This window comes from Podarcis vaucheri, assembly GCF_965113315.1.
Source record: "Podarcis vaucheri genome assembly, chromosome: 5".
Taxonomy (NCBI): domain Eukaryota; kingdom Metazoa; phylum Chordata; class Lepidosauria; order Squamata; family Lacertidae; genus Podarcis; species Podarcis vaucheri.
In genome coordinates this window covers 44,119,901-44,366,052 of record NC_138763.1, presented here as the reverse complement: position 1 = coordinate 44,366,052, position 246,152 = coordinate 44,119,901, and the positions used below count along the sequence as shown (strand labels likewise).

The following is a 246,152-nucleotide window of genomic DNA, read 5'->3' as shown; positions in this document are numbered from 1 at the left end:
TAAGGAAAGAATTAAAAAAGAATATTAAGGCTACCAACCAAGCAGAGGTTCAAAGGAACAGGTTTCTGTGGACTCGGAGGAGTGTTAAGAGATAAATTCTAGATACTTTGGTAGGATCTAGATGATTTTTTTTTGGAGGGAAAAGGCTGAATAATAAAATGTTTATGTTTAAACCTCACCAGTCAATAAGCGAAAATAAAATAAGAAAATTGTGTATATAAAACTTAAGATTGTTCATAAACCAAAGCCCCAGTCTCAAAGGACTAGTCAAGAAGGAAAATGGCCACAAGCAGCTCCGAACATGAAGAAGGGACAAATTTAAAGCAAGAAATCCCTTTTCTTAAAGAGAAGGCAAAATAGTAAATGAAAGGTCATGGGGCAGACACCTGCAGAAACAGGTTTCCATTGTTCTGAGGAACTGGCATGTCTTTGAGCCTTATCAGGGCACAAAGAGACTTGTGAAGGTCACTCAGAGCTGCCAGCTGCAATTGAGTAAAAATATTGTAACTTCTTCACAATGGTGTATTTTCTTAATTTGACTAAGGCCTTGTCAGCAATTTCTGTTTCTTAACATTGCAGAAAACAGGCAGAGGACATTTCTGCCCTCAAGACAAAAAATTAGGCCTGCTTAAACCATGACCAAGTTTTGCCTCTACTCCACAGCTTTTTGGAAAATGTTGGGATAGGGTCTGACTGGAATCCTAAAGAGATAAACCAGAACATTTTAAAAAGAGGTCCCACTACTTATTTAGGAACTTCATAGAAAAGAATGAAGACTGTAAAGGAAAAATTAGTGTTATATATCATAGAACATCAAATATTATGCTAAATATAAGATTTTTAATTGGACTTGTAGACTATATTATGTTTTAAAGAAATGTAATCTGAATCCTGATATCCTCATGGGGGAGGGGCAATTTATATTCAATACTTATATTTACATTTACATTTATACAATAATCAATATTACTTTTGTAACACAGTTTGGCTGGTAGAATTAAACAAATTATTAAATAAAAAATATTTAGGAACTTCTGGCAGTCAGAATCGAATCACCACAACAGTAAAACTGAGATGTGGGAGGAGGGAAGGAAAGAGCTTGACTTGTTAATTAGTTAATTAATTAATTAAATGTTATCCTGCCTTTCCTCCAAGGAGCTCAGGATGGTGTCTGTGTCCCCCTACTCCACTCATGTAATCTTTACAACAATACTGTGAGGTGGGTCACCCAATGATGGCTTCATGAGTTCTTCCACAGTTAGGTGAGAAGCAAGAGAACATTATTAGCCCCCTTCAGCAATGGCAGACCCAGAAAGAGACAGCAGGAGTTAGCCAGGATCTCACCCTCTAATTGCTGCAGAAGGGTCCATGGGGTTTGTGCACTATCTGGTTCCACAGAGACTTTTAGAGGCCTTGCTGCTGTAGAAAATGTAATTCTTAATCATGGAAGTCAGTAACTGTGCAGAAGTTCAGTTAGGGTGGGCTAGACTCTTTTCTTTCTTTTTTTTGTCCTGAAGGCAACACAGAGTGACAGCATGAAGAAATACAGCAGGCAGTTTTGGCAGCAGCAAGTAGAAAGCTAGTCTATTAATCAGTAAAATAACCCTGCAAGGCTTCTTTGTTGGAGAGAACCCAACGGAACAAGCAATATAGAGAGAAAGGGACCTGGGAGGAAAGTGGGACTGAAGCAGCTGAAGTCTGAACCATCAGCTTATAGTGGCTCCAGCCCCAAACCTCTCCATGGGCCCTTGGTTTGAATTATTTTCATGGCAAAAGAAAATATTAGAAAGTGTGCACAGGAGTTTGCTGTGTTGGATTTCAGTGCACAAGGGAAAGAACTCTGTTAACTCCTGAAAAGGCTTCTGTTTAGAATATGCTATCTTTGTTAAAAGATGCTAAATATTCAGTACTTACCTTCCTCTCTTGGGTGCACAATCTGCTATCTCAGATTCTGGGGTAGCTCTTCTAACATTAGGCAATTAACTAGGCAACACCTTCCCACCCCTTTCACTGGCGAGTAGCCGTGCTATTTTGCTTTCCCTCTTCCATAAAAACGCTGGAATGATATGGAAGGAAAGGTGTATGAGGAAAGGCTGGAATGATAAGCCTCATGCACAATGTTCACAAACACTGCAGGCAAAGAGAAAACTGTTTGGGCCTTGTTGAACCATGTAACTACTACAACACAAAGGTAACACAACTGGCATTCTTTGCTCTTGGCCCCTGGGGCCATCGACAGAAATTTGGGAGTCTAGCTAGTCTATCTTCATATTTCACTGCTTCCTCAACCTTGGGCTTCCTACTTAGATTTCTGCACTTTCCTTGATAAGGAAAACATCTCAATTCCTACAAGCCAGTTTAATGCTGTTTCTTCCTTACCTGGTACAGTGGTACCTCGGGTTAAGAACTTAATTCGTTCTTGAGGTCCGTTCTTAACTTGAAACTGTTCTTAACCTGAGGCACCACTTTAGCTAATGGGGCCTCCCACTGCCGCCGTGCCGCCACCATGCAATTTCTGTTCTCATCCTGAAGCAAAGTTCTTAACCCGAGGTACTATTTCTGGGTTAGTGGAGTCTGTAACCTGAAGCGTCTGTAACCCAAGGTACCACTGTATATATACACAAGCACACACCATTCACTCTGAAGGGAGCTAGTTTCCAGGAATATTCACACTATACATTTAAAGCACATGGCTTCCACCAAAGAATTCTGAGAACTGTAGTTTACCTCTCATACAGCTACAGTTCCCCAGCACCCTTAACAAACTACCATTCCCAAGATTTTTTGGATGAAGCTATGTGCTATAAATGTGTGGTGTGGTTGTGACCCGGAAAATGGTGGTGGTGCTGGGATACAGTAACAGTGGACATTATAGAGAAGAGGGAACCAATTGCATTATCATTACATCATCAGTTGCAGGCTGGACAATAGGTTTGGGCATAGACACAAATACTATGCAGCTTGAATGGGTCGCTAGATAGGAACAGATCTCTCTCTCTCTCTCTCTCTCTCTCTCTCTCTCACACACACACACACACACACACACACACACTCACAAACATCTCTGAATAACTATTTGTATCTGCAGATTAAGCTTCCTCATGCAGTTTAGCATTTTGCAACAGTCCTCCATCTCATTTATCCTACCCAACCATCTCTCTTCCTATCTGATTTGTTATAATTGGACATGGAGTGCTGTGCGGTTAAGGGGGAGGGAGCTGAGGCAGATTGGTCAAGTTTGTGGGGTACCATCTCCATGGAGACTGCATTCTTTGTTTAATGCTTCTGACACACTTCAAAGGGCTTTGGGTTTGGAGCAGGCCCTGCTATGGCTCTCGAGATGTGGGAGGGGAAGCCGTTCATGTGCATATCGGTGCAGCTGGAGTCAGAATAGCAACATGTGGGACAGGCCCCACGGAAGCTCGCTGGTGCTAACTTTGAGAAACAGGGAGTCTGACCTAACCTGGGATACCAGAGGGACTGGGGCATGTATACCCCCACCCACGCTTAACCAGATCCTTGAGGACTGAGCTTTGCAGTTACCTAGCAGCTGTAACACACATTCCCTTGCTGGGCAGCACAGCTTCAGAAGTCAGTGACAGTCAGGACAAGGAAGGTGTGTGTGTGTGTGTGTGTGTAGAACTGGGAAAAGTAGAGACCCAAAGCTGAGGATGGGTGCAGAGCTATTTTTCCTCCAGGGCATATAATCCTCTCAGGCCAGCCCTGCCAGATGCTCAGGACTCCTATACTCCCCACAGTGGATCTATGAACTATTCCTGCCTTACCGATTATGGTGGGCGTCCCTGTCTGTTCCCACCAGAGTAAGAGAAGAAGGGGGGGGGGTGTCACTGAGGATTTCAGGGTTGAAAGTAGGAATGTCGAGGAAGCAAAAAGCATGCTGAAAATAAGAGGCTACTCTACCCTCCACTTTCAATCAGAACAACAAGCTGCTCATATTGAGATGCGGCCAATGAATTTTCATTTATGTATTTTTAAATTTTACATCCCGCTCTTGGTCAGAAGACCTCAGAGCAGGTTACAACACTAACAAATAAGAACTATCAGAAAACTATAGACCAACAATTTATTAACGACTTTAATAAGCTTTTGGGTTAGTAAGTGAAATTGAGCTTTTTGTCTATCAGTTACCAATTTTGGATTGGATTATTACAATGTAATTGGAAAGCCTTCTGTAGAAAAGCCAGCAAGTCCTGCCAGAAGCTCAGAGAGAGGTCTGGCTACCATTCACTGCACATACTGCACATTTTTCCACTAGGCTAATCCATCATTGCTTCCTCATGTTCAACTTTCAACATGCATAACAAGTGGGTCACAAAACCTCTGCTTGTGATGCTTCATCTGGAGATAATGAAGACCAAGATTCAAAAGTTGTTGAATAACAGTATTAGTATCAAATAGCTTGCATGCAGATAGATTAGACACAAGTAGAACTGAAAGTCACACAACACAGCACATGTTTTCTGCAGTAATGTACCTGGCTGTAGATCACCAAGTCTTGATTGTAGCTATAGACAAGTGGCTTGTTACTGATTTTTTAAACTCATGATTGAAATGCCTTTGCCACTAGATGGTCTTTGTGAAAGAATTAAGATTTGCTAACCCTTCAGTGTTTTCTGATGCAGGAAGTTTGCCAATAGCAACACACAGATGCAACATTAACCAAATCATTAAGTATTTAGTTGACATGGGATGGTGGAATAGTTTGAGTGCTGGACTTGGTCTGGGAAGATCCAGTTTCAAATTCCCATTCACCCAAAAAGCAGATTGGGTGACCCTGGACAAATGTATTGTGTACTGTGCCTTGCCTTGCTTTTTCATTTGCTTCACACAAGACCAGGTATTGGATCTGTATTGATCGATCAAATCCTTTATTCTCCCACAAGACTAACATAATTCAAAGAGATCCTCAAAAGCTCTGAGCCCATTTTTCCCATCCCACCAGTCATTATCCACACATTTACCCCTTAGTGAAACCGGGCACCTCCTCAATTGCTTTTTACGACAGAAGCAGAACCTTGCTTTCATATTCAACTAGGGCAGTTCATTATTCCTCTCTCATGTTCCTGGCGGAGGCAGAACAATTAAAATTTTCACAAATTCTAGTTCTCTTCATAATTTATTATAGAAATCTCTTCCCACCATTCCTTTCCTACAAAGTCTTTTTATAGAAGTTTGAGATGTGTCATTACATGACTATAATTTGATTGCTGCCTTAATGGAATACATCAGGTTCTACATTATATGCCATTAGGAAAGTAATTTCAACAATCATTACCGCTATTCATTTTTTGTCTTGTCACACCAGCACCCTCTTGAGGCTGGCAAAATTATTGCACACAGCGTCCTCTATAAAGCAGGGGGAGCCCTCCAGGTGTTGTTGGACTATGACTCCCATCAGCCCCTACCAGCAGAGGTAATGATCAAGAATCATGGGAGCTGTAGTCCAACAACATAATGAGAACCACCCCTGCCATAAAGAGATACGGAGATGGAATTTTAGCCATAGCATCCAAGATGGACTCTGAAAGTCTCTCTCCTGATGAAACAACAATGACTGAGAAAATGCAATGAAAGGTGTGGCTCAAAGTCCTCTGTTTATTTGCAAGGCCCCCTATCATGAGCTCTTTGTGTAAAAGGTTATCTCCAACAACTTTGACTTACAGCTACTAACACAGAGAACCAGAAGATGTCAGGGAAAAGCATCTCTGAGCACTTGTGAGCAGCATGGTATGTGCGAGAAGACAGACCAAATAAAAGGGGCTAGAAAAAGCAGGACTTACCTGAGACAGGGATCAGTTCTGGAGTCTTTTTCCCAGTCCTAGGCTGAGCCTTGGAACATGTGGCTAAAACACAAAACGAGTGCTGTACCTGCAGGATAATTTCTCTCATCACCCTGAGCTCAGATATAAACAAGACTTCCAGCTCAGATTATCCAGCTTCCACAGCTCTTGTTCACACTAACAAACATGTTTTAGCTACCGCATGAACCACTTTGCTTTATGGCTATAAGGTGCGGCATATTGCGTACCCATGAGAAATGCAGAGGAAGAAAAGTAGGTAATAAATAGCAGAAAGGCTCTGGGCGGCCCTAGAATTTGGAACTCCCTTCCAAGTGAGACCCATCTTGCCTCCTTTCCAGTGGCCTCTAACCACTAGGGGAAGACTTCCTTTCTAGCGTTTGGCCTGCTGTGCTCTTCATTTCCAGGTTAACTGGGCTCAAAGCCTGTGTGGTTGCCACATCTCCAGAACAACTTCTAGAAGTAATTGTTGTCAAAAACGGGCAGATCCAGCGCCAGACTAGTAATATTTGAGAACACCAGTTAGTCAAGTCACCTGAAGGCCACTCCTGCCATTTCCTTAACTTACAGGGGTCTATCCAAGACTTATTGCCTTGATATAAGAGCAGCCCTCGTGCAAGTGGGCCGTGACAATTATTGCACTCCTGTTTTGAGGACAATGTTGCTACCAGTGCTGATTATTAATGTTTACATGGCATTACAAGCAAAAAAGGCATGGATTTGCTCGTGTCCTGCTGGGTTCAGAAAGACAGAGAGTACATTTTTCAAAATATGACTCAATTCCAGCCATTGGTTGCTGATTCGACATGGTGGCCAACAACATGTGCAAGTGTGGAGGTGGAATTTACATATGCCTTCAAAAGATAGGTTAAAAGCAATCATAGTAGCTGCTAAATACTTGGATTTCCGCCACCTTTAGTTCTGATATTGTCAAGTCAGAGGACACACAACACCTCCCCCTTCCAATATGGCTTTATTCCAGCCTTTAAAGCCATCCAGAGTTCCATAATGCAGCACATTATTGGTTACAACAGAAGCCTATTTTGGTCGTAGCTTCTGGGATTTGTTATTCGGTCCTACCAAGGGCCTTCACGGTTGTTTGGGTAATTGACTGTAGCAGTCTCCCAGCCCAGAGAAAGTATTTATTTGTAATCTTGATTCTTAGTTTATTTCCTACGGGCAAAAGGAAAGATCCCACCACTTGGGTGGCTCAGGAAACTGGCTTCAACTGCAGGTACGTGGACTTGAGATGGTTATTGTCCTGGAACCCTCAGAGACTCTTATTACAATAGCTTTCCTAACAGATGCTGCAGAATGTGCCAGCTATTCCCCCACCGCATTCTAGCCATCGTTTACACAAAATGGATCAAATTCCACACACATGTGACAAATTTGTGGGAATTTGGTTACTGTTCCATGTAGAATCTCTAAGCCAGAGACCCTGTTTGTACTCACTGTTACACTTTCTTCCTCTCTCTCCCTCTCTGTTCCTTTACTTGGAGAAATTCATTATCCCTCCTCGGGGAAAGAGTGGGATAATTTACTGCTTATTAGGCTAACTTTCCACTTGCTGTTGCCAAGTATGTCTGGCATATTTCTCCATCGTGTCAAACACTGCAGTTTTACTGCAATAAACTCATGCCTCTTTGGAGAAGACTTGGTTCCCAAGGGTTTTTCCTGATTGCCTTGGCTCCCGGAAGGGGGCAGGAAGGATTCAAAAGGAAGTACACTGGGCATCGCATTGCTTCTCTTCAACTCCATTTGATTTTCCTTTGCATGGAGCCCACCAAACCCTTTCCCTGGCCCAACAAGAGAGGGAGGCATAATAGTCCTGTCCTGCTTTATTGATAGAGATGCCAAGGAGTTGTCTTCTCTGTATTTATGGCTAGCTAGAAGGTGGTCCTGGGATGGGAGTCATTAATAACTGCTACAGGACTGTTGCGTTTCATCTGCATTAGGAACTGCATTACAGTATGTCATTGGGTTGGTGTGTGAGCCCCATTTTGCTTGGCTTAAGGAATCTGGAGCAGTTTGCATCAAGTGAAGGCAATAGAGAAAATAAATCACAGGGCCCCATCTGCTAAAACTGGCCAAACCAAGAATGAGAATAGCAATCCTTTGCTCCATCACCTCTCATGTCACAATCCCTTTCACCTACCAGCTGATCATGCTAAGGTGTGTAGACAGGAAATCACAAGGCATGGATGAGCAAATAGCTCCCTCTTGTGGCTCTGTAGCAGAAGTTTTTTTCCTCTCTTTCCCAAGAATAAAGTACTGTTTGCTTAGATTTTAATATCGGAGAAGGGGAATTGGCAGACAAGTATCAGGTCCTCCCACCAGTTATAGACAGACACTTGCATGCATGAGAAGGCAACCAGGTTTCACATCCTATCATCACTGTTGCCGTGACTTTTCAAACTGTCACGAAATTTCATTTTCCAGGAAAAATAGCTTTGGGAGCTTTCCCAAGGTCAGTCTCCAGGGAAGTAGTTTTGAGTTCAGGATCTCTCTGATTCCCTCAGTTTTGACTGTCAGCACATGGCAACAAATAACTTCTCTGGGTTTTAGCAATGCTAATGCTTCAGAAGTAGCATTGCCTACATGGGTTGGCAGAAGGTAGTTATTGGTAGCTCGTTGGATGATTGCAAGGTATAGCCTCTTCCCCATCACTTTGTTCTGAAATAACTTGGATGTAGAGCTGCCTTGAGCCAGAGAAATGGTGCAGCTAGTCCAGCATTGTCTAGGCTGACTGGCAGTGGCTCCCCAGGGGTTTTCAACAGGGGTCAATGCCAGCAGGAAACCTAACTATGCCTTCCTCTCTAATTAAGCCTTGTGGAGAAGTGGGGTGGATTCTGACTGCATTGTTGTCTTGGTTCTCTACTCCATTAACTCAGTCCATGGAAAGAACCTTCTTTCCATAGTGATCATCTAATACCAGCTCCATCTTTTCCCAAATGTTTTTTCAGAAGCCCTTCTACAGCAGAGATGGGGAACCAGTGACCCTCTAGCTGTTAGTGGACCACCATGCCCATCATCCCTGACCATTGGCTGTGCTGGCTAGCGCAGATGAGAGTTGTCCTCCAATAACAGAATGGAGGACCATAAGCTTGCCCTTCCATTTTACAATGTCTATGAGGACTAGTGTGATGCCCACTTTGTGGAATCCTGGGCCAGTAATGGGAAGAATATAGAATCATGGGAAAGAGCAAGAGGAAAAGAAGTGGGTTGTTGATAGTTGGAAGGGAACGGGCACAGGAGTCCCCTGGTCAAGCCCAGCTCCAGAAGCACACACTTTTAAAGTCATTATATTTATGGTCACAGACTCTCCGTCTCTTAAATCCGATCTCCATTCTGCATAAAAAATAAAATTAGCCAAGAGTCTGTTAAGAAGGCACCAATAACCACCAGTATTTAATGTAGGATTTTCACATTAACAGAGGGCAATACACCACAAGAAACAACATATTATTTTACTTACATTACTACATTGCATAAATAAGTAAAGGTTGTCCACATAAGGATAAGTTAAGAGAACAGTAAAACATGAAAAACAATGGGGGCAGTCAGAAAACCTCCACAAGCAACACTGACGCAACAATGGGGGCAGTCCTGCTTTCACTTACAATACCGCTAAGATTTGAATGACCCAATCTTAAGATCTAGAGTAGTCGAAACTGGTTTTGCCCACTATGATTGCTTCCCCTGACATTTTTTGGGGCATTTTTCAGTCTTGCCTATGACCTCCCAAGTGTTAGCAGCTTTCTACTTCTTTGGCTGAAGCTACATACCAGCTTGGGGGTTGGGGAGATGAGGAACATAGAAGCAGCTAACCTGTTAGTCTCCAGGTGTGGTCGGACCCCAAACTCTTTATCAGCTCCAGACCATATGGCTACTTGTTGTGGGTGACAAGAGGTCGAGTTGAACACCTGGAAGGTCACAGGTTCCCCATACCTGCTTTAACAGGGGTGTATACATCTCTACACATCAGAAGACCATTTGACAGGGTCCCTGACACAGATTTACGACATTCTTTTTAGAATAATAAAAGGAAGCTCAATCCTCGCATATTTAGGAAATTCAAATATACAGTGCCTTTGCAAAAGCCTTTGAGCCAAATCTCTCTGAGATTAAGGCAGAAGCCAGTTATCAGGAATAGTAAGTGGCCCTCCAGATGTTGTTCAACTCGGCCACATTAGCTGGGGCTGGTGACAGTGTACAGGTAATAGGTGGGAGTTTTAATAGGTGTTTTGTCCAACACAACTTGGAGGGCCACAGGTTCACCACCCGTGACCCAGACAGACACTTGTTCCTTTAGGTACAGGGGAAAGCTTAGTAAATACAGAGCTGTAAATAGCAGTATTGCTATAGCATTGCACCACCCTCCCACCTGCCCTCTTCTCGTTGATGGAAGGAAACAGGAACATTTCTTTTATTCATCTTGACAGCCTCTCCTCCTTTCCAGGGAGCAAGTCAGTTAGCCTTCTGTATTTGCAAGTTCCTCTCTTTCAGTGCATTTTCAGCAGATTGTTAGTCATTAAACTGTCAGCCCCCTGTCCTGCCTGAGCAACGTACATCAGAGCCTGGGCCACAGACAATGGGAATGTGACAGGTAGGGGGCAGTGAAACAGACTCCATCAGGCAGAGCCTCAGCCAAAACGCTGTCTTGGCAATCAGCGCTGATGGAAGAATAATCGTAGCAGGCGGAAGGCAAGTGTCTGTGGCAACAGAACTGGCGGCCTTTTGAGGGGAGAAAGATGTAATCACATTGCAGGTGATTCACCAGACATGCTGGAATTCAGCCAAGGAGCCCTTGGGCTCTATTTTTTTAAAGGGGCAGTTTTCAGAATTATTTCCTGCTACCGCTGCTCTTAAATGAGGGATATTGCTGGACTACAACTCCCAATCATCCCCAAGAATAGGGCATGGTGGCTGGGCTAACTGGAGACTCCAACAACATCTGGAGTGCCACAGGCTCCCCGCACCCCTGGTTTAAGATGTCTAAGTTCGGATACATCCGACGCTGGGATTTGTGACAGATGAGCCACAGGCCTGAGGGAGATCCCTGCAATCTGGGAGAGGCAGCTAAGAGCACAGCTACTTCTCAAATCCCATCAGTAACCACAACAGAGAGACTTCCATACAAAGAGAGGCCGAGATGAGCCTAGCTGCCAAGGGGATCTGAAAGCTTGACTCTACTGTGGATGCTAATGGGAATTGCAGGGGTAAAAGAAACAGTGTGCGTACACACTAAAAGCCAAAATCAAAAAAACAAACAAACAAACACCAGCCACAAAACAGGACAGTGTAAGCCAAGTCCCAAAGAACTGTTAGAAAGATGGACAGCTGAGAGAACAAGGCATACAAAGCAACCTCTCCAAAGAGAGGCTATACTGCAGATACTGTCCAGTCCATTCTCAGGCTAGACAAGTGGTTGAATAGTGGTTTCCTCATGTTCAGTGGAAGAGTCTGTTATTCTGGCAGACACACAGTTGTAGGCCAGGCTCCAATAAGTGAGGTTAGAGGGATAAGCGAGTCCTGACTCACAGCTTGGGAGTAGCAGGCGTTATCCACAGAGCTGCAAGTCTTTGCTGTGTGTAGATATATATTGATATAAAGAGAGAGACCGACCATTGAGTGGATCTTCAAATGGAAGACTCCTTTGTTGAGGAACCATGGAATCGAGTATATTTACGGGAGTCCTGTACCAGAAGGAGAATAATTAGTACATTTGTACTGAGCTGTGCTTGCAAGCATTAGGAAAGGATAGGAAGCTACGGAAACATTTCACCACATTTCACCTCTACTTCCTGTTGAGAAGAGCAGATTTAAGGCTAAGGACCATTTTAACCCACTCTTCTAGCTTGGTTGCTTCTCTGCACATCTTCCTTTCATTCACGGACGCTGCCAACAAAAATAGCCTACTCAAGGCAGTTTGAGGACTAACATTAACACTTTAAATCTATTCACTAGTTTTATCTGTCAGATAAAAGTTAACCACCCTGACAGCAGCTTCTTGGTCAATTCTTGGCAATGAGTTTAGGCATCAAGCTACAGACACACATCACACACTTCAAAAGAATCTTTGCAGCCTCTGTGGTGCAATGGGTCAATGTGTCTGGATGTTAACCAGAGGTTGATGGTTCAGGCCCACCCAGGGGTGGCTGCGGGCAGGATGCCGGATGCCTGCATTGCATGGAGCTGGACCAGATGACCCTTGGGATTCCTTCCCACCAGTGGCGTAGCGTGGGGGGTGCAGGGGGGGCCGGCCGCACCGGGCGCAACATCTGGGGGTTAGGGTTGTTTTTTTTTTTAATATTTTATTAAGGATTTTCTTGTTTTACAGAAGTGTAGTGCCTCATATATATTTTTTCCCCATGTAACATTTTTACAAATCCGTTTAATTTGTTGAGGCATTAAGGGGAGAAGAAAATAAAAATAAAAATAAAAATAAAAAAGGAGAGAAAAAAGAAAGGGGGGTGGAGAGAGGGAAGATGGATAAGGGTGGGATTGGGTGGCGGTGTTTCTATTATGTTTAATGTATGTAGAGTTTGGTGTCAGCGTGCTTTTGTTGTTCACTTGTGTTCCTTTGGTGGTGAGAGAGGTTGGGGTTGGCCTAGGGTGTGATTGTTTGCTTGTGATTGGCTGTGGTGATCTTTGTTTTTGTGTGTGAGTGAGGTGGGTGGGTGTTTTGGATCAGGTTAGCCATATTGATTTGTATGCTGTTGGTGGATTATTGTCATTGTCCTGTTGGGCTGTGTGTGTGATAAAGGGGAGCCATACCGGGGTGAAGGCATCTTCTTCTGTTTGTCCCCGTGTCAGTTTCAGTTTATTAGTTAATTTTTCTAGTAGGGCTGTTTCCCATACTATTTGGTACCAATCTGGGGGTTAGGGTTAGGGGGCGCAAATCCACGGGTTAGGGGGCGCAAATTACTTGCCTTGCCCCGGGTGCTGACAACCCACGCTACGCCACTGCTTCCCACTCTACAATTCTATGACTCTATTATTCCAAAAGGCAGTTCTGTAAGTCCATAGGCTTCATACCAAAAAGGAGAACATGAGATTGCAAGCTGCTGCTGCTTATACATGGTAATGTATACATACAGAATTGAACTCCCCTTTCCTGTCCTCAGGGGACCTAAGACTTGCTCAAATCACATTGATGGCTAGAGAGGAAGCAGGTTTCTGTAACTAGGGAAGATGAGAAAACTCTAACCTCTGAACCTTGCTGTCACTCTCTAAGATAGGATGGTTCAGTTGCCAGCAACTGGCCTGCCTAAATTCAAGTCAACTTCTAACATGATCTTACTCATGCTGCATAGATTTACTAGCCTGCCGTGTCACACACTTGTCTGCCAAACTTCTGGAAATTAAGCTGCTCCAGAAAAAAATATGGAGCCTTAATTCAGAAGGAAGGAGCATCCAAATGCAAAAATGGCCATCAGCCAATAGGAGCAGAGGCATCAAGTTCAATTCCCCAGATTTGGAAAGGAAAGAAACAGCCTTTTGTTACACTGGGAAAGAAAGAGTTCAACTACCTAAGAGCAGCAGGGCAGATGGGCTTAGGGCTTACTCCTACACTGGATCAGGGGTTACAAGATTCAGTGGAAACCCTGCGGCACTGGAAGAATGCCACATGTGTCACTGCCACAACAGATAGGCTGGCAGAACGCTCAGCCAGTGACATACGTATCTGGAAAGCGTCACAGCTATGGGCAACAGAGACAAGCAGCACTTATGCTGGATCCCGTACCCCTTCAATACACATCCATGTCAACATCAACAGTACATCTTTATACCAAACATGGCACAGAAAATTTCCCTTCCAGTTGCTCCTCTGTAGGGTTGGCCACTCAGCACAAAACCTCTGCTGGGATGATTGGTCAGTAACCATGTACATGCCTCTTTATCTTTTCAGATCTACTCTATCAGGTGCCATTCAATAAAAAAACATCAATGTTCCATAAGTGTTGAATCAGGTTCAAGTGGCTTTAGGATGCAACTCTTGGAAGGAGGGTGGGTCGGGAGGTTGGATGTGACTTGGGCTCCCCCACTTCCTGTTTCCTCTGGCTCCACAGATGGGTCACTGAGAATGCACCAGGGGGCTGAGTGTTGCTGCCAGGGGATATGAGGCAGTCAGTGAGGGATGGGGTGCTACCCAGAAGGCAGAGGCCATCAGGCACAGGGTGGTTGGGGATTGGTTTTATGGGCTGCCAGGGATCTGAGGCTGGTGTGCAACTATGTGGGGTGGGGTATTTGAGGTGCTGGATCCCTTCCTACAAGGCTGCCTGGGGCCTCTTGGGAGCTGTGCTACTGAGGCTCACATGTTGGGATGCTGTGTATTGAGGAAGCATAGTGGTAGCTAGCATGGCTCCACTCACAAGCCAGCCAGTGTGGTTTGGCTCCCTTTGTTTCTGGGCAGCGTGGGAGGTATCATTTCTACCACATTCTGAAACTGGTGGACAATAGCAGTGTTTCCAAAGAGGTTGGCTGGTGTGTCTTCCCTCCATTCCCCACTCATGTCCAGGGCTGAGCAGGTACTGCATTTAGTAGCCATTCCACTCGCATAGCAGTGGCATATTCCAGGCCTCAGCACCAACACAGCTTAGGGCTGCTCCGTTATTCATGTGAGTGATGCATCTAGAGCTTTAGGCTTATTCCCAGACTTCCTGTTGTGCTCATGATAATTTAGGGCGCCACATCAGTGCAGACAGATATGAACTGCAGGCAATAGCTAGCAGCAACCCCCTTCATGAACCAACCCCATTATGAGTGCACAGTGATTGTTCTTCCAGCTGGCCTTACCATGCTAACATTCTCCTTGCTGCCGTGCTTCTGCTCTTTCATGCCCGCTGATTCCAAAACTGCATCCTTCCCTTTTTTATCCAAAGACCCTTGACTCCCCAGCACCTTACGCTGTATGAAGAAAAGGAAAACACTGGGATTGTGACTGGGGAACGGAAAGAAAAAGGCAACAGAACAGAATAGGGCTTATTTAATAGAAGCCTGAATATGTACACCCCATACCATCAGAAAGCTTATGCATCTGGACAGCAGACAATATGCCCGATATGTACACCAGCGAGAAGTAACTTGAGCAGCACCACTGCAGCCGAAGTTATTGTTAATGGTAGAAAGAGCCATACCTTGATTAAGCCACTGAAGGAACGAGTGCGAGCCCGCTTCTGGGTCCGGGGTGTGGGTACACCTGCCTGAGGAGTGAGAGCTTCAGGGTGCTTCTGAAACTAGAACACACACTTTATAGCATGATTAACTCTGCAGCATTGCCCATCTATCCCAAAGATTGATCCTGGTTCCCATTCCAAGCACCAAGCCCCATTTATGCCTCTTTGCTCCAGTCAGTTACCCAAGTCTCCCTTCTACCTGTTGAATGAGCTTCTTTTTCTTGGCAGAGTCTGGCATATTATGAACATGGTGGAAGAGCTCTTTCAGTGCTTCTTCTGTATGTTGCTGTGTGTCTTCTTGGTGGGCAGAGGGATCCACCAGTCCTCGCTTCTTGAATTTCAGAAGCTGGAAGTCTTTGAAATTCCGGGGCACAGGCAAGTCCAAGTCATCCTGCAAAAATTCAAAAGAACACTCTGCACTTCAGGCTGCTTTGTCCAATAACAACCCACTCCCAATGATAGCTATCTTGCCTTTCATCACACTAACAAAGGTAGTCTGAGCTTCATATCCAGTAGCAAAGTCAGACCTGGGTGAACAGCTGAGGGCCCGATCTTTTCCTCTCTCCCCAAAATATGCATGTGCGATACTAAATGTTGTCCTGTTTTGGGCAGTTAAATGAGAATTTGTTCCGTTCTCTAGAATTTTAGCTTAACTAGAACACATTTTATTAGAGGGGATATGTAGCAGTCCAAGTGGCAAAACTGAGGTCTAATTACATCTTTTCTGCCTTCCTAAGGAATAGATTTCCCTCGAAGAATCCCTTATTGGAAATTCTCTCTCTGTTTTAGTCATCAGTTTGCTGACCTGCTGGTGCCTATCTTGGGTGCTCCCTTTCATAACCAATGTCATGGACTGCTCTTACCTTTGAGGCATGTGTTCTGGAGTCCAAGTAATGCAGCCTTGCACATTCCCGGATATATGAGGGAGCCTTGGAAGGATAATGAAACAGAAGGAGTCAGACACAATTAAGCTGAAGTCTCCCTAACTCTGAGGTTCCATCCTATAGCAGTTGCTCCAGGCACTCACCCCACCAGACCAGCAACTTCAACTTTAAATGTAATCTATGCAAAATCTTCTGAAGCGTGCTTCCTTTATAGGTAGGAGGGTCACCCAGGGCAAACATTCAGTCCTTTATCATCTCAGATATGTTGTATGCTACCAGATGCTTTAGGAGTCTCACTTTTTGACAATTAAATGTGAACCTGCCTAGTTTTCTAGAGATTTTAGCCATTAATAGGGATATTTATTAAGCTAAATGGCAAAGAGGGACAGATGAGGACCCAAAGAGCAGCCTCAGAGGCCATGATAGTAACTGATCAGGAAAGGGGCACTGTCTGGTTAAGGCAGAGTTTGGCACGGTAACTACAAGGACACTCACATGTGCAGGATATCTTGCCATTTAGAATAGGAGGCCTTGTTTTCACATATCAGTGCCACTTGTGATCTACCCAGCAAAGGGAGCAGGCACAGTACACAGCACCTCCAAGGAAGTAATAGATAAAAAGATGTCAGGCTTGACAGTGTCAGGACTGTGCACATAACATATTTTCCCCCAGGAGGGGACAGCCTGAGACATTTGCTAAGCAGATACTGAACGAGAGATAGAGATTGTCCCTTCCTTTTGAAGCACCTACCTTGAAGAGCTTCTGCGAGTGCTTGATCATAAAAGCCATCCCGTTATTTAGCTTGGGAATGTTTTCCTGTAGGTCACTGGCAGTCACCTGGCAATAGTGGGAAACACCAAAGCAGAATCGTTAGGAGAATGTAGGTAAGATACACTCCCTGGTAGAGGTAGGCTCCCTGGTAGAGGTAGGTTTATTTTCAGAATAACTCCTTCCCAGCCTGGTTTTTTGTACTGCTGCCTAAAAATCTACCACCACTTACATTTCGAGGCCACAAAATGTGAGGTGAAAACATAAGAGCCAAGTTATGAGCTGACATCTTGTTTCTGTCCTGCTTTTTGGCTGTCTGATAAAGCAGATCCAACAGCAATTTGAGCAGGTTGCGATTGGGGGCTGGCAGGATCAAGAAGAGGAGCTGCAGTGCTTCAATCTGACGCTGCTTATCGGGTATGTTGGTCTTGTTGCCCTTGTCATCAAACTGCATCAGATCTATTAACAGGAAAACATCTCAAGAAACTTCAGTTGCACACACATTTCAGGAAACTATACACTATTTTATCAACTGCCCCTTCCCAACTTGCCATCACACTCCTTTGCACTCTTCTTTTCCTCAGCATAAATCAGAAATCCCAAAGGTTTCATGCTTTGGCATGGGCAGAGAAAGCAGGCCTTTCTCTGATCCTAACCCAACAGCTTTATCACTGAACAAGGCAAACCCCAAATTATTGATGCTAACATCCTGTGGGCTGGTTCCCACTTCCCTCCAAGGCTGACTCACCTGAAATTTTGAGGTGTGCATGGAAATGTTTATGGGTCAACAAAGGCTCTGGTAATTCTCCCAAGAACATCTTCAGCAAAGTGGCCACATCATTGGAGTGAAACTCCCCTGAATCCAAGTCAATTTCTGTCCCACTGTTTAAGGCTTCTTTCAGGTTCTGCTGCCTGGTACTGTTTCCTGGCACTCGGAACAAGCCTTCCACCCGCAGATCTGCACCATGAGAAGAAAGACAAAAGGGGTATTAAGAATATGTTAGATAAAATGTTGTCCTCTTCTAATATATTGACAAAGCTTCTTAACCTTTTATACTTTCCTTTTCTTCCTGCCACATTATCTGAACATCCTACAGAGGTCTAGTACAAAAAAAATCACTAAACATTTGATATGGGGGGGGGGGCGGCAGGAAAAGGTTAGTGTCTAGAATCACATAGCTCCTAGGACTTCCTCAGCTCAGCAGTGAGTTAAATCTGTGCCCCCAGACCAGTCCACTATCCTTGACTAAACAAAGATAGAAAGGAAACCACAAACCACTTACTCTTATGCAGATATTCTATCAGTTGAGATATTTGAGCAATACCTTCTTCAGTCAGTGGAGCTCCAAAAACCACCCCTTTCTCTAGAGATGAAAAGGAGGAGATAATGAGTAGCCAACATTATCAACTGCTGTGAGACCCAGAAATGCGCAAGCATTTCCATACTACAGTGGTGCCCCGCAAGACGAATGCCTCGCAAGACGGAAAACCCGCTAGACGAAAGGGTTTTCCGTTTTTGAGCTGCTTCGCAAGACGAATTTCCCTATGGGCTTGCTTCGCAAGACGAAAACGTCTTGCGAGTGTTCCGATTTTTTTCGCTTTCCCCCCTTTTTCTAAGCCGCTAAGCCGCTAATAGCCTTTTAGCCGCTAAGCCTTTAATAGCCGCTAATCCGCTAAACCGCTAATAGCGCTAATCCGCTAATAGGGTTGCTTCGCAAAACAAAAAAAAAACGCTAGACGAAGAGACTCGCGGAACAGATTATTTTCGTCTTGCGAGGCACCACTGTATAATGAAAAGGCAGAATTAAAAAGCCCCGGTTCACTGTGTGTTCACTGTGACCCTTTCTCTTGCAAATGCAACTCCTCATCTCCTCAGGTTTTAAAAAAAGCAAACAAAAAACTCTTGCTGGAAAGGAAAGTATGCTGTAAAACAGATACTTGGGTTTTCTAAACTTGGATCTGTTTCAAAATGACCCAAAGGAACAGATTCCACAGAAGGATAGGCAATATATAAAAACTAACTTCCTGGAGCAAACCCAAAGTCCATCTTGACAAGCATTCTGTTTCCAGCAGGCCTAATTGAACATTTCATAGCAAGGATGGTCTTCCCCATTTTTCTCCATCATCTGGAATTCATAGGTACACAGCCTCAGCACATGGAACTCCATTTAGATACCTGTAGGCTGATGTTTTTCTTCTCTCCTCACATGCCCCAAATTCTGTTCAATGTGTTCCCTCACTTCTCTGGAGCAGTTCTGGGGAGAGTGTGGGGAGTACATGGCGGAGGAGGGGTGGGAGGAAGCATTAGCAGAACACTGCCATATACATTTAGCAGCTTTAAAGGGGAATAGAAAAACATGGTAACTTCCAATATGTGATTGACATTAAAGTAAAAATAAATTTTGATACATGGCCACAAAGGGAATCAATTTGCCAGTCCCATGACATTCTTCCTGCGCAAGGAGCTAGACAGGAAGGAACTGGAGGGGTCACCCTCCCACTGGAAGGTAAGAGCTATCTCATTTGAATAATTCTGCCCAGTGGAGCAAGTGGGAGAGACAAGCTATCCAAGGATCCCCTCCCCACTACAGGGAAATACCCCAGAACAGGGTGGCTAACTTTATTTGGCATTGAGGGCTGGACACCCCTTCAAGGGCCACATGACATGTGTGCACATCCAGTTACACACCATGCAAAATTATTGCTCATATCTAAAATCCTTCTTCCACCCAAATCTTTATCATTCACCTTCCAGTAATCTCCTCCAAATTCATCCCTCTTCTCTTCAGAATTATACATCACCCTGCATGTTTCCATCCCCCCAACCCAAAAGTTCTTCGTTCTTTCATTAAGCCTACTCCCTCCCACCCCAATATTCCTAGGGCATAGAACATCTGTAGAAAAACTACATCTTAGATATTTGAGCTGATATTTGTAGTCATATTTAGGCAGGTAAAGGATTGTTCAAGCAATCTCACATTTCATCCTTTAAATGTGACGTTAATAACCTTGTTGCCAGGGCAAGATGGAAACCTTTGTAAGATATATTGCAGTGGAAATAAGGGCTGCATATTTTAATTCAGTTTGGAAGGAATATGTCCCCAGATGATGATGAAGATGAATAGTAATTAACAATAATAATAATATGCCACCCATCTGATTGGGTTGCCCCATCCACTCTGATCGTCTTCCAGCAAAATAAATTTGCCAGAAAAGAAACAAGTAGAAATGCAGGTTGAGAGTCCAAGCCTCGTTGTCTACCAGATCAATAGAAGCTCTTTCTCCCAACTTAAGTGACTGTTTCCTTGTTCAGCATCTCTAAGCAACACCATGGGAACATTGCTCTTAGCAGCTACATAGGTCCAGTTAAGACTTTGAAGAGGAGATACAAATAAGGGTATCTTCAAAGGGAACCGAGACTAAGAGCCAGCTGAAGCCGGAGAGTTTAGCTATAGGAATCCTCTTGCCTGCTAGTAGCACAGAATGACCAGCTGACCAAAGAATTAAACATAAATGTTTTACAAGTATGGGTGGGAGCACAACATTCATCCAAACCTGGCACACCCAAAAGTGTAGGCAGCACAATGGGAGGAAAAGGGTACACCAGTTGGCAGCTGAACTAGTGATTGCTTTTCTAGGTAAGATAGTGCATAGACTACACTGCTCAGACTATTTGCTCATCTAGATCAGAGAAGACTATTTGTCTGGCTGGCAGCAGCTGTCTAGGATCTCAGGCAAACATTTTTCACATTAGTTTTAACTGTAGATGCCAGGGATTATATGTGGAACCTTCCAAATGCAAAGTGCATGCTCTGTCACCAAGCTAAGGTCTCTCCCGAGCTCTCCTATTCCAGATGAAACAAGAGGCACAGTCCGTTACTATTGCAGCTGTAAAAGTGGATCTCATGTTGTGGGCAGGCATCTTTGCACAGCACACCCTCCTCACTGTCTGCTGCTTTCCACCTCCTCTTCCCACCCTCCATAGGAGCACACACCCATGCAGTTTTTCCCTTTCTGTTTCGGGACTTTTTTTTTAACCTGCTTTAAAAAAAATAAAGATGCATATACTACCTTCTAGCATGGGTGGCACCATTATGGCTGCCGAAACAAGAGCTTTGTCCTCCATAAGAATGGAATTGAAAGGGATGATAAAGAAAACCATGGGTGGAGAACCTGTGGCCTTCCAAATATTGATGACTACAATTCCCATCATCCCTGATCATCACTGGCCATGCTGGCTGGGACTGATGCGACTTTGAGTCCAGCAGCATCTTAGGGCCACAGGTTTCCCACCCCTTGTGTAAATCAAGTATTTAAATAAACATTGTCATTGTCTTACAGGCAATGACTGATTTAGCAGTGTCCGAATGATGCATGATCACGCACACAGCGCCAAACCCAGAAGTAGCCCTGAAGCATCATAAAGATTTCCTGAAAAAGGGACGAATGGGGGTGGAACAGAGTGGGAGTAGAATGGGCTTATGCACGCTACGCCAACACGCGCAGGAGTCCAGAACTGAACCCCCATGTAAAATGAGAATTGCCTGTACTGCCCTTCTTATTTTCTTTTAATAAGGGGCTGGTCTGCACTGTACTTGGACCAGAAAAGTTTTCACATACTTCCTTGGAGTTGTTGCCACATATGTGGGACACTTAGCAGAGGCTGTACCCAGGATACCAGGACTTAACATAAAAAACTAAGGGAAAAATCTTAGCCAACACATCAGGCTCACCTTTGCGTTTCAGAGACATCAGGGAACGGAAAAACCCTGAGGATGTGCCAGGCAACTGGGGGTCCTCCTGTCCCATCAGCTGGGCTAGCTCTGCTCCAGGCAGGTCAATCAGCCGGGTGATGTTACTGACCACAAGCTCTGTGAATGCCTCAGGTTTCTCATGTCGCAGCTTCTCCACAAAGAAGTCTGGATTGAAGATGATCTGATGCCGTTGAAGGGAGGAGTCATTGCAGATAACTAAACTGCAAATGGCATCACTAGGGAGAGAAACAAAGATACATTACTTTGGGAGACATTCCTGAACACAAACTAAAATACTCAGCTACGCAGGAGCCACCTGCAGATCTGGGGTAGGGAAACTATTTCAGCCCGAGGACAGCATTCCCTCATGGACCGTCTTCCTGGGAGCCACATACCAGTGGAGGGTAGAGCCAGAGGCAGGTGTGTGACTTTTTATACAGTAAGGTACAACCACCACATAAAGGTTTCTAAAACACACACACAAAGCTCTGCAGCAAGGCAATAAAGTGATGTTACAATAATTAAGAATAGATTCAACCTAGATAAAAGCACTTGAGGATGCAGGGCTGGTGACGGGCTTTGGCCGTCCTGAGAGCTGAATAGAGAGACTTGGAGGGCCACATTTGGTCCCCGGGGCCTGAGGCTTCTTATCCTTGCTGTAGATACCAGCACAGCATGTATAAATCAAGTCAGGTGGGGCTGACCAGATAGCACATCATTTAGCAACCAACCAAGTACAACCTGCATATTCCTTCAGCATGGTCTCTGTTTGAGGGATGCACTCACCTGTCATATTACACATCTGACCCTACATATGGCAAGACCTTATAACTGGCCAAAGTTTGGTATTAAGATCCTAATCAAAATACTTAACAAAAAGACCAACAATTTAACTTACATTGCGAATTACTAAGCCTGTATGAAAATAATCTAGAACAGATTTGAGGTAGAAATTGCATCATCTTCTGAGACGTGACATTCTGTGCCAGGTTTATCTCTATGCAAAGAGAGCAAATTCCTGTTTTATGAGGGGGTTCAATTGGACTCACAAATATAATTATCTGTTTTCTTAGAGGTGAAGTATTATGAAAAATTTAGAATCATAGAATCATAGAATCATAGAGTTGGAAGAGACCACAAGGGCCATCGAGTCCAACCCCCTGCCAAGCAGGAAACACCATCAGAGCACTCCTGACATATGGTTGTCAAGCCTCTGCTTAAAGACCTCCAAAGTAGGAGACTCCACCACACTCCTTGGCAGCAAATTCCACTGTCGAACAGCTCTTACTGTCAGGAAGTTCCTCCGAATGTTTAGGTGGAATCTTCTTTCTTGTAGTTTGGATCCATTGCTCCGTGTCCGCTTCTCTGGAGCAGCAGAAAACAACCTTTCTCCCTCCTCTATGTGACATCCTTTTATATATTTGAACATGGCTATCATATCACCCCTTAACCTCCTCTTCTCCAGGCTAAACATGCCCAGCTCCCTTAGCCGTTCCTCATAAGGCATCGTTTCCAGGCCTTTGACCATTTTGGTTGCCCTCCTCTGGACACGTTCCAGTTTGTCAGTGTCCTTCTTGAATTGTGGTGCCCAGAACTGGACACAGTACTCCAGGTGTGGTCTGACCAGAGCAGAATACAGTGGCACTATTACTTCCCTTGATCTAGATGCTATACTCCTATTGATGCAGCCCAGAATTGAATTGGCTTTTTTAGCTGCCGCGTCACACTGTTGGCTCATGTCAAGTTTGTGGTCAACCAAGACTCCTAGATCCTTTTCACATGTACTGCTCTCAAGCCAGGTGTCACCCATCTTGTATTTGTGCCTCTCATTTTTTTTGCCCAAGTGCAATACTTTACATTTCTCCCTGTTAAAATTCATCTTGTTTGTTTTGGCCCAGTTCTCTAATCTGTCAAGGTCGTTTTGAAGTGTGATCCTGTCCTCTGGGGTGTTAGCCACCCCTCCCAGTTTGGTGTCATCTGCAAATTTGATCAGGATGCCCTTGAGTCCATCATCCAAGTCGTTGATAAAGATGTTGAATAAGACCGGGCCCAAGACAGAACCCTGTGGCACCCCACTAGTCACTCTTCTCCAGGATGAAGATGCCAGGATGTTGCAAGTCAAACATTTAAAGACACACAGGAAGAAAGGCTGTCACATGAATTTAACCAAATTATCTCTTATGCACTTGAATGCCGTGATGCAGTGGGATATTTTTATGAAGATTACCTGAAAGCCACCCCCTGTAGGTAATACCCTGCTGCAGTGCCAGCCTAGGGGTGAGTTGTAACTGGACAGTAGGTTCTGAATAATTGGAGCAATTAAGTTGGCAAAATCACTCCAAAAGCAGCAAAGCATGGAGAAGTACTGCTTTCTCTAACCACTTGGTGAGTTGGCTGCCAAGTGCAGTCTGATTCCAGTGCTGCTCGGTAGACTTCCCTGCAGTTTGACGTGCTTAACAAGCCGAGGACAAGATGGAGCAGTTCAGCTCAAGCAGCTGGGAATGATTGTCGATTGACCTCCCACTTGCAGCACATTCTGCTGTCTTATACATGTCAGCCCAGGCCAGCTCCACCACTAAGTACGTTTTGTCCAAAATACATTGTAATCTAATTAGATCCAACTTCTCTCTACTTGCTTAATGCAGTAGTTAGTGTCTTCACCCAAGAAAACTGATTGTTCCACAGAATAGCTATGCCAGTTATTCACCCTTCCCTCTCCAGTGTCTCAGTCATGATCTAGATATTAAAGAAAATCCACTGAACTAAATTTGACTGTCATTCATGCAATACCTATTTGTGCGGTTTCAAATCTAAACTTCTAGGAAATCTGATAGCCCCTATTACTTAATAAACACAGAAAGTCAGATTGCTTACACAAGTGCAGAAAGCTTCTGATGAGGCATTGGGAAGCAGAGACACAGCGAGAAGAACTTGCTCCTTGTTCTCAGAAACAGATCTGCCTGCTCCAGCACAGCCTATGCAAATTCCATGCACACTAAACAACACAAAGACTCATTTATTAGCCCTCTTGGCACAAATGCATCAACCTTGATATGGAGCCAAAGCAGAACTCAGGCTAACTTCTCTACTTTTCCTACCCCACAGAAAGTGACAGATGGAACGCTAGGCATGTCACCTGAATCAGACTTGAACACTGAATGGAGAGAAGTGTCCTTGTCATATTCATTGACAGACTCTGCCCATGATTTTAAACAATTACTTTTAAGATTTCTTCAATTTTAAGCAAACCCTTACAATAGTTTAGACATCGTAGTTGAAAATAGCTCTTGGACTCATGCTGGTACATTCCCCTCAATCATGTCCGGTATATTATGTGTATATGCATGGTGTGTGTGTGCGCGCTCACGTATTCACACAATATATAAACTCTCATCTCTACTGACTTTTCTTCCACATCTCCTGCATAAAATTCTTGTCTTTGCCTTAGTACCTTCATGACTGTGCCCTACCTACCCTACCTGGTGGATCTGATGTCACTCACTGCTGGAGACTTCCAAAAGCTTGCAACCTTAGCACTTAACCACAATTTTTTTTACTTCTTCCATTGACTTCACCATTCCCAATTACTAGAAACCTTTCATGCATCATCTCCATCTAGGCTTACCACATTTCTACTTTTCTTTATGCAGACCTTTGGTTGAGTGGATATCCTCCCTCCTCTTCAATTACTATCCTGGGCTGTTGTTTTGTCAATTGCATTACTGATGAATTTTGTGGTTATATTTTTTGAGGTTTTAATTCAATTGTACTCTTTTAGTTGTGATATTTTTCTAACCTGCCCTGGTTAGAAGGGCTGGTGAAAGGCTGGCTACAAGTAAAATAACAAAATAATTAATAAAAAGAAATCTTTTAAAAATCTCCTCTTTTCATGTTTTTCATTGTGTATCTGAAGAAGTGTGCATGCACACGAAAGCTCATACCAAGAACTAACTTAGTTGGTCTTTAAGGTGCTACTGGAAGGAATTTTTTTATTTTCATTCCCCAGTGTGTAACTACATTGCATAAGATCGTGGGGCAGCCTGCCTCCATCATTTGTTGTCTCCCCCACCCAATTTATTTTTAAATTTTATTTTAGGTACTCTCAAAAACCTAACAATCAAAAGAAAACAATACCATAAATTATAGGTTACATTCCATCTCTTCCTGCCTTTTTCTCATCTGAAACCAGCCTGAAGGATCTTTTGAGTATAGCTTTCCCCTTGTTTTAATTCTTTAATCCCCCATGCATTTGGGGCATACTGTAACAAAGAAATGGGCTTGCAGTCCATTTATTGTCTTGCCTGGACAACTAAAATCCAACCCAATTTTATGATTAGAGACCTCACAGTTGGAAACAGCTCTAAACCCCCTTATTCCGTGCTACATTTTACTGGGCTTTGTAATTTTGAAAGGTCGCTTTATCAGCAACACTCCCCCGCACAAAAATATGCCTGCCTATTATTAACGCTAATGAAATGGAAATGCGAGACAGTACATACAATCAGAACCCTTCTCGCAGCCCAGTCCTGCACAATAGAAAAAGCCCTGTACTGCAGCCATGTTAAAGCAGGAGGAGGATGTGTACAGCCCACTCCCCCAGTTTGCATAATATTAGAAAAGAGCAGCTACTGGTGTGGGCAGGGGGAGCAATCTTGTTTGCTTTGCAGCTTGGATTCTCTGCTTTTATCACCATAGTATTACACCATAGTATTACAATCACCAGTGCAATAACCTTCAGTGTTACTGCTTTACCCCCTCTCTATTCTTTGCGTCCAATTAGAAAGTGGGTGTCCAGGAGAAGGAAGAAAAGATTATTTCGTTTTTGTGACCAAGGTTGAAGAAAAACCAAATTAGCAAGGGCAATGTTTTGCTCATGAAGGGGTTGGGGCGGGGGGGAAGGATGAGTGACAATGACATGAATGAGAAGACTTTTGTGAATGGAATAAAATCCTCAAGGACTTTGATCTAGTGCCATAGCAAAACAAAGGGGAGCTGGGCTCAATAGAAAGACAGACTAATGGAATTATGTGATCACTTTTATTGAAGCAACATCTAGGCATCTTATAGTAGCATATAATATTTTTTTCAGTCATACACAAGGCTGAGCCTCTGACAGCTTCCAGAACTTTTAACTTGGTGGTTAGGACCCTATGCTTAAGTACCTAATACTTGGAGCTGAAATATCTGAAGAGCACCTCTAGTACGTACTGACTCGCCTGGGTGTTAAGGTCTGCAGTGTAGATCCTACAGGTGGTTTGGGCCCTGACAGAGGGTGGGAGGGCCTTCTTTGATGTGGCCCCCAGCTTGTGCAATGCTTTTCGTCTAAGATGCATCTGGCTGTATTATTGTAACTACATTGTCGGTGGGTCAAGACACACTTCTTTGCATAGGTCTTTGGGGGTACAGGATTAGTAAAGAATATGAATTCCACTGCAGTGTTGTTACTGATGTTGCTTGCTTTCATATGCTTCAATTTATGGCAAGGCATGTTACTTGTATGTAATTCAACCTGGGATTACAGGGTGGAGTAGGCTATAAAATACATATAAATAAATATAAATAAGGTGAAGAACACCCACATGCATTCAAGGTAAGGCCACAGTAAAAGTTGATTGTTCAGTCACGGCAGGTACAGAGAGATATTAATAAGTAAAGGTAAAGGGTAAAGGGACCCCGACTATTAGGTCCAGTCGTTACCGACTCTGGGGTTGCAGCGCTCATCTCGCTTTATTGGCCGAGGGAGCCGGTGTACAGCTTCCGGGTTATGTGGACAGCATGACTAAGCCGCTTCTGGTGAACCAGAGCAGTGCACGGAAACGCCGTTTACCTTCCCGCCGGAGTGGTACCTATTTATCTACTTGCACTTTGACGTGCTTTCGAACTGCTAGGTTGGCAGGAATTAATAAGTAGAACAGTTAATTTAACTGTAAAAGATATTGCAAGGAGCAATTGGCCTCAGGGAAATATTGATAAGAATTGATTAAGCACAGAACTGTGTCTGCTTAACATATAAAATATTGACAAACTGTAATCTGTGGTTTGAACCATGGTATATTTGTATCAGTGCTAGGATACTTATGCTATCATCAGCTACTGTTTGGAGAATGAGAAGCTAATAATTATTACTGTTCATACTTTTTGCATTTCATTTTCCTCTGATTTTAATCCTCACCAACCATGTGTACATATACTTGCAATTCGGGATAACACTTCATGCATCTGAAGGATTGCAGCCCTTCAAGGTTATGCCATAAAATAAGTGTTAAGAAAACTTTCCTCCTGTAATCGCCAACTTCCAGAGGGTCAATATCAGAGCCTTGCAGCACCATAAAACTATTTCAAGGAATAAAGGCATTAAAAGTGATTGCAAAGAAAGGCCTTTTACCAATGAAAGGTGGTCAGAAAATAAACTATGGAGGAACCAACTGCTTAATAAAACATGCCTGTTGTGGAGAAATGAATACTGAGCATTCATTTTGGCATTTCTTACAAACAGAGCCGTAGTCATGCTGTCTGTATCAAAGCTAATGGATGACTTTGAATATTACATTGTAAGATCAAACATAATTGCTCCAACTGCAGCTCCTAAAAAAAAGAACTGGTGCTCCCTGAAAAATACAGCAGAAAATAAACTATTAACTCTACAGCAGACTTGCATCAAGCTTGAGCAAAGAAGCCATTTAACCTACAGGATGCGAAGAATAAACATGCTGAAGCCCTGAAAAAAAATCAAATGGTCACAAAGCAAGGAGGATGTTTCTAGAATAGAAATTTTATTTTATTAATAATAATAATAAATTTTATTTATATCCCGCCCTCCCCAGCCGAAGCCGGGCTCAGGGCGGCTAACAACAATAAAACAGTACAACAGTACAACAGTACAACACAACACTCTAAAATCATTCATTATAAAATTAATTCAAATCAAACCAATGGCAGCCATTGGGCTGGAGCTCCGTGAAGATTGCCGAAGGATGGAGTCAGGCTGTGCCCTGGCCAAAGGCCTGGTGGAACAGCTCTGTCTTGCAGGCCCTGCGGAAAGATGTCAAGTCCCGCAGGGCCCTAGTCTCTTGTGACAGAGTGTTCCACCAGATCGGAGCCACAGCCGAAAAAGCCCTGGCTCTAGTTGAAGCCAGCCTAACCTCTCTGTGGCCTGGGACCTTCAAGATGTTTTTATTTGAAGACCGTAAGTTTCTCTGTGGGACATACCAGGAGAGGCGGTCCCGTAGGTATGAGGGTCCTAGGCCGTATAGGGCTTTAAAGGTTAAAACCAGCACCTTAAACCTGATCCTGTACTCCACCGGGAGCCAGTGCAGCTGGTATAGCTGGTGAATGTGATCTCGCAGCGAGGACCCCGTAAGGAGTCTCGCTGCAGCATTCTGCACCCACTGGAGTTTCTGGGTCAGTCTCAAGGGCAGCCCCACGTAGAGCGAGTTACAATAATCCAGTCTGGAGGTGACCGTCGCATGGATCACAGTGGCTAGGTCAGGGTGAGAGAGGTAAGGAGCCAACTGCTTAGCTTGGCGGAGATGGAAAAATGTCATTATTACACAAGGAACTTACCACCTTTCTTCTAGTAGTGGCACAACTACTCATAGCAATAAAACCATATAAAAAACTGCAAAGAACTTGATCATCTACACTTAACACAATGGAAACAGAATATGTGGACACTTGCTTTATCTGAGAAACTAACTAAGAGAGTACACGACCTGAATGATGCAACCAATATTTTGTTGCGATATGGCATCCCATTATAAAATATTCAACTAAATGCCCTGATGACTGACACCCACCAATTATGCATATAGATTTATGGGAAAATTTGACACCTTAGTATTCTATTCTAGGGGAGTAGGGAACCAATTGTTTTGAAAAGGTCTTCTTCTGGAAAATTAATAAAATGTATTAAAAATAAATAAATTATTCTGACTTGTTTCTTGCATAGTGTTGAAATGTATTGTTCCAATAATGGTTGAAGTAGCAACGGTTGTATTAACCCGTTAACACATTGCATTCATTTCTTGATATATTTACACCCCACATTTTCTGCAAGGAGCTAAAGATGGCATACATACTTCTTCCTCTCCCCATTTTATCCTCACAACAAGCCTATGAGTAGGTTAGTGCTGAGAGAGGTTGACTGGCCCACAGTCACCCAGTGAGTCAAGCAGAGATATGAAGCCTGGTCTCCCAGATTCTAGTCCTACACTGACCAGTACACCACATTAGCTCTGTATGAACACTATTCCTTCAAAATTAGGGCAGAAAACCACACTTTGTACTTTAGGTGGGCACACTGGCACATGGAAAGACAGTGTGGCATAGTGGCTAGTGCCAGACTAGAACCTAGGAAACCAAGGGTTCAATTCCTCACTCGGCCATTAAGCTCTCTGGGAGACATTGGTCCAGTCACTGTGTCTCAGCACTAACCTACTTATGGGCTTCTTGTGAGGATAAAATGAGGAAGGGGAAGAACCGTGTACATCACCCTGAGCTCCTTGGAGAAAAAACTGGTACTGTATATAAATGCAATAATAATAATAATAATAAATTTTATTTATATCCCGCCCTCCCCAGCCGAAGCTGGGCTCAGGGCGACTAACAACAATCAAAATAGTTCAACATTCTAAAACATTCATTATAAAATTAATTAAATCAAATTAAAATCAAATTAATGGCAACCATCAAGCAAAATTTTGTGCAGATTGCCAGAGGAGGGGGTCAGGCTGCGCCCTGACAAAAGGCCTGGTGGAACAGCTCTGTCTTGCAGGCCCTGCGGAAGGATGTCAGGTCCTGCAGGGCCCTAGTCTCTTGTGTATCTAGAAGAACCACATGTCAACTAGATTGGAGCTTTTACATCTTCTGTATCTCTCCTTCATCCCATCCAACAACCACCCCAAAACCTTTCCCAGTCCCGAATCACTAGGATTTCCCTTCATAAGAACATAAGACAAGCCCGCTGGATCTAGTCCAGCAACCTGTTCTCACAGTGGGAAACCACTGTGAGCCTACTCTCCCCTCCTGAAGTTTCCAGCAACTGCTATTTGGAACCATTGCTGCCTCCAACTGTGGACGTATTGCACAACCACATCTTGGCTGGCAGTCATTGACAACTCTCTCCTCCGTGAATTTGTCTAATCCTCTTTTCGAGCCGTCCAGGTTAGGGCCTATCACTGCCGCCTGGCAAGGCGAGTTCCATAATTTGACCAATTATGACCTCGTCTTTAATCTGTCCTAAATCTTCCAACATTCAGCTATATTGGAAGCCCACGCGTCCTAGTGTTATGAGAGAGGGAGAAAACCTTCCTCTATCCATTAGGCCACGCGTAATGTTATCAGATTCTCCTGTCATGTCGCCCCTTACTCACTCCCGTCTCCGCTCCACCCCAGACTTCCTCCTCGCCCAGGCGCGTCTAGAGGGAGAAGGGAGATCCGCCCCCCTTGCTCTCCTCAGCCCCTGGGCAAAAAGCAAGAGCAGACGGGATGGGCTTCAGAGCACTGCACCTCCGCTCTATGAAACAGCTTGCCCTAGAGGCAGGACCACAGGCCCCACGTCCCAAGGCCCCACAAATGCTTGAGGCACCACAGCGAAAGCCTCGTATACCCTGTGCCTTGTTTCTGTCTCAACCCCGCCCTCACCTGACCCACTTCAGCTTCTCAAAGACTTCTGGCCACGCTACCTCGGCCCGCCCGGCGGACAGACCAACCGACCTACCTACCTGCCCGCTCGTTTCTCTCCTCCTCTCCCCTTCAGAGCCGCCGCCGCCGCCATCTCATATCTGCCGCCTTGCCTTCCGATTGGTCGCTTCAACTACAAAAGCCTATTGGTCGTTTGCAAAATAGTCCCACCCGCCGCCGCCTCGTGGCCGCGCAGCCATTGGCCTGTTCGAACACGGCAAACGCCTAACGACCATCAGGCCTGGAAGCGCCGTTGAAAACCAAGGGGAGGGGAGGAGGAGAAATACCCCACAAAGACAAGTGGGCGGGGAGAGCAAACCCAGAATGGGGCTTTAAGCTTTCTGGGGCTTGTGGTCTTCTCGGCGACATTTCCAACGCCTTCTTGACAACTACGGTGTTATGCTGTGACCTAGTAGGCGAAAGGCAGCGCTTTCAGCCCTTAGAAGTAACAGCTCTCTCCCCGTCCCTCGTATATTTCCTGCGCCCTTAACGAAATAGGTAGTAGTTGTCGCCATGGCAGGGAGATGCAGAGCTGGTGTGGCAAAAGGTCCACTTGTGTATGAGCTCCCTGCCCTTCCAAGTTGGTAGGTGTCCTAATAAGGTTGCCAACTAACCATTAAAATAAGCAGGCCAGGACTGCTCTTGCGCCTTCCCTAGTAAGTCAAGACACAGAAATCAGCTGAGAAAGCACAGCTACAGGGACCAGTTCAACAAATTTGTATTCTAGTTACGGTCTTTCCCCCAAAAGCTGAACATATTTTAAAACTTTCTGCAGTGCAAACCTATTGTTACTTGCACTATAAAAAGGCAGAGAGGTTTCCCGCCCCCAAGGTATTACAACTCCACATCAGCTAGCAGTGTATTTGATAAAATAACAAAATAGCACAAATTAATTTGATTTCAAATGCCTGTGGAGGGGGAAATTTGTGTTTGTTGACTGCATTTGCATAAGATGTAACTGTTAAATGGCAAAAAATACTATGTGCTGCTAGTCAAGGCCTACTGAAGATTCATCTTTTACCCAAATATTAGAATTAAAATAGTGTAAACTGTTGTGCTTGTTTCTGTAATGCCACTGGAACTATTCCAGAGTTAGTAGTTTTATCTTTATAGTATAGCTTTTAGGATTAAGTCTTCATAAAATCATAGAATTATAAAGTTGGAAGGGACCCAGAAAATCATCTAGTTCAACCCCCTGCAATACAGAGATCTCAATTAAAGCATCAATTACAAGCATCTACAAAAGGAGGAATACTCTCCTCAGAGCTCACACCAAATCTGCCTGGCTCTGTATTGTCTCAAATGAAATGTCACTGTTGCAAACTAGATATTAAATGGCAACCCCATCCCTGACTCACATGCATCAAAAAATAGTTTGGTGCATTATGGCTTTTGTAGCTCTTGTCAACCTTTGAATTAAGAAAGGGTTGGGTGATTATTGCTCTGGTTAGTGACTCATGAACTGCCATGCAAACTTTTGCTGAGGTTTTTCCCCCTGACATCTGCCTTGCCAGTGTACTCATGGTCCACCCCCAGCTTGTATTGATAGCTTGTAGATAAGGAGATAATGGCTCCTGTTGCTTTGTCCCAGCTGCTGCCAATCCAGCAGATCGAAAGCATACCAGCTTGAGTAGATAAACAGGTACCGCTGTGGTCATGCTGACTCTCTTGTCCCGAAAGAGATGAGTGTCTAATTCGACTGGACTCGACCGTCCAGGGGTCCTTTACCTTACCTTTACCTAATCAATGAAGGAAGTTAAGGATGCTTTTGTTAATTAATAAGACTTGTGAGCAGCGGAGGGGGATTCAAACTCACTGTGTGAAGGGGTGTGTGTTGTTGCTGCCTGAGCAACTGGGACTGATTGCAGGAACTATGACATGATTTTGATTGTGTGGGGTGGACATTCTCCTCATTGTGGATTCACTGGCTCTGTCCCTGTGCATGTGTTGTGACTGGTACACTCCTTGACTGGGATGTATGTAGCAAGAGAACATATAAAATGGGCACATGGAACTTGGTTCAGAATTTCTCATTGCTTTCTGCCTCTGACTATAATACTACTATTTTCTAATTTTCACAAGTACCAACCAGTCACTTTCCTCAAAGAATAAATCCTGAAATGCAGAGAAATGTTAAACTTCCTAGAAAGTTTAGCATAGTTCCCAAAAGCACAACTATGTTGCTAGTTCTGGCACTTTTCAAGCCAGAAAAAGTAGACAGATGGGGACAGCAGCTTTTACACAACCAACTTCCATTGGTTACATTTATTGCTCAGAAGTTCATTACACTTCTCTCTCTTGCAAAGTTCAAGGCTAGATGAAGCACACATAGTTGTGCAAAAAAAATGGCAGTAGCATCTGGTGAGAAGAGCCCTACTGCGTAGCTCCATAAATAGTAGAAGGGAGTCTGGGCTAGAATATACATCTTCACCGTTTTTTGGCTGAGAAAAGTATACACTGCAACTGTGTGGAATTAGTGATCTCATTCCACTTTCAAAGAGCAGCTCAGGTTGTGAGGTGGCAGCAACCAGATCCAGAGTCAGGAACTGCACCCCAGAGGAGTTTCGAGGGGATCTGTCTTCTTCAGACATGGGGCTGCTTCTTACGATGCCTCTTGCCTGCCTGGGCACCACGTTGGGCCCCCTTCATCAGGCCCTTATACTGTCCCTGAAGTTTTGCATTTTTCCTGCCAGAAAGAGAGAGAAGAGGTTAGAATGAGTACTGCCACAAGCACAGCAGGTACATGTGTAGTTCTCCCATGGAGGCTTTAGGTGCCCTGCTTCTGCAGCAAAAGCAGATCTGGGATACCAGTTAAAAAGGAAACTTCAAATCTGAAGAATATCCAGCAGAGTGCTTGAGATAAGAGAACACTGCTGGTTTCAAGCACACAAAACTCCATGGCAGCATTTTACAGATAGAGGGAAATCCTGGACAGTGACACTGAGTTACATAGAGTTAAGTTCTACTCTTAGTAGACCTGTTGAAATTAAGGGCCTAAGTTAGTCAAGGCCATTAATTTCAATGTTTCCACGCCAAGCAGAACTAACAATGGATGCAACCCGTAACCTGCACAACCGAATGCTTCCACATTCCACTTTTCTCCTGGCTAGGGATCAATCCAAGTGATAGAGGACATGATCTGTCTGCAGAAGGTGCCAAATTCAGTGCTTAACATCTCTAACCAGGTAGCAAGTGATGGCAAAGACCTCCCTGAAGAGCTGTGATTGGTCATTGTGGTAATAGTCAGCTATATGAATGAGCAGTATGGCCTAGTATATGCAGCTTCCTATGCTCTCCCCACAGCATCCCCATATCATACCTTCTGTTAAGTTTGGCTCTGTTCAGTGGGATGTAGGCATAAGGATCCAGGCGGCCCTTCTTGATATCACCTTTGGCTTTCTGTAGAAACAGAAGAGAATCAGTGCTTAGTGACTAGAAGCAAGACATGGAAAAATGTAGACTTCCGCCAAAATGGGCCTTCACATCAGCTCTCACAACGTCTATCAATGCCTCACATTCAGATCAATTATTCAAAACCGGATCTAGCTTAGAGATACAGAGATTCGTCTTTAAAAGGGAGCCAGCCTGCAGCCCTGTGTTTAGGGTGGAAGTTAATAGAATGCTGTGCTATGTAGAAGACTGCCATAAGTCAGTCAAGGAAATTTCCTGGTAGGAGACAAGAAATCTTCAATGTCTGTACCAATACATCTTTTAACATACTTTGATACTATGAATCTGTACTTGAGTTGCTTGGTAAGTCCAATAAACAAGGTTTCCTATGATGTGGGAAAAGTGGCTCTATACAAATAATCAACTCCTGGGAGTTATGACAATGCCAGGTCCTAACTATTCACATCACAATCTTACCTTTGCCTTGTATGCTTGCCTAGGTGCTGCATTCTTGCCAATAGGCCGATGGATTCCAACACCTCCAGCTGTGAAGAACAAACAATAATGGAATAGTTTCTCGGCTTCTCTCAGCTGTACAAAAAGGTTTCTGCCCAGTCCGCCACTGGATTGTAGGCTTCTTGTAGCCAACAATGCTTGAAGTGCAGCCAGCCTGTTTGAAACACTTCCCCGACCACATTGTGCTTCAGCAGCACGAGAAAGCATACTGGGGATGGGCTATCTGTGTTAAGGTTTAACTGGGAGCAAGACATAGCACTGAGTGGTTTTGTAGCATAAGCACATTATCCCCTGTTTCAGAGGTTCAACTGGACTTGAGTAGAAGTTGGCCATGGTGTGGAACACTCTTCCAGCAGAGATTTGGCAGGTATCCTTGCTTTTGACTTTCAGGCATCTCTATATGTCAGCAGGCCTATACAGCTGCTTGAAATGATTATTTTGTACTCTTTTTAATGGTGTTTTATGTAAACATTTCATTGTATACCATCCTGAAATTTTCTGAGATGGTGGTATATAAATAACCTTAAGCAGCATCTCATTCTCTTTCCCTTCCCTATTAAAGGGATATGTATCCAATGTGATAAGGCAGCTAACTCCACACCACCAGCCCAGAAAAAAGCACTTACCCTTATATTGTGGTTTTGCATCAGTGCCCAGTTCCTCATCATCTGCTTCTTCCCGGAATCTGCGCTTTTGAGCCTTTTTCTGCAACAGAGTTTCCAAGCATCAGCACTTGCTACATGAATTAGGCTTCTCACTAGGTTCCAAGGCCTTCTCCCTTTCCTGCATTATCTGCTTGGTAACAAGAACTGTATTTGACAGTCAAGCTCAGTTCCCCTTTGATTTCAGCAAGCAATTCACCTTGGCAACTGTGTGGGCCTTTAAAGAAAATGCTTGAAATTCCTATTTCCCCCCTCCTGCCCATGTCTCAGTACTTACACTTCGGATCCCGACTTCCTGCATAAGATCTGCCATCTCTTCATCCACTCCTATAACAGAGAACAAAAATCAGCGTGAGAACAATACATAAAACATCATTGTAAAATCATTTGCATTTATAGTTAAAAGTATGCATTTCAGCTGTTCAAAATGTTTTTACACATTGAAATGATAAAACTTTAATCAGAAGCAAACACCAAAGTGTTCAAAGGAGCTTACTCCCAGGAGAATATGGACAGGACTGCAATCATGCCACAAGCACACCAGAACACTCTTTGAAAAACTGCTAGTGCTTCATTTTTGTAATAATCCACACACATTTTGGTTGCTGTTTTTTATTACCAGGAAACAATGTAAGTTGGGTTAATATTTAACAGCTGGTAAGCCCTGAGCAACATATTTTAGTTGTTCCCTAAGATATTTGGAGGAGGCGCTGCTGATTTGCGTTGCATCCTATGGCACTAACTCCATTTGTGATTACATGGAAGAGTGCTTTCTCTGTGGTGGTACCTACATTGTATTGTATGTTTTATTGGACTGCTTTATGTTTCCAGTAAATTATCATATTATTACATTATAATTATTTAATTGTTTTAATGGAAGAGCAGTATAAAAATAGTTTGAAGTAAATACATATTTAAGCACATTATAATTTTATGTGAAGACAGTGAACAGTCTTAATTTGAAAGGGCTAAAAGTGTCAAAAGCCCTGGAGTGAATCACATGTTGAAAGTAAAACAAATAAATCACATGTTCACCAGCCTACATAAAGCCCAAGTTATCTAACTTCAAACAAGTCCATCAAACAGTATCAGGATCAATAAACGTATACAATATTGATACTATCATAGTGGAACTGGACTCCACAGCTGGTTAACATAAACTATTGCTTGGATACCAAGCCCAGTCATAGTTTGTAGACCACTGATGGCCAGTTTTCAGCTGAAAACATTAAACCATCCACCAGTACCTTTAGCCCCTTCTTCCTCCTCCTCCTCTTCACATATAATGAGACGGCCATCAGCTGATACCTTGAAGTCATGGCTGATTTTAGCAGCCTGGCCCATGCCTGGTTTCGTAGCTGCATAAAAGAAGATCACAAAAGACTTACAAGGAGATAGGACAGCCCCTTTATCTCAGCATAAATGATCTCCCACTTTCCCCAGACTGAAAAGGCAGATTGTGCCACTGTCAAACTGCTCCTTACCCAGAACCCTTTGGGCCACATTAGGGTCCAAGAAGTTGAGGGGCTCATCGCCTTCTCCCTCCTTAAGCCAGGCCTGGCTTTGTTGCCGTAGCACTTTCCTGGTTTCTTTTCCTTTGTGCTGCTTGATGTCATCTTCAAGATCAGAGTCCGAGTCTGCCAGGACCTCCTCCATACTGTAAACAAGAAGGCAGGAGGCAATACAAGTAGTACTTACTGAGGGTGCAGAGGAACATAAAGAACACTTCATTTTCTAACGCACTTGTCATGGCAGGCACCCCTCCTGCTCTAGCCTTAAAAAACTGTAGCTTTTAGGTTCAACAATGGCAGGACATGAAGACAAGACCAGCACTACATCAATACCTCTCCCCCATGGGACGCTGTGGCGGTCCTCCTTCTTCTACAGAAGTGGCTGCTGCCCGTTTCACAGCTTGCCGCTTGCGGTTCCTTGCCTCAGCCTTGCGGATATTCAACAGCACCTTGCGATACGACTCAGGAAGCAAAGCCTGCAAAGGCTCAAACCTGGGAAGTAAAGGCGGAAGAACAGTGTCACAGAAATCAGTCTCTCACGTATCCCCCACTACCAGTCATAGAAGTCAGACAGATGTTAGACCAATGCTTAAGCTGTGGTCTTCCAACTGCTGGGACTAAAATTCCAGCTAATCCCAGACCTTTGGCCATAATGGTTAGAGCTAATGTCATTTGGAGTCCAGCAACATCTGGACTACTATCAAGTGCTTGGTCATCACTCTCAAGATAGGTTTTGTGTGCATGAAGCTGTATCCAAGACGGCACAGTTCAAGACAAGCACATCTAGGAAGCAAGTGCTTTGGAGTGAGCAGTGTATGAGCAATGTGATATAGATCTTAGTTTTCCTTCCTGAGCATCACAACACAGGATCTACCCGGTCCTCCCTCTAACCCCAGAACTTACCCAAATTTGCGGATCATTTTGGAGAGGAGGTTTCGCAGCTTCATGCGGAAATGGCGTCTCATGTCGTCTGTCAATCCTCCTATGGCTTCTAACTGTAAGCAGAGCACAAGCTTTAGAATTTTGATGCCCCCCCCCCAACCACACCTTGCATGAAATGAATTCCCTTGGTTCTCTCTCTCTCATGCATGTGTGCAAACCTGCCCCGCTCCCCGGGCTTCTACTGCTTCCCAACAGCACAAGAAGTGGCACAACACCTCACCAAAGCTGGGAAAAGAGTGGATCATTAATTCCAATATATACCCATGAACTCTTGAGTCAGGAACTAGACAAGACAACGGGCAGAAATAGGTTCCAACAATTCAGGCACCTTTCTGCGTCACTTCCTTTAAGTTACGCAAACTAAGCTACTCTTATTCCCAGAACCTTCCTTCCTACCGGCTGCCCTAGTGTCTTCCCTCTTCTCACCATGGTCTCCAAGTGCCGACTCAACAGTGCCGTGTCCAGGAGCAAGAGTGCGACCTTGAGGAAGCCCAAAGCTGACTTGACGACATCCCGTGTCCGTGAGCCTACCATGAGGCAGACATGCTGCATGAGCTGCTCCAGGGCATCTGACCCAACGTGTTCTGCAGTAGAGTAAAGCTAATCTTAGACATACTTCAATTCTTCAGATTCTACTGAGAGCCAGACAACACAGGGCTCAGATTACTTTCAGCAAGTTTTCTGCTCAGCAGCAACTCAGCACAGGCCTCACAGTGCTTACAACTGGTGTGGTGCTTGGAACACAGCTTGGCACACAGCTCTCTGCTCAGGATAGTGAATACAACCATTCATGTTACCCTTAGACATATACGTTAGCATGTCCATCCATGCAATAAGCACAGTTCAAATAGCAGTCTCCAAACTCTGTTTGGTGCCTGCCAATCGCAGGAGAATTCTGTACTAAACTACTGAGGCTATGAACATTATCCAGCAAGATTTTGGCATTCGGATCTCTCACCTTTGAACTCAAAGAGCAAACGGGCAAGAGCGAGCACCGTGCAACTGATCATGGTGACTGAACCGGTCAAGCCCGCATAAACCAGGAGGAGATAACGCTGCATTCCATCTGGAGGGAATAAATGCTGGGGGTTATTTCACTGAAACTGCTAAAAGTAAGATACCAACTATATCACACAGCATTGGGGCTGAAGAGCCTCCCCCAGAAAATGGCTACAATGATGCAGAAAACCCAATGTGAATGAATGGTTTTCAAAAGAGGAACCCAGGCACTATGGAGACAATGCTAACATCCAGATCTCAGAATTAGCTGGAATATCAGAGACCAAAAAGACAAGAGTACGGATATCAATAGTAGATAGGCAATATTGGGAAGGGAACAGGCAACAGTTATAAGACACTGAATTAGGAACGACAGAAAAGCCCCCATGTTCTGGCTACTGAAAACCCTTCTTCTGAAAGCAGGAACCAGTCTGAAATGTTAAATATGTTCTGCTTTATACAGTGCAAGGGTGGAAGACTGGGATATTCAAAGCCTCAGGCTGGGCTAAGTGAATCCTGCATTTCTTTAATTAGTGTGGAATTTAATATCAGATGCCAAATTTAAAATTCTAGTACTTATGATTCAAGGATAATCTGAAAAATGTGTAGGCATTGTCTGATGAGATCTCTGAAACAGGAGATTAAGGAGGATTTCTAGTAGTCAGGGGGTTAGACTTCAGTACCCTGCATAGATTGCCCTCTGCTAAACAGAATTACACACAAAAAATCAGTATGTACAGATTTTCAGTTTGCACAAAGTTCATCCAGGTCTCAATTCAGCAATTAAATGCAAAATTTGACTAATTTGGAAAAACTCAGAAAAGGATATATGGACCAGTGATAAGAGGAGAGTTGACTAAGATTACTGGAATAAATGAAGCAGAGGTGGAAAGCAATGTAAGGTAATAAAAAATAGAAGGAGTGTACATAGGAGTCAGCACAGCTTTTGACAGAAAGACAGGGGGCTCAGGGCAAAAAAGTCCATCTCTTTTTGGTAACAGCCCAATGTAGGCAAACCAGGACTCACCTTTTGGTGTGGGGCCAAAGCGCAGGAAAGCATGACCAATCTCTACAAGTAAGTTGTAAGCGTTCTTGCGGGCACCCACCGACACCTCCTTGGTGCAGAGAATGACCTAAATACAAAGGTACCTGTCATCACCCCATACCACCCCTGCCCCACAGTTTTCAACATCACTGTATTATCAGCATCAGCTTTCAGAGAGAACTGAAATATAAGCCATTGGTCTAAAATGTATTACCAAATCAGAGCTCCAGCCAATCTATGACTTTCCCAAGCACAAAAACTACAGTCATCAAGTTGACCTATAATCTTTTTTAACGTGTGACAACAGACAAAACACTTTCAGCAGTAGGGAACTTCTTCTTCTGAGGATTTCACAAAGGCAGTAGCTATCTAATCCAGATTCAAGGAGGGAGAAAACATTTCTAGTTCATTGCTTTTAAAAAAGAGAGCAAATCAGGTGAACCTGAAGATGGAGCGCTGCAGAGCAGGCAGGTCAGAAACTGGCAGTAACTTCCAACTGTCAGGGACTAAGACAAAACTGTATAAGCCCTGCCTGTCGGAGTAAGTGGGAGCAGCAATCCACTACAGGGTATCCTCCTCCATTGATGGGGGAATATATTTATTCCCTCATCACAAGGTAGGAGAAGCAAAATTCCTAATTCTGAATTACAACAGCTTATTCACAGCATGAGAACAATATGTTTGTAATGCAAAAGAAACAAGGCAAGCAAGGAATTAGAGAGGATTTCCATGCTGCATAGCTACACTTGCCAAAGGGCTTGAGTTTGTTTGCAGCAGGTAGGAGAGGAGAAAATTCCATTTATGGGCCAGAAAGATGTGGGGATTCAGAATATAGCTGAACTTGTACCATAACTTGGCTCTGTTTGGAGATGAATATTTAGTTCCATGCATGCTCCCACCTCTAGCCGCAGAAGTAGTATTTCTCCCCATCTTCTGCGGACACAAATGCCCACCTACGTTCCCCATTCCTTCAGCACCCTGCCTGCCACTGCCTTTTCTGCTCACCTCTGGCACCAGGGCAGTAACGAAATCCTCATGCTCCACTGCAAGCTGCTTGACAACATGGAAGAGGCACTTCAAACGGGGCTGGGAACAAAGAATGGGAGTGTGGAGTTAGAGACAGGCAGGCACAGCAATCGCTTATTTCTATCACCACCTGTGCTTCAGCACCCTACCCACTACAAGAGGGAAAGCAGTAAGTGTCTTCTCCCCAGACACCTTCCTTACCCTCTTGGCAGGTGAAGTGGCACTGGGCAAAGAGCCTAGCAGGGCACTCTGTAGCTCCTCCAGATGACTTCTAACAAAGTTCTGACAGGCAGGCCTGTCAGAGGCACATATTTCCTCCAGCACCCGATAAGCCTTCTTCTGTATCCTGTGGTCTTTGTTCTAGGATGATTATACCAGACAAATCAGTTAGCAAAAACAAACTGCATGCACACAAGAACAGAGGCTCCCAGCCTGCACAATATTGAAGTCAGGGGAAGATTATTCCAGAAACCAGGGAGAGGCCACATCTATAGAATCATAGAATTACAAAGTTGGAAGGGACCTGAGGACCATCTAGTCCCTTTTAGATCTTTTAGTTGCATAGGAGCTGAATATCTGCCAGAGGTTTCCATGTGGTTGAGAGACTGTTTAAATGTCACAAGCATATGGAATGTGAGGGTCAATTACATGAGTCTTTCGCACAGAATCAGCATCAGTTGGATCACCTGAACATTCTCTTTGCTACACAGAAAATGTTCAAGGATAAGCAGCTGGGAAAACACCTAGGAAGTTATCCCTGTGGCCAAGAAGATGCAAGAGGATAGGCACTCAACATGAAACAAGGACCATAGGGTTGCCCAAAGCAGACAGATTATGCCTGACCAGGATAGCAATGCATCATAAACAAACACGCCTTACTGCTTCCACACAACTTTGGGGAGCAGAAGCCAAGTAAAAAGGATAAGGTCAAACAACTCTGCAGCCTCCTTCTGAACAGATTAAGACTCTATCTCCCTAAATGTAATAGCTAAGCTGATTTTAAGGGTGTCAATATGGCACTCTCAGGAAGAGCAGGGATCATGGTGGTCAAAGCTAGCAGGCCTGGAGCTTGCAATGTGCCACAGCATACACTCCAACAGCCAACTGAAAGGTAGCTCACCTGTAAGGAGGACTGGATGGTGCTATAGAGATCATGCAGAGATGGCTCATCTGCGTAAGGGGCCATGGCTACAACAAGGTCCAACACAGAAAGCCTGCAACAAGGAAGGCACAGTTAGCAAGCGTGAACACAAAAGCTAATCTTTAGGACTCTGCTTCTCCCTGGGAATAGTACAAAGCCAACTACTTATTAGTGCAAACCTACCAAATTCCACAATTACTAGGGCCAGGAATGGAAAAGCCATGTGCATCCCACTCTCTCTGCCTTCACTGACTTGCAGGGAGAGGGGAGCACCTGGGAAGAACAGAGGGAAAAAATCAGGCCTCCAATGAGGTGCTCTGGAGCTTAACAGGAGTGGGACAGAGAGGGGCTTACTCCACAGACAGATGAAAACAATACTGATTTACATAGGCCTACACAATAGAAAAGAGGGTAGCACAACCCATCTGAGGATACTCTTCTCCATTGTATGGAAAAAGATGGATCCAAACTCTGGGGTGTCCTTACCTAGTGAACTCTGAACTATCAGAGCTGGTCAGTTTCTCACTAGCTTTCTCTAGGAAAGCATGCACCATCTGCAATAGAGATAAAGAGAGTGTCATCCCCAGAGCTTCCCTTTTGCACCACACATACATTCTTTTATTTGTATGCTGCCTTTCCATAGTTCTAACCATGCGCAAGGCAGCTCACAACAAGGGAAAACACATAATTACAAACATAACCAAACACAGTCATAAACAATAAATAAAACATCAAAAAGTACACAAATTGAACAATTTCCACATAAATGCTATTATAAAATCTTTAAAAGGATACAAAAAAAATCAGTATCCATAACAGTAGCACCCTGCCCCAACAAAAACCACTGAACTGAGCAGCCTCAGTTTTTGTAGGTGTCATCAGTCAGAGCCCCATTCTTCTAGGCCTGCCCCCCATATTTGAGATCCATCCAGCTACAGACACCTGCCCCTCTCTCTCCTAGCACTGGCAGACCTTAGAGATGTGACCAACTTGTATCCAGTTGGTCTGAAGCAAGCAGAAGTGCACCCATATTGGATCTGACAAGGCCTAAGAGAACTCAGCTATAAAACTTCCTGCGTGAACACTTCATGGTTAAACAGTATTTTGACTTGTGCTTTTGGAAGCCATACTAGCAAACACTGCACTCTTTCAGTTCCCTGATACGACCTTGAAGAGCAAACATTCCAAAGTGGCAGATGAGAAGCCTTTCTAGCAAAGGGCTTTTCATTTTGAGCTGATAGTCAGTGTTCTGCACATCCACCCATCTGCTTTTATATTAACATGTGGGACTTACAACAGAAAAGGAAAATGTCTTTTATGTGTATAGACTGTTGCCCATCGATCCATCCTGTTTTATCACTACAAAAATATATTAATTCTATTAAGAGACTAAAATAAGGAGAATGGCCCTTGTCTGAGGTCCAGCTTCAAGGGCCTTCTGGCAGTTCCCTCCCTGCAGGAAGTGAAGTTGCAGGGAACCAGCAGAGGGCCTTCTTGGTAGTGGTGCCAGCCCTGTGGAATACCCTCTCATCAGATGTCAAGGAAATAAACAACTATTTGATTTTTAGAAGACATTTGAAAGCAGCCTAGTATAGGGAAGTTTTTAAGGATTGATGTTTTACTCTGGTTTTATAATTTGTTGGAAGCACCCCAGTCAGATGGGTGGCATACAAATTATTATTGTTGTTGTTGTTGTTGTTCCTACAATGCTGTTCACTTATAGAGCTGGCCCACATGAAGTGATTGATATTGCTATTACAATCTGTTAAACACCCTTCATTCCAAGGTCCTGGGGCAGGTTACAACAATTAAGACACACTATTAAAGAAAGTTTAAAATAAGCCCTGAAAATCAAGTCTTGAGAATTTGAAAACTAGTAACCCTGCTGGCTTCCCACTTTCTAGAGGAAAGGTAGAATGATAAAGCAAGTGGTGGTGATCTCAGAAGTCTGGTGTTGTTCACAGAGTTTTGCTCACCCCTGGCTCCGTCACAGTCAAGTAAGCCCTTATAGTGTCCAACACAGAACGCCGCTGTACAGGGCTTTCGCTGGCACCACCCTCCTGGCTATAGGCATTGAATAGAATGGGCAGGAAGTTCTTTGCAAAACGCCCAACTTCAGCACGCTCAGCCTCTGCAAAGAGAAGCAAACAAATATAGAGAATGGAGAGAAAGAAAGAAAGAAAGAGAACGATGCTGCTGGTGAAGCATGCTTCAAAATGTTGGAATCAACAGTAGGGCTCCTGCCAGGCTCTCTACCCCTCTTTCTCCACTCTTGCATTCTCAGCAAGAAGCAGAACTAGCACAGATCAGCTCCAGCCACAGTGACTTGGCTAGAGTAAACTGAGCAAGGGTCACTTCCACAGATAGATCTTACCTGTTTGACAGCCTTTGTTAATTAGCCTGCGCAAAGCTTGGCACACAACGAGCCGCAGATCAGGGCGATCGCTGATGGCCATGCCCAAAGTACGTGCCAGTCCTTTGAAGGAGGATACCACATCGGTAGGCTGGCTACAGAAACCAGGCAGAAGGGTCCAGATCTGAAAGACAGAGAAAGGAGCATTGTTATGAACCACAGTTACTCTCCAAACCTTTTAAGCACAGGGTCCCAGTCCTAGATGCAGAAAACATGCAAAGCAAAACTGTTGGGGTGCTGCCTCACCTGCCACTGCAGTGTATCGTAGATCTTGGCTTCTAAGTGCCGTTTAGCCTCGTCAAGCTCTGTGGCTGGAGAAAGGTAAGAGAGAGGTCTGTGACTATAGCTTAGTATATATGAAGAAGCTAATCTAAGAGGGAAATCAATACACTCCACCTGTAGGACACCTGGAGTTTGCACATTATACAAAATCTCATGAAATTAACAGGCAACTGCTGTCATGATGTACTCCATACAATAGATGACCCATATATTTGTGCAGATCTAACCCGTATCCAAAACCACAATTGGTGCAGACCCAAAGGATGAATTTCTGCTTGCTGAATGCCAACAGTACTGGTATGCAGCAATAGACTATAACTAAATCCCAAGACAGAGACTTCAAATGTGGAGCTTTAACATCTGTATTTTTTTTCATTCTTTATGCCCAAACTTCTCTTTAGAAGCTGGATTTTGTTTTGGGATGTCTGGTATGGTAGACTTTCCGATGGATTCTCCAGGCAGAATGTACCACAGCTCTACTGCAATCTTAAACCCTAGAGATGGAGCTGTTGTCGTGCTCTTTTAAGGTCCAACACTCAGGTCTGCTGGTACGTGCTCATGGTCTTTCCCATCTACATTGTCAGTTACCTCTGTGTTTTAGAGTGGCAGCCAGTGGCAGGAAGTAACTGGAGAAGAAGGCAAGGGGTGCATCTCGGATACTGTCTCGGAGTACAGGAAGGAGCCAGCTACGGGGGAAATCCAGTGTCTCCCTTGTGGAGGAAGCAGAAGAGAGAACAAATGACAAAATTAAGAGGATTGGGAAAGCAATGTACCTGGGTATGTTGGATCTTGGCGCAGATGTTCCTTTGCGAGTACTTTCAGCTACAACAATGCCATAAGATAGTGGAGGTGTAGAAGCCCCAAGTAGTAAACACCCAGCTCAGCCTACAATCCTGTCCAAGAATTTATGTTCTTGGAGTATCCAACTAAATGACAAAGGCAGATTCAAATGCGATTTTGCTAACCCCTTCTAAACAAGCGTTTGCAACATGCAACAGTGTTCCTAATTAATGGAAGAGTATGGGATCCCAACTTTTCTTTTCATATGAACCCTGATGCAGATGCCCATTCAGGCAGTCACATTTCTATCCTATTCAGGTGGTAGCAAAATCTGATTTGAATCTGCCTATGGCCACTGTGAGAATAGGATGTTGAACTAGATGGCTTGATCCAGCTGGGCTTGTCTTATGGGAAGGTATAGAAACATCAGAAACCCAGAAAGGCAGAGATTATACTCACTCTGTGCCATCAATATCTAGGGGTACAGCTTGTAGAACCACCTCGGGGCCCATAGTGGTCACTGCAGCTCCTAGAGTCTGGTCGAGCAGCACAGTGTGAGGAAAGTGTGGGGAGCCACGCAGGTCAGCTAAGGACTGTAAGCACTGCAGAAAAAGGAAAACAAAAGAGAGCATCACACAAGTAAGCATGTGCTATAAAACAGCCAACCCTCTTATAATGACTCCTATCACTGACTTCTTTATATCCACTGTATAACACACATTTATGCATCCACGAAACTCCAGCTCACGATCCTAAGAGCTCTAGAAAAGTTTAGCAACAATGCATCTCAGAAGTTTGCAAGGCCTCAGTGTCCAAATGTTCTTTTGCCATGGAGATCCCTTCTTGTCTCTTGTGGAACAGGGCTCAGTCACCACAGAAACTCCTTTACCTTACACATGGTGAGATGGCACTGATGCCCACACACTTCAAAGAAAGTCTTCAGAACCTGCAACACGGAGGCCCATGCCGCATGGAATCGGTACGTCAAGCCCTCTTCCACTGCTCTGCAAGGAGAAAAGCAAATAGTTATTCAACACGCAGCCTTTCAAAACCAGGATTTTGACCTCTTTCCCTCAACCCACTGGGCCACTTCTTCTACCTGAACATCTTGCAGACGTGAGCAGCCGGTCCAGAGGGGGTGGCAGAGGAAACCAGCCCCAGCTCTGCCATGTGGGGGGCCATGCATTCATTGAGCAAGACCTACAACAAGAGGCAAACACACACACTAGCCCACTCTCCTTACAGCAGGGGTGGGCAAAGTCCAGCATGTGTCCCAATTGGGCCCACAAGGCAGTTTTCCTCAAACCATGCCCTCTTACCCACATGGTGACATAGATGCCAAACAATCAGGAGCATTAAAGTGCTCCAGTTATTCCTTGCCAAGAGAAACTCGCGCTGTCAGCTGACTGGCTATACAGCAAGCCTGCAGTGATGGACTGTGCTAAGGAGTTCCCCACCAGCACAGTGGATGCCTCCTTAAAGCAGGCTTTCAGTGAGTGCCAATCAGTGCTTGCAGCACTGGCTGTAGGTCCAAGTATCCTGTTACATCACGGGGTTGAACTGAAGCTGGCAATACAAAAGTTCTCTGTAGGTGTGTATTCACAAAGAGGACTTTTGGGGAGAGTGGGGTTGCATACTTTCACTGAAATGCCAAACAAATCTTTATTTCAGCAGCACACAATTCTTGACAGCCCTACATGGTATGCTTGGGAGTAAAGGTAGGACAGTACCTTTAGGGTTTGAGCAGCAGCTGCCGCCACCTGTGTGTGAGGAGAAAGGAAGCAGTTCATTGCCGCACTGAAGAGGCGGGAAAGGTGAGCCCAGCACAGATCCCACTGCAGCCTAGAGAATGGAGAGACCTTTTGTTATGGACCAGCTGGGGAGTAGACCCAACATCACCCATCCATCTTCCCCACTACTCTCCTCCTTACTTTGCCAGATTGACATGTGCCCGCTCCATGACAGATAGCCAGGCCAGCAGAGGCTGAAGGTCATTTTCACTGGGTAAATAGTCATATAGGGCCTGGTAAAGCAGAATAGATAGTGTTATTGGTTGTTTACTGAATCTGAATTATTTTAAAGTTGTATTGATACTAGCTCGTGAATTGCTTTGAGAAGGGTTTTTGCCTTGAAAAGTAGGATATATATGCACCAAAACGAATAACTAAATATTTGAGCCCCCAGGGCTGGTTATGCACCCCCCCCCATTCATCTAGTCTGACTCTTACAGTACTCACCACGATGATCTGGGCATTGAGTTCAGCTGGCAGGCAGGATGGGGGCGGCTGGGCAACGAAGAGGCTGTGGAAAGCTTTCATAGCGCATGCTGTCACTAGCTGGGGGTGGAGAGAAGATGTGTAAAAATAAGTTCTTTTAAAAGCACCAGATACACTGGCTCCCCCACAAAAGCCAGTGTGCCAAATATGGTAATGAAGTGTCCCTCCTAAAGTGACAGGGCCATTATTTCCCATCCTGAAGAGGGACTTTAGAAGCATAGGTAATTCATACCAAGCCCCCATTGGTAACAAACAAAGACTATTCATGCTTTCATTCTTACTGAAGCATGTTGGCTCTCCCCACTGGGTGGTGTGGCATCCCCAGAGCAGAGGCAGCACCACAGAGCCACTGTTAACCAACAGAAGAGAGCTCACCACATGGCTGAGGGTCATAACTCGAAGGAGGGTCTCGCAGCAAGATTTGACAGATGGGGCAGGCAGGCAGGGCAGCAAGTCACGCAGCAGGGTGAGTACATGAAGAGTGGTTGTGGCCTCTTTGGCACCTGGAAAACCAAAGAGGTCTAGCACTGCTACCTTCTCAACACAGTTTGTTATTATAAAACTCACAGCCCACCCTTTAGGGAGATTTGTCCCAGAGCAGCTTGCAAATATTAATAAAACACAACTCATGAATCTCCCGTCTCCAATACCTCCAGCTTTCTCAATCTCTTGCACGCAGAACTTGGCAGCAGAAGATGCAGCTGGGTGATGCAAGGGAGCCCCATCCCCAAAGAGGAATTCGCTACCTCTCAGGATGGAGCAAACGCCATGCTGAGCAGCCTTGCGAACCTGCAACCGAGGAAAGGGGAGGGAGAGAGGGTGGTGAGCTGGGCTGTTTACTTCATGCCCAGCTCCAAGCAGTTGCATACTGGAAATGAGCTACATCTCTTATTATACTTTACTGTTAGCCCCCATAGGCATTCCACATGGAAAGGTGGGACATACATTTAACAGATGAAACAAAAGCGAAAGTTACTGTGGCAGCGTTGGGGTGCATGCTGCCAAGTGCAGTGAAACTGACTGGTTTGTGCTGAACAGGGTAGGTGATGTGAACTCACCTTGGGCTTGACATGGACAGTAAAGCTGAGAATGCCATGAAAAACTTGCATCGTCACAGGGTAATTCCAAGCTACCAGGTTCTGTCTTCGCAGCAATGTAGCTAGGCAGGAGAGCACCTGAAAGCAGACAGATTAAGGATGGACATATAGAGTGCTATCACTATGCCAAGAAACATCCTTGAATACACGAGTGAGCCCTTAAGCCAGGGGTTCAGTTTAAAATTTCTGATGCATCTGACACCACTACCTACGCCCTTTATCTTTGAGCCTATCAACAGGATTCACTCAACCCAGCACTGCTCCACACACCTTGCTTGTGGGGGTGGTGGGGTGAGAAGCAATAAACCAAGAAGCTATGCAGAATGGCCCCTGACTCCTGGACATGCATTTTTTATTTATTTATATTCATTTCTGCATTATTTCCCATGAAGCATCTCAAAGGGATTTCACAATACAATCACAAGTGCACATCACACTACATAAAGGATTCCATTAACCACAACAGCTGCCCACACCCAATATCCAGATGTCCCTCCTGCCCCACAGTTAGTCCTCTCCTGAAACACTTACCCAGCGCAGGGCCGAGGTGGAGTCTGCACAGGCTTGGGAGCCTAAGATCCCCATAAAGGCCTTTGATGTATCAGAGAACTTCTTGATCAGCACAGGACCTGGTACCCTATTTGGGAGTTAAGAGATAGGAAGAGGCATCAATGTTAGGCAAAAACAATAGCAAGTACAGTCATACCTTGGAAGTCGGACAGAATCCATTATAGAAGTCTGTTCAACTTCCAAAATGTTCAGAAACCAAAGTGCAGCTTCTGATTGGCTGCAGGAAGCTCCTGCAGCCAATTGGAAGCCACGGAATCCCTGTTGTACGTTTGGCTTCCAAAAGAATGTTTGAAAACCAGAACACTCACTTCCGGGTTTCAATCATTCAGGAGCCAATTTGTTTGGAAGCCAAGGCGTTCAAGATCCAAGGTATGACTATATTCCACTACCCTTTGCTTCCAAGGAACTTTACTCTCTTGCAGCTAGGCTTAGTTTGGTAGCACCCTATACTTCTAATCTCCCAGTACATGAATCACCCACTCTGTTTCAAAAGACAAGAGAGTCACCAAAGGCCCAGACCAGCTCTTGCACTTCATCACTTGCACAGTTATCTATTGTCAAGTGTAAGAGCAACAACATCCATACTTGGGTCATGGTAGGGAGTTGTGGTCATCTTATCTAAACAGAGATATAATGAAGTGGTAAATGTGGACAGAAGTGCTTGAGTGATCAGGGTTGCATAAAAGATACCAGAAAATGAATGTCTAATAGATTCAGGATTTTTTAGCAGTAAGGACAGTTTAAAAGGTCAGGGGCAAAAAATTGCTTGGGGACTTTTATTTCAGTAACACATCATATGAATGTGTCAATCAATTAAACAGCAACCCAAAGAGGAAGGATATTTATCTTGGGGACTCATTGCCAAAATATAATAAAAAGAGGTGAAGAGTGTAAATGGATTCACAACAGGGCCCAACACAATCAATAGCTACATCCAGATCAGCCTTTGTCCGGGAAATAGTCAAGATAGCATTGAAGGTTATGCTTGCATCCTCAATAGTTCTAATCGTTTTCTAAAGCATCCTGACGTGGGCCACTGGTCTGGTCCAGAAGTACTTTTCTCATGTTCTTAGAACTCACCTCTTCAACACCAGATTCAGCAGGTAAGCAACAGCAGCCAGGGACTCTGAAGATTCCACAGCTTCCAGAGTAGTCATCTGAGGAGACATAGTATGGTGCAGGAAGTAATCAGAAAGGATGCTGGACTCCCTGGGATTGCATCTTGAAGTCTAACGGAGCACCTTTAGGTTATTGGTTTGTTTTTGCTCTTATTATGTTTCTATTATGTACTTTGTGGTTTTATTCTGTATTTTTATGCTATGAATCACCCTGAGATCTTCAGATGAAGGGCAGTATCCAAATTTTAATAATAATAATGGCAACAACAACCTGGCCATATGCTGGCTCATGTGACAATCTTCCCCCACCTCCCACATGGTTATGATAAAATGCAGGATATGCTGCAAGGAGCACCCAATCATAGCACCTGTAGATGAATGTCAGAAATATGGACAAGGGCTGTGTTGTGGGGCTTAATTGTTATCATGACTTCATTGGCTCCCTCTGCAGTTGCTACCATGAGTGGGCTATGGATGCACCATTTTGCAATTTTCTTAGTGGTTTATTTCCCCGTTCCCTAGGCTGAGTGCATATCAAGTGGAGCCTTCTCTCATCATCATTCCAACTGGTGTATGGAATTGTTTCATCCAGTGGGATTGGTGTTGGTTGTGCTTACTGAATTTTATGTAAGCTTCCCTGGAAATTTTCCTTGAAGGGCAAGATGTAAATGTAGTAATAAAATAAATAAGTAAATAGCATGAAGGGAAGTAAGATAAACTGTTCATGCAAATGCTACAAGGTCTTGCCATTACTTCCTGTCTGTTATTTGCCTTATGACGGTCAAGTCTGTTTGTTTATTGGGATTATTGATGAGTACTGCGATCACAGCAGTTGTTGGTAACCACACTCAACTGTACATATCAGTGACCTGAAACCTCCAGGTAGCTCCTGCCTGCCTCATTTTACAGTACTGGTACTTACCAATGCACCAAAATACTCTGTCTCGCTCTCTACGCCACCCTGTGCTCGGATCACCTCGGTGACAGCAGCCAATACCGCACATATCTATCAAAGAATCCAAGTGTGAGAATTCAGATTGAAGCCCAAATTAATTTAACATTCCCTCACAACATGCCACCCCAACACCTACATGTAAACATTGTTGTCCATCCCTATGAATGCTTCCCGGAGAGACTGAAAACTTCACCACTGATTACTGGTCACCATGATTTCGACATAGATAAGCAAATAGCTGGAAGAGCAGACCAGCTATCTATAACCACTGTGCTGGGCTCTTGAGCTGACATGAGAGTAGGAGGATTGTGTCTGAACTAGAGATCCAGGGAGATGAGCGGTAGATTGACATTCATTTCACTTGCTCCTTCAGTCTGGAGATGGAGGCACAATGCCCACTTTTCTCATTCTTGCAATCTAAGTATGAATTCAAGTTCTGCTTTAAATTTCCAAAATGGCATAGCAATTCTTCCTCCATTTCCCTCAGAACAATGAAGGCGTCAAAGTGCCCCCAATATGTAGCAGGAAGCCAGTGTATTCATAATGTGCCTCTGAGGATCCATCTCTTACATTATTACCAGACAGCCAACAACTATAAATTGTTCAATCCTGAATAACAAATATAGTGCACACAGTTCTCAGTTATGAACAGAGAGAGGCAGATTGGCAACTCTTACGAATATGATTACAGTGGTACTCGGGTTAAGAACTTAATTCATTCTGGAGGTCCATTCTTAACCTGAAACTGTTCTTAACCTGAGGTACCACTTTAGCTAATGGGGCCTCCCGCTGCCACAACACAATTTCTGTTCTCATCCTGAAGCAAAGTTCTTAACCCGAGGTACTATTTCTGGGTTAGAGGAGTCTGTAACCTGAAGCATCTGTAACCCGAGGTACCACTGTATTACTTATTAATCTTGTAGCTTTAGGGCAGTTAACAATGAGCTAACAACATAACTGCTGCTTTAGTGACACACTGTCAGTTGACTGCTGTTACTTCTTTTAGTCTATCACTTTGGTTGCTTGGTGTCCACTTTTCTCTGTTCCTTCTAATGTATTGTTTACCCACTTTCTTCTCTGCTGGCCTCTCTTCCACTCCATCTCCTCTTACAGTCAAAAACTGACTTTTTCCTCTGCATGCTTTCCCCCAATATTCTATGCCCCCCCTTTCACTGCCCTTGTGACTTCCTAGCAGTTGGCATTCAAATACCTCCTTGTGAGCAGCAGAGTTGGACTCCCAGAAACGTTGCACTTTACTGAAGGTGAGGCTGGTGCAGTCACTCAGTCCACTCAGGAAGGTGGCTGAAGATCTGTGGGTCTTAGCAGTTTCGGCATTGTCATCCTCCTCCATGTGCAGCTGACTCCCTTCCCCATCCCGTGAGGCAGGCAGGGGTCCTGATGACTGCAGTTCATTGTGCAGTTTCAGAGCATCCACAGTCAGGTTACTGTTTTCTATAAGGGAAAGACAAACCTTCAATCAACACTGGGGAGGGAACACACTTCATAACGGATTGCTATAAGGTTTCTGTCCATATAAGGCCTACCAAGAGAGTCACAAATGCCAAGCCAAGTTGTTTCCAGGCAATCCAGAAAGGAGATTAATCCACAACAGGCTGGCCATGGCTTTAGATAGCTACTCACTGGCTTGGTATCAAAATTAACACAAGTATCCTTCCACAACTATTATTCCAACTTAACCATCAATGAACAAGCACTACAGGCAGCAGTACTTCACCCATAGCAACAAGGGTCGCTGTGGAAAATGAAACGTCACACTTAATAGGAGAAAATATATACTTCTTGTCTTTTGTACAGTGGTACCTCAGGTTAAGTACTTAATTCGTTCCGGAGGTCTGTTCTTAACTGTTCTTAACCTGAAGCACCACTTTAGCTAATGGGGCCTCCTGCTACTGCCGCGCCGCTGGAGCACAATTTCTGTTCTCATCCTGAAGCAAAGTTCTTAATCCGAGGTAATATTTCTGGGTTAGCGGAGTCTGTAACCTGAAGCGTATGCAACCTGAAGCGTATGTAACCCGAGGTACCACTGTATTGTATTATGGGGCACAAAAGATGCTGGCACCAGCTATATCACATACGGTGGGTACAGGAATTCATTCATGTCAGACAGTTCCATGGTTTTAACGTTCAATAACGTAGGATAACTAAACAAAGTACACTTCTCCGGGTGAAGAATGCTTTTCTTCAACCCCATGACGCTATAAGCCCTCGTAGCAGATCTCTCTGTCTCTGAAGCCCTTCTATTCCGACCCCCCCCTCCTTCTATAAGTGCATTCTATTCCCCCACTTATCCTGGCCGCACATACCGGATCGGGGAGCGAGCAAGCGACCCCGGGCAGCCAGGCGGTAGCGTCTCCCCTCCGGGTTACTGTCGCTGCTATGCCCCTTGCGCCAGCGCTTGAGTTTACTGGCAGAGCCAGAGCGCAGCTTGCCCGAACGCCCCATTCTGAACGGCGGAGGCCACGAGAAACCCCACGTGCAGCTCCTCAGTTCCGCCTTGTTTTCCAAGTACTTCCGGTTATCCGCCTCCGTGCGGAGAATCAACTTCCGCCTTCCCTCTAACGTTTTCCCCCGCTATCCAAAGAGGTAAAGGGGAAAAAATACAACATCCACTTCCGACCCCGTTAATAACCCTTCGTATGCGACGAAAGGGTAGTGGGCGTAAAAGGCCGGGAGTAGAATCTTAATGCTGCCGCAAGTCCTTGACTCACTAGATGAGTCTATTTGTCTGGTATGGCAGCAGAAGGTGTTTTCTTTTTTTAAAAAAGGTGGTTAAATTGTTCACGAGCGTGGTGAAGATTGATAGCAAAAAATAGATATAAAGCGGATTTCGAACTTGTGGTTTTTTTTATTAACTAAGAGTTAAACTATTGTTTAATGCCATATTCGTTGATCCCATTCCTTCTTGACAATTAATCGCAGAAAGGCATGGGTTCCAACTCCATCTCTGCCGCGTATTGGTGTATTGACTACAAACCCCTAAATTTAGAATCCCCTCCATACCAGTGCCAACGTTTTGCAATCGTTTTGCAGAGTTTTTCAGCCCTATTTTACGTTTTGCAGTGGCCCCCGAACTGAGAAATTGATACATCAAACCAGGGATCATGGGTGTCACCCCAAAACCCAATGTTGTCCGATACTCTCCAAACCAGTGCCAAAGTTTTGCAGTTGTTTTGCAACAGAAACCTCAAGCTTTGCAGCACTTTCCAAACTGTTTTCTAGTTAACAGCACTCAAAACCAGAGCTTGTCTAATTTACTCCAAATGGATAGTTTGATGTATCTGTTTCACAGTTTGGGGGATGTGGCAAAATGCCTGAATAACTTGGGCACCGGTTTGGAGGAGATCCCAAGTTTTGGGGTTCATTGTTAGTGAAGCTAGATGTAGCACTCAAAAGTGCTACATTTTGTTTTCAAGAGCAAGGCTGGTGGAAAATATAACACCAGTTTGTCTTGTATGAAAATTGGGTAACCTGGAGGCACAGTGCCTTAGGCAGCATTGATTAGTGTCAACACTGTGACCATGTGCCTTGGAGGCCATTTATGGAAGAGTGTGCCTTGGGGGGTAAAGTCAAACTATTGGAGAGTTAAAGCACCTGCTGTGTCTGTAGATACCAATACAGGAAATATATGTTTTATTGCAGGTGGGGCAGAGAAAGCAGGAGTGCCAACTTGGACCTGTGACCATGGGTGCCCGGGCCCATAGTACCATGCAGTGTGCCTGGCCCCATTTGTGGGTGCCAAGCCCCTTCATGGGGAATTTTGTGGGTGCTCATGTTCGAGTTGGCACCTATGAGGGGAAGACATCTGTTACAGATGCACCATGATGTTGCTTCTCTCTGTGCTTCTGCCAGCGGTCATTCTTCCTCTGGTCCATGCTGTGAATACACAACCTGTCTGTCTATCTCCAGGCACAGTGAACGTCTGCAAGGGATTCCTACACTGCAAGATTAATGTTGTCAACCTTCATGTCGTGTTTGCGGCCATCTTTGTAACACAGAGTTGATGTAGTGCCTGAAGCCAGCTCCCTGTAGAGATCCTTGGGGAACCTGCCTGGCTGGCCATGTGTACATGACCAAGGTTGCTAAGACAGAAGTGCAAATAGGCTGGGAATGTGGGCTTGGGAGAGCACATCTTTGTTTGAGACTCTGTTCTGCCATGCGATGCCCAAAATCTTCCTGACGCAGCACATATGGAAGGCATTGGGATGTCACTCCTGCCCATGACTCACTTCCACAAAGCAGCACGCTCAACACGCAAGCCTAGAAGACCTTCATTTTGGTATTGGTTGTTAGCATCACATTCTCTCATACACTTTTGTGAAGATTTTTTCAGGCCATTATCACTTTAGCAGGGGTGGGGGTCAGATATCTGCCCTGCTTTGAGCACGACAGGAAGAAAATAAGGTGGGACTTTCATTCCTTTACACTCTAGCTTTCTAGAGGCAGAATTCCCTGCCACACAAGAGGAACATTCAAGCACGCAAAGTTGCAAACACCCCCCCCAATGCCTGGACTGGCTATGAGCCTGTGCTATAGGTGTTAAGTGTCTACTGTTCACTAGCATGTGGCTGTTCCAAAGTATTCATCCTATGCAAAGCTGGTGCTCATTCTGAAGTACACCATCTGGAATTTATGGCTCCCCTTATGATACAACTCTAACCTGCCCAGTCTGGCTCCTTAGGGATCTATCCTCCTTGCTCTGTTAAATAACATCTTGAATTAAGGGTGAAATTTAAAAACAGAGCAGTCCACGGGGATGAAGGGGTAGCACCAGATGAAACGGGGGAGAGGGGCAGAGAAGGAGCAAAGTATACTTCTGGATGAGCAAGTTGTGTCCTCACGTTAAGATCTCTGGCAGAAAAATTACCATAATATTAATGACAGGTGTCTAGCAGCTGAAGGGGGTGGAGTGAGGGCGAGCTCATTAATTGGGGGGGCACTCCCCCCCGCGCCCCTTCTAGCACCGCCAGTGTGGGATGCCCAGGCACATTGCAATGGTGACCATCCCAGCGGATGAAGGTCACGTTGCCCTTCGCGTGCGCTTCGTGCGCGCCGTGCCTGAGGGAGCGACCAGGCGCCTCCTTCTGGACGCATGCGCCAAACCTTCATAGTTCCTCCTAAAAAACGCACGTATGAATTTCAGTCTGAGACACAGACGGCCGGACCGAAAACCAGAGCATGCGCAATACTGAATCCGGAGGGAGGGGGTTGAGTGGGGCTAAAATGCCCATAGAGATTGTAAAGGTGCAGAGGTACAATTCAACTATCTGGAGGCAAACTTCCTGGCTCCTTTAAAAGCGGTTTTAGTTTCTCCTGGGCTGGAAGAACTGCTCAGAGAAGTCAGTGAATGGAGATATTAAGAATTTTTATGTAGCGTGCTCCTTTGTAATCCAGATCTTATTTTGTGTGGCAGGTGCTATTTAACATTGTTTCAATACACTGACAAATTGCTCGGCCATTAGCCAGTTATTTCATATGGAGCCCACTTGCAAAGTAGAGATGGGCCCGAGCCTTGTTTCCAACAACAACAACAAAAAGCCCCATAGAAAACACTCTTAAGGTTGCCACAAATATACTTTAATTATCTTCTCCTCGGACTTGTTCACAGCCGAAATTGGCGATCAACTCTGTTGACTTGCATAAAGATGCGCTGCACTTAGCGTTTAGAAATATGTCTTAAATATGATTTCCACACGAAAAGTTCTGCACACCTATCTTGGCTGCTGCGTTTGGCGAGAGGGAGCTCTGCTGCCCAATCACAACTAAGCCGAAACCTTAGATTTCTTTCTTTCTTGATGGGCAACTCTCATTTCTCTTGGGTAGAAAAACGTTATGCGAAAAGCGAGCCCGGAATTTGTCCGCTGCCTGTCTGCGCGGATGCCTGCGATGCGCCACCACGGAGGGCTGGTCTTTGGGCGCACGCCCCTTGCCTGGCCGAGCGCCTCCCGGTCGGTGGCGTCGCAGTGTGTAGAGTGCATCCGCGGCGCTTGCATCGCATCCCAGCTTCTCGGATCCCGCCATGGCTGCTGCTTACAGGCTAGTTTTGGTTCGGCACGGCGAGAGCGCCTGGAACCTCGAGAACCGCTTCAGCGGCTGGTACGACGCAGACCTGAGCCCGGCAGGGCAGGAGGAGGCGCGGCGCGGCGGAGAAGCGCTGAGAGGTGAAGGAGACCGGGGCGCGGCGCGAGGGCTGGGGAGCCGGGAGGCTGCAGCAGGCGGAGCGCGATGGGGATGCTTGGAGGCTCTCACCCCGGGGGGAACTCAGCGCAGGGGTCGGGAAGGTATCCGAGCAAGGCCAGAAGATCTTGCGGGTCCTCTTTGGACCACGGAGGGTCCCAGTAGCTGGCGATGAAGGAGGTTTGGGCGTGCGGGTGTTCCCTTTCTCCTGCTTTAGCCACGTGGTGGGCTTCCGCGTTCTCTCCGCGCAAGAATTGGGTGCCTTGCATTTTTCTGGGACGGGTCTCCCGCTAGATGCCTAACCAGGTCTACAGTACAGTGGTACCTCGAGTTACAGACGCTTCAGGTTACAGACGCTTCAGGTTACAGATTCTGCTAAGCCGGAAATAGTACCTCGGGTTAAGTGCTTTGCTTCAGGATGAGAACAGAAATCGTGCTCCGGGGGCGCGGCGGCAGCAGGAGGCCCCATTAACTAAAGTGGTGCTTCAGGTTAAGAACAGTTTCAGGTTAAGAACGGACCTCCGGAACGAATTAAGTGCTTAACCCGAGGTACCACTGTACTCTGAAGTAAGCCCCGCTGAATGCCGTATCACTGGCTCTCCAGTAAGCGTGCATGGAATTGGCAAGGATGCTCTCCCCCCCCTGGGGGGGGGCTTACTCATGTTGGGAGGGGAATGGAAAGCCAGAATGGGTTAGTGGGCTTTCGAAGCGAAACGGGGAGTTGGACACGTTTCTGGAGGCCCACGCGTGTTCTCGGGCGTTTGAACTGCAAGTCTCTAGCTCGGAAAGATGTAAAGTAGGACAAAGGAGAGGTTTCCTGAAGCTCGTGCATCGGCCTCCCGCTGAAGAATCGAAACGCAGCTCCCTGCAGCCGGCCCTGGGGTGGGGGCGTCCTAGGCTAGCCGGAACTCCGGCCTTACTCCTTTCAGAGATTGTGACGCCTCTTGGCCCCGAATAGCCTCGGGCTAAATCTGTGCCAAGCATAACAGGGATTGCATCTCACTCCTCTGGGCGGCAGGATGAATTGACTGAAAACGTGCCGCTTGTTCACTCGCCAAAGGCGTCACGGCCTACATAGAGAGGGTGGCAAAGGCTACTCTCCTGCTGTGAAAAGGGGCAGCTGCCTCTCTAGCTATGTCCCCCCCACCCCCACCCCCGCTTCGGCTGCGCGACCTTGGCTAGGTCACTTTTGCGCATTTTGGGGTCACTGTTTCGGTCTGAATCAAGGCATGCCCCCATTGCCTCTCAAGGAAATCTCCACAGCAGCGTAATATTTAATTTCATATAATAATTGCTCTCATGGAACATCTCAAAGCTCTTTTGGAATAAAAACAACAGCAATAAAATTACAGCAATTTAAAAGGCCAATTAAAAAAATTACTGTCCGATACAGAGTGAGATAAAGATAAAAGGCTTGCTGGAAATAAGAGAAGCCTTAATATGGCATGAGAGTATCTCTTCCCTGCATTCCTTACACATGGACCCTGTGTGGCCATCCTTGCAGGATTGCATTGGCAGTCTTGCTGGGCCTTTGATATGGAAATTCAGCAGGAGCTGCTGAGTCATTCTGTCTTGCTGAGAGAGAGAGAGAGAAGGCTTGTGCCCATTATTGTTACAGGAAATTGGGGGGGGGGGGAGAGCTCCAGGAAACAACTAGGTACCGCATGTTTTCTGCAGGCTCAAGAAACAGCCCGCCCAGTTCCAGTTTTTGTGCATTATCTCTCTGGGTGTAAGGAAAGAGAACAGAGTTCTGCTCTTCTCTGAGAATTGCGTAGAGTGTTTGATGCAAGCAGAATAAAAGCCCTGCATTTAAAAGTGTCCATTATTGTTCATTTCTAATGCTGTTATTGTTAATTTCTGATGCCCTCTTAAGGGGTCATCCTGGGTTGGGTGGGTGTTGTTTGCATAAAACACATTTGCATGCAATGGTGCATGACTTGCCCTTTGCTTGCCTTTGTCCCGTTTCATCTTCCGTGTTGCACAATTACTGCTTTCCCCACCCTGACATTGGTTGGCATTATTGCACAGAACCTCTCTTCCTTTCTACAGAATGGGACAATCAGGCACATGGGAGCAAGCAAATGATTGTAAGGACGTGTTGTTAAGGCTACACTATGACATAACCTAATTTAGATAGAGGTGACTGGCTGTTTCCTCTCCTCTTGGTGAGCAGAGAGAGCGGCTGGTGTTCAGATTCCTCCCCCACTCCAATGATTACATAAGCATTTCATCTTTCCACTATACTGGGTTTCAATGTAGCTGGCCAAAACGAGCCAGCTACATTGTAAAGTGGAAGATGCGATACGCTGAGTTTGCTGCTAATTTCAACACTGGAACTTGGTAATGGTAACCTCAGGGCTTACAGCATATGATTAGTAAACCTACCTATTTGTTTGCTACCCCTGCTATTCCATCTTCACTTTGTCGGTGGAGTATTTGCTGGATTATCCCCCCACCGCCTGGATTTGGTGGGTGACTACCTATGTCAGTGAAACATTGAGGGGCTTCCACACTAAGGTGTTAATGTGTTACAGAGCAGTTGGGATAAAGCATGCTTCAAATAAGATAAGCATTGTACAGTGGTACCTCTGGTTGTGAACGGGATCCGTTCCAGAGGCCCATTCGCAACACGAAAGGAATGCAACACGCAGCTGCGCGTCTGCACATGCACGGGTTGCGATTCGCTGCTTCTGCGCATGCACATGACGTCATTTTGTGTGTCTGCGTATGCGCAAGCGGTGAAACCCGGAAGTAACCCTTTCCAGTACTTCCGGGTCACCGCAGGACACAACCTGAAAAAACGTAACATGAAGCAAACGTAACATGAGGTATGACTGTACTCTCTGGGCCCTTCCAGATGCTGGTTATGAGTTCGACATCTGCTTCACATCTGTGCAGAAGAGGGCAATCCGCACCCTCTGGACTGTGCTGGATGTCATCGATCAGATGTGGCTACCCGTAGTGAGGACCTGGCGCCTCAATGAGAGGCACTACGGTGGCCTGACAGGCCTTAACAAGGCTGAGACGGCGGCTAAACACGGTGAGGCCCAGGTGAAGATCTGGAGGCGTTCCTTTGACATTCCGCCACCTCCAATGGAGCCTGATCACCCTTTCTACAGTACCATCAGCAAGGTGAGCTGGGAAACTCTAGTCCATTAGTGGTGTGTGGGGCAGGGGGGGGATGGATCATTTGGAAGTTGTCATGACTATAATACCTTCCTGTTTCTGCCCATTGTTGCCCCAGAACCATGGATTCATTGGACTCCCATTTTCATCCATCTTCTCTATCCATTGCTTGGACTTTTGCCCTTACATTACTCTCCCTTTGTCCAGTTATTTTGGAAGTCCTACAGTTGTCTTTGCTAATTGCTGGTTTTATACGGGATGTCACCCCTGAGCTGTTTTGACAATTTAATAGAACTTGCCCCTTTCATGCAATTAATCATTTACATTGTGCCCTTTCATGGATGTTTGTACTGCATGGTGACAACAGTCAAGGTTATTCATGGAGGGGCTGGAATCTTCTATCTATACAACATGTTTGTTAATGGTTTTACCACGCGAGATGGTCAGATCGCAGGCTCTAGAACTTGTTTCATCTGATCACAGTTGTGTGGATTATAATACCATCTGCAGGCATTGAAAAGCTAAAACAGCTGTGTACAATAGGCAATGAAATTGAAAATAGGCAATGAAATAAAACAGGCCAATCAGGCTAAGAACAATAGGCAATGAAATTGTGATTATGGCTGTAAAAGAGGCAACTTCTGTAGAACAGGTCGCTGAAGAGCCAAAGCAATGTGTAGAAACTGCAGAGAAGTGGATTTTGGCTAAATGTTAGGAGAAACCTTCACACAGCACAAGCCGTTTGACATTGCAACAGATTGCTATGGGGAAGTGCTGGATTTGCACACCCCGGAGACATTTAAGCAGAGGCCAGATGGCCATCTGCCAGAGATACTGCAGTGAGCAGTGAGTAGGAACTAGATTATCTTTAGGGCACCCTTCAGCTCTGTGATTTTCCAAACATTAATAGTTTCATACCGCATTTGGGAGGACAAATATAAAATGTTGGTTTGGGCAAATAATTATCATTATGCTGTTGATATGAGAGGTCAGGAAGAGCCACTGACCAGAGACCAGAGGAAAAACAAATGCTTAGATGGGCTCCTGTAAAGTGCCTATTTTAAAATGTCCAGTAACACAGGCAACCAGCGAGCATGGTTCACAGCTGGAGCATGTGGTAGCACAGGCCAAGGAACCAATTCTTCCAAAGAGAAGGTGCTTCATAGATCTCCCTGAGCATCTCCAGGATGAAGCAGAAATCGTGTCTTAAATGCCACTCCATATTCTTCCGCAGGATCGTCGCTATGCTGACCTCACTGAAGATCAGTTGCCTACATGTGAGAGCCTGAAAGATACCATTGCTCGGGCCCTGCCCTTCTGGAATGAGGAAATTGTTCCTCAGATCAAGGAAGGCAAGCGTGTGCTCATTGCTGCCCATGGCAACAGTCTCCGAGGCATAGTCAAGCATCTAGAAGGTGAGTCTGCTTGTGACTTAAGACACCCAAGGCCGCACAAGCCTGGTCAAGTCTAAAGGCAAGCTCCAAGAGGGTTGCCTACCAACAGTCTTTGGGATGGGCACTATAACCAAGCTCCTGGTGTGATTCACTCCTTGCTCTTTGCAGGAATGTCTGAGGCAGCAATCATGGAACTGAACCTGCCCACTGGAATCCCCATTGTCTATGAGCTGGACAAAAATCTGAAGCCCATCAAGCCCATGCAGTTCCTTGGGGATGAGGAGACTGTCCGCAAGGCCATGGAAGCTGTGGCTGCCCAGGGCAAGGTCAAGAAGTGAAGGCAAACCCAAGTACTCCGTAGAAGATCTCCCCCTCCCTCATCCCTTTCCTTCCCAGCACATGCCTGCCACAGCCTGAGGGACTGGGCAGACAAGCCAAAGGAGGTGAAGCTTCCTGGGGCCACCACGTTCTTTCCTTCAAGACCAACGTCCTTCCACATTCACTTTCCCCCCAGCAGGATATGGCTAGATACACTAGGGATGTGGACCACAGTCCAGCACAGGGGTCTGGCAGATGAGCAAGCCCTAGCGCCATGGAATGTGATGCTGCTAAAGTGAAGGGGGGAATCCCCAAGCATTCCGAAGAGAGAGCCCCTCCTGCCTTCTTTCCATTTTATGTGGCAGCTGTAGTAGTCTTGCTCGATTTGGTTTGGTCACTGGTGATTAAGGCTAGCTAGGGGTGCTTCAGCCAGCACAACAGGGATGCTCAAGGACCATTTATTTTTTATGGGTCTTTTTAAAGAGAGCATGTAATTTTGCTAAAGAGTCTTTTTTTATTTTTAGTTGTCCCTGGAGTTACGTCTGATTCTGTATTAGGTAACAATAGCCAGCTCCTTATTTCATTGCCTTCAAAATGATTGTAGGAAGGAGTGAAGCTAGGGGAAGAGAAAAGGGAACAGCACCCACCCTGGAATCTCCAGCTGCGATCCCGTAACTTTGCTGTGTAGTGCCAGTAAGCCCAGATACTGTGTATCATCATGTGTTGCTTTTCTGCCCCACAGTCTGTGTGGTATCCCTGCCTGATTTAGGGCAGGTTTACACTGGAGCTCACTTCACTGTACAATGGCTGCATTTGCCCTAATCTCAGTAAAATAAAGGAATTATGTGCAATAGCTCCTGTGTCTGTACAATCTTATTGATTCCAAGAAAGAGTGTTACTTGTTGCCCCCCCTATGCTGACTCTTCATCTCTCCTTTCCCATTTAGTCACAGTATCTATCCACTGCAAGCAGGTCTGAAAAGGACCCAGGTCATCTTTTGTTCCATCTTAAAACTACTGGCTGTGGAGCCCATGTAGGTAAAGTCCATATAAGGACAAGTCTTATGTTCTACTCTAGCTGATCCCCAAACCACTCCCAAGGTGAGCACTGCAGGTGGTTGGTGTCCCTGTTGGCTTACACACACACAACTGCTACTGATCAACAGGGAAGTACAGTTCCCAAGTACGGGATTCCCCTTCCACATGGCCCTGCTGGCAAAGAGAGAGGTTCAAACCATTATGTTTTCCTTTTCTTCTTTTTTCAGATTTGGTTACTAGTTTACAAGTGAATGTCAAAACATTGCAATACTGTGGATACTAAACATAAGCCAGTACTGTATACAGAAAATGTGAACACAAGAGTAATAGGAGGGAACACAAAGGTCAATCCTGGTTTACTTATATTCAAACATATATGTTTAGATAGGAACAATATCAAATTTCCTTTGTTTGTGACTAGGCATTCATTCCTTTGGTTCTCCCCCTCGAGTGCCTTGGAGCTATCTAATTCAGAACTTGGGCACTGCCTGGGATCCTGCACCCCTAATCACCACCCTTGCTTCTCTAATAGCATATCCTCCAACAAGAGCAGGGGGTTCACTAGATCAAACTATCTAGGACTGAATGTAAAAAAGATAAAGGGACCCCTGACCGTTAAGTCCAGTCGTGGACTACTCTGGGGTTGCGGTGCTCATCTCGCTTTATTGGCCAAGGGAGCTGGTGTTTGTCCGCAGACAGCTTCTGGGTCATGTGGCCAGCATGACTAAGCCGCTTCTGGTGAACCAGAGCAACGCACATTTACCTTCCCGCCAGAGCGGTACCTATTTATCTACTCACACTTTGACGTGCTTTTGAACTGCTAGGTGGGCAGGAGCTGGGACCGAACAACAGGAGCTCACTCTGTCGCGGGGATTTGAACTGCCGGCCTTCCAATCAGCAAGCCCTAGGCTCAGTGGTTCAGACCACAGTGCCACCCGCATCCCAGGACTGAATGTACCCAAGTTCAAAGGAGGAAGTTAACCACCTCTAGAGAAAAGCTTTTATATTGCCTATAGGTGGTATTTATTAAAGATAAAAAAACAGTACTGCTTATGGCTCAGAAAGGAAGAATGGAAGACAGTTTTATTTGTCCTTTACCAGGTGTTAAGATTAAAATCAGGCAGAAAAGACAGGGACAACAGGGGAGAGTTGGTTGGTTTATAAAACAGTACAACAGCAATATAAAGTTAAGAGGAATCAGGAGTTATCAACTTTTCTTTCCCAGACCATTCCAGAAGCCAAAGTGGCCCAGCTCTGTTTTGCACACTCATAAGGTCCATTCACAGCAACAGCAAAGGAGGCTGCTCCCATGCCCCTCTAAGCTTGCAAGCTGTAGCAAAGCCTTTCATGTACTTGCTGTGCATCTTGGGGCATACATCAGTCACTACGTCTGCAGAAACTGGGGCTGTACTCTCGCTACCTTGCGCAGTTCCTTGCTATGTGTACTGGGGCACTGCACTTCACACCAGCTGATTGGCACCATCTGTACTCCTGAAATCAGAACAGAAATCCATAGTTACACAGACACCCTTCCCAGGGAAAGAAAGATTCCTCCACTCATTAAAGGTGCCTTGCGACCACACTGAGACCCCCAGATATAGGGCAGTATATAAATTAAATTAATAAAAAATATACCACTACCTGGCTCTCTAAAATTTAGTTACTGCATCCATAAACTGCCCTTTTCACTTTACAACCTAAGTGGATATTCTATATTATAGAATGTCTTCCCTCAATAGTGACGTTACTAATGCTTCTTCCTTAACCATACATTTAAGAGGTCCAGAATATATTGGCATGTTCAGTAGATTTCAGCATTATGCACAACCTGCTTGGAACGAGACGGGTCTTACCTGCTTCACTATGAGCCACCACTACCCCCAGCTCATTTTCCGCTGTTGTCAGCAAATAGTTGGACTGTGCATCACCCAGAGAGATCTAGCCCCACAGGTTGAGTTAAGGTGCAATGCCAAAAGATTTCTCTTCCAGCTAGCACATACATACACAGCACATAAAGGCAGACACAAGAAAAGGATACAACTTTGGCCAAAACAATATCTCCTGGGCGGAAACTCTTGTAAACCTCTACCTGTCACCATGCATGAGGTGGGAAGGAAAGAGAAAGTGTGAAAGGCAAAATACTGAGACAACTTTGAGAGAAAGTGTGCAGTGAAACATGGCCGATTTGAACACAGAGAGGACATCCATCAGATATCCTTTATCCAGAAATCACAAGCCTTTTCTTCAACAAATGTACAAAAAGAGGCATTGCTAAAAGTCCTCTTGCCCCCACAAGGTTTTGCTTTTCCTCAGGTAAGTTTCCCCAAGAGTAGTAATGATTTTATTATTTTTTTATCACACGGTTTTCTCCAATGAGCTCAAGGTGGCAAACCCACTTGTCCCCCTCTCGATACTGTCTTCAGAGGTAGGTTAGGCAGAGAGATGGTGACTAGCCCAAGGTCACCCAGAGGGCTTCAAAGTCTCCCATGTCCTAGTCCGCCACACACATGTATGTGTTCGTGCCAGGAAGAAATGCTCCTGCCTATGCGCATTAGGAATACTACCTATTCCCAACACATGTAACCAAAATGTTTATTCCACTGACCTTGTCTTTCTCTGTAGCTCTGACATCTTCTCTCCTGCAGCAGGAGAAAAGAAGGTAAGAGTTCACCCTAGTCCTCCTCTCCCTCCCCTAAAAGAAAACTGACTATACTGACTCGGCTATGAGCGATTGCCAAAGAAGAAGAAGCTTTTGGAGGAAGGGTTAGCTAGTTTAGATGAAAAACCAAAAGGTCTGAACATGAGGCCAAGCACCTTACTGAATGAAGTAGATCTGGGTCTTGCTAGTGCCTAGATGGATGACTGCCAGGGATCCAAACACTGCCTTGGGTTCCACAACAAAATTTTATAAATGAAAGGAACATAAATATAATAAAACAATTAATTAATAATTAATTAATTAATTAATACAATAAAACAATTCCCACTAGCACTCAAGTGCTAATGATGAGAGTAAAACAAAATATTTGTAAGGGCTGGCCTTATCTCCTCTCTAAAAGTGCAGACATCCAACACCTCAGAAGAAGCCCCCACAACAAAGTTGTCTTCCTACCGGATAGTTCCACGGAATGGGGATTTTAATGGTGTAGAGCCAACATACAAGATGTGCACTTTGGCAAAACGAGAGTTAATGCTGCAAACCTGGGTGGGAATATTGGGGGTGGGGAAAAAGGGGAGAGAAAACCATAACTGAATTTCAGATTGGACAAATCGAACAGAGTAATCACAGGGAACAGTAAGATCAATGCCTCAGCAATTCCCCCTCCCACTTTTCTAAGTAACAAAAGTAATTTTAGGATTGCAGTCGATGATGCTTTCTGCTCTGTGGAGGAGAAAAATCAAAGCTAGTTTTTGAGATGAAGTACGTGCTTCTTCCTTTCTATCAACAACACTTTGTTCTGGCGAGGGCAATGCTTGCAAGGTTTATACTGGACTTGCTAATGAAGGAACTTGGGCTTCTGGTATTTGGGGCTGAACAGACCAAGAGCCCTGATATTTATTACTAGGGGCTGAGCTCTTGCTCACTGCACTTGCCAGCTACACCCACCCACTTGTCAACCCCCCCCTCCTCTCATGCATCACCAAGTCAGCCCCTCCCATTAGAGCACATCAAACCACCACTACCTGCTCCCATTAGTTTGCCCTCAGCTCACCTAGGTTTCCCACCTGTCTCCCTCCTCCAATTCTCTTATCCTCTGATGTTGCTAAGGCTGAAATGGTGTCACTGGAGAGACAGGCAGCAGCAGAGCAGGATGGTTGCTGGGCTGCTGCCTAGCCCTTCCTAGCCATTCTTCCATGGTTCGACTGGGCCAGACACCTGCCTCCATCTCTCTCCTCCTACCACCTTTGTCTCATTCCCCAACACTGCTGTGATGGACAAGTAGCTCTCAGAAGTCTGTTGTCACACTGTAGCTTGCAGTGCCACAAACCAAGCAAACTGCTGTGCGAAAACATCCATGCCATTTTATTATATATCAAGACATTTATATCCCACCTTTCCCCACAAAGCTAGTCAAGGTGGCAAACGTGATTCTCCTCTCCATATTATCCTCATAACAACCCAGTGAGATAAGGGAGGTGAAGAGTTGGTGACTAGCTCAAGATCACCCAGTGAACTTCATGCCCGAGTAGGGATTTGAACCCTGGTCTCTCAGGCCCTAATCAGACACTCTAAGGAGTACACCACATAAAAAGGTGTAGAAAACATTGCTCAGCTGCAATAGTCAGGCTTGTGGCAAACAGCTTCTATATTTGATTCACAGCCAAACCTGTTGCTTTCCTTGGCCCACCAGTAGATGAATGAAAGACAATTCTACTGTGCCAAGATAGAAATGAGGTTACCTTGCATGTCACTGTAGCTCCCACATCAGGAAGAAGCTGAGATTCCACATCCCTCATCACAGAAACCACTGGGAGCTAAAGAGAAGCAAAGACTAGTCATGATTTATTTGACGCATTGCTTTAGAGCAGTGCTCATCAACCACAGGTCCTCAGGTGTGGATGGACTAAAACTCCCATCAACCCCATCCAGTTTAGCCAATGGCCAGGGATAATAGGTGTAGTTCAACGAATCTGGGGGACTCATGGTTGAAAACTACTGTCTTACAAGTGTTAATATGACAGCCCGGACACTGAGATCCAGCGCCGAGGGCCTTCTGGCGGTTCCCTCTTTGCGGGAAGTGAGGTTACAGGGAACCAGACAGAGGGTCTTCTCGGTAGTGGTGCCTGCCCTGTGGAACGCCCTCCCTTCAGATGTGAAGGAAATAAGCAGCTATCTTATCTTTAAAAGACATCTGAAGGCAGCTCTGTTTAGGGAAGTTTTTAATATTTAACGCTGTATTGTTTTTAACACTCGATTGGAAGCCGCCCAGAGTGGCTGGGGAAACTCAGCCAGATGGGAGGGGTATAAATAATAAATTATTATTATTATTACTACTACTATAAGATAACCATGTCTCAAAACTTCTTCTGGATTACCAGCTGATCATACACTTGTTGTTGTTGTTAATATTTATTAAATTTGTATACTGCCCTATATCTACAGGTCTCAGGGCGATTCACAGGAAAATATAAATGTAAGCATCTAATCACTACAGGTGCCACAGGATACATTTCAGGCTTTATAGAGTGTCATGATTATGCACCATCCAGTTCACATGACATGAAGCTCACCTGCCTTCTTGCACAGACGCACCTCCAGTCAAGAATCTGTGAGACCCAGAACAGCTCCACAGCTATTCACAGAATCATACTGTAGAGTTGGAAGGGACCCCCAGGATCATCTAGTCCAAACTCCTGCAATGCAGGAATATGCAGCTGTCCCATGCGGGGATCAAACCTGTAACTTTGCCATTATCAGCACCATGCTCTAACCAACTGAACTATGTTGACTCATCCAAGGTCACAGCTATGCACTCCCCACCTCCCCAACTTGGTTCCTCTCTTGGTCCTACACTATGAACTAGCACTGCTCACATCAAAGCATTCAGTCCTTGCAATTCCCACTACACCACCCCCTCATACTGTTGCCCAGAGGTTGCTTCAGTCTCACCATGCCATTCTCACTTTTCTTCATGAGACAACCAGCCAGGGAGGCATAGATCGAACCATGACGGGTGTAGGTGCCGCTTCCAGGGGTTCCTTCCTCTAAGCTGCAGAGTCTCTCTCCTGCAGGACAGAATGCAAGTCAAACATCTCATTGCCTAGAGTTGACTGTCCTTTCAGACAGTAACAGACGCAGCAGGAGAAGCTGTCATAGTGAAAAGCAGGACCAATTCATGTACCCCCAGCCCTATTTATTGACTCTCATCATGCTGTTAACAGGTGCGTATCAAACATTTAAAACTTTCCTATGGTTTAAAACGGGGGCAGGAGGGAGAGGAGGCACATATCCTAACATTACCCGGCTGCACAACTGCGTTGCAGTTTGCCACTGTTGCCATCCTGAACATGGACTGTCCTGATACCTCTCCCATTGAGCTACCTGGAGTTATAAACATAGACCACTTATAAACGCCATCTCCAACTCCTCAAAATATTCCATCAATGGTGTCTCCAAAAAATTTTAACCATCATTTGAGAAGACAGGTGAACTAATGCCAGTGTACTGGAAGAAGGAAAGATCACCAGTGTCGAAGCAATGATTCTTCAACATCAACTTCGTTGGACTGGTCATGTTGTTCAGATGCCTGATTATCATCTTCCAAAGCAACTGCTCTATTCCAAACTTAAAAATGTAAAGCATAATGCTGGTGGTCAACAAAAGAGGTTTAAAGACTCTCTCAAGGCAAATCTTTAAAAATGTAGTATAAACACCCAGGGCCGTCTTTAGCAGATGCGGCGTCGGGGTGCAAATATCTGCCCAGCGCCCCCAAATAACCACGGATGGGGGGGCACGTGAAGCATGTGGTTGGCGGGGCGTAGCTGGCGAGCGTGCAGGGAAAGGGGAGGCTGCTGGCAAAGCCGCACAGCTCCCCAACTCGTTGGGGCACCCAAGAGGCCGGAGCCCTGGCGCAATGCACCACTAAGCCCTATGGGAAAGATGGACAACTGGGAAACACTGGCCTGCGAGCGCTCCAAATAGAGAACAGCCTTTACCAAAGGTATCATGGCTGGAACTCAGGACGAAAGGGAGAAACTTGCTAAGAGGAAGGCACGCTTGGCAAACCCTCACCTTGACCAACTCCCGCCTGGCAACCTATGTCCCCACTGTGGAAAGACGTGTGGATCCAGAATTGGCCTCCACAGTCACTTAGGGACTCACGGTTAAGACCATGTTCATGGAAGACAATCACACTCGGCTACGAGTGATCACCAAAGAAGAAGAACTTCAATAGCGCGACTTCGTTTTTGCACCCAGCCAGGACGCCTCCCTCCTCCCGCCCCGGCTCTCCCAGTCACCCACCAGGGACGCAGTACCGCGCGGGAGCCATCCTGCCCGGGGCGAGTCTAAGCGGCGGCCTCCCTCGCGGGAAACGCGCCTTCCGAAGCAAGTCTCCCCCACCGAAAACAGGGCTCTGGGCCGCTGCCTCATTGGCCGGCTCTGCTGTCACATGACTTCCTCCCCGCGCGCACGCTTTCCTCCCTTGGCGGAAGAGCTATTATAGAAAACGGGGCGTGCGGGGCACACAGAGGGAGAACCATAGGCAGAGGGCGCGAGGAGACCGTGCGAAGCGACGCGCAGTGGGTGACGGGAATCGTAGTTCGGCTTGGTCTCTCGGCGTAGAGTCGCGCATGCGCAAGGGTGAGGGTGGTCAAAGACAGGGAGCAGGATGCCTCGGTGGATGCGGTAACGCGGGGAGCGGGTGGTAGTCTCGCTTTGACTACACCCTGATCATGGCAGCACCAGGTAAGGCGAGGGGGATCCCTCTGACGCGCGGTGGTCCTGCGGTGCATGCTGGGGCAGACCTCGTTTCCCCTGCACGCTTCGGGAGAGCCGGTGCTCTTTCGCCGCCGGGTAGCTCCTCTTCTCCATTGCTGCTTAAGGGCTTCGTCTGTTTGCTAAGGCTGCCGTGCCCGGTCTGGGCAACAAAGCCGGGGCTCGGTGCTCTTCGCTTTCCCAGATATTGCTTAGCAGCGTCCCGAATGACTGCATCCTTGGAATGCACGTTGGAACGGACAGTCCCCGGGAGGCATGGCTAGAGAGAGCCATGAGCCGCTGAACTCGGTAGACACGCGCCTTCAGGTCCCCACGCCTCTACAGAGATTTCGTGGGATGCATACGAATGGTGCTTCTTTCCCTGTCCCCACTTCTCTCTGGGGTTTGTTCCAGTGACCGCCTCTGGGGCTGTTATGCCTAGAGCAGGCGAGCTGGGGCTCACGCGGAGGTGGAGCTTTAACCTCATCTGATCTCCCTTTTCTTAGAAAATATAGTGGAGACAGAATCCCTTCCCCCACCCCACTGGGAGCCCATTGACTCACCCACGCAGGTCTCGCTGTCTCATAACCATCTCAGTGGTTAATCTTCCCTTGTGTGACTTCTGCTGTTGCTGCCATCTGCTAGAGGGGCAATGCTGCCTTCAGAAATCACCCTTAATCCGTGCTCAGGAACGATGCCAGCTCTGCTCAACTGGCAGAGAATGGGCTGAGCTCTGGGTGCAGAGACAATGCTTTTCTTTCTTTCTTTCTTTCTTTCTTTCTTTCTTTCTTTCTTTCTTTCTTTCTTTCTCTCTCTCTCTCTCTCTCTGTGTGTTATTTTCTGCTGTAATGTCAACACAGACGGGCTGCTGTGTGTGAACACTTTTATCATCTAGCTGCATATGAGCTGGTATACTTTGCCTGAAAGCTCTAATTTTGATTCTAAATGTATTGCCTCATGAAAACTAATTTTGTGATATTATTATTATTATTATTATTATTATTATTATTATTATTAAATAAATCTCAAAGTGGTTTACAACAATGCATTCTGTTGTGAACCAAGTAAAATAATCTGTTTTCCTTGGGGGTGGGGGAGAGACTTGGAGGTGTTCTTGCTATTTATTTGGCTACTGGGCAGAGCGCTGCAGGAATTCTGCAACATGTTGCTCAATTTTACCAAAGTTTCTACAGAAGCAGAATTAAGAAGATCGAGAACTATGCTGATCCTCTCCCCTCCCATCCTTGTGAAAATACATTCATGTGTGAGAGGCTGTGAGGGATTGTCCCTGTTTAATGTGCAGCTATAACTTACCCTAAGATGAACCAAAATAGGGTCACTTGTGTTCAGACTAACTACAAGGAATGTCCTCTGTTGAGAGCACCAGAACACCTTTTTGAGGCAAGTAGAATTTGAGTGGAGTGAGAGGTTGCTAGTACAGTAAGATATAAGTGGAGATTGGGCATAATGGTTGCTGCAGAGTCAGCCATAGGCCTACTTCCCTAAGTTTCCATACGCTAAAAATAATAATTTGATCTCTCGACAGTGGTGCCAAATTCCTTTTTAGGTCTCTTTGTTTCATTTCTGCACTGTGACCCCCTTACTAAGTTCCACCTTGCTGGTACTGTCACCACCCCTGAGGGGTTCGTAGGGTCACATTCTTGGTTAATATTAATTGGCCAAGATCAGCTTTCTCCAGAGCTGGCCTAGCTCAGGTTCCCTCTTGCTCTTAGATTAGCTGCAGCTTGATGCTGGAGTTCTGCGAGCAGGTAAGTGCCATCATTTCGTTCCTCCTCTTTTATCATTTTGGCCTCCTTAGCCCTGCTAGCTTTAGTTGTTGTTGTTTAGTCGTTTAGTCGTGTCCGACTCTTCGTGACCCCATGGACCAGAGCACGCCAGGCACTTCTGTCCTCCACTGCCTCCCGCAGTTTGATCAAACTCATGCTAGTAGCTTCAAGAACACCATCCAACCATCTCATTCTCTGACGTCCCCTTCTCCTTGTGCCCTCCATCTTTCCCAACATCAGGGTCTTTTCCAGGGAGTCCTCTCTTCTCATGAGGTGGCCAAAGTATTGGAGCCTCAGCTTCACGATCTGTCCTTCCAGTGAGCACTCAGGGCTGATTTCCTTCAGAATGGAGAGGTTTGATCTTCTTGCAGTCCATGGGACTCTCAAGAGTCTCCTCCAGCACCATAATTCAAAAGCATCAATTCTTCGGCGATCAGCCTTCTTTATGGTCCAGCTCTCACTTCCATACATCACTACTGGGAAAACCATGGCTTTTACTATACGGACCTTTGTTGGCAAGGTGATGTCTCTGCTTTTTAAGATGTTGTCTAGGTTTGCCATCGCCTTTCTCCCAAGGAGCAGGCGTCTTTTAATTTCGTGACTGCTGTCACCATCTGCACTGATCATGGAGCCCAAGAAAGTAGACAGGTCTAAATTGGATATTTTCCCCAACTGAGGTAGAGATGTCAAGGGGATATGCTGAACTCTCTCATAACCAGGACTGGGTTGGGGAAGGTATCACTGTTGGCTCCCCACCCCCTCTCACCAGTCAATTCTTTCCCAACCCAGAAATATTTTGCAGAGATGAAAAGATTCATGGGAGCAAGGATTCAATCCTCTCCCTCCCTGCATGTCAGCTCTCTAAATCTCCTTTTTAAAAATACAGTGGTACCTCGGGTTAAGTACTTAATTCATTCCGGAGGTCCGTTCTTAACCTGAAACTGTTCTTAAACCTGAAGCACCGCTTTAGCTAATGGGGCCTCCTGCTGCCACTGCGCCGCCGCCACACAATTTCTGTTCTCATCCTGAAACAAAGTTCTTAACCCGAGGTACTATTTCTGGGTTAGCAGAGTCTGTAACCTGAAGCGTATGTAACCTGAGGTACCACTGTATAATTTTTATTAATTTCTTTTAACACAATATTTCAGCATACCAAAAGCAAAACAAATAAATTCTTTGCTCTACTGAGCTCTTGACTTCCCTCCATCCCTTCAACCAGTTTTTAATTTTCAAATCTTTGTGCCGCACTTTATATCCTCTACTTCAGACCTTTATATCCTTATGATCAACTCTGTCTCAATGGTCTATCAAGTTTTTAGATTTAGAGTTTTCTCATTGCATGATTTATATCAATCCCACTAGTGTCTTCACATTTTTACAATAAGTATTCATATTGTCAATAAATTTACTCTCTTTGAAACTTTTGGTCGTCTTGGTTCCGGAACCTGTCTGTCAGCTTGGCCAGTTCCGCATAGTCCATCATCTTTGTCTGCCACCCCTCAATCGTTGGTAGTTCCTGCAATTTCCATCTCAGCTCTCTAAATCTCGTAGGTGCTCAGCTCTATATGGGCTTGTCTTCTGTTTTGGAAGGGTCCATCCCTAACTCAAGGTATCCCCCCTACCCTAAAAATTCTGGACTACACCACAGCAAACAACTTTGGGGAAAGGGCACTGTATCTCTGCCACTCATGAGATGCCTGGTTTCCTCAGTCATTCTCTCCCTTTGCTATGAGAGCTGAAGAAGAGCCTGCTGGATCAGGCAAAGACCTGTCTAGTCCACCATCCTGCTCTTACAGAGGTCAACCAGATGTCTGGGAGGAACCTGCAAGCAGGACCTGAGCGCAGAAGCACTCTCCCCTTCTGCCCGTCTTCAGTTTCCAGCAACTGGGATTCAGAACTGGGGGCAGAGCATAGCCATCATGGCTAGTAGCCACTGATAGCTGTTTTCTCCATTATGCTGGGAAAGGAAATCCAAATGCAAACTTCATAGATGTGCCTCTTTGGCCTTTGGGGTGCTGTGTGTGCTCTGGGCAATCTCTTGCCCTTTGAACTCAGTGTATATACATTCACGCCTGGGTATTCCATCTCGGAAGATGGGCAGGAGAATTGGCAGAGCCACAGAGGGGACACATTCAACTCTGGGTGCATTCTGCTAGCTGTCATTACTCACATGGACAGTGGTGGGTGAGCAAAACCTTTCCACCAATGCTGCACTGGAGTCATCTGAAGTGAGAGTGACTCCTCACCCTCAGCACTATCCTATGATCAGCCGTGACTCTTCCACCTTCCTACATCCCTTAGCATTGTGATTCTGGAGCAGTAGACTCAGCCGCTGAATATTTGGCACCAAGCCTTTGCCTTCCATCTAAACCCGATGTCCAGTATCTACTTAACACTGCTTCCTCTCTCCACAGGCTCTGAGTGGCAGGGATGAGGAGCCGCCAGAGGATGTACTCCGCTGTCATGCGCTTCTTCCTGAAATGCCTGCGGATAGGTCAGCGGCGGCGGTTCTGGCTGACTAAGCATGTGGGGCAGCTCTGGCTGTATGGGCGCCTCTGTTTGCGCTCCCTGGTGTACAACTCCTTTGCTAATGGCGACACTGCTCTCGACGCCCTCTTTGAGCCCATCTACTGGCTGGTGGATCACGTCACCCGCTGGTTTGGGGTGGTGAGTATCCTGGGAGGAAAGGCAGTGGAGTGCAGCTTCAGGCCCCCTGGAGACATGTTCAGCTCTAGGAAATAAAGAGTTTGAGCCCTGGGCTTCAAGCCACCATCAAACATCTAAGCTGTGCAAGGAGATACATGACCTTGCAGATGTGGGAGGAGATGGCGCTAATGCTTTGCTGAATTCTTTTGTGGTCCCCCAGTGCTGCTGTTTTCTTCGGATTATGGGGAGACCAAGTTGGGATTTAGCATGGGGATCCATCCACTGGAAACATTCCTCCATCGAAAGGGCTGAGACTTGTCTGCAGTGTGTTGGTGGCTCAGACCCTTCCCTCTTCCCCCTCAACAGGTGTTTGTGGCCCTGGTAATCACTCTGACCAGCTCAGTGGTGGTCATAGTGTATGTCTGCCTCTTGCCACTCGTCTTGCGAACCTACCCCCTTCTTTGGATCTTCTGGCATTTCATCTATGGTCACTGGAACCTTGTCATGATTGTCTTCCACTACTATATGGCCATCACTACTCAGCCCGGTTTTCCTCCACAGGTAGGGTAGAGGCACCAATATCTCTAATTTCACTTTTAATAAGTTTATTTTTTAACACTGAGATCCATGGTAGGACATGATTTCCTACCACTTCTTCTTTCACTGGTGACTCTTACACAGAACGTTATGGACAAAGGGCTGATATCGAGTTTCCACTGTGTGCAAGCTCCAGAGGGCCCATGTCCAAATATGCTTGACCCAGTGTGTTTTGGGTTAGTGTAAGGGCAATGGCACTCTTGCAACCGCGCTAAAGGCTACCGATGTTCCTTCCAGCAGCAGTTGAAGAGCGATGTCGCTGCTGTCTCCATCTGCAGGAAATGTATTGCCCCGAAGCCTGCCCGGACCCACCACTGCAGCATCTGCAACAGGTGGGCATTCCCCTTGTATCAGACCAGTGTCACGTGTGGAAACCTGAACCCTTTAAAGATGCTTTATGGGCAGGCAGATAACCAGGGTCATTTATCTTTCACATTGTATGTGAGCATGAAATGTTGTGTGGTAGCTAGTGCAGAATCCTGTGTCTGGCAAAGACTCCTGAGAATTTTAGAAAGCTTTCTGAACTCCACGTTCCCCTCTTGGCATATACTTCTTGTGATTCTCTTACATTTTCCCCAAATATCCAAATACTTGTTTCAGAATAAAGCACGAGAATGCAGGAAGCATAACTACTTGACTCATTGCGCACTTTTGTGATCTTCATAATTTTGGATATGGAGTGAGAGTTTCCTCTGATGCAGAACTGCGATGACAATAATAATCTGGACGTATATGAATTGTTGCCTGTTTCTCATGCTGAAGTCTTGGAGTCCCTCTAACTCTTTCAGCTGAGATATAACCTGTAAGAACATCAATGTAGTTTCTCTGCACTGAAAAAGAAAGTACAGTAAATAGAGGAAGGGTGGCATGGGAGCGAGGGAAAATAAAATTGTATGGTTTTAATAAATTAGGCAAATATGTTCAGTCTGCATATGTCTGTTTTGCATAATGTCTGCTACCTGTGGGATTAGGGGTAAAGGACAATGCAGAACATCAGAGCTTGGGAAATGCTGCTCAGTCCTCCTCCTCTTTGAATCTTCTTTGCGTTCTCCACTCACTTTAAACCTTTGGTTTTATTTCCCAAGCCATAAAGGTTAGAAACTTGCCTTTCTTAATGAAAGGAAACATGCTCAAGAAGCTAAATTCTGCCAAATGCTGTGTAGCTTTGGGGTGCATCTGTGTATCTATAGACTATATGCATCTCTACCTTTAGGAACACCTGCAAGTTTGTGCAGAAGTCTCCTTACACTAAGGTAACATTGCCAAAGACTGCAGAGGGCTTTGCATTGAGGCCAGTGAGCAGCCAGTACCCAGCTCTCGCCAAGCAGCCTTCAGCCAGTCTCTTGCTTGCATGCTCATTAAGGGATCGAGTGGTGACTTGTTCTTGTTTTTCTTGCCTTGTGTTGCTGCACCGTGTCATGTTCCATAGCTGCATCATTTCCTTACTATTTAAGCTGCGCTGTCAGCAAACCCTTCTCCTTCTGTCTCACCTCCAGTGTGCAATGGTGCCCTAATGCAAATGCTATTTCCCTTCCACAGGTGTGTGTTGAAGATGGACCATCACTGCCGTATCCTTCTGCAGGCCCATAGCTGGACTGACTTGGGGGTCTCCTGTAAGGTCACTTGTCCCAGGAGCGCGATGATATATGCAAAGTGATAATATATACCCCCAGGGAAAGTAAAGGATGTCTTGAGATTAACTGGTCCAAGGGGGTAAACTTGCAACATTGAAGAGGAAAAGGAAAAGTATTTGTGCCGATCTCCAGTGAGGCACGTCTCAGTAAATGTTTTGGGAATCATCAGCTGCATTTCAGAGGGCATTCCTGTTTCAGCACCAAAGCAAAATGGTTCTTAGGCCAGAACTGCTATTCCTCCTATGTGAAGCATCATCCCCTGTTCTTCTTGCCTGCTGGGTTATGGCTTTATTAAAGTGTGTCCTGAGTAAGCAGATCTCCTCACACCCCCAAATTGAAAGGAGCAGCAAAATTGGAAGGAGCCCCAACAGGTGGCATAATACTAGGTGGATCAATTAAATCACCAGTACGGTTTGGGTGCAGATCCAGAATTGGCTATCCCCTGTTACATGGTGAGGAGGGTTGGAGATTTTTGCCTGCCTTTACAGACCTTTAACCCCAAGGGACAGCGTGGCTGAACAACTGCGTGGGGCACTTCAACCACCGCTACTTCTTCTCCTTCATGCTGTTCATGACCATGGGCTGCATCTACAGCAGCGTCAGCGGCTGGGACCTGTTCTGGGAGGCCTATGCTGCCATTGAGGTGAGGTTTCTGGCTGAACTGGGGTCTGTCTGGGCACATGGTGGCATGGGAGGGGGGGTGCTTTCTCAGTGGAGGGGGAGGGGCTCTTCCTCCTGGCCTGGATAACTGCACGAGGAGTTACATAGGCCGAGGAGAACTGAGTGTGTGTAACTGGCAGCCTCTTTTCCATCCGATAGAAAATGAAACTGCTTGACAAGGGGAGACTGCACGTGACAGCCAATCAGGTGGGGTACCTGCTGCTCCGCTGCTCAAGTCAGGGACAGGGCAGAGCATGGCAGGGGAGCTTGCTGCTCTGCCCCAGCAATTGACTCTACAGCCGTGGCTGTGACTGCTCAGATTCCCTTTCCTGGGCAGAATCCCTCCTTCCTTTCTTCCTCCTAAGGGAGCCCGAGCCCATTCAGCTGCAGTTGGTTGTGCCATCGAGGGGAGGAAGTGTTTGCACAGCTGGCTAAGTGACGCTGTATTCTTGTCTTCCAAAAGATAATGTATGAATGGGGAGTAAGGGAAGTGAGTATTGAACCCCGGTACCCATGCTCTGCCCCATCGCTGATTCATGATCAAGACCCTTGCCTCTCAAGAGGTGTCTGTCTTGTGCTGTGCTGTCCGTCCACCCATTTGTCCTTGAAAGACCTCCACATCTCATTGGTTTGGGGTCACAGCATCCTCCGCTGCATCCTCGCATCTCTGGCCACCGCAACATCTGCTTTTTCCTTGCAGACTTACTCTCAGACACCACCACCCACCTTCTCCTTCCGCCAGCGAGCTTTCCACAAGAGTATAGTGTATGCCTGGGTCCTCTGCAGGTAACTGATCTGGTTGTTTGGTGCTCATGGGGAAGAGGAGGGGCAAGTCTCTCCGGAATGCTTTGAGAAAGCTGCCAAGTCAGCCTCCGGAGCACAGAGCTTTCTAGCTGTCTTATTCTCTGCTCTCTGCAAAAGCCTCATCCAGCTGTCAGTGAGAGATAATAAGCGACTTGCTCCAGCTATTTCAGCTACTTGGTCTTTGCCCACCCGCTGCAACATTCCTCTGTTCATTTCCCTGCAGTTCGGTAGCCTTGGCACTGGGCGCTCTCATGCTCTGGCATTCTGTCCTCATCACTCGTGGTGAGACCAGCATTGAAAGGCACATAAACCGCAAAGAAAGAAAGAGACTCCGATTGAAGGGCAAGGTGAGGAGGGCAAGGCTCAACCTTCAGTGGGGGGCGGGGCGGGGGGAGAAAATGGAGGCAGAACAGCTGAGCTCACCTAGTTGCTTGATGTGTGTGTGTGTCACGCTAAAGTTCCATCACTTCAGGGTGTTTAGTTAGAAAAATAGCTAAAACAGGGCCTTTTCTCCTGCAGCCCCTTCCTGTATACACAAACTTCCTCTTGAGTTGACCCTGTTATTCTCCGGCTTCCAGAAAACACAAAACTATTTTTAATCAGGCATGCATTTGAATATTTTATTTGAATTAATTTTAATACATTATATAGAACTCAGCTACATAAACAGGGAGACTTTTTTTTTTAAGGGTATGATTCCGTTGCACTTATTTTTGACCATTTGAATAATTCTGAAGTTTGACCAGATTTTCCCAAGAGGGGTTGCTATGCAGAATGGAAGAATGAATAAATATGCTAGAACCACCCAGCAGAATATAATTTCATGCTACTTTTCCATTGGGTCTAGGTCTTCCGAAACCCATACAACTATGGTCCTTTGGGAAATTGGAAGGTTTTCCTGGGTGTGGAGACACAGAGGTGAGAACGGGAAATGTGCAACTGGTATACTCTACATCTGCCCTGTCTTTTGGACAATAGGGTGGCTGGGATTGGCTTGACAAAGCAAGGCACAGCTGAAGCTGCTTATTTTGCATTCCACAGCAATGCTGTAGCCCTCTAGGTCCTCTGTAATCTGGAAAATGCTTGGGCGGAATATACTAGCAAGCCTGTAAATGTCTTCCTGTGTTCCATTTATTCATTGAAAGATGTTCTCTTTTCTAGGCATTGGGTCACCCGAGTTCTACTACCCTCCACACACACACCCTATGGATCTGGCCTGAGTTGGGAAACTCCACCCTGCATTGTGGAACAGAAGACTCCTCTCTTGACAATTTGATTTGATAAAGGGCAGAGTTGACCAGCTGCTGGAAGACGGGAAACCACAGGCTGCTTTCAAGGGGCAGCATAATGGACAGCACAGATCCCCGAGGTGCTGGTGACGTCACACGCCACAATTGCACCAGCTGCAGCAAACTGCTCCAGCAGTCTTAGGATGAAGGTGGAAGAGCCCCCCCAGCTGCAGGCAGCTGCGGTGAGACAGCAATGTCTTGCCCACATAATCCAGCCTATGTAGGATGAAGTATTGGTATTCCTGGTAGTGGAGGAAGGCGCAATATGCCCCCTGCCCCACCTCAGGACCCTGGCTGGTATGCCAGGGTCTTGTTACTCTTCCACTGTGTAGGCAGGGATTTTTTAAACAAAAATAAAAATCATTTTAATATGGTGTGGCATCTGTTCCTCTTTAGCAGAAGAGAAGGCACAATGGTGGAAATATCTGAATAAACTGATTGATCTCCCTGTAGCTCACAACTGTCTTTTCAGAACAGATTCCAGGCAGTGTACAAGACAATGCTGCATTTACAGATAGCTGCAGGTCTTAAGAGATTTTGTTGGTCCCAGCCATTAGGTGTAAGGCCAAAAGCCACAGATTGTCCCTACTCTTGTATATGTACCATTGCCAGTTTTCCACTCTGTTGACCTCTCACCAAACTGCAGATTTCTGTAGCCCTTTCAAAGCAGCAACATGAGAAGCTGACACTACCTCTCAGTGTTCTGCCCTTCCATGTTTGTACAAATAATTTATGAGTAGTCCAGAGCTAGTGGTACATAGTAAGATTAAGGGGGGTGGGGTGCTATTCAGGACTGGTTTTGACTACCTGAAACTCAGCTATGGAGCATGTATGAAAAGCAGCCCTGAGAAGTGTATGGGGAGGGGTTCCATTATAATAGCCATGGGACATATACCATTAAGCACTGCTTTCTTTGCAACCATCTACTTAATAAGAGTATTAGGCCTTCAACACAGCCCCAGGCCACACCATTAATTCAAGTTAAGGTGTGGTCAATGGCTAGACCAGTGTTTCTCAAACCTGGATCCCAACTGTTGGTGGACTACAATTCCCATCACCCCTGACCACTGATCCTGCTAGCTAGGGATGATGGGAGTTGTATTCCAACAACAGCTGGGGACCCAAGTTTGAAAAACGCTATTCAAGAGTAGGCACCTTGCCAGCAGAAGTCTTACACCTAGGAAGGGTAAAGCATGGACTCTCTACTACTGAGGCTCAGCTGTTTTCCAGCACGTACAATGCTCTATGTCATGGCCAGTCATGTACTTTCATCGATTTTCAAATGCAGTTCTGCTATGTTCATTAATGAGGGTTGTCACTGGAAAGACACAGCAGAGGAACTAGGGAGCCATGTATATATAAATTTCAGATGGGCAGCAGTGGCACTCTTTAAAAACTTTATTTGTAGAACACTTTCCAAACAAGCAAACTACCACCTCATTGCAGAATGCCACACAGGGGCTCAGGTGGATTTCTGAACTCATTTTACTGCCAAAGGCAGCTGCAGCTTCACCAATTTAATACCAGTGGCTGATAATTAAGAAAGTAAACAACCACCAGCCTGCACTTACAGAAAAAGGCATACCAGATCAGTCAGTATCTTCCTATGCTAGTTTGCTAGATTTCTCCAGCAGGTATCACATCAGACAGAACGTTCCTAGACACCTAGGCTCAGCTCTTGCAACTTGTATTCAGAAATATTCTGTATTAAAGTAATTCACTGTTTGATCTTTGCATGAGAGGTGCTAAGTTCATGCAGTAGGCTTTAGTTCTATTAGCACATGAAAAATCTCTCTGTACGCAGACACCATTATGGCAGGAAGGTGGGGAAGCTGGACTTAATAGAAGGTGAAGGCAAGACCCTTATTTCTACTACTTCCCCACAAGAAGCACTTTTGCCAGAGGCTGTTAGCAAACAAGTTTTTATTCTTCTGGCCCCATACATACATAATATATGGGGGTCCTGCCACCTCCACTCACTACTGCGCTGCAGCAGGAACAGGGGCCGGCTATTCCTTCCTACTGAACGCTGATGTTGTGGTTAGGAAAGGGCAGTCCACAAAAAAGTCCTCTTCTGCCCAGAGCCTTGCTGCTTTGCATGGAAATCTAGGCCCCAGGACATCAAGGCCAACAGCTTACCAGGTGAGTGGGGGCAGGTGAGATTGTCAGTCAGGATTTGCAGTGTGAACCTTCACCTGGCAGGTGTCCCAAGCAGAAACCTGAAGAAAAAGACCACCACAGCGGGCTTTAGCAGCAGCAAGGCATGAACAAAAGGAACCCTTTAAGAAATTTATTTATAAATAATTACCATTTTCATTTTTTTACAAATTTAAAGACAACTTTACATCCAAATATCCTTGACTTCCCTTCCCCCTCCTCCCCTCCCTGGTTCATTTTATTAACTCTTTTATGCTACATAGTCTACCCCCCCCCATTCTCGTTTTCCCAGTTTTATATCAAAATATTTCTTACTGCTGAATTTATTCTATTACTGTTAACATTTTAATGTGTTTACAATAATTCAGATATTCTACATTTCTTTTCAAGTCTTATACTTTTTTTTCATCCTGATTGCTTAGTCAAAACCCAAGTTATTAATCCAAACCTCTACGCTCAAATCAAAATGGCTTCATCACATCTGTACAAGGATATGTTAACCTACCTCCAATTTAATTACAGTGAGTCTCAAGGACAGCCAAGTCGAGCAACTACAGTGTATTTAAGTTGGTACTGTTTTTTCTACACCGTCCCCCAAGAGAAAGAGTCCTGCTCACCATTCTCCTCGTGCTGCCACAGCTTCCTTCCGCACCAGCCGCTTCTTGTCATCCAGGGGTTTGGCCAGGGCTCGAATCACTCGTGGCTTGTAAGGTATCACCTGGTAGCAAGCAGAAGCCACCATCAATGAGGTTCCCACAGTTCCCATGGAGGTCTTAATACCTGTTTGTGCTAGCAACAGGAGACAAGTAGATCTTGGCACAAGTAAGGCAAATGTTGGAGCATCTGGCAAGCTATCGGGCAGATCCATTACTTACCACTGGAGTGGGGAGGGAGGCAAGTGCATGGAGGCACTGTAGCGCAGCAATGCGGATTGCCTGCAATATAAATGGTACATTTAGTCTTCTGCTGACCATCCAGGAGGAAACCGGGAGTACCCAGCTGCATAAAGAGGCTACCCAGTACTCACCATAGCAGGGTTGTCTGTCAGGCTGATAAATTTGCCCACGAGTGTGTCGACGTGCAGGCTCATGACATGTGGCGCCTCGAGCAACAGCGGCTGTAGGCAGTGCAAAGTTGAGAGCTGCACCACAAGGTCAGGACACGACAGAGCTTCCAGCAGGAGAGGTAGCAGCTGGGGGAAAAGCGGGTAGAGTCATGGAATCAACAGACTTGTAGAGTTGAAAGAGACCCTAAGGATCATTTAGTCCAACTCCCTGGAATGCACAAGGATTGAGCCTGCAACCTTGGCATTTTCAGCACCATGCTCTAACCAACTGAGCTATCCTAGCTGAAAAAGGGGGGGGGTCATTCTTCTCCATAATATGCCCAACCCACAGAATAATTCCCAAGAGTTCTTAGGGCCTGGTGCTCAGCACTGCTGCACACTCACCGTAGGCAGCTCTGTCACTAGCACTGGTTTGGGCAGGTGGTTCAGTATGTGAGACAGGCCTTTCAGGTAATTCGCCTTCACATCTAGGAAGAACAGAAGGGCAAGGCTTAATCCTGTGGCTCCGAGGAGACTCATCCGAAAAGGTTATGACAGTTTAGAAATTGAATAGCAAATGACCTCTACAGAGCCTACAGTGAAGGTCCACCTCTTGCGAGTAAAGAAAAGCAATTTGTTTGTCCCATGTAACAGGCAGAGTAGGCGAGCTCAGAGTTCTGAGCTTTCCTACCCAAAATCATCTCCAGAAACTCCGAGGGGTCCGGGAAGAGGAAGAAAAAGGCGAGAGGCTCAGACTGCTCCTCTTGTTGTCGAGGGTTCAGAAGCTCCTACTGTCCAAAGAGGGCTACAAAAGGCGGTTCATGCAAGGAGTCCACAATTTCTGCAGACAAAAATATGCTAAAATGCTGCAGTAGCGTCCTCATTTCAATTTGACCATTATTCCAACTGTGCTCCTCCTGTTAATTCAGATGCTTTCGGTAAGAAATGGGACAGAGGAAATTCTTACCAGGAGCTGCTGTGTGGAAACCCTGCACCAACTGCGGCACGCACTCTGTGAAGAAGCGCTGGCGGAACATGAGGCGCACCTCAGCGTGGCAGCTCTTGCCCAGCACATCTGGGGAGTCGGCCATGAGCAAGGCAAGGCCATCGCCCACCGCAGGGCCAAGGACCGTGTCCCCCAAAAGCACAAGGAGCTGTAGGGTAAAAGACAGAAGCCATTGAATGTGGTAAGGGCACAGTGGCCTCCCTGAGGGTCCCAGGCCTTTCCCAGAAGCTCACCTTGTCCGTCAGGTGTGTGGTTAGCGGGTGGTAGCGTAGCAACAAAGCCTTGCTCACCTGCAGGGCAAAAAGAAAGGAAAATTGAGCTCTGTTTCTGGCAGAGACGGGAGGGATGGGGCATGGCGGAAACTCACCCACAGCAGCAGAGTGAGGGCTTGGCTTTGATGAGGACCCTCATTCAGGCCATGCTCCAACTTGTTCATGGCCAGCTCCAACAGCTCATCTAATTGAGGCCCTGGAAAGGGTAAAGAGACTGGCTGTTGTTCCGGGCATCTTCTTGCATCAGTCAAGCAGCCCAGCTCTGAGGTTTCACGAGCCTCTGAACAACATCCCCAGCCCTTCAGTCCTAGGACAGACACAGGCTATTACTCCATCGGTTACCTGCTGGGTGCTTGTTAACCAGTCCTGCAAAGCATTTGGCAGCAGCTGTGGCAGTGAAAGGGCAGTCACAGGAGCAGCTCAGGGCTAGCAGTTCACGTAGCAAGCGGTCTTGCTGAGGAATTGGAACCTGAAAGGAAGCCAGAGCGTGGGGAGGCATGGAGGCAACAGCAGAGCTTCAAGCTGCTGGTTCCCAGCATCACTTGCCTAGGGATCAGACACACAAGGCAGGATGGATAGAGCCATTCTCTCAGCCATGAGGCAGCCTCCCCCCGCCCCACCAAATCTTCCCCAGGACTCACATTCCTTGGCAGTGAGCAGACAAAGGCCATGAGGAGAGCAACAAGCCTTCTCTGGGCTGCCATCAGACACTGCCCGTCCTATAAAGGAAAAGAAATATTGTTTCCACTACCAAAGTCTCTGGCCACATTTCCCTATACGCAGCAGCAGCAGCAGCAGCAGCGCCTCACTCATACATGATACCTGGAAGGGCTGGAACGTGCTGGGAAAGGTGTTTCCAGGTTGGAAGGAAAGCTCTCCATCCAAGAAGAGGGGAACCACTTTGGAGACACTCTGGGCAGCCTGCCTGCCAGGAAGAAGAAACAAGAACACTGGTTTACAGCACATAATAATATAACAATTCATTATTTATATGCTGCCCATCTGACTCCGTTGCCCCAGCCACTCTGGGCAGCTTCCAACAAATTAAAACATCAAACATTAAAAACTTCCCTATACAGGGCCTCCTTCAGATGTTTTCTAAAAGTCAAGATAGTTGTTTCATTTCCTTGACATCTGACAGTAGTATAAAACACCAAGGAGGGGAAGGGGAGACTGCCTGCACTTCTGTTCGTGGAGTCATGCTAGAACCTGACCTTATCCAAAAGCACAAAGATTGTGCCTCACTACTTGTCACTCTGCAGGGACAGAGATCACAGGATGGCAGCAGCTGCTACTCACTCTGGTCTTAAGTGCGTACACGCACTGCTGATGACCGATACCATGGCTGATAAGGCTTCTTCCTTCAGCAGCACACTGCTTGGCAATGTATGGGAATTCTCTGAAAATAGTCATGAAAGGGGGGGGGGATAAATGTGAGGGGATGGAGACAGTTCCTGGAATCCCATCAGCTGCCTTTCAGTTTGCCACCTGCATAATGGACACCTGACAGGGACACTGAGATTGGCCCCAAGTGGGTAAAGGCCAGCCCAGCACAAGGGAAAGGTACCTCCCTTTCTCTCAAGGTTCGAAAGTATACAGAACCCCACCTGAGCTATGGGTACTGGCCTGGTTCGGGGAGCACAGGGTCTGTGCTCATCTCCCCACCTTACCTTGCATTGCAGCCTTGACTGCTAAGCCCACCAAGCAGGGCACCACAGCCTGGTGGAAGTACCAGTAACTCTGAGCATCTTGCTGGCACTGGAATGCTACCTGCTGCAGACTCTGGCACACAGACACCACAGAGTGGGTATCTGCAGGTATACCCTCTGCAAAATAAAAAATCAAAAGAGCATTCAGGGTGGAGGTTACCGGTTCCAAGGTGTTTTTCTTTTTTAAAAAATTACTAATACATTATCACCAGAGCCATTTAAAGGCATCACATTGTGTCAGAAATGGGTTATGGGCCAAAACAGTCAAAGACTGATGGTCCTAGGCTTCCAACAACAAGCTGTACTTCTCCCGCTAATGACAGAATTATGGGACTGTAGGCACCTAAAGGTTACCAAGGCTCAGTGTACTAACAGCTCTCTACTAACCCCTTCCATAGGAACAAGGAAACTCGGCCTTACAAGGAGTCAGGTTCCTGGGTCCACTTAACTCAGAGCTGCCTGCACTGACTGGCAGTGGCTCTTCAGTGTTTCAGACAGGAAGTCATGGAAACATAAATGGTAGGGTTGGAAGGGACCCTGGGGATCATCTAGTCCAACCCCCTGCAATGCAGGAATAGGCAGCTGTCCCATACAGGGATCGGACCTGAAACCTTGCCATTATCAGCACCACACTTTAACCAACTGAGCTATCCAGTCTTTTCTGGAGATGGCAGGGATTGAACCTGAGGCCTTCTCCATGTTTAGCAGACGCTCTACTACTGAGCTCCAGCCCTTCCCAATCTTACACATCCTATTAATGATACACATACGCTGAGCCCTTCTGTTATTGCGGTCCCAAGCACTGGGCTAGGTTCCTCGCTTCCGAAGTATCAATAGTTTATCACATACAATTCTTACACTACCTTGCTGAATCTGCTGGAAGTGCTGCAGGAGGACTGGAACGGTTTCCCTCACTATACTAGGGTGCGTGGACACAGCTGCTAGAGCCTGAAGGCGACGTTCCTGCTGGGATGGATTGCTGTCCTCCTGAAGCTCTGAAACAGCACACAGAACACAAGAGCTAGTCAATGAATTTGTCCCTAGGGACAGGGCCATGGAGGTACCACCTTCCACCCCTCCACATGAACATGGATTTGGGAATGGTTGATTCTTGGACCTGGAACTAACCTATCCGTCTGCCCGTTTGGCCTTACTCACATTCCTCAAGGCACAGAGACCGCGCAGATTCAAGCCAAAGCCCCCTGCAATGGCTCTGCCTACAATGCTGCTAGCACTCAGGGATAGACACTGTGAACTTCTGCACAAATGCTTAGTAAAGGCAGCATAAGAGAGGACACCCACTTCCCCACAACCCGCCCAACTTGCATGCTGTACCTGATTGGTGCCCTTCTGAGAACTTCTGAACCAAGCACTTGCTGAAGGCTTGTGGATAGAGGGGAGCCAGGCGTCCAGCCGCCTCCATAGCTACCATGCTGCAGGGATAAAGGAGTATGCAAAGATGGATGAACTTGTTGCCCACTCAATACCGTAAAGCAACTCACAGATCTTTCTGTGGTAATCTAATTTTATAATTGTAATATTGAGCTGTGTGTGCACTACATTTTATAAAAATGTTCCCTTGATTACAAGAGCTCTTTGGACAAGAACACAGCTTAGACAGCGATGCAGGCTGCCCAGGTTTTGTTAAGCTCACTCTTAACCCGAGTTCATCTAAGAACTTATCAGAAGAGAGTGGGATTCTCACATCACTATAGAAACTATGAAAAGGTATCACTGGATTTGTTTGGGAACTGTCCTGTGACTCGCAGGTTTGGATGCACTGCGCACTGAATAGGAAATGCAGGAAGGCCTGAGGAAAAGATACAGCACTTGAAATCTTAAAGCAAACAACAGGATGTTACCAAGCTAGGCATTTATTTATTTTTTTAAAAAAAGGATTTAAAGAATATTACACTATGAGGGACATTTTTATGGAAGAATGTTTAACTACACTATTGGGTTCAGTCTGAAATGAATCTGTGCTAAGAGAATGAGGATATGAGCTCTATTCACACATTAGAACAAAGCATGATAAACCAAAGGATGTTTTAGTACAAAACTTAAGATTGAAAAAAGATCATAAAAGCAGTATTAGTAAAGCCCTTTTCTTAATTAAAACACATGCAAACCTTAACAACACCAAACAGAAGCAGAATTTTGGATTAAGAAATGAGTAATTCATGAGACTGTGTTAGAAACCTTGTCTTTTGCCATTTATAGGTAGTGGACTAAAAGAATGTAAGCATTTTCAATATTTAGAAAGAGATAAGCCCAAAGACAATTCTGAGAAGTTCAACAATGCCTGCTGTTTCCCTTGCACCCACAGGGTCCAGCTTTGTTTCCACCCCTCACCTTGTCTGGGAATCGTCCTCATGCAAGATTAACTTTGTAAGGTGATCCACAAACATCTCCACATCTGAGAGGGTCAGGAGCCCTGAAATGGAAGAGAGACTGAAGTTCAAAGCCTTTCCTTTCTCTGGTAGTAACACTCTGCTATCATTGCCAGTTTTACTATATTGCATTCCACTTCCTAGAGGCTGCCTGCAGCCCATATAGTCCAAGTTATGTAAGGTGGGGTGGGACAGTACCTAATCTGATTCAAGTCCAGCTGTCTGGCTGCACACACATGATGGAAACAGGTCTGTGTGCACGCTAGATGGATCTGTAAAGGAATGCACACCAAGGGGAAAATCTCTAAACAAGCTGTAATTCTTCCATGACTCCTGGGAGTAACCCACAGATCAACACATACCTTGCAGTGATCCTAGAAAGGTCAGAACCCGGATGCCAACCAACTGAAGTTGCACATTGGACTCAGAAAGTGCAGAGAACACCACGGAACACAGGGCATCTTTGAAACAAAGCAGTGGACTCTTGTCTGCAAGGGAGAGAAACAGGCACACAGGCAGTGTCATGAGACTGACCACCCTGGGCACGAATCACTAGAAATTACAAGGTCCTTGGCAGGGGCGCTTTAACTTTCTAACCCGGAGTCTGAGAGGATTGTGATCAGAATTTAGATAGTGAGGAATGAGAAACTTCCTAAAATTCTGAGTGGTCAGCACTGGTACCTGGATAAGAAAAAAACACAGATGGATTGCTCATTAAGAGCAGTCACCCACCAAGGTTACTCAGCTGCAGTCACCATGTCATCCTGCAAAAAGCATTTCTACTTGGTCACTGAAAGCCATGCTCAAAGAAACTTTGGTTCTGGAATATTTGGCTGGGGTCCCAATTGCACTGCATTTAAAGCACTCTCATGCCGCTTTAAACAGTCATGGCTTCCCCCAAAGAATCCTGGGAACTGTAGTTTGTTAAGGGTGCTGAGAACTGTTAGAACAGGGATTCCCACTTTGGGAATTTTAGCTCTGTGAGGGGAATACTGATCTCCAAACTATCTGTTGTTTAAGGTGATATGATACTGCTTTAAATGTGTACTGTAGTTGGAACCCAACTCTTGTGCATGCATTTTCTAAGACTTCTCTCACCAACCACAAGGGCTAGAATTTCTTCTGGGAAGCTATCCTGTCAAACTCTTTGTTTTTCAATTCTGTTGTCTCCGCATTTCTCTTCTCCCTATTACTGCACCTATCTCACTGCCCTCCCCCTTCCCAGACAGGCCATTGCTAAATCCCATAGATTAAGGTGACTCTTCTCTGCAAACAACTGCTCTGGGCAAGACAGGAACATTGGAAGCCCAGGATGCTGCAGAAGGGCAGCCTTGCTAGTAGGAAACAAGAAGAATGGAGAACCATCTCACCGTCTTCCTCAGGCCCCCACTGTTGCCGCAGCTCCAAGAAACCAAGCAGCACTTCCAAGATTGTCCTGTGCTGGCTACTCTACAAGAGATCAAAAAGGGCAGAGGATGGGTTGAAAGGACTAAGACACAGAAGGAGAGACAAGATCTGCAGGCCATTGTCCTACATGGAATATGAGCCCAAGCATATGCCTGGGGCAGGTATATGCCACTAAACGTCCCTTAATATGAGATTGCAGTCACCTAAGCCCCTTTCACTACCCTCCATCACAAGCATATTCCGCTCCCATTTGTCCTCACCTGCTCATGCTTGGTGTACTGTTCCACCAGCAAGGGAAGTACACTGTATGTGATCCGGTAATAGGCTCGCAAAGAGGCCCCTGCAGCCGCCTGCAAGAGTTTGGCACTTGGCCACACCAGCTTCATGTCAGGCTCACAAAGATGGTGTCTGCAATCTGAAACAGGTAAGAGCGCTTGGGAGAAACAGTATCACTCCCAATGCCACTGCAGAAATCCCAGCAAGAAATAGCACTACTTAATTCCACCAGCTTGCAAACTGCAAACAGTTTCAAACATGCTGCCTTCCCACAAGTCAGCTCCAGTTTCCACCCCTTCCCTCCAGTCCTGTAAGCCAAATCATGGCTGCAACAGCATGACAAGATATTTTTCCCTTGGGGAAGTGGTCATTTCCTCCAAGCAGCAGTTTATGAATGAGAAATGGAAGGTCTTTCACAGGACTGGAAAGATGCTAGGAAAGGGATGCTGCTCCAAAGGTTACCTTGCAGAATGCCTGTAAGGAAGGAATCTAAAAGATCCTCATCATCGGAACTGAGCACCAAGCGGGACAGACATGTTGACAGAGCACGCAAAGCAGACAGACCTTCTGCTTCAATCTTCTCGCTTGCTGTCTGGAACACCTGTTGAGGAGCAGGAGGGGAATCAGCTGTACAGTGCAGACAATCCTGCAAATAATCCAGTCAGTGATCCCGCAATCCAGCAAGTAATCCAGTGATCCAGCCAGTGATCATAATGAAAGGGGGGGAAAGGGGGTTATTTGCTTCTTTATAGGTCCATCAAATATTACAACAGCCTGATAATTCACTGTAATGAAACTACTGTATTGGCCCGAATGTAAGTCGCACATGAATATAAGCCGCACCTTTAAAATTCAATGGGGGAAAGGGGGGGGGAATACCCGAATATAAGCCGCTCCCTTAAAATTCTGCATGCACTCACATCCATTCTGTTTTACCGTATTTCTGTTTCAGCAGCAATATCGTAAAAGCCAATTTTTGTAAGGTCACGAATGTAAATTTAAACCACACTCTAACTTTTCACGGTCGGAATTTTGGGGGGGGGAAGTGAGTCTTATATTCATTCCAATGCAGTATATAATGTTTCAAGCAGTCCCCAGGAACAGAGAGCAGGAACAATGTAATGGATGCACTTTCACAGGACACCAGAACCACATCTCTTTGGGAATCCTCACTCCTCTCACCTCCCTGCGCAGGGATGACCAAAGGCTGGGTAGGAACTCCTTCAGCTCCTTCTCCCCATAGATCATGCAGGCAGCATTCTGCAAAAGAAAGAAAGGTGGGGGCGGGGGGGAGAGAGTCAGACATGAGTCATCTGGGGTGTGCTGTTAATTTGCAGTCAAGATGCTGCATTACCTAGAAGCAGCACCAGAACCGCCGCCACCCCTTAAATCAGCTTGAAGGGCACATAAATCCCAGTGCAGGGGAAAGAGAAAAGTGCATGCTTGCTTTGAGGAAAGCTGCAGGAGCAGGGAGGGCTGCATGGCAACCTACTGCGGAGCCTTGATACCTTTGCTCAGTGCTCTTACCAAGGTTTGCAGGGAGTCCAGCTTGGCACTTTGTACGTCAGAGTCCATTTTCTCAATGAGCAACGGGATCAGGAACTGTAAGGAGAGAAGATCCTGGAAATCTCAATATACTTTGCTCAGCATAATTTGGGGTTATAATATACCTCAGAAGATCAGACCAGCAGGCCTCGCAAAACAATGTAAAACCCATATAAAGAGCACAATGCAATACTCCCCACTGACGCCACCTTGGTGGTGACTGGGTATTTGTGTTAGAATACTGCAGAGTCTGCTATCATCTTAGCCAAGGGGGGAGTGTCCATCATTGTAGAGGGCCTAGATTCACTCAAGCAGGCAGGAAGCTACCACCGGTGGTTTTGCTGGCAGTAGCCACTGGAAAGCTCTGAGAGGATCATCAGGCTCTCAGCTGCACCTGCCTGGAGCTAGTGTAGCAAAAAATGAGGAAAAAACACTCCCCACCTTTTGCCTGGCAGGGCTTTGGATATGATGCTCAGGTGCTTCAGCTCTGCCCACTGCTGCCTGGCCAGGGTAAAGATCGCTCCAGCAGTTTCATAAATTTCTGACTTTATTCTAATTCTATGAGGGGCAAAATATACCTACCACGGCAGCAATTTGTGTAGCATATGGGCCATTTCAGAGAGCCATTAATCCCAGCTTTTTTAAATAAAAAAAGCAAATATTTATTTATATCTATAAATCAAGCTCTCTGTCCAAAGTCTGATGGTAGTAGCAGTTTGAAAGATCAGTGTTGGGAAATGCAAAAGGACTGGAGAGTAAATTTACTCCCCAACTCATATATCTGCAATAGACTGAAGTCTCAAAGTTAAGGGCAAAATTATCTCTACAGTATGCTTGTTCTGGGAATAAATGCATTGGCTTATCCTAATGAAGGTTCTGACAATGTGATGCTCCCATCAAGAGAAGAAGGAATTTTCACCTTGCACCCGCTTTGCCCTTCAAAAATCTTGTCCAGAGCAGCATGAAAGGTGGTGCAAGGGGGAGGGAAGATCTGCAATCAATGTTCCCTTCCCCAACACCTATATATTCATAGATGGCTTTTTAGGATCCAAATTGTTGTGCACCACTACAGCAACATCTTCTGTTGATGAGCATAAACTATTACAAATGGCTGCATTATGGGCCCCAGTAAAGGAAGTTTTTAATGTTTGATGTTTTATTGTGCTTTTAATTCTGTTGGGAGCCGCTCAGAGTGGCTGAGGAAACTCAGCCAGATGGGCAGTGTATGTATGTATGTAGAAGAAGAAGAAGAAGAAGAAGAAGAAGTCCACCCCAACTCTGTCAATGTATTATTGCTCAACATGGTGTATCAGGATGGGAACCAACTCTGCTACAGGGTCTCAGGAAGAACCCACAGGGCACAGAAAACAGACTTCAGCCATGATACACAATGGTCCTACCTCAGCAAAAATGGGAGTGGAGGTCAGCACTGCCCGCAGGCTGATGATCAAGTCTTCTCTCTGGATTCCATGAGGATCATTGGAGGGCTGGAACAGAAGCAAAATCGAAAGATTTAGACATGAATGTACTGAATAAACCCATCTCCATAGGGACACCCCCAGTTCCAGGCATTACACAAACTATCCTGCTCCAACACCCATATCCAAAGCATTGTGAAGGAGGGACAAAGCACCAGATTTACTCACTCACAGGGGTAAAGTCGATGGGGAAGTAGCAGGAAGTCACCTCAAACAACTCCTCTGCGAAGGGCCCTGAGAGGTGAAGACAGCAGTATGAGTTCTTTGAGTGACCAAAACAGTCAGTCACAAGTCTGGACATGGACTATTTATTTGCATCCTATTTAGTGCTACCATTCTCACAGGTCACACACACACACACACACACACACACACACACACAGAGAGAGAGAGAGAGTGTGTTCCATGGCCTCAACAGCAGATATAACCTGTGGTTCTATGTTTAATGATTCCAAAGCTATGCACGCTTTAACAAGCTCCCCATACAGCCTGCATCCTCACACAATGCAGGCATGATAAGAAGTTTAACAAACCAACCAACCGCTGCCAACATGGGCTTCCCCACACTGCCAAGGCCTTGGACATACCCAATGCATAGCCCTTCACAATGATGTCTCGTACAATCTGGAAGGCTATTAACAGGTTGCGTGGGTCCTTCTCTCCATCCATCACCTGGATGAACCCGAAGGTGAAATCGGCACCCAGACCTTTCAGTTCTGCAGGAAAAAGCATCAGGTAAGGAAATTCCCAGGGTTTTCCAGCAGGGTGTCCGACTCAGCCCCTTCCACAGCCATCCATCTCACCTGCCTCTCGGCTGCTCATGAAGTTAGTAATGATACTGTAGATTGTATGGCGATCCGCTTGCAGCAAAGACTGGAAGATAAGAAAAGCATAGCTGGGAAATAAAGCAGTATTACGTGAACCTGTTCCAAGCCTTAGAGATTTATGTTTTTGTTATGATCCCTCTCCAGTTCATGTTATCATACTCTGGTCCATAGATTTGGGTGCCTAATTTGCCAGAAAGAAAATTAAGATACTGCAGGCAAGTCAGAAATTTACACACACCCAGCTGAAGGCCAGGACCTTCCATAACATCCTCTCTACCTTTATTTTTAGTCTTGCTGAGAGTATCTCCAATTCCCTTAATGTCCCATGTAAAAATCAAGATATACACTTTCACATCGGAACTAGAGGTATTTCACAGCAGAATTTGCATACATTACCACACACAAAGGATACATGTGTCTACTCCTTTTATATTTAATTACTCAAGGCTCAGAGAAGTTGCCACAATCTCATCTTGTCCACCCACCCAACTACTCTTTCAAATAAGGTTATTAATAAAGGCAGTGGGGAGTTGGTAAAGAATGGCAGCTAATATAGTTACTTGCCAAAGGCAACTTAACAAGTCATGATAAATTTGAACCTATATCCAACTCCGGTGCACTATTCCCCCAGGCCGTGTTTCATAGTTTTATTTATTTATTAAAGAACTATTTCTAGCCTGCCTTTCTGGGCAATGACCATCCAAGATGACTTACAACAACGGCCCATTACAAAATATCAGTAATACAGCCATAAAACCACCAAGTCTCAGATTTTCTAATATCGTTTAGACAGTGTCAAAGAGCGGAGGATATGATTCTCCAAACTTCTGCCATGATCCAGTGCTTCAATTCTCTTGACAGCAAGAAAATATCGATGAGCGGGTCTTAGCCAAGAGAACTACTGTGTATTGTCCACCAAGAGGGACCACAGGAGGTACAGGATACTTCAGGAACTAGTTTAATAATAATGAGAACAGAAAGGCTGAAGCATGGATGTGGAACGCAAAGGCAAAATTAGAGAGTCTATCAGGGCTTCTCTGACTTACCTGGACATGAACCTCCTGGAAAATGGCCTTGAGAACAGACACTGCCAGACCTGGAGCCAACGCCACACACATACTCTAGAGACAAGGAAAGTAATGGTAACAACTCAGTACCCATCTACATGTAACGATGGCTACCAGTTAGCATGTTTAAGGCCTCAGACTGCCCTGTATGGCATATTATCAGTAAGTGCAATGGAAACAAACAAAAGAAGCCCATCATTTAATCAGTGTGACAGTGACCCAATCATTAAGAGAGAAAGGGGGGAAATTCACTGTTAACTAATCCCAAGTAGATTCAGAAAAGATTCTTTCTACACCAGCACCTACTACTTTAATCAGCCTGTCTTGTAGCAGCTTTCACTGGTCTCAGTTAAATGAGCCAGAGCTGTCAATCTGCTATCCTTGGGGCACCCCAATTTTCTACCACTGAGCAGATGAATAGAGAGTGTCCCCAGTTTTGTCATAGATTGCTATCGCTAGATTATTTCTGCAAGGCTTCTTATGAAAATTATTTGCTTTTTTGTAATAATCTTATCAGGTGATCCATTCTGTATTTCTGTTTCTTTAATATATTTTGCTCCAATTTTATTGTGTTATGATGTTTTGGTTTTAACCAAGATCTAGGGCACCATATACATATACTTTTATATTAAGTTGCAACACAGAAATGAATAAACGAGAATGACTACCATGAAAACAATTCTCACCAGAGCTTTGAGTCCCTGCAGCACAGAAGAAATGACCAGGTGATGATCTTTCAGCCGGTTCTCATAGAACAAGACCAGGTGGGACACTGGAACAGAAAAACATTATCAGAAACTAGGGCTATGGTGGTAGTTGGGCTTAGCTAACACAAATAGAGATATCCATGGGGCAAATTGGCATCTACATCAGCCTCAGCAGATTTGAAAGGATGAAGGAAAATGCAGAATTATCACAGGTCACTTGGCAATACAGGCATTCACCCCCTACTTTTGGCTCCTCAGACCTATTTTAAAAAATTCATCTGATGACCGATAAGTGGTTGCACACAAGCATAAAATGCCTAACACTATGACCAAAGAAACAGCAAGAGGACATTCAGAAAGGGAAACTGCAAGGTAACTGAACACTTAAGATCTCCCATCTCATAGGACATTCTGTGGTGCAGAACCATAGATCAGACCGCCACTAATCATGTGTTCTTGGGATTGCAGATATTATTAGGATTAGGATTATTGAAAGTTAACAATGAATATGCTACCCACATAGCTCTGGACCACAGCATGGTAAGTAGGTTACTGCGAAGCCACTCAGTGATGGGCACTGCTAAGGCTCTGAAACTAGCTTATACTGTACACATTTGGGAAAACTGAGGCAGGAGTCTCAGTATTCCAGGAGAGTCATACCATTAAGTCAAACCCTCCCTCTCTGTGTCACCCTAAAATCCATAATCCTCTTGAAAGTACAAAATACGCTACTCCTTACTGCCTCGGTAAGGCATTGCCTTCCATCTTCACTCTCTTCCAAACATTTAACTGCTTTCTAACAGAAAGTTAGAGCTTTCAATAAACCTGAGTTCACCCCAGCTACTCAGCAAAGAAGCATATGGCGTGTCAAAAACCACTGAGTCATTGAATCCTGCCTGCCTAACCTCCTGCTGCTGATCACTACCTCGGGCATGATCCCTTGAATGCTGAGGCCAGCTCCTGAAGCAGCACTCTCCATGGTTGCAAAAGAGTGAGGACTGAGCCCATGTGCCCTACCTTCCCGCTCTTGAAGGAGGGAGTAGCATTGCAGGAGGACTTCAGAAAGCGTTTGGATGCCCTGCGCACGCATTCGAGGATCTGCATTCTTCAGAGGAGACCTGTATTTATAGACACAAAATGAAGATTTTACAGGCCATAGCAGGAAGAGAATCAGTGAAATATGTTGGGGGGGGGGGCAAAGAGAGACACTATTCTGATTTACTTTGACGATTCAGTTAAGTGACCAGTTTCCCTTCCATTTGCTCAGGGCTTCATAAATTATGGGCCAACATAAAAGTGCTTAGGAGAAAGGCTGTAGCTCAGTGGAAGAGCACTTGCTGTGCAAACAGAAGTCCCAGTTTCAATCCCCGGTTTCTCCAGGTAAGGCCGGGAAAAACTCCCTGCCTGAAACCCCAGAAAGCCAATGCCAGTCACTGTCAACAATACTGGGCTAGATGGACCAATGATCTGACTCTGCCCAAGGCAGGTTCCTATGTCCCTACATGATGTGTTTGGCTTCCTCCCTTTTGTCCAGGGCATCATGATTTATTGGCTGGTTTGGGCTAGTTTAGCTTTAGGGAAATGGAGCCTAGGCCCCACCAGGCTCACATGCTCCATCATCTGACCATCGTCTGGGCAACAGGAGTTCGGAAGCTTTGGCTTCTCTTCTTGATTAACTACAAGCTCGCTGCATCACTTAAACCTTGACAAACTGTGGTTAATCTTCACTGTGAGAAGTGGAAACAAGCCAGCTTCAAATCACAGTTAATGAAGTTGGCTTGTTTTCACTAACTATTAAGATTAACTACAGTTTTGGGTTCACATGACATACTAAACCATGATTAATCTAAAACTGAAGTGAAAGTTTTCAATCAAGTGGTGACTATGCTGAATGAGGCGTGGGGGCCAGGTAGTGTGAAGTCTGTGGGGAGGCTAGGCTCAGTCTGAATTGATTTGCTTATTTATTTTTAATTTGTACTTATAGCCCACTCTTCACCAAATGGCCCCCAAAGTATCTCAATTAAAGCAATATCTGAATGCAACCTATGACTTGGATTTTGTAGCCAACCACTTTGTCATGGTAGCCTGTGCTGATGTCTAACCCTGCCACAATATGCTCAGCATCAGCTACTGGCACATTACTGCCGATAGAAGACTGCTATACAGTTTAAGGTAGGGATCAAGAAGCTGTGGCCTTCTAGTTGTTCTAAGACCTCAGCGCCTACCAGTCTCAGCCAGGATGGGCCATGGTCAGAGATGATAAAGGCTGCTGTGGTCCAACAACACTGAAGAGCCAAAGGCTCCCTGTGCCTGGTTTAAATTCCAATGAATTCAAGGTTGGTGGGAACCACAATAATGAACCCAAAGCACAAATTAGATTAACGGTTAAAATGCTTCTGCACTATCTGAGATATATACACAAAAAACAACGTTTGCAGTTGTTTAAAGAACACTGACGTGTCAATATATTCTTCTTTGCTCTGTTCTGGTTCACCACAGAGGTGCTCTTCACTCGACAGACACTTCCTTGCAATGAGCAATGACTACATCTGGCAGTCTGACCATCAGGATAAGAAAGGGAGTTTTCATTTTTCCCTTTCAGGCTGATTCCCACCAGAGCAATATACTCATATTAGGAATTTGAAGGGAGTGTGGAGGGAGAGCATTTGAGAGAATAACTACTTGTCTAGTAAATTTGTGGTCAAGGTAAAATTTAACCAATGATTTCCTCGCTTGCAATCCAAATTTAACCTTGATGCTACATTGAGAGGACGGCTTACCACCACCATTTAATGTAGCCACCAGCCTAGGCCAAATATCTACCCATAAGAGTACCCTGCAGTTTATCTGGTTGACTAAATGGAGGCGCTAGCAACTGCTCTGCTAACAATATGTACACCTAACTGCCATGGAGGCACTCTCCTCTCAGATTGCAAGGGAAATACTGGGAAGACCTGAAAGCATGTAGCCCAAAACCTTTAGTTATGCAATGCAGCTGAAATTCATCCCAATGTCAGGATAGCAAAATGCTACACATTATCACCGCCAAATCCACAATGCTATTCCAAAGTTTCACGATACCCTAATCATGTAAGTCTTTTTATCTGAATGGAATTTTGCCCAGCATGGACAAAGGGCATCCATCAGGCAGGCATTAAGCACTGAACAAAATTCTAATGTTGTTGCAGTAGTGCAAAGAGTCATCCTCGACACTGGCATACATACATCCCAGAGCAGTAAGCTCTTACTTACTTACTTACCCCAAGTTTTCAACAACATCTAAGATGGTGCAGGTCCCAGCTTTTACTCCTAAGAAAAAGGAAGTATCAAAAGGTTAAATCACGATAGGTAGCTAGTTACCCCAAACTAAGCAGCACTTCTTAAAACAAATTTAGACATGGGAATCCATGTTTCAGGTACAGTGCAACTTGCCTTCCTTGTTTGCACAGCTCAGAGGCAGAGCACATGATCTGCATACAGAAGGTCCCAAATTTCCTTCCAGGCATATCCAGTTAAAAGGACCTTTTGCTTGTATGGCGCAATGGCTCAATTGGTATAAGGCAGTTTCTTATACTTCTTATCACAAATTGAAAAGCATTTAATCTACAGGAAAAGAAGTGGGAAGATGCATTTGCCCTCCACATCTCTGCTTCTCCAGTACAGTGCTCTTCCCCCACCACCAGCAAGCAACACCGTGCTAGTCTGTCTGTCCTAGTCTTTTGAAAATGGAAGGGTTAGCTAAGATTCCTTGCAGTGCTTCTTCCAGCCAGGAAAATAATAGCCAAGAAGCATACTGCCTCTCTAGGCTAGCGGTAGATAACCATGTGGTCTCCAAATGTTCTAGACTAAAATTCCTATCACCCCTAACCATTAGGCATGCTGGATGGGACAGATGGAATCCAGAAATTTTAGGAAGTGTCAGGGTGCCTACCCCTGCTATAGGCCCTTAACAAAACAGGCAACCTTTCCCAACTATTTGTAAAGAGGTCTAATTGCAAAAGTGAATGGCAAAGGAACATCAGTTCTCAAGCTAGTACTGACACATCTCTGAGATACTGTGCAGTTCATTTAATTAATATGCCTTGGACCAAGTAAGACTTAATTAAGCAGGTGCTCATACAGCTACTTAAAAGCTTATTGAGTGCTACAGAAATCACAAAGACAGCATACAGAAGCAGAGCAACAACTGCTGGCAGTGAGCAAGGCACAGTTGACTTAGTTAGCTTTTCGTCTGAGGATGGTGCGTTCTCCAGGGAAAGTAGCCTGCCAGATCACTATTCAAACAACCTCTTACACAAGCAAAAATGCATGTGTTTGTATACACCTGTTTGAAAGACTGGGATACACAGGTGACTCAAGGCAAACATTGCTTAACCCTGTCCCCAACCCTAAACGGTGGCATAATACACTTTCTTTTTACACCAGAGGAAAAAGCCCCGGTCAGCTTGTCCTAATCAACCTTGTGATTAGCAATTCATGGGTAGCTGCCCTCCTTTGCTCAATTCACTTGAGCACTCACCTGCATTCCCAGTGACAAAGAGGAAAGGGCACCTGTCATTATACTGCACTGTGTTGCTGCATGCCTGCTGGCAACTCCAAACATGAGGACTTTGCATCCCTGCAGGAGTCCAGGAGCAGTGAGTTGGCTGCATCTGGAGAGCCCTTATCACAAAGGGTTGCAATGAGCCTGAAAAGGCAGTGGCTGCTTGGGTCTGTGGGTATGTCTTTGCCACTTGAGTGCTCACTTAAGGACAACAGCTGCTTGACCTCAGATTATGGCTGTGATGATAAACACACTTATTAGGAAGTAAAACCCAAAGAGTCCAATGAGACTTATTTCTGAGTAAGTTTGCTTAAAATTACACTATATAGCCAATACATTTTATATCTAAAGCTTCCCAAAATTTCAAAAAACTTTAGTCATCTGTTCCCCTAGTGACATTATGTATGTATGTATGTATGTATGTATGTATCTCTGGACCATTTGCCTATGTTGCACAGACAGCTTAATTTGTAGAGTTGTACAATACATTTTAAATGATGCAAAATTTCATCCAGATGCAGAAGAGTTATTTATTTCATAACATTTATATACCACTTGATGGCAGAAAAATCTCAAAGTGGTTTACAAAAAGAAGTTCTACCACTGAAATTTAAACTGCCACCCACATTTCACAAATTTAAATGTTTAAATTGAATTTTGAAAACTTATTTTAAGTTATTCCAAAGTTCAAGTTCAGAAACTGCAAATCAAGAAGCCAGTGGCAACCATCCCATCCCTGCTGAGCAGTTCTCAAATCACCTCATTAGCAGTGGGGAGAGCTGTCCAGCAGCCGCCTTCATTTTCTCTAGATAAAGGCATGAAACAACCTGTCACTTGAAAATACTATCTCTCTTACAATTAGAATGGGGAGGTGGGAGGAGACAGCATGGGAGTACAGAATATCTTCAATCAAGTTTGGCACAATTTGTTAAAACAGCTGATAGAGTGCTGAAAGAGCAGTGTGAATGAACCAATTATAAATCCTGCATTCTATTCTTTTTATCAGCATCGCAACTCTCAAAAGTACAAGGCGTACTAATTAAAGAGCTGCAAGATTTATTTTCTTAGGAAGCCGTTCTGAAATCCAGGAGAACCATATTTCCAAGAACACCTCTATACTTGAAGGCTGGACCAGAACCTAATTTGGAGAGCCTGTGTTGCTTAAAAGGAAGGTTGTTTAAAAGTTACTGCACTCCTGTCCTCTTCTCAGCTGTATCTGGGGCAAGTTCAGATGTGTTAACTATGTTCAGTATATCATTATTCCCATTAGTAAAGTTGGTGTCCTGTATGCATACACATTGGATGCCAAAATGAGCCCAAAGAGAAGGCAGTGACAGGTTCTTAAATACTGGGGGACCCTGAGATAAGCAAGACAATATTGGGTTTGTCTTTAGAGATCCTCAGCTCTTCCAAAAAAACAAGCAGGGTTCAAGGGCTGCACATGCACAATGCCCCCATGCTGCTCTGCAATACTGGCAACAGAAAGCAGCACACAGAAACACAATGCCCTCAGCCTCTGGAGTTGGGAGTTAACTGAAGATCTATCTGTGCAAGCATAATTTCGTGGTTCATGAAGTTGGAATAAATAGTACAAACATCTAAATGCAGATGACATCTACATGTGGATGTCATCTCATTCACACAGTCCCTGATCCAGTGAGAGTTAGATCATTGTTTCCATACACAGATCTCCTTAGGTCAGGATGAGGAAGCATGGTTGATTGACAAGAGAAAAGTTTAAAGCTTCACTCTTTGTCCTTCCATCTTCTTCCATTTCCATGAATGTTTTTCAGAAGGCCACAGTGAGTATTTAAATGAAAACAATGTGCTTAGTTTGTTACATGCCTTACCATAAATTATCAAATTTTGTTGCAGGTCTACACTTGCAATACCTATTATGAACCTCACCAATGCTACTAAAGTTTGCAGCATTGGCAAAAGCTGTAGCTGTGCTACAAACAGCCTTACAAGTACTGTACTACTCACCCCTCAGAAATCTAGGAGTCCTGAGTTCCAAAACTCACAGAGTTATATGGGTTAACTTGCCTTCATGTGGAAACATGGTAAAGCAGCTCTTCATACAGCTGCAGCTACATCATGATGAATTCCTAAGTGGCTACCACACCACAAATAGTCATCTGAATTATGATAAACCACCTATATTTTCTTATAAAACGTTAAGTAAACAAGCCAGTGTTTCCAGGAAGAAAAGTATGCCTCTTCATGATGATAGAAACTCAAGAACACTTCAAAATCCTTTAACAGTCTTTAAATGATTCGTTCTTCTCTTGTATTTTTAAGGTAGCTTGGGTGATTAAGGGTTAGGTTTCCCTATCTTTTCATAGTTTTACAGTACAGGCAAAGGAAATACATTAATGAATGGTAGAAAAGAACAGGTCAAGGAAACTGGAAATTATATTGAGTATGCCCAGGTCGGGCTCTCTGTTGATCTGATCCCCTGGAAAAGTACATTCCTGCAAACACACATATGGCTTTATCTCTAGTCAGCCTTGCCCACAGCAGCCTCCTCGTACCCAACCTCAACACACGCGTCCAGCTCATTATCGTCTCTGAAATAATCTTCAGGAGGCGAAACAGCTCGTTACTTTGCCCCTAATTAATGCCGTGCGTCACACTGCCTCGCCCGATCAACACCCTGCATGCGCCCACCGTTACCGCATGCCCGACTAGCCCTAATTAATGCCAGTACGCCTGATCCCGATGTGGGTGGATGGAATGAAGTTAGGCAGAGGCACTCTGCACACGCCCAGAGAATCTCGTTTGCATTCCTTTACACACTCCCCCGAATGAATTCCGACAGTGAATTCCGATCCTGAGCACAGATCCAACTGGGCGATCTTTCTCCCTGACACCTAAGCTCACCTCCTCCTCCTCCGTCCCCGCAGACCACCCCTCGAACCGCCGTTTCGGTTCCCCTCTCGCCCCGCCCGCGGCACTGCCGGAGCCCGCCGCCTGCTCCCCGGCCCTGGCCTCTGCCCCCCGCCCTATCCCCCCACGCACCTTCCGCCGCCTCTCTGGCCGCGCCTTCCCGCTCCCAGCCCGGCAACAGGGACGCGTCCGCCCCCACGTCCACCTCAGCCCCACCGGCCGCCATGATAAAGCGGAGAATAGCAGGGCAGGCGAGAAGCGCACAACGCGCGTGCGCGTCCCGTGTCACGTGTGAAAACGACAGGGGCAAAGTGGGCATCACGTGGCAAGAGGCCACTCCAGCAATGGGCGCAGTTCGCGGGGAGGGCCGTGGAAAGGCAGGGGCGCAGCCCGAAGGGAGGCGGCGGGCAGGCCCGTCAAAGGTCAGGGCGGGCGCCTTAGGCCGGGTCACGGAAGGGGTGGGTTTTGCTTTGCGTTAAGAGGGCACACAACACGCGGGAAGCGCAGAAGTGAAGCTCAATGCGGCTTCACACAACCATCCCGCCGATGCGAACAGGCTCCCACGCGCTCGAAGGAGGAGGAGAGCGCTGCGTTGCGTCTGCTGGAGACGTAGAGGCTCTTCATTCTCGGAATGCCATCCCCGGATATACAAAGAAAAGAATGCCACACGCACTTTTATGATTTTGTTATTAGAAACGGCGGCTCAGTGCCAAGATGCAGAATTGTTTTCCATTTGCTTTAGGAGGCCTAAAAATACCAAGCAAGCGGGCAAAACACGTGCATCCAAGGAAGGAAACACTCAGACCTCTGGTTTCTGTGAGGAAATCGTTTTAGCCGTCCACGCTCCAAGTATAAATTATGGCAGCGGTTCTCACATGTATCCGCCCACCTACCCGCGAACTGCAGTACACTTGGAGGAGGAGGAGGAATGCAGTGATCAGGACAGGGATCATTGTGGTTTGGTGTTAGTGGTGGAATGGATAGATCTCAGCATCCAGCATCCTGCTCCACCTATTTATCTTTCAGAAGTCTGCTGTCTTTGCTGGTTATCATTGCCACCTTCATAAAGAAGTCCCATCTCCAGTGCTAAAGAATGAACAATTACAGTACATTTCCAGTACATTTAATGCTTACAGTGTGCAAATGGTTAGGGTATTTTTCAGTAGGATAAATATGCACATCTAATCTTTTCCCCTGAGCAAAGGTCAGAGAAAGCTTGCCCTCTGAACTAATGCAAAGCACCAACACTAATGTCTTGGCATTTACTAAAAACTAATTAATTTTCTCAGGCCTTTGCTGGCTATTTATATATGTTGGTTTTATTTTTTTTAAGTTATGTCTGCTCTGGCCTATCAACTGCTGCTTTATTTTATATTGTAATGTATTTTTTAAAAATGTACACCATCTTGTGGTTTCAAATTAAAAACAGCATGTAAAGATTTTAAATAAATAAGGACATTTGCTGCTTTTAAAATACATTATCCTTTTCTACAACAAAACAGTGCTTATTCCCAAGCAAATGTATTCTGCATCAGGGCAACACTATTCCTATAGTTATGATGGTGCTATGATTTAAGTGCTCAAGTTTTCAAAAAGCAAAAGTCTGCATGCTCTTTTTAAATTTCTTTTTAGTATCTGGATTAGCAAAGTTGTCTCTCTCTTGCTTCAACATCATAGGAGTTGTAAGGCACTGATGACAGTTGGGGTGAGAAGAGGCATGTTAATTGTGTACTTCAACTGAGGTATACATACAACTATCTAAACCACACACACAACTCACACATACTTCAGAAAGGTCATTAAGTCTAAAAGGTCTAAAATTACCTAGCTGCACCACTTGCCAACGCAGCGTTACCTTCAAAGGAATAGTTATGAGATAAGAGATATAATGGAAGAAGTAGGATAGGTATGACATATCCAACACTCTTGATGGGACTAACAGCCTGAGAAAGCGACACCTGGATTTGAATGGTAATTGACACCAGAGATCAGAACAAAATCCTGAACTTGCCAAGTCCTGTCTTCATAGCATCCAGCATTATTATATAACCATGGTCAGCTTTCCCAGTGGACACCTCTGCGGCACTAAGCTGGCTTCCCAGTGATAATCAAGGCCTAAGACTGACAGGTCTGAGAGAGCATTAGTTCCATCATCACTCCTCCTCAAAAGCAGATACACAGAACCTCTCCCCCGCCAGTCTGTAGCTATCTAAATTGTTCAACTAATACTGTGCTAAATTATCGTTAATATGTACATCAATATAACACACTGCTTTACAGAGTAATAAAAGTAAAGGCGCACCCTTGACCAAAGTATTTCCCCAGCCCCAACATAGTAAATAGGGGGCTGAAGGCTGAGGGTTGAAAAGCTTCATGAAAAAGGCAGGTATTTTTAAAAACAAAAACCAAGGGATTGGAAGGAAGGAAGGTGGCTCCCTTTCATGTTTTGAAAGGGAGTCCTATGCACCCAGGGCAAAGGCAAGGCTCTTCCACTGCCCATAGGGTAGACTGCCATGTCAGTCTTGCTAAATCCAACTCCCGTTCAGTACAACAACATCGCCTCTTACAGATTATTGCTGGGCAAGCCGGCTCCTCTGCAAGGTAACAGGACTTTGGAATGCGAACCCCAGCAGGGCCGTCCGACTGCTCTAGCATTTGTTGGCATATAAAGAGCCAGCCTTCGCAAATTATTATTATGATTATTAATTTCATTTCTATACCACTTTATATTTTAAAGAAAAATCTCAAAGCGGTTTACAGAATATTAAAACATCAATAAAACAATCTGAAGAAAGTCAGATATAGAGTATACAGTCAAAGCAACATAATTAACAGAAAACTAAAATATTATCTTAAAAGATTTCAAAATAAAACACTACAAAGCTGGCTGCCCTAAACTGGGCCTGGAGGTCGCGCCTCGTGAGAGTTTTAGGAGGCGACTGAGGAGCAAGTGAGCGGGGGGCGACGGCTAGCAGCCGCCAGCTACGAGCCCAGGCCGGCTCCAGCTGCTCCCGCTGTCGGGGGCGCTGGCCCTGCTCGCTTTCTCCCGCCTCCGCCCCCTGCAGAGTGGTAGCCCGGGTCACGGACGATCCTCTTCCTGGGGCTGGCAGAGAGAGGGCGGAGTGGAGGCCGGGCTCCTGCCGCCGAGTCACATGCTCACCTGGAGAAGGAGGAGGAGCGCGAAGTGTCTCCCAGGGCCGGGGCATCCTCCCCGGCTCAGATCCCCAGCTCTTCGCGGAGTAGCGGCTGCAGCGGCGACGGCGGAGGCAGGCATTGGAGCCGCTGGGCCGGCCTGGGCTGGATCCAGCCTGAGAGGGCAGCAGACCTTAATCGGCGCCTCCCGTTCCGCAAGACTCCAAAGCCCCCTCCGGAGGGAGGCGGAGGCGGCAGCCGCGCCGCACAAAGTTTGCGTGCTCGTCCGGAGGGCGGATTGGGGATCCGGCTCCATGCGGAGCGGCAGAGCCCGGAGCCGGGCTCAGGCGGGTAGATCCATCGCAATCGCAGCCTGGGGTTGTCGCCATGGGCAGCTGCGTGGGGAGGCAACACCGAGAGCGGCCGACCACCCCGGGGCACCCGCGCAAGCGAGCAGGTGAGCGCCGCCGGTCAGGCACCCTCTCGGTGCCGTGGCAGCCCGAACGGGCAAGGGAATCTGGGCCACTGGAAACACAACCGGGGTTGGGCCCTTGCAGACACTCCCCTGGGGGCCCTTTGCTGGAGAATTAACTTGTCTCAGATCCCCCACTCCCAACTCCCACCATAATCGGGCACCGAGACCACTGTCAAGACTGGGAATAGGATGCCACTCTGATTGTCTTGAGTGGGCATCGGATCTTTCAGGATTGGGCCCGGATGAGGGCATAGTGGAGCGGACGGTAGTCTATGTGCTTCCCCTCCTGTTAGCGATGGGAAGATTTGGTTTGGGGCGATTTTTAAATGACCTGAATCTACTGGGTGGTCTGTACTTCCTTGGAGGAGCGCGTGGGATGTGTGTTAGTAAATGTATTGGTGGAGTAAGGCTCCCTGGAGCAATTTGGGTTTCTACTGATCCCTTAACTCCGTGTTTAGGAAGAGTGTGTGGGATGTCCCAGAAACTCGCCTACCGGATTTATGTAAGAGCCAGTCCGGCCCGTCTCACCAGATGGGTTGGAAGTGCAAACTACTGTTTCCCCACTGGCTCAGAAGTACAAGTTGGGGCTTGGGGCTGCTCTGAGGTCAGTGGGCTGCCACCTCAGGTTTCAAATCAGAGTAATTTTATTTATTATTGCAGATTTACTAAAAGCACTTTTATGCAGCTTTGTGTGTTGTTGCGGAAGATGCATTGCAAGCCATAGAAAAATAAAAGAACAATATAAAATCCAAATGATACAGTGTGCATAGATGTGTGGCTGGGTCCTAGCAAGAACATTTCCTTTGCCCTTGCTGCTTGATTGGAAACTTGTCCTGCAAACCATCATCAGGTACTCTGGTCCATGTGTGGGCTCCAGGAGAGATACCTTCACAGCATGTGCTAAGGCCACATTTGCTGCTAGAGAGATTGCAGCCTTCTCTGTACCTAGGTGCAGAAATTCATGTCCATTTCCAGGTTCAAGGGCCCTCCTTGCTAAGTCTCCTGCAAAATGATAAGAATTGAGCTAGCTTAGGCTTTGCTGCCTGAGTCTGTGCATGTGACCCTGTGTGGTGTGTGCCCATGTGCGCAAGACCTGCCCTGACTTTTCTTAGTCCAGGTCAGTCAAGAGCACAATTGGTTCCCACCCCAGACGGCTCAGATCAGTCTCACTCTGCTGGAGCTGCATTAGTTGGATCAATAGCAGAAACCCCTTTAACCCAACAAGCTCATCAGCAGTATTTGGCATCGGCGGCGGTGCACACACACATTGATGCAGGGTTTCTGGAGACAGAACAGTCGACTTCTCAGCAAGAGAGAGGCCTTTGTGGACATGAGAGCATCTAAGGTACAGTCTCTGTGTACGGCTGCTTCGGGTTGATTATGGTTTTTCATAAACTTGCAGATTATTGGTGGTGCTAGAGCCCTGATTAAAACCATGCGCTCGCACTGCCAAAGTGATAGGTGACACCTCCTCACATGCTTCCTATAAATGGGTATTTTGGGAGGTGTTGTTTAGGGGCTCCCAGGCAGCCACTCTGCAGTTGCTACTCTGATTTCACAAAGAATTGTGTCCCGAGGTGTCCCTCCACGATGCCGTGAGACTGGATTTAACTTTGCTGAGCCCTGCACATACACCGAGACCGGACCCCACCAGCAGCACACACTGTCTGCTCTGCTCTATAGTCCATGGTGGTCTGAACAGAGTATGCATCTCTGCATGTTCCCGCTGGAGAACTTTACCCACTCTAATAGAGATTGGGCTAATAGGACTCCTTGGCAGAAACGCTGAAATGCTTTGGCACCATAGTGGCTATTTCACTGTGTGGCACGAAGGTTTATACTTGACACCCTGCTTTATATGATACTTGAAGTGCTCACTTCATGCCTCGGGTATAGGAAGCTGTTGTCTATGAAAGCACAATAAACTAGTCTTGAAAGTGCCATGGCACTTTAAATATATATATATATATATATATATATATATATATATATATATATATGCAGGTTTTGGTGTCTTCGGGTGTCTTCCCGTGTAAGAGTCGGGGTGTCTGTGCGACGTTTCGACGAGGTCTCACTCGTCATCTTCAGGCTGGTGCTTTCGGCTTCTTGTTACTGGAACAGAGCAGAGTCTGGTGTTTGAGTTCCTATAAATACTGTTGAGGGGTGTGGTGTATAGCCTCCAACGTTCTGGGCAAAGAGGAAGTTCCTAGATTAGTGTGCCTTTTCTTCTTTTGTTCCTTAATTACTTGAGGGATATCTTGGGTGATTTCATGAGTGATATTCAGAATATCACTCATGAAATCACCCAAGATATCCCTCAAGTAATTAAGGAACAAAAGAAGAAAAGGCACACTAATCTAGGAACTTCCTCTCTGCCCAGAACGTTGGAGGCTATACACCACACCCCTCAACAGTATTTATAGGAACTCAAACACCAGACTCTGCTCTGTTCCAGTAACAAGAAGCCGAAAGCACCAGCCTGAAGATGACGAGTGAGACCTCGTCGAAACGTCGCACAGACACCCCGACTCTTACACGGGAAGACACCCGAAGACACCAAAACCTGCATTCCTGTACCCGTGAAAATCTACGAAAGCATATATATATATATATATATATATATATATATATATATATATATTGGTGCTACTGACCTAAATGCTTCCAACTACACTTCTGGAATTTATTTCTTGGAAGTCCTGAGCATGTACTTTAAAACCAAAAGTAAACACTTGGCACAGTTTGTAAGTCTTTCTTGGCAAATCGCTCTGGGCAGGAATGCCTAGCTTTTGCTTGTGGGGAGCACTGGCTGGAATCTCTATTGCTGTTGGGCTGGGTTGTGAGAAACAGGAAACACTAGCTTCCTTGTAGAGCTCATGTTTTGCATGTAGAAGGTCCCAGGATCAATCCCTGCTATCTCCACAAAGAGCTGGGAAAGCCCTCTGCATGAAATCCTGGAGAACATCTGACAGTAAGTGTAGACAATAGTGAACTTGATGGAGCAGTGCCTTGACTTAATACTTAGTTCCATGCTGGGAAAGGGATTTAAGATTTTGTTAGTCTAATATCTTATACAGCAGGGAGCTGGCACCAAGAAGCAGGATCTTCTGGGAAAGGATACACTACTCAAAAAGAATAAAGTTTACCCTAATGCATTTAGTCCCTTTGTTTAACTGTTTTTACAAGCATGTCGGACTCCTGCTTTTGTTGGGCTGCAGTCCTACCCACTCTTACCAGGGAGTAATCCATATTGAGCACACATCGGGACTTGCTTTGAAGCGAAAATGCATAAAATTGTGTTCGTTAGGGAGCAGGCTATCTGCCTGCTGCAGAAATCTTGAGCTGCTCTGAGGCTTTGTGGTGGTGTTTACCTTAAGTGCTTATGAAAAGTTGGGCTGGCACTCCTGGTGATGTATTGCTGGCATTTTGCAAACGCAGGCAGTGTGAGCTGAGCTGAGTCTTCAAGAAACAGCAAAAACATGTCCCTGATCTACTCATCCAAGAGTGTGAACTGGAAACTGTGCAGTCAAGTGCAATGCAAGCGTTTTGGCTGATGGGATCTGCTGAGTTCTGGACTAAGCAAGTGTGGACTTAGTTTCACCAGAAGCTTAGAGACCAACAAAGGGAAGCTCTTACAGAAGGACACTTCTTTCACTAGAGAAAAATAAAAATAAAAGGAAAAAGCCCTGATTGGGTTAAGGGCATTGAAGATCCCATGGAACTATGAAAATACTGTAAGTTGGAGCACTGATACCATTGCTGAACTCCAGCACAAGAATGACTTTTTGCCTCCAATTATGACATAGTGTCAACTTAAAGGCTATTATCTTGGCTTCCGGTCCTAAATTATGGGTCCGTTACTATAAGTCACTGCACTTCATCCCAACAATGGGCTGGGTGGAATGATACTTAAGTTTCCCTATCCAAACTCTCTGAGGCTCAGGCTGTTTTGGACACTATGTTCTTGCAGCTTCAGGGTTGTTTCTTGTGTCTGCATGCATGGATAAACATAATATGCAAATTGCTAACACATGGACCTGCTTTACTGATAGGCCTATGAAATCCCATGATGGTTTGGGAATTCTGGTTTTCACAGGTCTTTTGATGAGTCGGGCCCATATGTTACCAATTTACACATTCAATTTGCCCATGCATGCACATGACGTCACTGAAATGATTCCTACATATGCCACGCAAGTGTAGCGTGTGAACCTATCCTGGAAGAAACTCATCAGCTGGTTTGGGTGTTGTGCAATGTGCAGTTGCCTGGCATGCTTCTTTCTCCGAGTACACCCTATCATAATCAGAAACTGGCCCCACCAAGGGACTGCAGGACTGACTCATGCCTTTGCTCTGCTCATGCAGCCACGGATTGCAACTGCCTGCGTGTTGCTCCCTGCAATAATTACTGTTTTGTAGGAGGCAGAGAAAGGGAAACAGGAAATGGGGAGGGCTGGGTAAGTGGGCTGAGAGCAACACTTGTAAGTTACACCTTCCCAAAGAGGAGGCTGACTGCATCTGATCCATAAAGAACAAGCAGGGGGGTTGGATATCATATGTAGAGGGAGAGAGGACTTCAGAGAATCATAGGGCTGGAGGAGAGGCGGGCTTATAGGCCACCAGGTCTAATCCCTGCTTGAAGAGACCACCACCACCTTCCTTGATGAGAATTCTGCCTTCTGTCACCACAAGCCTATTGCTGTGGAGTCTCTTTCTTTTTGCTGGGCCCTGCTTGCCCTGCCTCTGTTAATGTTATTGACTGATTTGCTTTGATGTTGTAGGTAGGCAGGGAGTTGACCTGTGCAGTCCAGGAGGTCATACCTTCCTTGGCGGCTGTTGGCTTCCCTACTCTGATGTCACAATGAGGCTTGCCTGGCTTGATTGTTTGCCGAGACCTTGGAATCTGTTGGGTTCTGTGGACTGCAAACGTCCTACATGAGACCAAACTGCTCTTCTGTGGCGAGATGGTCTTTCACGTGATACCATGTGGGTGCTGAGTCAGATTTGTTGAGCCATCCTGGGGCTTTTGAGAAAGAGGGACTTGTGGTTTCTAAGGTAAGGGAAAGCTAGAATGTTAAATACAGTGGCACCTCGGGTTACATACACTTCAGGTTACAGACTCCGCTAACCAGGAAATAGTTCTTCAGGTTAAGAACTTTGCTTCAGGATGAGAACAGAAATTGTGTTCTGGCGGCGCAGTGGCAGCGGAAGGCCCCATTAGCTAAAGTGGTGCTTCAGGTTAAGAACAGTTTCAGGTTAAGTACAGACCTCCGGAACAAATTAAGTACTTAACCTGAGGTACCACTGTACATGTGATTGACTCGCGTGCAACCGCATATACGTGTGGTGCTGGGAAATAATTAAATCGTTCAATTCAAACTTGGAAATGGTGGGAGAGCTGGAGAGTCCTCGTGGCTCATGAGGAGACCCTCCCTGGAGCCTGAAAAGGACGACAGTGAAGGCGGAGGAAGCCCCAAAGAGACGGGAGGTGCAGTGGCGCTTTGTTTACACTGCTCAACCTCCCCACCTAACAGCTGATGTGTGGAGTAGCACAGCAGCAGCTGCTTTCCCTCATGTCCTCCAGCCTCCTGCCAGTCCTAGAGCTTCAATTCTAGTTGTGGATATTTCTGGTATGAATTGAAGAAAGAGTGGCAGAGAGGTTGTTTAGAGGGTGCTCCCCACTTTATGCGATTTCACTTATGCACACGAGGGCCCAGAACGTAACCCACACATAAATGAGGGGGGTGCCTGTACTGAACTATGCTATGGTGGTACATTATCTTAGAATAAATGGCACTGCAATGACCCTACCAGCCATGCTGGGGTAAGGCAATGGATTAGTAGACTGGGAAGTTTTTCCGAACTGGCTGAAATTATGATACTGGTACCAACATAGTGTGAGCTGACCAATGTGTTCTGACAGGGCCTAGCCCCTGGGTAAGCAGGTATTCTGGATTACTGTCTGCCTCCTGCCCTTTTTCATTTGTGTGATTAAATTCCCTGTTTGGATTGAGATTTGGTTTGGATTTATTGCCTGGTTCAGTTGAAGGATGGGTGTAGGCCCATGGTCCTGGTTATCTTTGTGTCCCACGGGTCAGATTTTAACCCCCTGGTTATTTAGTGGAAGTCCCACCCTGTCTGTCTCTGTTACTACAAGAGCATCTTGCAAGGCTGGAAGCTGTGCGTCTCCCACCCTCTTTCTTCCTTGGCATGGTTCAGGTTTTCAGTAAGCTAGTCCTGTTACCTGCATGCAACAGTTCCTCTGGCAGGCTATAATCTGTGCCCAGCCCCCAGCTCCCAGGCCTGATTGTTTGCTTAGCTCAGAAGGTGTTGCCCAGATGCCTCCCTGCAGAGCAGCCTAGGCAAGAATTCACACCTGGGAGCCTAAGTTTACACTTACTGCTGCTTGAGGGTGTGGCATCGCCAGTGGCCTTCAGAACGTCAGAGAACAGATGTGCACAGGCTGTCAATTTAAAGGGGCAGATTTAGGGTATCTTATTTCAATGCCCCCTGCCTTGTGATTCATTCCTGTCCTGCTGCATCCTCTGTGTTGGTGAAAGACAAGATTGTCTGCAGCTGAGCCCCTTCTGTGTTGACCAGATCAAAATAGGACAGGATTTTTGCACCTTTAATAGTTGTGTAGAGGAGGAAATGTTGATGGCTACAGCTTGTCACAGAGCTGAGAGAAACTGCACCCAGTAGAATTCTCCTGTCTGCTCAACTGTTTTGGGGCCATATCTTGAGCTGTGTTTGGTTAGCCTAGCTGACTCACAAAGCTGGGGTCCTTATTTGCTGACAGGCTGGCGCGCCACTGCCTGTTCATTGTATTTGTAACCCTCCCCTCTTCTGCACCATGTGGCACTTCCCTAGAGTGCACAGGAAGAGCAGTGCCAACATGACTTCAGCTAATGTGGCTTTTTCAGCAGACTTCTTTCTTCTGCTGTTTGGGCCCTGGAGTCAATTTTGCAAGGCTGGTGCTAGGAGACTTTTCTGGCTTTGCCCAGTCGAAACCAGAATACAGTTCTCAGGGAAAGAAATGTCCTTTGCGACATAACCCATCATGGCTCATAAGAACATAAGAAGAGCCTGCTAGATCAGGCCAACAGTCCATCCAGCATCCTGTTCTCACAGTGCCAAACAGATCACTGTGGGAAACACATTGGCAAGACCCGAGCACACCAGCACCCTACCCACCTGCAGTTCCCAACAACTGGTATTCAGAGACTTACTGCTCCTGGCAAAGGAGGTGCTACATAGTTACTCTGGCTAAAAAAGGTAAAGGTAAAGGGACCCCTGACAATTAAGTCCAGTCATGAACGACTCTGGGGTTGTGGTGCTCATCTCGCTTTACTGGCCGAGGGAGCCAGCGTACAGCTTCCGGGTCATGTGGCCAGCATGACTAAGCCGCTTCTGGCGAAACCAGAGCAGCGCACGGAAGCGCCATTTACCTTCCTGCCAGAGCTGTACCTATTTATCTACTTGCACTTTGACGTGTTTTTGAACTGCTAGGTTGGCAGGAGCAGGGACCGGGCAACGGAGCTCACCCCGTCACAGGGATTCGAACTGCTGACTTTCTGATCGGCAAGCCCAAAGCTCAGTGGTTTACACCACAGCACCACCCGCGTCCCTAGTTACTGTGGCTAGTAGCCATCAATTTACCGTCTCCTCCATGAACTTGTCTTATCCTCTTTTAAAACCATCCAAGTTGGTGACCATCACTGCCTCCTGCGAAAATGAGCTCCACCGTTTAACAATGTGCTGCTTGAAGAAGTACTTTCTATCTTGAATCTTTCAATATTAATTGTATGCCAATGAGTTCTAGTTTTGTGAGAGAGGGTGAAAAATCTTTTCTCCATCCACCTTCTCCACACTGTGCATAATTCTATGTTACCTCCCACTTACCTTTCTCTAAACAAAAAGTCCTGGATGGCCTCATTAAAGAAAGAAAAATCTTGGATGATCCCGCAGCCAACTCTGACATTTTCCAGCACCATGTAACATAATTCAGTGGGCAGGACTGTCCTTGGCTAATGCATCATGCATTTACCAATCCTGGTGGTGGTTCCCTTCAGAAAATGCTGATCCCTTCTGTTTTCTTGCAGAATGCCTCTTTTGTGCACAGGCAATTTGTCATCCAAGGGCTCTTGCAGGGCAGAAGGGAGAAAGAGAGTGGGCACAGCTGTGTCTGAAGGGCATGTCCAGGCAAGAAACGACGGAGCTGTGTTAACACAGTGCATGGGAGCATCTTGCTTCCAGCAACACAAAAAACAAAATGCTTATGCCCTATGTGTATCCCCTTCTGTGACCACAGATGCTACGTTTATGCTGTGTTGTCCCCAAATGACTTCTGGATGTGCAGTATTCCAGCCTCCTCTGTTCCTGTCAGGGTGCTTATTAATGTGTGTTGCTAAGGAGCTGTGCCTGCCCACCGGCAGATTCCCAAGGATGGGCAGTTGAGGAGTTGCGATTTACTGCATTCACACAAAACAGACAACACTTGTAGGGAGAGATGTTTGGGATCCTGAGGCTTAGTCGTCATCTTCTGTACCTGGTTCTCTGCCTTGTCCTGGCAGGAACTCTTTCATACCCAACTCATTTCCATATTTGCCACTTGTGGTTTTATGAGGCTCCTAAGTCATCCCTCCCTCTCCGTGTTTCTCTGTGAAACCTCTTCACCGGGGCCTAACAGACTGTTACTGATTGCAGGCTGCACACCAGTCTTCAAGTCCACTGGGCTTTCTCCCTGCCTTCTGCTTTTGGTGCAGGAATTGCTCACTTGTTTCCTTGCTATGCTGCGTGAGGGCACGCATTTTGAAAACAGTAGCGTGCTATATGGAAACCATTGCTGTTATGCATATTTTCAGCTCAGGAATGTTGCCTGCTCAAGAATAGCAGGAGGATTAACGTTCAATGTGTGTTATCACATGCAGTCTCTACCTTCATAAGGACCTAATAAGAGCCCTGCTAAGTCAGACCTAAGGCATCTTTAGCCCAGCATCCTGTTTCCCACACTGGCCAACCAACGCTTATGGGAAGGAATCCCACAAGAACTTGAGAACAATACAGTGGTATCTCGGGTTAAGTACTTAATTCGTTCCGGAGGTCTGTTCTTAACCTGAAACTGTTCTTAACCTGAAGCACCACTTTAGCTAATGGGGCCTCCTGCTGCCGCCGCGCTGCCGGAGCACGGTTTCTGTCTCATCCTGAAGCAAAGTTCTTAACCTGAGGTACTATTTTTGGGTTAGCGGAGTCTGTAACCAGAAGCGTATGTAACCCGAGGTACCACTGTAGTCCTTTCCCACTGTCATTTCCCTGCAACTGGTGTTCAGAGGAACCAGAAGCACTATATCCTGGTGTAGTAAGCCGCCATCACGACTGGTAGACTGTGAGAAGCCATGAATTTATTAACACCCCTTTTAAAGATTTTCAACTAATAACCATCACCACAAGCACCAGGAAACTAGAGTTTCCTAGGTTCTGCCAGTGGCATCCACAAGGGATCCTAACATTGGCTTTGAGGGTTTTGGCAATGATATATGGTACACCCTGAAGCAGTAGAGAGCATGTTGCATGATAATGGCCCACTGGGCTGAGGATAAATCCTGAGCTCGGCCTTGCCTGTCCTCTCCTTACTCCCTGTCCTGCCCACATCTTTGTAGCCTTGGTGTTAAACAGCTGGTTCCTATTCTGTGCTGTCACTTTCCTGATTCAGATATTTCAATTGGGTCCAGCATGTATAGATTCCCTTTAACAGTTTGCTCTGTTTTGCTTCTGGGTACTTGGTTTCCAAAGGAATTAAGAATCACATATTCCTACATTGAAACAGATGCCACCTGACTCAGGAGAGGCAATGGCAGAAAGACCACCATAAGTTGTCTTAGGTTTTTTTCAGACTGGCTACATGGTTCCTTCTTTTTTCAGCTTGCCTGATTTAGAGTGAGATTTATATCCCACATTGCCAGTGCTTAGTTTCAGAGGGGTAGTCAGGTCAGTCTATATTGTAGCAAAAGCAGCAAAGAGTCCTTTTTGTGGCTGTTGCCTACATATTTGGTAAGAGTCTGCCTCAGTTTTGTGCATTTTATGGTTACAATAGCAGGTACATGACTATTTAAATATTTTCTGACCCGAGATCCTTAGTCCAACAGACCACAAACATTCATTTCTTCCCAGTGACACTTGTTTCTTGATTCACCTGCACAGAGGAAGAAAGACTTTTAAAACAGTGTGTGTGTGTGTGTGTGTGTGTGTGTGTGTGTCCCCAGCATGAACTTAGTGTGGCTTGTCTCTTTCCTGTGTGCCATTTCACACAGGGATTCCATAAATCTAATATAATGGTTGTCTTGATATACGATCAAATGTTTTAATTCTTCTTTGTGAGGCTAGCGTAGGAGAGGCACTTTATCAAGTCATGAGCTGTTCCTTCCTGTCTCAAAAAGGTAGCTGAAGTCATTTTTTAAATGCCATGGTAAAACCAGTCTAGCAACTTGAAACCTGGCTTCCCCTCACCCACAGAGGAACACCTTGCTTCTGCAGTCAGCTACTGAACCTGCCTTCTGATTCCTTTGTCTAATGATTAGAGTCCATTGCTTCCTAAGACAGTCCTAAAGACTGTCATGTACTGTATACGTTTTACATTTGGCTCCCTCCTTCACACGGCCTTTGGGGTCACACCCTCCCATAATCTGAGTAACGTTAGACATGCCATCATTTGTTTTGCACTAACAGGATGAACCATTTTAATATCATACCCCCAAGTAACCCAGAAATCAACATGTTTTCTTTGTAGCGTATAATTATGTCCGTAATTTTGGTCTTGTTTGCCACAGAGATGACTGGGCCAGGTGCAAATGTAAGTCTGGGGTGCTCTAGGTATAAAGCAGGACTGTCAGGCTTGAGGGTGCAGAGTTTGAAACATGGCAGATTAGAGATCTTGCCTGATTCCCTTCTGGCATGTTGCAAACACAGTGCAACAGGTGAGCTCCCGATGGTAGAGCTAGAGATTGTGTTTCTGGGGAATAAAGAAGAAAATATATTGAACTGGAGATGGGGGGGCGTTTAGGTTAGGCTTGGCAGAGCAGGTGGGGAGCGCAGCCCATTGTTCTGTGAAGAGGGAGACAGCTGGGGAGTGGGAGGCAGCCCATCCCCACTTAAGCTGGGGAGAGGGAAGTTTGGGGGGTGTGCAGATTCAGGTCAGCATGTGATAATGTGTCACTAGTCTGAAAACACCCGATCAGCAGTTGGTGTGAAGGGCATGTGTGTGTTTGCAGTCAGTGCCCTCCCGCCTTGGTGAAGGAGCCCCAGTTCCTTTGAGACTTGATAGTGATAGACAAGCAGGCTCCGCTGTGGGGAATCGAAGCTTGTTACAGGGCACAGAGAGAGAGAATCTGACCCACTACTGGCAATTTCAGTTATCAGCTTGGCGAACTTGATCCTTCCACACTGCACGAGGGCTGGCTGGGCCTAGCAGCATCCCTAGTCTTCTTAAAAAATGTGGTCAGTTTTGCAGTACAACAGGTTCTGCAGAGTGACGATTCCTTAGCATGTTTTTTAAACCTGTTGTCTGTTGATCTCCTCGGATGCCTCCCAGCTCTTATGATTATGAGATAATAATAGTTGCCTCCACAGGGCTGATTGCAAGTGGAAGTTAGGTAATGCGGGGGGGGGGGCAGATCTTGTCTCTTCACCTGGGTTTGAAAAGGACCCAAATATTTCATTAAAGAAAACCAATAAATGGCTGCTGGCACAGATGGGACGAGGCTTTTCCTGAGAGTCCCTAGGTTCCCAAGAGGTTGAGGGTAGTGCCTATGCACTTGCACTTCTGCTGGAAATGGTGTTGAAATATTTGGCTGGCCGGATCCATAACCTGATACAATAAGGCTTTGGATACACTCCTCTCTGTAGTGTTGCTGCAACAGCCATGACTCAGTGGTTGAGCACTTCTTTTGCATGTTAGAAAGTCCCATTCCCTGGCATCTCCACACAGGGCTGGGTTTGTTCTCTGTCTGAAACCCTGGACAGCCAGCAGACAATGCTGAGCTTGATGGTCCAGTAGTGTGACACTGCATAAGGGAGCCGTTTCCTGTGTCCTTGTGCCTTCTAGGAGGAGACACCCCAGGCAGGATATTTTCTCCCCAGACTCATCAAATCTGGTACTTGGAGAAAGGAGGGAGGAGATTTCACACCACCTTCCACACACAACTGCAGTGTCAGGAATGAGTGGTCCGTCTTGAGCTTTTGTGGGATTTTGGGGGAGCAAAAACCTACAGAACACAAAAGGAACATCTTGCAGCAGGGTGAGGTGTCTAGGACCTGTGGCTGAACTGGCTGGACTTTGGTGGCAGCGTCATTAAATAGCAGCAGCTTTGCACTTGCTACCTAAGGTTGGTAGTGGTTGCCGCTCACTACTTCCCTCTCTGCTTTCTGATCATGGATTGGGAGGCTGAAAACAGTTGTTTGAGATGGATTCCTGTGCACCTTCTGCCTGGTTCTTGAGCTGAGCACCGACTTCCTGAAAGACAAAGCAGGGGTCCTGGGTTTGGAAGTAAACTGGATGTCTCCTAGGTACTTCTCTGAACCAGAGAAGGGCAGACCCAACCTTTCTTAATCCTGAAGCTCCTTACGATAGGGACCACAAAGCTGCATATCACTTTAAGAGCTTGGAGAAAGCAAGAGAGCCTGTGCCAGGCAGTGACAGTGCTTCCTGGGCAGAGGGACCATAGCTGCACACTCTCACTGCCTTCTGTCTTTTAAAGTAGCAGGCGGAATGGCCAGAGTTGTTCTGATCAGTGCCTGATTGGCAGGTAGACCTAGAAGCTGTCTCAGGGTTGTCCAATGGGAACCCAGCCTGCTCTGAAAGCAGCCTTTGTACCTCTTCAGTCAAAGACGGGTGTGCTGAGTTGCCTGGAGCCAAAGGAATGGTGTCTCTTGTCTATGGAGGTGGCTGCTGCCTGCCTCTTCCTCTGCCTAAGGTAAAGGTAAAGGTACCCCTGCCCGAACGGGCCAGTCTTGACAGACTGTGGGGTTTGTGCGCCCATCTCACATCTATTGGCCGGGGGCCAGCGCTGTCCGGGGACACTTCCGGGTCACGTGGCCAGCGTGACATCGCTGCTCTGGCGAGCCAGAGCCGCACACGGAACACCGTTTACCTTCCCGCTGGTAAGCGGTACCTATTTATCTACTTGCCCCCGGGGGTGCTTTCGAACTGCTAGGTGGGCAGGCGCTGGGACCGAGCAGCGGGAGCGCACCCCGCCGCGGGGATTCGAACCGCCGACCTTTTGATCGGCAAGCCCTAGGCGTTGAGGCTTTAGCCCACAGCGCCACCCGCGTCCCCCTTCCTCTGCCTACTACTGAGCTAATTGTTCCCAAGCTAATCTCCTTGAGAAGCTTAACTTAGCTGGGGGCTGGGAGAAGCCAGGAGACTCTACCTATGGCCTGGTAATGCCAGCGGCTTGCTGTGGAAAGCAGGTGGCCAAAATAAGTTCTGATTTTGCAGCGCAAGTAGAAGTTATTTCCCTTTGCTTCTGTATTACAAGGTGCATAAAGGAAACTGTTTGCCCTTGGGGTTCAATTAGCTCCAGCAGGGGGCCTTGCTAGCTCCCTCATCCTTCATTGCAGAAGTTGTCTGCTAAAGATGCCACATAACTCATTTTAAACAGGCCTGACCTGTTTTTACTTGCCATCTGTCCAGGTTTTTGTTTTAATTCAGCTTTAATGCCGGGCACCAGGCCATTTAAAAAGCAATTTGCGTATTAAAATGGCGCAACTACAATAGTTTGTATGCAAATAAGCCACAGCTCCTTTTGACTGTGGGAACCCTATTGCCAGGCCTGCCTCAGGTGCCCCTCCTCCTCCTCTGCAGGTAAAGGAGCTCTAACCAAAGTATCCTGGCCCCTTAGTCGTGATGGCAACTCCCCCTTCCTATCCAGGGCAGCCATAAAAGGTTGCTGCCACCTGTAAGGTATTGGTGGAGCCATCCTCAATGACGCAATGGCCATGTTTGGGGACAAGGGAAGGGCCACCCAAGTTTGGGACTTGACTTGTCTCTTGCTTTTTCCAGCTTTGTTCTCTCTTTCTGAGAACATGTCTTGCCCCTGGCTTTTCTCTTCATCTACCCACCCTAATTAGACTTAAACCTGCAGCACAAGCTTCTTATACAGCTGACTTGAAGCTAAATCCCCTTGCAGAGCCAGCCTGGGCAGGGTCAGCTCAGGAAGCTGGCCTTCTGCTTCCTCCACAGAGAGCGCTGAGCAATGCACCTCTGTGAAATGCATGAGGGGCGAGTGGTGTGGGGAGGCCTCCCCTCTGCGCACCCCTTGAATCCGGAGGACATTTTCCTGGGGGATGAAAGGGCCACAACAGCATTGGGGGCAGGGCGAGAATTATTGTCTGGAAAACGATGTTTACTCTGTGTGCCTATGATTTCATCTTGCTTGCACTCATGGAATCCGTCACAGAATTTGGCACCCATAAATTCTCCGTTTTCCTGTTAAAACCACACATCTGTTGCTGTTACGGCTGTGAACAAAAGCTGGGACACGTGGGCAGTGTTGGGCGAATTCCTCGACACCAGAGGACCCTGTGCAAGACTTCCAGCTTCAGGGGCGGGTGTGGGGAACAGGGACAGGAAGGTGTTTGGGTCTTCCCTTGGGTGTGTTGTTCCCATCTCCCTTGCGTCTGACCATTCCCCAGATCCAACTCATTTGAACGTTTCTATCTTGGAAGCAGAGGACAGTATGCGCACACACAAAAAGCAAAATACGTGCATATTTTGCATGATTTCCATAATTTATTCAGGTCACCGAATTTGAACCTCCTTGGTGCAGAAATATACACAGCCCTCATTGTTCGTCTTTCCTCCAAGTACCAAGGAGAGGTTGTTGCGAGATAAGAGTCAAACAATATTGCATTGATTTTTCCAAAACAATTAGTCTCTATGATCTCTTCTGCTGCAGATAGTGACCCCACAACCCATGAGCAGCTGCTCCATAAAACTTACTTCCTGGTAACCTAGTGGTTACAGATTCTGTGCTGTGGTGCTTTTGTGGTGGTTGGGAGAAGTCAGCTGGGAATGAGATGAGAGCAGAGAGTCACTATTTGACTTTGTCCCAATGGGATCCATGCAGGACTTGCTCCCTTTGGAAACTGCTAACGTGGCACTTTTACCCAGGATGGGAGGGGGTAGCTTTTACTTTCCCAGCTATTTAGTGGTCTTATGAATATTGCATGAGAATTACAGGCTCCTAAGAAGGGGAATGGCTCTATATTCCGCTCCCTGTTCCTTGGGAGCCAGGCTAGTGGCTAGCTGACTGTTCTGGGATTCAAGGGCAGCCATTTCCCCCAGCAGTGTGTGTGACTTTCTGACCTGTTCCAGGGTTGTCATTGACTAGCAAACTCTCCATATGGGTTTTATTTCTGCAAATGGTACTGAAGCACTGCTCTTTCTCACTGCTCCCATTAAACTGCAGCTACTTACCCCAATCAATGTCTTCCTGGCCATCTCTAGTACCCCTAGAGATTGTGGCTGGTTAATTACATCCTGGTGGCAGGTATTCCAGTCACCGCATCTCGTGGGGTTGGGCTGGATCAGAGTGCTTGCTTCCCGCACATCTCCCCCTCTCCCTCCACTATCTCCAGACTGAACATGGCAAGGAGGCTGAAATCTACAGTGAAGAGGACACCAAAGTCTACAGCAAGCAGCAGCATTCTGAGGGCTGCTTGGGAAGCAGAGGAAGCCGTGCAGTGAAATGAAACCTTTGGTTCATCTGGCTCAGAATTACCAAGGCTGATTAGCAGCGACTCTCCAGGATTTGAGGACCAAACTACACATGGCACTAAATGTGTCGCTTGGAATCGTGTCAGGGTTGTTGTTTATTTAATATTAGTGCAGGGTCCTAGTTTTCATCAGGACCACAGTGCAAGGGGTGGGGAGGTTGAGCCCAGTTAACACACCCACACACCCACACCCACACCACTGTTGTTAGCCTAGTAACAACCAATGTTTGGGGGAGTTCATTGGGAATGTGAGGAGGGAAGGAGCCTTCTTGCACTTTACAGTCCTGATAAAATCAGGCCTCCTTGTGCCTGCTTAAAAACAACAACAACAAACAACCACCACAAACTGTTTCCAAGTGATACATTTGGCATCACATGCAATTTGGCCCTTTGACAAGGAATGTTTCCTAGCCCTTCCTGCAGATGCCAGGGGCTGAACCTGGGACCTCCTGCAGGAAAAGCATGGGCTCTGCAACTTGAGCTGCAGCTCTTCGGAGGTTCTGTGCCAAAGAAAACCTCGGGAGACCTTGCTCAGGGCTGCCCTCCGGTTGTATCTAAGATCCGTTTCCTGCTGCTCCTTGGGACCCATTATGGACATGACGTCTGACTGTTCACCCCTGAGTGTAAGACTCCTAAAGACATGGCAAGGCAGGCCTGCTCAGTTGGATCTTGTCTTGTGCTCAGCCTTTGACCCCTGGTCTTGTCATCCATAAACTTTGGTCTCCAGCTGTTTGGGACTACAACTCCCATCATCCCTAGCTACCAGGACCAGTGGTCAGGGATGATGGGAGTTGTAGTCCAAAACAGCTGGCGGCCCAAGTTTGGGAAACCCTGATACTCACTATTGCAGGCATGAGGAACATAGGATACTGTCTTACACTCAGTCAGAGAAATGGTCCATACAGCTTAGTATTGTCTTGTCTGTTTGTTTGTACCCTGCCCACCTGACTGGGTTGCCCCAGCCACTTTGGGTGGCTTCCAAAATATGTATAAAAACAAGATAAGACATTAAACCTTAAACAGCTTCCCTATACAGTGGTGCCCCGCAAGACGAATGCCTCGCAAGACGGAAAACTCGCTAGACGAAAGAGTTTTCCGTTTTTGAGGTGCTTCGCAAAACGAATTTCCTATGGGCTTGCTTCGCAAGACGACAATGTCTTGCGAGTTCCTGCTGGGTTTTTTTCCTCCCCCCCCCCCTTTTTCTAAGCCGCTAATCCGCTTATCAGCTCATCCGATCAGCAGATAAGCCACTAAAAGCCTCTAATAGCGCTAATCCGCTAATCCTTCAATGGGCTTGCTTCGCAAGACGAAAAAAACCCTAGACAAAGAGAATCACAGAACGGATTCTTTTCGTCTTGTGAGGCACCACTGTACAAGGCTGGCTTCAGATGTCTTCTAAAGGTTATATAGTTACTGCTCCTGGGTTAACATCCCCATTAAAGCTTTTATAACCCACTTTTTTTCTCTGAGGAGCTCAAGGTTCTCCCCTCCTCAGTTAATCTCCACAACAACCCTGTGAGGGAGGTTAAGCAGAGAGGCAGTGACTGGCCCAAAGTCACCCAGTGAGCTTCCTGGCCAAGTGGGGATCTGAACCCTGGGCTCCCAAGACTTAGTCCGACACTCTAACCCAACCTTTCTCAACCTTGGGTCCCCGGATGTTCTTGTACCACAACTCCAATCATCCCTGAGCACTGACCATGCTGGCTAGGAATGATGGGAGTTGTAGTCCAACAACATCCAGGGAACTAAGGTTGAGAAAGGCTGCTCTAACCACTATACCACACTGACTTAAAATAAAAATCAGCATTTTAAAATTCTGCATTTTTTAAACTGTTCCCCTCTCCTTTTCTCACCCTCCTGTCCTGCCCCACTCCATTCTCTCATTCCTTTGAATGGTTAAATCAGAAAGCTTTAGAATGGGATTGTACTTGTGAGCCACAGTGTCAACTGTAGCCAGAAAGGTGGGTGCAAATATAACAACAACAACAACAACAACAACAACAACAACAACAACAACAACAACAACAACAACAACAACGACCCTGAGGCACGCTTGAGTTGGGGACTTTGTCTGAATGCACTGCCATGTGAGAGATTGTCATGTGACTTGGCATTTTCAAAGGTTCTTTCTATAGTCCCCTCATACTCTGAAGCAGAGAACATGAGTCACAATTCCATCTCTCCCCCACTAATTACACTCTTAAATGTTAGTGCTCCTTGGCCCCGCATTATACTCAGTGGCGGGTGACATTCACTGGGTTGTTTTGCAGAGCGCCAGTTATATCCTGAGTCTCCAATGTAGTATTCTTATTTGTGGTTTCTGTGTAGACCCACCCTTGGGCTATGTGCCTCTGCTCATGGGAGCTGTGGAAGTCTGTAGAACAGTGGTCCGTGGTCTGCAAGCTTCGTTCAGATTGCTCACGGTGTGTCTGTGGATTTGGGCTGGAGACAGGAGCTGGCCCACCCATCACATAAAATATTGGCATTGATTTTTAATTGTATCTTATTGCTTTTTTATTGCAGTGGTTCCCAACTAGCTAAGTACTGCAGGCCCCCTGTATTTCAAAAGCCAAGCCGACTTTTTAAAATGTTGATATCTCTATGGTAGTTTTTGTTGCGTGAATGGTGCCATGGATCCCATGGGTGGGTTACAAAGCACCAACTGGGAATCACTGTTTTACTGCATTATCTTTTGAATTCCATGGAATTCTAATTGAAATACTGTTGACTCGCATTTCATGTGCATTTAACTTGTGTGATCCCAGCTTTAACTGGTTGTATCCCAGAAGGCAGAGGGACGGCAGATTGGGGGGGGGGACCTTTGGCAACCCCACCTCCCATTGCACACACCTTGAAAGAGCCGTTCAGAGGTGCAGGGAGAGTCTGTAGCTGTCTTGGAAGAGACTGCAGAGGTGCGGGGAGAATGCTGCGCTGTGCTTTTTATGGTTTAAAACGTTGTTTTGACTATACACAATTTTGGCTTTATGAGCTATCCCCCAGAATGTAACCCCCGCATAAATTGAGAGTCAACTGTACAATAAAATGCTACGTATAAGAGATTAACCTTCAACATTGCACTGTTATCCTCCATCAGTGCAACCATTTCTGGATAATCTTCCCTCTCTTCTTCCTTCCTCTGATTCCCCAGAGCAGATTTAGGGAAGGTGCAGGGGGCCCATGGAAGGAGGAAGGAAAGCCCCATCATTCTCGTGGGATCGTTTGGTTGGCTTCCGCTAGCACACCAGGTTAATTGAATTTGGGCTAGAGGATTGCATTCAACTAAGTCTTACTCAAAGTTGAGCCACTGAAATGAATAAACCTGAGTTAGTCATGTCCATTAACTTCAGTGTGTCTGCTGTGAGTAGGACTAGTATTGAATACAGCCCAAAAGAAGCAATAGAAGCCATACAGCATCTAGCACAGCACATTTGCTGCAACAGGCGAAAATAATAATTTAAGTGCTGTGCCGTGACCCTCAGCAATTTCGAAGTGGTCCCTGGGGGGAAAGTTTGGGGACATAAGATGAGCCTTCCGGATCAGACCAATGGCTCTTGTAGTCTAGCATCCTGTTTTCACAGTGGCTAAACCGATGCCTGTGGGAAGCCTGCAAGATGGACTGTCCCAGAAAATGAGCTGAGGAAGGGATGTCCCTGCCTCTCAGAACATGCTCCAAGGGGTGTAGCAAACACCTTCCTGTGTAGCCCAGAACATTCCTGGCAATTTCACATCTAGCCCAGTAATTAGGCTCGTAATGTTGGTATTGTTTGCCACATCATTATCCCCAATAGTAGGTTGCAATCCCCGTATTATTTTGCAGAGCAACAGTTATGACCTTCCTGAGCTTGGATATGTTTGTTAATATCTGACATGGCATTAGCTTTTTGTGCCAAATCATCTCAAAAGGTGGCTCATGTTTAGTTTGTTATTCTGTATACACACACACACACACACACACACACACACACACACACACACCAAGACTATCCACACAATGCTTCTTCTGCAGGTTCTCTCTTCTTTATAGATGTACATTCTTGCAATCTTTCCTGTGTTATGCTCTGTATGTATCCTTTTAATTTCATCAGTTTGTGTTCTTGGCACAGATCTGTGGTGTATCGAGAGCAAAAAGAAAGTTTGTCCTCTCCTCCGTGGGGCTTTTAGCCCCCTCCCGTTCTATACTCAATTAAAAGAAAACATTTCATAGCCTTCTCTGTTTAATGCTGAGTTATTATTTCCCGAGACAGCTTTCCAGTCAAATTGTGAGGCTCCCTGCTTTGTATTAGCTGTTCCTCAACTTGGTTGCGTGCACAGTTTTTGGATGACACATTTAGAAAATATTTCGAAGGCCAAAACAAAGCTAAGATGGAGAATGCAAGATTTGGTGCAGAGATAAAAACGGAGGAAATGTGCCTGTTTGGAGTGGGAGATTGAGGAGAGATGTGGGAGGTATTGAAATGTCCCCCTTTCAAATCACTGTTAAGAAAAACGAGTTTCCTTTAGAAGGGAGGTATAGGGGTGTTTTGTCGGCAGCTATGCACCTGCTGGCTTTGTTTTGGGGTGCCTCGTGGATCCTGCCTCTGGTAAAGGAGCAGAACTTGAATAAGACACTCAATAATCCATGCCACAATTAGGGAGAGAACCCCGATGAACTGAACTTTTCTCAGAGGAGCCCCTGCCTTGCTGTAGCTCATCCTTTGCCAGCCTTGCAACTCACCAGACTCCAGCTCCCTGGCTTATTCTCTGGCTAATTCCCCGTGCTATAAATACTGCCTGGGGTGACAAACTCCCTAAGGCTCCGGTCAGGGCGGTGGCCGTGCAGGAAAAGCTCTGCCAGTGGCTACGTGACTCGTGCCAGGCTGTGGAAAGGGCGGAGCAATGGCTGGCAGAGGAAAGGGTCTGGCTAGGGTGAATCTCTTGCTTTGGGACACCCCCATTTGAAGCCTCCCTCTCCCTCTGCAGGTCGCAATGAACCTTTGAAGAAAGACCGTCCCAAGTGGAAGAGCGACTACCCCATGACCGATGGGCAGCTGCGGAGCAAACGGGACGAGTTCTGGGACACGGCACCGGCCTTCGAGGGCCGCAAGGAGATCTGGGATGCGCTCAAGGCTGCTGCCTATGCAGTGGAGGCGAATGACCACGGGCTAGCGCAGGCCATTATTGATGGTGCTGGAGTGACCTTGCCCCACGGTATGTGATGCGGGAAGGGGGCAAGAGAAGAAATGGCACAGGGCTAGTTCTTTCTGCCTTATCTCTTGCCAGAGGTAGAAATCATGCCCTGTGCTGTGAGTGTGAAATGGGAAGTTCTATCCAGGCAAAAATCATAAAGCTGGAATAGGCAATCGGTGCTCCTCTCTAGGTTCATTGGACTGCAATCCCATAATCCTTGCATGACTGTTGGCCATGTTGACTGGGCTCATAGGAGCTGGGAGCTGCAGGGCCAGAGATTCTCCCATCCCTGTTTTAGGGCCTGAAATCCCTGTTTGAACCGCTTGCCTGCCTGCCACAGTACAAGCCCACATGTGCACCTGCAAACCCAAGATAGCAGCAAATGTGTGCTTATCGCCATGTATATTATGCAGGTTAGACACACACGGAAGTAATAATTGGCCATGCCTCCCTGCTACTTGTCTCCACTGTGAGAAATGTGTTTACTGCCACAAAATATATGAAGTGTCCTCAGAGCTGGTACTTCCAGGATTCTTGAGCTCTTTTGATCCCTTCTGTACATATTTGTTTCTGGAATAAGGACAACATTCTCCCAAGACCTGAACAAACTGAGACAGCTTTGCACTGTACCTGCCACTTCACCTTCAGGAGGAAAGAGGAAAAGTGCCAACTTCATCCTTGTTACCCTGTGTTAGTCTCCGTATGGATGAAGCATTTCTTTGTTTACTTATTAACATTGTATCCTACTCTTGCTCCCAAAGGGGCAAACATCAAAACGTTAAAACAAGACAATCTTAAAAACAGAAAAAAACATGCACAACTTTTTGAAACAATTTAAAACTGTCTAAACACATTTAAAAGCAGTTGCATACCCTCACAGCTACTATTTGCAATGTTGTCATGTCCAGTACCCATCAAATGCCTGAGTAGTGGCACCTGCCCTGTGGAACGCCCTCCCACCAGATGTCAAAGAGAAAAACAACTACCAGACTTTTAGAAGACATCTGAAGGCAGCCCTGTTTAGGGAAGCTTTTAATGTTTAACTATTGTATTTTAATATTTTGTTGGAAGCCGCCCAGAGTGGCTGGGGTATAAATAAATTATTATTATTATTATTATTATTATTATTATTAAACAGGGAAGTTTTAAATTTCTCCTGAAAGCCAATAATGAGGGAGACAGATTCACTTAATCCTGGAGGGGCGTTCTACAAATGGGGAGCCACGAACAAGAAGGCCCTGCCATGGGTCAAAATACCAACTGGGCAGCAGCCAGAGTTAGTATGACTTACAGGGCCTCACCTGCCAATCATAGGGCCTGGGGTGCTTAATGTTGCGGGAGATGCGCCTTTAAATACTTGGTTCCCAAGCCATTTAGGGCTTTGTACACCAGCAGTCACATCTTGAATTGGGCTCAGTAACTTGCTGGCAGCTCACTGGCAGCTGGGGTGTGATAGGTGGCTGGGCAAGGTTAGAGAGTTGGACTAGGACCTGGGAGACCAGGGTTCAAATCCCCGCTTGGCCATGAAGCTCACTGAGCGAGCTTGGGCCAGTCTCTTCTCTCAGCCTAGCCTACCTCACAGGGTTGCTGTGCAGATTGAATGAGGAGGTGGAGAACCACGTAGACCACCTTGAGCTCCTTGGAGAGGAAAAAAAGGAAATATAAATAAATTAAATAAGGAGAGGAAATGGAAAGCTTACATTTAGTTTGGTTTAGAATTGAGGGGAAGAGACTGGGTTCCGTTCCCCCCCTGTAAGCCTCTCACGCCCCCTGCTGACGCTTTCTTTCTCCTGCAGGCTCCCTCACCGAGTGCTATGACGAACTGGGTAACCGCTACCAGCTTCCAGTCTACTGCCTGGCCCCCCCTGTCAACCTGATCATGGAGCGGAGCGAGGAGGAGGGCGTGGAGCCCCCCGAGCCAACGCCCAACACCCGGCGCGAATTCCCCCTCAAAGTCCGCCTCTCCACGGGCAAGGACCTGCGCCTGAGCGCCAGCATGACAGACACTATCGGGCAGCTGAAGAAGCAGCTGTACGCCCAGGAAGGACTGGAGCCCGCCTGGCAGCGCTGGTTTTTCTCGGGCAAGCTCCTGACGGACAGGAGCCGCCTGCAGGAGACCAAGATCCAGAAGGACTTTGTCATCCAAGTCATCATCAACCAGCCGCCTGCACCGAGGAACTGAGCTGGAGGCGGGTGGTGCGACGCCCGGCCTTCAACCCAGGGACTGAGATTGCAGGAGGCTGCTCTTGCGCCTGGAGGGGGGCCCAGCAGGTGGCGCCCTCGGAACCAGGGCCGGAAGGTTCCCCAGCGGCCCCTGAGAAATTGCACACACTCACTCGCTGCAAGAGGCAGCAGACTGAGTTGACAGCGCAGATGGGCAACATTGAAAGTGGTTTATCCCCGTGGTTTGTCTCTCGGGGCCCTTTTGGGCCAATTTTTTTAAACTCCCAGAACCCCAAGGATCGGACCTCCCCCCTCTTCCCAAATTATCCAGGCTCTGGGCTCGGCTGGCACCGAAACACATGCCTCCCCCCCCCCCTTGCTCAGCTCCAGTCCGGGCTGAGCTGCCTATATGAGCCTATATGACGGATTGTGGACGCTGTCTCCTGGGCACAGCTCTTGTCGTTTGGGCACTGAGAAGCTGGAGACCAAAGCGTCCCTGACATGAGGGGCCAGGCTGGGCCCAGGGCTGCACTACGTGGGTCAAAAGACTCCCCATTTCCAGGCCACTGAATGAGACCTTGAGTAATGCTGAGGTTAGCCCTCTTTGCACAATTTCATGGGATGAGCCCAGCGAGGCAGCTGCTGCTCGTCCTGGTTTTATGGGCAGCCCCTCAACCAGATAAGGTGCGATACGGGGGAAGATGGTTTGTATGTATAGGTATCAGTGTAATTTATCAATAAAGCCTTTTCCAACTAGCCTGGAGCCTGATTTCAGCCGGGAACTTGCTTTGGGTGCCTTCGCTTTCTGCAAGCGTCGAACGACTTAAAGAACTTGGTACGCTGGATTTGCTTTTGAAGGAAGAGGTTGTCAGGCTGACCTTTGCAATGCAATGCCTGAGCATCTCCAGAAGGGCAATGGGAAATTTGCATGAGGCAAACCAGGTAGGAAAGGCTGTAGCTCAGTGGGAGAGCAATTGCCTTCATGCGGAAGGTCCCAGGATTAACCCCAAGTGGGACTGGGAGGGATTACTTCCTGAAGCTGTGGAGAGTCTGTCAGTGTAGACAAGGCTAAGTGAAGTAGACCAATGGTCTGTCTCAGTATAAGGCAGCTTCCTGTCTCCCTAGGAACCTGAAACTCAAGTCAAACCCAAATTTCAATGTGGAACTAGAAGTTGCCTGGAGTAATGTGGCTGTTAACCAGAAGGCTGGTGTTCAAGGCTATCAGGGATAGCAGTGGACAGGATTCCTGCATTGCAGGGAGGGGGTGGACTAGATGGCCCTCAGGGTCCCTTCTAAATTACTATTCTGTGATTTTGTGAACTACATAGTGGCCACGATAACAAAAATGGGGGGCTGATGGAACATGTGGGGAACCCTGCAGATGAGAGGAATGGCTACCTATTTCCTCCTGTACTTCTCCGTTCCAGGCCTTTTTCTTACCTTCTTCCCATCAGCTGGTCTTGTTTCCCTTCTCACAGCCTGGCTGGAAAGGGGAGAAATAGACACTGCCTGCACAGAAGAGGACCAGGCAGCGAAGGTTTGTGCACCACTTGTGCCCTTAGCAAGGGGAGGGAAATGTGGGTTGGGAGCCCCCAGGCTCCCCTTGTAAGGTCTAGCTTGGCCTTCTGATCCAAGTTCTCTGGCCACATCTAGTCAAGAGGTTTTTGAGACAGCACACCAGACGAATACGTTGAAAAATGGTACCGCTAACATGTCTTAAGCTTATCTTACTGCTACAGTGGTCTATCTGTTTTTTTAAAGGATGCACGCCCTCTGTGTGCAGGTGCTATTTGCCCACCTGCAAAGCACAAAGGAGGGAGGGGAGAGCAAGGGAAATGAAAAGAGCAGAACCTGTGTGGAAGATCCACTTGGCCAAGCTCTGCTTGATGCAAGGTCAAGCTTGGACAGAAGTGCTCAGCAGTTCACATGACATGTGTAAAGCACTGCTTCTGAACATTTACACATGTGGTCTTCTGCATTACTATTTAATACTATTATTACTATAATCTGTAGACCTCAGGACAATTTACATCATCATAATCTTCATTATTATTATTTGTATACCGCCCTATACCTGCAGGTCTCAGGGCGGTTTACAACATAAATATAAATAATTGTTGTTGTTGTTTAGTCGTTTAGTCATGGACCCCATGGACCAGAGCACGCCAGGCACTCCTGTCTTCCACTGCCTCCCGCAGTTTGGTCAAAATTTATAAAGAATACAGAATGCATAATAAAAATAGGAACAACAAGGAACCCCAAATCCCCCCTGTTTATTCAAAGGCAGAGGTAGTGATGGCCACCAATGTGAATGGCTTTGGAAGAGGATTAGACAAATTCATAGAGGATGAGACTATTATAGCCACTAGCCCTGGCGGCTATGTTCTCCCTTCACTGCCAGAGAAAGCATGCCTCAATACCAGTACTTACCAGTTTCTCCAAAGCAGTGTACAAGATTTCATATGAACCAGCATCCACATCTAGTTATTAATCGACCATCAGTTCCCATCAGATTCATACATTGGTTTTGTTCTGTGGCACTCGTACAGCTGCCATTCTTTAAAAACAACGTGTGATTAAATTAATATGCATACTTGCTCTCCTTATAGGTTAGTTTGGGGTCAGGACTGTCTAATGAAACAGGGCTGGTGACAAAAAGAGCACCCACGGATTTGTAAGATGGGCCAGGATATATTTGGACAGGTCCTCCTCCTTGCTGCTTGACTGCTGTGGCTCATCCTGGCCTCTTATCACCTCGGAAGCTGCCTTGCAGGCTTGGAAGGCGTCCCACGTCATTAATTCTCAGACTGGTTATTGGGAAATGGGATGTTATCTCCATCCTGTTGTGCAGAAGAGCACCCTGGAGCTCAGGAACGACTTAAGTAGCACTGCTGTCACGGTACAATTGGGGGCTATGAGTCTGAGAGGGATAGACTGATGTGTCTGTTGCCATAAATAACTTCCAGCTCATCCCTTCCTGGTGTCCTCTCACCTGCCCCCACCCTCCCCACTTCACCCGATGTTATTCATCCTGTTCCACCACACTTTCTGTTCCAGGCTTTGTGCCTATGTTAGCTGCTTGGCAGGTTGGTAAGCTGTTTCCTGGCAGAGAGCAGTGGCTTGGGCTAGTGCCCTCGTGAGCAGGCTCCTCTGGAGATTTTGGCACCCACAGCAGAGGGCAAAAATGCCCTTCGGGTATCATGTGTCTCATCACAGAGGCAGGAGTTCTATGCTGGGGGAGCAGCAGCCACTAAGGCTAGTGATGGAAGCCTTTTAGAAGAAGGTTGGTTGGTTGACTTTGTTGATTTACATGCTGCCTTCACATAATGAGCGATGCCCAAAGTGACTTACAAGTTACAACAAACATTCACTTATCAAAATACAAAGCACTGGGGGGAAAGTCCAGTTTACAAAATGTATTGATAAATGCAGATACCTCTATTCCCAGGTAGCACTTTAAAAAAGGGGTGGTCCTTGATTCCAGAAGCTCATAGTCATCGCAGGATGGATAGCCCTAAGTTTCACACTGGAATATTTATCATTTATTACATTTATATACCTTTATCTTCCAGGGATTTCAAGGGGGTGTACATGGTTCTCATCCTCACAACAACCCTGTGAGGTAGGTTAGGCTAAGAGATGGTGACTGGCCCAGGTTCACCCAGTGAGCTTCATGGCTGAGCAGGGATTTGAACCCTGTTCTCCTAAGTCCCAGTCCAACACTCTAACCATTGCGCCACACTGAACAGAAGGTGGTGGACTGCTAGAAATTTTAAAGCAGTGGCTGGATTTTCAGGGAAGTTGCTGGAGTGGTTTTCCTGCATTGACAGGTGGCTGAACTAGAGGAACTTTGGAGATCCCTCCCAACCTGATGGTTTTATTACGGCCATATTTCAGATGCTACAGCTTTTGAAATTATGATCGGCAGCTTTGTGCAGGGATCACCACTTTTGGAAACTCCATGTGTATGTGGAGTTTCTGGGATGTATGTGCGCATGACAATACAAATCTCCCAGGAGTGACTCATAGGACAACTCGGGAAGCTTGCAGCTGGGCACGGAGCCACAATCCCTGTCCCCAATGTATCCAGGAGAAGGACATCAGCCTATATGGAATGGACAAATCTTCCCCAGGAGTCAAGGGAGAAACTCAGTGCTCACCTCCCAATTGGGAGGGAGTGTCTGGCTACTAATGGGTCGTTTTTAGGAAGGTGAGCTGTGTGCAGTTGGAAAAGGAGAGATTGCGACAAGCTGAGCTCACGGCAAAGGCCTTTGGGGTGGGGAATGTGAACAGGGTCACTTGGGCAGGGTCACTTTTAAGTCAGTGGCTGTGAACGGACAGGAGCAGGTCCACAGAGTCCTGCATAAAGCTTGGGAAGAGAGCATAACCAGGATCAGGGGAAGTGTTGGGGAGGATTCACAACTCCAGGATAATGGCAGAGAAGATGGCTGTGGACCAGGGGGTGAAGTGGGCAACAGACCTGATTGAACAGAAGCTGGCCCTGGAGGAGGAGGAAGAACAGGTGAGTCTTGGGGATGCATTCCTGGGACTCAGGAGGCAGACCCAGTGGCTGTGCTGGATGGGGCCTGGATTCCTGGATATCCATGGGAGGGAGACTTGACCCACAGAGAAGGATCTCATGTTCTTGCCAACCACAGGAGATGGGACAGCTTTACTATGAAGTGGTTGTTTCGAAGCAGCCGATTTATTTCCTGTAACCTCCTTTCCATGTAATTAGCAACTAATATATTGGAAAGGGGGTCACCATTTTGACTGTTCAAGTAAGGGATGTTTAAGGCTGGTGCTGTTATCTCTGCCCCAAATGAAAATGTAATAGAAAAAAGACGGTCACGGAATGGAGAAATTGCACAAAACAAATGAAATACCGTGAAAATCCCTAAAACAAGAAGTAATCGACTATAAAGATTATCTTGTGGAAATCAACTAAATAATAAAAAAATCAAAAAGCTTAAGGGGAAAAATTAGAAAAACCTAAAACAGAACAAAGCCTTAACGGGATGCCAGCTACAAACCTCGTTTTACTGAACTATTCAGTTTCCTCAGAAGGAAATAGAAAAATCATAAACTTTAAATGACCAAAATTCAAACAAGGGTAGAACCCCCAAAATTCTGACGTGTTTATAATCCTAGTTCGACCTAGGTAAAATAAAGCGCAGTAATAAAGGATTGAGGACTCAAAAGTACAGTTTCTAATACTCAATTTACAAAAAAGGTTTGAAAACCTAAATGGCAAGTTTTAAACAAAGCTCACTTGAAGAGTGGCTTATTTATTTGGTTGCGTTTATTTCATGTGCTTTAGACAGTTTGTTGTAGGCAGCCTAGTAATTATGCAGTGGTTATTCTGGGCAGCTTCAGAGAGATGCCCCACCAGAGATCATGGGGAGAAGAAGAGGGAAATAAGGATAACGCTGAATGATAAACTACCCCTAGGGCAGGCATGTCCAACTTTCTAGAGACTGCGATCTACTCCCACTGTAAAAAAACTGTCAGTGATCTACCCATTCAATTTACCAAAGTTGTTGAACTGGGGTTTTTTTGGGGGGAGGATCATGTGATCGATCGCGGACCCCCCCTGCAATCGACCAGTAAATCGCGATCGACCTGTTGGACATCCCTGCTCTAGGGCCTCAAAAGAGACTGATGTGGAACATGGATGGCTCTGGGAGAGACCATTTTGAGGCTGACAGCAATTTTCAGGAAAAGGGTCTCTCATGAAAACCAGTCTGCTTATCATTGTGATCATAGAATACATCTAATTTTTAAAAATGCGTGGAAAGAGAAGCCACAGCTCACTACACAGTCAAAAGAAACGAGGTGTGGGATGTTGCAATGCTTTTCCTGTCTCCTCTTTGCTTCACCCAGAAACACCGTTCCTGCCCCACTGCAGAACCGCCGGTCGTGGCCCGGCTAGATACCCCACTTCTGGAGGATGAGAAGAAGCACGGGCCTCTCAACAAAGGTCTTGAGGGGCTTAAGGTGAGAGCGGCTGCAGCCCTCAGTGAGGCTCTTGTATCCTACTCTGTTGGGCACTCTGTTATAATACTCCTGGGGGTATCATCCAGGATCAATCCAGTAGTCACACGGATCCAGTGGAAGCGTCTTAAGTTGTCTTTCCTGGCGTTATAAGCCATGCCATGTTAACGGCCTTTCCCGTGTAGTGTAATGGTTAGGGTAAAGCAGCAAGGTTGGGTGAGGCCTGGGTTCAAATCCCCGCTTAGCTCACTTGGTGACTCTTTGGCCAGTCACTCACTCTGAGCCTAATCTGCCTCCTCACAGGGCTCTTGTGAGAAAAGAGACAGCCTCAGCTCCTTGGGGGAAAGGTGGAATAGAACAATACTAAGTCAGGAAAGACCCATTACGGAGTGTGCCTGCTTATGGTCTCTCTTCCTTTCCCTGGGCATACATTCCAGATGAATTCCCAAGTGCCTTTCCTGCCCTCTAGTGGCTAAATACTTCCACCGTTCCCTAATATTGGTGTGATAATAATCAGTGATATTATCAGTGCTTTTTCCCCCTAAAAGAAAATATTTAGGGGTACTCTCATTTTCCTACTCATATTGAAATACTGCCTCTCAATGAGGCCAAAGTCAGATTCACAAAATGTTCAGGGGTATGTTTACCCCTGCGTCCCCCCAGAAAAAAGCACTGATAATAATAGCCTTCCCGGGTACAACGCCCCTATCCTGACTCTAGCCAGTGCTGGCCCATCCGTGAGGTAAAAGCGGGTGACCGCCTTGGGAAGCAGGATCTGCAGATCCAGCCTCTATTGGCCTATCAGTACTGTCTACACCAGGCATAGGCAAACTTGGCCCTCCAGATGTTTTGGGACTACAACTCCCATCATCCCTGACCACTGGTCCTGTTAGCTAGGGATCATGGGAGTTGTAGTCCCAAAACATCTGGAGGGCTGAGTTTGCCTATGCCTGGTCTACACTAACTGGCAGAGGCTAGCCAGGATTTCAGAGAGGATGAATCTCTCCCAACCCTACCTAGAGAGGCCAGGCATTGAACTGGGGCTTTCTGGGTGCAAAGCAAAACACCCTTCCACCGAGCTATGGTCCTTCCATAAATCTCTGTATCAGTAGGACTTGGGTTCCTTCAAGCTCAAGTCGGACCACCAGCCATATATTGCAGCCTGCCCACCAGGTGCTTGACAGCCCCCCCCCCTCAATTTCTGCAGTTCCCTGACAGGCAGCCAAGGCAGGAGATTTACAGAGCCCCGATGGGCTGTCATTCAAGATCGATGGACAGCCAGGATGCAGCTTGGCAGGGCACAAGCTACGCTGAGTGGTTTTTTCAGTGCAGTACTAAAAATAAACCCAACACGGCAATATAGCAAAACAGTACATAAAAGTAACGCCGTTTGATCTGGCACCAGAGCAGGAAAGTTAATGTTCTGATAGCTACATAGGAAGTTCTGGGCGACATGTGCCGTTATTAGGTACCAGCAAGCCCCACATGGTAAAGAGAAAAGTCGTGGATATTCCTTTTATAATCTCCATTTCCTGCAGGAAGTTTCATTTCATAATGAGACAGCTGGGTCTCTAGTTGGCCTGGGAACCCAGTTCTCTCATGCCTTTGGGAGACAAAAGAAACACACTCTGCATATGCTCAGATATGCTCCTGCATGCTCTAGGGCTGAGCTCTCTCTTTAAAAAGGGCTGAACCCATTGGCTCCATTGCAGAATGCTGCTGTTCCCAGACTCCACTGTCCTCAGCCTAGCAGGATATCTTGCTTGGAGTCTGGAACAGTCCAACCACCTCCCCCCCCCCCCAGGATCTTTCAGACAGGCATTCAAAGGAAGTTGCTCTCTTGGTGAGTGAAAGGAGAGAAGCCAGCATGAGTCAGCTGGACTTTACGTTGCTCATCACAGTGCCAATTTTAAATGTGAGGACTGGAGTAAACAAAGACAAAAATATTCCATTTGATCAGCAAGCCCTTGGTTACAATTAGCTGGCCGAGCCCGGCCCTACCATTAGGCAAAGGGAGCATTGTTGCCTTGGACAGGAAGCAGTGGAAGGAAGAGCTGTGTTGATGACATTGCCTACCCTGCACCTCCTGAGCTCCCTGGCCATGTTGGGAGCAAGATCAAACTTCCCATCTACTTAGCAGCTGCACATGGAAAGAGGGGCACCATCTCATCCTTCGCCTCTGGGCAGGGCCTCTTGGGCCAGCCCTAACTGGAAAGCAAAAGAAAGGGGTGGGGGGAGAGTGGATTTGCTGCTAAGGGGGGAAATAAAAGCAGGGATTTAGTCCTAAGCAAGAGTTTTTCTTATAAATCTCTCTCCTCCCACAGGGCCAGGAAAGGGTGCGGAAGAGCTCTGTGGACCTGAGACGAGAGATCATCCAAGTTGGTGGCACACAATACCTCTTCGAGTTGCGCAAAAAGCCTAAGAAGAAAAAAGAGGAGAAGAAACCAGAGCCTGAGCCAGAGGAGATTGTAAGGGGTGGGGGGGGGAGCTTCTATAAGTGGGAGGGGGGGAAGGGACTACGGAGGCAGCAGCAGAGAGAGCCTGAGATTCACCCAAGAGCAGCCTCTGGGAAGCAGAAGCAAGATGGCATAGCTCCAGTATAAGGGAGTTGCCTTATACTGAGTGGGCTTGTTGGTCCACCTAGTTCAGTATCACCTACTCTGACTGGCAGCATCCTCCCCAAGTTTCAGACAGGGGGACATTCCTGGTCCTGCTTGGAGATACCAGGTGCTCAACAGCTCTTCCCCCAGGGAGGAGTCCTTGGGCAAGGTCCCATGAGTGGGGCCCTCTTTGCTGTCGCTGTTGTTGCCTCTGCCCACTTGATTGCCTTCTTCCTTTGGCCACCATCTACCCCGGCTGTCTGGAGGGAGAGGGCAGAGTGTGGTGGGCCTCCTGCTCTCTCCTCCTTGCTCTTATCCCTGCTCACTTGCATACTGGCAGCGTCAGTAAGGAGGAAGAGCAGCAACAGCCACAGAGCCCAGGGGCTTCAGCGGTTGCGGGTGGTGGAGGAGACCCTGCTGCGGGGGGAGGTGCCCAAGGACCCCCATCTCCAATGCTCACCCTGCAGAGAGCTAATCGTGCTCCCAGAGCCCTCTCAAAATGCATACCCCATCCCATGGGATCAGGGATAGCAATGCCCCCGCTCCTTTTTTCGGAAAAGCCTTTGTGATGAAATTTTATTCATTTTTATGGTTCGTTTCCTACAATTTATATGCCGCTTGATTGTTTTAAAAAAGAAGCTTCTAAAATGGTCCAGGCTCCTCGCCGTGGGCTTTCAGAGCTTTTGCAACACCCATTGCAGCGTTGACCCTTTCCCCTGCAGACGGGCCCTGTGACGGAAGAGGACTTCTTGAAAGCAGCTGTGCAAGGCAAGGTGCATGTGGTAGACAAGTTCCTGGCAGACGGAGGATCCCCAAATGCCTGTGATGAGGTATGATGCAGGGAGCAGAGCTTGCTCTTTTCATGAAATGTCTTCAAATGCCATCACCCTATTCGGAGAACCAACCATCTCCACACTTGGGATAAGGCTTACAGCAGAGTATTGGTGTGTGGGGTGTGTGGCTTCTGCAAGCAAATCAGGATAATAATAATATAATAATAATTTATTATTTATACCCCACCCATCTGGCTGGGTTTCCCCAGCTACTCTGGGCGGCTTCCAACCGAATATTAAAAACAATACAGCGTCAGACATTAAAAACTTCCCTAAACAGGGCTGCCTTCAGTTGTCTTTTAAAAGTAAAATAGTTGTTTATTGCCTTGACATCTGCTGGGAGGGCGTTCCACAGGGCGGGCGCCACTACCGAGAAGGCTCTCTGCCTGGTTCCCTGTAACCTCACTTCTCGCAGTGAGGGAACCACCAGAAGGCCTTCAGCGCTGGTCCTCAGTGTCCGGGTTGGATGATGGGTGGTGGAGATGCTCCTTCAGGTATACAGGACCGAGGCTGTTTAGGGCTGAGTACCAACAGTACTCAATCACTATGTCATGTGAAGAAGCCCTAATTCTGTCCTTCACTTAGTTCCGCAGGACAGCATTGCACCGTGCCTCACTTGAGGGGTACGTGGAGATTGCAGAGAAGCTTTTGGCCCATGGAGCCACTGTCGACTTCAGAGATCGAGTAAGATAACCCTTCATTGCATCATTCTGTATCTATGCCTGCTCATTCCCCACCACCACTACCCTGCTATCTCCAGCTATGCCCATATATGCTTCTTCTAAGCCACTACTATCAGTTTCATCTCTCTGGTACAGGGGTAGCATTTACTGGGTGCTCCAGGTAAAAGAAAAAAGGAAAAAAGACCGGCATTGTGTTGCGTTCTGAAAGCAAAGGAAGGACTGGACCCTGATTAATACAATAGACACGAGGCTTGACCAGCAAGACCCTGGGAGAAAGTGCGCATCCCACTTCCTGGTCCAGGTTGTTTTTATTCACAAAAGAACTTTAACACAGCATTTGTAAGAACCAATCAGATTTCCTCTGAGCATTTCAAAAAATACCTACATGAGGACAAAGTCAGATCTGAGGAAGCCTCTTAACTACAAAGAACTATTTACTATTTGAGCATGCATACATGTTTAGGCTAAATAAACAGGAACCAAGGAGGAATGCATTTAGCAAACCCCGGAGGTAATAACCCACAGTAAAAGGAAATGCAGGCATTTTACCACCTCCATGTGAATTCTGTTCCTGGCCCTAAGATCTACCGGTACCTAAAGATTACCAAAAGCTACCTCCTTCAAAGCTACCTCCTTAAGCCTGGTAAGCAACTGGTCTGTGCAGAATGCTTTACATGTGACTGTCAGGCATAGAGAAAATGGGGCAGAGATGCAGAGGCTTGTGGGATTGATCAGAAATCATGTTGATGACCCAAACCCAGTCAAAGCGATGCTTTCACCGCTGACACAATGGCTTGCTTCATTTTTCATAATTCCTCATAGAAATCCTACATGACCACTACAGCTTTGTTATTTTAAGTAACGCTAGGAGATGCAGTTGCATGAATCTCAAAAGGGTTTGGGGCAGGGAAGGAAGGGGGTGAACACAGGTGCAGGAGGGAGAGGTTCTCCTCTTCTGATGGATGTGTACTGCTTGCCAACAGCTGGACTCCACAGCCATGCACTGGGCCTGCCGAGGAGGACATCTGGACGTGGTGAAGCTGCTGCAGGAGAAAGGATCCAATCTCAATGTCAAGGACAAGGTGAGGAAGGTGGGGAGTCCAGGATTTGGTTCATGGTGGGAGAACAGCACTGTGGGAGGAACTCGGCAAGCAGACAGTGGTGGGGGGAGGAGATTTGTGTGGGAGGAGTGGAAAGAAGGAGGTTTTAAGGGACTGCGGGATCTTGCAGCTATTCTGGGTTAACAGGAAGGTGGTTCTGTTCTGGTCCTTCCAATAAGAACATGATGAAGCACATGAAGGAAGCAGGCGCACTAACATGAAATCATGTTTTCCCTTTCTCGCTCCCGTCTTCACCACCTGCCCAAATCCAGCTTCTCAGCACCCCACTGCATGTGGCCACCCGTACTGGCATGGCGGAGATTGTGGAGCACCTGATAAACAATGGAGTGGATGTCAATTCCCGTGACCGGGTAAGAGGCACATTGTGTGGTTGCTTATTGCAGTGCACCCTGCTCATCTAATTCCAGTAACTCAATGTGAGTCTAGGCAGTACTTGTACACACGCACAGGTTTGTGTAGGAATCACACCAATGCGTGGAAGGGCAGGTTATAAATATAATACACAATACATGGATGGATACACAAAGTCCTTTCTATAGGGAGGTGCATGCATGCACACAAAACAAAAAAAAAGATAAAAGGAAAGATCAAGTTTTAAAAGGTGGTATATTAACTTAATAATGTTAATAATATCCCCTTCCTTACTGCCTTCAGTTCCTGAGTCCTAGTCCTCATTTCTCTTCTTTTCATTGAAGGCTGAGCTGCCCTGTATACCAGAGGTTCTATACCTCTCTAGTAATTTTAGCTAGGGATGCACAAACCGAGAGATCATCCATGGATATTCCCTAATCCCCAGAGTTAGTACCTTCCATCCATTAGAATGGGGAAATTTCAGCCTACTCTGTCGATGGCACGCAGAAAGGCTTTACGTTCAGCTGGCTTAAGTCTTTCATGGTACAGTATTTGCCATGCTCTTCTCTCTTTAGCGCACCAACTGATCTCTGTCCACAAAGCTATCTCTACTCAGCGCACCCAGACTCTCGTTTCGAAGAACTTGATCGATCTGAACTGGATGAGCAGGCGGATAAACTAACAATTTCTGCTAGTCTTATGAGCAGTGAGCATAAGTGTTCTGGTGGCTGCCTGTCCTTGCCTTACACATAGTGGTGCTGCCATGTCTGTTGCAGGAGGGAGACAGTGCCCTGCACGATGCTGTGCGCCTCAATCGCTACAAGATCATTAAGATGCTGATTCTGCATGGGGCAGACATGATGGCCAAAAACCTGGTGAGTGTTGCCCCCTTGTGGCTTATGCATGGAATAACAATGCAAAGTACTAGATTCAGGTAGGTAGCCGTGTTGGTCTGATGCAGTCAAAGGAAATAAAAAAATAAAAAAATTGTCCAGTAGCTCCTTAGAGACCAACTAAGTTTGTTATACCCAGAACAAACTTAGTTGGTTTCTAAGGTGCTACTGGACAATTTTTAAATTTAATGCAAAGTACATCTGCTTCCCAATATGTCCTTTTGATTCATCATGGTTTGTGTCCAGGCATAGGCAAACTCGGCCCTCCAGATGTTTTGGGACTACAACTCCCATATATCCCTAGCTAACAGGACCAGTGGTCAGGGATGATGGGAGTTGTAGTCCCAAAACATCTGGAGGGCGAGTTTGCCTATGCCTGGTTGGTGCTCTTTGATGTCACTTTCAATTCTGCTTTTGCCTGCAGAAGCTTTGGGGCAGCCATATGACTTTGTTTCCAGTTGGTGCATGTCTCCTGGTCTCCTGCTATACCCCAGATGCTCTTGGTTTAGGGCTTCCCCCCTGCTTTCCTTGTGCTATAGTGCAAGGGTGCCCTCCCAGGGTCAAAGTGATATCATTGTGGAAGCATTGCAGAACAACTACAGTAATAAAGTGGAATGATGTGGATGCTTCAGAATAAATCCACCACTAAGGCACTATTATTGTATCAGTGACATGTTTCAGACTACATTTGCAAGAAAATTAAAATAAAATAAAAATCTGTCTGGAGGAGACCCCAGAAGCATGCTTTCTTAATTTCAGGTGCTGCCTGTGTCAGTTTTTTTGCAGTCTGTTGGTTAGAAGCTGCGGTTTTGCTGGTCTTTCCACAGGCTGGGAAGACACCCACCGACCTGGTGCAGCTGTGGCAGGCAGACACGCGGGAAGTGCTGGAGAAGCGAGAGCCCGAGGCAACAGAGTTGCCAGCATGAGCAAACGGACAAAAGATGGAAGTCCAAGCAAGGACGGTTCTGGACTTGGGAGAGGCTGTGCCATTAACACTCAATAAAGAACCAAGCAAACGAAAAACCCGCGGGAATCTGATGTCTTCTTTGGGTTGCTGTGAAGCAGGAGGTGACTAACTTGTGGCTCTGCACATACTGTGGGGCTCCAGGGCCCATCAGCCCCAGCCAGCATAACTATGGGAAGTGGAGTTCAACAACGTCTGGAGGGATGAAGGTGACCCACTCCTTTCAAAGTGCATAATGGGCAGAAATTCAGCAAGTCGTTTCTCCTATCAGCCTCATGTGTGACATTTTTGCCAGCCCCACAGCTGTTACAGGAGCAGGGACTTTCTTAGGTCAACAAGTGCTAATTTTATATCCCCTAGGTCCAACTGAGCTGAGCTATCCACAATGCCTGTTTGATCCAGCTCCATATTATTCAGATAGGTGCACGATGGCAATTTTGCCCATGAGATGCTACAGTCCAAAACTGTTTGCACTCTGTTGCATGGGGGTGGAGGGGGCATATGTGGAAGTCAAGATTCAAAGCATCTCCTAGGGATTCTAATGTAACAGTGCATCTTTCCTCAAGTAGTGGGGAAGGCTCGGAGCCTGAGCAGCAGCAAAAATCTCAGCGTGGGCCTGATCTGAGCTGCTATGATTGAATGACTGGAGATGAAAACTGGCTGCAAATCAAAAGCTATTCCAGGAATGAAGGAATGGTGAAAGAATCAATGGAGGCCCAGCAGGCTCATATAACCATCTGCATGCAGATCTTTGCAGAGTCTTTCATTGTCTATACCCAGAACCTCCATCCTGTGTATCTACTCACTAACTACAGTAGCTGGCAATAATATATCTGCCCCAAACCCCATCTCCTCTACCTGTCACACATGGAATACAAACATATGTCACATTAAATACCAACTTCTAGCAACTAATGCCAAACTGGCTTAGCAAAAGGAGATAAGACCTGCTGTTCAAGGTACAGAAATTCCTGGTGCCTAATATTAGGACAGGGACGCGGGTGGTGCTGTGGGTTAAACCACAGAGCCTAGGACTTGCCGATCAGAAGGTCAGTGGTTTGAATCCCCGCGACAGGGTGAGCTCCCGTTGCTCAGTCCCCACTCCTGCCAACCTAGCAGTTCGAAAGCACGTCAAAGTGCAAGTAGATAAATAGGTACCGCTCCAGTGGGAAGGTTAACGGTGTTTCCGTGCGCTGCTCTGGTTCGCCAGAAGCGGCTTAGTCATGCTGGCCACATGACTCGGAAGCTGTACGCCGGCTCCCTCGGCCAATAAAGCGAGATGAGCGCCGCAACCCCAGAGTCGGCCACGACTGGACCTAATGGTCAGGGGTCCCTTTACCTTAATATTAGGACAGCAAGCGCCTCTTCCTCCTAAGAAGACTAAAGCATGTTCCACATACATAATAGATATAACACCACATTTCACAAAGCCAAAACAGTGCATTAATGGCATAGTCCTATGCATGTCTACTCAGAAGTCTTAGCGTGTATAATGAGGCTTTCTCCCTAATAAGTATGTTTAGGCTTGCAATCTAAATCGTTCAAACAGATGGATCAATTACCAAAACCAGAATTCCCAACAAACCCACAGGCCCCGCCCCCAATCCTTCACCTCTGCTAGCTGAAAGAAAAGCAGATTGGCAGGGGGGATTTGGGGCCCCTCCAAACATCCTTTTATTATGCATTTATGCTCAGGGTGGCATGGGGCAGTCATGAACAATTCCACTCTCCATACTTTCTGCACCTGCAAAGTTTAGAAACAGGGCATACGACTTAGCTTCCTATCAGGATCCAGCTGACAGAGCCGCTGCAAACCAGCGCGCCTCCTCCACTCCTCCCTTCGAGTTTGATAAGGGTTTCATGGTGCGGCGAGGCCGATCTGCTTGGACTCCCACCCCACGCCGACGGCGCGGACTTCGCCAACTCTCCCCGCCCCCGATCAAGCCTTGTGCAGCTCCCACAGGGCGCAGCGCTACGCAGCGAGAGGGCCATGGTGCGGGTGGCTGTGGCTGCGCGGCTCCTGCGCCTGCAGCGGCAGAAAGGCCCTGGCCTGCGCCCCGCGGGGATTGGGGCGGGCAGCGCACCCAGGAGGTTTGCCGCGGGGGCATCGGCAGCGACACTCTCCCGGCGCCTCGACCTGCGGGGCATCTACCCGCCCCTGGCCACCCCGTTCACCTCGCAGGGAGAGGTGGATTACAGCCGGCTGGAGGAGAACCTGCGCCTCTACTCCGGGATTCCCTTCCGAGGTAGGGTCGGCAGGCGGGGCAGAGCACCGAATGGAGAGGGCGGATGGTGCAGCAACTTTGTACTTTCTGGAGAGGGATGTGGGTCGCAGTTTGTTCCCGTGGGGTTCCGGGGGCGTTGGCAACGCTGTTGACTACACATCCACAACATTCATTTAAAGCTCTATGATGCCACTTGGAACAGTCATGGTTCCCCCCAAATAATCCTGAGAGCTGTCCTTGGCTAGAGGTGCAGAGAGTGACGGGCAGCGCCTCCCGTTTAGTCATTTGGGGTGAAAGGAGACATGCTGCCCTACCCCGCAGCCACCTGCCCTCCCATCCCCATTGGAGCAGCAGCCCTGGATTCCCCCCGCACAGGGTGCTGAGCCGAGGAGATGCAAAACTGAGAAAATCCATAATGGAGAAGATCCATTTTGGGGCGCCCAATTTAGGCCTCACACAGAGCGCCATATTACGAAAGATTACTCAAGTCTGCCCCTGGCTGGAGAAATGGTGCTGGCATTGGCACAGCCGTGCCAATTTCCAGCGAGATCTGGCAAAAATTGTAAGAGTACTTAGGAGACCCCTGTTCTCCTCCCAGAGCTACTACAGTGGTACCTTGGGTTACAGATGCTTCAGGTTATAGACTCCGCTAACCCAGATATAGTACCTTGGGTTAAGAACTTTGCTTCAGGATGAGAACAGAAATCACACAACAGCAGTGGAAGGTCCCATTAGCTAAAGTGGTACCTCAGGTTAAGAATAGTTTCAGGTTAAGAACGGACCTCCAGAACAAATTATGTTCTTAACCCGAGGTACCACTGTATTTCCAGAATGGTTTAAGACAAATCCCTCTTCATGGGGGAGCTCTGCGAAGTGTAGCTCTTCGAGAGGAATTGCTCTCCCTAGGTAGCTAGGGATAAGGACCCCATTCTTGGAATATCCTCTCCAAACAGATTTGTGGGGGTCTTGTTGTATCCTGGAAGGCAGGTTCACAGTGAACTAGGGCCCCCTTCTCTATAACTCTGGAAAGAGAAACAAAAAAAATCTCAATGCCTTTAAGAACTAAGAAATGCAACGTGTCTTGCTAGACCTTCTGCCCTGAAACTGATAAAGGCACAGAACGTTTTGCAGGAAAAATGGATGAGCAAGTGGTTTCACTGTCTTGTAGGCACAGTTATTCCCAGCCAGCTAGAGGGTGTGTGTGTGCGCTGGATGCACATACTGTGCTGAGAGGTCCTTCAGAGCTAGCACTGCTGCTTCTCCAGTGGTGACAATTTAACAGAGCAAAACCAAGCCTTTCATTTACTTGTTTCATCCGGCGGGACCTTTTCCAGTAAATAGGAAAGGGGTACACAGCTGAATTGTCAACTATGCTATTTCTTCAAAGACACACATGGCTGCCTGCACGAACTTTGGCCTTCGTCTGCAGCTCTGCTGGAGATGGGGGAGGAACCTGCATTTTTGGCGTATTTTTCCTTCCCCTCCCCCCAATGATGCTATCCTAGTCTTCACTAGCAGAGGACAACTTTGCATGGATACCCTACCAGTAACCGGCTGCCATACTTCCTGGATTCCACATGCCCAGGCATTTTCCCCGAAAAGGTCTTGGTTCACCACCTATCCAATTACAGTGACTGCCCTTTTCCAAGTGTAGTTACTATGTTGCTGACAGTTCCCCATCCCTGCTTTTGTAGCCTTACCTGTTGGATTTCTGTCTGAAATGCAGCTGCTAAAGGCACAGGAGCCCTGCCAGGAAGAAGTCAGTAATGCTGCCCGGCATGATTTTCTTCTCCTGGGGGTTTGGACATGGTTTGGCAGGCAAGAGTAGAAAGCTTCTGTAACTCAACTGTTGTTATAGCTGTGAGACAGAATTTCATTTGCTTGGCCACTTACCACCTTCTTGACTTTGTGGCCAAGCCCACTCTTAGATCGCCAGACTTCAGCTCCAGTAACATCCTGGTTAGACTACTGTCATGTGCTCGATGTGGGGCTGTCTTTGAAGACTTCATCAAATCTTCAATAGGCTCAAATTACAGCAGCTAGGAGGAAGCAGTTATGAGTTACCAGTCTCTGCAGCCACAGCAGGCGCTGTGATTCTCCAGTGGTTTGACTTTACCCCCGGAGGCACACTTCATGAGCTAGACTGTTGCCTGGAATATGTTCCTATGAACATACCTTGCCCATTTTAAAAGTTCAGTACTGGCTACCAGTAAAATTCCAGGCACAATTCTCTGTCATGAGGGTGTTGACATTTAAAGCTGTAAATAGCCTGGGACCAGGCTGCTGGATAATATGTGATTTTAATATTGGCTGCATGGGACTTTCTCTGGGTGCCCTTGCCATTAGAGGTACAGCAGCTGGGGAGAGAGACCTCAGTGTTGGCACCCTCCCCATGCAGATTTATGGAGTCCTTTTTTGCACAATTATTGTTTAGATTACAGGTTAACACTTTTTAAAAAATCATCAGGGTTCCTACTCCACTCCTAGTTCTTCTAGTTTTATTCACTCCTGCTTTATTGTTTTCTACTGCTATTTGGGCTTGTTTTGTTCATGCTCATTTGTTTTACATTTCATCATGTTATATATCTCTCTCTATATAGCTATATAGCTATATCGCTATCTACACACACACAGAGAGAGAGAGAGAGAGAGAGAGAGAGAGAGAGAGCGCTTTTTTTCAGCCAGAACTCGCCAGAACTCAGTTGGGTGCCATTGCCATTATAAGAGAACAAGGGAGACGTTCATGGTGAGTTCTGGCACCTCTTCTTTCACACACACACACACACACACACACACACACACACACACACAATTTTACTGTTTTTAGGTTTTGGTGTTTCTCTGTTTTTTGGGGGGTCCTTCTGTTTAAAAGCAGAACATAAACTCTTGAGATGAAAATGGCGGAGTTCCATGGTGGAAACAGAAACCCATTTCCAACTCTCTCTCTCTCTCTCTTTTTGCAGGTTTTGTGGTGCAGGGTTCCAACGGGGAATTTCCCTACCTGACTCAACAAGAACGCCTGGAAGTGGTGAGATGGGTGCGCCAAGCTATGCCCAAGGATAAGCTCCTGCTGGCTGGGACCGGATGTGAATGTGAGCAGCATGCAGGGGATGGGGCCCAGAGGATGCCATTCTCCAGCCGCACCACATCCTGAATTAAGATGCTAGAGCTGAGCAATGAACTTATATAGGCACTTTCTATCCCCTGCTTCCATCTCTGGTTCTTGGAGCCTCTTAATCTCACTGAGCCCATCCTTTGGTCCCACAGGCCTCTTAAAACCCATTTATTATTTTTGTCCATTTATCCTCTTTCTCCTCCTTCCTTTAGCAACTCGGGGCACCATTGAGATGACAGCACAAATGGCTGACAAGGGCGCAGACGCTGCCCTCGTGGTGACACCTTGCTACTTCCGGGGAAGCATGACCAGTGCAGCCTTGATTCATCATTACAAACAGGTGAAGGATGAGGCGCAGGCATCTCTCTGGTCAGAGCCGCAGGGACTGGGGGGAAGGCTGAGATGGTACCAAGATGGTGGTAACTTGTATTACAGGTTGGTTGATGTTGCAGGCATGAGTGGATTTTCAATAGAAATCTAATTAAAATAAATACCTTTAATTCTGAATTCAAGTGCAACTTCTCCCTAAGGCGCTTAGGGTTTTTATTACAGGCACCAGTGTTTGCCTGGGTTAAAAAGTATTTATTCAGAAAATAAAAAGCTTATTTGAGAAAGTAAAAGATGTGGGTTTGAAAAGAGAGAGCATTTGGTCTCTAGCTACCTTGAATTTTAGAACAAAGATCTGTACATTAAATAATCATTCTCTGTGTCTAATTCAGATCAGTGATGATTCATTTGCAGGGTTCCGTGTAGTATTAAACATGTGCTATATCCCCACAGCTCCTGAGCAGGGTACCCATAAATCAGAATGAATAAACACTTGACTTGCTTCTTCCAGGTCCTGTTCCCTTTCGTTATCATGATGTTCTTCCTTGGAATGAGACTGACCTTTGAGTACTAGTTATTTAGCTTGTGTATGAGAAGTTATTTATTTATTTCATAAAAATTTATACACCACATGATTGTAAAAAAAAAAAAAAAAAAAACGGTTTCCAAAAAGATTTAAAAAACAAAACAAAACAGGGAAGGTTTACAGCTATGCTTTAAAACATACAAGAGTTAAAATACTAAAGCAGATTAAAATTACCTCAACTTTCTAAGCACCTGGGTAGACTTGTCTAAATAAGAATGTTTTTAGCAGGTGCTGAAAAGAGTTAAATGGTTCCCCCCGTCAAAAGATGCTGGCAGACTCTTAGGGCCACCTGGGAGCCATTGGCTGCCATGTTAGGGCTGCAAGTCTTGTGAAACATTGCTGTGTTGGAAGAGTGGAGAAACGTGGCCCAGAAAAATGAGCATTTTGTTGCAGGGATGATGAAACCTGTGTCGCCACTACAACTCCCATCATCCCCAGCCAGCATGGCCCAAGGGTCCGGGATGATGGGAGTTGTAGTCCTGCATCATCTGCATGGCCGCAGGTTTGTTGTATTGCTTCACACTGAGAATTTAAAAAACCCAGACCTGTCCAGTCCCAGTGAAAACATTGGCTAGTAAGTGTAACAGCACACACAGTAAGTGTATCTATACCACAGCAGGGGGATGACTGGGGTTGACATGGATATTACTATGTGAAAGGAAGCATGTGAACCAGTCTTTGAAGGGTAACCTGCTGTGTGGAGGCTTCTCGCGGTTTGCATGTGGGTTTCCCCATGTGCCATGATCATGCTATTTTGTGTCCTCAGGTAGCTGAAGCATCTCCAATCCCTGTGATACTCTACAGTGTCCCGGCCAATACGAATCTGGAGCTGCCCACCGATGTGGTGCTCAGCCTAGCACAGCACCCCAACATTTTGGGGATCAAGGACAGTGGTGGCAATGTGAGTGAAGGGGGGAAGGCCGGGTGCTGAGACAAAGCGGGTTGCGTCTTGGGGTGCTGGCAAGAATCTGAGTTGGAGGGCCTGTCAGTATTGGCCCTCTTAAGCAAGCTAATGGCCCACAGGGGGATCTGGAGACCTGCCAGTAGGCCCCCTCCTCCTAGAGTATTGAAAGATTAACTTTGAAGTAATGATTGCCCACAGCTTAGAAAAGGCTGTTTTCCATGTCAGGGCAGGGCCAGGTGGCAGTTTCCTCACACTCTTACTTTTCATTAGCTTTGTTAATGTGTAACCCCAAAAATTTGGATCCCCTCCAAACTGATGCGAAGGTTTTGTGCTCTCTTTAATAACCCTAAACACTTAAACACTCACACACAGACACTTTCAAACTGTGATCCATCCTGCCAGTGGAGCTAAGGAATCAGCAGGAATCAGCAGTAATAAAACAGCTCCATTTGCTTACCCCAACAAATCCATCAGGAGGTATGTGACTGGAAAGCGGCTGTGATCTCTGTCGAACCCAGACCTTCAGCGGTGACTCTACAAGTGTATTTCACCTCCTTTTGGTATTACACGATCTCTGTTTCCCAAAACTTCAGCGCCACCTTTGTGGGCCTCTCATCTACCCAGGAATTCGGCAGGCTGTGCTGTTAACAACGTGACAGCACCACGTGACCTTAGACTACCACCCTTTGCTTAGTAGCATAGTCCATCCATCCCTCCCCACTTGATGTTGAGATCGCCCATTGTAGGTAGAGCATTAGATAAGTGAAGCAAAAAGAGGGGAGTTGCTGTAGGGGTTGATGCTCTTCTTTCAAAGACCAGGAGCTGCCTGGTAGCTTAAAGGGGACATGAATAAAGCAATGGCAGAGCAGCGATTTCATTGTCAGCGTCAACTGTTGCCCCCTCATTTTGATGGATGCCTACTACTGTCCTCCCCTATCAAGTGATCCCATCTCTTGCCAGATCACCCGCCTCGGACTGCTTGTCCACAGGACCCAGCATGAGGACTTCCAGGTATTGGCAGGATCAGCTGGTTTTCTGCTGGCCAGTTACATTGTAGGTAGGTGATATTGGGAGCTGATGTCCATACGGGGCAGTTCTGGAGAGAGTGGCTGGTTGGCTGTTTCAGGAGATGGGGAAGGGTTACAAAATAGCCTAGGGTGTGCATTATAACATTTGTCAATAGATTAAATAAGTATTTTCCAACTTGGTTACCCTTGAGCAGAGTATGATCTATCTTTCTTTCTTTCTTTCTTTCTTTCTTTCTTTCTTTCTTTCTTTCTTTCTTTCAAGTAGGAGTTGGAAGCTGCTGCAGGGAGCCCAACATTTGGTCCAGGCTTTGCTAGTTTGAAATGAGCAGAGCGCAAAAGAATGCTGGGGAAGTGGTGTGTGTATCATGCAAAGATGCCTGTTTCACTGCCTAGGTGCCCTATTCTTTTTTTGATGGAACTATGCTCCTTCCTCCAGGTGCTGCTGGAGGGATTTGTGCCCTTGCCAACGTGCTTGGCTCTCCAGTCTGTCAGCTTGAGCAACTGTGCTGTGCTGGAAGCTGGGATGAGGCCCGTGCACTGCAGCACCGACTCATTGAGCCTAACATTGCGGTAAGAGGCAGAAAACGGGAGGGAAGTGGGACATAAGAAGTGGGAACACCCCACTTCCTTGGGAATGTATGGGGAGGAAAAGGCCCAACTGGAAAAGAGGTAAGGCTTTGGTGAAGCTCCCAACAGAACAGAATACAGTTGTTGCTCATGGTCTGGAACACAGGCTGTGGGTCAAGTCCTATCCTTCCCTATCCTTTGCAAACCATGTTCCCTGAAGCAGAGGTTATCTGCTTCAGTGGTCAGCAGTATGACTAAGTAATTGTGTTTTATTGCTTGCCCTTTGGTCTTACATTTTTCCCACTTTGCCCTGTTCTATTCTGTGTGAGCGTCCGTGTTCTGAGCCATCTCAGCATTCCATTTTTATTTTTGTGACAATTTTGGGAATGTCAGCCATGCTTTGGATTTTTCTTGGCAAAACCTGTGACTTATTCACACTACAATTTTCTGGATTTTGCAAAAGCATGATATGCAAATGTGAATTTTTATTTTATTTTTGGGCAGTTTCATTTTGGCTCCATTTAATAATTTCAGAAACATATCTAGGGCTTGTAATTCTAGTACTAATCCTCTGGAGCCCTTGTGCCTTCCTCCCAAAGCTTGATAAGCAAAGAAAACCTGCTGGGTGCATGGGTGGGGAAAATAAATAAATAAATGAAGAACAGAGAACAGTTTCCCCAGTTCTCCATGTATTTATTCCCCCGCCCACCTGTGTAAGATTGCGATTGCATAAGTAAAGTGAGCGCAAGTTGTAAGCTTACTGTATATCCTTGTACTAGTAGTACTTTATTAGACCTCATGTAGTCTAAGAATTAACCAACCACTTCTTCAAATGTACATACACTGTTGACTTCAAACATTCACGCTTAGTATGATCTGCACCATTACCTCCTTGCCTGAACTGATTAAGTGTCAAACAGGAATTCCTGGGTCATAACACTTGCCTATGTCTAATGTTCTGGACATTCTGTGACCACAGACAAGTCCTTGATGGTGCAGTTCTTCAGTTTCTGCAGGCCTAGAGCTGAGTGATGCTTGTAGGAAAAGGGGGTTCACGTACACCTCTGCCACACTGTTGGCCACAGAGCAGTTCTGAGTGCCCTGCACTGTTTCTCTTTCCACAGGTAACAAGCAAGTTTGGAGTCCCAGGCCTGAAACAGGCCATGGAATGGTTTGGTTTAAATGGCGGCTTCTGTCGCTCTCCCTTGCTCCCGCTAAGTGAGGCACAAGTGAGGGAGCTGCGCCAGGATTTCACCTCCAACGGATGGCTCTGAAAGATGAAGCTGTTCCAGGCAATGGTCGGAACCTTGAAATGGGCAGCAGGCATATTGCCATCCAGTTAAGCCCCAAATTTCATATCCTGCAGCTTACTAAAATACAGCTCATTCAACCTACACCGTTCATTGGCATGTTTGAAAACCAAAGTAGTATTACAAGTGAAACAGCATAATGAAGATGCCAGAAAGGTTTTCAAATGGGCAAGTAAGCACTTTTCATGGCAGTAGCTCTGAATTCCTTTTCTCATAGAGGTTCTAACCCTTTCTGCTTGGAATCGCCAAATTTGTCCTTATCTGGGGTACTTATCTATTGTATCAAATTGACCATTGGGGGCCCATTTAACATTTGAGTGCCCGAGGCACTATCCTTTCAGGTTGACTTCCTTTCCCCTGCTCCCCCAGCTGACAAAGAGAAAGAAAGTAGACTCCATGTCCTTTGCTTTTCCAAGGGGATTTGGATAACAGCTGGAGCCACAAAATTAAAACTACCATGGTCTGCCAATAAACAGAGTTGCAGTCCAACCATATCTGGAAGGAAATAGGTGCCTCATACTCCTACTCCCCCCATCATTACAATTTTCCAAGGTGATGTCAAAGGAGTTTGCTGCATGACTTACGTGGCCTACTTCCATAAGTCAGTAGGTGTTGACCAACTGCAAATTCACAAGGTGTGTAAGAATGGAAGAGGGTGGAGCCATATTTGTTTGATCCATAGATTCATGGTACTGACTGGTGTTAGCTCACCAACTTTGTTGTTGTTTAGTCGTTTAGTTGTGTCCGACTCTTCGTGACCCCATGGACCAGAGCACGCCAGGCACTTCTGTCTTCCACTGCCTCCCGCAGTTTGGTCAAACTCATGCTGGTAGCTTTGAGAACACTATCCAACCATCTCGTCCTCTGTCGTCCCCTTCTCCTTGTGCCCTCCATCTTTCCCAACATCAGGGTCTTTTCCAGGGAGTCTTCTCTTCTCATGAGGTGGCCAAAGTATTGGAGCCTCAGCTTCACGATCTGTCCTTCCAGTGAGCACTCAGGGCTGATTTCCTTAAGAATGGATAGGTTTGTTCTTCTTGCAGTCCATGGGAAGCTCACCAACTAGGAAGCAGCTTTTAACAGGGAAGATGCTGTATTTGCAAGATACTGCTTCCTGGTGCTGAGTCTCTTGCCCTCAGTGACCAAGATAGCATGGGTGGGATTACCGGTAATCTTTAGAAAAGTATGTTCTCCAGGTAAAAATGCTTTGCCCCGTCTACTGTCTCAGTAATGGTACACTCTGCTTGCAAATGGGAAATAGAGTGACTGAATAGATGGTGAAACCAGCACAATTTCAGGCCAGAGCTGTGCATTGAACCAAAGGAGGGAAGCATGGATTGTCTACACAAAACAAAAGCATCATACAGAGCTGAGTGTGCCTGCTGCTGTCTTCCCCACATAAAGATAATTAGAAAGGCTATTACAGCATGCACACAGCCCACCCTTGCTGATACATTACATCCTTCCAATAGGAGAAAAAAGACATGGAGGCAGAGATTCAGCAACTCTTTATTTGGCCAAGGCCCTTACATGGGCAGAGACACAAAAGGCACGAGGGTGGCATTGACACGCAGACATTCAGTGTGGAGGTGGGCTGGTAACAAGAGGCTCCAGCGTGGCACTTAGGGACACACACCATGCAGGTCAATGCTTGGCTAAGAACACCCCCCAGTCCCGAAACAATCCCATGTGTACTTTCAGTGCACAGAAACACAAAGTGGCTGGGTAGAAACTAAGTCGCTCTTCAAAGGCCACTCAGTCCCAACTCAACTCCCCAGCCCATCATTTCACAGGCTGATATCCCACAGCTAGCTTTCCCCTTCTGCTGGCCCAGCCCTATATTTCCATTCAGCCTGCGAGGACCCTCCCAGGAGCTGTTTCTTTTCTTCCACGTCATTGCCCCAGCTTAGCATGCAAATGTATTAGGGATGCCCTGCACACTCCCTAGTTTTTGAAGGCTCCAGTGCTCACTTACTCCCCCTACCAAAATGCTCCTAAAGAGCTACACAGCATTACCAACTCAGTGCAACCACCTCTTTGGACCTAATGGACAAAATGGGGATGGACACCACTTCTTTTGGGTATCTACAGGGCTGTATGTCATTTCTCTGTGACTGCGTTCAACAATATTGGACACAGCAGTCAGCATCATGAGACTTGGTTGTATATTTTAAAGCAAATTTCTAGCCATTAAGGCAGCAAAAGATAGGCTTAAAAGCATTCAGGCAATGCCTGATAAAATCTGAGAAACTGGAAGAGAGAGTTAGGGGATGCACAAGTGTTCAAGAGATACGGCATTAGTGCTCTCCAAAGCACTTTTGCCTTTTCCTATTACTAGCAAAAGCAGAAATCATGCAAAATAAATAATTATATGCCAATTGTTTCCGCGTAATTTATACATGTTGCAGAATTCAGTTTTTCTTTGTACAGAATTGTCATTTTTGAAGGGCAGAATACACGCAGCCCTGTGTCTATGGCACTATGGTGCATGGATGCCATGCAACAGCTCTGGAAGATCTCTCCCTCCGGGTCAAGGAGCACAAACCTTATATAAGGGAGAAAAGCTGACTTTCACCCAAGAGGCAATCCAAATACTCACAGTGAGAATGGCCCAAGTGAACTGGATAAAGCATCAGAAAGCAGTGGCAGAAAGCAGTGGCAGTGCGTCCCAGATATACTCTGGGGCCTAAAGGATGGCAGGCATTGCAGCTCAAGTCTCCTTCTTTGGGCTGATGTACAACATCGGGGAAAGGCACATTCAGAAGGTCTAGAATTCTGCAGTATATAAATTTTCCATTTTTGCATTAAAAATAAATAAATAAATAAATAAATAAATAAATAAATAAATGGAACGAAGAACCCCATTGAAGCAACAAGAGAGAGAACCAGAGGTTTAGGGCTGTGGAGGGTGACTGGAAGCTGTGCTAAATGCAAGTTCCAACTTCTCCCTTGAACACTGAAGACCAACCCATCTAATCTCATGAACTCTCAGCTGCACTAGTCTCAAGCTAAGAAAAAGGTAAAATGATGTCTAAGCATTAGTGAGTCACTCCTTGTGCCTCTAAGGTGGTGGTGGGAGCACACACACACACACCCCGCTGTTCCCACCGCAAATGGGGCACTAGAAGACTGTCCTATGGAGAACGCTCTTGACAAAGGAATGCCACAGCCTCAGGAGTGGCAGACCCTCTGTGTGGCAGGGGACAGTGGCTCTATAAGTTGAGGTTTGGCACCGGATTACACTATGGGGGCCAGGCTGTTTTAAAGAAGTGACTCAGGTAGGCTCCCCACCTGATCAGGGCTGATTTGGGATCATCTACCTCCTAGAGATGGTGTCTGTCTCTGTGACTCCTGCACTCCACACTCCTGCCAACCCCCAGGCTGAGCTGCAGTTTCATGGGAGAGTCCTGGGGTAGGGTGCTTTAGAGCTTGCACCCATCATGCTGTGAGGCCATGCGCCAATTTAGAGGCACTCTGAGCACGCTGGACCACTGCCTGGCACTTCTCCCGTCGCAAGAGTTTGTTGTTCTCAAAGAAGCCTTCATTGCGGGGGATTCCGTGAGAGCCATCAGGAAAAGTCAGAAGCCCTTTGGAAGAAAACAAAACATCATTATTCAGCAGGGCTCAAGGCAGAGGATCAGACTTGCAAGACTTCAGCTCAGGAGAGCCGAGAATCAAGAGCTGTGAATCAAGACGAAGCACTGGGGTATATGTCAGCCTATACTGTGCTTTGGAGAATGGTGTTTGCCCAGTTCTCACTTCTCCCCATCCCACACTGCAGCCGTCCTTCCAAAATAGATTTAGCCCTAGAAGATCAGTGTTGCTGCTTGGCTACTCCAAACAAGGAGTTTGCAGTACTCACCAAAGCCATCAACACGTCCACCCTTGAATTCTCCCTCAAAGGTCATGTTGTCATACCGTGTGAAGACTCCAACGCCGTTGAATTTTCCCTGTACAAACTCCCCTTCATACCTGCGTCAATAATAGGATTGTGTAAGGATAACGTACTATGGCATACAGCCAGAAACTGAAAACACCAGGAGGAACACAGTATTCTGTACAGAAGGCAAAGAGCCAAAGAGGCATCACTAAGGAGCTCTTTAAACATGAGTCTGTAGTAATCACAGTGACTACAGAGAACCTAGGATGAGGATGGTGTAACAGCCAAGACAAAGAAGTGCTTGCTTATGGTTCTGAATCACAGAGGCATGCTCACATACAAAAAGGGCTTCATGCTAGGCATAGCAAGGCATAGACATTCTTCCAAGTCCAACAACACAGCAGAGCAGCCTGCTCCACAGAGCTTCCTTTTACTCTTATTTTCTTGGGGCTGCTTAGGTCATGCACATGCACCAAATGCAAGCCTAGAACAGTGTGTGCCCCCAGCCCTGTACCCACCTGGAGCCATCTGCAAAAGTGAGCACCCCACAGCCATTGAAGAGACCATTCTCAAAGTGTCCCAGGTAAATGCTGCCATCAGCAAATGTCAACTGCCCAACACCATGCCGGCGCCCTAGGCAGGGAGAACAAGCAGTATTGCTCCTTTGTCAGTTGTCAAAAAGGGAACCATGGTGCCCATTAAGCAACAAATCAATGAAATCTATGGTGGCACTTTTAATTTCAAAAAAGGGACAAAAGGAATAGGATGTGGGCAGTGGTAGAGGTCATGCTGGCTAATATGTCTTACAGAGAAAGAATGTAACAGACCCCTGCTGTTGCTTGTTCCTTCTACCATCCACAAGGCATGCTGGAGCTTAGTATGCATTCATACAGAGACTCACAGTGCAGACACAATACCGTTCGTAAAGGGCTTTGTGGACCTCAAGGTTGCTAAGTTTGATTGTGCAGCCAGTGAAGGATCTCCGAGTCTCCAATATATCACATGCATGTTCCTAAAGAACAGTTTTTGCCATCCACCACCACACATAAACAACTGCCAGCCAATGGGATACAGTGGCCAAGAAGAGGTTCCTTGTTCTCTCCATATCTTGATGGGAGCACTTGTGGGACCAGAGCAGAGAGCACTACCTGGGAGAGGAGGTTGGGACCACAACAGGGTATAAGGAGCTGTAGTTCCTTCCCCACATGCTATGGTCCCAGACCAGATAAAGCCCCCTGCACTTAAAGGCACAGCCATACAGGTAATGTAATGTGTAGTTTGGCCTCTAGAGAGGAAGTTATATGCAGTCCGCCAAGAACAGACCCCGTCCCCTGTACTTGGCTCAATGTGGGGACCGCACTCTGCACTTGGCCAGCCTCACTCACCTTCCTTCCACTCCCCACAATATTCCTCCCCGCTGGAGTAGGTGAAGGAGCCCTTGGTCAAGGTCATGGTGCCAGCTTTCAAGAAGGCAAGACAACAGCTGCAAGAAAAGATGCAGGAGTTTGAAAGCAGGATAAGATGCCCATGGGGAGGAAGAGCACTTCAGAAACTAGGGAGAAGTACAGCAAGCTGAGGAGACAGGAAAGCCACATCCACCAGTTTTGGATCCATGCAGTATGAGCAACATGCATGTGAAAAACTTTCTGACAGTAAGAGCTGTTCGACAGTGGAATGGGCTCCCTAGGGAGGTTGTGGACTCTCCTTCCTTGGCCACCAGTATGAACTCTGAACAGTCTATACTGTACTGGCATATTTATTACAAGGTAGTATAATTCCATTTTGTTATCCCCAATCCAATAAGGAACTCTTTAAGTTTTTATCCCGCCTTTCCTGCAAGGGACTTGGGACAGCATGTCTCCTGCCCCCCCCCTTCTGAATACTCACAACAATCCTGTAAGGTACGTTAAAGAGAGAGAGAGAGAGAGAGAGAGAGAGAGAAATTAATGGGCTGAAGTCACCCAATGAGTTTCATGGGCTGAGCCAAGATTGGAATTTAGGTATTCCTAGTCCTTGTCTAACTACTACACAACACACACAGTATGCAGGAGCAAAACTCTCAAACACATGTTCCCCCCCAAAATAGGGTATCCTACCTTAGTAGGGAAGGACACACAAGGCTTAAGCCGCAGGAGTTCAGCTCCCAGAGCTGACCTGGCATATATGTGTTTTGCAGACTCCTGCCCTATTTCTCCACATCAGTGCCACACAGAGCAATTTCCTGCCTCCACCAGACAAACGTATCCATTCTTTCCACAGGAAATTCAAGCCTTATGGCTCACGTTGCTATTTCTTCTTGGGTTTTTTTCACCAGACTAGACTCAAATGCAGCTCCAGAACAAAGGGCTCTACCTCCATGAAACATTCATGTGTGGAGCCCAGATGGGGACCCAGCCTGGTGCTTCCTATCTCAGAGGCTTATTCAGGCAGTTTTCAGCATTAAACGCTGCTATCTCCCCCCTCCTAATATCAGCAAGAGACTAGTAGAACTGCAAAGTGCCCAGGCCCCTTTGTACTACATATTTACTACATGCGGATGGATGATGGGTATTTTAATGTATGTCATCTCCCCCATTTATTTACTGTTTGACAGATCCTAAAGCAACTAGCAGAACCTACATGTTGAATTCCCTGCTTAGTATTCCAAACACCCGCCTAGAACTCTCCATGGCTTGGCAAGGGCAGAAACCTTTGTGCCCGGCTAAGCAAGGATAGCCAGAAGGAAAGTTTACTGTTCAAATCCATCTACACTTGGCTCTGTCCAGGAAGACAAGTTACATTTAGAAAAATGTAAGGAGCTTTCAAGGGCAGATCAAAGGAAGGGGTGGGGCTGAATAATAAAATCATTACCATGTTGTTCTAAACTGCCTTGAGGGTGTTTTTTGTTTTTTGCAATCAAGTGGTGAATAAATTTTATGAAATAAAGTAAGAAAGATATAAAATGACATTGTTATTATTATCATCATCACTGATTTATTAATCTTCATCTAAACAACAATCTCAAAGCACTAAAAGCCCTGATCTGAGTTATGGCACAGCAGGCTTCTGAAACCTTTGGAACTTACAGAAAACCTTCCACCGACCACAGCAACCTACTGGGTGTGTAAGGGATGAGGTGGTTGCTCAAGTAACCTGGTCCTGAGACACATAGGGCCTTGTACATAAGAAGCAATACCTTGAACTTGGTTCAACAGCAGACTGGCATCCAAAGCAAATTGCACAAGTAGGGAGTTATATGGAGGTGGTAGTTTGCCCCAGCAATCTAGCCGTCTCATTATGCCTCAGCTGCAGCCTCTGAAGCAACCCCAAGGGTGGCCCCACATAGAATGCATTGCAGTAATCTAGCTGTGACATTACCAATGCATGGACAACTGTGGCCAAGGTATCCTGGTACAGGAATGGCACTACTGACCTGCAGACACCTGCACCTCCAGAGACAGAGCTGGATCGATGAGAATTCCCAAACCACACCCCTCCTCCTTCAGGAAGACGTGAAATTTTGATAGCTGCTGGCTATCATACATTGTAAACCCAAGCAGACAGAACCTTTCTTTCTTTCTTTTTATTTCTTTAGAGGCATGCAAGCTAGTGGGCATTACAGAATCCTGTGGCAATGAATTCCATATTGTATAGAGCTAGTCTTAAATCAAAAGTGTTGCCTATCAATTTCAACCAAATCATAACTCTGAGGACTCCACACAGACAACATTCAGAACAATGGACAAAACAGCTGTATATCAGCATCTTTGTAATTGGAATATACAACTGGCAAGCGAAAGAGAAAGGAGCCCCTTGAGCAAGGAAGGATGTACACTACATCAATGAGCTCACAGCAGGCAATGACATGAGCTGCCTGGAAGCTCTGTGGGAAAGAGGAAAGCAATGAGAAACGGGAAATGTGTGTAATTTGTATTACTGGAAGACAGAAATGCAACCACCTAAGATAATGCCTACCTTTTGGGAGACAGCAAATAGGGGTAGTATTCAACTTGGGTTTACTCAGAGTTGGTACATTGAAGTTAATAGACTCAACTTAGTCATGTTCATTAATTTCATTGGGTCTTTCGGTTAATTTCTTTGAGTAAAACTTACGTTTGATTTTAGATGAAAAGGGAGATGCTGCCGCGCTAGAACCCAGACCTCTCCAAATAGAAACACCCTACCCTAGCAGGGGCAGCAGATAGGTGGAATCTAGAGTCAACTAATTTTAGTTTTGTCCCCATCCTCCTCCCTGCTGAATATTACAGGGGCAACACTGAGACCAGGGAGGAGGAAGCTGATGGCCCTGGACAGGTGGTAAGTAGGAAGGCAGGTAGGTGGGACCCGGCTGAGGGCAGATAGAGGTTGGTGGGGCAGTGCCCCATTAGACCCAATGGACTAGCACCTAGTTCTGGAAATAAAGAATGGTTAATTTATTTTCAAAGTCTACAGTGAATGATAGCAAATCAATACATGGTAGTGCTCACCTACCAAACTGCTGCTGTAGTAGAACAGCAGGGAAACTAACATCACTACAATCGGAGCCCAGATTTGAGGCTAGCCTTAGACTTGAAGTCATGTAATAGTGCAGTTAACCTGTTACAAGTCCAGGAGACAGAAGAAGATATAAGAGGTTCAAGGTGCATTAAATGTCAAGATGTAAATAATCACTACTCTTTTTACCACAAATTACCAAGACACTCAAACCAACAAAATAATTGGAGCAAAAAGTCATCCTTATGAAAATACAACTTTAATCTGTTCACGTTTGGAAGGCAAGATATACTTAAGAATTTTCTTGTTAATGACCAGCGCTGGCTGGAGGGCTACAGAGGAGGCGATGAGGTTCGCCTCGTCTCCGAGGGACCACGCGATGGCTGTTGCTTCCCTGGAAACAATTACAACAGATTTGCTGGAGCAGAGCGATCCCAGCTGCTCTGCAGCAGCAGCAAACCAGGCGTGTGTAACAGTTTCTCAAGCTGTGAAGAGGGACACCCCAACCCACTCGGAAACCAGCAGAATTTGGCAGTAACCATCAGGTCGTCTTACCGGGCAGCGGGAGCCTGGCATGAGTCAATTAAAACAGAAAGGCAGCTACAAAGAGAGAAGTGTGTCGCTATTATGTCTCTGCTCCAGCTCTTCAAGCCGCGGCAAAATGCCTTTCAGGCAGCCTCAACACTCCCGAGTCACCACGGTGCAAAATCACAATCGCCAAACAAACGAAACAAAACCCCCCAACTCTCACAGCGTCGCTCCTGAATTCGGGTCCTTGCAGGATGCTGAAGTCACGCCATGCCGCCCGGCGAAGCCACGCCCATGCCCTAGTGCCACTCCGGCTACTTCAGCCACCCGATCATAGGTACCAAACTCCCTAGGGCCCTGGGTGCCCGAGCAGCACCCACAAAATTCCCCAGGAAGGGGCCGGGCACCCACAAATTTCAGCGCCTGGGTCATGCATAGTGCGGTCTCGGGACCCAGCTGGCTCTCGTGCACCCGCTGCAGGCAGCCCCCCGCTACCACCCTTCGCCACGCAGCCCTTGTGGGTGCTCTCCTCCGCCGCGGCACCCCAAAGCCCCCGCAGCCCACCCACCCCAGCAGCCTCCGCATAGCGGCTCCCAGCCCAGGCACCGCTTCCCCTCAGCCCTTCTGGGCGGCATCCCCGACGGCCGCGCCCCTCACCTGCGCTCCGAGCTTCTCCGCAGCTGCCACCAGCCCCACACCCCTTCGGTCTCCCCCCATCGGCCGCCGCCGCCTCCTCCTCTCCTTTCGCTCCGTCAGTTATGCCAGGCTTCCCTCACACCCACCACCCAGGGCAACCGCCCACCAGGAACCATCCGCGCACGCCGTTGGCTGTTGCCCTGGCAACCCGCAGTAACGCGCCTCTTCATTGCCCAGCCTCCCTGCTGAGCTCCCCCGCCCTTCCCACAGCAGCCTTCTTTGTGAAGGGCGAGGAGGGTTCCCCCCTCCTTTTTCGAATTCTTTTTTTTTTTTAAACAGGGCGGCCATCTTTGTGAGGGGCAAGAGTGCTTTCTTTCCTTCCTACCACACGCTAGGGGCTGCCATATTGAGGCCTTTCTGTACTCGTTTCCTTTGAGGGCAAGTTCCTGTTGCTGTCCTCAAAATACATAATTCATGGTTTAAAAAGGGAAAATGTGAAGAAGCAGATGCTACTTTGAAAAGAAAAAGACTTCTGAACTCAGTGTGTGTTGTTTGTGTATCATTTGTTTATTGTAATGCAACAAAGAATGATATAATTTAAAATGTTTGTTTGGTGGGTGTGTTTTTTTTGCTATGTCACAATTTTATTTACTTGGAATGTGTCATCTCTAACTGTATGGTGCTGCTTTTGCAAATCAGGTACTCTTGATCTGTCTATTCAAATGGGAGCTTAATATCCACTCCCACAGCAGACAATAAACCACAACTCTTAGTATTAAAACAAAGTAGAATTTTATTTCAAGCTCATATGTTTGATGCAATTCCATAAAAGGGGAAAGTAAAGCAGTCCAACAAAGTAATTTATAAAGGTTGAGTGGATGAGATGTCCTATTTCAACCCTTGCCCTCTCTGTCCTACAAAATTTGTTTTCAATAGCATAAGAACTTAATGACAGCTGTGCTGGGTCAGGCCATCTAGTCCCGCATCCTGTTCTCACAGCAGTCAGCCAGATGCCTACACAAAGCTCCCAAGCAGGACCTGAATGCAACAGCACTCTTGACATAACCTTTCTTTTTTCTCTTCTTCCAAAAGGATTTGACTAAAAAAAAAAAAAAAAGGAAAAAGATGCTGACATTGCTGGTGTGTTCTACCTTAGGTTGTGGCATGACCTAGTTGTGGGTCACAACTCACCAGGTGGACTAAAGGAAACTTACTATGATTGCTGGTACTGGAGGAGCCTGAGATCTGTTACTACTGGAAAACTTATTGCACAGGTCAGGCAAATATCATGGTGAGAGATCAAAGTTTTAAACTCATCTTCAGCTTCCTATTGACCTAGAAATTCTAGGCTAGAATTAACAGTATAGGTAGCCAGACTGACAAGCTATGGGTCACTTCTGTCTGTACCACACAATCCAGGGAGTAGCCAGTAGTGTAAGAATAAGCAAGGGGACCAATCTTCTGTTCCATTCATCTCAAATTCAATAAGTCACTTTGTTTTGCTCTCCATATAAATACTGCTTTTCCATGCTGGGTGTGTGAGACTTGGAATCATGGAATGTGTGCTGCCCAGATTAGTTCTGTCTGTTTTTCTGTTCAGTGCATTATACCTACCATACTGGCCAGAAAGGCTAAAAGGAATAAAATATTAAATGGATACAAAGTATTGGAATAACTGTTAGTTGAATAATTATTTGAAGCTGTTAAGCTTTCATATAGCTAAACCAACCTAGCTTGGTAAAATAAAATACATTTCTTCCACTCTATAACTCCTTATTTTAGTTATACAACCAGACAAGGATAAGTGACACTACCCTATCCCCATGTGTTACTAAGTTTTTATGTTAAATATCTTAGATAATTAGAATGCAAAGGCTCTATCTTTTCACACTTTCTCCGAATAACAGCTTGATACACCACCACTGTTGCTCTATTGTTCACACAAAGAGAAAAAGAGAGGGCGAGAGAGAGCAGTATACAGCCCATAACTTCATTGTTGTCAAATTAACACAGATTGTTGAGAAGTCAGCAGGCTACATACTTATGCAAAGGCATCCAAACTGTACAAAAACCCTGTTTTTCTTTTTTAAAGACACAGCCATTCCATCTTCATGTTTAAACATCAGAAAAGCATTAAGAAGAACCTGCTGGATCAAGGCCAATGGCCCACTTGGTTCACCATCTTGTTCTCACAGTGGGCAACTAGTTGCCTATGGGAAGCCTGCAAGCAGGACCCGAGTGCAATGGAGTGTCCAGTAACTGGTATTGAGAAGCATACTGCCTTTGACAGTATAGGTAGTTTTTACCTCCCCAGATGGTGGTGGTTCAAATGGTGTTTGGCAGATGGTGATAGCCATTCTTTCCCAACATTTCAGAATGGCAGGTGTCATTGTTAAAATGATGCACTCTGCCATTCTCTCAACTTTGGAATATCTTAAAACAGGAAGGGCAGCAGAGGATTACAACAGTCAGGTGACTCAAGGGACCACTTCAACGGGTCAGGACAAATTCTTAAAGCTGCTCCCGCCTTACAATTGGAGTTAGTCATTTGTCATTTGTCTATTTTACATCCGAATAAAGTGAGCTGGGTGAATTCACAGAGACCATGAATATACAGATGATGCAATACCATTTTTATGCATCCATTTAGCTTCCCATTGTGAAGATGGTTTGCTAGGTTTTAATGAGTTTTCACATAACTTGAAAGTACCCCTTTGTGGCTACCAGGACTTATAAATCTGTTTGTCTTCAAAGGCCATAAGATATTGCTGGGTTTGTTTTTGTTTGTTTGTTTTGCTGCAAGTCAACACGACGAATCTCCCAGGATCTGTGCAGTCCACCTGGGACTACTGGAGTGACAGGGTCGTTTATAGAGCATACAGTGGGACGTGCATTGTTCTCTCTATTGAAGGGACAGGTTACTAAGAGGTGTATACTGTAATGAGAGCACCCGATATGGCAAACCTTTCTCTGTGTGCTTTTTTAAAAAGTCACAGATTGAAATATACACGGATTGAAATATGGTGACAATGCAGTGAAAGGAGTCAAATTGTCATCTCATCTGTCCTCCCAGTTGAACGATGTGGCCCAGGGAGAGAGGAAAAAATAGTGGAAGTGAACAGCTGGCTTCGCAAATGGTGTAAACAGGAACGGTTTGGATTCTTAGATCACGGACTGCAGTTTCTTGAAGATGGACTTCTGGCAAGCGATGGGCTGCACCTCACAATGGTTGGGAGGAATGTTTTTGCCAAAAATCTTAGAAACCTCATCAGGAGGGCTTTAAACTGACTAATGTGGGGGAGGGAGACAGTGCTCCTGAAGGTAGGAGTCTATCAATTGATGAAGATGATCATCCAAATGTCATAGACCAAATGCAGCAAACAGCACGCAGACCTAGTGGTGGGAGGAAAAAAAATCCTTAAATAGGAGTCACGGGGGAATGATTAATGGACTTCAGTGTCTGTACACTAATGCGCAAAGCATGGGAAATAAACAAGATGAGCTTGAGCTCTTGGTACAGCAAACTAAATATGACATAATAGGCATCACTGAAACCTGGTGGGATAAGTCCCACGATTGGAATGTAATAATGGAGGGATACAATCTATTTCAGAGAAACAGACCAGACAAGAAAGGAGGAGGAGTGGCGTTATATGTCAGGGATGTGTATACCTGTGAAGAGATCCAAGATTTAGAACCTCAAAGCCAAAGTGAGAGCATTTGGGTCAAAATTAAGGGAGAGAAGAATAACAGTGACCTCATTGTGGGAGCTTACTATAGATCCCCAAGCCAAACGGAGGACATAGATGATGCCTTCCTGGAACAGATGGCCAAGCATGCAAAAGGAAGGGAGATCGTAGTAATGGGGGACTTCAATTACCCGGATATCTGTTGGATGTCAAACTCAGCCAAGACTTTAAGAAAGCCGACTTCATAAAACTTAGGGAAGTGCTGGGTGAGATCCCATGGACAGTAATACTAAAAGGAAAGGGGGTTCATGATGGCTGGGAGTTTGTTAAGAGGGAGATAGTAAAAGCACAACTTCAGGCAATACCAATGTGACGGAAACATGGAAGGTGCCTAAAGAAGCCAGGGTGGCCATCTAAAGAACTTTTAACTGAGTTAAGATTAAAAAAGGGTGTGTACAAAAAATGGAAAAGGGGGGAAACCACCAAAGAGGAATTCAAACAAATAGCCAGCACGTGTAGACACAAAGTCAGAAAAGCTAAAGCACAGAATGAACTCAGGCTTGCTAGAGAGGTTAAAAGCAACAAAAAGGCTTTTATGGGTATGTTCATAGCAAAAGGAAGAACAAAGAAACAGTGGGGTCACTCAGAGGAGAAGATGGTGAAATGCAAACAGGGGACACAGAAAGGGCTGAACTCCTCAATGCCTTCTTTGCCTCAGTCTTCTCCGATAAAGAAAACAATGCCCAACCTGAAGAATTTGGAGCAAATGATTCAGCAGAGGAAACCCAGAATAACTAAGGAGATAGTACAAGAATACTTGGCTAGTTTAGATGTATTCAATTCTCCAGGGCCAGATGAACTGCATCCAAGAGTATTAAAAGAACTGGCAGATGTGATCTCAGAACCACTGGCAGTCATCTTTGAGAATTCCTGGAGAACAGGCAAAGTCCTGGCAGACTAGAGGAGGGCAAATGTTGTCCCTATTTTCAAAAAGGGGAAAAGAGAGGACCCAAATAATTACCGCCCAGTCAGTCTGACATCAATACCAGGGAAGATTCTGGAGCAGATCATTAAGCAAACAGTCTGTGTGCACCTAGAAAGGAATGCTGTGATCACCAATAGTCAGCATGGATTTCTGAAAAATAAGTCATGTCAGACTAACCTGATCTCGTTTTTTGACAGAATTACAAGCCTGGTAGATGAAGGGAACGCAGTGGATGTAGCCTACCTTGATTTCAGCAAGGCATTTGACAAGGTGCCCCATGATATTCTTGTAAAGAAGCTGGTAAAATGCGGTCTTGACTATGCTACCACTCAGTGGATTTGTAACTGGCTGACTGACCGAAACCAAAGGGTGCTCATCAATGGTTCCTCTTCATCCTGGAGAAGAGTGACTAGTGGGGTGCCACAGGGTTCTGTCTTGGGCCCGGTCTTATTCAACATCTTTATCAACGACTTGGATGATGGACTCAAGGGCATCCTGATCAAATTTGCAGATGACACCAAACTGGGAGGGGTGGCTAACACCCCAGAGGACAGGATCACACTTCAAAACGACCTTGACTGATTAGAGCAGTGTTTCCCAAACGTTTTTGGGCAACGGCACACCTGTTTACTGAAAAAAAATCTCGCGGCACACCACCATTAAAGCCCCGCCCCGTGACGTCAGCGCGCAGCGTCACGCCGGGAGGGACGCACAAAAGTGAAAGTTTTTTCCCTCCCCCTTGCCAGGGAACCTCCAAGCTTTGGGCAGGCAGGCAGGCAGAGCTGGGAAGGGGGTTTCCAGGGGACACGGCAGCTCCTCGAAAGGCTTCTCTCAGCTGCGCTCAATCCTCCTCGGAGAGGATTTCCCCTCTGGTCCCATGCCTTCGTTTGGGGCATCGCTCCGGCTGCTCCCTCTCCCGCCGCGCAGGAGCGATGCCTCTCTCTGGCTCTCCCTCCGCGCAGGCTGAGGGAGGGAGGGAGGGGCGCGTGTGACCCGTCTCTGCTGGGAGACCAAACCCAGCGAGGCAGAGTCGCGCGGAGGCGCCCAGGAAGCGCTGCTGGCTGCGAGGAGAAGCGCCAGGCAGCAGCAGGAGGCGCGGCCTCTCCTCGCCGCCGCCGCCCCACCTCCCGCCGCCCGACTCGCCCGCCTCCCTCCAGGCATCTCGCGGCACACGAGGCAACGTCTCACGGCACACTCGTGTGCCGCGGAACACCGGTTGGGAAACACTGGATTAGAGAACTGGGCAAAAACAAACAAGATGAATTTTAACAGGGAGAAATGTAAAGTATTGCACTTGGGCAAAAAAAGTGAGAGGCACAAATACAAGATGGGTGACACCTGGCTGGAGAGCAGTACATGCGAAAAGGATCTAGGAGTCTTGGTTGACCACAAACTTGACATGAGCCAACAGTGTGACGCGGCAGCTAAAAAAGCCAATGCAATTCTGGGCTGCATCAATAGGAGTATAGCATCTAGATCAAGGGAAGTAATAGTGCCACTGTATTCTGCTCTGGTCAGACCTCACCTGGAGTACTGTGTCCAGTTCTGGGCACCACAGTTCAAGAAGGACACTGACAAACTGGAACGTGTCCAGAGGAGGGCAACCAAAATGGTCAAAGGCCTGGAAACGATGCCTTATGAGGAATGGCTAAGGGAGCTGGGCATGTTTAGCCTGGAGAAGAGGAGGTTAAGGGGTGATATGATAGCCATATTCAAATATCTAAAAGGATGTCACATAGAGGAGGGAGAAAGGTTGTTTTCTGCTGCTCCAGAGAAGCGGACAAGGAGCAATGGATCCAAACTACAAGAAAGAAGATTCCACCTAAACATTAGGAAGAACATCCTGACAGTAATAATAATAATAATAATAATAATAATAATAATAATAATAATAATAATAATAATAATAATTTATTTATACCCCACCCATCTGGCTGGGTTTCCCCAGCCACTCTGGACGGCTTCCAAAAGAATATTAAAATACTATGATACATCAAACATTAAAAGCTTCCCTAAACAGGGCTGCCTTCAGATGTCTTCTAAAAGTCTGGTAGTTGTTGTTCTCTCTGACATCTGGTGGGAGGGCGTTCCACAGGGAGGGCGCCACTACCGAGAAGGCCCTCTGCCTGGTTCCCTGTAACTTGGCTTCTCGCAGTGAGGGAACCGCCAGAAGGCCCTCGGTGCTGGACCTCAGTGTCCGGGTAGAACGATGGAGGTGGAGACGCTCCTTCAGTTAGAGCTGTTGGACAGTGGAATTTGCTGCCAAGGAGTGTGGTGGAGTCTCCTCTCTTGGAGGTCTTTCAGCAGAGGCTTGACACCCATGTCAGGAGTGCTCTGATGGTGTTTTCTGCTTGGCAGGGGGTTGGACTCGATGGCCCTTGTGGTCTCTTCCAACTCTATGATTCTATGAGTCAACAGACCGCTAAGGGATGGTCAGTGCAGTGCACGTGGGCGTGTCTTTGCAATGGAGGAGTGGGACGGACGAGATCCTTTCACCACAATGAAAGGCGACCCTTACAAATGTTATGCGGTGTGCCATGTGGGCTGTGCTTGGGGAACCAGCGTCGATGACGGCAGGCAGGAGCCTAAAGGAAAAGCACGGATCTGAAAGGCAAGGAGGAGTGGGAAGAGCGGCTCATCATCTCCACGCACACTCTTCATTCCGAACGCATGACTTAGCTATGCGGTGGGAGGGAGCGCGCGCGAGACACAATGAAGGGGCGGGGCCTCGCGAGCCACGGGGCGGGGCTTCCGCGAGCTGGGCGGGCCTAGCTCTGCGAATGGACGGCGGCTTCTTTAGTGGGCGAGGCTTCCGGGCGCCCTGTAAACAGGGGGCGTGATTGGCTGGTGCCGCTCTGGCGGAAACGGCGGTGGCCGCGGGGCCGGTGTCAGGTGATCCGAACTGAGCGGCGCCGAGTCGCAGAGCACGGCGGTGCCCTGGTGTGTGCACGCAAGTGCCCGGAGTTGCATCCGCGCCTCGCTCGGGCTCGGCCTCTATGGATGAGACGAGCCCCTTGGTGTCTCCGGAGCGCGGGCCGGCCGCAGGGTATGGGGTGCCCGGAGGGGCCGTGCGCTCCCCGCCCTGCCCCGCCGCCCCCAGCGCCCCCTCCGCGCCGCCGCCCTGCCCCTCGCCGCCCGGCTCTCCCGCAGGTGGCCGCGACCGGGAGCGCCAGCCCCTCCTGGATCGGGGCGCGGGCGCAGAGCGTGGGGCGCGCGGGGCGGTAGGGTCGGCCGGGGCGGCGCAGGTCCAGGCTCCAGTTGGGTTGGGGGCAGCGGCTGCCGCGGCCCGCGGAGAGCGGGAGCCCCGGAATGAATTCCCCGACGACCCAGAATTCGCCGAGGTGGTGCGGCAGTCGGAGCTGGCGAGCGAGCGCGGCATCTACCCGGAGCGCATCTACCAGGGCTCTAGCGGCAGCTATTTCGTCAAGGACCCGCAGGGGGTGAGAGGATTAGGGCTGGGGTGGGTGTGTGGAGACTATTCAGCCCAGGGTGTGGGGGAGCGAGGGGGTCTGGGTGGCCGAAAGGTGGTTACTTGATCTTGGCAAGTGGTCGCCCCTGCCTTGTACTAAGATACCAGGGGCCGGGGAGTCTCAGCTGGGAACTCGCTAACTGGCCTTTGACTGACTTTACAAGGGTCATAATAATGTATGTGAAGTCCTCTGAACACTTGAAAGCGCTAAACAAGTTTAAGAATTAGTATCATAGGTAAGGTTAAGAAGATGATGGTAGGATCGTGTGTATGCCTTTGCCACATCCTTGACCAGTTCTCTTAAGTGTTGGGTGGTCTTTCTTTGTTCCAAGACACTCCTGCCTGCTAGTAAAGGTAAAGGGACCCCTGACCATTAGGTCCAGTCCTGACCGACTCTGGGGTTGCGGCGCTCATCTCACTTAATTGGCCGAGGGAGCCAGCGTTTGTCCGCAGACAGCTTTCAGGTCATGTGGACTAAGCATGGCTAAGCTGCGAACCAGAGCAGCGCATGGAAACGCTGTTTACTTTCCCGCTGGAGCAGTACCTATTTATCTACTTGTACTTTGACGTGCTTTCGAACTGGTAGGTTGGCAGGAGAAGGGCCCGAGCAACGGGAGCTCACCCCGTCACAGGGATTCGAACCGCTGACCTTCTGATCGGCAAGTCCTAGGCTCTGTGGTTTAACCCACAGCGCCACCCGCATCCCCCCTGCATTCTAGTAGGTGCCCTGTAATCTCTATCTCCTTACCTTTCCGCATTTCTGCTGTTGCTTGCACTCTCTCTTTTCCCCTTTGCTGGAGTAGATGTGGCCAAAGGACAGTGCTCAGTATAACCCATCAAGTACAGCTGATTTGTCAGCTGTGCCCTTCTCCCCTAGGAGGAACAGCCAAGTGTAGGCCTTATTCTTAAACAGAACCAGTTTTATTATTGTAAATATAATGCAAACAGGTATGGTCTTGCTCTTTAGCATCTCACAGTTCCAATGTTTGTTTCATAGTGTTGCTGTCAGTGTAATACTATGGTTATTGGGGAATAATACAAAAAATAAAGCTAGAAGCTTTAGGCCTTCTTACCCAATGAGGAGGCACAGTACTGCTTGACATGTTGAGGTGTTCTGTTGTAATTGGGTAAAGTTATCTTGGAGTGTATCGGTTGGCTGTTTCCAGAGGCCAGCATAGCCTTGTCCAGTTAAAGGCTTTAGTAGCTGGTATTCTGGTGTCAGTTGCTGTCCTGGATTTTTAGTTCTGTTCGGTTGTCTGGGTAGGGGAGGATACCTGTTGCTTGTTACCCATTCTTGGCATTTAGTTTGGCCTTATCTTCATAATGTGTTTCTTTAGTTGGATCTGTCTCTTTCTGATCTTGAATAAGGAGGCAGGTGGCCCAACTGCCCTAGGCGATATTACTGGAGGCGATATTACTGGCACAGGATTCTTCTTAGTAAGCTTCTAGAGCATGGGCAGGCATACTAAGGCCTGGGGGCTGGATCCGGCCCAATCGCCTTCTAAATCCGGCCCACAGATGGTACGGGAATCAGCATGTTTTTACATAAGTAGAATGTGTGCTTTTATTTAAAATGCATCTCTGGGTTATTTGTGGGGCATAGGAATTTGTTCATTCCCCCCCCCAAAAAAAATATATAGCTCGGCCCCCCACAAGGTCTGAGGGACAGTGGACCGGCCCCCTGCTGAAAAAGTTTGCTGACCCGTGCTAGAGTATACCATACAGTTCTTGTACTTGGGGGCATATGGATAGGAATTAGATTGACATAGATACTTTGGTAACAATAACTTTAGTGTGGCAAGGGGTGCCAACTTAAATAAAATATTGTGGGGGATGTAAGCTCTGCCCCACATAATTGATCACATGGCACAACACACACACACACACACCCATTTGAATGGCAATGCCCATCAACTTTGGGGAGCCCTGGCCCCTCAAATATTTTATTGGGGGGGCAAAGGTACCTTGGTCCCTAGGAGTTGGCTCCTATGAATGTGGTTGGACATTGTAAACTCCCTGCTGATTTCCCCAGTGTTCAGATGGGTTTGGAGCAGGGGTTATATGGTATTGTTTTGTTAGTGTGAGTGTGCAGTTTAACCAAAAGTTACTCAACTAATACTGCTTCCAGCTCGCGGCTCCGCTTTACAAGTGGCTCAAGAAACCTAGCTCATTTGAATATGACCCCATTAGAGGGAGAGCTGAACAAATTCACTTGAAGTTCTTGTGTGCTTGCTGATGCAACAGCTGTATGCTTTTAAGGCAGATAGTCCCTTTTGCAGAGAATGATGGTTGGTGTCTGGGAGCAGCTCATGGATGTAGTTGGGGGGGCAGGAAGGGGCTACTGCCCCCATAAATAAATAAATAAATAAATAAATAGTTAACTGAGGTTCTGCCTCCCCCCCCCTCAATCCTAGCTATACCCATGGAGCAGCTGATCAGCTGATCAGATCCTGATTGTGTGCTTCCTGAACTTTTTGACCTTTTGGATAAAACTGGCATTGAAATTTCTGTTCTTTAAGCTCATCTCTGCATTTTAAATATCTGCAGGAGCTGGCTGAGATATCAAGATGGTGCGGGTTTTATTTTGGGAGAAAAATCGAAAGAACTATACATGCCTAATTTGTAGAAGAATATTCAGACTGGCCTCTTTCAAATTTCAGGTTATGTACTCTACTCATTGCCCTTTGCTATGAAGAATTCCAGGTCACCACTGCTAATATTTACCCAGTCTACTTTCTAAGCTTTGAATACCATATGTTGCTTTGGGTATTCCCCCATTAGCAGACATCAATGACTGTTTATCTAGTGACTTAATTCTTCTCGTTTGAAACCCAGATTTGTCAAGAGGGTATAAAAAATTCTATAAAGAATGGTAGATCAACTACTTTGTGCCTATTTTAGATGGCAAACTCCTTGAAACAAGATTTTCTTTCTTGTTGCACTATAAAATGGCATGCCTGCTAGTAGCAGTTCTATGTAAATAGTGAAATTAAGGGCACAATAATGGGTTTTAAATGTGTTAAACCTTCCGTGCAGTAAACATACTTGGGCTGTCCTGGGAAACACTGGTATTCATGTCATTGGAAGTTTTTAAAAAGCAGATTGAGTCCTCTTATTCAGTTTGTTAATTCTAGTAATGGAGAGGTAAGATTGCCTGCCACTCATACCTCGTGGTGGCCTGAGGTCCTCATCAGATGAGTTAGGTAGGTGTGGGTGTGTGAATGGTGTATGATGAAATCTGATCTTTTATTGTTTTGTATCAGAGATTTCTGTTACTGCTGTTAACAGCATGTGTATTTTTTTAAAGCTGTTGTTTTTTTCAAGCAGATTTGGGTAAGCAGGTATTGAATGAAAGCAAGATGTATGCATTCATGCTTGACCATGCCTTAAGAGAGGAGGTCTGGTAGATTCAATACAGTGGCGTAGCGTGGGTTGTCAGCACCCGGGGCAAGGCAAGTAATTTGCGCCCCTTAACCCGTGGATTTGCGCCCCCTAACCCTAACCCCCAGATGTTGCGCCCGGTGCGGCCGGCCCCCCCTGCACCCCCCACGCTACGCCACTGATTCAATAGCATTACCCTTTTTAAGTTCTAGCCCATTATTTTCTTGTTTGCTCCACTCCCTTGCCTGCTTCTAGGAAGGGAAGACTGCTTCTATCATGGACTGAGTGAGATCCAGCTTCTGAGCCCTACTCCCTTGCCTTAGGATTTCCATGGGAGCTGCTGCTTGGTATGACACTTGATAAGAACATGAAAAAGGCAGGGAACATTGAATAATCATGGATATATACAGGCAGCATGTCATTTCTGTTCCTGTACTAGAATTGAGTGCGATTTTATTTTCCATAAGCCATCTTGAGAGCCTTTGAGACTATAAAGCAGGCTATAAGTATTGTAAATGAATAAATCTAAGCAGAGAATAATCCCGAGGCTTTGCTTTCTCCTCTGGCTTGCTATATCACTGTACTTACAAGGAATTGGGCATATCTGTCTTGTGTTGGGATCTGTGGGCTGAGTTTTCGAATAACTGATCCTACTATATAAATGGATTAGCATGAGCTGTGGTTCCGGTCAGCTGCAGTGTATTCTTCATGCCTATGTGAGGACTGACTGTCTGCATGGCCATGTGGCTCTCCTTGTGACCCGCCATAACTAACCAGATTAATTTAGTTTCCTCTTTCTGAGTTGCCTGTGTTGATTGTATGAAAAGCATGACTTATTTGCTGGCCATGTCAGTTTTTGTTATCGTGATCCAGCTGCTTCTTCCTGTCTGGTTTGGGTTTTGGAATCACTTCCCTTTTAGCTGAGTTTGTGGGAGATTCCACCGGGATGAGTCAGCCTGGTCTTTGTGCTGCTGCTCTAGGTGGATGGAAGGCAAATGGATCGATGTAGCACTACTTCCTTCAGTTTCTGTTCATTAGAAAGGAGCCATTTCAGCCAGAGCTTTGTGGGGGAGGCTATGGTTTCTGGATTAGTTGCTGCCAATTAGACCTGACCTCTTTATATGTGTGTATGTGTGTGCCATTGGTAGATGGTTGGATATAACTGTTGTATGTGTGACTGGAGATACGCTGTTGACCCTGCCTTTCTGCTAACTGTGGTGGCAACTCTGTGCCCTCTCCACCCCATGGTTTAAAAAGTCATCTCTTGGTACATGGCTGGGAGAGAGATTTATCTAACATCTAGTATGGAACTGACCAGCTAGAAGACATGGCTTCCTCAGCAGTGCAGCTGCCTAGAGAGGGAAAGTGAGAGCAGCCAGCATACATGATAATCAGGGGTGTCAGGAATGAGGAATTTTGATTCTGGTAGATTGCCAGGGTTTCCCCACCCAGGTAAACAGACATATTTAATGGCATCTTCCAAAGCATAGGCCTGGCCCAGCTCTATGTGGCATTGGAATATCTAGTATCCAGGAGCCTGGCTGTCTTATTACATATTACATTTTTTCTGGTTTCTATGCCAGCCACAATGCTCCCATTCTTTTTAACTCTTAGCTCCCCTTTACTAAGAGCCTTGAATGTATTTGATATATCTAGAATTGTGTGCTGAAGCTCCAACTTTCTGTTACTATACAATCCAGAACTTAGGAAAAAACTATGCCAATTTTGCTTTTGCGTTGCATGTGTTTCGTGTGCACATCTGTCCTTTTTTTTGGTCACAAATTTGAAGGTTCTGATGACAGAGCTGTATGAGTGAAAAGGCCGTGGGTGGGAAGGAGCCGCTGACTGAAGGAACCCTACTCCTTATATTTGATTTTCAAACTTTTAGTAGAAATACCCGTTGTACTTTCAGAGGCTTCACCTACAGTTCTGTTAAAAAACAAATGCTCATAAATCTTTTCAATGAAGCATCTTCTGTAGAAGGTAGCCTCCTATGTTGACTTATGTCATGCAGTTTCAGCTACCCAGAATCCAGGACCTGTTGGTGGTGCATTCGTGGAATAGGCCAGGTTATAGACTTATCAAATAAACGTTTCACGCCCTGCAAACTTTGTATGAGAAATCTGGTTAGCAAAAACAGAACTCCACAGCGCCATCTGGTGTCACATTGTTAGAATGCATAAACAAAGCATAAGTGTTTTTTCTTTGCCAATGTAGCTGAGTCCCCAGAAGCTGCTCCAGAGTTCTCAGTGTGGACCTTTCCTAAGCTGTGTGCCTGTCGCTTTGGTAACCTTGTATGGAATGCTAGTATTGTTGTTGGTGTGGGGACAGAGAAGGGGTGGAGAACCTGTAGCCCTCCAATGGCTGCTTGACTACAGATTTCATATTATTGGCCATGCCAACTGGGGCTGATGGGTGTTGTAGTCCAACATCTTAGAGGGCCACAGATTCTCTTGTCTGTGGAGCACAGTCTACCAGGCTTACAAAGTATCAGGAGGGGCAGGAAGAGTCTTTGGTAACATGTGGCACTCTGTACACTTTACTTCCTTTCCGGAGTTCCCCAGGATCTTTGTCTCCTGACTGAGCGTCATCCTGCTAGAGTCATCCTGAGATGAGAAGCGGCAGCTGGTTGACTTGTCTGCATCTCACTGTTGTAAAAAATGACATGGCAATCTTTCTCTGAGGCCCATGGGTGGGACTCTATAGAGAACCCAAAAGGACTTGTAGTAGGAAAGGCTGGATATTTGTGCCACAGTAACTCCTCTGTGTGCTCCCTAGCTAAAGAGAGCACTGACAATGAGGTTGAGTGGGCTTAGAAGGTGGGGTGGGGGAGTAAGTTTTAGAAGGGAACCAGAACTCAAAAGGTTTGAAACATTGCTTTACGGTGGAAGGCCCCATTCCCCCGCTGAAAATGCAGCAGCTAATTGTAGCTCTCAGCATACAGTTTAAAGCATTGGGACTATGTGGACAGGGATGTGAAACCTCCTAGTGAATTTCCCAACTAGAGATGCCATAAACTTCGTTATACCTACCTAACCAGTGAGGTGTAGCCAATCAGTCCCAGGAGGTGGAACTGATCAGTCTGCTTATTTAGGTCATTGTGCACCTGGATTATAGAATCAGAGAACTGTAGAGTTGGAAGGGACCCCCAGGATCATCTAGTCCAACCCCCTGCAATGCAGGAATCTTAGCTAAAGTGTCTATGACAGATGGCCATCCAACCTCTGCTTAAAAGCCTCCAAAGAAGGAGAGCCTACCACCTCTCATGGGAATCTGTTCCACTGTTGAAGAACTCTTACTGTCAGAAGATTCTTCCTGAGGTTTAGTCAGAATCTCCTGACTTGTAACTTGAATTCATTAGTTTGAATTCTTGCCTCTGGAGCAGGCAAAAACAAGGTTGCTCCATCTTCCTTGTGGCAGCCCTTTAGATATTGGAAGATGGCTATCATATGTCCTCTCAGTCTCCTCTTTTCCAGGCTAAAGAGATTAATTTTACCAGTTTTTAATTTTGGAATTATTTGATTAAGGCAGGGTAGGGAACCTGTAGCCTTCCATATGTTGTTGAACTCCAACTCCCATCATTCCTGATCACTGGCCATGCTGGCTGAGGCTGATAGGAGTTGGGTCCAACAACCCCTGCAGGGTCACAGATTTCCCCACTGCAGTTAAGAACTGTTGTCTTAGGTAATATGTTTGTTCAGAGAATGCGCACTCAGCTTGGCTGCCTGAACTCCTGGGAGTGAAAAATGAGAACTGTTGGTTGAAGGTCTGCTCTTGAAAAGTGGGGCACCAGGTCCCTTTGTGACGGATGTGTATGTTTTAACTGGAAGCATTCTTGTAAATGTGTAGCTCTTAGCAAAGAAGACCTCTAACCCCTTCTCTTTCTACAATATCGATCTGTTTGGCAAGAGCCTGGTACTTTGCCATATGTTGTGGGGGTTGGCTGCCCTTGCCTTGCCCAGCTTGAATTAACCAACTTCCCATTTCTGTCCGTCTCAGAAAATCATCGGCGTATTCAAACCCAAGAATGAGGAACCTTATGGGCAGCTGAACCCTAAGTGGACAAAGTGGCTGCAGAAACTGTGCTGCCCCTGTTGTTTCGGAAGGGACTGCCTTGTTCTTAACCAGGGATACTTATCTGAGGCTGGTGCTAGCCTTGTTGACCAGAAGCTGGAACTGAACATTGTTCCCCGCACAAAGGTGAGCCTGGGACAGAGGAGAAAGCAGACTGCTGGATTTAATAGTGGATAGGATGCCTGCATAGAGACCTGTGTGTTTCTGTGTGGGATCCCCAGAACTGCCTACTTCCTAAATAATAAAATCCTGCCTTTCATCCAGCTCCCACTTCTGTCTCTTATCTTAATAGTTTGTTCCTATATATCTATTGATATTTCTCACTCCTAGCCCAGTGAGGACTTCTGGCTTTGGATTAGAAGCAGGGAGAACAGCAATTGAGGGAAGAAGCAACTGGGAGTAGTCCCAGAATTATTATATTCCATTCATTCGTTCTTTAAAAAAATTGCCCTTTGCCAAGTGTGGTGAGTTGCTGGTTTTTGCATTAATTTAGTTAATTTGGTTACTGCATTCTTGAGTTTGATCTCCGTATTTGAGTTTTGGGAAAGGAACTACATGTAGAAGTAGTTAGAAGAACCTGACTACAGATGTAGAAAAGTTGTAACCATAAGCATGGAATGTTTATATCACTTTTAAAGTACTATATACTTTTATTTACTTTTTAACAAAGCTGCTAGAAGGTATAGGGTTTTACTCTCCCCACCCCATTGTAATTTTTCAGGTCAATAAATTATGCTCAGAATTTGAGATGTGTAGGTTTTGTTTTTTGTTTTTAATAAAGTAGGCAGACCTGTATATGCCTAGATTTATGGATTATGCTTTTTAAAAGTCATCTCTTTTCCATGCCCACAGGTGGTGTACTTGGCCAGTGAAACATTTAACTACAGCGCCATTGACCGAGTGAAGTCCCGGGGCAAACGCCTGGCCCTGGAGAAAGTGCCAAAAGTGGGGCAGAGGTTTCACCGAATTGGGCTTCCTCCAAAGGTAGGGGAGGTTTAAGGTGCCCAGAAATGTTTTGTGCCACTGAGCCAGGCCTTGTTCCCTTAACCCACCTGCCTCTTGCTCTCAGGTGGGCTCCTTCCAGCTCTTTGTGGAAGGCTACAAGGATGCAGATTACTGGCTACGGCGCTTTGAGGCTGAGCCCCTCCCAGAGAATACGAACCGCCAATTGCTGCTGCAGTTTGAGAGGCTGGTGGTGCTGGACTACATCATTCGCAATACGGGTATGTTCTGCGCCAGCTCTTGGCCCATAGGGTGGGAGCACTGCCGACTGAGGAATCTGATGGGAGAGATATTACTTGTTGGGAAGCCTTGTGAAGAGGGAAGTGTATTTTGCTCTGCTATTCTAAATGCACCTGTTCCCTGGTATGCTACTTCCGAAACTCCTTGGCCCTCTGATGTCCCACAACATTGTCTATAGGTACGATTGTAAGAAAATGAAATGACAATCATTCTCCCAATTTGTTTTTGAAGAGGTATGCAACATGATACAGTCCTGGAGATCTCATCAATTACTATTTATAGTAATTGGGGAAAATTCCTTGTTTTCTACACAGTGCTTCTGTGTTCTGCACACATATACTTGCACATGTTTATATTCATGTTTCAATAATTTATATTCTATTGTCATTTGGGTTCGTGTGACCTTGTCTCCTTGTCATTTATATTTGGGGACTTCCTCCTGTATTTGAGGGGAATAATAGGAAACTGCCTTTTACTAAGTCAGATGGTTGGTTCACTTTAACTCAGTATTCTCTACATTGATTATTCAAAAGCCTTTTCCGGCCCTATCTGTAGATGTGAACCTAAAGCCCTACATAGCTGTGTGCTGGTGCTCCTTGGCTCTTGAGGCAAACCATTGTGTTGAAGACGTGATGGATAGCCTGCAAGTGATTTATGCAGAGTTCCAACCTGGAGCCCTGCTGTAGCCATAGGTAGTCTTATTGTCCTAAAATCCTCATAGAGTTGGGATACTCTTACCTGAAGGCTGTACAGCATCTTCCCAAGCCTAGGATGCAGGCTCTGCAGCTTCCACTTCCCCTGAAGGAAGGATAGTAGGGGATTGCCTTGCTGTTTTGCATGGGAAATTCTTCTGTGGCTTGACAAACCATGAGCAGTAATGACAAGGCTGGAATAAGGTTGCCTTCTCCAAATAATAGAAAGATTGTAAGCTGCCAGATTACATAGTCTAATGATGTGTCTTACTTCTCCCCCCACCGCCACTTTTTAATACTACAATGTGGATCTTGCTATCTGTGATGAGATTTCTCTGTCTTATCAATGTGTTTTCCTTCTTCCACAGACCGGGGAAATGACAACTGGCTTATCAAGTATGACTGTCCTCTGGACAGCACAAGCGTGCGGGTGAGTAGGGCCCTTGCTGCTCTGATGGTTACACTTGGGGATCTATCTTGTGTTCTACAGCAGCAGGCAGTATGCGACTAGAAGGAATTGGTATGTAGCATTGAGGAAGGGCCACATTTAAGGGAATGTCTCTAATCAGGCGCCGTAACTGCTGAACACATCTTAGGCACAGGTAGACTAGCTGACAACTTGCTGCTTGTGGAGTGACAGCCCTTGGTTCTGAGTGATATAGAAAGTTGGTCTTCAGTGTATAGCCTGGCACCAAGACATGGGAGAGTCCAGAAGTTGCTGAGCCCTTTCCAGTGAGTGCCAGAAAAGAGAAAGCTGGCATCATGGCTCTAGCAAGCTTGCAGAGGGGCAAAATTTGTGAGGGAGAAGGTAGCGTCAAAGGAGTGCTAGACTCGCTTTGCCCATTAGCAGTGCATGGACTCCCTTTGGGCCTTGGGGGGGGGAGAAAGGGGGGCACAGAGGATTTGAGAACTTTTGGTAGTATAAGCAGTGCCCATTGTGTTGCTTTTGGGATGCTGAAAACGAGGACAAAGAGGAGCTGCAGAATGGAAGAGACAAATGGCTTCAAAAATTAGTTTGGGAAGGTACAAAGGGGATTAAGTGGTTGCACAGGGTGGGAAGGGGAATCTGTAGAGGGTTAATGTGGGAAGAGAAATGGAGTTTTGGTTGGTAAACAGTGAGCAGTGGGGCAGAACACCCCGTGTGTGTGTGTGTGTGTGTGTGTGGACGAACATTTTACATATTGTTTTACTCATTATTATATTTGGTTTTAAACATTTTCTTGTAAAAAGTAACAAATACAACAGTACCCTTTTCTGGTTCAACATTCTTCCCTCTCTGTAGGACTCAGAATGGGTAGTGGTGAAGGAGCCTATAATTAAACTGGCTGCCATTGACAATGGCCTGGCTTTCCCTCTCAAGCATCCAGATTCTTGGAGAGCATGTAAGTAGTCCCAAGCACTAGAACCCAAGCAGATTCCCAGTAAGCAAGTGTTTCTGGCTGGTCCAGGGTGCTCTTTAAGGGCTGACTGCCTTGTGTTTCCATGTGGAGTCCAGGATGTTCAGGGTCTCCAGTGCTAAGATTGAGTCATCTTCTGTGTCCTTTATGGGATGTTGCCCTCGTAACAAGCCTGCTAACATTTGCTTTTTGTTTCTCCCTACCTCTCCAAAGACCCTTTCTACTGGGCATGGCTGCCCCAGGCCAAGGTGCCCTTTTCCCAGGAGATCAAGGATCTGATACTGCCAAAGATTTCAGACCCTAATTTTATCAAGGATTTAGAAGAAGACCTCTATGAACTCTTCAAGGTAACCACAGGCAGCAGGGCAAGTACACCTGTGATTCTATTCATTCTGCTCATGAGCAAATAATTTGTGTGGATGCTGTGGGAGGGTAACTGCACCTATTCCTCTCCATAAGAACAGAAGACAAGAAGAGATTTGTACGCAGCACCCACCCTAACCGTGTCTGTCTATCTATCTATCTGTTGCTGTCTCTTTTGTAGAAAGATCCAGGCTTTGACAGGGGCCAGTTCCACAAGCAGATTGCCGTCATGCGTGGCCAGGTATGCTCCTTGCTCCCATTGGAGGAATGGGATCTGTGCTGGGCACTGGGCTGTCTTTGCCTCCCTTTCCAATTGGGTTCCTGCTGACTCCGGGCACTCAGGTTTCCCCCCTCTTCTCTTCCTAGATCCTGAATTTGACCCAGGCCTTGAAAGATGGGAAGAGCCCCCTTCACCTGGTCCAGATGCCCCCTGTAATTGTAGAGACAGCTCGCTCCCACCAGCGCTCTGCCAGTGAGTCGTACACGCAAAGCTTCCAGAGCCGCAAGCCCTTCTTTTCCTGGTGGTAGCAGAGGCCTCTGCGACTCATCGAGGAACCCGAGTTATCACTTGACAGCGGGCAGCCAATCCTCCAGACTGAGGCCGCTGCGATGCTGCCAGTGGGAGATGTAAGCAGGCGCTACCAGCCAGCCTCAACTCTGCACATTCCCAGCAGGAAGGGAGGCCCTTCCTTAGACCTGACTGCTTCCCCCCTCTTGCTGCGGGCTGGAAATGCCCGCCCGCTCCCCAGCCTGAGCATGGCAGCATCTCCCAGCAGGTGCCTGCATGCAGCATCCTTTGGTTGCAAGCCGTCCCTCTAATGTTCACCTGGGTGGAGAACACCCCAGGGTCCTCTGCCTGGGAAGGCTGGCGATGAAGGGGGATGATCTGAGTTGGATAGAAGTGCTCCTGCTGTGTGCAACTCCCAGCCTTGATATTCCTTCCTCCTTCCCTGCACCCTGTTTTATCCTGCAGCGGAGGGGGAGGGCCCTGCTCCACTAGGCTTGCTCTGTTATCCGTGGTCCCACAGAGCTCCCCCCTCGTGCTGTAGGCACCAGTCATGTCTTGGGGCCATCCATAAGGAGCACAGCTGCCACCGACTGCTCCTGGGAGGATGCAAGTTGGGATAGAGAGGAAAGAAGAACTTAAGGGTCAGACTAGAGTCTGTTGGTGCAGCTTTTGTCTGCCTGGGGTAATGTTAGCAGGTAGGTCCTGCAAGAGTATAACTGCTGTGCTTCCTTCCCTTCCTTCTGCAAGGGAGTAAATGCCTCAAATAGTAGATTTTAACATTGGTTTTAAATAATTGAACCCAAGTGAACACACTTGTTCTCCATGTAGTGCCGGTGCAACTGAGAGGATGACTATATCCTCGCACTGTTAGCCTTGGGCTAGTATTTCACACCCATCTAGTCTGATCCCTAGAGGAAGTAATAGCTGTGCCTCTTCTCTGCCGATGCTGGGGTGAGCAGGAGGCAGAAAAGAGGCCACTGCCAGAGACAGAATCCTCCCTTGGGCTGCGTTTGGGCATTGACAATCGGGAGGGGGGGGAGGTTCTCTGGGTGGGGTTGCCTGCTGCCATGGGGGAAATGTCCTCACTGCATCCTCAAGGGGAAGCACTCACATTAGGATCACTACCATACCGAGGCCCTTTACACCCCGTGTGCAATGGAATGGTACAGTGAATGCTGCTTTCCTGAAAGCTACTGTGCTAAATCCCTGGCATCAAGATTCCCTCTGAAATTGTCGATATAAGTGTCCTGATTTCTCCTTGGGTGTTGCTGATTTGGCTGCCCCCCAGGCCTGCAAGGAGAAGCCTTGCATCGAGTCCAGCTTCTCTGCTGTTCAGAGCAGTCGCCTGGTACCCTGTATGGGGGGGGGGTCTGCCTCTTTCTCACTTGGGGGACAATTCCCTGCTGTATGCCTGAGGTGCCAGGCTGAAGCTGATGTACTTGATGCCAGGCACGGGTTCTTTTCCTTTTTGCCAGCCTGAACTGAAATGTATTGTTCTTATGCACTGTAGAAATGTATGTAATATATTTAAATCAATGCAAGTATCTTCATAACAGGTCTGCAGTTGCAGAGCCAGTCTCTTGCGTGGTTTTTTTTTTGTCTGCTTGTGTTAATGGGAACTGAATTTTCTCCCTGCTCTCCTCATTGCAATAGTGCTGCTGCTTGCAATTGTGTCATGGCTCACACTTGCTCTCTACTTCCCCTGCAGTATGAATATTCCCCACTAGGTGAAGCTCACACTGCATACATCATTGGAAAGTCCTTCCTTGTGTCTGACTTTTTTGTATTGCAAAGCATGGGATGGGAAGCTGGCCCGAACCCATGGGGTGGGGAAGCTGTGGCCTGCCTGCCTGATGTTCCAGGCTATAAATTCCACTATCCCAGTTACTGGCCATGCTAGGTGGGGCTGACTGGAGTTAAGAGTCTAAAAACATCTGAAGGACCGCATATTCTCTACCCCTTTACCACCTGCAGAAAAACATTCCTGATCCTTTTATAGCCTTTAGGAGAAAGAATCATGCATTTCATCCTGTTAGCGTGGATGGCCCTAGCTCGAAGTGATATTTAACACAACATATACCCTTTCATCGCCTTAATGTTAGTATTCACTTCTATTTTGGTAATATAAAATCTGTACAGTTGAAAGAAAAAACAAGTTGCCCAACTTCTTCACCAAGTATGACGCTGATTGTGCACAAGACCTTCTTCTTGCCTTGAGAGAGCTATTATAGCTAGGCACCCAAATGGGCAGACTTCAGGTTGTTCAACAAGGGTATGTGAGTACATATAGGCAGAAGACTGTTTAAACACAATGCAGCCTTAGTTCCTGTTCTCTGGGAATTACCAGGACTGTGTATGTCCCCACACTCCATCTCATAACTTTTTCGAACACTTAGTTTTTCAAAGGACTGACCTCTTGTATAATAGCCGTATGGGAACTACTCCCCAGTCAACATGATCACACCTACAGAGTGAAAGAGCATTATACTTGCCCTACCCCATGATTATTCTTTGTATAGGATGGAGTGACCACCCTCACAACTAGGTGGGCGAAGAGAACTTATGAAGACAGCTAGTCTTGCAGAAAGTGAGACTTTCTAAGGCTGTCACTGTAGACAGTGCTTTTGGTGCAAACCCAGACCCTTAATAATCCATTCCTCAACCCCAACACTTGACTCGCCTCAGATTTAGAAGAGGCAATTGACACACTGGCATATTGAGGAAATCCACTTCAAGATGTGACTCTACCTGATCTTAAAAGGCAGCTAGACAAACTCATGAGGGACAGCCCTGCCTCCAGCTACTTACATGAAGGTGCCACATAGTTTTCATGCAGCTGGGGCAGCCTGCCTCCAAATACAAATTACTGAGTGGGAGCCAACCAACCAGAAAGCTGTTACCTTCATGCAGCCTCCTTGTGGACTTCTCAGAAGCATCTGATTATGCAAAATGCGGTGCTGAACTAGAGACATTGGTGCAATTCAAGCAATTACTACTTGCATTCACAAAGTGCTTTCATAGAGGAGACTGTATAATAAGCTTTATTAAATATGACCGGGTACATTCAGTCTGTAGTGTTTGTGCTTCGTGATAGCCAGATGTGGTCAAGTCTGAGAACCAGAACAGGTAGTGCTTGAAAGAGGAGGGTTGGTTTCAAGTTTCTCCGCCATTTTTGCCAGTGTGAAGCACAGAGGATATTATACAAAAACATTTTACTATGAGAGAAGTGCATCTTCCATACGAACCCCCCTTGGGTTCAGGCTACACCTGTTCCGTACAGTGACATTTAACTACAACTGTTGCCATCAGGTTCAGTTGCTCACCGGCGGAGCTGGTGCAGGTAGTCTGCAGTTCCCATTCCACTTTTTTTCTTCTTGTAGTGGGAAGCAGTATAGTGGCTGGTTTGATCAGCTGCATCTATCTCCTTATCGCTGTTGCTGCAGCCATCAACATTAGCACATGATGTGGTGCGGTCTTCAATCCTATAGGAGAACAAAGGCACCCATTAAGAAATGGAGTAGTATGTTATCTCTTCTGGAGAAGTAAGCAATATGTACAGGCAATAAGAGAATTGCCATGGTGTTTTTCTACAAGTAAAGGAGGGAAGAATTTACAGGTGTGGCTACTCTTGCAGTTGAAAGTTATCTTGCTAGTTTGTGAGAAGCACACTTGCTCTCCTTTTCCTCTAGATCAGCAGTAGTGCCCAATTCTCAGCCCCAGCCATATGAGCAACGATCAGAGGTGAAGAAAGCTATACAGTGGTGCCTTGGGTTACATACGCTTCAGGTTACAGACTCCGCTAACCCAGAAATAGTACCTCGGGTTAAGAACTTTGCTTCAGGATGAGAACAGAAATCGTGCTCCAGCGGCGCAGTGGCAGCAGGAGGCCCCATTAGCGAAAGTGGTGCTTCAGGTTAAGAATGGACCTCCAGAACGAATTAAGTACTTAACCCGAGGTACCACTGTAGTCTAGCAACATCTGGTTGGCCACAGGTTCCCAAACTCTGCTGATCTAGCTGTCTTTGTATCCATGTTTAAAAAATTTAAAATTCTGTTCAAAGGGAGAATAAATTGTGTGAACTGTACAAATAATGCAAATGAATTACATTTACATGTTTACTTGCTCTGCATACATAAATTCTGCTTCTGTTAATGATGAGTAGAGGGCAGGAACTAGAGAAAGCTTTGCCCCTCTGGTTTCTGAAACTTCACATTACCCACATACTTTTGCATCTATATTTTCAGCTGTAACAGCTACAACTTGCATTAGCTGAAAGCTGAGGTTGGTAAGAGGCTAAACTCTGTACCTGTCAGCAGATTCTGTTTACATGCTATGCCTGAGTACAATACAAAGTACCTTTGCTCCAGTTTTGAACACACTGCAATATAACCAATGAACACAGTTTTAAGCAAAGGATGCTCTAAGTCGTGGCTTTATTAAGAGACTACTGTTGATGACATATGGCCATAACTATTTTACAACTGCACAACAGCATTAGGAGCAGGTAACACCAGCTGCTTAGGAAGAGCTCTGAGGCTGAGGCTGAATTCACACTATAAAGTGGAATCATAGTGCTTTAAATGTAAACAGTCATGTCTTCCCCCCCAAAAAATTATAGGAACTACACTTTACTAAGGATGCTGAGAGTTGTAAGGAAGTCCCTGTGTTTCCCCCAGAGCAGTTTAACAAGCAATCCCTTGTCACAGGGAACTCCTGAAAACTATAGTTCTGTAAAGGGAACAGGGACCTCTAACAACTCTCAGCATCCTTAAACTACAACTCCCAGAATTCTTTGGTGGAAAGAATTTTAATAGGTGGAAAGAATTTTAATATTTAATAGGGCTTTATGGTGTGAATGTGACCTGACCTGAAGTACAGCAGCTGGTCAAAAGTATACAAACCAGCAATTTATAGAATACATCTGTAAAGGTGGGTAGGTAGGAAATTACTGGTTTTAGGTAGAGATATTCTGCTTACTCCAGGAGTTGAGAACCTGAAGTCCCCCAGATGTTGCTGAAGAAAACCCGTTATCTCTTACCATTGGCCATGCTAGCTAAGACAAATGGAAGTTAAGACTCCAATGAGATTTGAAGGGCCATCGCTGGCCTACAACCTGCTGTTGGAGAAACAGCAGGGGAGAGGGGATCTTTGTGGTTTTATTGTTAGATGGTGAGTGCAAGAGCTGTAGAAGCAGGGCGGCATGAACATGGAGACCATACCGTAAGCGGCTGAAGTGTTGAAGCTCTAGGAGTCTGGTGGCACCACTCATTTCTGAAGGAGGTCTCAGGTGTGATCTCAGCCTCAGCTTTCTCTGTCTCCTTCGGAGCTGTTGCAAGGCGTGAGCAATGCACCGGCTCCCTGCACATTCCCAGACCAGCTGGGCCCTCTCCTCGGCTTGGGCATCCCCACTGCTGTGGAAGAGGCGGCGCAACTGCAACAGCCCCACCCCCTGAAAGATGTTGGCAGATGCTCTCTTGCGAGTGCAGGCTTTGGGGGTCTGGTGCTGTGGCAAGTCACAGGCAATAGAGGCTGGGGTTCCCATGATGCTAGGGTCCCTCCACTCTGTAGCTGAAGGTGTTTCTGTGAAAGAGAGAGGAAACAGGGTGAAACAGCAGAATGACTAATCCTGCCAGCAACTGCTATTCCCCTGCCACCCTCAACTTCACCTATGCCAGCCTAGCACCTATGCCTGCCTAGACACAACCTTTCCACAGCCATGCCTCAAGGCATCGATCCTTTTTGCCAACCCAACTTATCTGCCGCCACCTCCTACAGAACAAAACTGGTTCCTTCCCCACGGAAGGAATTGGGATTCCTATTCTGCAGCTGACTCCTGGCCCTTGGGGGATGTGTAGGCCATCAGAAAGAGAGCACCTCCATTTTTCTAAGCAAGCCTCTGAGCTCCCCCAACACCATCCAGATGGTGGTTTAATTCTCTGGCAGCAGAGTATTAAGCCAGGCCTCTGCTTGCTCAGTACAGGTGTGCTCAAGTTGGGAGGAGCTACATACCAGAAAACAGCTCCAGGCTAAAAGCCGGTTTGCATGCACGGAAATTCCACAGAAGCTGGGACAAGTGCCAGGGTGGGGCCATATGGGGCAACAGCTCACATTCTTGCACTCAAGCAGAAGGGCTGGCATTTGTCTTCTCCCAGCAGCCTTCCATGCCTTGATGTCTCTTATGGTAGAGAAAGCCTAGGGACAGCAGTTAATTCCCAAAGAGAGCCTGATGACCCACATGCCCAAATATGAGCTACAGGTTAACTCTGGAAAGCTTAGACGATGCAAGCTAACCCGGCAGTGTCCACTCCTCACAGCTGGAGCCTCGCTTGCCAGATGATCCCAATGAATTATGGTGTTCAAGCCATGAGATGGGCATGCGGGAGCCGAAGAGACGAGCCAATACGTCAGTTCCCGGGAGCTAAGGGTGCACTTTTATATCGCTCCGAAAATGGCATTATACATACGCAGCATGCATATTTGTCCCTCAGCCCGGTTGCTGTGCAGGAACCGATATTGGGACTGGATGGAAAGAGAGAGCTGATGTTGACTTGAGCCACGGGGAGACGCAAAATTGAATCTCCGTGCTCAGCAAAGAGATAACTGCGTGACAACGGGCCAGGGTCTCAGCCTATGCTACCTTACCGGTATGTTGGGAGGATAACTCCCAAGTATGCACCCCTCAGCTCGTTTGCATTACAGTATTATTATGCCCAAGTAATAATTCACGCGGGGCCCTGGGAGATCTAGGGCAAGTTACACTGTCCATCTAACCTTCCCCACGGAGTCGTTCTGAACTTCTTCGAGCAAAAGCATGATGTCAAGGGGGGAAAAAGGAGCCCAGCAAAAAATTATTCTGGTTTGTGCTGCCCGAGATACTGGCAAGGATTGTTCCCTCTCCAGCCGAGCGAGGAACCACGTCCCTTCCCCCACTCGGGGGAGTCTGGCATTTTACAGCAACAGATCGAGGCCGGTGCCCAGACCTGAGTGGATTCGGGCTCCTCGGACAGGTAAGTCACAGACCTGGCGGCTGCTGTCGTCCTTGAGGCCACGGGTCTCTCGAAGGCTCCTGGAGACCCGCCAGGGCGGGCGGTTCCCCTGCTCTCGCCTTGCCTCTCCTCAAGCCGATTCCCGTCATTCGCAGGCTCACGCGGCGAAGATTCCTTTGTCCATTGAAGAGCGCAGGCAACCTGCATCTCAGCCAATCGGCTTCATCTGCCTCTTAACTCCAAGGTTCTAAATCCGAACTCCGAAGATAACCAAGGCAGCCAATAGGGTGGGGGGGAGGCGGGGCTCCGCTGTCCCTGCTGGTAACGCGTGGCAGGCAGCTTCTTGACGTCACTGGGAAGGGCGTTAGCCTGCAAGGAGAAAGAGGGGCGTTGCTTTTTCCTGCTGTGGTTGACTGACAGGGACGGCGGGGTGTGTTTGTGTGTTTTGTCCACAGGCATAGAGGCGTCTGCCTTTCCTTAGTCTGAACCTAATTCCAGCAAAGAGTTAATTGGCCCTCTGAGAAATCCGATCTTGCCATGTCACCGGCGTGGAGGCTTAATCCATCCTATGATCCTATCCCTAGCCCCACTTTATTTTCTGCTTGTTTTCCTTCAGTGGCTCGCGTCGAATTCTCTCTTTGCAAATAAAGGGTCAGGACGGAGTATCTGGTTCTGGCAGGGCAGGGAGTGGAGGTCCGCAGGGGAGCGAAGCACGATCGGCCTCCCTGACAGCAACCTGAAAAATAGGACTTGCTGCTGGAAAGGATCGCTAGCCTGACCCCGTAACGTCTGGCTTCTCAGACCACTTCGGCAACCTGCTCGCCTTTGCCTGTCAGGGCAATTACGGGCCTGCCTGGCAAGGCAGCAGGCGAGAAAGGGTTTGCAGCGTGCCCATGGGCGTAGCCAGGATTTTTGTAGGGGGGGGGGGGTAGAACCTAAGTTAGCTAGGTATTTTTATTGATGGGGGGGAGCTGCTCCTCCCTGCCCCCCCCCGCTACGCCCGGGAACGTGCCTATTCCGCTCTACTGAGCCACGCAAAGTAGTCGCAGCCAGACACGTGCTAAGGGTCGACGTGGAGGGAAGGCTCGAGCTCCCCAGCCAGCTCCTGCCGCGTGCCAGGAAGCCAGAACCCTCAGGCATGAATTTTTGACGCCGTGTTCCCCGGGAAGTATGTAGAAAGATGCCATGAGATTTGACTTGCCCTTTGATCCCCAAGAAGACGCACACGGAGATGTAATTTTGCAAACTTGCCATAGAGAAAAAAGGGGTCCGGGTTAAATGAATGCCCTGTTTTCATTTAGACTTCTGCACCCCTTTCCAGGGACAGTCGCATCCACTCAGGATACAATGTCACATGGGAAAATTGCACAAGTGTGTATCTTGCTGTAGTTCCAAGCCGAAGAATGCGTCAGCACAAGCAAGAGCTTCCAAATGTGCGATAGTGGAAAAAGACATATTTGAATGAATTTCTGAAAAACAAATAACTGAGTGGAATGTAAACTTTTCCCTAGAGAATACCATGTGAGAAGTGGTGCTGTGAAACTTAAAATCCTGCATGTCACACAGAAATCATTGCCTGCAGCATATTATGAAAGTCAAGAGACCCACTAAGATCAAAATTAGAGTGATTTCAATAACGGATCCTTTATATGTGAGTTGACAACCTTCCTTTTGGAACATTCAACCCTGCTAGAGGACAAGCTGGTTTGAACCTGTTTAGGAGAGGTCTTGACTTATTGATTCATTCATGTATGACATATCTTGGTCACCTATTCATCCTGTCCTCTGGGCAGCTCACAGCAGTTTTAAAATAAAGCCAGGTCTCTAAAGACAAAGAGTGAAGTTTACAGGCACAGGCCTGTAAGTTGTTTCCAGATAAGGAAACAACTTATCCATTTAAAGCCTCCTAAGTTTTTTATTTTTATATTCACAAGTTAAATCAGGAGGGTGGAAAGAAATACAACTGTTTTTTTTCCTGATCTCCTCTGCCTCTTTAGAACATAGAAAGAAAATTGACCTGAGTTCTGACATCCAAGATGAGAGCAGGCTGGAGTTTGTTTGCACCATCTAGTGGTGCTGGCCAGGACCTGGGCTACCAGAAGAGTCAATACAATGCAAAGTTTTGAGGCTGTGTATGTGCCATACACTTCAAGCACTTTACCCCCTTCTGAATCCTGGGAACTGGCTGAGAATGGGAAGTAAAGATCCTGAGAATTGTAGTTCTGTGAGGGATAAACTATAGTTCCCAATCACCTTATGGGGGGATGGGGACGGAAATGTGCTTTGAATGTATGGTGTGCTTTAAATGCATGATGCCTATGCAGCCAATGTGCCCAAACCCATCTCCTGCAAGGGAGAGGCAAAACTCTGTGCCTGCAGGGTCCACATGCTGAGGCAACCTTTCTGCTTAGGAAGAACTGTTGGCTGAAGCAGCACATAGTGTGTAGCTGAGGAAACTGTGATGCTAAAGCAGCCAGTTTTAATGGGTGTTTTGAGAGCTCTCGGCTTGGGACTGCAGGGGCGTGAAGGAGAGAGGAGCAGAAGGATGGAGAAAGAGAACCACCCAGAGAAGAGGAGGGGCAAGGGGGGAACAGGGAGGGACAGAGGCGGGAAGCTGAGAGGCCCCTGCACAGGAAAGTCCATTGAGCTGCAGATGTTTGGCAGCTGCAGACAGAGGAAGTGCCTGAGAGGGGGGTGAGGTTCGCTGGGCTCCAGAAGGCAGAACTGGACGGGACAGAAGCGCCTGGAGGCCGCAGTCTTGCAGCATGGCTCTTCCACCACCTCCGTCCTCCCCTCCACCGCCTTGCCCGCAGTCGAGAGAGACTCTGAGTCTGAACAGGCCCTTCTTGAGAAGTCTGCTGGGAGTGCTGCGCATTGCCCAGCTGCTGACGGGGGCTGTCTGCTGGGTGACTTTAGCAGCGCACAAGTATGAAGGAGCCACCTACTTTGCGGTCTTTGCAGCGGTCCTGTTGTGGTTGCTCACCTTGGCGCTCTTTGGCCTCAGCCTGCTGGGCCGCTGGTCTCTGGTGCCGGTGCTGGGGACCCGCTGGCTTATGACGAACCTAATGCACGATCTGTTGCTTGGGGTTATTCTTTCTGCAGCTGCTGCAGGCATCCTGAGCCAGAAGGCACAGAGTTTCAGCTACTGCAACCTGCCAGGCTACATGTGGCCGTGCAGTTACAAAGCCTACCTGACTGCTGCCGTCTTTGCAGGTATCACTGCCTTCTTTTACCTAATTTCAGGACTCTACTGCCTGGTACGACATTTCCAGGGGCACAAGGATATCTGAGAGATGCAAGAAGGTAGGCTGATGGGCAGGGATGGACAGACCCTTCTTCAACCAGATGGACAAGCCTTGTACACATACAGACCCCACAGACTGCTCCTTGTTCCAGATTCATCGTTGCCTTCCTGATGGAGAGAAGAAAACTTCAATAGACTTTATTGGGAGAGGGGGAACAATCCCCTATGTCCATGGTACTGATGGATGCTCTATACCCTTCATCAACGGATGGACGCATGCTTTCATGACCCAGAAGCTAGAAATGGTATATCCTTCAGATTAAACGTGGGAGCCAGATTGTGGGTCTTCCCCGTTTCTTTTCTTCCTTCACTTGGCAGGTGGGTCTCTGGGGGTCCAGAAAGGTTTGGCTTGGTCTATGATTCCAGAATATGTGGTTGACATAAGGTGCCCTGGAAGCCCTTGATCATTCAGTGTTATTCATAATCCTTATAGGAGCAGATTTAATTTAGTTTGTAGTGTTTATCCATATGTTTTTATGCCATATACATAAGATCTCATCCTCTCACATTTAATTAATGTTTAGTAATACTGAATATCCACCCTTTAGGGTGCTCTGTTGGTATATTATTAATATTATCCCATTTCAGAAGTTATATAAGCATAAGCTTAGAAACTACCCCCAAAAGCTTCTATTGCATTCTTTTCTTCCTCCATAGCATTCTGTTTTTAATCAGATATTTATAAATGATGGTTCTTAGTAACTTTTTATTTTAGATATGACCCTGATGTGGACATTGTGACATTTATAGCATAGCATAACTCCAGTAACCAGTTTTTACTTTTTAAAAATGGATGTGTTGAGGCTCATGTCTTTTGGATATTTGCACTCCCTAACCTGTATTTCCTAAATGTGGGGCATTGGCTTTGCTGATTAAAGCAAGAGGCACATTCTCTTTGCTTTTGCTCAGATGAAGTTTCTTTGTTCTTACTATTAGATATGTAAGCTAAATACTGACACCAACAATGGGATCCAGAGCTGAGCTCATGAGTCCATTTCTGAGGCCTGGCAATCCCTAGCTCAAATTACACACACTGTGCCCATAAATGTCACTCTTGTAACTTCCTGAATTAATTAATGCTTCAGTTCCTTGAAATCTTCTTGAGCCATTGCCTCATATTTGAGCAAGCCACCCCACAAACCAATTGGTCATAAATAATAGGAAACATTGGAGAGTTCTGCAACAGGTTATGTAGTGATGGAACAAAAGAGGCCAGAGAGCAGGGCCCTCTCACAGAAATTGGAGTGAGGTGCTGGTCATCATCTGAGGCCAGGATTGAAATCCAGGTGGATCATAGATGTGAATCTACCCAGTGTGGCTCTATATGAGGTTGGGGCCAAACCTTGATATTTGGTATCTTTAGGAGGCAAGTACTTGGATATTACCATAGTTCTGTGATCTGCAAAGACTTCCTAAAGATACCCAAATTCAGGTTCCTGCTGAAGAAGACTAATAGTGTGTGTGTGAGAGAGAGCTACCAGATTCCAGACTGTTCTTAGCCCCTTTTATGGCAGGGTCTGTATCCTCCTGCTTCCATCATATTCCAGAGAAGGAGGCATATTTTATTCTGCATGAAACATCAAGATAAATCCTACCCTGGATGGGAGAAAGAATTGAAAGAGAACCCCAGGGTAAAAATTTGCAGACAGGCACTGCAGCTGAATGGTCGACCATGGAGGAAATGTAATTACTGCAAAAGCTGGCTCTGGGCCGGAAAAGGGGAGGAAAATATTCCTATGGCAACTGTGAAGAGAAACAGTTACATCTCATGGAAGACTTCTAACAGGGTCAGGGTGCAGAGTGCCCGAATTCCCCGTGCTTAGCAGGGAAACAGGATCCAGTGCTGTCGGGTACTACTCCCGCATGTCTCATGACTTTACATGAAATATAAGAATGTGACAGCACTAACCATACAAACCTTGGAACTAGGATCAACCCCCAGTTGCTACCATGTAAACTGAAGGTTTCATCATGCTCACGGATTGTCACACATTGGATTTCACCACCACTGGATTTCTGTCTCTGAAATATAGAAGTGCCTTGGATAAGAGACCCCTGCATTCCTTTGACTTCTACTGTTTGTCTAATTGTGCTAAACTCCCAGAGCAGCTATCACAGCTATCTTTTGCTAAGATGCTACATCTAATGTGCCTATATATCCCTACCTTTTTTCAAATGGTAGGAATAGGATCATTCTTGTTGGAGCCTCTTTTCCCTGCGATAAATGGACCCTATTCCAGCAACACCAAATGAAAAAGCCCACTGCAACCATGCTTAAGAAATCATATCTCAGAGTGGACCGCAGGAGTTTCCCAAAAACCCTTGGCCTCCAACCTCTGGATATTCCTGACTTTCTTCCTTCTATTCTACATGTAATAAAAACCTTGCTCCCCAGCTGTTTTCATCTTCATTAATGTACTCTGCCAAGGGTATTTACTGAACATTTATTTACTTGCACAGAGATTACACAGAGGTTATACATTTCCAAATTTGTTTGTAGGAAGGTCACGACAATGAGCATCCTATCTGTTTTGGTTGCATGGAAATTATGTGTGGTATTCAATGAAGTTTTATGCGGAGTAGACCCATTGGAATTAATGGACCTACTTTTCCATGTTCATTATTTTTATTGGGTCTACTCTGAGTAAAACTTAAATAACACGCTATATGTCTTCTCATCAGTCATCATCTCACACTTTTTAATGCATTTTCCTGTTGCTTTCCCAGCCATAGAAGTTTGGTTTTTTAAAGTGAATTTGTTGTGCCAGGTCCCTTTAATTGCACAAACCTAAATTTATGGTGTGTATTTTTCTCCAAAATAGTGACACCAATGCTTTATCTAGCTCAGCATCCAATCTGACAAAAGTGGCTAATGAATACCATAGGGACATTCATAAACAAAGCATAACTGTGATATCCATCACCTATTTTATGGCTCCCTGCAGCATCAGAACAGAAAAGATCCCCTGTATCTTCCCCCTTTTCCTATTCTCTCTCTCTGGATTTGAAGGTTGTAGGTTTTTCTCCTGGGCCAGACCCTTTTTACTTCTCACTGCTGATCCTTGCTCACTCAACCTTACACCTATCACATGCCCTGCCCTTTGACTGTGTGTTCCAGGCACCACAAGATACCAATTTCATTGTCACCAACCCAGCTATGTGTGTGTGGGTTTTAAGAAAGCCGTCAGAGCAAACCTGGAGATGTGCTGCAGTGTATTTCACAACTCTCTTGCTACTAATTTACTCAGAGATACTGATTTTCTTATCTCTGTTACTCCATTTTAAGCAAGCAAAGGGCAATTATTCCATTGATGCTGTGCTATCGTCATCTATCAAGATGACGTCAGGGACCTTTTGGATATGAAACGGTCACATAATACGTAAGTTATAGGTACAGTACCAGGGCCCTGGCTGCTAGCCAGTCATGAACATGGAAGGTTATTCTATGTATCTAAAGCAGGGATGTGTGGACAGATGTTGTTGGACTTGTGTCCCATCAGTGCCAGCCAAAGTATGGCTTGATGGTCAGGGTTGATAGCTTGGTAGTTCAGCAACAGCCACAGATTCTCCAGCCTTGATCTAAAGGGTTGATAAAGTATGTGGTTTCCTACAAATTCAGGGCATTCATTACTCTTGAAATGATTTATTTTAAGTAGGCGGAAGTTTGGAATCCCTATCTCACTCCCTATCTCCCACTCAATCTGAACCCTATCTCTCAACTCAAATCAAGCCTTATCTCTCATCTCAAATCAAGCCCTGTCTAACTCCCTCAGAAACTGCTCCTTTTATTCTCCCTCCAAAGTGCTGCTCCTCTCCCCTCTGTGGCTAGCTGACTCTGTGGCTAGCTGTCAATCAGCGAGAGGCTCCAGCACTCTGGTGGAATTTCCGGGGGACTGCATCACCAGACTCTGGTCTGGCTCTGCTGTCCGTCACAGAGAGGAACAGCTTACTGGAGCCACATTGAGGCATTATTTGGTTCCATACTCCAGTTGCTATATTGGGATATGAGACTGGACAAGCAGATAATGGAACAGCAGCCCTGGTTTGGATTATCTATCCACTTCACAGTCAGCCATCATGTCTGGCAAAAGGTGCTCTCTATATAGGGAGTTCTCTGAATCACACCAGCCTATGCTGCTGCAGTGGCAGAAGTCCATGATGTAAGACCCCTCATCATCTCAAAACAAGCACAAGCTGGTTATGAGCCAATATGAGGTTTAAATCCTAGCCCTTCCAGGAATCCACAAACCCGTAATGACTCTGCTGATTACCTGCCAGCCAGTTTAAAGAAGAATGGGGAATTTTTGAATTTGAGAATAGAGAAGCAGGGCAGCCTGCGAGTCAAAACAGACAGAGAATGAGTAGTCCTAAATACAGGGCACTGTAACTCCCTCAGCTGTTTGATACTCAAGAGGTCATTGCATCCCTTTTGGGGGTAGATAGAGAGAAACACTGAGAGGTGAAGGGGTATAAGGCAGGAAAGGTGTTGGCTGTTTATTGGATCAATTTTTGGAGCGGTGTCTACAATTGTTTTTGGAAGAAGAAGAGTTTGGATTTGATATCCCGCCTTTCACTCCCCTTCAGGAGTCTCAAAGCGGCTAACATTCTCCTTTCCCTTCCTCCCCCACAACAAACACTCTGTGAGGTGAGTGGGGCTGAGAGACTTCAAAGAAGTGTGACTAACCCAAGGTTATCCAGCAGCTGCATGTGGAGGAGCGGAGACGCGAACCCGGTTCCCCAGATTATGAGACTACCGCTCTTAACCACTACACCACACTAGTGTAGTGAGCCTTAGAGATGCTTTAGAGCAGTGTTTCCCAAACGTTTTTGGGCAACGGCACACCTGTTTACCGGAAAAAAATCTCGCGGCACACCACCATTAAAGCCCCGCCCCGTGACGTCAGCGCGCAGCGTCACGCCGGGAGGGACGCACAAAAGTGAACGTTTTTTCCCTTCCCCTTGCCGGGGTGGGAGGAGGCAGCAGAGCGAGGGACTGAGGGACGGCGGCAGCTGAGGCGGCGGCGGCTGTTGTGGTGGTGGCGGCGATAGCGGGCGGAGGAGGAGCCGTCGCCGGGAGTTGCTGCTGCTGCTGCTGCTGTTGCTGCTGCTGCCCGGACATGCCGGCCTCCTCCTCCTCCGCTGTCTCGCGCTCCTCCCTTTTGCGCGCGCTGCCCCGCCGCTCGGCACCACCACCGCGGAGCCGCCCCCGGCTCGCCGCGGATCCTCGCCGCCGCCGCCTCTCGCCGCCCGACTCGCCCGCCTCCCTCCCACGGCACACCAGCCGGTGTCTCACGGCACACTAGTGTGCCGCGGAACACCGGTTGGGAAACACTGCTTTAGAGAGCCTTAGAGATCAGGTTTCTGGAGTCAAAGTCATTCTCTGAATAAAATTCTGTGAACACTGGAACAAGAGGTTGCAGTCAGGCTAACAGCCTTATTAAAGAAATCACTCAATTGTCAGCCACCAAGGTTGTATCCACAATCCTCTATACTCCCAGTAGCAAAGCAGAAAACAAAACAGTAACACAAAGAGTAACACAAAACAGAAACCAAAGGTAGCACAGCAACAGCAATTCATCAATCACAGCATTGTGCACCAATGCCTCACATCACTCACACATGGAAGGCACCAATCAACACATGACAATGGCAGAACAATTTCATGGCATTGCCCTAATCATTGTACACTCCCACTACTTATACAACACCTTAGTCGTCCACTAGGTCGCTGCTACCTCATCAGGTACTATGGCACAATTAAGAGGAGTGTAGAGTCAAATACATACAGCCACAAGCTTCAGACTCCCCCCCCCAGAGAGCAGTTTGCATCCTACTCACAGTAACCCGTCTTTTGCTAGGCAAACAGACAGGCCCAGACATGGAAAGGCTGACATTCCGATCCCAACAGTCAGCCAGTTCCCTGGTCAATTCAGTAGGAAGCATGCATTGAGAACCCACAGGCGCCCCAGGAAAAGGGATTTCAGTCTCACAGACAGCAAATTGCTCCCACCTAGAGAATCATCAGAACACTCTGGATAGCATAGTTGGAGGAGGAGAAGCCAGGACTCATGGTACTTTGTTTGGGAACCATAGCGCGACTCCCAAACAACATGGGTTTCTCATGTGTAAGTTCAAATCCTGGACGAAGTATCTCAACTTTTAAGTGCCAACTTTTAAATGCCTGCTGATTTTTTTTATTCTCCCAGGCCTATGCAGGCAATTAATAATACACCTTTCAACAAAGGTTAACTTTTGTCTCTTGTTAACTTGTTAAAATGGTTTTTATTGTTTAGTTTTACGTTTTATTGCATCTTCTAAGATGGTGCATGCCACCCCTGGTATTATATGTAACATTAGTACAAATAACAACAATGAGTTTATTTCTTTCATTTAAAAAATTGCTACCCAATTGATCAGGGGCACATTTTAACTGATTACTGCATTTTTATAAGTTAAGCTAACTAATCTACCAAACCTGGCAGCATTAGTGTGATGCTCTTCTGATGGTAAACACACCCACTGGTACTGAAAACTGGCTATGTTACAAGGTAAGCTGGCAATCCAATCCCTGATTCTGACACCCATTATACACCAAGCTTGTTCTTCCAAGAGCTGCCTCCTACCTACCTACCTACCTACGGGAAGTGCCAACTGGCTAAATCCCAGATCCAACTCCTTTTCCAAGCACTTCAAAACTTGTGACTGTGCTGATCAGTTCCTGTTGCTAGACAGCAAGAACATTTTCCACACAAAGCAACAAGTTTGCTTCAGATCAATAACATTCCTTAGCCACACAGCACTTTAGTTCAACTGTGACAAAACATATACTGCAAATGTAAAGTGCTAAGAACCAGTTCCCTCAAAGAACAGGAGTTCCTAGGTTCTACACAAAAAAGTGAAACGAGCTTTAAATTTGTGGTGCAGGCATATTTTGCTTCTCTTCCAGTTGCAGAAGGAAGCCTGAGAAGCCCCACCCCAAACCACTGGAAATCCTTCTGAGATTTCACCAGACTTGTTTTCAAGCCTACTTTGTGAATTTCAAGTCTGAAACGTCCTTTTTACAATGGCCATTGTGCTCCTCAAGATGCTAAATTCTACAGCCAAAGCCTCTTCTGTACTTGTGCAATGTAATCATGCAGTAACACATGCTCATAAATGTCTGCCTCTAGTTTAATAGTAGAGCCATGCTGGATAAATGCACACAGTGAATACAAAACCGAAAAGCACTGTGGGGAGAAAGCAGTAGCAGACTGGCATTAGTGTGTGTGTGTGTGTGTGTGTGTGAGAGAGAGAGAGAGAGAGAGAGCGCGCGCATTGTAAAGAAATAACTTGAGGGAGGCAGTGTATTCTTAGGTAGTTTCAGATGCTCTCAGCTCAAAGTTGTACAGTGGTACCTCAGGTTACATATGCTTCAGGTTACATACTCTTCAGGTTACAGACTCTGCTAACCCAGAAATAGTGCTTCAGGTTAAGAACTTTGCTTCAGGATGAGAACAGAAATCGTGCTCTGGCGGTGCAGCAGCAGCGGGAGGCACCATTAGCTAAAGTGGTGCTTCAGGTTAAGAACAGTTTCAGGTTAAGTATGGACCTCCGGAACGAATTAAGTACTTAACCTGAGGTACCACTGTACATAGGTTATTTTTGCAGAAGCAGAATCCCACTGAGGTGTGAGCAGCTGCCTATTCCTGTTGTTGTCATTTTAGCAGAGATCAGTTATCGGATCTGGACAGCCACCTTGTGGGTTTTGAGTGAAATTGCAGTTGAGAATGAACATTACATGTAATTTGAGTTCCTTTTGTCCCCGTTTTGCATCTAAAGCATAATGTATGAATGGGACCATTATATGCAACTTTATAGAATTTGTGTACATATAAAATTAGAAGATAAAGAGTAATAACCAGCCTGAAGAATCTGCCTGAATGAAATTTCATAGGACTCCATACATATGTTGCATTAGTTTTTATTCAAGGTAGCCACTTATTTCACTTGATAAAAAAGAATGGATGGGATGTATTGTCAAAGTATTTTAGCAGCAGCTTTATGCAGAGAATTAATCAGGTTTCTTTTTGGTGTATGGTACTGCTCCTGCAGGTCCTTAATAGCTGGCTTGAGGCTACCCAATTTTACAAGTGTTTAATCCATTTCCATTATTTTGCTGGTGCAGATCTTTGCTTTTAGCTTCATATTTGAATTTGCAGTTCCTCCCTCCTGGAATCTCCCCTTGGACCATGAGTGTAGCTGCCCCCCTAAATCAAATAAATCAATAAAAATACTTAACTGAGGTTCTGCCTCCCCTAACATAAAGCCTTCCCTCCCTAACATAAATCCTGGCTATGGCCATGTCTTGGACCACTGAAGCCTGCTTTGTGCCCCACAAGTCTGATCACAAAAATCACACCCTGTCACTGCACCATTTCCCAGGAGCATGTACGAAGCCATGCCATAGGCTCTCTGGGATACCATAACCTTCAGTGAATATTATGAGCTACTGAAGCTCTTTTGAGACTTCAGGGCTGGTTAGTGCTAGTTTCTGGACTTCAGCGAGTTCCTCTGGGAAGATTCAGGTCAGCCCAAGACATTTTGCTGTCTGAGGTGGAACAGCAGTTGATCCCCACACCCAGGTCAAAGTGCATAGCATCCAAGGCAGGTCAAATTACAGAAAGGTCGTAGCTCAGCGATAGAGCATCTGCTTTGCACGTAAAAAGTCCCAGGTTCAACCCCTGGCATCTCAAGGTGGGGCTGGGAAAAAGCTCCCTGACTCAAATCCTAGAAAGCCACTGCCAGTCAGTGTGGGCAGAACGACTGGCGGAAAAAGCGGTTCAGAGACGAGGAAGGGACGAATCACAGAGCCTATAAAAAGCGGCCCGCGGCGAATAAGAAATACGAAGGCTCCCATAGGCTGGCGGCGGGAGGCTCTTGTCCAATAGGAACTGCAGCTTTTCCAGCAGAGGACGCGCGCGGCGGCCGCTTCCCGCGCTTCTGATTGGCCGGCTGCCTCAGGTGGGCGGATTAGGCCGCCGCTTCCCTGAAGCGTGCGCTGCGCAGCGGAGCTGAGGCACAGCCGGGTCCTTCTGCCCAGGAAGTGTCGGCGACCGCGGCGGTGTTGGCCAGACGGGTGAGGTCGAGGTTGGACGTGGAAGGGGAGGCTCCGCCCTTTCGCCCTATTTGGGGCCGTAGGGCTTGTGGGCCGCTTGTGTAGAGGTAGGTGGGACGAGCCGGCGGCGCCTCCTCCTCCTCCGGCGGAGCTCTGTGGCTGCCCCGCAAGCTGAGCGCTGGTTCCGCCGGAGCCTCCGGGGTGCAGCTCGTCAAGGGCTGAATTTTTGTTTTTCTTTTCTTTTCCGGGAAGGGGCTGCTGTGCCGCGATGTGCGGAAGTGCAGCAGATGAAGCTTACCCGGCGCTGGGAGGATCTGATAGAGAGCGCTTCACCTGCTGGATTTCTGCCTGCCATGGCGCAGGAGCCCCTCGGGGGAAGAGAGAAGAGGCTGGTCATTTTAACCTCCTTGTCTGGAGGAAGACATTTTGCCTGCCTCCCAAGTACTGAGCTAGCAGGCAGGAGCATCCCATGCTGTCCTGTTTTGCCGCTTTTGATTCACCCGGAGTGACCCAGGTAGTGACATTGCCAATATCAAATAAGTTGCAGAATGTGGTCTGGTCATTCCTCTCTCCACCTGAACGTGCTCCTCTCGTGTCGCAGATGCACCCCACATTCTTGGATGCTGTATTTTGAGTATCACTTAATGTGGGCAGCTTGTCCCTTGTCACCCTGGACCTATGCTGCTAGATTAGCTAAAGAGGATTACAAGAATGGATTCTCTCTGTGCCTTTGATGCATGTTTATGGATATATATTTTAATATGTGCTTGCAATTGTGGGTGTCTAAAATAAATTATTAGGCCAGATTAATTAGCACAGACTGTCTGCATGCCTTTTGGTATATATGGCATAGGGTTACAGGGGATGTTTCCCCACCCTGACTCCCAGATGGCTGCAGTTGTTGTTGTTTGCAAAAGGAGGAGATGCTTTTGAGGAGCTTTCCCATGGCTCTGCAGCTCTTGGGACAATTTGTGTGTTGGCTCTCCCTTTCATGCAGGTTCTGGGGCCTCAGTGGGGCAAAAGTGACACCTGTTGTAGGTATCTCTGTTTCTCGTGACTTGCCCAGTCGTAGTGAATGCAGTTCCTTTGCATGGGGGGATGTGGGCACTGCCCTTCCCAAAGGTCATCTCTGTTGTTTCCTTCACACTAGGGGTGGGGAAGAGTTGACTATTTTTATTGTTCATTTTTTGGTATTCCTCTCGACTTTCACATCTACAGTATGCAGGTTCCAGAGCGTGAGAGTGGAGCGACCACAGGGAATGGACTGGACAGCCCCACGGCTTCCGATTCCCAACCAGTTTCTCCTTTGCCACCCAAGCCCCCTTCCTTGGATCTCTTCAATCTAGTAGTATCCTACAAGCGACTGGAGCTGTACTTGGAACCACTGCAGGATATTGCGGAAGGGGTGTGGTTCCTCCTCAGGTTGGTGCCCAACTACTTAGTTGCACCTTGTGGGTGATGGTTGTGGTGGAGCTAGAGGAATTTTTGTTGTTGTCTCCTGCCATGTTGGAGAGCAGAAAAGCACAGGCTCTTTGGGAGTCTCACTTTTGAAAGTGGGAGAAAAAAGAGAGAAGACGAAGAGTCCTGGCCAAATACTTAATTTCACTTGTTCTAAGAGACACCAAGCATTCAGCATGGGAAACGCTGTGTGCAGTTGGGCTTAAACAAGATATGCTGCTGCATTTGTGGCTTGGCTAGTGTCTGTGGCTGATTACAACATTCCCCCATTTTAAAAAATACCCTACCCTTTACCTTGCTTTTGTCTTCATTCAATCTAATTTGATTTCTTATTTATATACCGTTTTTCTGTGCTCAAGGCAAGTTAATGTACTCCATGACCCGAGACTTAAACTTAGGCTTGCCCTTTCCATCTCCACCATTCTCATGTTCATACCTCATTTGTACAGCTAAATATCCTTTTGGCGTGGCAATAAATGCTTGATCATGTATGTTTCACAGCTGGCAGATGCCTCTCTGCTCCCTCCTTACTTGCCTGGGCCTCAACTTTCTGCTGCTGACTCTTAGTGAAGGTGAGAAATGTTGGACCTTTGTGCTGGGGACCCAATAGGCCTCCTTTCAGGTATGATGTGAGCCTTGGGGGATTGATCCTGTGGGAAATGGAATGTGTTATTGGGGGCAGATTATGAGGGCTAGCAGTACCAACTGTGAGAGGTAGTAAGGAAATGGAGTTACTGGTAGGCGGTTTATGGGGTAGTACATAGGAAGCTGCCTTATATCAAGTCAGACCATTGGTATGTCAAGCTCGTTGTTGAAAGTGACTGGCAGCAATTTTCCAGGTACTGAGAAAGAAGACATTCCCCATCCTACCTGGAGATACCAGGGATTGAAACTGGGATTGAGCTTCTCTGTTCAAAGCAAACGCTCTACCACTGAGCTATAGGTGATAGTGGTACAGGTGTGTTGTGACTGGCCAAACAGTGGGGTGGTAAAATGATCTCGGCATCTATTCCACCTTTCATTGCAGCTGCGTGGTATGGGCTTTGCGTCCTACTGGTCTCAGTGCCAGCCTTGCTGGGCTACCTGCAGGAGACATGCCGCATCCGTCTGAGTGAAGAAGAGCTGGCACGTCGTAGGCACCACAGTGTGCGGCGTGAAGATGTGAGGAAAGTTCAGCTTGCACGACATGAGGCTGTGGCTGAAGTGAAGGGCTTGTAAGTGCTCTTAGGGAAGGATGGAGAAAATGTGTTGACCCGTAGGTGGATCCCTTTGAAGTATGTGATTGGAGGGATGCTGCTTGGGTTTCTTGTTCACACTACACATTATTTTCTTGATGGTGAATATTGCAGTTGTTCTGAATCCACTGGGCTTAATAGTCAACCCGTTGCAAGATCGAGATTTCTACCTCTTCATTGTATTTTTCTCTTGTTTGATTTTTGTAGCCATTTTTCTGTATTTTGTGTGGATATTTCCATTGTAGATAAGTAATGTGCAATTGTTACCCTAAATAGTGGGAGCAATTTAGCCTGCAGAACTCATTTAGTGACACTTCTGTGTCACAATTTGTGTGGTATTCCACCATTCCCCTTCTTTTATCTTCTATGATTTCAGCCTCTTCACTTACAATGACTTTTTCATCTATTTTTTACCAGCTGATTTTTCCTTTTGAGTTTTTATTTCTCCCAATCCATTTGTGTGTGTGTGTTTTTTTTTTACACAAGGATATTTCAGGTGCACAGCTACATAGCTCTGAAGCTGTGCCCAGTAGGGCACAGTAATCCATTTCTTCTTCTGCTTCTTCTTCAACCATGCACTTGTGCAGCTGAAGAGCTGTGCACAACTGCACAGAGTTCATCTTTTAATGTTTAAGTAAACAGCTGCACAGGCACTAGCACAGGCCAGTGTGTGTCATGGAGGCTTTTTTGGGGGGGGGGGTGGGCAGACAGTGTCTTCCCAAATGGACCCTATCACAGATTCCGCCCACAGCATTCTAACAAATGCATTACACAGTTGGCCAGCAACATAGGCATTTGTGTCAAATCTTAGTGGTTGAGGGGGAAGGTTGGGACTATATTTAAGGATAGTCCATATGATATTGCAGGTGCTACCCATTTCATCATTGCTATCGGGCAAGAATTGTGTCATGACTGTGGGAAATATAATTGCACAGTAACATTGTGCGTGTGGAAGATAATGGTGACCCCACTTTTAAGAAACTCTGGGAGAGCAGTGCTGACTCCTCCTCTAGATTAGCTACCTTCCAAGGTGCCTTACTGCACTACTGCCGTTCACCCTTTGGGGGCATTGCGCACCCTTGCTAGTTGGGAGTGTGGCTCCAGGAGAAAGAGTTACTAAGCATTTACATGTCTCTCCTGCCCATGCCGCAAAGTATGCATCCTCCTTCCAGGACAGTGGATCGATTTCAATCACCAGGCAAGAAGCCTCATTTTTAAATCATTGATTTTAATCAACTTTTCCATTTGTACAGTTATTTTCCCCAAGAAATGGGTGTTTTTGCTGCTCGATAGAGCTATTAAAACATATTGATTCACAACTAAATGCAACCGTTACTTCAGATTTACTACATTTATTACCTACTTATGAGGAAGACACACTACTGGTGCATCCTTTTGTTTAAGAAATAATGGATTTTGATTACTATTATTTTTTTAAAATAGGTTTTTTTATTAACATATTGTTTTACTTCAGCGTGTCTGTACAGACAAGGATTTGCAAGTCAAATTTTAGAAGACATTAGAATTTTCCTATGCCAGGGACTGACGGTTAACTACTCTGATCGATGTTTTATCAGGACATAACACTTTATCAGAGTGCTGTGAATTCAGAAAGCGGCTCATTTTTTGAGACCTGCAACTTAGATAGGGAGAAGCAGCTGGAATCCAAGGGCAAGTTCTCCTTTTCCCCATTACTTCCCCACCCAAAGCTGACCATGCCAGTAGGCACTTCGTCAGCATTTTGCACAAGGCATTGGAGCCTGATGGCCAACTCATCCATCATATGACTCGCTGAGTTGTAGCCAGTGAACTCAAATCTCTTTCTTTATGGGAGTCTGCATTCTTTCATCTAAAAGTTAAGAGCATGTTACTACATGCCCCTTTAGTATATAGGGTCCAGGCAAGCCGTGGTTAGGATTGCACTGTTAGTTTTGCGGCAACTCTGAAGTTAGTTGTCATTATTCAGATTTGAAGCTATAGGAAAGAGAAAGAGATGCCCAGGATTGCCTCAGCAGTGGATTTGAACCCAGTGTCTCCTATACTCCACATACAAGAGTGCTGGACTCCAAATTATGCTGGTTTTTATCCCTCTTGTTAAACTTCCACAGGTGCTTACTGTATCCAGCTTGCCTGCCTGGAGCTAGCTGGCATAGGAGGTTCATCCTATGCAGGGCTCATCCTAATTATGCCCTGTGTGGATGAGGGAATCTTCATTTGCACTCCAACCCTTCTCTTGAACTGAATGAGGGGCTGGGGATCACTTTTCTCCATTTGTGAAGCAGCTTGGGCATAGGTTGCTGCAGCGGCTGTGGGGTTGTGAGCAGAGGGGCCTGAGGAACATGTTTAACTCTGCTGTGATCTCCTTTTCCAGCTTAATCCAATTAGAGGCCCTTTTGAGCCGACTGTGTGGCAGATGTGAGGCTGTCTATCGCATCATCTACTGGGAGAACCCTTCTCTTTCTTCACAGTGAGTGTTGCCTTAGGAATACTTCATGGGAGCTAGGTGTCATGGGCAGGTTGGATGCAGAGGAATAGTGGGAGGAACCAGCTGGGGAACCTGCAAGGGAAGGAGGCTCAGAGCCCTGGGATTGGTGGTAGGACGATGATGATGAGTAGTCAGAGGGAGGAGGAGGTGTCGGAAGCTGAACAGGTAACAGGGCTTAGTGAGCTGGGAGAATCTGTGACAGACAGACATCCAGAATCAGGGGCAGAAGCTGAAGCAGGAGAGGAGGGAAGCCAAGAGGCAGAGAGAGTCTGGCTGGGGAAGGTGGCAGGGTGTCTCACTCTCCTGCTGCGACAAGCTCCCCTCCCCCCTGGTTTCCCAGAAAGAGGTATGAAAAGGGTGGAGGAGAAGTTAGTTTTGTGCTGGTGCAGTCTCAGATTGCTTGGGGAAAACCCTGGAGAGGAGGGAACTAAGGTAGCTGTGAGCAGATGGGGACCTTCAGTCTTAGCAACTGCTTCATGGGGGCAAGACCTGATGAGTTGCATTGCTCATTAGGCAGATCCTGCTTTTGCTAATAAAGAGTTAACTCCAACTTGTTTGGTGTTATTTGCTGCCAGCTTGCTCCTGTCACTGGGACATGGCTGCCTTGCAGCTTTGGGGGGTTTGCAGGCTTGTTTACTGAGCCACTTTACAGGGATCCGGGGTCCCTGCCTTCCACCTCATATTGGGCAGGTGTCCATGCCCATATATATATCGTGGCAGGTGTTCATGGGGAAGCTATCTGGCTGCATCTGGCTGAACAGGTTTGTCCAGATTGAGGGGAGGTTATTTGCTTGAAAGGTATGCAAAGGGTGGTGATGTCGTCATCATCATCATCATCTTATTTGTATGCCGCCTTTCCACAGTTAAAACAATGCTCAAGGCGGCTTACAGTATGAAAAGATTTACATATTACAAACATAGCAAAGGAGTAATAAAAATAAACAAAACACATCAATAACTACATAACCATAACTACATAATCCACATAAAAATAAAGATACAAAGAATTCATATCAATAACAATAAAAATTCAAGACAAAACTTCCATAAAAATACCCCAGTCCTTTCTGGGCAGCAGCAGCAGCAGCTCTTATGAAGCCTGTTAGGCCCGCCCTAGGACAGGTGGAGAGAGGCAGGCTCCTAGCAGATGCTCTCTGTTCCATATCCAAGAGTGAAGGGGGGCTGGACAGGCTTGATGTGCTCTCAAGGCACCTGGCTGTCATCCTGATGCCCAGGTGTGTCATGCCCCTTCTGCTCCTTTTTTTGCCCAGGTTTTATGGGATGCTGATGGCTTCCGTTTGTGCTCTCTACCTGCTGCCCTTATGTTGGGTCTTTGTGCTGCTCAATAATGCCCTTTTCTTGGGTAACGTGGCATTTTATCAAGGTAAGAGATTGCTCTTCTCTCCTGTACCATTCTGTTCCATGGGAACCTTGGGGAAGTAAGCTGCAGCAGCTGACTGGAGACAGGGTGCCCAGGGTCAGGGCTTTCTTTGCTGTAGATCTGTGCGAGGCAGAGATCTGTGTTGCACCCACCCCTGCTGCTACCCGATCTTATTCCAAATTAGGGCAACAGTGTGTATCTGCTAGCAAATTTTGATGAGAGAGGAAAAAATGCATCTCTTCTGTGCTGCCCCAGTCCCATAAACAAGCTCTTTAGCATTCAAGAGACCTGAGTAGTCACTCTGTTCCTTGGGCACAGCTTAGTAGTGGAAGCTTTTTCCATTTAGAGGTGTCCCAGTGGGGAAGCAGATCTTGGGATGCTAATGATAAACTGCCTTTTGCAGAAAACGTGGGGTTATCACAAGTCCTTTGCTGGAAAACAGTTTTGGTGTGTGTTGTGAACATTTGCCCTCTGAATGCATCTCATTCTGGAATTTTGTTTGTGTGGGATGGCGGCAGGGAAGAGTGAAAACAGGCACGAACCTATTCAGAGCACAGCTCTTTTCACAGTGCCCACTCAGAGTGAAGGCACTGCTTCCTGCCCTCACTTTGAATAGGTTTTGTGAGGATGCTGGAGGAGTGGCCAGGGGGCTGTGAATATCAGCAAACAGTTGCAACCCACCCCCAAACAACACAAATCTGGGTGGGGAGATTGGGGGGGGGTTCAGGGAACACTCCAGTCTCCTGAGTTTTGTGCTGAAAATCTGCGGTGGAGAATATTTACTGGGGTGGTAGACAGCCTTTCCCCCTGTCTACTGAGGAGCTATGGGGTTATGGACAGTTCTGTCTGGGAGTGAGATTAGTGCTAGAGAACCATGGGGTATTCAGGTAAGCATACTAGTGTTTTAAATACTATTAGCTACATTGGACATTGGTCGCTGGTGTGCCAGTACTTCTTGGGTGTTTGGGTTGGAGATAGGCTTGAATGCCATGCTGTTCTTCCAGTGCTGAAAGCCTGTGCTGTTTTCTGCAAGGTTTTCCTGAGCTTCTAATGGATGTCCAATCATTACCCTTTTCCTCTCCCTCCCTAGTGTTGCTGGAGCTGAAGTCTGCTGTAGAGCAGCGTTTGGGCATCAAGCCTGTTGCTAGGACTCCAGAGCCAGTGGAGCTGGATGCTGGAGAAGTTGGGTCTGGATCCCTGCCGGACCGGACACCTACACCCACTAGTACTGAGGTAAGGCATGGTAGAAGAATAGACGGGTCTGTGTTGCCCACTTCCAAGTAGAATGAGAATTGATATGCTCATCCAAAGTGCCCAGAGAGTCTTGTTTTATCTTTTGGAAATGCCTGAGGTCATAGTTCATCCTGGCCTGCATAACAGTCTTATTAGCTGGTGGCTTCATAGTTGATTCCAGATCTACAGTCCTAGGAAATGTGTCCCAGGCCGGAGCACAGAAGACAAACTTCCATCTTGCTTCTGCTGGTTGTGGTTCCATGTATCTCTCTGCCACACCTCCCAGTCTTCTGTAGCATATGGAACAATGGAAACTGCGGCCCTCCATATGTTGTTGGACTCCGATCCCCCACCAACTTCAGCTGGCCTGGTCAGTGATGTTGTCCAACAACACTTGGAGGACCACAAGCAATAGTGTGTAAAGTAAGGTCCCAATGGGAGTGGCAGAGAAATTTTGAAAGGGGTAATGCTATGCATCATGGATGAAAACCTCCCAGACCCTGTTCCCAATCTTGGCCCTGGAGAAGTAGGGCCTCAATTTTGCCTACACAGGCACGTCTCTTTAGGGCAGCTGCCATCCTTGTTCTGTTCCCTTCTTGCTACTTTTCACAGTTCCCAAACTTTTTAGTCGCAGCTGGTTATGGGGAGGTGCACCTGTAACCTACTGTTGAAATGTGGAGCCTCAAAAATTGTACCTGGCTTAATTTTCTCCAGTTTGGTGCTTAAAAGTATAGTAATGTTTCCAGCTTGTCCCTGTCTCTTTTTTAAACAACTTAGCTAAGTTTACATGAAAATGTAAAAGGGCGATGTCCTTCTCTCCCTTCACACAGCTCTTCAGGCAGTCTTCACTGCTTGTCCCTGTGTTTCCCCTTTGTGCTGCCCATTAAGGCATTTCAGGATCTGCATACCAGCATTGTTTGGGGTCTTGTGTATTACAGACTGCCATGGTAATAAATAACCATGTCTAGTCAGGAGGGGAAATGCATCCTCATAGCTTCCATGTTACTCTTGCATTGGAGTAGCTGGGATGGAATGGGGCCATCTGTGTAGCACCCCTCTTGGATTCATTTACCACTGTTACACGGACTGGTGGGCCTTGCTTCCTTAGTCTTGTAACATCAGAACAGCCTCCTGGATCAGGCCAATGGCCCATCAAGTCCGGCATCCTGTTCTCACAGTGGCCAACCAGATGACTGTGGGAAGTCAGCAAGCAGGATTTGAGCAGAAGAGCACTTGACCCTCCTGTGGTTTCCAGCAACTTTCATTCAAAAGTATTGCTGCCTCCAGCTGTAACGTTGTTTGCTTCCCCCCTAGGATCTGACCCCTGGCAGTGTGGAGGAAGCAGAGGAGGCGGAGCCTGATGATGAGTTCAAGGATGCTATTGAGGTATGTGCCCTGAGAGAGCCCCCTAGGGCTTGGACTGATCTGTGCTGTGGTGGAGTCAGGTGATGCTGCTAAGCCAGCAAGTTTAAGGGAACACCCTTCACCCTGTCACTTAAGGGCCATGAGTGGCAGCACATCAGAGTCCATGCCTGTGATGCAGTGAACATGTTGGTATGGGGGAGAGAGAGAAATAGGGGACTTGAGACAGTGTGCATTTCTGGAAATGGGTACACCATGAAAGGTGAAGGCTAGCTTGGGCTGGGCTCTTCTGGACACCATCTCTTGTCTTTTCTCTTTGCTGCGGGAGCAGGAGACCCAGCTGCTAGTAATGGTGAGTGTGGGAGCTGGGCCACCCTGCCTTTGAGCCAAAACTCACTTCAGTTGCTCATGCAGAGTTGATGTCTTTGCTGTGTTCTTTGCCCTGATTGTGCCCACCTTCCCAAGCTGGAAAACCTGGCTGCAACCCTTCCACCAGCTTGGCATTTTGTGTGTTGCCCACGGTTAGCCCAGCCTTTCCTTGTCTTCAGCGCTTTGTCTGTGGGCGGTGCCCCCCGGTGCGCCCTTGTCCTCCTGCCCCAGAGTAGGCACAGTGTGAACCAGCCGCTCCTTGACAAGCTTCCCTCTCCACCTTCCCAGGAGGATGACGACGTCTCCCACTGCTCAGCAGAATTCGACATGGGCCTTCCTGACAACCCCTTCATCATGAGCAAGAACGAGGTGATTCGCAGCAGGGTGTCGCGGCTGACGGAGCGGCTGCGGAAGCGCTACCCAACCAACAATCTCGGTACAGGATTTGGGAGGGTGTGTGGAAGTGGCAAGAGTGGATGGTGCCATGGGACATGTTGTCTTGTTGGGACTGAAGCGGGAACTGTGTAGATGAGCTTTCCTCAACCTGGTGAGGAACCCTGGTGCCCTTCAGATGCTTTAGCCTTCAGCTCCAACCAGCGTGGTCTTGTTGGTTTGGGCTAATGGGGCTGTAGTCCAAAACATCGGGGGTGGGGGGCACCAGGTTGTGGAAGGGGGGTGGCAGAATGGGAAGACTCTGGCCCAGTTGCTGCCACAGAGGAGGCCTGCCTGATGTTAGATGCCAGAAACATGCCATTGTTCTTGGTGCTTTAAAAATATGTGTGCTGAGCTAGCTTCTGATTGTGAAATATTGTTGCAGAAGAATCATTTTACAGGCAAGGTGTGGGTGGGGTGGGGCTAAGTACGAACATTTTTACAAAAAGCCCCTTAACTCCCTTTTTTTCATTACCTCCGGAAATTGGACTTGTGAGTTCCTACTTGCCAGTGTAACATGTCATTCTGCCCTGAGAGAGAAGTATGAGCAAGCCTGCTTAGTGGAGCTGAGTGGTTATTTGTACCAGGCCCAAGTCTTTGTTCCTATTCCAAGTCTAGCACTTGATCACTTACGACACACTGGAATCTCATCCTGATGATGCCAAAATCCACATTTATATGGGTTACGGCCATCTCTGCTCTTGGTGCAACTTTGCGGAGTGGAGGATTGGCATCACCTGGGAGGTGCAGTGTGTCGACCCATTTCAAATTTCCTCTGACCAAGGGTCCCTCAGTGGGATGCCCTATTGGCATGTGGTCCCACCTGGATGAGCCTCGTGGACTGCCTAGTGGGGCAGTCGGTTATGTTGGGGCTTTTAGTAGGGAAGGACTGTGGGCAGACGTTGGGGCAGGGCAATATTTCTATGCAATTTGGTGGAAGAAGAGGCACCAGGTTAGACCATTACATGTTTCTTCTCTGGTTTTCCGCAGGGAACTGTGCAAGCTGTTCAGCCACTTTCTCTGTGTTAAAGAAGAGGGTGAGTCTCTGGCCCAGCATGCCCCCAACTACTCCTTTCCCATTTCCTGCTCCCCTGCCTTGTGGATCTTAAGCCTGACCTCTGGTCAGCAGTGAATGACCTTCTTGAATCCTTGCATTTGAAGCAATGGCTTCCTGGGACCTTGTTCCTATAGCTGTGTTTGTCTCTCTTTCCTTCCCTCCAGCGGAGCTGCAGGAACTGTGGGAACAGTTTCTGCTCCAGGTGCTGTTCCTTCAAAGTTCCCAAGAGCTACATGGGGGCTACAGGTGAGTGAGGAGTGGGAGAGCGAGAGATGGCCTTTCTGGCAGGCAGCTTGGGAGTTAGCTCCTCTTTCTTTGTGCACTTGCTGTTTCCCTTCTGGGGGAATGGCTGGGTGTAATTCTCACTGTTTCTAATTAATGCTACAGTGGGGAGGTAGCAGAGGACAGAGGCTTTCTCTCTCTTGGGGTGTGTGCCTGAGGGCTAATAAAATACTTGTTGGGTTCTGTGGGTGGAAAGCTGCACAGTCCTTGGCCGAGTCTCTGACCAGTGCTTTCTACTGCAGCCCCTGATGCCCAGCGGGAGACCGTCTTTGTCTGCGGGCAGTGCAACCAAGCGCTCGTCAAGTGAGAAGCTGATCTGGAGCCCTGCCCTCTGCGGAATTCGCTCTGCGTCTCACCCCGTATTTGCTGATACTTGCGGGGAGCGAAGCAACAGCACCGTGCACTCCTTCCACTCTTCCCTGTACATCTAATAGGAAAGGGGCTGGTGCAGCCGCCACGTGTGCCCCCTCCCTCTGTGAGCAGCTGGCGAGAGGTCCTGCACTCATGATTAACTGCATAGTAGGAGACTCGTGCACTAGACTACTGTAGGCTCTCCCTCCTTCCTCGACCTTGAAGCAAAAAAGTCCTTTGCCCCCATTTTCCCTAGCAGGAAGCTGGCCTTCCCCACCTCGCAAGGTGGCTCATGGTATCTGGACTGCCAGACGTGTCTGTGTCTTGTGTTTCACTACTGAGCGAGGTGCTGCGTGTGTGGAAGGGGAAGCTGGGTCTTCCTCTGGGTGGCATCTGTAAGTTGGCTCTGCTGTGTAAAGAAGGCAGACGTGTGTGGCCCCAAGGTGGACCTGTTTCCTATCCTTGTGTCAGATACGGACGGCATCTCTTCCCTCCCCACCATTGACTTTGCTCTTTCTAGATAGCGTTTAGCCAAAGCTCTTCAGTCTGGCCCAACCTGGACCTGGCATTCTCCTTCCCTTTGACGCTTTGCTGTGTTGGAGGGAGCAGAAGCTGCTACAGCCAACGGGAGTTCATCACAAAGCCCAGCTGGAGGATTGAGGCAATTGCCTTGTGATATGGATCTTTTCTACAGGATAGGAGAGGTTTCCCCCCCCCCCTGCTCTCTAGCAGACTTACCCACACGCACACATGCATATATAAAAATATATATATGACGAATAAATAGCGTCCTTGGAAAGTGGAGCCAGTGCTCCTAGTGTCTGAAATGGCTTTTGATGTGATGAAGGTGGAATGGGCCACAGGGGTCCTAGTTATGCATAAAGCTTGCTGTGGAGCCTTAGGAGTGTGTATGCAAGGTGAAATAATCAAATCCGGGGGTGCTAGATGGAGCAAATTAAACGAGGCACCTGGGGGCAGCAGGGCAGAAGGGAGACTGGAGCAGACCACTCTGTTTTGAGAAATAGAGGCTATAGTCTATTGAGGGATGGAGAGCTGTAGAGGAGGCATGGATGTTGGCCCAGTTCCCGTACAATGTGTAAAGATGGACTGATGTTGCAAACTGGACCACAGTAAGTGGGGAGGTGTACTGGGAGTGCATGGCGACTCATTTTCCAGCTCTTTGGGGTGAAGCATTTTTAATTGGGGGTGGGGGGCACGAACACACACAAGATACAAAACCAGACTGGAAATGGATTCAGGCCAAACAAAAGGTACTTTTTCACATGATATAGAATACAGCTCCTGGAATTCATCACTAAGAGATGTGATGGCTGGTAGCTTAAATAGTTTTAAAATTGTGCAGGGAGGCTCTGCAAGTACAGCGGTCTCCCCACATCAGATGTTCACCCTCTGTGTGAGTGATGGGCCTTGGCTCACTTTCTTCCCACTTGCTAGGGATGGAAGAGAAGTTCAGTTCCATATGTATCTGAAGCCAAATGGTATCAAATCCACACTTTCCAAAACAATTCATGAACTGAAAGACAGCGATCCTTTGAAATTCACACTTAGCCAAATTTTGTGATGCAGTTCTCCAGCCAAGCAATGTTTGCAGAAATGCACATATTTTTTTTGTGTGTGTATGCGTGTGAAAAATGAAGTTATTTGTGAAAATAGCATACAAAATTACATTATGTTAGGGGAAATAGCTTGCAAAAATGTGTATGTAAGTCAAAATTGCATACAACAACACATCTATTAGGAGAAGTGTGCACTAAAAGGCTGATGAATTTTCATGAGGATTTTAAAAAATTGCAAATTGCTGCAATGCGAAGAATTGGAAAAAAGAGAAACGGGGAGAATGAAATTGACAGATCCTTCGCTCTGTACTGCTTGCTGGTTGGTTTTATGTGTAAGCAGAGAACCTGTAGGGAACTATGGTGCTTCTTTCAGCTAATCTGTAAAGGGAGGTTAAAACAACCTTCTCTTGCAGATGGTTTTGAATATTGAGTTGTAGTGTAGCCTCTGCTTTCCCCTCAACCATCTTAGCAGGAAAAAGCATGGGCAGACTCCTCAGTGCCATGTCACAGCTTGCTTTTGCTCGAATCGGGGGCTGAAATGTCACTGATGATTTATTTGAATTCTAGTATGAAATAAACCATCCTTGGCAAATGAACACAGTCGCTGCTCTTGGAAATAACCTTAGGGAAAAGGTCAGGATCTGTCACGGGTACAATGAATGAGGAGAAAGGATTATAGAAAGAAAGAACAAGGCTGCCTTGTTAGCTAAAGTTCACACAATGTTCCCTGTGTTTAGAATCGCATCGCATCTGGTACTTACAGCAAGGCTTGAGATTCTATAGCTTACTCCCAAAGGCCAGATCTCGGCGGCATTTTACACAGGTATAACACGGATTGGGATGACTTGTTTTATTTTATATTTTGGTACGGGGGCTCCATGTAGAGTTACAAAGTGCAACCACACGGAGAGCTGGTCCTCCATGTTGCCTGGTCATAGCATGTGGCTGCCACCTCCCCGTCATAAGGTTGGCAATGTGCAAGAGGACAAAGCGTCACATGGCAGGATGCTAGCAGCTCGTTTGCTCTTGCACAACTGAGAAGCCACCCTCCTGCAACTGGTGAACTTCGTCTTCAGCCAGTTGGTAAACACTCATGATTCCTCAGGAGCAATTAGCCTACCTGGTGCAGCTGTAGTATTAACTTTATAAGTTGCTTCTTACATGTATCTCAAGGCAGCTCACAGACATACAGTAAAAACAGCTGAAATAGTTCTTTAAGCAGTACAAAAAACCAAACTCGGGTCCAAAATATTACATTGTGGAGACGGTACTCCCAATACTCGCTCAATAAACAGTATTTCTTAAAATTTCCTGTATTGTTAGCGCAGTGTGACATTTTAAGCTTCGCTGGATGGCGGTTTTCATACAGAACTGAGCATATGATAAAGAGTGCAGCGGCTGTGGCTCAATATGCAGCTTCCGGTATATTGAGAGATCTTTGCAGACTCTCCCGCTAAGATAATGCAAAAGCTTTTGTTCTATTTATTGCTGTGTGGTCGCAGATGTAAGGAAGACCCAAGAACCACTGTGCTGCTGTGGAGGAACTCTTAACAGGGCCTGTATGGACCTGGCAGTGAGGGAAGTGAAGAGGGGAGTTTAGTGCTGCAATGAAATCAGATGCAAAAGTTGCAGGTAATTTCCTGTAGCTTATTAGTATTTCTGCATCAAAAAGAAGTGTCGTTTCAAATTAAATTATGAAGGATGCTTCTGAAAAAAATTAATATTAATTTGATAAACCCAGTGCCTTTTTAAAAAATCCACAAGTATCCATAAATAATAATGCTGAGATAAAAGGCAAATGAGCGGAATGTATAAGTTGGCATTTGCAAGCAAATTTGAGACAGAAAACCTTGCTTAGCTTTCTCATTGATTATCTGTTGATTAGGGGAACTGAAAATGGAGTGCTACATTCATGATTAAAGCCTGCCGTTACCAGAATGATAATGGCAGTACTCTAAACACAACAATGGTGCCAGAATTCAGTGTCCCTGATGACCTTGACATGAAATAAATGCAGCATGAATACATCATATGACTCAAAACATTGAGGCTGGGCCAGACCTAGTTCCCACTGAAATCAATGGGGCAAGTTAGTTATGATATCAATGGGAATTAATTTTGAGTTTGGATCTGCCATAAGCAGAAAATAAATATTTTATGAATACTTGGCTGAGCTGGAAATGCTCTGCAGATGCCACAACATGAGTGCTCCAGCTTCATTTTGTGAAAGATTCATTTTTTATTTTTTTAAAAAAGCACCTCATAAAATGAAGCTGGAACACTTTTTAAATGAAAGACTTGGAATTAATAAAAATAATGAAAAAATCCTGAATGATAGAGAACACAGCAAGAGCAAGAGTCTCTTAAGTTCTGCATGCATGTCCCCAAGATGAAACGAGGGTCAATGAAAAATTCAGCTAAAATGGTGGCAAAACCAAGCAGGCAAGATGGTGATCAGGATAGGTTCTATGGGATTTATTAGAGTGGGTATTGGACAGGATAGAAGATGGAAGACCTGTTGTTGTTTTTTTAAAAAAGGACCAAATTTAATAGCTTAAAATGGCATTTTCAGTGAAGAAAATTGAATGCAGATGACTGCGTCCCCAAGTATAGTATTTTTAATAAAAGGCTGCTCCATGAACAAAAGCAACCCCAAGCTAGGGATGCTCCTACTCAGTGGACCTGGGTCAGTAAATGTTTCAGGTTGCTAAGGCCTTGAGGACTAGTCCCATGTGAGTGTTGATCAGGTGGGCACTTTATTTTCTACCTAATTTGCTAACTAGATGTAGCACGAAATTCTTGGACAAAAGTAAATGCACTGTTAATCCATCTCTATGATCTGATTCAAAGAAGTGGAAAGTGTTCCTTTTGTAAATCACAGAAGGGTATTTATGGAGCTAGCGGTGTTTGCATTCTTCCCCTGAAGTCAAGCAATGATGGCTCTGAAGCTGTCAGGTGCCATGAGAATCTGTCAGTGTCCAAGTGATGTGCAGGCCATATAAATCAAAACAGTGGGGAATGGCCTAGCTCGTAAATATATCCCAGTTCCCAATCTGAAGGGGATTGAAGTCCTAGGGGGAACAAAATAGCTCACATTTTTGAGGGGACAGTGTGTGAGAAGTTACCAGCCCAGTCGTTTTCCCTCAGCACCCTCCAGCAGGATGGCAAGTTTGCCATGACAAAAGGCAAGGCTAGCCAAAGACACTTAGTGGTTTGAGGCAAAGGACAAGATGGCAACACCCAACCACCACCACTTCAGTGTACAAAAACCGCTCAAACTGGTGGCTGAATCTTCAACAACATCCTCTCAGTAGTGTGCAGGGAAAAGTGAGTCATGACACGCAGTTGTGGCCAAAAACCATGAACTCAATAGTAAGTTGTGTGTGTGACATGCTGTATGATTTGCAAAGCAGCTCATCTGGAAAATCTGAGGGCGGAGGATTCCCTGAGTGGAAGAGAGGTTCTTTCAAGAGCTCCTCAGCTACCACCCTCTCTTCCTCAGCAAACTTTGGCTGGGAATGAGCCCCAGTGAAAAACCTCTCTGTGTGTGGGAGCCAGACTCAATTCCTACAGCTTGCTTTGTGTTGGGCAGCCCCCACTCCCCCACAGCTGGTGTGGGGAGCGGTGAAACTGGCAGTGCTGATGCTATAAATATTCGCTCCAGGATTAACTTGCCAGCTGGTCTTGACCATTCAGGAGTCTGGAAAACTGCCAGATGGAAGGGCCCCAGGGAGACACATTCGTCCTGTGTTTGCCATCTGTCGGGCAGGCTCAGTTGGTGGTCTGGCATCCTGTGTGGTGGACACAGCCACCAGGCAGGCCCAGTTGGTGGTTTGGTTCCTCACTGGTGCATGCACAGGTCTGATGTGCTCCTCTGGGGTTGGCGCACTAACCTACTTGGTATAGTCATGATATTTCTACTGGCCATAGGCAAGTAAACATGGAGAGGGGAAGGAGACGGAATTGGTGTTGGGCATATTTTTCAGTGAAACTTCACATAAACGGCTTCATATAGCAAAGTGGTCCGTCCATCCCCAATCACAAATGGTCTTGAATAATTAAACCTATAGATTACTTGATGTCTGTTACTCTGTAAGGGACCATGAAGGCCTCAGGCAGAGTGTTTGTATGAGGAACAGTTCCAAGTCACTGCCTCATACCTCGCTTGGTATTGCCACACACAGATCCCCACCATACATTCAAAGCACATTCGGTGCACATTTAAAGCACATGACCAGGATTATTAAATTTTTTTTGGGGGGGAGGAAGTCATGTGCTTTAGATATGTGTTGAATGTGTTCAAAATCTATGGGGTGGATCTGCCCCACGATGTTTAAGGATGCTGTACAGATCTGTGCCTCGAAAGATGCCGATGCAATAATGACCATGTGATGACAGAAGACCTGGACTTTTTAGTTGAGGGGTGTCACCCGCCTTCAAGCATCACAATCATATAACAGACCAGCAGCCTCCTGCAACCTGGACAACAACTCTCATCAGCCCCAGCCAGAGAAGTAGCCAATGGTCATGCGAGCTGGAAATTGGGGGAGGCTTCTAGGGAGGCCTTGCTTGGGGTCTACTTAAGGTTCTACATGGCCTGAGAAGATGCTATGCAGAACCTAGGAGAGGAGGCCAGAACTGGGGATTGTCAGTCCAGTGAAGTATTAGTTGGGACACTGTAGCTTGTACAACACATCTGGTGTCTGGCAGTCTGAGATGTTTAGAGCTTCATACTGCGCCTGGCCAACTCCTACTAAGTCAGGGATGGGATGGGGATGTTAGACTCTCCAGATGTTGCTGGACCACAGCACTCATTATCCCTGCCCATTAGGTTTGCTAGCTGGGGATGTGGGATTTGGAGTCTGACAATATCTAGTGGGCTGCAGGTTTCCCATCCCTGTAACTAAGTAGTTCAATGCACTATGAAAATGAAAGGTTGTGATTGGAAAGCATTGGTTGCCCTGCTCATAATGTTTCAAAATCTTTGGCTTCTCACTAGTAGGAATTAAGAATGGACTGGGATTTTCCTTAAATGTTCCACTAAAGGTTGCAACTAAAATTCTGTGTGATTCAGCCTCTATTGGAGCTTGAGTGTACTGGGATTGATAAGAGATGTTTGCTGCAGGTGCTAAGACTTATTCTTCTAGTGAAGGTGTGTTGGGAATGAGGTGGATTTCTGCATGTTCTCCAAAGCTTCCAAGATGGGCAGAACTCTGACCTGGAACTTAATGGAGCTGGTCCTAATGGAGTTTGTGCTTTAGAAGAAAGAGTCCTGTTGCAGGGATGGGCTCCCAACAGTATGTGGCTTTGTGTAGGTCAGCCCATATAAAAAAGGGTATTCTGTGGGCTAAGAGTGGGGAACCAAAAAGTGTGGGGAGTGCTGTGAAGAAGAGTGAGCAGGGTTCTTGGAATGAGTGGGGATTCAGTGGGGGTCTGCCCCATAGAAGAAGGGGTAGTGCATGGAACAAGGGTAGGAGAACATGAATTTGACAGCAAATTTCATCTCCTTATTCTTCTTCTCCCAGCGGTAAATGGCCAAGACTAGCAACCGCCCACCCACCTTTCGCCCCATGACCAGAAAGCTGCCACTGAGGTCATCAAGCTGGGGGCAGGGGCAGGCACCTGCATTCTTCATGTGCAGCACCAGCTTCTTGGTGTCCTTGCGCTTCAATGGCCCCACTTTGAGCAGCTTTTTCTTCTTCTGCGCAGCCACCAATCGCCTCTCCCCATTCTCTTTCTTGATCTCCTTGATGCGCATCTTCACCACTGTAGGGGTAAATGGGAAGCAGACTGTGTTAGGAGCTTACAGGCAGTTGGGTGAAGTCATGAAGGAACAAGAAGAGGGGGTGTGAGTTCATAAGGACAGGGATTAGGAGGACTGACTTGTTTGAGAGCTATGTATTTGGCCCTGTTAAAAAAAGTCACCAAGGGGAGATGAGGAGTAGGTAATACAGTAGAGTTGGGACACACAGACTGTCAGGATCTGGTTTGTCTCCTCTGACTGAATGAGAGGTCATGGAATTCCTCTTCAACTTCCTATTAAGTATATTTGTTTGTAAATGATAGATTTGTATTTGACAAAAAGACAAGCCACCATCTATCTATTAAGCTTTGGGCACCCTGGTTCTCTATAAACCCATCACAGGTTCATTGGAGGAAGGTCCCTCAACAGGTGCGAGTCGTCCAGGTTTTTGTCCTTAGTCCAAGTGTGGAGTGAAGTGTGCTCCAGGCTACTCCTACAAAAACCAGAAATGAAAGAAAATATCTGACTGCATGCCAGAAATAAACAACACAAAAATCAAGGTTAAAAAAGCTATAAATAAATAATACACAGTAGTGTATTTTCCACCTTTCTATAATGTCAACGTAATAACTATAGGGCCAAAAAACGCATTTGCAATATTTATGCAAGCATGTGATAATAATAGAATTTGACCTTATAAATGATTTGAAAACAAGGTTACAACAATCAAAAAGCGTAGGAAGTACAACCTTGCACAGAACCTGTGCAATTAAAAAACTTCAGATGGCTGAATCCACGATTGTAGTAAGAGTCATATGGCAACAACATGTAGAAAAACATGGGGAAACTCAGTGCAATCAATAAAATATAATCAGTATTATTTAGTGAAGTTCTGTGACCCTCTTGAATCCCAAATGCTTCTCAACTTGATCAGATGCAGTGACATATTCTTGTACAGAAGTTCCGTATGCAGGAGTTCTAAATACCATTTAAAAATAAATAAAAATCTAACCATATGTCTTGGATTGCTATGAATTGGTTGGTGCTATTTTCTAAGCTTTTAGGTTATTTTTTTCATCCTTGTTTTTAATCTGTGTGTTTAGGATAAGGTCAAATTCTATTCTCAACACATGCGTGTATACATATAGTGCTATTTACAATAGCATTTACAATAGCAAGTAGGTCGGCTTCATAAAAAGATGGAAAATGCAGTATATCTTAATAGCTTTTTTTTGGAAGTACAGGGTTGGTTACATCAAGGAACAATTTTGTTGACTACAGCAGGACTTTGCAGCTGCTGCATAATGGCGAAAATCACTGTGATTTTATCCATGCACTGATTTTCTATGTGAAGAGGATCCTATAGATGGCTGGGAGCCAGATCATATGTAGGGGAAATATCTCATGTGAAGTGGTTCTTGGCTTCCCACACATCATGCCCAAGATGCTGATGATCCAAATTGCCTGGTCTTGTGTGTTGAGAAAAAGTGGTGTTGTTCCCTGGAACCAGCTTGTATGACGTGTGTCAAGGAAAGAAGGTAAAGGTGTTGATTTCTGACCACTTTCTGGACAGGTCTCTCCTGTGTCTATCTTGTTAGCCCCAGTATAAACTGCCTTACTGGTCATGCTGAAATCGGAAGCAAAAAGAGCTGCTGGGCGGATACTGCACTGCTTTGTTTTAACTTTTTTTTTTAAACCACACTGTGTCAGCCTGAACCCTCTTTGCCATGGTCAACTGGGAACATCGCTGTTGAAGCCAAGAGTTCATCAAAGAGATGGATGCCTCAAAGGGGAGTTGCTGGGAGACAGATCTGACAAACCTCTCTGATCCTTGCCTCCTATTTTCAGCGTTTAACTGTTTTTCTGGGATTATCATCTGAAGTAGCAGACCGGCCTCCTTTCTTCTGGAATGAGGCACGTCACGTTTTATTTTTATGATGATTTGTTTTAAAAATGTGTATGTTGATTTTCCAGTATAAACAGTCTTCAGGGCAATGAACAGATTTTGCATGGTGTTAAGCCTAATTAAGCCAAATTTAACATAGATTAAAAAATACAGATGATATAAAAAACACCAGCAGAAATAATACTAATGAAATAGCTACAACTAGTTAATAGCTTAAGCAAACAGACAAGCAGGCCTGACATGCTTTCTTTGCTTATTTTGCATGTTTATCCTTGTTTCCTACTAGGAACACAGGTCCATGTGTATGTGTCTCTCTCCCTCCCGCCAACCTTCTGCCCTCATAATAACCCTATAAAGTTAGTTGGACTAGGCTAAGGTCACCCAATGAGTTCTATGGCCAAGTGGGGATTTGTATCTTGGATTCTTCAGACCTGGAGCCCTGTCTCCAGAATGCTGGTCTTAACTTTTATTTATATATTTCTGTAGCATGGCATTCGCACAATAATAGTGCATTAATTATGGGTTTAGACCGGACCACTCACACATTGTTCCGCTTTACTAATGGTTCTGCAGTGCTTCCCCGATGTTACCACATTATTGCCATCTGCAGGGATACCTTGCACTGTAGTGCAAAACCAACCAAGGAACACTTGAACATTTGCTGCATGGAAAGTTACAGGAGCTCAGCAGGAAGCTACAGGACATTCATGGATTGGCAAACAAACTGTAAAAAGGTAAAGGTAAAGGGACCCTTGATCATAGGTGCCTTAAAACCTTCGTATGCAGAGACACTATTGAAAGTGGGATCTACCATAACCACCCGAATAACATAATGAGAACAAATCAAGATTGCACAATTAAATAGATGTCTGGGGGGGGGGGGTCCTAGTTCAACACTCTAATCATAGGCCTACCATCTAAACGATATTGTTTGTGCCAAGCTAATCTACGTGGGGAGGCAATCCACACCCGGGGTCTTTCCACCTAAAAGGGCCTCTTCCCTAATTTCCAGGTGTGGAAATACTCAAAGGGTCTTGCATAGCATGCAGGTTCAGAGGGTGGTTCTTCAGATACCTTGGACTCAGTCTGCTCCTAAACATAAGAAGCTGCCATACACTGAGTCATACTAACAGTTCAATATTGTCTACACACCAGGGGTGACTAACCACGTGGCCCTTCCGATGTTGGACTCAAACTCTCACCAGCCGTGGTCAGTCATCAGGGATGATGGAGTCCAATAATATCTGGAGCAACATGGTCCTTAGCCACTCCTGATTGACAGTGGTAGATAGTGACTCTGCAGAGCTTTGGACAGTGGTTTTTCCCATTCCACTTGGAATGTTGGGACCTTCTGCCAGCATAATACAAGCTCTGTCCTAAGCAATGGAGTGGAGTTGTAAGGCTTTCTAGGTTGAAAACAGTACCTTGCTTTGGGCCAGAAACAAGCTGGAAGTTGTTGGAGGTCTGATGGCAAAGGCTGGGGTCCAAAGGGAACCTTGAATCCCAGTAAGTTGTAGAAGATAGGGGAATGCAAGTAAAGAATTTGCAACACATTCTCAACAGTTGTTCTGCAGAGCTTCAGCTTCACTCTCAGATGCCCCAAGCGGAGACTCCCCAATCCCTGCCGCTTTGAACGGATGACTCACCAAAGTCACTGGAACACATTTGCTCCATGATGCCATCTGCCTTGTGCTCCATCTCGCATTGGGTGCAGATCTTTGACACTGCAAGATGGAAAAAAAGTGAGTCCTCACCTGCCAAATGTTTGGGACATTGCTCACAGCTCTGGCCCTGCAACTTCCTGGCTGTATTCTCATGGGCAGCCCACATCTAATAATGATTATTCTCAATCCCAGATCATCTGCCTCGTCACGAACTTTCTTTGGCCTGTCATGAAGTATCTTGAACTAACAGAAGGTTTGGGAGTTTGGCTCACCCAAACAGGAAGCCTGTAATCCTTATTGGAAAGCCTTTTGAACAGCTGGAGAAGGCTTCTTCTTCTTCTTTTTTTTTTTGAGGGGGGATATTTGTTTCTTGTTTAACTGATTCTTTATCCACCTCTTAATTTCCCCCATTATACAAACCCCTATCCTTGCCCCAGTTAAATAACATTCCATTTAATTTTGCTATCTTCCCGCCCCCTAAAAGTGCGTGCGTGAGGGTTAAAATGATATAAATCAAAGGAGATATTTGATGGGAGAGGATGAGGGAAACCAAGGATCTGTGTTGTATGATGCGAACCTGTCAGTCAAGGGCAAAACAACATTCTGGTGGTCTGGGCTGACTGGAGGGAATAGCCTGAAGTGTAGGCTAAGCCAGTGATGCTCAAATGTTTCTCCCCATGGACCACTTGAAATTGCTGAGGGTCTTGGCGGACCAGTTAATGATTTTTCTGCTTGTTGTAACAATTGTAATGTGCTGGGCTATACGCTGCATGGTTTTGTATAGTATTTTGTATTGCTTCTTTTTTATATATTTGAATTCTATAGAATAATAAGTATAATAACTTACAATGCAATAAATAAAAGAAGCAATTAAAAATACAATTAAAAATTGCTGTGAGCATTTAATATGAACATGCCATGGATCACCTGAATGAATCTTGGGGGCCTCTGATGATCCATGAGCCACAGTTGGGGATCCCCTGGGCTAAGAATGGTCATGTCATGACTACAGCAGTGATGAATGAAGCTGAGGACTAGCCTTCTCCTTGGACTTTTAGCTATGTATTGAGGGGAATGCTTACTATTAATCCAGGCAGATGAAATGCTCCATGGGAAGCTATGGACCCTCTTTTGGCTATCCATCCTGGTGGAATGCATGGGGACATGGTGGGACCCACTCCCAAGCCATTCTGTGTCCTAGGGTGGGTTAAATGAGATGTAGCACCACCCTGCCTCTCTTCAGAGAAGAAGAAAGAAAAGCAGAGAGAAGGAGTAAGGAGACAAGGGTTGGCCTAGATGTAAAGAAGGACAGAGCTCCTTTATCTTTTAATAGTTAGGTAGAAAAGGTATTTAATGTGTGAAGCTGATCCTTACGAGGCTCCCAGCTTTATACCAACATTAAAAGTACAAGACCTCTGACATCCTTTGCCTACAGTTACTCCAGCACATTATATATATATATATATATATGCAGGTTTTGGTGTCTTCGGGTGTCTTCCCGTGTCTTTCCTGTACCCGTGAAAATCTACGAAAGCATATATATATATATATATATATATATATGCTTTCGTAGATTTTCACGGGTACAGAAATGCAGGTTTTGGTGTCTTCGGGTGTCTTCCCGTGTAAGAGTCGGGGTGTCTGTGCGACGTTTCGACGAGGTCTCACTCGTCATCTTCAGGCTGGTGCTTTCGGCTTCTTGTTACTGGAACAGAGCAGAATCTGGTGTTTGAGTTCCTATAAATACTGTTGAGGGGTGTGGTGTATGGCCTCCAACGTTCTGGGCAGAGAGGAAGTTCCTAGATTAGTGTGCCTCTTCTTCTTTTGTTCCTTAATTACTTGAGGGATATCTTGAGTGATTTCATGAGTGATATTCTGAATACCACTGGGTGGGTCATTAAGTGTAGATTAGTTGCTAAAGCTTTTGTGTCTTGACCTCTTGAGCTTGTGAAGAGTTTTTCTGAGAAGATGGCTGTGCTGCATTTAGTTGTGCTCTGGCTTGGCTTCGTGTATAGGGGCGAGCTGTGGTTTTGTGCCTTGTGCCAGCCAGATCTGTGTAGGGATTGCAGGGGGGTGCAGCATCCGGAGGTGCCACTATAGTTTGGCTACTGGATGGAGTCTGTAATATGTCTGTGGAGAGGGTCTGGGTTTGGGTCTGGTGTGGTTGATTGGTGACGGCGTTCTGTGTGCCTCTGGTTCTGGTGTCGGTTTTTGTGGGGAGGGCTAATTTCCAGATGTCTGGCAGGCGGGACGTGTCGTCACGCTTGTTCATGTTGTGAGGGTGTTTCTCTATCTCGATGGCTTCCATGATTATTCTCTTGTGGTGATGTTCCATGTTAAAGAGCAATTTGGAATCTGCAAAATTAATTTCGTGTCCTGTTTCTTTCATGTGTTGGAAAAGAGAGGAAGTTTTTTCTTCTTTTTTGACGGCATTCTTGTGTTCTGCGATACGTGCATTTATTCGTCTGTTTGTTTGTCCAATGTACGTGGCTGGGCAGACTTTGCAGGGTATTTCATAGACTCCTTGGTTTTCCAGCTGGATTTTGTCTTTTGGGTTTCTGAGGATATTGGCTATTTTTTGGTTGGTGCAGAAGGCTGTTTTGATATTGTGTTTATGGAGGATTTTGCTGATTTTGTCTGTAGTGCCCTTGATATAAGGAAGGAGGGCCATGCCATTGTTTTCTTCTGTGTCTTGGTTTTTGGGGGGTGTTTCTTTTTGGATTAGCTTCGTAACTCTGTTTTTCTGGTATCCATTGGCGATTAACACATTTGAGAGATTCTGTAACTCAGTTGTCAAGTGGTCTTTGTCAGCCAGGCGTTTGGTTCTGGAGATGAGAGTCTTGGCTACGGAGTTTATTTGTGCAGGGTGGTGGTGTGATTGTGCATGTAAGTAGCGGTTGGTGTGTGTTTTTTTCTGGTAGATAGTGTGTCCTAGGGAGCCATCAGGTTTTTTGTAGATTAGGACGTCAAGAAAGGGGAGTTGGTTGTTGTCTTCTATTTCCATAGTGAATTGTATTTTGGGGTGTAGGCTGTATATATATATATATATATATATATATATATATATATATATATATATGCTACAAAAAACAAAAAGTATGAAAGCTGAGTGTGACCTGACATTTGCATGAAGACACCGTTTCTTTAGCCTTTTCAAACTTGCCCCTAACTTTATAGAACACACAACCCAGCCACCTGCTCTATAGGTGAGCATGTTGAGATCCTTACTCAGGAGAGTCTGTAAGTTGGGTCACTAATTTAATACTGGCATGAAACAAGGAATAGAACAGGACATCTCTGGCGCCCTCCTGAAGCCGCACACAGAGAAATGTCATTATAACAAGTTGGTAGGTGTTCCTTAGCATCCCAGATCTGGTATGGATGATCAATCTTTGGGGGTGCCGTCGCTCAGGGTATTCTACCTGGTGTGGGTGAGTGAGAGTTCATTTTCATTTCAACAAGTTATCGCCTAGCACTGTAATGTCTAACCAGTGTGTTGTGAAACTATAAAATGATAAAATTGTGAAAATTAACTGGAAAACCAGCAAGTCAATAAAGTTCTTAAAATGCCTGCCTTAGGCTCTATTGCTGTTTTAGACTTTGCATCCCTTTTCCAGGGTCTCCCACCCCCGCCAGCTATCCTGAAGTTTTGAGAGTCAAGCCCATAGGACTTCCTTGGAGATCAGAGACAGGGTTGTTTAGGAGGGCAATTTTTCAACGGATGGTGTTAAGTTAGATGCTGGAAGTGATGACTAGGAAGAAGCAGGAAGTGTGCTTGGAGCTTGCTAGACTTTGGATTCCAAGGTCTGTGCTAACAGGCAATATTTGTGCTACTCCTGGTTCCCTGCCTGTTCATTTGTAAATAAACAGATTTTCACAGCCGCACCATAAATCTCTGCTGCTCACTCCTCCAAGCAGCGATCCTCCTAGGAAAATGATCCTGCAAAGGCTCCTCTGAATTTCCCACTTGTTTGGGGAGTGAAATAATATACTGCGCCTCCAAGGATACTCCTGAATTCAAAATGAGCCTGGTGGAAACTCATCCATGAAAAATGTTGCTCATCAAACTAGGAAAGGAGTGTTGAAATATGTGACCATGGATTTTGGGAGATGTCCTCCACCTCACCCAGTGTACACAAAACAAGGCTGCCATATGCACTTAAAGTGGGGGTTTGTAAGGTACCCTATTCCACTGACTAGTAGGATAAGCTATAGAGAAGTCATGGATTCTGGCTCCTGTTTCCAATCTAACCAAGTGTCCTTTGCTATACGTCTCTTTGGATGTTCTCTGTTCAATTGGACACTGCCTCCCAGTGGTTGCTGAGCTAAAGAATTTGCTATTGATCACACATAGGTAGATATGTGTGTTTGCTGCACTTGCTCTTCCATCCCATCCTTTAAGCCCTGTAACCTGCTTCTGACCCCCCCAAATTAGGGTTCTAGCAGTGTGTTTTCAGGACCCACCCTATTCCCATGACTGTAACCTGGTTTAATCCAATTAAGGAATATTTTTACAGATTTGAAATCTTCAGCAGAGGCTGTCCTAGAAACTGATAGGAAGCTGTCCCACTGGGAGTATGCCATGTAGAAGCCTGTGCCTCTGCAAGGGAACAGATACAGGGCAAATGGTCAGATGGATGGTTTGCCCTGTGTTGGGATGCTGCTGCTTTTGTAAAGATGCTTCTTATGAAAAGGGACTTTTGGAGGTGGTATCTCAAGGACAAGGAAAGCCCTATATAGAGCTGGGTGGGGAACCTGTGGCCCTTCAGGCGTTACCGGACTCCATCTCCCATCAGCCCCCACTCAGCAGAGCCAATGGGTAGAGATGATGGGAGTTGTAATTTAGGACCACAAGTTCCCTGTCCCTGCCATATAGCCTCATTCAAGGAAGGCAGGAAGAATCAAAAGATCAACATATGCACCAAGCTCATCGTTGCAGTATGCTATTTCAACATAATGAAATGGGAAATTATGTAAACTTCATGAAAGGAGGGGGATAAACACCACAAATATTGTGAGTGTTGAGAAAGCCACTTCCTACTCTCATTTCGCAACTGTGACAGGATATTTTCTCAGAGCCTCAAGTACTGTATAATGTCTCACAGTAAACGTAATGAGAAACTGCCTGGTCTTGGAACATGAAGAGAAAGGAGAGATGATTTTCAGCTTTGAAACCACTTGCCACTACCAGTTCAGGAAAAGGCTTGGATAAGCAATGAACATGGGGACAAACTCCAATTCTGGGCCTAGCCTACATGCTGTGTGCTCCATCCACCCTTCTGGACTATGCCCTGATAGACTGGCAGTCTCTTGCACACTTTGCAATACCAGCAGAGCTTTGAACGATAACCTGAGCCAGGAGCAGCGAGAGCAGAGCTGGATGCATGTCTGAACCTCTTACCCTAGGAGCCAAGGTCTAATGGGCTCCTACCCTTATCCAGTGCCTAGTTGGCTGTATGCCTGAGCCTCTTACCCTAGGACCCAAGTCTAATGGGCAGGATGAGTGTGGGGTTCTGTAAGAGAGACATTGCCTCCCAAACAATCTCTTAGCACAGGTCCTTTCCCCCCATCGCAGTCTCCCCATGCAGTTACCTGGTGGCTGAGTTGCCTGACTGTTTCCAAACTGCACAGCGATGCACAGGTCATTGTCGAAGGGGAACTTGTTGCAGTTGAGCATGTCAGGCCAAGGGAAGCCGTAGGATTCCATGACAGGAGCGCACGAGTCGCGCACCACCTCGCACAGTGACCTGCAGGGGTAGATGGGCCGGTCCAGGCAGACAGGTGCAAAGAGGGAGCACAGGAAAAGCTGTGTGTCGGAATGGCACCGCTTGGCCAGCAGGGGCACCCAGCTGCTGGCTTGCTGCTTTACCTCTGGCATGGATTCGTGTTCCAGCAGGTTAGGGAGACGCATGCGCTTGTAGCCCACGTTGTGGCAGAGCTGCAGGTCAGCCGGGATGTCCACGCACTGGGGCTGCTTAGTGTAGAAGCGTCCATGCTGGAAGTTGTCGGATTGCCAGCTGTAGTAGTCGTACTCCTGACTCATGGACAGCGCCCAGCCCTGCACCAGAACCAGCAGCACAGTGCCCAGGGCATTCCATGGGCAGGGTGACATCATGGCTCAGAGACACTCCCCTCAGGGCTCCCTCAGCTGCAGGGGAGAGAGAGGGAGAGAACGTGGGACTCTGGTTGCCACGAGCGCCGATGGGAGCCAAGCTGAATGAAGGGCACTGCCTGGGCCAAGCCCAGCCAAGGAGCCAACACCTGCCTCTTAAAACGGGTGTGCCTGCGCCTAGGCAAGCAAAAGCAGTCTCCCCCAAGGTTGTATCTGGCACTATCGGTGGGATGGAGTGAGCTGAAGCTAGATTAAGTTGAAGTCTCGGCTCTGGGCTGTTTAGCACCACCCCCTCTAGGTTTCCAAAGCAGCCTCTCTGGGGGAACCGGCAGCCAATCTTCACCAGGCATGCTCCCCCCCTCCCAGGATTGAGTTGGGAGCCAGCCACAAGGATGTCCCCACCTCCCAGTCTGGGCCGCTCCTCCAGCCCTCTCTGTTTCTTCCTCCCCCTCCTGCTTTCCAGCTCTCTCTCCCTCCCCCCTTGTTCCCATTCCCTGCACACACAGGCATCAGGGCCCAGCTGGCAGGGCTATGAAATGCCATGAAGCAGTCGGCGTTGGGCAGTAGCTTTCAGGAAGGGTGCAATTTTCCTGCCTCATATCTGAAGTGCTCTTAATAACGAACTCCTGTCCAGAGCAGGCTCTCAGCTATGTGGTGTGCATGTGTGTGCTTGTTTTGCTTCGAGCATAAAAATATCTGTGGCCAGGAATGATAAACACATTTGCAATACCTGCTCATTGCATTCAATAGACTCTCTGAGATGGCTGAATAATATCCAACTCACCACTACTAACTAAATGTTTAAATGATCCTCTATACATGGAAATGACCATCTATTGATTTTGATGACCAGGTTATACAGATGAATGATGTTAGTGTGGAAGCCCAACAATCCCTTTTGCAACTATGGCTCGAGAGAAGGAAATGTCAGAAAAAGAAACTTGAATTTGCCATTGGGCTTTGGTACATTTGTAGAAGGGGATAGGTTCATATGGGAATATAGGGCAATACAAGGGCCAATGCTGGATACCAGGTGGGTGCCCAGTAAATGCCTGAAGTTTAATTGACGAGATGATTTAATGTGGCAAGTATAAAGGAACATTATACTTACCACATTAAATCAACCAAATGCCACATTAAATTAAATAAAGTATTCTGGGATGGAGACTCAGAAGCTTCAGCAGAATGCCATCAATGATCCTAAGCTGACCAAGTGAGAAACTTGGATCACTGAACACTGCCTAGCTATGAACCACATTCTACAACATCACTGGTTGAATGAAGGTTGCAAGTGCATACACCTGGGTACATTAACATTCAAAACCAAGTCAACAAGATTATGTCTAAAGCTAAAGGAAATTAGGGTTGTCAAATGTCAGGAACCCTCCCCACATCCTTGTGAGTTATTGTTTCTTTAACAAAAACCTGATCTGCAGAAACCAGTACAAGAAGCTTATTACGGACAGGAGGTGAGGATTGGTACTGGGTAAACTCTAAAGATCAAAGTGCTGTTGAAAGCAGAGAACCAGGAGCAAGTAATAAATTTGGTAGCCTTACATGTTGATTACAGGAACAGTATACATATTTGAATGCAGTACACATTCAAAAGACAGAGACATTGTGTATTCTAGTGCCAGAACAAACACCAAGTTCCGCTTCAAGCCTTAAGAAAAACGAAGCAGCAGCATTCCAATATAGTCTGCACTCACCCATCATGGTAAACCATAGTTAATTGTTTACCATGAATGTGCAGGTGTCTGTCACTTTTCTCCTCCCTAGGGAAAACAAAAAACCACAGTCCCTGGCTTTGCTCTGTGAGGGGTCATGGTTTGTTTTGCTCCAAACAAATAACCACGTAATGTCAAGGTTTGCTCTTGACTTCCTGAATGTGGCTTGTTTGAGCTGTAATCCCTCGTAGGACTAAGCCAGGGATTGTGGTTTGTTGTTTCAACTAGTGGAGAAGCAAAGCAGGAAGCATATCCTTGTTCATGGTAAGCCAGTAACTATAGCAGCCTTCACCAACTTGATGCCTTCCAAATGTTATGGACTTCAGTCCCAGCTAGCATGTCCATGTGATGGGTGAATTGGGCTATGGAGCGAAGCACATTTGAGCTCACTGAAATCCATGGATTTAAACTCTGCCATATAAGCACCCCCCAGGATCTGTGATAGACAGTGAAATGCTTTTCTACTGGTCTATCTATGGCCCCCTCCACATGTCCTTTTTATTGTGCATGCATGATGATTTGTGCTCATGGTGCCATCATGGCAGATAGACGTGATCCCACTTTCATTACTGTTTGCCCCTTGAAGGCACCAGGACTGGACACCCACTGCTTCATTTCCATGTCCTGTAACTTCCTACTGAAACTTTTTTTTTGTCCAGCTTTTGTTGTGCTTTAGTGCCCTTTCAGATGGCAATAATGTGCTAATATTGGAGAACACCATAGAACAATTAATACAGCAGAGTGATGTGTGGACGGTCCAGTAGAAATGCACTAATACTGCATCAAAGGCATGAATACACCCGCAGAGAAAACGCCCTATGTTCTTCAGCTTGGAAAAGGCAGGGCAGTTCACAAAAGGAGGAGTTTTTCCTACCTCATTGTTTTCCTTGTAGTTCTGCAATGGTTGTACATGCCTTTGAGCCCCTGGAAACAGGCTCGCTGCAGCGGGTGCCCCTCCTGAGGGCAGGCACCATTAGAAAGAGATTATTATCCAGGGTTTATCTGGGCTGTCAGTGGCCCAACCCTTGTGAGGGGACCTCTGTTAACTCCTGAGTATCAATTAGTCATTTCCCTCCTGCTGCGGACTTTGCTCTGTGTGGGGAGGGGAAGTCTCTAGCTGAGCTTGGAGGTGAGCTCTCAGTGATGCTGGGCCTGCTTGGAGACTTAGGGAGGAGGAATTATTCTTGCTCATGTGCAGGTGTGAAGGTCTGGCTTAGCAGGACAAGAGGAAGCAGCCTGGCAAAAGTCCATTTTGATGGGATAGGCTGAGCCAATAATAACATGTGGAGAACATCAGGTTGGGGGAAATCTGGGCCCATCCCTCATTCTTGGGGTCTTTTCTCTATTTACTTGCAGAGATAGATGGAAATGTTTAGTAAAAGTCAAAGGAAAAGCATCTCTTTTGACTTAACGTTACTACCAGCTTTCTGAATCTTTCCGATCAGTGCCCATCCCAAGCACAGGGATGCAGTGAATAGGGATCATTTCACTTGTTGCATGTTTGCTTATTCCACATCTCCTGGGAAGGAAAGCACCTAGTTAAGAATAAATCAATCTGGACACTTGACCAGTATGTTTCTGAGCACAATTCAGAGTGTTGGTGCTGACCTTTAAAGCTCGCCCAGTATACTTGAAGGAGCATCTCCACCCCAATCGTTCAGCCCAGACACTGAGGTCCAGTGCTGAGGGCCTTCTGGTGGTTCCCTCACTGCGAGAAGTGAAGTTACAGGGAACCAGGCAGAGGGCCTTCTCAGTAGTGGTGCCTGCCCTGTGGAAGGCCCTCCCACCAGATGTCAAAGAAATAAACAACTATCTCACGTTTAGAAGACATCTGAAGGCAGCCCTGTTTAGGGAAGTTTTCAATGTCTGATGTCTTAATGTACGGTATTTTTAATCTTTTGTTGGAAGCTGCCCAGAGTGGCTGGGGAAACCCAGCCAGATGGGTGGGGGTATAAATAATATATTACTACTACTACTACTACTACTACTACTACTACTACTGTATTATTATCATCAGCTAAAAGGCAGACTTTCAATTAAAAGAAAAGAGAATCTCTGCTCCTGAGGCTCCCAATGCTTGAGGTAAAGCAAAGCCTTTGCTGTTCACTTAATCACCTAAAGTTAGATTCCTTTTAATCAATTTTAATGAGCTACCGCTGTTACAAATAAAATAGAGGCTTCCCTGTCTTTGAAGCAGTCTTGCAGGTTACCCAGTAGCACCTCTTTGGGCTCAGATTGGGCTTTTCTTCTTTGGATTTCCACAGCCAGCTGAAGCCACAATTTATTTCTGGGCATACCGGAGGTTTTTCCTTTATGCTCAGTAATGTTTCCCTCCCTCACCCTTTAAATTTTTTTGACTTAGTATCTAGTCTAATGAAGAATGTTTATGAAGTCCAAAATCTTATTTGCCTCTTTGTGATTTTTAACATTTGGTCCAAATAAAAGGGCTCTGCTACTCTTCCTCTTAGATGACCTATAACTCCTCATCCAATACTATTACCATCATTTTGAGGAGGGGATGCCACAGCAGCCTCCAACCCCTTTGTAGCCCCCTCCCAGCCACAGCAGCAGTGGCAGCTGCAGAGGAGGCCACTCTGTGTGGTGACTGTGGCTGTGGAGGCACCTTTGACATCTCACATCACTACTTGTCACTGGATCAAGAGTGACAACTAGGCAATGGAAACGGGTTTCTGGACCCAACCAAGGGATCCTGCCCCACCCATGAGGACAACATTCAGAAGCTCTCTATACTCCAGATAACACCTTAGTTGGGGCATAACGTGACTCTTCTTTATAGTGGGAAACATTAGTGACATACCTGGGAAGTGAATTGAGTAAATATATTCTGCATTTCAAGTCAAACCACTTGCTACTGTCCCCCTCTTGCTGGATATCTGAACGCATTGCATGCTCGTCATCCGGTTGCTGTCACACACAGTCCCTCACGTGAACATATCTCCGTCCACATTTAACTCAAGTGTAGACACGCGCCCAGCCTTGTCATTCCTAGCTGCACTGAAGAGACAAGTCGCTCTTTCTCTCTCAGCCCCATTAATCTGCGGCTGCCAATGCAGCTCAGATAAGATAAAGCCATGGCTTTATCAAGCCCACTGGAATGAGGGGAGGTGGCCTGAGGCCCCCAGGTATCACAGGTAGAAACAAGATAAGCTCAGCAGGCTTTGGGACTGACAGAAAATCACTGGCTCCTGATGAATGTGCTGGGATGAATCAGCGCAGTGTTCAGGGGGGCGGGTGGAGAGAAGGGGAGACTGGCAGGCCTTGGGGTGTGAGTGTCACGAGGTGAGACTGTGCAAGAGGAATTTATAAGAGTGTGAAGGTGGACGTAAGTGTGTGCGAATCAGCATAGGGTGTGACTTGGAATAGATGGCTGATTCTCCCCCTTTTCTCTTCTGCTTGAGAAAGGAATCTGTCAGATATGTGGAAACACCAAACAGATAAGTAGGGGACCCACTCAGAAGTAGCAGGATTGTCCAGCTTGCTCTACCTCTTTGAAAACTCCAGAAAAACTTGGCATGCAAAGATTCTCAGGCAAAGATTTGTGTCAGAAGCTGAGCGCATGTTTCTGTGCAGGCCAAGTGCTCTCTGTGTGCAGCAGCACCTCCTATAGGCTTTAGTTTCTCCTTCCTTTCTGTTTTCATGCCAAGAAATAACCATTCCCAGATGCTGGATTGATGGGAAGGGGAGAAAAGTCCCAGTAAACATGGGCCCAGGGTGTGGAGGAGTGATCCAGGAACAGGCCGTCCTTGGCTTTGCATGCATGCACAAGTGCATGTGATGTATTTCCCAGGCATGCACCCCAAAGTGCCCCCCCGTGAATGTAAACACAGTTGCATAGGCATGAGTGGATGCTGACCTCAGTTAAATAAATTTAACCATGTTGCTCACTGCAGGAACCAAATCCTTCCAGGACAAAATGTTTCTACAGCCCCTGGATATAGGATGTACGGTAATTCATGCATAGTCAGAATGAATTGTGGGGCCCCCTAATCCGTTGCTGCTCTGGGGTCTTGCACATCCCACACACCTGATGCTCCATAATGTCCAGGCCCAATTGCCATGAAACCGAGCATACATGTGTACAAGAGCACACAAGGAGGTTGTACAGTCACTGGCAGTACCTGCCAACCTAGCAGTTTGAAAGTATACCAGTGCAAGTAGATAAATAGGTACCGCTGTTGCAGGAAGGTAAACAGCACTTCTGTGCACTCTGGCTTCTGTCATGGTGTCCCATTGTGCCAGAAGTGGTTTAGTCATGCTGGCCACATGACCCAGAAAGCTGTCTGTGGACAAACGCCGGCTCCCTTGGCCTGAAGCGAGATGAGCGCCGCTCACAGCAGTGAAAAAAAGTGTGTTGCGGGGGAGTGAGTTGCTGAGCAGAAGAGGCTGAGAAAGTTGGTTGGAATAGTAGGCCTTGCTTGAGGTTGCCAAGTCTCCAGAGTTTCAGATCCACAAATCTCAGGGCAGGAGAGGAGCCTGGGAAGGAAAAGGTAGCACCTGGCAGATGTGGAGAGACCAGGTGGGCTGGGATAGGGCCAAAGGGATAGGGCTGTGCCTGACCTGATGATGGGTAGAACTGGATGGACATGGAAAGGGAGCAAACTGCAAAAGCACCACTTAAGCGAAACAGAAAACAGCCTAGCCTATCTGCTTTATCACCCTGAAATTTTAGTCCTCTCAGAGGCTCTGAGACAAAGGACCAAACTCTGAAATGTCAAGTCAAATAACCTTGAGACCTGGCAACTCAGCATCATATTTTGAGTATGGTCCATCAGTGCGAGCAGGTGGACTTTCTTCTCTCCTCAACGTGTACAGCTTATGTTATTCAGATTCTGGAATTTTTTCATGGTTAATTGGTACTACTCCTACATATTACCTGCATGTGCTGACTAGCTACTCCTCTTCCAACCTGCAGTGTAAACTGTGGTCAGATAAATGCTGCTGCTGATTTTAGAAAAAATAAGCTATGCTGACCCTCCTGGACCAATGATTGGTAATGTGGGTGACATTCTGTGATGGCCTGTATGTGCATCTAGGTCAGGGTAGAGAGAGTTAATCCTGATCTACTTTCCATTGTGGCTTGTTAGTAGAGACATAGAGTTGGAAGGACCTCAGAGATCACTTATTTCCCTTGTTCTACTACAGCATCCCTTGCAGATGCCCACCCAGCTTTAATACCTTCCATGTAGGAGAGTCCGCCAAATCTAGAGGCAGCCAGTTCCATTGTTGAGCAACCATCACCATTAGGAACATTCTCCTAATGCTTGCCTGAAATATATGTCTCTACAATTCCCACCCATTAGTTCTATCCCTGGGCTCTATACACACTATAAAGCACCCCCTGCAAAATTTGGAAACTGTAGTTTGTCAAGGGTGCTGGGAATTGTAGCTCTGTAAGGGCTAATGACAGTTCTTAGAGTTCTTGGGGGTGCGTGCTTTCAATGCATGGTGCATATGCGCCCCTGCTCACTGGATCAACAGAGCACAAGTCTGTTTCATCTTTGGTGTGACAGCCTTTCCGATGTCTGAAGATATCTATCATGCATCCTCTTAATCTCCTCCTCCAGGCTAAACATGCACATCTCTTTCAACCAGGGACCACACACCCCACTCACCTTCTGGGTCCCCTCCTTTAGAAATGCGCCAGTTGGTCAGTGATTTTTTTTAAAATGTGGCTCTTGGTGCTATGTCCACCAGTTCCCATTGGGAGATCTGGGGTTAACCTTTTCCTGCTCTATTTCCAATAGCCCCTGGAAAAGCAAAGGTTAGCCTTTTGCTCCAAGGAGAGATGTTAGCATGCCTGGATGTTAGCTGGGAAGGGCAAATTGATTTCCCCCTGGGGTCTTTGTGTTTGCTTTTTTTGCTGGGAGACATTGTTGGAGACAAGATGACGCCTGCTTGGGGGCACTGCTTGGAAAGGGGGAGTTGAGGGAATGCTGCGTATTGACAGTAAGGGACAGGGGCATCTTCACTTACTACACTCGGGAACAAATTTTTTGTTGCATTGACACCTGCAGTTGTTCTAACCTAATTTCAACGTGCTGAATTCATATCTGAAGTTGGTTTTGTTCTGTAAGCTCTAGGGTTTTTTTTGCAATTCATGTTTTTCGCTTTTCACCATAATCTTTGTTTTTCACAATGCAAAATTGTTTTTGTCTACTTGAAGAAGCCATGGTCCGATCTGAAATATACAAATATTTAGGTTACAGAACTATAAAAATAAAGAAAAAATAAGTTTGCAAAACAATGATTACCATGTGGTTAGGGTAGATCAACGTGTCAGTGTCCACTTGTCCCCAGTGTAAATCTGACATATCGGCAAAAGTCGGAAATAGCAAGATAACTATAGCAGGTACATGAAAATCAATTTCAGATTTGTAATCAGCATTGAAAGAACATATAAGAACAGTTGAAAAATCTCATGCAACAGAAAATGAAAAAAAAAAAAATGTTCCCCAGTGGTATTGATTACCTTGCACAAGGTTTATGACTCTACTGTCTACCACTTAGATCCTCTGCTCTCCTATGCATTTGAAGTACTTGGCAAAGGAACCTCTCTGATACATTTTCTGGGGGTAGCATTATATGGCCATTCATCACTGCAATGGTGTAGTGGCAACATAGAAACTGCAGGAGCTCATCATGGCAGCCCCCATGACAACACTGCCAAGGAGAGCCTTGTAGCCCCTGGGGGGCGGGACTCCAAAATGCAAGCAGCGGAGACACACACAGCAGTGCAGCACAATTCTCAATTCAATAGGAGCTACATGACTGCAACCCCACTCATGGTTTCCTGTGAATAAGCTCAGGTGGACTCAGCGGTGCTGACTTCTGACTTGCACAAGGTTGTAAAACACAGTGAGCATCCATGAAAGATTTCCAGCCAACCAAAATGCAACCTTTTGGTCAGAAATGCACAGAACAATTTCAAATGCAAATTGTGCCAAGAAGTGGTACCCCTTAAATTGCTATTGTTCCGGCAGGTGATGTCATCACTCCTGACAAAAGTCCCAGAGCTGCACCCTCCCTCCACTACATTGTGGGGTTAGAGAGCTGCCATGGCTGTTTACACTGTGGTTTTCACCCCAGAAGGAGCGGCTTATCTGTATCCTCCAGCATGCTGTGAACTGAGCCATTGCCATGCTCTTGCTAGTCTGAAATCTGGGGAAGTGAGGGAGGGGCTTGAGAACAGTTGGCTCATGGTGCACCTGTTCTGGGAGAGCATGCACACCATTGGATCTCCATGTATGTTAAGCTGCCATGGCATCAGATATAGACATGTGGTTCAGCCCTGTGTTGCCAAGATCAGATTCTGCCCACTCTGTATCGGTGCAGATTTTGAGTCCCTTCTGGACTCACAGCTGTCCATGGAGGCGCAGGTCAATTCTGTGTCCAGGGCAGATGTTTATCAGCTCCACCTGGTATGCAGGCTGAGACCCTACCTGCCCGAAGACTGTCTCGCCAGAGTGGTGCATGCTCTGGTTATCTCTTGCTTGGACTACTGCAATGCGCTCTATGTGGGGCTACCTTTGAAGGTGATCCGGAAACTACAACTAATCCAGAATGCGGCAGCTAGACTGGTGACTGGGGGCGGCTGCCGAGACAACATAACACCAGTCTTGAAAGACCTACATTGGCTCCTAGTACGTTTCCAAGCACAATTCAAAGTGTTGGTGCTGACCTTTAAGCCCTAAACGGCCTCGGTCTAGTATACCTGAAGGAGCGTCTCCACCCCCATCGTTCTGCCCAGACACTGAGCTCCAGTGCTGAGGGCCTTCTGGCGGTTCCCTCACTGCGAGAAGCCAAGTTACAGGGAACCAGGCAGAGGGAATTCTTGGTAGTGGAACCCACCCTGTGGAACACCTTCCCACCAGATGTCAAAGAGAAAAACAACTATCTCACGTGTAGAAGACATCTGAAGGTAGCCTTATTTAGGGAAGCTTTTAATGTTTAATAGGTTATTGTATTTTAATATTCTGTTGGAAGCCGCCCAGAGTGGCTGAGGAAACCCCAGACTTCCAGGGAGGTGCCTCCGGATAATGGCGGAATTCCTCTGATCGGGAGGAATTTGCCCCGTGGGAATTGGGTCTGGCCGCCACGGCGAAGGCGGAGACCAGCAAAAAATCACAGGCGGGAGAAGCCTGTGAGCGTGGGATTCGTCAGGCACCTTTTGCGCCTCCCCTACTCGCGGGGAAACCCGGTTTCGGGGATCCGGAGCGAAGTGGGGTGAGCGGCGCGGTGCTTCAAATTGTCTCAACCAGTTTGGACCTACGATTTGGTTGTCAGCGATAGTAATAACCCCAGGGCTGTAAGTTCTCAGTGAGTTCCTCTGAAGGGTTCCTTCATTTAATATTGTGAGATTGAGAGCTGGTGTAGTGTAGTGGTTAGAATGTTGGGCTAGGACCTGGTAGACCAGGGTTCAAATCCCCACTCCGCCATGAAACTCACTTGGTCACCTTGGGCCTGTCGCAGTCTCTCTGCATAACCTGTCCCACAGGGTTATCGTCATGGTAAAATGGGGAGAAGAGAACCATGTATGCTTTGAAGTCCTTGGTGAGATGTAAATGTGATTGATTGATTGATAGATAGATAGATAGATAGATAGATAAATAAATAAATAAATAAATCCTGGGTGAAGAGTGGCTAACACTTGTTATCTACACACACACACACACACACACACACACACACACACACACACACACAGCAAACAGAACAGAGATACTTTAACAAAACAGCAAGTGGCATGTTGTGTTGCTTTAGTGGGAACACTGTATTAAAATATAAGATCTTGTTATTCCACCCCACTCACCATCCCTCAGGCTCTGAGCTGAGGAATTGAGATCCTCCCTTTAATAAGGATGCTGACAATCTGGAGAGAGTTCAGAGGAAACCGAGTTGGGAAGATGATTGGGTTGGAATGCAAGACCTATGAGGTAAGCCCAAAGAATTGGGCCAGATCACTAAAGAGAAAATGATGGGAAGCGGACAGCACAAAAACTGCTTTCAAATAAATCAGAGGCTGCTTTGAGCTGGATGATAATTTGAAGGACACCGAGCCTGGGAGTAAAGGGAAGGAGTTTTGGAGAAACAGTGGAGGAGGGACCTACTTTAAAGGAGACTGCAAGCATTGGGCCAACTGGGAGATTCCTTCATTGCAAGGTGGTTTTTTTTTTTAATTTAAAAAATGTTTGACAAATACTGTTTGGGAAAGGACTGGGTCAGATTGGTCCAGTTATGGGATGGGTCTTATGGAGATTTTAAGTCATTTTTTGCACTAACACAGTGGTTCAACTGGTTTGTGGAAAAGGGAAGGAGCTGGGTGTTCCTATATAGTCACCACCTAAGGGTTCTCATTTGCTTTCCTAGCAGGTATCCTGGTATTCTGTGTTTTTTTTACCAGCGGCATTCAACAGGTGAAGCCTTATCTGTATTTCCATGTGGGGAAATCCAGCACTTGCTGAATTTCTGTCTGATGTGCAGCTAACTGCATGGGGGTATCTCCCCACTAGGAGATATGTCCTCCTGGCACCAGGTATGCTTTCCTGTCCTCTCCCTCTCTATCATAGGGTGCTATGCCTGAGGTGCTCCTCTCCAGCCTCATTAGTGCCGATCTGCTCCCTGTCTGTCAAAAACCCAGCCGGGCCGAGAGAGTCGCTGCTGCAATTACTGTCTCCTCAGAGAGCTTCAGCAAAGACACCACATGTGCCTGCAGCTCAGCCAGCCACAAGATACCAATTAATGTTACTGACTGTGAACAGCATGGCCAAACTCAACTGCTTCCCTCTGGCGCTGCTTCCTGCCAACCCTTCCCCAACCCCCATGCTGCAGCCTTAGCTTGCAATGGGGAGAGGGGTCTTCTCTGCACCCCCCTTCCCCAAATCTGGCTCTCCCTCCTTCATGCACTCAGAAAAAAAACGTACAATGTTTTTAATTCCAGCTTTGTGGCTGAATGAGATGACCCATGTCGTAGGGTGCCAGCCTCCAGGGATGAAGACAGCTTTTAAAAGGGGATTAGGCAAAAGAACAGAGGATAGGACTATCCATAACTGCTGCTAGTCAAGAATCCATAAGACAAGTAGTCAAACTTAGTCTAACAGTAGTAGATAGCTACAATCTCAAATACCCAACTCTCTTTTTTAAAAAAAGATCAGTCTATTTTCCTATTACACTGCAGATTCACAGTACACTCCTTCTAACATTTTGGTTCAGCCCAACTAGTGGTGCTTAGGCCTCAGAAGTAGCAGGAACACATTAAAGCATTGCTCAAAAGCTCTTTGAGTAACACCTGCAAAGAAAAAACAGTTTACATGAAGTGAAAATATCATTGGGCGACATTGGTTAGGCTGCTGGCTGAACCCCTTAGTCCATTTTTGCTCTTCTGCAGCGTTTTCACGGCACTTGGCACCTGCAGTCCTGTTGTCAAGGTGAGACCACCACACCAAACTATGAAACCTGGCAGGAGCGGCTGGGTGAATTTTGTTTTGAAGGTGTACAACAACTGCTTTGAGCTTGCGTTATAGAAAGAGAGCTGACCTCCATCAAAGTCGCAATAGACTCCTATCCTGTCTGGAACCCAGGACATCTAGCTATGCAATGTCTCCAGGATCAGAGGCACCATGCATCTTAATACCTGTTGCTGCCAGGGAATCACAAGCAGGAGAGGAGGGCTCTTGCAGTCATGCTCTCCTGATGGGCTTCCCACGTTGGGCTTCTCACGTTGGGAAAGGGGACGCTGGACCAGATGGGCTTTTCCTGTGTTCTTATGTTCACTTCCTGTGGAAGAAAGGAATCGCTTCCCCCTCTTCATTTGAATGAGGGAATCTACAAAATCAGGGCAGGCCAAGGTGTTTATGAGCTTGGTTCCTGCTGTAGTATAATACGAATGTTTTGGCGTATCCAGAGTATAACGTGATCGGCAGTCAAAGGGGGAGCCCCGGAGAAAGGGAGAGAGGATGATGAGCAAGTTCCACAGAATATTCAAGAGATCTGTGCACAGTGATAAAGGGTGGATTGATGACGGTGATTCAGAGTGCTGCAAGAAGAAAACCTCCAAATGAGAATATGGTTCACTATGGTTAGATCCCCCATTGTCACCTTTCCTTAAGGGCTCTTTAATCATTTTGAGCTCTTTTGAGCATCTTACTTTTCACAAGGAAGTAGTACAGCGCCCTCTAGTGTCACACTGGCAGCATTGGGGGGGTCACTCAAAGGGGAGAATGTCCCCTGACTTATCTGCAATCCTCCTGACGGCACAGCACCTTCTCTGCCCTTCAAGTTCAACCCAATTATTGATGTTGATCCACAGTCTGGCTTTGCTGCTCTGCTGGGGAAGCCTTGACAGTCCCATAGGCCAAAGGTGGAATGCAAACCTGGTCTTGGGTTTGCAAAGATCCTGGACTGTCAGAGGGGTAACACACACACAAAACCCCTTTTTCTTGGATGGGGGCACCTCTCCTCCTTCCAGAGGCAAATGGGACTCCCATCTCAATCAGGCTCCAGTTGGCCCCTATGTCTTTGCTTCATGAGACTTGCTCATCTCAGGCTGCCCTGAGCTTCAATCCATTCTGACTGAATGAATGCATGAGTTATGCCCCTGAGTGCCACCATCTACCTTGCTGAGGTCCCTGGAATCACTGCAGCAGGTGCCTTCGGACTGTCAGTATTTTGCAGGAGGGATTCAAACGTAGGTTTGTGCAATGAAAGTGGATTAAAAGTGTTTTGTGCAGCAAATCCACTTAAAATAACGACGACATTGGTTTTCTGAGATTTGGAAAGGGATAGGGAAATGCATTGAAAAGTGTGGGGTGAACAAATGGCCAAATGACACCCCACAAGCAAATCAGGATGAATGCTCATTGTCATCTAAGCAGATCAGAAAGAATGCTTAGTTAAGACAGACATGAAAGCTTTGTGCAAGCATGTAACCTCCAGGTAAGCTTTGCATAGGTGCTGGATAAAGAGGTCATATGGAGGACCCCAGAGGCTGGCAGGAATGAAGTCCAAAGACTACAGAGCCACCTTTCTGGGGATCAGGGGGATTATGAAAGGCCTGTCTGGGCTGGGCTCAGAGCCAGTTGGCCCATCTGCCCTGTCTGTCAAGACACCTTCATTACTGCACACCCTCTGATCTCCCGGCACTCCTTGACCTTTGGGAAGGAAGACACAAGGGCTTAGCATGCTCTGGCCACTTCCCCCCACCTGATCAGGTAGGGCCTCTTTCCCACTTTTATATCCCACTTTCCCATCCAAATGGACCCACAAGTTGGCATAAGAGCAATATCAGAACAAACGTTTAAAGAGCAAAATAACACAACAAGGCACCCCCACCTGCAGCAAAACAAAACAGAACTGAATAAAGACCTATTAACCAGGCCATTTAAACATCGGAGGCAGCACTTTCAATTGTTCCAAGAAACCAGGTGCCAGAAAGTTGGTACTATAATGGGAGTTTTGTGTCTCATGCACCAGTTAACACTGGGATCACCCAAATGACCTCTTTATTGAACAATCATCCTGATTTGCTTGGACAAAGCTTACACAAAGGCATAGGAGCCAACTCCTAGGGGCTGAGGCCCCTTCACCCCCCAATAAAATATTTGAGGAGGCCAGTTATCCCCCAAATTTGATGGGCATTGCGTGTTCGTGCATCACATCTTGGGATTGATTATACAGGGCAGGGCTTACCTGCCCCCCCTTTATTCAATTTGGCACCCTACGCCCTGTCTTTATTGAGCATTTGTTCTGATATTCTTGTAGGGCAATAGGACAATGAATTGCTTGTGTGGTTTTCACACTTATTCTCATTAATTCTCAACT

General features: G+C 46.4%; 15 protein-coding genes and 2 long non-coding RNA genes across 31 annotated transcripts; 9 read left to right on the top strand and 8 right to left on the bottom strand.

The window, feature by feature from the left end:
* Positions 1 to 9,202: 9,202 nt before the first annotated feature.
* Positions 9,203 to 31,280, bottom strand: ARHGAP19 (Rho GTPase activating protein 19). 4 transcript variants are annotated; one of them, XM_082224766.1, is made up of 13 exons: positions 31,131 to 31,202; positions 25,034 to 25,237; positions 24,283 to 24,383; positions 21,388 to 21,644; positions 17,938 to 18,018; positions 17,403 to 17,612; positions 16,887 to 17,113; positions 16,637 to 16,723; positions 15,865 to 15,930; positions 15,201 to 15,392; positions 14,963 to 15,061; positions 14,622 to 14,732; positions 9,203 to 11,518 (listed from the first exon to the last, which is right to left on the bottom strand). In XM_082224766.1, exons 3-13 carry the CDS (start codon positions 24,309 to 24,311, stop codon positions 11,462 to 11,464), a joined length of 1,416 nt encoding a protein of 471 aa, XP_082080892.1. In that variant the 5' UTR covers positions 24,312 to 24,383; positions 25,034 to 25,237; positions 31,131 to 31,202; the 3' UTR covers positions 9,203 to 11,461. The 4 variants fall into 4 exon arrangements, with proteins under 4 accessions (XP_082080892.1, XP_082080894.1, XP_082080891.1 ...); XM_082224768.1 differs by lacking the exon at positions 24,283 to 24,383; XM_082224765.1 differs by lacking the exons at positions 24,283 to 24,383; positions 25,034 to 25,237 and having other exon boundaries at positions 31,131 to 31,280.
* Positions 31,281 to 31,331: 51 nt separating this feature from the next.
* LOC309533453 lies at positions 31,332 to 47,605 on the top strand. Of its 2 annotated transcripts, XR_014220247.1 has the most exons (5): positions 31,332 to 31,501; positions 35,296 to 35,362; positions 45,618 to 45,793; positions 46,276 to 46,435; positions 47,468 to 47,605. It is a non-coding gene; the product is annotated as an uncharacterized lncRNA (long non-coding RNA). The 2 variants fall into 2 exon arrangements; XR_014220248.1 differs by lacking the exon at positions 35,296 to 35,362 and having other exon boundaries at positions 31,340 to 31,501.
* On the bottom strand, positions 33,322 to 54,346 carry RRP12 (ribosomal RNA processing 12 homolog). 2 transcript variants are annotated; one of them, XM_082224760.1, is made up of 34 exons: positions 54,137 to 54,346; positions 53,023 to 53,264; positions 51,780 to 51,863; positions 50,820 to 50,896; positions 49,701 to 49,806; positions 49,131 to 49,247; positions 48,723 to 48,861; positions 48,448 to 48,575; positions 48,034 to 48,132; positions 47,728 to 47,819; positions 47,527 to 47,638; positions 46,896 to 46,996; positions 46,686 to 46,800; positions 46,256 to 46,398; positions 45,605 to 45,726; positions 44,981 to 45,045; positions 44,696 to 44,858; positions 44,298 to 44,452; positions 42,808 to 42,875; positions 42,301 to 42,394; positions 41,382 to 41,540; positions 41,160 to 41,240; positions 40,137 to 40,242; positions 39,069 to 39,176; positions 38,537 to 38,694; positions 38,072 to 38,163; positions 37,502 to 37,660; positions 37,142 to 37,314; positions 36,899 to 37,015; positions 35,935 to 35,981; positions 35,622 to 35,700; positions 34,957 to 35,024; positions 34,409 to 34,488; positions 33,322 to 33,775 (listed from the first exon to the last, which is right to left on the bottom strand). In XM_082224760.1, exons 1-34 carry the CDS (start codon positions 54,273 to 54,275, stop codon positions 33,673 to 33,675), a joined length of 3,891 nt encoding a protein of 1,296 aa, XP_082080886.1. In that variant the 5' UTR covers positions 54,276 to 54,346; the 3' UTR covers positions 33,322 to 33,672. The 2 variants fall into 2 exon arrangements, with proteins under 2 accessions (XP_082080886.1, XP_082080887.1); XM_082224761.1 differs by having other exon boundaries at positions 35,935 to 35,984; positions 36,905 to 37,015.
* A 3,408-nt stretch (positions 54,347 to 57,754) lies between these two features.
* PGAM1 (phosphoglycerate mutase 1) lies at positions 57,755 to 63,698 on the top strand. The gene is made up of 4 exons (XM_082224772.1): positions 57,755 to 57,991; positions 60,865 to 61,139; positions 62,368 to 62,548; positions 62,696 to 63,698. Exons 1-4 carry the CDS (start codon positions 57,850 to 57,852, stop codon positions 62,863 to 62,865), a joined length of 768 nt encoding a protein of 255 aa, XP_082080898.1. The 5' UTR covers positions 57,755 to 57,849; the 3' UTR covers positions 62,866 to 63,698.
* Positions 63,699 to 64,939: 1,241 nt separating this feature from the next.
* On the bottom strand, positions 64,940 to 70,998 carry EXOSC1 (exosome component 1). Its single transcript, XM_082224776.1, has 8 exons — positions 70,847 to 70,998; positions 69,494 to 69,609; positions 68,284 to 68,358; positions 66,995 to 67,083; positions 66,488 to 66,521; positions 65,921 to 65,971; positions 65,736 to 65,820; positions 64,940 to 65,373 (listed from the first exon to the last, which is right to left on the bottom strand). Exons 1-8 carry the CDS (start codon positions 70,872 to 70,874, stop codon positions 65,267 to 65,269), a joined length of 585 nt encoding a protein of 194 aa, XP_082080902.1. The 5' UTR covers positions 70,875 to 70,998; the 3' UTR covers positions 64,940 to 65,266.
* A 123-nt stretch (positions 70,999 to 71,121) lies between these two features.
* ZDHHC16 (zDHHC palmitoyltransferase 16) lies at positions 71,122 to 81,090 on the top strand. 3 transcript variants are annotated; one of them, XM_082224770.1, is made up of 11 exons: positions 71,122 to 71,290; positions 75,501 to 75,753; positions 76,099 to 76,293; positions 76,570 to 76,661; positions 77,869 to 77,897; positions 78,473 to 78,606; positions 78,783 to 78,830; positions 79,324 to 79,409; positions 79,651 to 79,774; positions 80,275 to 80,345; positions 80,589 to 81,090. In XM_082224770.1, the coding sequence occupies exons 2-11, from the start codon at positions 75,517 to 75,519 to the stop codon at positions 80,701 to 80,703; spliced, it is 1,131 nt and encodes a 376-aa protein (XP_082080896.1). In that variant the 5' UTR covers positions 71,122 to 71,290; positions 75,501 to 75,516; the 3' UTR covers positions 80,704 to 81,090. The 3 variants fall into 3 exon arrangements, with proteins under 3 accessions (XP_082080896.1, XP_082080895.1, XP_082080897.1); XM_082224769.1 differs by having other exon boundaries at positions 76,567 to 76,661; XM_082224771.1 differs by lacking the exon at positions 78,783 to 78,830 and having other exon boundaries at positions 76,567 to 76,661.
* A 1,532-nt stretch (positions 81,091 to 82,622) lies between these two features.
* Positions 82,623 to 104,320, bottom strand: MMS19 (MMS19 homolog, cytosolic iron-sulfur assembly component). The gene is made up of 31 exons (XM_082224762.1): positions 104,167 to 104,320; positions 99,863 to 99,911; positions 97,620 to 97,720; positions 96,582 to 96,667; positions 95,875 to 95,949; positions 94,805 to 94,874; positions 94,589 to 94,717; positions 94,174 to 94,235; positions 93,924 to 94,010; positions 92,506 to 92,580; positions 92,161 to 92,238; positions 91,441 to 91,579; positions 90,963 to 91,117; positions 90,666 to 90,744; positions 89,658 to 89,783; positions 89,258 to 89,339; positions 88,241 to 88,338; positions 87,769 to 87,900; positions 86,867 to 87,022; positions 86,496 to 86,595; positions 86,019 to 86,121; positions 85,838 to 85,915; positions 85,539 to 85,665; positions 85,292 to 85,392; positions 85,158 to 85,214; positions 84,886 to 85,072; positions 84,324 to 84,406; positions 83,901 to 84,065; positions 83,749 to 83,808; positions 83,491 to 83,591; positions 82,623 to 82,935 (listed from the first exon to the last, which is right to left on the bottom strand). Exons 1-31 carry the CDS (start codon positions 104,258 to 104,260, stop codon positions 82,908 to 82,910), a joined length of 3,063 nt encoding a protein of 1,020 aa, XP_082080888.1. The 5' UTR covers positions 104,261 to 104,320; the 3' UTR covers positions 82,623 to 82,907.
* Positions 104,321 to 107,243: 2,923 nt separating this feature from the next.
* Positions 107,244 to 131,497, top strand: UBTD1 (ubiquitin domain containing 1). 2 transcript variants are annotated; one of them, XM_082224773.1, is made up of 3 exons: positions 107,244 to 107,623; positions 128,372 to 128,599; positions 130,375 to 131,497. In XM_082224773.1, the coding sequence occupies exons 1-3, from the start codon at positions 107,554 to 107,556 to the stop codon at positions 130,758 to 130,760; spliced, it is 684 nt and encodes a 227-aa protein (XP_082080899.1). In that variant the 5' UTR covers positions 107,244 to 107,553; the 3' UTR covers positions 130,761 to 131,497. The 2 variants fall into 2 exon arrangements, with proteins under 2 accessions (XP_082080899.1, XP_082080900.1); XM_082224774.1 differs by lacking the exon at positions 107,244 to 107,623 and adding an exon at positions 112,548 to 112,696.
* A 3,340-nt stretch (positions 131,498 to 134,837) lies between these two features.
* On the top strand, positions 134,838 to 144,239 carry ANKRD2 (ankyrin repeat domain 2). The gene is made up of 9 exons (XM_082225331.1): positions 134,838 to 135,263; positions 136,625 to 136,738; positions 139,060 to 139,203; positions 140,058 to 140,165; positions 140,754 to 140,852; positions 141,835 to 141,933; positions 142,224 to 142,322; positions 143,100 to 143,198; positions 144,044 to 144,239. The coding sequence occupies exons 1-9, from the start codon at positions 135,174 to 135,176 to the stop codon at positions 144,140 to 144,142; spliced, it is 951 nt and encodes a 316-aa protein (XP_082081457.1). The 5' UTR covers positions 134,838 to 135,173; the 3' UTR covers positions 144,143 to 144,239.
* Positions 144,240 to 146,153: 1,914 nt separating this feature from the next.
* Positions 146,154 to 154,326, top strand: HOGA1 (4-hydroxy-2-oxoglutarate aldolase 1). The gene is made up of 7 exons (XM_082224992.1): positions 146,154 to 146,426; positions 149,369 to 149,497; positions 149,733 to 149,860; positions 151,200 to 151,334; positions 152,298 to 152,394; positions 152,802 to 152,935; positions 154,057 to 154,326. The coding sequence occupies exons 1-7, from the start codon at positions 146,171 to 146,173 to the stop codon at positions 154,204 to 154,206; spliced, it is 1,029 nt and encodes a 342-aa protein (XP_082081118.1). The 5' UTR covers positions 146,154 to 146,170; the 3' UTR covers positions 154,207 to 154,326.
* Positions 154,327 to 155,736: 1,410 nt separating this feature from the next.
* MORN4 (MORN repeat containing 4) lies at positions 155,737 to 163,913 on the bottom strand. 3 transcript variants are annotated; one of them, XM_082224997.1, is made up of 6 exons: positions 163,778 to 163,897; positions 162,586 to 162,694; positions 159,505 to 159,602; positions 158,638 to 158,752; positions 158,102 to 158,211; positions 155,737 to 157,826 (listed from the first exon to the last, which is right to left on the bottom strand). In XM_082224997.1, the coding sequence occupies exons 2-6, from the start codon at positions 162,675 to 162,677 to the stop codon at positions 157,678 to 157,680; spliced, it is 564 nt and encodes a 187-aa protein (XP_082081123.1). In that variant the 5' UTR covers positions 162,678 to 162,694; positions 163,778 to 163,897; the 3' UTR covers positions 155,737 to 157,677. The 3 variants fall into 3 exon arrangements, with proteins under 3 accessions (XP_082081123.1, XP_082081125.1, XP_082081124.1); XM_082224999.1 differs by having other exon boundaries at positions 162,590 to 162,694; positions 163,778 to 163,894; XM_082224998.1 differs by lacking the exon at positions 162,586 to 162,694 and having other exon boundaries at positions 163,778 to 163,913.
* Positions 163,914 to 164,531: 618 nt separating this feature from the next.
* On the bottom strand, positions 164,532 to 166,695 carry LOC309532796. Its single transcript, XR_014220022.1, has 2 exons — positions 166,481 to 166,695; positions 164,532 to 164,855 (listed from the first exon to the last, which is right to left on the bottom strand). It is a non-coding gene; the product is annotated as an uncharacterized lncRNA (long non-coding RNA).
* A 4,625-nt stretch (positions 166,696 to 171,320) lies between these two features.
* On the top strand, positions 171,321 to 185,109 carry PI4K2A (phosphatidylinositol 4-kinase type 2 alpha). The gene is made up of 9 exons (XM_082224764.1): positions 171,321 to 171,870; positions 179,280 to 179,480; positions 180,207 to 180,338; positions 180,424 to 180,577; positions 181,657 to 181,718; positions 182,571 to 182,670; positions 182,899 to 183,032; positions 183,230 to 183,289; positions 183,415 to 185,109. The coding sequence occupies exons 1-9, from the start codon at positions 171,427 to 171,429 to the stop codon at positions 183,574 to 183,576; spliced, it is 1,449 nt and encodes a 482-aa protein (XP_082080890.1). The 5' UTR covers positions 171,321 to 171,426; the 3' UTR covers positions 183,577 to 185,109.
* Positions 185,110 to 186,581: 1,472 nt separating this feature from the next.
* AVPI1 (arginine vasopressin induced 1) lies at positions 186,582 to 190,802 on the bottom strand. The gene is made up of 3 exons (XM_082224775.1): positions 190,578 to 190,802; positions 188,777 to 189,137; positions 186,582 to 187,038 (listed from the first exon to the last, which is right to left on the bottom strand). The coding sequence occupies exons 1-3, from the start codon at positions 190,690 to 190,692 to the stop codon at positions 186,876 to 186,878; spliced, it is 639 nt and encodes a 212-aa protein (XP_082080901.1). The 5' UTR covers positions 190,693 to 190,802; the 3' UTR covers positions 186,582 to 186,875.
* A 1,615-nt stretch (positions 190,803 to 192,417) lies between these two features.
* Positions 192,418 to 196,241, top strand: MARVELD1 (MARVEL domain containing 1). The gene has a single exon (XM_082224777.1). The coding sequence runs from the start codon at positions 193,309 to 193,311 to the stop codon at positions 193,831 to 193,833; it is 525 nt and encodes a 174-aa protein (XP_082080903.1). The 5' UTR covers positions 192,418 to 193,308; the 3' UTR covers positions 193,834 to 196,241.
* Positions 196,242 to 202,849: 6,608 nt separating this feature from the next.
* ZFYVE27 (zinc finger FYVE-type containing 27) lies at positions 202,850 to 215,388 on the top strand. 5 transcript variants are annotated; one of them, XM_082223797.1, is made up of 13 exons: positions 202,850 to 202,962; positions 204,160 to 204,363; positions 204,901 to 204,971; positions 205,427 to 205,613; positions 208,006 to 208,101; positions 209,391 to 209,503; positions 210,591 to 210,733; positions 212,048 to 212,119; positions 212,427 to 212,447; positions 212,753 to 212,900; positions 213,887 to 213,933; positions 214,118 to 214,199; positions 214,478 to 215,388. In XM_082223797.1, the coding sequence occupies exons 2-13, from the start codon at positions 204,161 to 204,163 to the stop codon at positions 214,540 to 214,542; spliced, it is 1,248 nt and encodes a 415-aa protein (XP_082079923.1). In that variant the 5' UTR covers positions 202,850 to 202,962; position 204,160; the 3' UTR covers positions 214,543 to 215,388. The 5 variants fall into 5 exon arrangements, with proteins under 5 accessions (XP_082079923.1, XP_082079921.1, XP_082079924.1 ...); XM_082223795.1 differs by having other exon boundaries at positions 202,851 to 203,048; XM_082223796.1 differs by lacking the exon at positions 202,850 to 202,962 and adding an exon at positions 203,079 to 203,455.
* On the bottom strand, positions 215,304 to 234,294 carry SFRP5 (secreted frizzled related protein 5). Its single transcript, XM_082223800.1, has 4 exons — positions 234,190 to 234,294; positions 231,069 to 231,624; positions 225,459 to 225,536; positions 215,304 to 221,929 (listed from the first exon to the last, which is right to left on the bottom strand). Exons 2-4 carry the CDS (start codon positions 231,589 to 231,591, stop codon positions 221,586 to 221,588), a joined length of 945 nt encoding a protein of 314 aa, XP_082079926.1. The 5' UTR covers positions 231,592 to 231,624; positions 234,190 to 234,294; the 3' UTR covers positions 215,304 to 221,585.
* Positions 234,295 to 246,152: the final 11,858 nt, after the last annotated feature.

Bases quoted from the DNA above. Each gene is read 5' to 3' on its own strand.
- ARHGAP19 (XM_082224765.1), bottom strand. From the start codon at position 31,183: ATGGCGGCGGCGGCGGCTCTGAAGGGGAGAGGAGGAGAGAAACGAGCG. The intron at 18,019-21,387 runs GTGAGCCTGATG...TTTCATCTCTAG, and splicing joins GATGTCTCTGAAACGCAAAG to AGAAAGGGGTGGTTTTTGGA. The intron at 15,931-16,636 runs GTAGGTGCTTCA...TATCCTTCCAAG, and splicing joins ACTCGCAGAAGCTCTTCAAG to GCTCCCTCATATATCCGGGA.
- RRP12 (XM_082224760.1), bottom strand. From the start codon at position 54,275: ATGGGGCGTTCGGGCAAGCTGCGCTCTGGCTCTGCCAGTAAACTCAAG. The intron at 47,639-47,727 runs GTAAGGAGGAGA...TCCATTCTCTAG, and splicing joins GCACATGTCAATCTGGCAAA to GCTGCAGTGGGATCTGTGCT. The intron at 42,395-42,807 runs GTAAGGACACCC...TCCTTGTTGCAG, and splicing joins GATAGTTCAGAGTTCACTAG to GCTTTCTGTGTTGGACCTTG.
- PGAM1 (XM_082224772.1), top strand. From the start codon at position 57,850: ATGGCTGCTGCTTACAGGCTAGTTTTGGTTCGGCACGGCGAGAGCGCC. The intron at 57,992-60,864 runs GTGAAGGAGACC...GGGCCCTTCCAG, and splicing joins CGGCGGAGAAGCGCTGAGAG to ATGCTGGTTATGAGTTCGAC. The intron at 61,140-62,367 runs GTGAGCTGGGAA...ATTCTTCCGCAG, and splicing joins TCTACAGTACCATCAGCAAG to GATCGTCGCTATGCTGACCT.
- EXOSC1 (XM_082224776.1), bottom strand. From the start codon at position 70,874: ATGGCTCCCGCGCGGTACTGCGTCCCTG. The intron at 69,610-70,846 runs GTGGGTGACTGG...TCTGTCCTGCAG, and splicing joins CGCGCGGTACTGCGTCCCTG to GAGAGAGACTCTGCAGCTTA. The intron at 65,821-65,920 runs GTATCCTTTTCT...CTGTGGGGCTAG, and splicing joins ATATTGTTTTGGCCAAAGTT to ATCTCTCTGGGTGATGCACA.
- ZDHHC16 (XM_082224769.1), top strand. From the start codon at position 75,517: ATGAGGAGCCGCCAGAGGATGTACTCCGCTGTCATGCGCTTCTTCCTG. The intron at 75,754-76,098 runs GTGAGTATCCTG...CCCCCTCAACAG, and splicing joins TCACCCGCTGGTTTGGGGTG to GTGTTTGTGGCCCTGGTAAT. The intron at 79,775-80,274 runs GTGAGGAGGGCA...CATTGGGTCTAG, and splicing joins GACTCCGATTGAAGGGCAAG to GTCTTCCGAAACCCATACAA.
- MMS19 (XM_082224762.1), bottom strand. From the start codon at position 104,260: ATGGCGGCCGGTGGGGCTGAGGTGGACGTGGGGGCGGACGCGTCCCTG. The intron at 85,073-85,157 runs GTGAGCTTCTGG...TTTACCCTACAG, and splicing joins CCACACACCTGACGGACAAG to CTCCTTGTGCTTTTGGGGGA. The intron at 84,407-84,885 runs GTAAGAATTTCC...TGTTCTTCCTAG, and splicing joins TTTCCACACAGCAGCTCCTG to ATGTGAAGGCGAATTACCTG.
- UBTD1 (XM_082224773.1), top strand. From the start codon at position 107,554: ATGGGCAGCTGCGTGGGGAGGCAACACCGAGAGCGGCCGACCACCCCG. The intron at 107,624-128,371 runs GTGAGCGCCGCC...CTCCCTCTGCAG, and splicing joins GCACCCGCGCAAGCGAGCAG to GTCGCAATGAACCTTTGAAG. The intron at 128,600-130,374 runs GTATGTGATGCG...TTTCTCCTGCAG, and splicing joins TGGAGTGACCTTGCCCCACG to GCTCCCTCACCGAGTGCTAT.
- ANKRD2 (XM_082225331.1), top strand. From the start codon at position 135,174: ATGGCAGAGAAGATGGCTGTGGACCAGGGGGTGAAGTGGGCAACAGAC. The intron at 139,204-140,057 runs GTAAGGGGTGGG...TTTCCCCTGCAG, and splicing joins AGCCTGAGCCAGAGGAGATT to ACGGGCCCTGTGACGGAAGA. The intron at 140,853-141,834 runs GTAAGATAACCC...GCTTGCCAACAG, and splicing joins CTGTCGACTTCAGAGATCGA to CTGGACTCCACAGCCATGCA.
- HOGA1 (XM_082224992.1), top strand. From the start codon at position 146,171: ATGGTGCGGGTGGCTGTGGCTGCGCGGCTCCTGCGCCTGCAGCGGCAG. The intron at 152,395-152,801 runs GTAGGTGATATT...TCCTTCCTCCAG, and splicing joins GCTGGCCAGTTACATTGTAG to GTGCTGCTGGAGGGATTTGT. The intron at 152,936-154,056 runs GTAAGAGGCAGA...CTCTTTCCACAG, and splicing joins TCATTGAGCCTAACATTGCG to GTAACAAGCAAGTTTGGAGT.
- MORN4 (XM_082224997.1), bottom strand. From the start codon at position 162,677: ATGACTTCAAGTCTAAGGCTAGCCTCAAATCTGGGCTCCGATTGTAGT. The intron at 159,603-162,585 runs GTGAGCACTACC...CTTTTCTTGCAG, and splicing joins CTACAGCAGCAGTTTGGTAG to CTGTTGTCTTGCCTTCTTGA. The intron at 157,827-158,101 runs GTGAGTACTGCA...TTTCTTCCAAAG, and splicing joins TGGACGTGTTGATGGCTTTG to GGCTTCTGACTTTTCCTGAT.
- PI4K2A (XM_082224764.1), top strand. From the start codon at position 171,427: ATGGATGAGACGAGCCCCTTGGTGTCTCCGGAGCGCGGGCCGGCCGCA. The intron at 180,578-181,656 runs GTATGTTCTGCG...CTTCTTCCACAG, and splicing joins CTACATCATTCGCAATACGG to ACCGGGGAAATGACAACTGG. The intron at 183,033-183,229 runs GTAACCACAGGC...TCTCTTTTGTAG, and splicing joins ACCTCTATGAACTCTTCAAG to AAAGATCCAGGCTTTGACAG.
- AVPI1 (XM_082224775.1), bottom strand. From the start codon at position 190,692: ATGACGGGAATCGGCTTGAGGAGAGGCAAGGCGAGAGCAGGGGAACCG. The intron at 189,138-190,577 runs GTCTGTGACTTA...TCTCTTTCACAG, and splicing joins AGGACGACAGCAGCCGCCAG to AAACACCTTCAGCTACAGAG. The intron at 187,039-188,776 runs GTATGGTCTCCA...GTTCTCCTATAG, and splicing joins CAACACTTCAGCCGCTTACG to GATTGAAGACCGCACCACAT.
- MARVELD1 (XM_082224777.1), top strand. From the start codon at position 193,309: ATGGCTCTTCCACCACCTCCGTCCTCCCCTCCACCGCCTTGCCCGCAG.
- ZFYVE27 (XM_082223797.1), top strand. From the start codon at position 204,161: ATGCAGGTTCCAGAGCGTGAGAGTGGAGCGACCACAGGGAATGGACTG. The intron at 204,364-204,900 runs GTTGGTGCCCAA...TATGTTTCACAG, and splicing joins GGGGTGTGGTTCCTCCTCAG to CTGGCAGATGCCTCTCTGCT. The intron at 209,504-210,590 runs GTAAGAGATTGC...CTCCCTCCCTAG, and splicing joins TAACGTGGCATTTTATCAAG to TGTTGCTGGAGCTGAAGTCT.
- SFRP5 (XM_082223800.1), bottom strand. From the start codon at position 231,591: ATGATGTCACCCTGCCCATGGAATGCCCTGGGCACTGTGCTGCTGGTT. The intron at 225,537-231,068 runs GTAACTGCATGG...TCCATCTTGCAG, and splicing joins TCAGGCAACTCAGCCACCAG to TGTCAAAGATCTGCACCCAA. The intron at 221,930-225,458 runs GTGAGTCATCCG...TTACCCCTACAG, and splicing joins AATGTGTTCCAGTGACTTTG to TGGTGAAGATGCGCATCAAG.